We start from the raw sequence: 245,179 nt of genomic DNA, 5'->3' as shown, positions 1-245,179 counted from the left end.
CTTTGAAGAACACACTTCTTCAGTGTGCCAGTGGCCATTGAAGGTGAGCATTTGCCCACTGAAGTCGGTTCCGATGCCGAACTGCAGTCAGGTCAATACCCTGGTGAGGACAAAGCAGATGAGCTTCCCTGAGATGGTTTCTGACAGTTTTTGCAGAAATTCTTTGGTTGTGTAAACCCACAGTTTCATCAGCTGTCCAGGTGGCTGGTCTCAGATGATCCTGAAGGTGAAGAAGCCGGATGTGGAGGTCCTGGGCTGGCGTGGTTACACATGGTCTGCGGTTGTGAGGCGGATTATAGTAGAGAAATTAACATTCAATTCTCTGGCAACAGCTCTGGTGGACATTCCTGCAGTCAGCATGCCAATTGCACGCTCCCTCAAAACTTGAGACATCTGTGGCATTGTGTTGTGACAAAATTACACATTTTAGAGTGGCCTTTTATTGTCCCCAGCACAAGGTGCACCTGTGTAATGATCATGCTGTTTAATCAGCTTCTTGATATGCCACACCTGTCAGGTGGATGGATTATCTTGGCAATTGAGAAATGCTCCCTAACAGGGGTATAAACAAATTTGAGAGAAATAAGCTTTTTGTGCATGTGGAACATTTCTTGAATCTTTAATTTCACCTCATGAAACACGGGACCATATTTTCGTTCAGTGTAAAATAAAATACCCTGTGAAACTATCATGGACTATCTTTTGGTAAAATATCCTCAAATAGCTGCCCAGTATTCCCAAAAAGGTTTCTGAGATAGCTTTTTCATGGCTGCCCATTATCTGGAAAAATACTGCATTCGAAAAACTATTCCCATTTCCTGTTTATTCCCTGTTATGTCTGATATCGGAGTGTTTTTAACGGATTACCATAATTACCTGACAAGGTGATGAAACTGTGGTAATTTACCCCCGAGGGTTGGAGATTGCAGCCCTCCAACCCCACCCAACCTCTCTTGTTGGACCAGTAAATTCCCTGGCTTTTTGTTTATGCATCAAGACCAAGCTGAGAAACCACGTACATGAACAGTTAGTGGTCTTTTTTTCAGTCTAACCCCGGGCTGAGAGGAATGTGCTGATGATTCCGTTTTGTCTTCAGCGTCTCACATTACAGCCCAGACTGAAGACTGAACCTCCCTGACCCAATCCTTATTCCTGCCTCCTCCTTCCCTCCGCTAGTATTGTCATTAACCTTCTATTTCGATGCCCTTGTATCCAGGGCAACTTCACACTGCAAACAGAAGGAAAACTGTCTTGTAAGCAGCTCACTGAGCACACATGTCAGTTCAACGTCTAGTTTTGATTTGGTTTAACGGTCAAATAACGTGAATTCAACATAAAAAATATATGTAATAATCATCACCATGTGATTGGATTTAGGTTAAAAGTTGGGTGAAAAAAATAAAAAGCCCTCACATTGATTACTTTTTGTAAATCCATTCAGTTTTCCACATTCATTCATCATCAAGTTTTATTTTTTGGTTGAAATGATGTGGAAACAAGGTTAATTCAACCAGTGAGAGAGCACAGTGTGCTTTGTATTCAAATCCGTGTTTAAAAAGGCCAAAGTTAGTGTTCATTCTCTATGTTAACATGTGAAGAAGGAAATGTTTGAGCAGTAGGCTACATTAAAGTTGTTATTCTCTTGTCAAATAATTCTTTCTTCAAAACATCTTATGTTGTTTTGCCCTCACTCTGATTTAACACCAAAGCATTTCAAACTTCCAAGATTTCAATATGCTGGGAATTAACTGTTTTTGTTTGTGTCTTGCTGTTTAGCGCAAGTAAGACGTAGATTGAAGCTGAATTTCATTGAATAGAGTAATGATGGAATCTTTGGGTTTTGAATTCCCTGAATTCACTACTGTCTGGCAACTCTTCTCAGAATATATTGTTTCATCCTTTTTTCTTCAAAATAGCATGACTTAATCATGAGGTTTTGGGCATCATCAGTTGGAAAAACCCAAATACTTCAAGGCCACAGCCAAGTCAACCATGTGGTTCCTACTCTCTCGCTCTCTCTTTCTCCTCTATCTCTCTTCCCCCTCTCTCTCTCTCTCTCTCCTTCTTTATACTCTCTCCCTCTTTCTACTTTCTCCTTCTTTCTACTCTCTCTGTCTTTCTACTCTCTCCCTCTCTCCACTTTTTCTCCTCTCTCCCTCTTCTTACTATTTCTCTCGCTCTGTCTGAAACAGCAGCCACCTCTGAGTAAATGCATAGTCTTGGGTGATTTTTGTTTTGTCCTATAGAAATGCGTGAGCAACAGTGCAGACACTGTTCCATTCCCACGGGTAGTAGGCCTAATGTTATTGAATGTTGGAATTATGTTTTTTCTCTCTCTCTTAACTTGAATGAATAAGAGTCTTTCTGGTCAGTGAGATTATACATTGAGCGTTTAGTAACGAGCAGGATTCCTCAGATTAAAAGTTAGGCAGCAAAAAAAATGCCAGCTTGGCTATGAATAGTATTACAGTACTGTGATGCAAACGTGGCACCCACATCTGCCCCCAGCCCCCTCTCCCACTCCCCCTCTCACCCTCTCCTCTGCCAAAGGGCTGAGAGAGAGAGAGAGAGAGAGAGAGAGAGAGAGAGAGAGAGAGAGCGACTCCTGCTGGTAGAACTGGGATATGCTCTACAAAGTCACATGCACGGACACACACACAGTTTATTTTCCCCCCTCCTCCTCCCTTGTCCACTGACAGAACAGGCCAGGAGAGACAGAAAACAGAGATATATACTGTAAGAGGGGATACTAGCTGGGGAAACTAATTGGAAGTAGGCGCAGAACCGTGCCTCGGACGGCTCTGGCTAAGCTAGACTACTGGTTATGTTGACTCAAACGGTCGTCAGACATTTTGTCAAATGGCCGCCCGCTGCCTGCTGGGTTAGACTGACTTTTTTTCTCTGAGAAAAACAACCACAAGACTGCAGAAAGAATTTTGGCATGGTATGACTTTACTGAATAACTCCTAAAACCCACACGCACACACACACACACACACACACACACACACACACACACACACACACACACACACAGTGAATTAAATTAAATGCTGTGCACAAATGTGGATACTGCCCATTGGGAGTAAAGAGGTCCACTGGGGAAGCCATCAATATCCAGAACTCCAACAGAAACATATGCTGCTATTTCCCATCCTTACACAACCTCCATAGAAATTAACATAACAGACTGCATGTACAGAAACATAAAAAAAGAGCACCATAGAAAATGGTGATGGAATAGACCCTTAAAGCAAGCGTCAATCAATTTCAATCCCTCACCACAGTATAAAAAACACAGAATGAAAATTAATGTGATCTGATACATTGAAATGTTGACACAAACCTACATGTAACTGCCAAAATAAAGGAAACACCTGAGTAAATGGAGGCAAAGTATATTGAAAGGTACTTCCACACAGGTGTGGTTCCTCAGTTAATTAAGCAATTAATATCCCATCATGCTTAGTGTCATGTTCCAGACACTTGTAGAATCTATGCCAAGGCGCATTGAAGCTGTTCTGGCGGCTTGTGGTGGCCCAAAGCCCTATTAAGACACTTTATGTTGGTGTTTCCTTTATTTTGGCAGTTACCTGTACATTTTCCACTATCTCCATCATGCGGTCTGTGGAGAAATATTTAGGCCAGTTGCAATTATGTTGTTTTCCCCTCAAGAATGTAACCCTCTACAGGCCCATTCTACCCAATGGTCTCGCAATATCCTGGAAACAGCAGCACATCCCCAACCACAGCACTGTGAGCATCCCAAATGACATCCTATTCCTCAATACGTAGTGTGCTAATTTCAGCCAGGCTCAGGTAAAAAGTAGGGCACTACATAGGGAATAGGGTACCATTTGGGATGCAGGTCTACCTTAATTCTACAGACAAATACACCGTCACCCTATTAAAAACAACCGCATTAACAGATTAGCTGGCAGAGTTTTAGCAAATGAATCCAGGGACCTCTGGATTCTCCTAAGCCTCTGTCTGTCAGTAGCTCAGAGGGTGTTTGAGTTGGTTAGGGTTGGCGTCGGAGCTGGAGCCGATGCGCAGCGTACTCATTGGTCCATGTTTTTGATGTTGTTTGTGTTGTTGGGAGTGTTTGGCTGGCTGGCAGGCTTGGCCAGCTTGCAGGGCAGGGGGCTCAAGGCTTAGACAGGGAGCTGGTGCCACAGCCTTAAGGGGAAAGGAAATCTGTCTCTAAGATGGAACTAGGCCACATCGAACTCAATAGCTTACTACAGTTAGGTGAGATGGACACCCTGTTCTGGCTCCCGTCCCTGTCCCCTGTAATCCAGTAAAGGGACACAATGTGTGTCAGTGAAATATATGTTAAGTTTACAGGTGTTGATTCCTGTAATTGGCTAATTGGGATTGACTTATGACTTTTGATGGTGTGATATTGTATTATGTTGCATAGTGAGGGTGGATGGCTTACTTTAAACCTCTGTATGCTGATTTCATTGCTATATTCAAAGAGATCTGTGTAGAGAGGTTAGGGAGTTCAAACCCGTTTAGGACCGGGGTTTGGTCATTGGGTCCACAGCTCACTTCCTGGAAAAACAAGGTGTCCAGCGTCTGCTGTTGTCCTCCCCTGGAGTCACTGAGACCATGTGACGTCACATCAGCCCATGGAATGCTGCTCACCTCAACACAGGTTTATGTACATTGTGTTGAGGTGAGCAGCATTATGAGGTGAGGAGCATTAGGTAAGCATTTAGTGAGCGGTGGGGGAACGTTCCAGGTGGCTGGCCACGAGGAGATGGCAGCAGATTAGCATTAAAGCCCTCCTAACTCCCCGGGCCTCCAACCCCACACACACTGACTCACATGAACTGTGTTCTGCAAGATCTGCTGCCCTGACCGGATTGGTTCTTCTATTCTGGTCAGAGCTTTCTGTTATTCTGGACAAAGAGCTGCCCAGTTTGCACAAGATCATAGAGCAACCCTATATGCCCTGCTCCATAGCCCTCCGCCACGAACAGCTGTGACCTTAAAATCCTTCTTCCCCGTTGACGATGCATACCGATGACATTTGGTGTAAGTCGGCCAAAGCACGGAAGGGATTTACACAAGGAGTAAAACATGAATTGGTTGTGGGCCCGATAAACAGAACCTGTCCACCATTATCTAATATTTTTTGAATCACTCAAATCCTTAGTGTATGTTCTTTAACATGCCTACAAGCTATCCCACAAGATTCAGTCAGAGCTCTTGCTCAAAAATTGCATAAATGTGTATCCCTCTCCCTTAGTATGTTGATACTGCTCGTTCTGAGAAGCTGAGAAATGAGTCCATTTATAATGGGGTAATTGGGGTAAATTACAGTCAAAGATGCCTATGCAGACTCCAGATTGCTCAGCTGAGCACCTCAACACATTGAAAACTGTTTTGAGCACATTTGTGCATATTTGATAGGCTCATTCTGGGTCTGTAATGGGACACAGTGTAGAATGGCCTGATTCCACTCAGGTCCTGGCAGGGCAGCCAACCACAAACGCCTCTTGAGAAATTCCATCAATAGGGCCTTTTTTCAGGGATTTTCATTCACCCTGTAGACTGTATTTGCTTTGAGAGGGAGAGAGAGAGAGTACTGTGTGTATAGTGTGTGCGTTTTCTTGTGCATATGTACATGGGCGTCATATATTGGGAAAAATATGAAAAAACCTCAGTCGACTTGTGAAGAAATGTAACGTCACTGTATGGTGTTACAGTATAGTCTATTGAGGATTACTCAAGCATCTTTCAAAAATCTCAATGATCTCTCACGTCCGGGTCAAATACTGTCTGTTGGAGTACTTGTGGGGCTGTGTAGTGACATTAGGATATTATGTGTGACAGTAAGTTGAGTGGAGGCAGCCAAGCAGCAGATCTGGGGCCAGCAGAAATCACAGACGTCCTTGGCTGACCACCTCTGGTCCTGTCCTCAGGCCAGTTCCCTAACATTGAACCCTTCAGACCTCTGATGACAGCCATACCATTCGCCCCACAGTGCTACTGGGAATAATATTATATTAATTCATTGTCCATCAGCCTCATGTTACATAAATGGTGAAAACAGTAATGGAAAAATCGAAACACTTTTGAATCGATGACAAAATCTGAACATGATGAATGTTCCTAATACGTCTTCTCTTCAGGGAACACTTCAAATATAAGCTCTCTCAGTTGAAGGAATCAGCCTGCAGCCTATTACTGTACACCGGTATCCAAGCCAAAAATCCTCCTTGTTCTAACATCTTGTGCACAGTGCCATCTAGTGGTGATGACAAACTAGTGACTGTTTATGAGTCAGGCTGTCTGTTGTGCATACTATACTGGCTATAACGCTGAACAGAAATATAAAGCCAACATGTAAAGTGTTGGTCCCATGTTTCATGAGCTTAAATTAAAGATCCCAGACATTTTCCACATGCACAAAAAGCTTATTGCTCTCAAATTTGGTGCACAAATTTGTTTACATCCCTGTTAGTGAGCATTTCTCCTTCGCCAAGATAATGCATCCACTTGACAGGTGTGACATATGAAGAAGCTGATTAAACAGTATGATCATTACACAGGTGAACCTTGTGCTGGGGACAATAAAAGGCCACTCTAAAATGTGCAGTTGTGTCACACAACACAAATGTCACAGATGTCTCAAGTTAAGGAAGCGTGCAATTGGCATGCTGACTGCAGGAATGTCCACCAGAGCTGTTGCCGCCTCCAACGTTGTTTTAGAGAATTTGGCAGTACATCCAACAGGCCTCACAAATACAGACCACGTATAACCACGCCAGCCCAGGACCTCCACATCTGGCTTCTTCACCTGGGGGAGTGTCTGCTGTGACTTATGTGGATGACGTAAAAAATATTTGTTGGTCTGATGTGATTAATAAGGAGCATCCAGACGCTGCACTTGATGAATTTATGAAATAGCTTCTTCTAATTCTTTACATACATGCCACCTGTTAAGACATTTACTGTTAGAACTGTTAAGGCTCCATGGATTGATGAGGAATTGAAAAACTGTATGGTTGAAAGAGATGGGGCAAAAGGAGTGCAAAATAAGTCTGGCTACACATCTGACTGGCTGACCTTCTGCAAATTGCAAAATTAAGAGCAAGAAACTGTATTATGAAGCCAAGATCAATGATTTGGAGAAAAAAAACTTGAGTACTTGAAATGAAATTATGGGCAGAAAGACCAATTCAACTACATATTTCATCAATGGCTTACTCATCACAAAACCTTTTGATGTTGCCAATTATTTGTATTATTACTTCATTGGCAAAGTGGGCAAACTTGAGCAGGAATGCTAACAACGAATAGTAAGCCATCGTATTCATGTATAAAAAAAAAAACATGAAAAAAAAGCATTGTAAATTTGAACTTTGTAAAGTTAGTTTGGGACAGGTGCGAAAGTATTGTTTTTGATCAATAACAATCCTCCTGGCATTGACAACTTAAACAGAAGGCTACTGAGGATGGTAGCTGACTCTATGGCCACTCCTGTCTTTCATCTGAATCTAGTGGAAGGTGTTTGTCCTCAGGCCTGGAGAGAAGCTAAAGTCATTCCGCTACCTAAAAGTGGTAAAGCGGTCTTTACTTGTTCTAACAGCAGACCAATCAGCTTGCTGCCAGTTCTTAGCAAACTGTTGGGGGGAAAAAATGGTGTTAGACCAAATACAATGCTATTTCTTTATTAACAAATTGACAGACTTTCAGCATGCTTATAGAGGGCACTCAACATGTACTACATTGACACAAATGACTGATGATTGGGTGAAAGAAATGGATAAGAAGATTGTGGGAGCTAAACGGTTAGATTTCAGTGCAGACTGACATTGACCATAACCTGTTGTTGAGAAAACACACTACCATTCAAAGTTTGGGGTCACTTAGAAATGTCCTTGTTTTTGAAAGAAAAGCCACTTTTTTGTCCATTAAAATAACAAATTGATCAGAAATACAATGTAGACAGACATTGTTAATGACTATTGTAGCTGGAAACAGCTGATTTGTTATGGAATATCTACATAGGCGTACAGAGGCCCATTATTAGCAACTGTCGCTCTATCAGGTACCAAGGTAAGACCCAAGTGCAGACTGTGTGAAGTAACAATGTTTATTGTAACAGGGGCAGGCAAATGACAGGTCAAGCTGGCAGGGGTCGATAATGTAGAGTAGAGGCCAAGGTACAGGATGGCAGGCAGGTTCAAGTCAGGCAGAGGTCGGAAATCCAGAGGTGGAGCAAAGGTACAAGGAAGGCAGGCAGGCTCAGCGACAGGCAGAGTGGTCAGGCGGGCGGGTACAAGGTCAGGACAAGCAAGGGTCAAAAACCAGGAGGACAAGAAAAAGCAACAGACAGACGGAAAACACAGGTATAAATACACACGCCTCACAAGTCCTCAACGGGCAGCTTCATTAAATAGTACCCGCAAAACACCAGTCTCAATGTCAACAGTGAAGAGGTGACTCCGGGATGCTGGCCTTCTAGGCAGAGTTCACCTGTCCAGTGTCTGTTCTTTCGCCCATCTTAATCTTTTCTTTTTATTGGCCAGTCTGAGATATGGCCTCAGCTCGGAGTCGCCTCTTCACTGTTGACATTGAAACTGGTGTTTGTCCAGTACTATTTAATGAAGCTGCCAGTTGAGGACTTGTGAGGCATCCGTTTCTCAAACTAGACACTCTAATGTACTTGTCTTCTTGCTCAGTTGTGCACCGGGGCCTCACACTCTTTCTATTCTGGTTAGAGCCAGTTTGCGCTGTTCTGTGAAGGGAGTAGCATACAGCGTTGTGCTAACATAATTGCAAAAGGTTTTCTAATGATCAATTATCCTTTTAAAATGATAAACTTGGATTCGCTAACACAACGTGCCATTGGAACACAGGAGGGATGGTTGCTGATAATGGACCTCTGTACGCCTATGTAGATATTCCATTAAAAAAAAAAAAAAATCAGCCGTTTCCAGCTATAATAGTAATTTACAACAATGACAATGTGTACACTGCATTTCTGATCAATTTGATGTTATTTTAAAAATGGACAATAAAAAGTTACTTTTCTTTCAAAAACAAGGACATTTCTAAGTGACCCCAAACCTTTGAACGGTAGTGTATGTTTTATGGCATTTCAACCTCTGCCATATCGTGGATTCAGAGCTTTCTTTAAAATGGAAGCTTCTCTAATGTCAAACATGTAGTGTAGGGTGTGGTGCACCGCAGGGCAGCTCTCTAGGCCCTCCACTTCTTTCTATTTTTACCAATGACATGCCACTGGCATTAAAACAAAGCCTGTGTGTCCATGTATGCTGGTGATTGAACCATATACTTGTCAGCAACCACAGCTAAGGAAGTCACTGAAACCCTTAACAAGGAGTTGCAGTCGGTTTTGGAATGGCTGGCCAGTAATAAACTGGTCCTGAACATCTCTAAAATGGTACAAATCACTCCCTATACCTCAGCTGAATCTGGTAATGAATGAGTGGCTGTTGAACAAGTTGAGGAGACTAAATTACTTGATGTTACCTTAGATTGTAAACTGTCATGGTCAAAACATATAAATCTGTCCGTAATCAAGAAATGTACTGCTTTAATTATACCACACTCCACAAAGTCCTGCAGGCTCTAGTTTTGTATTATCTTGTACACTACCGGTAAAAAGTTTTAGAACACCTACTCATTCAAGGGTTTTTCTTTATTTTTACTATTTTCTACATCATAGAATAGTGAAAACATCAACACTATGAAATAACACATATGGAATCATGTAGTAACCAAAAAAAAAAGTTAAACATATCAAAAATATATTTTATATTTGAGATTCTTCAAATAGCCACCCTTTGCCTTGATGACAGCTTTGCACACTCTTGGCATTCTCTCAACCAGCTTCACCTGGAATGCTTTTCCAACAGTCTTGAAGGAGTTCCCACATATGCTGAGCACTTGTTGGCTGCTTTTCCTTCACTCTGCGGTCCGACTCATCCCAAACCATCTCAATTTGTTGAGGTCGAGGGATTGTGGAGGCTAGGTCATCTGATGCAGCACTCCATCACTCTCCTTCTTGGTAAAATATCCCTTAAACAGCCTAGTGTTGGGTGATTGTCCTGTTGGGGAAAAAAATGAGTCTCACTAGGCACAAACCAGATAGGATGGTGTATTGCTGCAGAATTCTGTGGTAGCCATGCTGGTTAAGTGTGCCTTGAATTCTGAATAAATCAGTGTCACCAGCAAAGCACCCCCACACCATCACACCTCCTCCATGCTTCACGGTGGGAAATATACATGCGGAGATCATCCGTTCACTCACACCGCGTATCACAAAGACATGGCAGTTGGAACCAAAAATCTCCAATATGGACTCCAGACCAAAGATCAAATTTCCACCGACCTAATGTCAATTACTTGTGTTTCTTGGCCCAAGCAAGTCTCTTCTTATTATTGGTGTCCTTTAGTAGTTGTTTTTTTGCAGCAATTTGACCATGTATTCCTGATTCACGCAGCCTCCTCTGAACAGTTGATGTTGAGATGTGTCTGTTACTTGAACTGTGTGAAACATTTATTTGTGCTGCAATTTCTGAGGCTGGTAACTCTAATGAACTTATCCTCTGCAGCAGAGGTAACTCTGGGTTTTCCTTTCCTGTGGCGGTCCTCATGAGAGCCTCTTTCATCATAGCGCTTGATGGCTTTTGAGACTGCACTTGAAGAAACTTGACATTTTCCAGATTGACTGACCTTCATGTCTTAAAATAATGATGACTAATTTCTCTTTGCTTATTTGAGCTGTTCATGCCATAATATGGACTTGGTCTTTTACCAAATAGGGCTATCTTGTCAGAACACAACTGATTGGCTCAAACGCATTAAGAAGGAAAGAAATTCCACATGAAATGCATTCCAGGTGACTACCTAATGAAGCTGGTTGAGAGACTGCAAAGCGTGCAAAGCTGTCATCAAGGCAAAGGGTGGCTACTTGAAGAATCTCAAATTTAAAATATATTTTGATTTGTTTAACACTTTTTTGGTTACTACATGATTCCATATATGTTATTTCATAGTTTTGATGTCTTCACTATTATTCTAATGTAGAAAATAGTAAAAATAAAGGAAAACCCTTCAATTAGGTGTTCTAAAATGTTTGACTGGTCGTGTATTTGTACAGGTAACTGCCAAAATAATGGAAACACTTTTTATTTTTATTTCACCTTTAACCAGGTAGGCCAGTTGAGAACAAGTTCTCATTTACAACTGCGACCTGGCCAAGATAAAGAAAAACAGTGCGACAAAAACAACAAAGTTACACATAAACAAATGTACAGTCAATAACACAATAGGAAAAATTAGAAAAATCTATGTACAGTGTGTACAAATGTAGAAGAGTAGGGAGGTAGGCAATAAATAGGCCATAGAGGCGAAATAATTAAAATTTAGCATTAAAGTAAATTAAGGAGGCAAAGTATATTGAAAGCAGGTGCTTCCACACAGGTGTGGTTCCTGAGCAATTCACATCCCATCCCCCTTAAGGTCATGTATTAAAATGCTGGGCAGGCCCAGTTGCCCATTATTTTGGCCACCATTGCTATGCCCCAGCCCATAGGATGACAATACCCCATCCACAGGGCATAAGTGGTCCCTGAAGGGTTTTATGAACATGAAAACAATCTAAACCATATGCCATGGCCGTCTTAGTCATCAGATCTCAACCCAATTTAACCCCTTATGGGAGCTTCTGGGGAGGAGCCTGAGACAGCATTTTCCACCACCATCAACAAGACACCAAATTCTGGAATTTCTCTAGGAAGAATGGATTCGAATCCCGCTAATAGAGTTCCAGCCACTTGTAGAATCTATATCAAGGCTCATTGAAGCTGTTCTGGCAGCTCGTGGTGGCCCAACACTTAATGTTTACCACGACAACTACAAATACCTAAGTGTCTGGTTAAACTGTAAACTCTCCTTCCAGACTCACATTAAGCATCTCCAAACCCAAATTAAATCTAGAATCGGCTTCCTACTTCGCAACAAAACATCCTTCACTCATGCTGCCAAACATACCCTCGTAAAACTGACTATCCTACCGATTCTTGACTTCGGCGATGTCATTTACAAAATAGCGTCCAGCACTCTACTCAGCAAATTGGATGCAGTCTATCACAGTGCCATCCGTTTTGTCACCAAAGCCCCATATACTACCCACCACTGCAACCTGTATGCTCTCGTTGGCTGGTCCTCGCTTCATATTCGTCGCCAAACCCACTGGCTCCAGGTCATCTATAAGTCTTTGCTAGGTAAAGCCCCACCTTATCTCAGCTCACTGGTCACCATAGCAGCACCCACCCGTAGCATGCGCTCCAGCAGGTATATTTTACTGGTCACCTCCAAAGCCAATTCCTCCTTTGGCCGCCGTTCCTTCCAGTTCTCTGCTGCCAATGACAGGAATGAACTGCAAAAATCCCTGAAGCTGGAGACTCATATCTTCCTCACTAACTTTAAGCACCAGCTGTCAGAGCAGCTCACAGATCACTGCACCTGTAACATAGCCCATCCAATTACCTCATCCCAATACTGTTATTTATTTTGCTCCTTTGCACCCCAGTATCTCTACTTGCACATTCATCTTCTGCACATCTATCACTCTAGTGTTTAATTGCTATATTGTAATTATTTCATCACTATGGCCTATTTATTGCCTTACCTCCCTTATCCTACCTCATTTGCACACACTGTATATAGACTTTTTCTATTGTATTATTGACTGTATGTTTGTTTATTCCATGTGTACCTCTGTGTTGTTGTTTGTGTCGCACTGTTTTGCTTTATCTTAGCCAGGTCGCAGTTGTAAATGAGAACTTGTTCTCAACTAGCCTACCTGGTTAAATAATGGTGAAATAAAATTAAAATGTTGGTGGTTTTCTTTATTTAGTAGTAGTGTGAGCATGTGCTTTAAACTAACTGCATAATGCTGCCAGTGGCGGTCGGTGCGGTTAAGATGAGGGAGGATCCACATTTTTTTTATGAGCATGGCCTTATTTCTATTACAGCATATTGGATGACTGTCATTCATATTCCATTCACCCAGTTCAATGTAACATTGAGTGTACCAGAACAAACGCTCAACACCTGTTGAATATGGCCTGTTTCAGTAAACGTTGGCAAAAAAGCATAAATTGTTGCCAGCAGCACAGTTATAGTCACCAACGTTCTGGATAACATGAATATAGCCTAACCAGCTCTGCTAGGGTGAATAAAATGGTCAGTGAGGCGTTCTCTCATTTGTGTCTGGAAGTAGCTTGCAAGTTAGCTTTGGTGCTTCCCTACCGTTGTAAGATCAACCCAATTCCTCACCCAGAGTGAAACACTGAATTTACAAACGTACAATCTGACAACGGTCTGAATTTACGAACACCCAGAGTACACTCTGGCACTCTAGATTGATTTTAACCTCTCTTGGGTAGGGGGCAGTATTTTCACCTCCGGATGAAAAGCGTGCCCAAAGTAAACTACCTGTTGCTCAGGCCCAGAAGCTAGGATATGCATATAATTTGGATAGAAAACACTAAAGTTTCTAAAACTGTTAAAATAATGTCTGTGAGTATAACAGAACTGATATGGCAGGTGAAACCCCAAGGACAAACCATCCAGGGGGGATTTTTCTTTTGATTTTCGAATGGTTTTCTTTGGAATACCCTTATTATTAGGACCCTGTTTGCAGTTCCTATGGCTTCCACTAGATGTCAACAGTCTTTAGAAATTGTTCGATGTTTTTCTTTTGAGAAATTAAGAAGTAGTGCTAATCATTGTAAGTGTCACTCCAGGTGGACTCTACTGTTTTGGTGCGCGTGAACTGGAACGTGCTTCACGTTGTTTCTATCCGGTATTAGAAACAGTTTATTCAGTCTTAAATTTGATTGATTATTTACGTTTTAGGTTACCTGAGGTTGGATTAGGAACGTTGTTTGAAATGTTTGGACCAAGTTTACAGGTAACTTATTAGATACTTTGTAGGCATGTTGGGCGAGTTGAAACCGCTGTATTTCTGAATCAAACGCGCCAAATAAATGGACACTTTTGGGACATAAAGAAGGACATTATCAAACAAAAGGACCATTTGTGATGTTTCTGGGACATTTTGGAGTGCCAACAGAAGAAGAGCTTCAAAGGTAAGGCATTAATTATATCGGCATTTCTGACTTTCGTGGTTCACCTGCCTGGTTGAAATATGATTTTCATGTGTTTATATGCGGGGTGCTGTCCTCAGATAATCGCATGGTTTGCTTTCGCCGTAAAGCCTTTTTGAAATCTGACACAGCGGCTGGATTAACAAGAAGTTAAGCTTTATTTTATGTATAACACATATTTTCAAGAATGTTAAATATTTGAATTTGGTATTTTTGAATTTCGCGCTCTGCAATTTCACCGGATGTTGGCCGGATGACCTGCCCATAAGAAGTTAAGAACACACCCGAAGACATAAAATGTCTAGCTAGTAATTTGTTATGCTAAGAAGCTAGCAGGAGGTTGTATAGCAACAGCATCAACTTCCAGGAGACCGGCAAAGCACTAGTACACTCAACTGAAAGGACACCGTTCGTTTTCAGTATACTAAAATGAACTAACAGTATGTAATATATACTCATTAAGTATGTAGTATACAGTATGTTAGTATGGGTATTCGAACATAGCTCTAGTGTTGGATAGCCATAGCCAGCTAGCTAACATAGCATCCCTTTCTGTTTGAGCCATTTGTTTGAGTAGGCTAAACTAGCTAGCTGCATTTGCAAGCTAAGTGAAAGTAAAAATAAAATACAACCAAATATAGCTAGCTCTCTCTCCCTCTTGCTTTTGAACAAATTAAGAATTGTATTTGTTCAAAACTGTTCAACTTTTGTCTTTCTCGCTGAGTCAACTACTCAAAGAGAGATGCACGGCAGTGCTAGCTGAAGCTTATGCTTTCAGTACTAGATTCATTCTCTGATCCTTTGATTGGGTGGACAACATGTCAGTTCATGCTGCATGAGCTCTGACAGGTTGAGAGCGTCCTCCAGAAATTGTCATAATTACTGTTTAAGTCTATGGAACCATGAGCCTCCTAGGTGTTGTATTGACCAACACCCAGAGGACAGCGGCTTGCTGTCCGCCGGCTACACCATGGTGCTACCCTACAGAGTTTTGCTGAGGCTACTGTAGACCATTGCAAAACAGTGTTTTAATCAATTATTTGGTGAAATGGATATATTTAGTATAGTTTTATCTAAAAACAATAACTTTAATGTTTCACAATTATTATTAAATTAACCGAGGATGGTCGACTGAATGCTGCATATCCTGGAACTCAGCACAACCTAATCTGGGCATAGTGGAGGATCGAGGAAGAGGTCAACTAACGTGGGTGGTATTTCCTTCTGGATCAGACAAGCCCAGTCAAACACACGAGACCAGACCAGAGCCTGCTCAGCAGTCATACCTTCTCACTGGGCAAGGCTCACTGGACTCATCAGGGACTCCAAACATACCTTGTTAGAGCCAGAAAGTCCAGTAGCCCACCAACATCTTTTTGGCCCATCAAAGTTCAATTTGTTGAAGATATGATCACAATTAAGTGTTCCAGTTCTGGAAAAGAAAATGACTGACAAGTAAATTACATAATGTAAGAGAACAGTATATTCAAATAACAGTCAGAGATAATGCAGGGGTTTTGTAAACTTTTCAACACAGAGGTCAGGGAAATCAGAGCCTTATATGTCTTTCAAGCAAAAACATACCCATGGTTTTAGGATAACAGCATGGTCTCTCATTCATGTTCCAGATGGGGAGTAAAGCTGGATGGTGGGGATCTGAGCAATAAGACTGGAAATACTTGAATTAGTGGGAGTAGAATAGATTGCTTAGTCGCCCCATGAGGAGCATATGTCATCATCGACGACTCTAGAGTACTCAACTTCATTCTCTCCAGTCTTCGGCTACTCCTGGAATATAATGCAGATCTTTCTGCTTCGGTGTCATGTCTCCATGTGCTTTTCGCTCACACCCTCTTCCTTTTTATCTTATTTCTATAGAAGAAAGGAAGAGATCATGTTTCTTTAGTGCACCACAAGAGAATTTCACAGAGTCAATAATCAATACACTAAATTATACTGTATATCCACAAGGTGGCAGTATGACCTAAATCAATTACCTGAACTTGTACTGTGTGGGGCGAGTCCAGGAAAGTTCATTCAATAAGTATTGAACTTTAAAAACTGATCACCAAAGGAACAAGAGAACACAAACATTTAAACGAATAAAAATTCACTTTGGTTGTTATTCATTTACAGAGGCTAGTTAGGATATTCTGGTCCAAGGCCACATACAGATTTGGCTACAGGATCAAATGAAGAGAGATTTCCTTTAACAATAATTGTAATTATGTTACAGCTAAAAACAAGGTTGAAAATGAAATCAGCTTATAAATGTACACGTCACTTGTAAAATGAGTTGTAAGCATATTTAATTATCAGAAATCTCATATATAATAATCACTTATATTTTTCAAAATGACTAAATATACATATCTTTATACATCTTTGTGGACATCAACAAAAACACAATTTGCATGTTTCTGCTTTGAGCAAGGCCTCTTGATCCACCCTGGTGAAAATGCTTGATTAAAATGCAATGGCTTATTGGTATCTGAGGTCCGAGAGGAACATAAAGCAGTGTACATTGTGTCCTAAAGTAACCGACAAAATAACTAAAATAAATATCCATGGCCATATTACCAGCTTTAGTATAGTGCATGTCTGAGTCCACCTGTGTACCATGACTTAGGACATTACAGAAAACATACAAATGAAACTCCTGCTCTGACACCCATATGATCAAACATGTATCATGCATACAAAAGATACTTGTACATTCTTACTAAAACAGAAAACTCAAAGCGTGTCTGATTAATGGCCTGCATAAGGGATCTTTCCTAGACAATTGTTGAAATCTCTCTAACTACTGTGATGGGAGGTTCACAGGCCTCAGAAAACTGAAGGAAGAGCATCTCTCTCTCTCTCTCTCCCCTCTCTCTCTCTCTCCCTCTCTCTCTCTCTCCCCCTCTCTCTCTCTCCCCCTCTCTCTCTCCCTCCCCCTCTCTCTCTCTCTCCCCCTCTCTCCCCTCTCTCTCTCTCTCTCTCTCTCTCCCCCTCTCTCTCTCTCCCCCTCTCTCTCTCCTGGCCTGGATCGAACCACGGCCCTTGTGTGATGTCATTGCTCTGTGATATCACATTTGTCCTTACTGGCAACATTGTGCAGCTCCCTCACATAGATTACATTGAGCTTTCTATTTTTGTGCTGTCCGATGTAGGGATTGTACATTGAAGTTAGACCAACGTATCTCGTTACCTCTCGTAGCACTAAATGAACATAGATGAAGCAAACATTTGAGCCACATTCTGCAAGGAGGGATTGAGACAAGATGTAGCAACACAGCTAACAGAACATGGGTCTCTGCTGTTTTACACAGAAGAGGTGGGAAACTAAAAAGAGGCTCTATTGCAAAGTTAGGTATTTTTCTGAGCCCAAATGGATGTGCTAACCTTCACACAAAGTGGGGGGACAAGGGCCAAGCCAATTCACGCAAGGTACATGATTGTTATAGTGAGGACATCCCATTAAAAGAAAGAAGTGGCCATTTGAACACTTATAGATGGCACAACATTTCAAAACAGAGATGAAGGCAATATGAAACTCTGAACAAGGTCAAAGGTCGATTGTACAATGACAAAGCAATCTCAACATAGCAGGCTCCTATGTTCTGTGTTTCTGAGAACCTTTACATAGTCATAGCTAATGCTACTGTATATATGAAATAAGGGGAGAATCAAAAAGGTACGAGGTCTATTTTGTATTGCACATACATTGTAAGTTGAGAGAAATACTCAACTTTGCATAAAGATTAACAAATATATTCCCAGCACAGTCATTGATCAACTGTTTGAGCTAAAGTTGGATAAAGTTCAAGTGCCTATACAGACAACAAACCTAAAATCCTTAAAGGGCATAACATGCTAGCAGATACCCATAGACTTCCAGTCAGTGCGCTATCACTAGTTAGCATTGGCTTGTGAAACTACCTTTAACTTCCTTCATACTAAACACAAAGGCATAAAATAGTATCCACGAGATCATCCGACACTGTGGAAGTAGATAAATTGCCTCATTGCCAAAATATCCCTTTAAATGAGTTATGCTATGATGACAATAGCCTGGTAACAAGTCTTCCCACCTCCAGTTTAACAATCCACCACTGAGTATCTTGTTTATGTTCTTTTGATGAGGCCATAAAAGAAAGAGGCACAAGCGCTTAGAGAAAGATGGAAAAGCAAAAGGACTGACATGAAGGGTAAAGGAGCACCTCATGTGCAGCGAGGTGCCACCCGAGACAGACAGAAAAGCACTGTTCCTCTTCCATGACTATATACTAAAACAGAGAGATGTTCTCCTATCATCTTCACTGTAGCCTGAGCTTCACATTTCACCTCAGGATTGTAATGTGGCACAGCATACAAGGGCTAGGCTCTCTAATCATTGTCACTTTACAGTACATTGACAATGGGAGCGCGGGGGGCACATACAACCATTAGGGACAACATCCATGGAAACACCAGTGGTACATTTGAAATGCAATAACTGATATAGAGACAGCTGATCGAAAAATGCAGCAGTATATTTAGGATTTGTATAGATCTATGAAACAATTATTCCTGAATCTAGAGACAGAAGGCTTTAGCAGTAAAAATAGCATTTCCCCCCCTAAGGATTCTGTTTTGTTTTCTTCCTTGAAGGCACACAAACTACCACACAAGTACAAATCAACTGTGCAAAAAAAGCTCTGTTTGAGATTAACTCAAAAAAAAGAAAGAAATGAGAGAAAAAGTTTTGCAATCACTTGAGGGAGGATCATGGGAAGTATCCATTACAGGGTACCAGAGTAGAGACCAGGGACAGTAAAAGATGTGCTTTACAAACTCTGTAAAAGATTCTGCGATTTCAATTGGCACCTGGTTAATGTTAGTGCAGACGCAGACCTCTTGCACGTGCTGTGCGGTGCACACCTGCAGTGTCTCACATCTGGGGGGCAATTCTGCTATGATTTACTTCAAAGTTAGTGTGGTGAGTGACAGAGAACACCCCTTCTTAGGGTGAGTGGTCTCGTCTGAAACGTCTGGATCGAGCGATCAACCGTCCTATAGAGAAGTGACACACTGAAAAGAACCACACTCTTTAATGGTAAACAATGAAACATTGAAAAGCATTCAGAGTCTCTCCCTTCTGTTGTTCATCTCTTAACTGTAATTCCCCAAATCACCTCTCTGTTTTACAGATGAGCGGTAAAACCATTATCCTCCATCGATCCTCCTCTCATCTGGGACCTAGTTAATGGGGGCCTGCGGGTTGACGATGACCTGGATGACAAAGTCCTTCTGGATCTTAGTGTCCTGCAGGCGGGTCTTGTCCGTGAGCAGCTTGCCTGAGAAGAACCAGCGCTGGTGGGCCGTGTCGATGTCCTCCTGGGCCTGAAGCTGCTTCTTCAGCTGCCCGATGGAGTCGGCCATGCTGGCGCTGAGGCGCAGGTCCTTGCCCGTGGAGAGGCGCACCTTGAGCTGGAACTCCTTCTTGGGGGCGGCTGTGGGCTCGGGGCTGTCGCCGGGGTCCTCGTCGCTGCGCTCAGAGATCAGATTGACCGGAGGGGCCAGGCAGTAGACGGGCAGCTGGTAACGGCTACCCAGCTCATCATAACACTCCGTCAGGGAGCCTGGAACACAGACAGAGGAAAAACCATGTTCTGTTGCTAAATGTGTGTTATTTCACAACTGCTCAGGAAGTGGTCTTGACTCAGGCATGAATCAGAGAAACATGAATCAGATTTCATAATCAGGTCAATAGTTGTGCAAAAACATCATGGTGTAATATTACCATTGTTCCAAATGTACTGACAGTTCAAGTCTATTCAGATTCCAAATGTGCCCCCAGGTTATCATAGCTTCCCCATATCGTGCTTGTGTGTGTGTGCCTCACCGTGAGGCAGAGTGATGCTGGCTCCGTCCACTATGGCCTGGGCCAGCTCGTGGTCGTTGCACTCCAGGGCGACGGTGGCTGCCTTCAGAGCGTCCCAGATCTCCTTTCGGCCCTCGAAGGCCGGGGCTGTGTCCCAGAACTCATCCCTCTTACTGCGGAGCTGGCCCTCCGTCATGGGATAGTCACTCTTCCACTTGGGCTTGTCCTTCTTCAGGGGCTCATTGCGACCTGCAGGGAGGGACACAACAAAAAGTCACATTGTTAGAAGGCTTTTCTAATATCAACCTACAGACTACATACCAGAATATCACTACACATCATTGTTTAGTGCATTGAAATGGGTACAGTTTTAGTCACATGCTCAGCAATATATACTGGGTTACATCTCTCTAAAAACCCATATGGTTACACCAAGGGCTAATGTCAGAGTGCCAGATACCCATTCTAGCCTATTTGTTACAAAATATAGTTAAGTCAAACATAATTGTTTTCAACACCTTCCAAAGGTAGATCGTAGGCATGTCCAAGGAAAGGGCATGGACATGGTAAACATGTTAGGTTCTTATCTGGGGATGGGGATTATCTGGGTATATACAATCTAGCACATGATAGGGAATGTCTGCTGCATATGTCTGGCCTTTTGACGGTTTTCAGATGATAGGGCAATGGGAGTACATCCCACATCATCACTATCTGTCAAGGCTGCAATCCAGGTTCTTTGCCTTCCTCCAACTAACTGTTGGCCACAAAGCGATTTCTATTCCAAGTCACTGGGCTCTGTCATATCCTCATATGGTCTCTCCTATTATTGCTATGCGGATGAAACTCAACTACTCTTCTTCCCTCCCTTCTGACACCCAGGTGGCGACACGCATCTCTGCGTGCCTGGCAGGTATCTCAGCTTGGATGTCGGCCCACTACCTCAAGCTCAACAAAACAGAGTTGCTCTTCCTCCCGGGGAAGGCCTGCCCACTCCAAGACCTCTCCATTGTGGTTGACAACTCCACGGTGCTCCCCCTCCCAGAGTGGAAAGAACTATGGCCTGACCCTGGATAACATCCTGTCGTTCTCGGCAAACATCAAAGCAGTGACTTGCGCCTGCAGGTTCATACTCTACGACATCCATAGAGTATGAATTTTCCTCACACAGGAAGCGGCTCAGGTCCTAATCCAGGCACTTGTCCTCTCCCGTCTGGACTACTGCAACTGTGTTGGCTGGGCTCCCCGCTTGTGCCATCAAACCCCTGCAACTTACCCAGAACGCTGCAGCCCGCCTGCTGTCCAACCTTCCCAAGTCCTCCCATGTCACCCCGCTCCTCCGCACACTCTGGCTTCCAGTCGAAGCTCGCATCATCTTCAAGACTCTGGTGCTTGCCCACGGAGAAGCAAGGGGAACTGCCCCTCCTTACTTTCAAGCTATGCTCAAACCCTACACCCCAACCAGAGCACTCCGTTCCGCCACCACTGGTCTCTTGCCCCTCCCACCCCTAAATGTACTCTATGTTGTGGTCTCACCTTCGCTCTGTATGAGAGCGTCTGCTAAATTACTAAAATGCTCATTTTCAAGTAGAATAGACTAGATAGCCTATAACCTAATGAGACTTACCAGCAGCCATTGATTTCCGACGCAGAGTGAACACCCTTTAAAGAATGTTAGAGGGGGCTTAGACAATGTGGGCGGCATCATCATGACACAGTCATTACCATGGACGAAACTAGAGCAACAATGTCGTGGCGTCTGTCAATGCCTGGAATCTCATTATAATAGGATAGCCTATCACCTACATTCAATAAGGTCATAATACCATATAAGCTAGTTGTACCAGACACAGAAGACTAGAGCTCTTTAAAAAAAACTGCCCTAGAGAGATACTTAAGAAACGAATAGACGTTACACGTTGCTCTGGCTATGCCACAGCAGGCCTATGCAGCGTTTGGTATTCCACGAGGACTAATACACCCAGCTATAATAAACCCTCTTCCTCATCATCGTGACCAAAGTCCTCCCCTCTCTGCCAGATTCAAGGCAGCCAGGTGAGCCACACAACATAAACAAGACCAATCTAGGCTATGCTCGTTTGCATGACAGAGCAAAGGAGGCATTCCGAGAGCAGGGGGGGGGGTTGTTTGAACAATAAAATTCCCCCTCCCGCGCCATACACGGTCCAGGATAGTGTAGAGTGAGTGTGTGGCAATCTCGTTTGCACTGGGTACACACAGTGTGTGATGGGCGTTCCCATCTCCAAACGTTTCACTAGCACGGATGCAACAGTTAACAAGACATTTATGGAGTGTTTGGGCCTGCCCGGCTGGAGAAGTTTTCCCTACATTGCCAGCAAAGAACCCCTCCCCCCACACGCAGCTCTCTATATCTTCAATCAGGGTTTATAATTAGAATATGCAGACAGTATTACACCATGTACATCTGAAAGATTATCCATGCTTAGCATAGGATTAGCACTGCACACCTATCGGGGAAGCCAGGAAAACACTTTTCAGCATGTGGTAAAGTGTTCCTTCAGCACCAGGCCAGGCTGACTACCATACAGCGCCTCTAAAACACATCCTGTCTCAACCACATAACCTAAAGGAGAGAGAGGGCTTAATTGGACGCAGGCAGACTAGCAGCTCTCAGAATGGTATGGAGAGGTAGGTCCCGGCCTCCAATGAGGACTTGGTGTCAAACTGAGCAGCTGAGTTTTATAGTTGGCACCAGAGTGCGACTTCGGCTCGGTCTGTCACATGGTACTAAACGGGCCCAGTTAGCTAACAAACGAGGGTTTGAATGGTCAAAGAAGAGTCTGCTGAGGCGGCGATTGTTGTCCTAACATGATCAGCGGTATCTTTGGTCTTCATTGACAACTAGGCTAACCAAGGGCAGCAAGGAAGGGAAACAAAGACAGTTGCCAAGTATCTAAAAAAGGTCACCTTTCCACCAAACTAATTATTTATGGTGCAGGTAGCTTACGAGGAGTAATCGGTAGGACAGTGTAGGATATACAGGGAGTAGAGTGTAATGATCTTCATACTAGTACTCAAGCAGAGTAATGGACTAGTCTACGAGAGTTGTTGATCAGGCAGCATACAGGACTAGGACACAACTCTGTGTGCAACACTATGTGATGTCGTAAGGCAGGGTATCCTAAACTCGGTCCTGGGGCCTGTTTTGGTTCTGTCCCTAGCTGATTCAAATAATCCAAGCTTGATGGTTGGTTATTTGAGTCAGCTGTGTAGTCCTAGGGGCAAAAAACGAATTGTGCACCCAGGGGAGGCCCCAGGACCGAGTTTGGGAAACGCTGTCGAAAGGGACATCATATACTGTAAGTTCAACTCAACATACATGCTGTCTTGGGAAAAAGGACTTGTAGACTTTCCAGTCAACATATAGCCGAGACTAGGCCTCTGGAAAAAAGTGAATAGGCTAGGTCTAATGTGTTGTCTTGATTACCAGCTAACTTTTTAACATCAGATTAGCAAATAGTTTGGAAACGTGCAGGCCTATTTCCAGGTGTGCAGATATTGCTGCACTAGGCCAAGGAGCATATCCACCCATCATGAATCCATGTTGCCGCAGCATCAGAGAAGCATTCCAGAGACATGACACAATAGCAGGGTGTGCTCCTCATGTGGGGCTTGTTGAGGTTATGAAGGGGCAGATAAATTGCATTTTACAGACAGGATTGCATTGCAGATCACATTATGTATTGTTTCAGGACTCGAAGATACACTTGTGATGTAGCGGTGGGCTGTATGTGGCTGTTAAAAAGTATAATCTTGGGACTTGGGTTCAAAATAATAGGTTACAATCTTACATCATAGCACCTCACTCCCCCGATAACACTAAATATAGGGCGGATCTATTCCTAGAGGCCTACGGCCTGCTTTCACCCCTACAATGTCAATGTTGAAGTAGGCCAATTTCAGCCCTGAACCAACATTGCAAGTTAAAAGCATATCCGCAAGACTAGGAAGTATCCCTTTCACAAACAGTACAGAACAGCCATGTAGGAATTAATTCAATGAAAGTCAAAACTAGGCTTGGGCCAAGCACAAATTCACTGTGAACACATATAGTCACCCCTGTAATTGACAATCTTATCAGCTTTCTCAAAACCTCCTCGACATTCTGCGGCTAAAGATAAAACTTGGCCTCGCCTGTCAAACCTCCACGGAACATCCAAAAAGCTGTTTGAAAACTGCTATGAACTAGGCTTAGCCCCAATTGCTAGACAACTTTGATATGGATAGAGCTCCACAGTGGAGGTGTCATAATACCCATAAAACCTAGCAGTCAAATAGGGAAATGGATCCAATCGTTTTTATTAGGATTCATACTTCGGTACTCTATTGAAAACAGGTGCTTCCACACAGGTGTGGATCCTGAGTTAATTAAGCAACTAACGTCCCCATTATGCGTAGGGTCATGTATAAAAATGCCCAGTTGGCCATTATTTTGGCTACCATGGCTAGAAGAGATCTCAGTGACTTTGAAAGAAGTCTGAAATGAACATAGGGAGGTTTAAAGGGTGTGTGTCTCATCAGATCTCAACCCAATTGAACACTTATGGGAGATTCTGGATCGGTGCCTGAGACAGTGATTTCCACCAACAAAACACCAAATTATGGAATTTCTTGTGGAAGAATATATAAGTTCAATGAAGTATGTATTCATAATTATTTTTATAAGAAGTGTTACATCACTCCAATATAGGTTTAGGACACGTAGAATCTATGCCAAGGCACATTGAAGCTGTTTTGGCGGCCCATCGCCCTATTAAGACACTATGTTGGTGTTTCCTTTATTTTACATGTAGCTACAACATGACTTGGCCAAGGTTATAATTAAACAAATGCTTACACCCAAATGAAGTTCTACACCAAAGAATAAAACAATACTTCCACCCACAAAGGCAGCAAGTCGTCCTTAACTTAGCACCGTGGTATTCATTTCTAGCCATAAAGGGAGACACGTCACAGAAACATCGGACTTCTCCTTGCTTTCACATGGCACACTGCATGCCGGCCTGGTGCACGCAGCCCCGGTGGAACAGTTGCTGTTCGCAAACCTCTCCTCAGGGACCCCCAGACTTTTCACAATTTTGTAGTAGGCCTGAATTCACTCACTGACTCACACAGTCAAGGGCTTGATACTTAGTTGACAAGTTGAATCAGGTGTGCTAGCTCTGGAATAGATCAAATACATGGAATGGCTGGAGGTCCCCGAGGAGAGGGTTGAGAACCACTGCTGTAGGGCACATGACACGACTTGTTCTTATTACCGGCCTGGGAGCGCCTCTAGTCTACCTGCATCAAACACTCACTGCTCCTAAGGCAGCGTTTCACAAACTCGGGCTGCACATTTTGGTTTTTGCCCTAGCACTACACAGCTGATTCAGATAATCAGCTGACCACCATTTGAGTCAGCTGTGTAGTGCTAGGGCAAAAAACAAAATGTGAACCTCTTGGGGTTCCTAGGACCGAGTTTGGGAAACACTGTCCTAAAGCCTCTACAAATCATTGTTGGCTCTTCAGTCAACTTCATAGGCGAGGTCTTCCGATTTTTTTAAATGTTTTTATTTAACTAGGCAGAACAAATTCTTATTTACAATGGATGGCCTACACCTGCCAAACCCGGACGACGCTGGGCCAATTGTGCGCCGCCCTATGGGACTCCCAATCATGGCAGGTTGTGATACAGCCTGGATTTGAACCAGGGTGTTTGTAGTGACGCCTCTAGCATTAAGAGGCAGTGCCTTAGACCGCTGCGCCACTCGGGAGCTCTGTTGTATAATACACCAAGAAAGTCTAATGGCACATAGTGACTAAAGACCGTACAGTATGAAGAAAGACTAAAACTGCTTCTCCAATAGAAATCCCAATCACACTTGAAGGTGATGTTGGCTAGCAAAGCTCATGCGTAGAAACCCATCATCGGGTCTAACGGTCACCTCATGCCGAACTGCGCAGGCTGTCAAACCAAAAGGCAATCCTTCGATATAAAATTGTTTTTCACCAATAAGAAAAGTGTCAGTGTCACTTACACGAGGTTGGAGCAATAACATGTTCAACTACTTAAGACATTTTTAATTTTACCTGTATTAAACTAGGCAAGTCAGTTAAGGACAAATTCTTATTTTCAATGACGGCCTAGGAACACTGGGTTAACTGCCTTGTTCTGGGGCAGAACAACAGTTTTTTACCTAGTCAGCTCGGGGATTTGATCTTGCAATCTATTGGTTACAAGTCCAACGCTCTAACCACTAGGCTACCTGCCACCCACTTAAGACATGGCTTGAATCTAAGGTAGAATTCTTCACTTCACTTATTGACTTCTCAAACCCCAATCCCCGGGATGGTCTGTTTCGCGAGCTTTCCCGGAAGTCTTGCGATGTTGGGCCTCTGGGTTTAGAAATTGTGTTATGACAGTCCCACAGTCCAGTGTAAGATTGCATTTTCTAAATTAGGCCGAGGCGTTGATAGGTCCTATGTGGCAGAGGGATCTTACTGCTTTCCGTGTCCCTTGGAAGTTTCCAATTTGAATTTGATTAGACCTAAGCTATTTGGAGCCTGTAGCTTTAGTCTTTATGCAAAGTGCTTCAGTCACTTAAAAACGCCAACAAACTATAACAGGTTAAACATGGCAGTCTGCCACTATTTTTCTTATGCAGAAAATAATCTTAGCACGGTAATGGACTTGCACATGAAAAATCAAGATAACATTGTTGGTGAAGAGTCAGCTCAACTACTATGATGTATTGAGTATTGACAGTCAACCAGTGTTGCTTTCCCTGATCAAATGAGGTTTAGCCTAGTTGTGTTGGTTGCTATTTATACAGCCATCGGTTGGTACATTTTACTAATTTAGCAGATGCTTTTATCCAGAGCGACTTACAGTAGTGAGTGCATACATTTTTCTGTACTGGCAGAGGGGTAACAGGAAGTAACTCGTGTCCATTTGTGTCCTGCAAGATGGGGGAAGGGAAATTACAAATTTATCCTACCGTTATTTGGGCACAGTCCAGACTGGGTACCCGTGTTAAGAGTGAGAACCTTAAGGACGAAATCCATATTTCTCTGGGGGTTAGTATGTTGTAGTAATGAAATGGGTAGATATGGTACTAAATGGTAAACATTTACCATGTAATATGTTGAACTATGTTTCTATTCGATGCACTCAGACAACAAAGTTACCATTACTTACTTCCACGTTTTCGGTGTGCCCTTCCACTGCTTCTGGATGATCCGTGGCCCTGTGTGTCCTCACGTTCTCTCCCAACACATCCTCCCATGATTATTATCAGTTTGCTAACTATGTCGGGGCCCCATTATTAGCCAACCGCTACCTATTTCCAAAACAATTAGATATAGCTAGATCCGCTGTACAAAATTAACTCGCTAGGTCAAGGTGCTTTTCTTGATAGCAGAATCCACAAATTAACGTTACACGGAATGTGAACACTGTTCGCAACTCTAAATGGTAAACACGGAAGAGCTAGCCAGCTACTTCTGCTTTATTATTGTTTGATGCGATCCAACATTCCAAAAATCAGTAGTCACGTGCAGACTCGCTAGCAACCTAACGGGATAAATGTCAACAATAATTGATTGCATTATATCTAGACTGCCCTCTATACATTCTACTTAGACAAGTTAGCGTGCCAACTAGCTAGCTTCGTTGACAACAATTTTTTAAGCAACTTGTTAGCAAGCTCACATTAGATCGATGTCTTGATAACTCGCACACTGCCATCCGTCGTTGCGCGAGACAGCCTTAGCTAATTTAACTAGTTAACATTAGTTAACAACCTTTCACGACCACGTAAGTATTCTAAACAGATAGCTTGTATTTTAAACCAAAATGATTGTTGGTATGATTCTCCGTTTAACACCGTGGTCAATTTCAAACCTTTCTCATTTTTCTCAGCCAGGTTTTTAAATCCCCCTTCCCTTCCTGGTGCGGGTAGCAACAGTAACTTTTTACGCCTGCGCGTGCTCAAGGCAAGGGGTGTCAGATTATGGCACGTCACGACTTCCTTCATGGGTGGGGAGCATCCCTGGAACAAATGAAAGTCCTCAACCATGCCAAAACTAACTTTATATATATATTATTTGCAGATGAACGGTAAAATGCTGAATAGAAATATAACATTTCCATATATAACATTTCTTTAGAATATGCACATAGCCATGCACTTCCACAACAAACAGTTTATGTATTATTTGGTTAGTAATAATGTACAGCTTTAATACATAGCAAAAAAGTATTTGCACAGTTATACATGGAGTTCAATATCATATTTGATAATATTACTTTTTTTGTGACTGCTCTCAGGGTAATCGCAAGAACTTTCCACGCATGCTCACTTCAGTTTGGTTGAACCAAGGCTGTTCGTGATGGCTGCGGGTAGTGCCTTGCTAGTGGGCTTGGTAGAAGAATTCGTTTCGGGACAACAGGACAGCAAGGCCGCAGACACCGCAACAGGTATTTCAGCCACCTTTCTCTCTGATTTGGTTTTTGAGATGAACGTCAATGAACGATACAGAAATCGCGCGTGATTGGTGGCCCAGCATGACATCTGGCTAGCATGCTAGCTAGCAGCAGGCCATCAAAACTCTTAACGTTACTTTCTGTGTTTAACCCGTCATTGGTTCAAGTGCATACTACAAAAACGGACTACAGCCTGTTCAGTAGTTATCAACGTATACAAAGTGTCAATCGATGTCTTTGAAGTCAAGCGAATGAACATATGTTGTTGGCCACAACTTGCTTGCTAACTTTCTAACCATCCTTTGACATTAGACTCTGAACCTACTTCCCTGTCCCCTAAACGTGTCTGTATGATATATCCTACTCATTGACCACTTGTCTTTCCTCTGGCTGAATAAATGCATTTTCTTTTTATTAGGACTCAAGGCTGGACAGTTTACAATACTACAGTTGGTTGAAGCGTTGGGGTAATGTTTAAGTTACATTAAGCATTATTGTCCCATTCACTATCAATGTCATCAACTTCAATGTCATGCAGTTCCAGCCAACACTAACAAGCTGACTATCTTGTCTCTGTGCAGCTTGCATCTGGCCAGCTCCCAACCCCAGACACGAGCCCGCGGTGTCCAGCTCCTCTCCAATGTCCTACAGCAGTGCCATGGAGACCTTACAGAGAGAGAAGGTAAACAGCGCTATGACACATCTTTGTCGTTTTGGTTTGTGGGTGCTATATGTCCTGTCCATGGCTATTGATTATCTTCTTTTCGTTTTGCCCTCAGTGGAAGTCCTTCTAGCATTTTATGAGAACAGACTCAAGGACCACTATGTCATCACACCACATGTCTTGAAGGGGTTGAATGCGTTGGTAAGTCTCAATCTTAGTAGCCTCATGTTAAATTTGACGTGAATATTAGATAGAAATGCGAATATTGTCAAAAGTGAACTGACAGACAGAGTATATCTTGCCCATTCCTGACCAACGTTTTGAAATACCCTCTCAGACAAAATGCTCAGTGTTGCCGCCTGGGTCTGCAGTGTCCATTCTGAAATCACTCTTCCAGGACGTTCATGTGCAGGTGAGCACATCCAACCTGCCCTGTCAAGTGTCAACTCTCCTAAATAATTAGCATACAGATATGTTTCTTATACTGCAACACTCCTGACCCTGTTTCTGCTTTCTGTGTCACTACAGTCCCTGATGCTGGTGGAGCGGTCATGTGTTTACAACATCCTAACCCAGCTTATGGAATCCAGAGAGTCAGGTAAGAGCTGTGGTCGAGTGGTAGCTATAATGGAGAAATCAGCGGGTTGTAGAAATCCTTGTGGTCAACATTGAGACTGTACAGCTTTGTAATAATCAGCATGATCTGTATGTTGCTTATCTGCATGTTGTTAAATTGATGGACCACTTTTCCCATCCCACAGAGCTGAAGGGCCTGGGTGCAGACTTTGTTTTTGGGTTTGTCCAGTCAGTGGATGGGGAGAGGGACCCACGCAATCTTCTCCTGGCCTTCCAGATCGCTAGGAAAATCATCCATGGAGGCTATGATCTGGGTGAGAACACACACATTGTTATTCCAAACTTTACAAACGTGTTTTATGTACCTTTTTTTAGTTGTGTTGTCATCTTGTGTTTCAATGTTGCTCAGGTTTACTGGGCATTGAGTGAACTTGTAACACATCCATCTTCATTTAATTGCTTCCTCAGTAATGAGGTAAAGGCATGTTGTATTCATTAAGGAACAGGGAAATGACATTGCTTGAGGAACTTGATCAGCTGTGTCTCAGGAAAACGTGCTATAACGACAAGCATGGGAAAAAAGACCCTCTAAACGTGTGCTGCACACAGGTGACCAAAACTCACCATCAACACGGTGTCAGGTAACAATAGCGACACGGTGTCAGGTAACAATATCAATTCAACACGGTGTCAAGGCATGATATGAACTCTTGACTTTTTGTTGTGGATTAACCATGTCCTGGTTACGAGAAATGAAGCATTGGCTTCTGCTTGTTTAGTCTGTGGTGTGTGACAGATGGACAGAGACTAATTCAAGCTGAGTCATGTTTCGGAAGTGAACTTAGTGTAGTCTCGCGAGTGCTGCTCGTGTTGTTTAGACTGCCGGTGTCTTTCTCTCCGGTAATGAAATTGTATCTGTAAATTGCAGCGATTAGGGTGCGCGGAGGCATGGAAAAACCTGCATGTCATTACTGAGAACAGCTCTCCTGAGAGCTCGCCTTATGGAGCACAGTTCGCGAGTCACTGGTTTAGGTTGCACATCAAGACATCCTGTTCATGCATTTCTGCTTGGACATGTTGGATGAAATGTATGTCTTGAAGCATACCCACTAAGTAACACTGTGAATGATTTCATAAGATGATAGCAAAAAAAATATATATATATATATATATATTGCATGGTGCCGCAACAACATTTTTGTGCGACCAAATCATGGGCTGGTGTCACCAACTGAAAATGTTAGTTGCACCAGTGGAAAGAGTTAGTCTGGAGTCCTTTACGTGCACACACACACGAGGACAGGTTTAAGCCCTGTTTGATGTATACCAGTAGTTGGGTTGAGATTTAACACATGTATTATCTAATGATTCCTCAATCCGTAGATGGTAATATCATGTCTGTGTTTCTTTATTCAGGTAAATTCACAGAGGAGCTGTTTGAAGTTACATCCTGCTATTTCCCCATAGACTTCAGCCCGGTAAGTGTTTGTTTGTGCAGCTGTTGTGGACTTAGACCCACCAGATGAACCTACCCAGGAGACAATGCGTATGTGACTCTCTGTCCTGTGTGCTCTGATACCTGAGCCATGTGACACCGACTAGCATCTGGCAGAGGAATATAGGAAATGGATAAGCCCCGAGTCTAAACACTTTGACAGACAGCTTGTATTATTCCATTTTATTGTGATTCAGATAGAGCTTGATAGCGGAGATCACTCAGAATAGTACTTGATTAACATTCATTTTTAAGTGTTAAGAGTATTAAGGAATGTCTTTTAATGAGCTGGATCTAAGTTCATTCAATACATTTTGTTCCGTGTTTTGAAATGGTTGACATCCATGACTGTCTCTGTGTGTGTGTCCACCCAGCCACCCAATGACCCCCACGGCATCACCCAGGAAGAGCTGATCCTCGCCCTGAGGGCCGTGCTTACTGGAACACCACGCTTTGCAGAGGTGGGGAAGACGTACTGTACTGCACACTACACACAATGCGTAGTTTCTTCCCACATCTGCCCTGTCTGGCAAGCGAGACCACACAACGCATAGCCTTTTAGAATGTTAAAGGACATCAGATATAGTCTTTGTTTATGAGAGACAGAAAGTGAACAAGTGAAAGAGTTTGGGGGTGTGTAGTCATGATTTGTTGATTGTCTCGCTTCAACAGTTCCTGCTGCCGCTGATCATTGAGAAGCTGGACTCAGATGTTCAGAGTGCCAAGGTGGACTCCCTGCAGACCCTGGTAAGACCATGTTGGTCACCTCCGATCGTCTTTATGGTTTATATATAAAAGTAAATGGCATTCATGTCTTAATGAGCTGTGTTTCATCCTCATGTTGCAGACTGCCTGTGCTTCTGTGTATGAACATAAAGAGCTAGCCGAATTCCTACCAGGCCTTTGGGCCTCGCTGCGCAGGGAGGTGCGTTTCAATGGAACCTGGGGGGCTGGCAACATCGAAAATGACTATTAGAATTGTGTGAAAGTGTCTCGAACAGTACACAAGGCATCTTGATAGTCTGAATGGAGAGTTTGATTGGCCTCCATCCCTGTGCAGGTGTTCCAGACAGCCAGTGAGAGGGTGGAGTCCGCTGGTCTAGCTGCCCTCGGTGCCCTGACAGCCTGCATCTCCCGCTCCGTCCTCAACTCTGACTCTGAAGACTACCTCAATGTCTTCCTCGACTTGGTCCTCAAAGGTAACACCCCCCCCCCCAAACAAATCTGGTTCTGGGAACAGGAACCAACTATTGTCGAAGGTGTTCGTGTATTTTGTTATTGTGTGGGGTCAGTGTATTTGGAAATGTGTGAGAGGGAGACAGACTTGGCAGTTGTTCTCCTCAGTGCTTACCCAAGTAGGAGAGGTGTTGAGAAAGGAAAAAACAGAGCAAACTAGAATGCTATTTGACCCTAAACAGAGAGTACACAGTGGCAGAATACCTGACCACTGTGACTGACCCAAAATTAAGGAAATCTTTGACTGTGTACTGTGAGCACAGCCTTGCTATTGAGAAAGGCCGCCAAAGGCAGACCTGTCTCTCAAGAGAAGACAGGCTATGTGCACACTGCCCACAAAATGAGGTGGAAACTGAGCTGCACTTCCTAACCTCCTGCCAAATGTATGACCATATTAGAGAGACATATTTCCCTCAGATTACACAGACCCACAAAGAATTTGAAAACAAATCCAATTTTGATAAACTCCCATATCTACTGGGTGAAATACCACAGTGTGCCATCACAGCAGCAACATTTGTGACCTCTTGCCACAAGAAAATGGCAACCTGTGAAGAAGAACACACCATTATAAATACAGGTTATATTTATGTTTTTTTTATTTTTGTATTTGCACATCATTACAACACTGTATATATACGTAATGACATTTGAAATGTCTTTATTCTTTTGGAACTTTTGTGAGTTTAATGTAAACTTTTTTTTAGTTTATTTCACTTTTTGTTTATTATCTATTTCACTTGCTTTGGCAATGTAAACATATGTTTCCCATACCAACAGCCCCTTAAATTGAAACATTTTTAAAATTGAGAGAGGTGGGGGGGAGATGAGAGACGAGGACATCTCCACAGAGGCAGCTTGGCTACAGATGATAGCGAGCGATGGTAAATAAATCTCAGGCTCATTGCTACCTGTCTGCTCTCGATGCTTACTCGCAACCTTCCACCTTCGACTCACCACACTGTGCGTTATTTACACCCGGATAGATGTTTACACACTTCATATAATCCAGCTCGATGTCCTGATACACGTGCCATCGCCAGTGTGCCAACCCAGCCTAATGTTTTGTAGACTGTCAGCACCACCTGTGTGAGCCGGACCTGAAGCTGGTGTGGCCCAGCGCCAAGCTGCTGCAGGCCACCTCTACCGCCTCCTACAGGGCGAGCCACAGAGTTGCAGCCGCCATCATGCCATCCCTCATAGAACAATACAACAGCCGAACACAAGTGAGTCACACCAGCCAGCTAGGTCGTTCCATTTCCGTCAGTGTTGACGCTCGTCTCCCATTCTTGACTGTTTGGTAATGATTTGAGTCAGTTCCGCGAGTCATTTCTCACATTGTGTGTTTTGCTGGCTTCCCACATAGTCAAAATCACAGTGTTATTGCATTGTAAGTTATGGCCTTTTGCTGACCCAATACTGCCACAGGACATGTAGGCAGCCCAGCCTGTTGTAAGTATCTTGGTTCTGGCTTGGTTCCTACAGGCATGTGGTTCCTTGGTTCCTACAGAAATCTTAAATTTCCGTCTGTATCCTCCCCTGTGTAGTGTGCTCAGCGGCGCACCCTACTGGAGATGTTACAGGGCTTCGTCCAGCCAGTGAAGTCTTCAGAGGAGGGTAAGTGTAACGTTCATTACTGTCCCGCTCTTTGTGCCACGTTCATTAAGAGCTGTGCGTCAATCTAGGTAACATAATAAAATAATCTCTATCAAAACCCCTCAGAGACATCTTTTAAAAAAAATGTTTTTTCATGGGCTGCCTCTCAATCCGCCACATCCTCCTATGTTGGCCTTGCGCATCTGCGGTGGAAGGTGTCCGAGCTACAGCGGTGTTTGTCAGCCCATGAGAAATCGGTCTTCTCACGAAAATGTCTGTAATGGCGGTGTTCTCTGTTTTGCTCTACGAGCCCCACAGCATGGGACTCGTTTAAAGTCAGTAACTCTGATGTGCCAATTTCTGTCTGTAATTTATGCCGTTTAGTTTGAGCTACAAACTAATTTGACCCCACTATGGAAAGGGGAGACTCGCACAAACACGATTCTTCATTTTGCTCTATGACCCCACGAGTGTCACGGAACTTTTCTGAATGTAACCCATACAAACCAATGGAAGTACAGAGGTAGTTCTGTGGGTTAAATATTTCGTCATCCCCCCCCCCCCCCTCCAATGGCTTAGACTTTTAGAGATTTAATGTCCCCTGTTCCTCCTTTCATGTTCTGCCTCTGTAGCTAAACAAGGGATTTACAATGCTTCATTTCAGGGCTCCATTTGAAAGAGTATTTGAAGCAGAATGCCATTGGAACTTGCCCAAGCATAATAACAATTTATGCTTTAGGAATGATGAGAATATCCAGCCATTTCTACTGTACAATAACTCAGTCCCTCATGAAATTTCCCTCCTGGTTTGTGTTATATGTGGCGGTGTGAATTGTTCTTTAACCTTTTCCCACCACTCACACCCCTCCTTCTCTCCCCTTTCTCTCTTCCTCCCTCTCGCCTTCCCTACTTTCTTTGTCTCTTTCTCTCCCACCTCCTCCTCTCTCCTCTCGCCAGATGAAAGTGTGCTGTTGGACTTCAGGCAGTCTCTTTGCAGTATAGTGTTCTCTGCTCTGTCTGAGAACAGTGCTGGGCTCCAGATCACATCACTGCGTGTGCTCACTGCCCTGAGCCAACACACAGGTGAGACTCCTGACCTCGCAATCCCTCTTCCAATTAACGTATACCTGACCAACACTTTTGTGACCTTTTGAGCTCATCTCACTGCTACGCAGGATTGAATTGAAGTCAGAATGAGTCTTTGTTCACATGCTGTTCAGCTTGTGGGATAGAGAATGCATTTAATTGGCTATTCAGATTGTGCTACATCTCTCCTATGCTGAGACGTATAGGTTGACCTCTACCACCTCTCTCCTAGTCCTGCTGTTAGAGTCAGATGTGGAGCTGGCCGTTGAACACCTCACCAGGCTCATCCTGGAGGAGGAAGATGCTAAAGTCAGGTTAGTACCTGTTTTCAGTTCTTCTGGGAGGGCAATCAGAAGTCTGTGGTCACATTTACACAGGCAGCCCACTTCTGATCTTTTTTTTCTTCTTCACTAATTCGTATTTTGACCAATCAGATAAGCGCTGATAAAGATCTGATGTGATTGGTCAAAAGACCAGTTAGTGAAAAATAACCCATCAGAATTGGGCTGCCTGTGTAAACACAACCTGTGTGTACCTAATCAATTAACACAAGGGTTTGGTTCTTCTCTCTGCCTCTCCCTGTCTGTCCAGCCTGGCTGTGGTTGAGTGTGCAGGGGCTCTGGCTTGTCTGCACCCTCTAGCCTTCATCTCTAAGATGGTTCCACGGCTGAAGGAGGAGATCTTCTCAGGTGGGTTAGGGTCAAAGGTCAAAACGAAATAATATAAACAAGGGTCTTTATCCTTACGTTCCTTCAATGACGTCATTCCAACCGGAGGAGGGTTACTGAATTTGAACCCTTTCCTCTCCTGTTCCCAGAGTCCATGGCACAAGGTGACAGTGCCCCGCTGTCCCAGGAACATCCCCAGCAGGCCGTGCGTCAGCGGTGTTTGACGGCGCTGGCTGCGGTGTCGTCCCGTCCCAGTGTGGTTCAGGAGAGCACACCTGTCCTGCTACAGGTTCTCACCTCCTCACACACTGGTATGTGTCACTACCATAGACTCTTCTGTCTTTGTATAGGTAGACCCTTTCTAAATATGTCTTATGTTTCGTTGTATAGGTAAACTCCCCTATCTCTCTATGTTAAAGCTGCAATATCTAACTTTTTGGGCGACCTGACCAAATTCACATAGAAATGTGAGTTATAGATATGTTATTCTCATTGAAAGCAAGTCTAAGAAGCGGCAGATCTCTTCTATGTGCACTATTTCGATGCCTCCCGTTTCCTTTTTGTCATTTACTTTCGGTTTTGTACACCAGCTTCAAATAGCTGAAAAACAGAATTTTTGTGGTGGTTGAAAATATATTTCCCAGCAGTTTAGATTGTACAATGGTTCTCTACACTATACATAGCTTGAACTATAAGAATTCTAGCAACCAGGAAATGTCGGAGCAATTTCTGCATATTGCACCTTTTGTATAAGTAGACTCTGATGACAATGAAGATGTAATCTCTCTCCCAACAGGCACTGGCTCATTTTCATTGGAGGAGGTGATCTCTGTGTGCCACAATCTGCAGAGGATAGCAGAGCATGCCCAGGACACAGAAGAGACCGGCCGCGTCTTCCATGACATCGTCATTCCGCGCCTGCTCGGACTGGCCTTGCAGGCAGCTATGCAGGGTGAGAATATTCTGACCAACTAATGCCTTCAGGCCTCTGCAACACATTGTAATGTTTTGATTAATGTAACCTTTTATTGAACCAGGAAGTCCCTTGAGATAAGGAATCTCTGGTTCAATGGAGAGCTGTTCTGAAAATGAGTAGGTGTGTTTTGGCAAACCTATGCAAACTAAATGCAAAGACCAAACTCTTTTTGACTGATGTTTTTTTTCTGCTCTGTTTTATATGTGAAGGGTCCTCAGACCATCAGAGTCCTTTAGTGGAGGAGTCTGTCCTATCAGCCATGGTACCAGTCATCAGCACCACCTGTGCACGACTACAGTCCCAGTGAGTTGGCATCACTGAGAGAGCCAGCCACCCAGTCAGATGAGAGACACACACACACACACACACATAATTGATGACGGCACATGTATTATGTCATATGTAAATATGTTGGCTTGGTGCTAACCACTAGGGTTGTAAAACTCTAGGAACTTTTAATACATTCCCTGGTTTTCCCAAACTCCTGGTTGGAGGATTCCCAGATTCAGGAGGAAACGGGCAGGAAATCCAGATTCCTCCAACCAGGATTTCTGGAAAACAATGGGAATTTATTGAAAGTTCCCGAAATTTTGTAACCCTACTAAGCTCTGCTGTGTCACCAGGCTGGCGGGTCAAACAGCTTCGCGGGCGGTGTCCCTCTTCCTGGACGGTGACATGTCCTTCCTTCCAGAGAATGCCTTCCCCTCCAAGATCCAGCTCCTCAAGGTCAGGGTTCAATGCTAAAGACACCCAGCCATCTCCTTTATCAAAACACACTTATACCTACTACTGAGGCTACTCAAGGGACAGGATGCATGCTGGGAATAAATAGAACATTGTATCTGTGAGTGGTATATTAAATGGGTTGTCCTTTGACCTTGTCCTCCAGAAGCAGGTAGGTGACTCCTGGAGCCAGTCCCAGATGGTGTGTCTTCTCATGGGCTGTGTGTGCTCGCTGCCTCGGAGCGTAAGAACGCCTTACATCTCTGCTACTCATCACAAGGCCTCAAAACCACATTGTAATCGTGTTTGTACTGTTAAATGTAAATACAATGGATACCGGTTTAATGCGTTATACTGGATACTAGTATGTTGCATTCTTAAGATATCCTGACATTTAATGGCTTAATTTAGCCTGTTATCATTGACTGACTGACCGTGTGTCCTGGACAGGTGGAGGTTCCACAGATGGATAGGCTACTGTTAGAACTGGAGGAGCTGAGCTGTACCTGTGACCATCCCCTCTCCTACACCTCAGCCGCCAAGTGCTACGCTGGGCTGGTCAACAAGAGGCCTGCAGGTGAGTCCTCCAGTCCTGTCCTTGATCTGAATGAGGATTGGTCAAGTGAATGTTGGTGAGATGGTATATTTAATGTAGTGTGTTTCTACAGGAGAAGCCCTGGACTCTCTGATAGACAGGATGTTAAAGAGGATCTCCACTGAGCTGGACTGTGCGTCCTCCTCGGTCCGAACGCAGGCGTTCACGCTGCTGCTCTGGGTTAGACCCCCGTTTTGTATTGCTACTCACATGGCAGTGTTTTATCCATTCACATCAGTTTCTATGATTTCCATGTATTCTCTATTTCGTTCTCCGTTCCCCTCAGCCCATACTTACCCTACTGAACTTCCCACACTACAACCCCCCCGTGTCTCTAGACTAGGGATCTCTGATACTCCTACGACCTCTCCTTTAGGGTGAATGGTGACTTGCCTATTGTATGTTGTTGTGGTGTTCTGTCCATTCATTCATCAAGTTGTGAATGGCTTTTCTCATCTTTAGGTGGCCAAGGCTCTCCTTCTCCGCTACCACCCTCTGTCCACAGCCCTGACTGACAAGGTAAGGGACAGTCCTCTGTCCTCCTACACACACACAGTCTGTAGTTTAATTGTTTTGTCTCTTCTCCCCTAGAAAAATATCTCTACCTCAGTAACCTACACACACACACACACACACACACACACAGCAATAATCCTGTGTCGGTCTCAGCTTTTCTCCCTGCTCAGTGACTCAGAACTGGGTTTGTTAGCTGCCGATGGATTCTCTCTCTTGATGAGCGACTCGCCGGACGTCCTCAACCGCGGTTGCAACGCCGACATACGCATCATGTACCGCCAGCGCTTCTTCACCGAGAACTCGGCCAAGCTGGTCCTGGGCTTTAACTCTGCAGCCCAAGGTACTGGAGAGGGACACATTTTCAATGCACTACAGATACTGGCCACGTGTTGAAACTTGTTAACCAGTTTGTGAGAGTCCTGTTCATTGTACCGATTCTTAACTTTCCCTTCCTTCTCTCCCTCTGCAGAGAGGAAGTCTGGCTACCTGAAGGCACTGTCTCACATAGTGAACAACCTACCCAGACAGGTTCAGCTCACTGAGCTACCAGCAGTAAGTAGAGAGGACCAGTAAAACAGTATAGATAAGTGCCAGACAAGGGAGCAAAAACAGGAACAACTTAGAAATGCATTTTTTCCATGAATATATTCCTGAAATCTAAAACACATATCTGAGAGGGGTGTGGTATATATTTTTATTTCACCTTTATTTAACCAGGTAGGCTAGTTGAGAACAATTTCTCATTTGCAACTGCGACCTGGCCAAGATAAAGCATAGCAATCTGACACATACAACAACACAGAGTTACACATGGAATAAACAAAACATACAGTCAATAATACAGTAGAACAAAGAAAACAAAGTCTATATACAGTGTGTGCAAATGAGGTAAGATAAGGGAGTTAAGGCAATAAATAGGCCATGGTGGCGAAGTAATTACAATATAGCAATTAAACACTGGAATGGTAGATCTGCAGAAGATGAATGTGCAAGTAGAGATACTGGGGTGCAAAGGATCAAGATAAATAAATAAATACAGTATGGGGATGAGGTAGGTAGATAGATGGGCTGTTTACAGATGGGCTATGTACAGGTGCAGTGATCTGTGAGCTGCTCTGACAGCTGGTGCTTAAAGCTAGTGAGGGAGATATGACTCTCCAGCTTAAGTGATTTTTGCAGAGAACTGGAAGGAAAGGCGACCAAAAGAGGAATTGGCTTTGGGGGTGACCAGTGAGATATATTCTTAGGCACAACACAATGCGAAGTGTCTGGATACAACCCTTAGCCGTGGTATATTGGCCATATACCACAAACCCCCGAGGTGCCTTATTGCTATTATAAACTGGTTACCAACGTAATTAGAACAGTAAAAATAAATATGTCATACCAGTGGTATACAGTCTGATATACCACTGCTTTCAGCCAACAAGCATTCAGGGCTCAAACCACCCAGTATATAAAATTCTTATTTTATCCATCTGTGGTGAGCATTATATCCCACTATGGTACTGTTACAGTGCCTTCAGGAAGTATTCACACCCATTGACCTTTTCCACATTTTGTTGTGTTACAGCCTGAATTTAAAATCGATTACATTTAGATGTGTCACTGATCTACACCCAATAATGTCAAAGTGGAATTTTGTTTGTAGAATTCTTTTACTAATTTATTTTAAAAAATAATTAAAAAGCTGAAATGTCTGGAGTCGATAAGAATTCAACCGCTTTGTTATGGCAAGCCATACATTCAGAAGTAAAGATTTGCTTAACAACTCCCATAATAAGTTGCATGGACACTGTGTGCAATAATTGGGGTCAACATGATTTTTGAAAGACTACCCCATATCTGTACCCCACACATACAGATAATTGTAAGGTCCCTCAGTGGAGCAGTACATTTCAAACACAGATTTAACCACAAGACCACAGTCAATAATCTACTGACTGGCTTTCTTGATGTCTATAGTATTCTTTCTGCTTTCCGCTCAGGTTATGGATGGGTCACTGCAACCTTAAAGGTCCTAAATGATGTCACCATTACCCTTGATTCTAAGCAATGTTGTGCTGCTATTTTTATTGACTCGACTGACCATTCCATTCTTGTGGGCCAGTTAAGGAGTATTGGGGTCGTTGGCCTGGTTTTTCTCAAAGAGTGCAGAACATCTGCTGTCTCAGCCAATGCCTGTCACCAAGGGAGTACCACAAGGCTCGATCCTCAGCCCCACGCGCTTCCCAATTTACATCAACAACATAGCTCAGGCAGTAGGAAGCGCTCCTCTATTTATATGCAGATGATAGTCTAGCTGGCCCCTCCCTGGATTTTGTGTTAAACGCTCTACAACAAAGCTTTCTTAGTGTGCAACAAGCTTTCTCTGCCCTTAACCCGAGTGGCGCAGTGGTGTAAGGCACTGCATCTCAGTGCTACAGGCGTCACTACAGACCCTGGTTCGATCCCGGGCTGTATCACAACCGGCTGTGATCGGGAGTCCCATAGGGCAGCACACAATTGTCCCAGCGTTGTCTAGGTTAGGGGAGGGTTTGGCTGGGGTAGGCCGTCATTGTTAAATAAGAATTTGTTCCTTACTGACTTGCCTAGTTAAGTAAAGGTTTAAAAAAACTACAAAAAAACATGTTCTGAACACTTCCAAAACAAAGGTCATGTGGTTTGGTAAGAATGCCCCTGTCCCCACATGTGTGATTACTATCTCTGAGGGTTTAGAGCTTGAGTTAGTCACCTCATACAAGTACTTTGGAGTATGATTAGATGGAACACTGTCCTTCTCTTAGCACATATCAAAGCTGCAGGCTAAAGTTAAATCTAGACTTGGTTTCCTCTATCGTAATCGCTCCTCTTTCACCCCAGCTGCTAAACTAACCCTGATTCAGTTGACCATCCTACCGATGCTAGATTACGGAGACATAATTTAGAGTTCGGCAGGTAAGGGTGCTCTCGAGCGGCTAGATGTTCTTTACCATTCGGCCATCAGATTTGCCACCAATGTTCCTTATAGGACACATCACTGCACTCAATACTCCCCCTATCTGAGATACCTACTGCAGCCCTCATCCTCCACATACAACACCTGTTCTGCCAGTCACATTCCGTTAAAGGTCCCCAAAGCACCCACATCCCTGGGTCACTCCTCTTTTCAGTTCGTTGCAGCTAGCGACTGGAACGAGCTGCAAAAAACACTCAAACTGGACAGCTTTATCTCCATCTCTTCATTCAAAGACTCAATCATGGACACTCTTACTGACACTTGTGGCTGCTTCGGGTGATGTTGTCTCTACCTTCTTGCTTTTGTCTGTGCCCATTAATGTTTGTACCATGTTTTGTTCTGCTGCCATGTGGTGTTGCTACTATATTGTGTTGCTCCCATGTTGTTGTCTTAGGTCTCTCTTTATGTACTGCTGTGGTGTTTCTTGTCATGATGTGTGTTTTGTCCTATATTTCATTTTTAATCCCAGACCCCGTTCCCACAGGAGGCCTTTTGGCAGGACATCATTGGAAATTAAAGTGTTCTTAACTGACTTGCCTATTTAAATAATGGTTAAATAAAATACAAAAAAAGACCAGGGAGGTTTTCCAATGCCTCACAAAGAAAGGCACCTATTGGTAGATGGGTCAAAAATGTAAAAATTACAAAAGAATTACTTAAGTCCATTTTTGTCCCACTTTAACACATCAAAATGTAGAAAAAAAATCAAGGGGTGTGAATATTTTCTGAAGGCACTGTATCTTAAGGATGTGGTGATGTCCTCCTTTTATATTCTCTACTGTTTGGTCAGCTCCTGCCCCTCCTGCTAGAGGCCCTGTCCTGTCCAGACCAGGCGGTGCAGCTGTCCACCCTGTCCTGCCTGCAACCTGTCCTCATGGACCCCCCCTCCGCCCTCATCACTCAGCTGGAGGCGCTGGTGGGCCGCACCCTCACCCTCACCACAAGCCCTGCTATGGTACGTATCATACACTAAGTGACCAAAAGTATGTGGACGCCTGCTCGTCGAATATCTCATTTCAATAACATGGGTATTAATATGGAGTTGGACCCCCCCTTTGCTGCTATAACAGCCTCCACTCTTCTGGGAAGGCTTTCCACTAGATGTTGGAACATTGCTGTGGGAACTTGCTTCCATTCAGCCACAAGAGCATTAGTGCGGTCGGGCGTTGATGTTGGGCGATTAGGCCTGGCTTGCAGTTGGCGTTCCAATTCATCCCAAAGGTGTTCTTCCACACCGATCTCGACAAACCATTTCTTAATGGACCTTGCTTTGTGCACAGGGGCATTGTCATGCCGAATTAGGAAAGGGCCGTCCACAAACTGTTGCTACAAAGTTGGAAGCACCGACGCGTCTAGAATGTCATTATATGCTGTAAGATTACCGTTCACTGGAACTAAGGGGCCTAGCCAGAACCATGAAAAACTGCCCCAGACCATTATTCCTCCTCCACCAAACTTTAGTTGGCACTATGTATACGCCGTTTATCCTGGCATCCGCCAAACCCAGATTCGTCCATCGGACTGCCAGATGGTGAAGCGTGATTCATCACTCCAGAGAAGGTGTTTCCACTGCTCCAGAGTCCAATGGCAGCAAGCTTTAAACCACTCCAGCCGACGCACAAACTGTTCTTGTGCTGACGTTGCTTCCAGGGGCAGTTTGGAACTTGGTAGTGAGTGTGGACTATTTTTGCGCTCTTTAACACTAGGCGGTCCCGTTTTACAGTTGACCGGGCACCTCTAGCAAGGCAAAAATTTGACAAACTGACTTGTTGGAAAGGTGGCAGCCTATGTCGGTCCACGCTGAAAGTCAATGAGCGCTTCAGTAAGGCCATTCGACTGTTAGTTTGTCTATGGAGATTGCATGGCTGTGTGCTCAATTTTATACATCTGTCAGGAGCTGGTGTGTCTGATATAGCCGAATCCACTAATTTGAATTGGTGTCCACATACGCGTGTGTGTGTGTGTGTGTGTATAGATAGATAGATATGAGACACCACACACTGCCAACCAATAGCAGGCAGACAAACACATACACGCTATCATTATAAACGTGACATATGCCAATGGGACAAGTATTGAGAAAGCTAAATAGATAGGAGTCAAATGTGAGCATCAGGCAGAGATGTGTTCTCTCTGTGACAGTTGTCCCACAGATCTTATATCTCATTCTCATTATTATTCCTCTGTGCCAGAGGTATTGATTCAGCCGTGTCCCCGCGCGCATTCAATAATATGCCATTTAGTAGACACTTATCCAAAGTGATGTACAGTCGTGTGCATACATTTTACGTATGGGTGGTCCCGGGAATCGAACCCACTATCACTATAACCCACAATAGATCTGCAAATGAAATGCTGCTTGACTGTACCGGTGCGGTCTTTAGCCTGAAATGCAATTAATGTCATAAACCCCAAGAGTGCAACTCAGCGTTTTTGAAATCTGGACTATTCAGTATTGTAGCTGCAACATGAACCAAGGTAACCTTGAGTACCATTGTCCCCAATCCCCATACAGTGCCAAAACACTTAACTTCACTCATGAAGGTAATTTTTTTGTCTGTCTCTCTCCTCGTCCTCACAGAAAGTGCGGATAGCCTCTCTGCGCTGTATCCATGCCCTCTCCCGCTTTCCAGAACATGAGGTAAGACTCGGTCCTGGACTGCACAGAACACCCTCTGTCAGCCAACTGGCCACGCAGATGGGACTTTAACAAGTGATTGTGATTGGCTTTAACAACCGATTCATATAAACTCTGGTCATAAACAAACCCACCTTTCCTCTGGCAGATCATGCCTTTCCGTGCGAGGGTGCTGCGTGCCCTGGCTGTGCCCCTGGACGACCTCAAGAGGATGGTGAGGAGTGAGGCGGTGGTGGCACGGAATGAATGGTGAGGCATTAGATTTCCTCAAACATTCTCACAACTACAAGGGTTAGTCATTTCAATCTGTTGAATCCTGTTCCATTTCTAACAGACAAGAAGTCAATATGGCACGAAAGCCTAACAGAGAGAAAAACAGGCCCTGAATTTCTCTCCATTGTGTCAATGGAAGGTTTCATTACAATGTGTGTCTCCTCATGTGAAGGTTCCTACTGGGGAGTCCAGGGGGAAGGTGAGTTTAGCCCCGCCATTACGGACTGGTTGTGGGAGGGGACAGAGGGACCGCCTGCTCCTGAGGAAGAGGCTTTGGATCCAGGCATGGGACCCAAGTTTTGCCCTTGGAGTCTGGGACATCTCACCACCACCCACAGCACTTCACCTTTTACACGGCCATTTTTTAATTTTTTTGTACTGCTACCCTGACCGTCATTAGACTGACCACCACTGCATGGTGGCATGGACCTATAGGTGACCGCTAACCGTCCACCATGGAAGGACTCGGCGCTGCACTGAAACAAGCTTGGCACAGAGAGAACCATTTCTATCTACAATATTATGCCTTGAAATCATGAGTTGCAAGTCTAACATTTGACCTCACCCTGCCAGTTGTGTACGAGAGCTACTGATTTACGTACATTGACTATCTAACCATAGAGGACAATATTAATGTGTTTAACATCGCTCGTGAAGATGCCATTATGAAGAGTCAACATTGTATTGGAAGGGTTGATGCAGCTGGCATATGGTAGGCTGCACATTTCATTTCACTAGGCTAACTTTGAACCTCACAAAAACATGCCGAAGATATGTGGACAATATTTAAATGTCTAACTTAAGCCGTCAATAAAACCATTTTTGTAAATGAATCAGTGGTTTAAAATCAACAAGAGCTCAATCAAAGAAGCTGGATGAAGTTTCCAAAAACAATCCTTTATCAAATATTAAAACAATACAAGCTAATATCAAAAGTAATGATACAGATGTGCGCAATATAGTGAAGCAGTTTCTATTGGTCATGTCACAGCAGTCAACTTTCACTATGTCAACCACATAGCCCCTCCCTCCTGTTACAGGCTGGCCACAAGAAATATCCCCCGACCATTCTAGGAATTCTAACTATGGTGGCCATATTTGAGACCAGCTTGGAGAAGCAGCTTCTAAGAGTGTATGACCATGTTAAGTGATCTTAATGTTGGTTAAGCCAGGTGTACACTACACAATCTTAACATCGCTGAGCCTCTCATATTAAAAACCTCAAGGATCTGACCCTTTCTTTTTCTCCTATGTTCGCCTAAAATGACATACCCAAATCGAAACTGCCTGTAGCTCAGGACCTGAAGCAAGGATATGCATATTATTGATACCATTTAAAAGGAAACACTTTGAAATTTGTGTAAATGTGAAATTAATGTAGGAGAACAACACATTAGATCTGGTAAAAGAAAATACAAAGGGAAACAAGTTTTGTATATATGAAATGCAAGAGGAAGATCACAATGTATTATTCCAGTTCAGGTGCAATTTAGATTTGCCACTAGATGGCAGCAGTGTCTGCAAAGTTTTAAACTGATCCAATGAACCATTGTTCAAGATGGTATCAAGTCTGCCCAAATGTGCCTAATTGGTTTATTGATACATTTTCAAGTACCTAACTGTGCACTCTCCTCAACAATAGCATGATATTCTTTAACTAATAGCTACAGTAAATTGGACAGTGTAGTTAGATTAACAAGAATTTAAGAATCTATGTTCTTGTTACTTACGTCATGCTCATCACGTTAGCGTAAAACCATCCCCCGGGGGGGACACTGATCCCGTAGAGGTTAAACGACCTCTTTCCTGTAGTTGTCTTGCCAACGTAGTGGTGACGACTAAACCATGAAAAACTGCCCCAGACCATTATTCTTCCTCCACCAAACTTTAGTTGGCACTATGTATTGGGGCAGGTAGCGTTATCCTGGCATCCGCCAAACCCAGATTTGTCCATCGGACTGCCAGATGGTGAAACATGATTCATCACTCCAGAGAAGGTGTTTCCACTGCTCCAGAGTCCAATGGCAGCAAGCTTTAAACCATTCCAGCCAACGCACAAACTGTTCTTGTGCTGACGTTGCTTCCAGGGGCAGTTTGGAACTTGGTAGTGAGTGTGGACTATTTTTGCGCTCTTTAACACTAGGCGGTCCCGTTTTACAGTTGACCGGGCACCTCTAGCAAGGCAAAAATTTGACAAACTGACTTGTTGGAAAGGTGGCAGCCTATGTTGGTTCACGCTGAAAGTCAATGAGCGCTTCAGTAAGGCCATTCGACTGGCAATGTTTGTCTATGGAGATTGCATGGCTGTGTGCTCAATTTTATACAGCTGTCAGCAACTGCTGTGTCTGAAATAGCCGACTTCACTAATTTTAAGGGGAGTCCACGTGTGTGTGTGTATATAGGGTATGTTAAGAGACAACACACACACTATCATTATAAACGTGACATATGCCAATAGGACAAGTATTGATAAAGCTAAATAGATAGGAGTCAAATGTGACCATCAGGCAGAGATGTGTTCTCTCTGTGACAGTTGTCCCACAGACCTTGTATCTCATTCTCATTATTATTCCTCTGTGCCAGAGGTATTGATTCAGCCGTGTCCCCGCGAGCATTCAATAATATGCCATTTAAATGCACACTAAACGATGTGGCAGACGGGTCAAACAACATTATTCACTTGTTTGTGAGGATTCTAGATACCACGCTATCTCGCAAAAACAATATTAGATTTAATGTAGCTACAACGAGCTGTCTGAACAGCCTCAAACATTTTCAGACAGACTTTCACGCTGTAGCCAAATTGTATCTATGATCATACGTTACCCATTTGTTTTTTGTATGCTATTTTAATATAATTAACCAATGATATCAGGCCACAACTGGCCATGATTAGACACCTGTGTGTCTTTTGACACTATATAAAGAGTCATCTCGCAGTGTTTGTCATTATACCCTGATGAAGACAGCTTGTCTGTCCAAACTTTGGACATAAATAGTTTTGCATCTGAGCTCCTAGAGTGTGCGGCCCTCCTTTATTTTTTTAAGACTTTCACGCTTTCCATACAGAGTTGAAATGTCTAGCCAACATTTTGAATTCAATAACATTGCTTGTGAACTTCAGAGCTGTAACGACTTGACGCTTTGGTTAAAGGGAAGTACAAACGCGTACTAGTAGTATTCATCGCTCCGGCTCGAGTCTACACGTTCTGTGTGATGCGAAGCGTCATCTCACTGGCGAGCTCTCATTGGCTATTGCTTATCACCATTCTCAAAACTTCTTGCACATCTCACACTACAAGATCAATGCTGATTTTGTGCCGATAAAGTAAAACCATGTTTGAAAATACCAATCTCAAAAACTTGACCGGGACAGCTATCAGGACCAAAATCGTGTAGTGTACACGCCGCTTTTTTGTGGGGAAATCAATGTGGGAGAGATTGGATAATAGTAGAAAATACATTAAAACTGTACTTTGCATTAGTGCCTGATAATTAACAAATAGAAAACAGGTTAAAGATTTAACATAACAAGGCACATAGCAATCTTTTGACAATTCCTAATATTGACAGGGGCACTGCTCAGTAACATGAGCACCATGATCTAACTAGAGCCTGAATGGTAATATTGTTTATTTAATTCTGTCAAAGTCTCCAGACTACTCACCCATAGTTGGACAATGGCCAAGGCATGTGGTTATCTAGCTCGAACCTAGCCTTTGGTGGAAAGCTGTTCTTTGGCACTGAAAGTCCAAACTGCTTCTTCTTTGACTTCAGTACAATTAAAAAGCACACACTTCACATCAACTTTGGACAACATACCTAACAGTACAAAAACGCATAAAATCAGTTCACAAGACAAGGAGACAGTTAAAGACAGGACCATCAGTTCACTTCACATTAAGGTCCCCAAACACCCAGAGGTGCCTGGACTCATGGGCCACAATCAACACCAAATAGTCCACTCCTCAGAGGCTAAAAGAAGTCTTCTGTCCACCCCACCATCCAGGGGCCAGGGCTATAGCAGTGATTATGGCCCATAGTGTGGAGATGAGAAACTGTCCAGCAGCAGTGAGTAGTGGGAGGTTAGATGGTCATAGGGTCTCTTCTGGTGAGAGCCCGAGGGCATTCCCATATCAGTCCATCTTCATGGGGAACATGGCTTGACGGCAGGAGGACTCTGGTCAACCAGTGACTGTGGGAAGAGGAAGCCAAACCAACTCTGTAAGAACAATCATGTATGTTTCACAACAGCCTAAAAACAAGGCTTACCTTGGCTCCTCCACACCAAACAAAACTTTCCAATTGTTTATTTTCCCATAGTGGTATGGATTTCGGAACACCTTACAAAAGAGAAACAGGCTTTACTCACTAATTCCGAACTGGTACACCATGCTGATATTTTGGTAAATCCATAGAGTCCAATAAGCCTCACCTTTCCTTTCTCCTTTAATCGTCTGATCTCTTTTTTGTTGCTGTGTCTCTCCACACTGGTCTCTCCTCGAGTGATGAGGATAGCGTGCCACAGTGTCAGACCTCCCAGAGCAACTGCCACCGAACTGTAGGGAATACAAACAGCGATCATGACCATCTGTCAATTGTACAGTCGTGGCCAAAAGTTGAGAATGACAAATATTAATTTTCAAAATCTGCTGCCTCAGTTTGTATGATGGAAATTTGCATATACTCCAGAATGTTATGAAGAGTGATAAGATGAATTGCAAAGTCCCTCTTTGCCATGCAAATGAACTGAATCCCCCCCCAAAAAACATTTCCACTGCATTTCAGCCCTGCCACAAAAGGACCAGCTGACGTGTCAGTGATTCTCTCGTTAACACAGGTGTGAGTGTTGACGAGGGCAAGGCTGGAGATCACTCTGTCATGCTGATTGAGTTCAAATAACAGACTGGAAGCTTCAAAAGGAGGGTGGTGCTTGGAATCATTGTTCTTCCTCTGTCAACCTTGGTTACCTGCAAGGAAACACGTGCCGTCATCATTGCTTTGCTACCAGTAAGATTGCACCTAAATAAACCATTTATCAGATCATCAAGAACTTCAAGGAGAGCGGTTCAATTGTTGTGAAGAAGGCTTCAGGGCACCCAAGAAAGTCCAGCAAGCACCAGGACCGTCTCCTAAAGTTGATTCAGCTGCAGGATCGGGGCACCACCGGTACAGAGCTTGCTCAGGAATGGCAGCAGGCAGGTGTGAGTGCATCTGCACGCACAGTGAGGCGAAGACTTTTGGAGGATGGCCTGGTGTCATGAAGGGCAGCAAAGAAGCCACTTCTCTCCAGGAAAAACATCAGGTACAGACTGATATTCTGCAAAAGGTACAGGGATTGGACTGCTGAGGACTGGGGTAAAGTCATTTTCTCTGATGAATCCCCTTTCCGATTGTTTGGGGCATCCGGAAAAAAGCTTGTCCGGAGAAGACAAGGTGAGCGCTACCATCAGTCCTGAGTCATGCCAACAGTAAAGCATACTGAGACCATTCATGTGTGGGGTTGCTTCTCAGCCAAGGGAGTGGGCTCACTCACAATTTTGCCTAAGAACACAGCCATGAATAAAGAATGGTACCAACACATCCTCCGAGAGCAACTTCTCCCAACCATCCAGGAACAGTTTGGTGACGAACAATGCCTTTTCCAGCATGATGGAGCACCTTGCCATAAGGCAAAAGTGATAAGTGGCTCGGAACAAAACATCAATATTTTGGGTCCATGGCCAGGAAACTCCCCAGATCTTCATCCCATTGAGAACTTGTGGTCAATCCTCAAGAGGCAGGTGGACAAACAAAAACCCACAAATCCTGACAAACTCCAAGCATTGATTATGCAAGAATGGGCTGCCATCAGTCAGGATGTGGCCCAGAAGTTAATTGACAGCATGCCAGGGCAGGTTGCAGAGGTCTTGAAAAAGGGTCTACACTGCAAATATTGACTCTTTGCATCAACTTCATGTAATTGCCAATACAAGCCTTTGCCACTTATGAAATGCTTGTAATTATACTTCAGTATTCCATAGTAACATCTGACAAAAATATCTAGAGACACTGAGGCAGCAGACTTTGTGAAAGTTAATATTTGTGACATTCTCAAAACTTTTGGCCACGACTGTACTGAACACGACTCAAGATGAGGTCTATTTGAGAACACACACAGAACAGCCTTAGCAGTTCACTACAACAAAACAGTTGACTATCTACCGTAACTTTTTTACCACGCTTTGAACCTCGCGGCTTAAACAATGACGCGGCTAATATGGATTTTTCCCGCTTTCAATTTTTTTTCTAAAAAAAAAACATTCTGTGACGTGCTCAGTTTTTTGGCGGCATGAAGCTTTCATTAGACCAATGAAATTACCGAACGGGTTAAGGTCAAACAACTTTTTTGTTTACGGTTTAGATTAAATCGAGCGCTCTCAAACTTCCCATCATTCTGATTACGGTAGTCATTTTGTCACCCTCATCATGGCAAAGACACGGAGAAATGCATATGATGCAGCTTTCAAGTTGAAGGTGATTGATCTGGCTGTTGGAAAAGGAAATAGAGCTGCTGCACGGGAGCTTGGTCTTAATGAGTCGATGATAAGACGTTGGAAACAGCAGCGTGAGGAATTGACTCAGTGCAAAAAGACAACTAAAGCTTACTACAAATTTTTCGTTAAAGCCTATTTATTTTTGTTACAAGCCATGTTTCGTTAAAGCCTGTGTAAAGTTCATTTGTTTCAATGTACCGGTAGGCACCTGCGGCTTATAGATATGTGTGGCTTATTTATGTTCAAAATAAAAAATAAAAAATTTAATTCAGCGGGTGCGGCTTTTATTCAGGTGCGCTTAATAATCCGGAAATTACGGTACTATAAAACCTAAAACTTTTAGCGGTTACAAATTCATCTCACCTTGTCAGCACCCAAATGAAAATGACACCATTGTGGACCATCTTTTCCCTGAAGGAAAACAGTGCTGGTGGGGTCTGATAGTAGCTCTAGAAAGAAAGCGAAACCAAACAATGTAAAGACCCTACATGAAAAGCAATTTAATTGTGGGGCTTGCACAGCAAAAGCCCCAGTTTAAGTTTTCAACCTTCTTAAGCACGCTACTCCTCCTACACCGTTTAAGCTAGAAACGCACTTTAAAATGTGCGGAATGGTCTCACTCGAGTTGCAGTTCAATTAGTAAATGTGATACCAATGAGTATTCCACAGGGTTAAACCACCAACCACAAAAAGCCTAATCAAACAGTAGCTGGGTTAACAAAGGAGCACATCCACGGTCCTCAGAATGCAACTAGTTGCAAATCAGCAAAACTCGAGATGCCAAGTCTGTAGCCAATCATAGCCAAGAAACCTCGAACTAACTAGGAGAGAGCTGCAGTCTCACTGGGCAGGGAAACATAGAAGGCCCCATACTACACATGGAGATGATTGCCTAATTGTTGTCAAATGTTGATTGTTAATTGACAGTGGGACCCAGTGTTGCCCAGTACTACTGGGCCAAAAAATAATGACTTTCAACACTTTTTTTGAGTACGCTTTACAAATTAATCTGCAGTTTTAATTTTGGTCAACACACCAGGGCCTGGTTTCCCAAAAGCGTCGATGAACAGCCTTAAGAAGCTTTTGGAAAACTGGGCCCTGTTCTGAGTGTGTGATTTCAAGAACCTTTTGTACTACTACATGGCCAGACTGAGAAGCAGTCTGTCGCCTACTCTTATCACTGGCTCCCTCTGTGGCTCCCCATTCACACTGCTAATGGAACAATGTCAATACACTGGTTACATCCCAAATTGCACCCTATTCCATATGTAGCGCACTACTTTTGACCAGGGCCCACAATGCTCTGGTCAAAAGTAGAGCACCATATAGGGAATAAAATTCCATTTGGGGGACAACAGCCAAATGCAGGAGAGAAGTTAGTGCCGTTGACTAGCTCAATAGGAACTCATAATAGTGAGGGAAACTATCGACTAGACTGGTTATGGGTTATTATATCATGATACCTCTGTAGCTAGAGAGAATGTCACACAGCGATGGAAGCATTTTTAAAATTTAAAACAGTGAGGTGTTGCCTAAGAGCCATAGGATCTGTTACTATATAAACTCCCATCTTACCATGGTGGACTGGTGTCAAAACAGTAAGTGATCTTGATCCTGGAGACTTTAAATTACATTAGACAAACAGCCATGAGCCTTCTCAGTGGACTTGACAAGAAACAAGTGTATTTAATTGCTGTTAATGTTTCATCTGATGTCTGATTCCTACATTCCAAAGCTCCCTTGGCGGTCCGTTAGCCATCTTTGCTTGGCTGCTGTCTGTTGCCTGTCTCTTTAGCTAAACTTGCGGCATCGCAACTTGACACATCATGCTCAGAATGTATGGCCTTTCGCTTACCTATACGACAAGCCCACGCTTCACCTAGCACATAAGAGAAGGAAAGATGTGGCAAAGACATGCCAGACTACCCAAACAGTCATGAACCAAGCGGCCTCACTCAATCAGGGTGTTTGGTCCACATGTCAATAACAAGGCATGATTTACATGGAGGGCAGTACTCCGAATACTCTTTGAAAGTCAAAATGTCAAGCCTTCTAGAACCTGTAAGAAGTTGACATTCTTCCATCTGTTGATCTCCCTCACCTCAACAGCGTTGTAAGCCTCTATGAACATGTCTTTGCAGCTGACGCTGCAGTACATGCAGCCCATGGTCATGTACAGACAGAAGGAGAAAAAGTAGCGGTGGTTGAAGTGGCCCACACAGTTGTTGAGCCAAGCTAGCGTCACAAGGCAAGTTAAGGTCAAAGTTAATGAGGCAGATCTAACAAAGATAAAACATGTAGGAATGCGAGAGATTATTCAATTGAATAACTGTCCCCCCTTGGGTTTTAACATGTATTAAATTCAAATAAAAAAGATGACACAAAAAAAGTTCTGACAGATGAGATGTTGAAGACTGTTTGTGGGTCTCGATAGAAAGGATACGACAGTGGTGATCCATCTTCAGAATACACCTGGAATGAAAGAAAGTCACTCAGTGTGATTGACCTGTGCCATGGACTAGAGCTATCCAGTAGAGGTTTTGTATTTCTTGATGACATCATCTAATGACTGACAGATAGTCTTTAACTTACGTATTGCAGATGCTGCAGTGGTGAGTCCTGGCTGGTTTGGGGACGATGCATTTCTTACAGATGGTCACTGACGGTGTATCACTTTTAACCTGAGAAACAAACCAAAAATAGGGAAATAGAAGACAGTTATCGCACAACCACACCTAAAACTGCCTATAGCCGTTGTCTTCACAAAACCGTTTTTCTGCAGGCATTAGAGCGGGCACCTCACCTGTGGTGGGTGTCCAGGGGAGGTGGTGGTGGCCTTGTAGTAGTGGAAGAGGACCATCATGAGGACCCAGTGGCCGTAGGTGAGGTGCCAGATGATCCACTGCAGTGGGTAGGTGTTGAGGATAACAGGCAACAGGCACAGGTAGACAACGACCACCACAGAGCTGGTGAGGGCAATCACCAGGCACACAAATACCTGGGAACAGAGGAGAGGAGGACACGGACAGAGGGAACAACTCATGAGGGAGCGTGAAAGGCGAAAAAACTGTGGGGAAAAAAATGGAAGAGCAAAGAGGTTATTGTAACCAAACATGGGATATTTAATTAACTAGCCTATATTTAATTAACTACATTAAAACACATAATTTGACTGTACATCTACAGACAGGGCAGCAGATAGCCTAGCAGTTAAGAGCGTTGGGCCAGTAACCGAAAGGTTGCTGGTTTGAATCCCCAAACCAACAAGGTGAAAAATCTGTTGACGTGCCCTTAAGCAAGGCACTTGACCCTAACTGTTCCTGAAAGTTGCTCTGAATAAGAGCATCTGTTAAATGACTCAAATGTATATAAAAATATCAAATGTATCAGAAAAGTGATGTATTGACTTACCACCCCAAACCAGCGAGTCACATTGTCCACTATCCAGTAGATGGGTTCAAAGACACAGTCCAGGTAGGTGTCAGAGTTGGTGAGGCTGTTGAAGTAGAGGGAGTTGAGCAGCAGCTTCCAGTAGCTCCACAGCTCTCCTAGCTTCCTCCGGGGCTTGCTGGGGCGCACCCCTCGCTTAGGACACAGCCGGCACCAGCGCAGGCAAAGGCTCATCATCCTGGAGAGCTGCCACCTCCAGCTGCGCATGGCCCAGTCTTCCACAGACACAACACAGAAGCAGGTGAAAAACTACTACGACCGGAAAGAACTTGGAATGTACAGTCATCCATATTGCAGATGATGTCATCGTCGTCACTCTTTCTTTGAGAAATACAACCCACGGTTGAGTGGTAACACTCCCAGCTCGACACATACTGCGACTTCGGAGACCAGGGTTCAATCCCTGCATCCACCCTTCCTAATGTGTTCTTCTCCTCATCAAGCTCCTCCTTTAATTCTAATCTGTCTGATTAAAACATGAATACAATAAAAAGAGAGTGGAATTCCACTCTCCTTAGAAATACTGAAGAACCTCATCTTATCTCTCAATTAAAGGGATACTTAAGGATTTTGGCAATGAGGCCCTTTATTTCCCCAGAGTCAGATGAACTCGTGGATACCATTTTTATGTCTCCGCGTGCAGTTTGAAGGAAGTTGCTAACTAGTGCAATTGCTAACTGCATTAGCTTGCGAAACTACCTGCATCTTCCTTCATACTGGACACAGAGACATAAAAATGGTATCAACGAGTTTATCTGACTCTGGTGTAGATAAAAAGCCTCATTGCCAAAATCCTGAAGTATCCCTTTAAATGCTTAACAACAACCAGCTCTCCAAGACCCAGCGCAGTCTTCCTCTCCACAGAGCGAAGACAAGGAATTAAAGTAATTAAAACCAGGTGAGTGTCATTTCCAATGGAACAAAAGGAGGCATGTCCAGAAAATGGAACAGGGCTATCAGGTAATGAGTACATCCACTCTCACAAAACTTATACTGTTAATAATTCATTAGAAATACAGTTCTGTGGCTGAGCCTTCTATTGAAAGACCTTGGGTATGCAAAACCAGTAACCTTATAAGACACCAAAAGCCCAAGGATGAATTTCCTACGAGGGGAATAAGTGGACACCCATTCAGGGCATCAATTTCATGAAAGTGAGTATTAGTTACACTGATAAGGGGGAAACATTGGTTAGGCTCTCCAGAACGTTAAGGCCTTACAGATTATTTTTTTGAGTGAGGCGAGTGAACAACAAAAACAGAAGTAGACCGTCTTGTTAACATACTATAGCAACCTTAGTTCAACATCTAGCAACCAAATCAAGATATTTTTGCCTTTTGGGAAGCTAAATTAGGCAAGGTTCAGCCATAACTTAAGGGGTAAGTTGTTTCTCTCTTCACTGGAGGCTTGGGGACATCATTTTTTGCTATAATTGTGCAATTTCCAGAAAAGTGAAGAGGGGCATTCGTTCCAACTTTTAATTACATTTGAATGGCCTAATCATCAATTATTAGTGCTGGGACCTTCACTGTGGCCAGCTGTTTGGCCTAGAACTGCCCCCTCTGTCAACATGCAGAGTATATAATCCCTCTTTACAACCTGCGCAGATAGAATGACAGAAATCTAATAATGCCAACAGGTGACCATGAAGTCACCCAGTATTACGGAGATCATTGATCAGCATATGGCAGCATGCCAGTCATAGAAAAGCTGCGTGGAACTGGAAAAGATTAGGGGTGATTTCCTGCCAAATTGACAGGCAGTTGTTGACTACCTACCAATTACACCTGAATTTCCAAAGGTAGAGTTCCGAGTGACATATTGGAACAAACCAGTATGAACAAAATGTGACCATGCAATCAATCTCTAAACCTGAACAGCACCATCAGAAAGCTCGTTTTTTTCCTCACTCAGATTAACCCCTTAATTCTCAGTTTTAAAACATGACAATTAAGCTCTTTAAGGCAGCGAGGGCAGTCTCTATGGCAACCTCAATCTGCCCAGCAAGGAAATTGTCTCCTCTGCTCTGCCAGGGTAATAAGCTTTGCCCTGTCTGTCCCTGAAACTGGCTTAGCATATTTGTGTGCAGCACAGGCCTTGCAACTGGCAAGCTGCACTGACAACTCTAAACAATCACTTCAGTCTGTTTGTTGCTCCTGCTCAAGACTTTTCTCTCTCTGCCACTGCTGTGTCTCTTTGTTCAGTACTCGGGGTAAACATTTACACCGTTGTTGACAGCACTGGGCCCAAGGAATTATGGAGTTTATTGGGGTTATTGTACTCCAGAAAATGGCCTCATTCTACAATCCAAAGAGACACAAATGAGCTGTCAAACATTCACATATTAATCCACAACATAGAATGTTAATGCAGTCACAACTGAACAGTAAGTTCTACATCCTAAAGTATTACATTTCTATGATCACATTCACACCAACACTCCAAATATTTGGAATGTCTGCAGCTCTGTGCTGACTGTACAGATAACATAGCCCTAACTTCTTTCTAGTCTTCATTTTACAGGGTTCTCTAACGTTAAAAGGGGCAATCTGCAGTTACTACATACATTTGGACATAATTAATTATATTTACCCATTAATTATTCAAGAATTTAACTTATAAATGTCTCATTAGCTTAGTTCAACTGCCGTACCCCATCAGAACCATTACTCAAATGTTTGTAAACAAACCCTATATAGCCTCAACATGGTTAAAACGATCAATTTGATGTCATGGATGACTCAGTCCTTGTGTCCATAGCTCTGCTTATGAATTTGAGATTGAGAGTTAACATTTCTCCAGACCCATTTCTCAGCCTTTTACCGAAAAGGTGGCAGGACTCGGGAGGTGCAACCTCCGATTGCCGCTTTAAGACACAGACAAGTATACTCACTGTCATGTTAAAATTTGTTGCCGCTGGCTACCACATAAGACAAACAATGTTGATAATGTGCCACCAGCCTGGCAATCTTGATTGCTGAGTTTTCCGCTGGCAGGCCGCTCCATGACATTAGATTACAATCTGAGATGTGTTGATTGCAAAATACTGCCATTTTATGATGGCTCGCTAGCAGCTAGCTATAATAACTAGCTGGCTAATTACTAGTACTGACACCATTGATATGCCAATAATCAAAATATTTCACTCACCTTATCTTCAGAGATGATAGGACCAGCTAGGTTAAATGCATTGACAGTCAAGTCATTATAACTGTGAAACGTTAGCTACACTCAAGAGATTTCGCAAAGTGAGCAAAACATTATAAATCGCGCGCGGAAGCAGCCTATCATATTTTCTTGTGTCAAAAATCCTCGAGACGTCGTGCACCCTTGGGCATGCATTGGATCTTGGGAAATGACTTTTTTTTGTACTTTTCAAGATGTCAATAAAACCGTTCCCTGCTAATCTGTTGATTGATTCAAGATGCACTACATCATCCATCCTTTTGGGATTTTCATGTTTAATGAGTACCATAAATTAAATCTGGAAACATGTCTTATTAGAGGAGAAAACAGCGTTGTCTCAAAATTGGTACTGCAAGCAGGAAGTGGAGACGTCATATGACTGGAGAGAGACGGCATCTGTGCAGTGGAAAGATGCCTATTTTCTGATAAAAAAATCGGTCTTTGCTGTTCTTTAAATCTTAAGAGTATAAACATCACATTAAAATAACATAGCTAGATGCATAACAGCAAATTAAAATGTGTGTACTTGCTTGATATTGCTGTCATGATCTTGCTGTCATAACTAGCCAGAAGCTGTCAACTTTGTCTTGACTTTGTTTTTTCTCGAAGTCAGCTTTCTAACTAACAACATTCAGCATCAAAATAAAATCTGGGAAAAAACACACTTCTCTTACGTGCAGGAACCTCATATTATTTTGATATATATTGATTGACCTGCATTAATACAAACACACTGCTATATATATATATATATATATTGCAGTGTGTTTGTATTAATGCAGGTCAATCAATCAAATGTATTTATAAAGTCCTTTTTACATCAGCCGATGTCACAAAGTGCTATACAGAAACCCAGCCTAAAACCCCAAACAGCAAGCAATGCAGATGTAGAAGCACGGTGGCTAGGAAAAAACTCCCTAGAATGGCCCGGAACCTAGGAAGAAACCTAGAGAGGAACCAGGCTGAGGGGTGGCCAGTCCTCTTCTGGCTGTGCTGGGTGGAGACTATAACAGTACATGGCCAAGATTTTCAAACGTTCATAGATGACCAGCAAGGTCAAATAATAATAATCACAGTGGTTATAGAGGGTGGAACAGGTCAGCACCTCAAGAGTAAATATCAGTTGGCTTTTCATAGCCGATCATTCAGAGGTTGAGAGAGCGAGTCGAAAACAGCAGGTCTGGGACAGGTAGCACCTCCGGTGAACAGGTCAGGGTTCCATAGCCACAGGCAGAACAGTTGAAACTGGAGCAGTAGCACGACCAGGTGGACTGGGGACAGCAAGGAGTCATCAGGCCAGGTAGTCCTGAGGCATGATCATATTTTTTTGGTTCTAGTCAAAATTCTAGCAGCCGTGTTTAGCACTAATTGAAGTTTATTTAGTGCTTTATCCAGGTAGCCGGAAAGTAGAGCATTGCAGTAGTCTCATCTAGAAGTGACAAAAGCATGGATTAATTTTTCCGAATAATTTTTGGACAGAAAGTTAGAGATTTTTGCAAAGATGTTACGAAGATGGAAAAATGCTGTCCTTGAACTATTCTTGATATGTTCGTCAAAAGAGAGATTAGGGTCCAAAGTAACGCCGAGGTCCTTCACAGTTTTTTTTTGAGACAACTGTACAACCATCAAGATTAATTGTCCGATCCAACAGAAGATCTCTTTGTTTCTTGGGACCTAGAACTAGGTATCTCTGTTTTGTCTGAGTTTGAAAGTAAAACATTTGACGCCATCCACTTCCTTATGTCTGAAACACAGGCTTCCAGGGAGGGCAATTTTGGGGCTTCACCATGTTTCATCGAAATGTACAGCTGTGTCGACCGCATAGCAGTGAAAGTTAACATTATTATTCTGAATGACATCACCAAGAGGTAAAATATATAGTGAAAACAAAAGTGGTCCTAAAACGGAACTTTGAGGAACACCTACATTTACAGTTGATTTGTCAGATGACAAACCATCCACAGAGACAGATAAGATAAAACCAGGCCAGAACTTATCCATGTAGACCAATTTGGGTTTCCAATCTCTCCAAAAGAATGTGGTGATCGATGGTATCAAAAGCAGCACTAAGGTCTAGGAGCACGAGGACAGATGCAGAGCCTTGGTCTGACGCCATTAAAAGGTCATTTACCACTTTCACGAGTGCAGTCTTAGTGCTATGATGGGGTCTAAAACCAGACTGAAGCGTTTCGTATGCATTGTTTGTCTTCAGGAAGGCAGTGAGTTGCTGTGCAACAGCTTTTTCAATTTTTTTTGAGAGGAATGGGAGATTCGATATAGGCTGATAGTTTTGGACCCCATCATAGCACTGAGTCAAGGTTTGGCTTTTTCAAGAGAGGCTTTGTTACTGCCACTTTTAGTGAGTTTGGTACACATCCGGTGGATAGGGAGCCGTTTATTATGTTCAACATACGAGGGCCAAGCACAGGAAGCAGCTCTTTCAGTAGTTTAGTTGGAATAGGGTCCAGTATGCAGCTTGAAGGTTTAGAGACCATGATTATTTTCATCAATGTGTCAAGAGATATAGTACTAAAAAACTTGAGTGTCTCCTTTGATCCTAGGACCTGGCAGAGTTGTGCAGACTCAGGACAACTGAGCTTTGGAGGAATACGCAGATTTAAAGAGGAGTCTGTAATTTGCTTTCTAATGATCATGATCTTTTCATCAAAGCAGTTGAATTTATCACTGCTGAAGTGAAAGCCATCCTCTCTTGGGGAACGCTGTTTTTTAGTTAGCTTTGCGACAGTATAAAAAATACATTTAGGATTGGCTCTATATAATAAGGTCATCACCAAAGTGCACAGTCCACAGGTGCACAACAAATAATAACCCTGTTAGACGATGAAGACATGCTTGGTGGGGCACATGGACAAATGGTCAGGTTGTAAATGTTACCTTCTCTTATTCCAGGATTACATCAACTGTGCTGAGATCAGGGTGGAGTCCACCTGTCGTCACTTCACTGTGGGTATTTTATTAGGATCCCCATTTATTAGGATCCCCATTAGCTGTTGAAAAAGCAGCAGCTACTCTTTCTGGGGTCCACACAAAACATGAAACATGACATAATACAGAACATCAATAGACAAGCACAGAACTACTTTAAAAAAATGTTTTTACAAAAAGCATAAGTAGCCTACATATCAATGCATGCACACAAACTATCTAGGTCAAATAGGGGAGAGGCGTTGTGCCGCGAGGTGCTGCTTTATCTGTTTTTTGAAACCAGGTTTGCTGTTTATTTGAGCAATATAAGATGGAAGGAAGTTCCATGCAATAAGGGCTCTAAATAATACTGTACATTTTCTTGAATTTGTTCTGGATTTGGGGACTGTGAAAAGACCCCTGGTGGCATGTCTGGTGGCATAAGTGTCTGTGTCAGAGCTGTGTGTAAATTGACTATGCAAATAATTTTGGATTTTCAAAACAATGTTTCTTATAAAAAGATGAAGTGATGCAGTCAGTCTCTCCTCAACTCCTAACCAAGAGAGACTGGCATGCATAGTATTTATATCAGCCCTCTGATTTACAATGAAGCGCAAGACGTGCTGCTCTGTTCTGGGCCAGCTGCAGCGTAACTTTCCTTGCAGCACTCGACCACATGACTGGACAATAATCAAGATAAGACAAAACTAGAGCCTCTGGACTTGCTTTTTGGAGTGTGGTGTCAAAAAAGCAGACCATCTCTTTATCACGGACAGACCTCTCCCCATCTTTACAACCATTGATTCTATGTTTTGACCATGACAGTTTACAATCTAAGGTAACGCCAAGTAATTGAGTCTCCTAAACTTGTTCAACAGCCATACCATTCATTACCAGATTCAGCTGAGGTCTAGAACTTAGGGAATGATTTGTACCAAATACAATGCTCTCTTTTTTTAGAGATGTTCAGGACCAGTTTATTACTGGCCATCCATTCCAAAAGACTGCCAATGAAAGAGTTGTAAGCATCAGGGTCTCCAAATGATTCATGCTAGTATAATCCTTATTTCCTCTTTCTCTCAGAAACGTGAGGTCAACACTGTGCTCTCTGACACCATCAAGCACATTATGCCGGATCGTGCCTTTGAGGATGCCTATGCTCAGCTCCAGTCCGTGATTAGGAAGATCCTCACCTACTTTCATGACTTCTCTATCATCTTCTCCATGGTAAGACTTGGTTTGATATTCTCCAGTCTCACACAATCACTTGTGTTTGTCAGTGGATCGATCTAACTAGTTTCTCCGTGATTCTCCCTTAGGAGCGTTTCCTTCCCTTCGTGGACATGTTCCAGAAGGACAGCGCCAGGGTGGTGTCTCTCCATCATGGACGTCTTCATCAAGTACGTCTGATTTAGGCAACGCCTTCATGGATGTCATGCTAAGTGGTTAATGACACCCAAGCTAAATACCTCTTCAACTCTTTTCTATGTGAACCCAGTTTGCTTCTGTGCATTTATCCACGTGTCTATCCCGAATGTCTGTATGTGTCTGTCCCTTCAGACACCAACAGGAGCACACCAGAGACCCTGTTATCCTCAATGCTCTACTGCACATCTGCAAGACCATGCACGACTTTGTAAAGTAAGTAGTCAACTGTGGGTGGGTGGGTGTGTTATAAAGTGACCCTACTCTCTCTGTGTCCTTTAGTGCGCTGACTCTGGAGGATGAGAAGAGATCTCTAGCCTTACTGCTCAATGGCTTCATATGCATGGTGAGTGTCTGACTGACTACCCCTCCTCTGGGTCCTCATGCACTACTTCTCCTCCTGCATTTCCTAGGCTAACAAACAGTGACCCCCCCCCACCACCACCACGTGAGAACAGCCAAGGGGCCAACCATACCCGCATAAGCCCTTATCTACATCGTTTTATCTGTGTGTATGTGTGCACATACATGCATGCGACAACTAGACATGGTTGACCTTTATTAATTTGTGTGTAGTTCTGTAATTGCAATACAAACTGACTTCTTTTGACAGTTGGTATCGATCTAGTTAAACGTTGTAATAATTTTCCGAAGGTTACACATAGAGCACATACTGTATATGCACTCAACTTATTGTCTTCTTTTCAGGCTGTGAACCAGCTGGCCATGGAGACAAGCCGTGTCATGAGGGGGAGCCACTCCCATAAGACTGCTGCTTTTGTCAGGGTTTGTCACACCACAGCACTATCTACAGTACCAGTCAAAGTTTGGACGAACGTGCACATTCAAGGGTTTTTCTTTATTTTTTACATTGTAGACAGCCTGGAGGTGTGTTGGGTCATTGTCCTGTTGAAAAACAAATGATAGTCCCACTAAGTGCAAATCAGATGTTATGGCGTATTATTTTAAGGATATAGCCTACAAAGAAATACATTGTGAAGCATTTGCGAGTGAGGTCCTGAGCACTCAGGAGCATGTTTTCATCAAGGATCTCTCTGTACTTTGCTCCTTTCAACTTTGCCTCGATCCTGACTAATCCCCCAGTCCCTGCTGCTGAAAAACATCCCCACAGCATGATGCTGCCACCACCATGCTTCACCGTAGGGATGGTGCCAGGTTTCCTCCAGATGTGAATCTTGGTTTTGCGACTGCACTTGAATAAACTTTCAAAGTTCTTGAAATGTTCCGGATTGACTGACCTCCATGTCTTAAAGTAATGATGGACTGTCGTTTCTTCTGTATACCACCCCTACCTTGTTGTTGTATACCACCCTTACCTTGTCACAACAACTGATTGGCTCAAATGCATTAAGAAGGAAAGAAATTCCACAAATTAACTTTTAACAAGGCACACCTGTTAATTGAAATGCATTCCAGGTGACTACCTCATGAAGCTGGTTGAGAGAATGCCAAGAGTGTGCAAAGCTGTCATCAATATAAAGTATATTTTGATTTGTTTAACTCTTTTTTTGGTTACTACATGACTCCATGTGTTATTTCATCGTTTTGATGTCTTCACTATTATTCTACAATGTAGAAAATAGTAAAAAATAAATAAAGGAAAAACCTTTGAATGAGTAGGTGTGTCCAAACTTTTGACTGGTACTTTATGCCATTTAGGCCAACAACATTTTGCACACCCTTTTATCCAAAGCAACTTACAGTCACGGGAAGGGGGGATACCTAGTCAGTTCTACAACTGAATGCATTCAACTGAAACGTGTCTGGCGCATTTAACCCAACCCCTCTGAATCAGAGAGGGGGGCTGCCATAATCGACATCCACGTCTTCGGCGCCGGGGAACAGTGGGTTAACTGCCTTGCTCAGGGGCAGAACAACATATTTTTACCTTGTCAGCTTCGGGATTCGATTCAGCAACCTTTCAGTTACTGGCCAAACGCTCTAACCACTAGGCTACCTGCCGCCTCATGCTTGCATACATTTTAAGTACGGGTGGTCCTGGGAATCCAACCCACTATCCTGATGTTGCAAGCCCATGCTCTACCAACTGAGCTATAGAGGACCATTTGATATTGATTTCTCAGAGAAGACTTTAGAAATATAGAAGAACGTGAAATTAAAGAATCATTGGAGTCAAAGTCGCTGCTTATACATGATGTTCTTTGTATTTTTCCATCGAACATGTTTTACTTAACTGTCCTCTCTTATCCCTTCCTGTTCTTCCTCTTTGTGCTATAGTGTTCGTAGACAGGGTAGTCTAGCCTTCTCTCTGTTCGGCTCATAGGGAACTACGTAACAACAAACTCAACCAGCTGTCTGTCAACCTGTGGAATCTGAGCCACAAGCACGGCTACTGCGACACCCGCACCTCCGTGAGTAAAGCACAGGCAGTTTTAGGTGCAAAAACAAAACAGGGAGAGATAGTGAATATCTCTATATACACAACACAGAATATGGTTTATTTCTTAGTCGCCCTCTTTTTCTTGACAGGTGAGGACATTAGAACTCATCAAGCGCCAGGCCCAGCAGCCAGGCATGTCTCACATCTCAGACATGGTTCAACACCTCACCCTGCAGTCTAGGACCTGAGGACATCAACTACATCCCCTGTCCCATACATCTACAGTGCCTTCAGAATGTATTCACACCCCTTGACTTTAACATTTTGTGATACAGCCTGAATTTAAAAATGATTACAATTAGATTTTTTTGGTCACTGGCCGACACACAGTACCCCATAATGTCAAAGTGGAATTGTTATTCAAAATGTTTACAAATGTATAACAAATATAAAGCTGAAAAGTGTTGAGTCAATAAGCATTCAACCCCTTTGTTTTGTAAAAACTAAATCAGTTCAGGAGTAAAGATTTGCTTAACAACTCGCATAAGTTGTATTGACTCCCTCTGTGTGTAATAAGTGTCTAACGTCATTTTTTGAATGACTCATCTCCGTACCCCACACATACAATCATCTGTAAGGTCCCTCAGTCGAGCAGTGAATTTCAAACACAGACTCAACCACAAAGACCAGCGAGGTTTTCCAATGCCAATGCCTCGCAAAGGGCACCTATTGGTAGATAAGTAAAAATAAAAAAGCAGACATTGAATATCTCTGATCATGGTGAAGTGTTTTCACTTTGTCATTCTGGGGTATTGTGTGTAGATGGGTGATACAAAAAAAATACTTACCGGTAATCAATTTTGAATTCAGGCTGAATAAGACAAGGGGTATGAATACTCTCTGAAGACACTGTACATCCCCTGTAGGGATTGTCTCACCTTAAAACTGCATCTGTTTAGTGTCAACTAGGCTCCTGGAGGACTGTACACTTGCAGATTTAACATTTTCAGTATTTCATTTGGACCTAGTAAACTAGGTTTGTGCCTCCAGCCAATAAGTTACATCAATTGATCAATTAATTGCCAGATTAATATGACACTCCCTCTTCCAGTCTAGACTGATCCTAGATAGGAAGAGCTCCTTACTACACCATAAACAAACATTATAGATAACCAATTCATACAGTGCCGTTAAACTTTACTCCATTTCAAATGATTGTATACTTATGTATTTCTACTGAAATGACATTTCTCCATTCTGCACTGTATTATTGTAATGTCTGAACATACATGATTTTAAAAAAAAATTTAAAAAATGATATTGGGTATTTGTTTTGGCTCCTCTGAAAGCAACCGACTCATTCAAGCCCCGCACTCTTTAAAAAGACTGAGGACAGAGAAGCTATCACCATTTGTGTTTATTTACTCAATTAGTGAATCATTTAAAAGGCAAACAACCCCCATTTGCATTCAAATGAAATTATCAAAAACCAAATGTTACGTTCAACATGCTGGCTTGCTCGCCAGAGCCCCGGTCTGTCTAAAAAGCCTTTGATCACACACACCCCTCAACTCCGGTAGCACTCCCGAATATTCTGCGCATTACCTTACATACGACTCATAAACCAGGAGGAATAATATAGTCAGGCCTTTAATGCTATCCAGGCTACTTATCTTGTTGAGTTAGTGCATTGAATAATGATGTAACCAATGGCATTAACTTATTTTTTTAAGCTGTTGTAAGAGATGTTTGTAGTGATCCTTTGTGGCTCAGTTGGTAGAGCAACACGCTAGAAAAGCCTGGGTAGTGGGTTCTACTGCTGGGACCACCCATATGTAAAATGGGTCGTACACACATGACTAAGTAGCTTTGGATAAAAACATCTGCTAAATGGCATATGTTAAAGTATTAACACTTATGGACATCATGGCTATTATCAAAGATGTAACTTTATAATAACAATATCTGAAGGATGTGTCTGTTACCTTGGAAGAGTCACGTGAGAATTCTTATAACAGTTATAATTCCAAAATAGATAAGAACCCCTAAGACCTTTCACCACTCTTATTAAACATGAATTCAAGAAATTCCCCCCCAAAATACAGTAAGTTAGCAGTGGAAAATGTCAAAGAACTGGCTTAAACAACCACTGTATACTCTCTCTATACATGTAAAAGGAGTCTTCATGTTGGGTACTGGGGTATATTTAAACCAAACCCTGTGAGATTAATAATTAAGCTTCTGGATATAGACAATATAATTCCACAGTAGCCTGTGATTTTTTTGTTTGTTTTTATCTTAATATTTTTAAATCTTCTTAGCTTTTTCTGGTCTCAGTCAAACATCTGGACCGACAAAATGGCGCAGTCACCAACTCAATCTGACAATGTATCGGGAGGGGGGCGATGTATTAGGAGACTTCAACGTAACTGATTCGCATTCACATGAGCATGCCAAACACATTTAACACACACCCACCCACCCAGATATATGACCTGAGCATACCCATCTACCAGTGGAGGTTGCTGAGGGGAGGATGACTCCTAATGATGGCTGGAACAGCGCTAATGGAATGGCAAACACAGAAACATGTGTTTGATACCATTTCACTCGAGCCATTACCATGAGCTTGTCCTCCCCAATTAAGGTGCCACCAACCTCCTGTGCCATCTACCCGTCCACTCATGTCGACTTAAACACACGTAATCTTCCATATGGATTATGAGTAGTGGTCAAGTCCGGCTTTAGCTTGCAGCCAGGTGTACGATGCCTGACAGGTATGTCTCTCTACACTATGCAGCTACCACATTACAAGTTGTTTATAGTAATTCTTTAATACAAATTACTACCTGCACCTGTGGTAGATGCATGGTATATGAGGAGAAAAAGCAGCACGCCCTAGAATGAAAAGGTTTTCTTTGTTGTTGTATCCCAGGCTGACGTGTTATTTTACGAGTTGAATTATGACTGAAATGAATACACAGCCATTGTTGAATCTTTTCTGTCCCTGTGGATGAGAGAAAATAAGTCCAGGGAAGGAAGGATTGCAGTTGCTCTCTTATCCTTTTTAAAGAAGCAAACCTACACAGAAAATTGTCCAAAACTAAGAAACAAAAACAACAAAAAAAGAAATTATAACAACTCAAACGGAAGGAGTTAGCATTTTGGCGCAGTCCAGGCAGTGCTGAGGGGGATAGTTTGGCCTGCTCTTTGTTCGGGTTCTTGTTGGATGTGGGGGGTGGGGTCAGCCTTGCACTACCCTGTGCTCTCAGTCCAGCTCGATGGGGCTGCCGTGCTCCTGTGCTTCCTCTCCCTCCTCATCCTCACCTGAGCCCATCAGGCTGTTCAACAGGTTCCCTGACAGATACAGAACACACTTGAATGAAACACAAACATACCGTTTCACCAACAGCTTTCAATGGTGATCAGAACGGCTTGTGAAAATGGTGCTTAGTTCATGCCTGGTATTTAAGAGATGACAGTCACAAGCACTTACCTAGCAATCCACCATATGATGAAGACTGTTTGGGTGGCACCCCGAAGAAAAGCTGTCCTATCCTGTCGAGATACTGATGCAGCAGGCAGTCAATGTAACAGGAGGGGTAGAGGAGAAGCAAAAAAAGTCATTAGACACCATGCCGAGTTACAATGCTACATGAGGAACACTCATTAAAGGGTCAAGCTCACCTCATTATACATAGGGTCCCTCTTCAGGGAAGGCTGATACTGCTCACATAGCACCGTGAACACTGTTAATTTGCCTCTGCAGAAGAGAACACAAAAAGTTGAGGCAAATTTATGAGAACCTGGAAAAAAAATGTGTTTTATTACCTGAAGGTTTTGGTGGTTGAATAAACAAGGCCTTACCCATCCACTGCCAGCAAGAGAAACCAGATAAAGTTGAGCAAGGGCTGCACAAAGGGAGGATCCTTCTCTATTGAGGGGTGTTTCTGCGTATATGTGCTGAAAACTACAGACGCACTGTTTTTGTTCTTTAAACAGAGGAACCTGAGCAGGAAGAGGGAAGAGGGGCAGAGGTGAACAAGCAATTAAACAGCGGAACAAGCAGCTTTTTTTGACAGATTGAAAACGGATCAGGGTGCAGGGAGACAGAGACTTACTGCAGGACGGCCTGTGCCACAAACATGTCCACCTCACTGCGAAAGCCCCGCTGCGCCGAGTACTCCACCAGCATCTGGGCACAGCCCTCTCCATCAGAGGAGTGCAAGAAGTGGTAGCGAGACTCACTGTAGTTTTGCTCTAAACAGATAGAATGGTATCATATTCAACCTCTGTTCAGGGAAACATGAAAATGATATCCTTGCAGTTTAATGTTCAGAGTTTTCTACTGAATACCTTTCCACAAGGTGACTGCTAGGAGCTGATGCAGTTTGGGGGCGCCCAGCTTCCCCGAGCCACCTGTGGACCATTTGAGTGCGCGGGACACAAATGCTACTCTCTCTGGGGAGTTAGGGTCCATCAAACTGAACAGCTTAGCCAGGTGCTCTGAAATTACAACCCAGAGGAGCTTAACACACTGACACTAACTGTGTTTATACTGTATAACTTCAATTCATTATATACACACACACACACACACGTTAGCTCACCTAAGTCTTCGTCCTCCACCTTTGCCTCGGATTTCTCCAAAGACTCTAGCACCAACATTGACAGGTCTGCAGCACTGTTAAGCTGTGGATGACAAAAACCTGTAATTTGCCACAGAACTCACAACTGTTTAGCTGTGGATAATTAAAATTGCTATAGCCAATGCCACAAAAACGGCCGAAATGCAATGAATGCCCCTGCGTCATGACTTCTTATACCTGGTTGTAGCTGAAGAAGAGCTGGGCGCCATTGTACATCAACTCCCTGGCATCGGTGTGCTTTGCCTGTGAAATATACCTGTGTCAAACAGAGATGGCAAATGTCATGTCACTGACAAACTGAATTCAAACCAGGCTAAGCAAGTGACAATATCAATCAAATGTATTTATAAAGCCCTTTTTACATCAGCCGAGTGACAGTATGGATGTTAGTGTGGTGGTCCCCTGCCTAGGAAATAATGAGGGCTGAAAAGTAATACTCAGTCACTGGGCCAACATTTCTCAATACACGACAGTAAATCACAGTTAACTGTCAGTTACTAGGCACACACAGTTCTCATGTGAAGTTAGGCTACTTGTCATGACAGTCAAAAACATTGAAGTACAACAGTAAGTGAATGAATTAAACCCAATGACAGATGACACCATCGTTATTAAAATAGTGATGGAAGGTTAGGAACCATGGGCAATACCAACACCTATAGCTAAATTGATTGTGCATGTGTAGCAAAGACGACTAGCTACCTAACGTTAGCTGGTTAGGACATGTAAGTTAGCTAAAACAAACTAGCTTGCTCACGTTGGCTAACGACACACTCTAGCTATCGATATAGCCAGCTAGCGTTAGCTACTACTTGTATCTGAGATGATTGTTACTGGGCTAGAGATGACAGTCTGATTATCAGTGTGTCAGGTCAGTGAACTGTATCTTTACTAAACAAAAACCTACACTTGTGGGCAACTAGTTAGAAAAACGAGATGGACTGGCTAGCTAGTTAGCGTATATTGCGACATTAGCTAGGCTAGCTCGCATGCTGTGTCCCATTTTGTGACTTGGAGTGATTGACGCAATAAACTGTCCAAACAAAAAGAAGGACTGACCCGAGTGGGTGGGGCAGTACCTTGAATATACCAATCATACACTAAAATGTAAGCAGCAAGGTTAACAAGCAGAACGATCTGGAAAGGGGAGGCCCAAAAGCGAACTAATAATCTAACCGGGCTAACGAAAATTGAAATGTCTTACCTAAAAAACAAGGTTCTGTACATCTGGTGAGCCTCATAGTAATCTCCCTTTTCCACACTGGCTCGCAGTTTCCCTTCAACCCGCTGCGTTCCTCCACGGTTTCTTGCACTGGAACACTTCAGAGCCTCCTGCTCCGACATTATTATTGTTTGTTCCCAGCAACTCGGCCCAACAACCAAACGTTGACACTGACAGTGCAGAAAGCGGATACACAAAAAAAAATACCTAGCATTGACCCATTTTACTTGCCGTAGTTAGTTTTGGCTGTGGCACAGACAGAATGGGAAACACAGACACGCCACAGGGGCTATAAAGCTGAAGCATCCGTTCAGAACGTTTTCTCACCACCAAATATGGTAGTGAGAGGAAATCCAGTGGCAGGTAGTGGGAGAGGATGGAACTGGGTGAAACTGTGTCGACATTCTGCAAATGTTCTCATCGATGAAACATCTGATCTTAATACATTTTCTGTTCCCAAAACTAAAATCTGTTACGAACACAATGGATTAAGTTTTATCGACTTGACGCTTTGCCAAAGTCTTAAAAAATAGCGTTGTTTAGAAGGAGTGCAAGGTTTGTGCACATGCGCACTTCACAGAGGAGGCGTTCCCTAAAGGAAATTTATAAATACTGTATCTTTGGCGATGACCTTGTGTTGTTTACATACGAAGTCAGGTACTAGCAAAAACAGTCTGGGGCGTTAGTGACAAGATTCCCTGCTAAAGTTAGGCCATTTTAATTTCACAAATGTTGGGTTTAACACATTTTCACCGTTTTATTACAGTTTCATTTTTTTATGTGATCAAATGTTGTTGTTTTTTTTATCTACGGTCACAATGCGATAGGGTGCAGGCCAGGCAGCAGCCTGTTAGCCAGCCTGCCAGCTTAGTTGAGTCTGCCACTAGCACAGTCAGTGCAGTCAGCTCAGCTTTTTATTGAGACAGTGTCTGTGCCTCGGTCTAGGTCGGACAAAACTAAACATGGCAGTGTTGGCCTTAGCAATCTCACTGGATAAAATACCTCCTCCGTTCCTGTCATTATTGAAAGAGATTGTGATCAGTGGAGATTTTAGCATGTAAATCTTGGTGGGGCAAACAAACAAAAAAATGTTTTAGATGCCAGCAAATCCATGATACAACACAACACTAAACAATACATGAATTGCACTGTAGCGGTTTCAAACGGTGCCCACAAACTGCTAGTGCCTACATAAAGCTGTCCCAACAGCAGAGCTTTCTTTTCAGCACCATGGAGTGAATCCTTACCACTTGCTACACCTGGCTATCAGCGGAGCCTTGTCTGGCACCAAAACAGTTCATTCAGCCTCATTTACTGCCTTAAAAAAAAACATAGCTGATATGGCTGACTTGCTTAAACAAATGTGGTTTCTATTGACAATTAGGATGTACAAACTATGGCATAAGGGGACAACGAGCAGATTAGAGGCAATCTGTAATTTCGATTAAGACATAATGAGCAAGCTAGGACGGACATAGTCAATGTAATTATTTGTTCAGCACTTTTGAAATGTACAGCAACAGAATTCAGAACATGGGCTGTTCTTACAGTATTCTCCCTGTACACCAAGTCAGAACCGTAGGATAAATAAAGGGGGCATATAAGCAGACAATAAAAACTCTTACAATATTCGATGATTACATTTCTCTAAAACAGGCTATAGGGAGAAAGGGACCAAATTATTAGGGTGAGGCATATAGGCTGCTAACAGCTTACTGCACAACATTCACTTACTATTACTTTCTTAGTTACAGTATACATATCTCCCTGGCATATTACATAATTTATGCAGCTGTAACCGATGTGAAATGGCTAGTTAGTTAGCGGTGGTGCGCGCTAATAGCGTTTCAATCGGTGACGTCACTCGCTCTGAGACTTGAAGTAGGGTTTCCCCTTGCGTTGCAAGGGCCGCGGCTTTTGTGGCGCGATGGGTAACGATGCTTCGGTGGGTGTCAGTTGTTGATGTGTGCAAGGGTCCCTGGTTCGAGCCCGGGTTGGGGCGAAGAGAGGGACGGAACCTACACTGTTACATTGATGCTGTTGACCCGGATCATTGGTTGCTGCGGAAAAGGAGGAGGTCAAAGGGGGGGTGAGTGTAACCGATGTGAAATGGCTAGTTAGTTAGCGGTGGTGCGCGCTAATAGCGTTTCAATCGGTGACGTCACTCGCTCTGAGACTTGAAGTAGGGTTTCCCCTTGCATTGCAAGGGCTGTGGCTTTTGTGGCGCGATGGGTAACGATGCTTCGTGGGGTGTCAGTTGTTGATGCGTGCAAGGGTCCCTGGTTCAAGCCCGGGTTGAGGCGAAGAGAGGGACGGAACCTACACTGTTACACAGCAGCATACAATACTTTTTTGGACTCACCTTGTTGTGCTGTGCTCACTTGAACAGGAAGGTGGCGCAGCTGTCCTTGTGGGCAAATTTTGTCATCAAAATGTGTCATCAAGGTTCTGGAATTTTCTGGATTTATGGTGCTTTCAAGACAACTGGGGGGGAAACAAGGTTGAATCATGACGTCAGTGATCTTCAGGTCAGAGCTCTAGAAAGAGGCCTGAGTTCTCGACTTGGAATTCCGAGTTGGATGACCGTTCAAAATGTATTTTCCCAGTCTGAGCTCGTTTTTTTCTGAGTTCCCAGTTGTCTTGAACTCACTGAAGTCTGAGATTTCCCAGTTCCCGAATTTCCAGTTGTTCTGAACCCGACAGAAATCATGTTGGATTGACAGCATGAATGTTTATCCTTTTAAGCTTGGAAAAGAGGCCCTTAAACCCAGACTTGGACCACATCCCACCCCATTGAATAGCACACTAGTGATTGGCTTTAGTAACGCTTGCAGTTAACCGCCACTGATTCCTTCCAAACCACTCATTGTTGAACTTGTCCAATGGCCGATGAGCACGGATACGTTGTATCTATAATTTCTCTTCATATGACAATGATTGAAAAGGATTTGCCAGTAGATTGTCGACGTGATTCATGAAGATGACTACTTGTCTAGCTTGCTAGCTAAGATTTTGAAAGTATGATGTTGACCAGATCATTCCATCAAACCTTTTTTTTATACCCCTTTTCATGGTATCCAATTGGTAGTTACAGTCTTGTCTCATTGCTGCAACTCCCGTACGTACTCGGTATAGGCGAAGGTCGAGAGCTGTGCGTCCCCCGAAACACAACCCAACCAAGCCGCACTGCTTCTTGACACAATGTCCACTTAAACCGGAAGCCAGCCGCACCAATATGTTGGAGGAAACACTGTACAACTGGCAACTGTGTCAACGTGCACTGCGCATGGCCCGCCACAGGAGTCGCTAGTACGCGATGTGACAAGGAAATCCCTGCCGGCCAAACCCTCCCCTAACCCGGACGATGCTGGGCAAATTGTGCGCCGCCCCATGGGTCTCCCAGTTGCGGCCAGCTGCAACAGAGCCTGTACTCAAACCCAGAATCTCTAGTGGCACAGCTAGCACTGCGATGCAGTGCCTTAGACCACTGCCCCATTCGGGAGGCCTCAGTCCACCAAATGAGGAGAGTTACAAACTTCACACACCAGTCAGAGTTATACTTAAACTACATATTTAATGATGAGCTTTGTATTAGCAATGACTTTCAATGATGCGCTATCTCTAATGAACCATTGAAAAGTGACAACACAAAGGTACAAAGATATTTTATAGCCATGATACACCCCTCTCAACCTACATGACGAACAACAGATACATAGAATGGTCACAAGGTTAAGATTTGTATGAAAGATATCTATAAAACATAGCAGACAGCAACTGCTGTGTCAACAGTTGTCTGGTCTGGTGTCTGGTCCTCCTACTCCAAACTGGAACCGTCTCTCCCTGGTATGGTATAGAACAGAACAATTAGCTCATGTTCTCTGGAATGCTCTTTAGGCTTTATTACCCAAAGACATCGTAAATCTCCTCTGTCAGTGCTATCTCATAGAGGTCCTTCCTCAGTAGAACAGACACACAATAGTTAACAGAATACTCTATTCTGTTGAATATTACAACCATTATAATACAATACAAGCATTATAACATAATCTTGCAATTTTCCACGACACATCATTTTATCTGTGGCCAATGACGTTGAGCCTTCTTGGATGGGCACTTATAATGTAACTCTATGGCAGCACTCAAGGGGCTTCAATTTTCGAGCTCTCCCCATAGATTTTGCGGTGACGTAGTGTCCCCATGAGTGGCAAAACACTGAGCCAATCACGAAGCGACTAGAGAACATTACCAACCACTACACACCGTATTTTCCGCTGGCTGCCCCACCACCACAGAAAGCACTGAGCTAGGATGAAACACCTGCATTTTGGAGCTGCCTTACTCAAAAAAGCAAAAAAGAGACCATGTTTGTATGAAGCTTTTTAAAATTGTTTGCAAACTGATATGGGACATGTATTAATGCCAAAATAACATGCAAAACAGGCAATAAAATATCTCTACATATTCGTTTTTTTGCTAAACAGGTGGGGCTTGCCCTGAATGACGGCTCGCCACTGATTGTGATAATATCTCACATCTCAAAATAGGACTACATAATGTTAGATCCCTTACTTCGAAGGCAGTCATAGTCAATTAACTAATCACTGATCATTACCTTGATGTGATCTTAATGTGATTGGCCTGACTGAAATATGACTCAAGTCTACTCACCTCAGATTAGATGTGAGTCGGACGGGATGGATACCCTACAGATACCCGACCAGGCCCAGATCCCCGCCATTCGCTGGAGAAGGAAACAGAGATTTTGCGGAAAAAGATCAGGGTGCCTTGTGAGGATCAGGCGACGAGTGACTAATCAGCCTTTGCCTTCTGTCACGTTCAATCGCTGGAAAATAAATTGGACGAACTGTAAGCACATATATCCTACCAACGGGACATTAAAAACTGTAATATCTTGTGTTTAACCGAGTCGTGGCTGAACGACGACATTAAGAACATACAGCTGGCGGTTTATTAACTATATCGGCAGGATAGAACAGCAGCCTCTGGTAAGACACAGGGCGGGGGCCTATGCATATACGTAAACAACAGCTGGTACACAATATCTAAGGACGTCTCGAGGTTAAGTGTCTCATGAAAAGCTGTAGACCACACTATCTACCTAGAGAGTTTTCATCTGTATTTTTCATAGCTGTCTACATACCACCACAGACCGATGCTAGCACTAAAACCGCACTCAATGAGCTGTATACCGCCATAAGCAAACAGGAAAACGCTCATTCAGAGGCGGTGCTCCTAGTGGCCGGGTACTTTAATGCAGGGAAACTTAAATCAGTTTTACCTCATTTCTATCAGCATGATAAATATGCAACCAGAGGGAAACATTTTTTTACTCCATACACAGAGACACGTACAAAGCTCTCCCTCTCCCTCCATTTGGCAAATCTGACCATAATTCTATCCTCCTGATTCCTGCTTACAAGCAAAAATTAAAGTAGGAAGCACCAGTGACTCGGTCTATAAAAAAGTGGTCAGATGAAGCAGATGCTAAACTACAGGACTGTTTTGCTAGCACAGACTGGAATATGTTCCGGGACTCTTCCGATGGCACTGAGGAGTACACTACATCAGTCACTGGCTTTATCAATAAGTGCATCGAGGACGTCCGTCCTCATGGATTACAGGCAACATTCGCACTGAGATAAAGGGTAGAGCTGCCGCTTTCAAGGAGTGGGACTCTAACCCGGAAGCTTATAAGAAATCCCGCTATGCCCTCTGATAAACCATCAAACAAGCAAAGCGTCAATACAGGACTAAGATTGAATCCTACTACACCGGCTACGACACTCGTCGGATGTGACAGGGTTTGCAAACTATTACAGACTACAAAGGGAAGCATAGCCGAGAGCTGCCCAGTGACACGAGCCTACCAGACGAGCGAAACAACTTCTATGCTCGCTTTGAGGCAAGTAACACTGAAACATGCATGAGAGCATCAGCTGTTCCGGACGACTGTGTGATCACGCTATCCGCATCTGATGTGAGTAAGACCTTTAAACAGGTCAACATTCACAAGGCCACAGAGCCAGACCACAGTTGTTTTCACCATATATTCTACATATTGGTTGATGTCATTCGGAAACACAATGTCAACTTTCATTGCTATGCGGACGACACAATTGCCTACCCTGGAAGCCTGTGTTTCAGACATGAGGAAGTGGATGGCGGCAAATGTTTCACTTTTAAACTCAGACAAAACAGAGATGCTAGTGCTAGGTCCTAAGAAACAAAGAGATCTGATGTTTGATCTGACAATTAAATTTGATGGTTGCACAGTCGTCTCAAATGAAACTGTGAAGGACCTCTGCGTAACTCTGGACCCTGATCTTTCTTTTGACGAACATATCAAGAATATTTCAAGGGCAGGATTTTTACATCTTCCTAATATTGCAAAAATCAGAAACTTTTGTCCAAAAATGAATCCATGCTTTTGTCACTTCTAGATTAGACTACTGCAATGCTCTACTCTCCGTCTATCTGGATAAAGCACTAAATTAACTTCACTTAGTACTAAAGGCAGCTAGAATCTTGACTAGAACAAAAAAATGATATCATATTACTCCAGTGCTAGCCTCTCTACACTGGTTTCCTGTTAAGGCTAGGGCTGATTTCAAGGTTTTACTGCTGACCTACAAAGAATTACAAGGACTTGTTCCTACCTATCTCTCCGATTTGGTCCTGCCGTACATACCTACACGTACGCTACGGTCACCATATGCAGACCTCCTTATTGTCCCTAGAATTTCTAAGCAAACAGCTGGAGGCAGGGCTTTCTCCTATAGAGCTCCATTTTTATGGAATGGTCTGCCAATCAATGTGAGAGACGCAGACTTGGTCTCTACCTTTAAGTCTTTACTCATCTCTTCAGTAGGTCTTATGATTGAGTGTAGTCCTGTCTGGTTTTGCGCCCCCTCTGGCTCTTGTGGTGGACAAGATTTTTGTGGGCTATACTCAGCCTTGTCTCAGTGTAGTAAGTTGGTGATCTGTTGATATCCCTTCAGTGGTGTGGGGGCTGTGCTTTGGCAAACTGGGTGGGATTATATCCTGCCTGGTTGGCCCTGTTCACCAGACGTGCAAACTTGTCGTGCTGCTGCTCCAGTTTCAACTGTTCTGCGTGCGGCTATGGAATGCCGACCTGTTCACTGGACTTGATACGTTGTCCCCGACCTGCTGTTTTCGACCCTCTCTCACCCTCTCTCTCGCCCTCTCTCTCTCCCTCTCTACCGCACCAGCTGTCTCGACCTCTGAGTATTCAGCTATGGAAAGCCAAATGAAATTTACTTCTGAGGTACTGACCTGTTACACCCTCTACAACTACTGTGTTTATTATTTGACCCTGCTGGTCATCTATGAACGTTTGAACATACAATGTTCCACATTGTAGAATAATAGTGAAGACATCTAAACTATGAAATAACACAAATGGAATAATGTAATAACCAAAAAAGTGTTTTATAAAAAATATATTTATATTCTTCAAAGTAGCCATCCTTTGCCTTGATGACAGCTTTGCACACTCTTGGCATTCTCTGAACCAGCTTCACCTGGAATGCTTTTCCAACAGTCTTGAAGGAGTTACCACATATGCTGAGCACTTGTTGGCTGCTTTTCCTTCACTCTGTGGTCCAACTCATCCCAAACCATCTCAAGGGAGCATGATTATCCACAATAGTATTGAAGACATCTGCAAAAAGGCTGAAAGCTAAATCAGGTTCAGGGATAGTGAGCGGAAATATAATCAAGATCACATGAAAAAAAACCTGTACACTGAAGTTTTTAAATAGGCTCTTTGTGATGATACAAGGCTCAGATTTTTGTATTCTCACATCTCTAACACGAACAACTGGGTAATGGTCTCTACTGTCTTGCGTGAAGACACCAGTAGAAACACACTGAGTATACAAAACATTAGCAACACCTTCCTAATATTGAGTTGCACCTCCCTTTTTACCTCAGAACAGCCTCAATTCGTCAGAACATGGACTCTACAAATTCTTGATACACACGAGAAACTGTTGAGCATGACAAACCAAGCAGCGTTGCAGTTCTTGAAACAAACAGGTGCGCATACCCCGCTCAAATTCACTTAAATATTTTGTCTTGCCCACACATACACGATCCATGTCTCAATTGTTTCAAGGCTTAAAAATCATTCTTTAGCCTGTCTCCTCTCTTTCATCTCCGCTGATTGAAGTGGATTTAACATGTGACATCAATGAGGGATCATAGCTTTCACTTGGTCAGTTTATGTCATGGAAAGAGTAGGTGTTCTTAATGTTTAGTATACAATGATATTTCTCTGGTGTATTTGTTAAAATAAGATCAATCAGGGTTGACTTTGAAGGATCTTTAGGGTTGGGCTGTGTAGGCTTAGTCACCAGCTGGGTTACCAGCCTTACCTCCCTTATCCTATCTCATTTGCACACACTGTTTATAGACTTTTTCTACTGTATTATTGACTGTATGTTTGTTTATTCCATGTGTAACTCTGTGTTGTTGTTTGTGTCGAACTGCTTTGCTTTATCTTGGCCAGGTCGCAGTTGTAAATGAGAACTTGTTCTCAACTAGCCTACCTGGTTAAATAAAGGTGAAATAAATCAAATAAAAAGGTTTAGTCAGGTTTTTCATCATTATACATCTTTTAGGTTGTCTGTAGCCTGCATTTACCAATCATAATTTAGGTCACCCAGGATAATAACTTCTGATTTAGTAAAAGAAGACAACAAACTAGTTAACTCCTCAAGTGCACAAAGGTTAGCCGAGGGAGGACGATAGACCCCTATAACAGTTATGGATACATTTTTCCCCAGACAAAGGCTTGAAGATAGTAGCAAAAAATGTTGGCAGAGGTAAATGGATTTCATTTACATTTACGTCATTTAGCAGACGCTCTTATCCAGAGCGACTTACAAATTGGTGCATTCACCTTATGATATCCAGTGGAACAACCATTTTACAATAGTACATCTATATCTTTTTTTTTGGGGGGGGTTAGAAGGTTTACTATATCCTATCCCAGGTATTCCTTAAAGAGGTGGGGTTTCAGGTGTCTACGAAAGGTGGTGATTGACTCCGCTGTCCTGGCGTCGTGAGGGAGTTTGTTCCACCATTGGGGTGCCAGAGCAGCGAACAGTTTTGACTGGGTTGAGCGGGAACTGTGCTTCCGCAGCGGTAGGGGGGCCAGCAGGCCAGAGGTGGATGAACGCAGTGCCCTTGTTTGGGTGTAGGGCCTGATCAGAGCCTGAAGGTACGGAGGTGCCGTTCCCCTCACAGCTCCGTAGGCAAGCACCATGGTCTTGTAGCAGATGCGAGCTTCAACTGGAAGCCAGTGGAGTGTGCGGAGGACCGGGGTGACGTGAGAGAACTTGGGAAGGTTGAACACCAGACGGGCTGCGGCGTTCTGGATGAGTTGTAGGGGTTTAATGGCACAGGCAGGGAGCCCCGCCAACAGGGAGTTGCAGTAATCCAGACGGGAGATGACAAGTGCCTGGATTAGGACCTGCGCCGCTTCCTGTGTAAGGCAGGGTCGTACTCTGCGAATGTTGTATAGCATGAACCTACAGGATCGGGTCACCGCCTTGATGTTAGCGGAGAACGACAGGGTGTTGTCCAGGGTCACGCCGAGGCTCTTAGCACACTGGGAGGAGGACACAATGGAGTTGTCCACTGTGATGGCGAGATCATGGAAAGGGCAGTCCTTCCCCGGGAGGAAGAGCAGCTCCGTCTTGCCGAGGTTCAGCTTGAGGTGGTGATCCGTCATCCACACTGATATGTCTGCCAGACATGCAGAGATGCGATTCGCCACCTGGTTATCAGAAGGGGGAAAGGAGAAGATTAATTGTGTGTCGTCTGCGTAGCAATGATAGGAGAGACCATGTGAGGATATGACAGAGCCAAGTGACTTGGTGTATAGCGAGAATAGGAGAGGGCCTAGAACTGAGCCCTGGGGGACACCAGTGGTGAGAGCACGTGGTGCGGAGACGGATTCTCGCCACGCCACCTGGTAGGAGCGTCCTGTCAGGTATGACAAGATTTCAGTTAATAAGAAACAGAGAAAATATGTTTTATAAGAATGGCCATTCCACCACCTCTACACTCTCTGTCAGCGCTGAACACATTATAACCCTCAATATTAAAGCTGCAATATGTAACTTTTTGGGTGACCCAACCAAATTCACATATTAATCTTTATTATAGTTCTGTAATGCTCATTGAAAGCGAGTCTAATAAGCGGTAGATCTGTTCTAGGTTTTGTTTTTTGAGTTTTTTACTTTTGGTTTTTGTACACCAGCTTCAAACAGCTGAAAATATCATATTTTTGGTTTTGTAAAATATATTTCACACTGATTTAGATAGAGAATAATTGTACTATATTATACTTGCTTGTTTTGTCACATAAACTGATATTAGGTGAACTATTAGAATTTAGCAACCAGGAAATGGCAGAGATATTTCTGCATAGTGCATCTTTAATATCAGAGTCCAGAATATCTCAAGAGTTCCAAGTCTCAGTCAATACCAGAGTGTCTGGATTCATCTGCATAGCCCAGATCTTGATGTAATCCAGTTTAGGAAGTACAGTCCTAATGTTCAGATGCATCAACCCAAGTGCTTTACGATTTTTAAAGTCACAAGGAATCTCCAACTTTCAGAAGGCGGTTGCAGGCCTTGTCTGATGGTTGATATTGATATAGTTGGTATGGCTATAAGATTGCATAGAACTGCACCATTTGGTCTATCCCTATTAGTAATAGAGGAAGGAGTAGATATTGGAATTACTTTTTTAGCACCATAGGCCCTGAGGCCGCAGCCAATGTCAATATGAGGAACTCTCAGAGTAACCAATGATGGAATGTTATAAACTGAACTGCATGGGCTTTGGTTGCTATCGTGCAACAGCCCAAGCCCTCTACGTGATGTGAAAACCGAGGGGGTATTCAAGTTTATGGAATTCACAGTGCACTGGGTGAGAAGACTACAGATCTAAGTGTGGAATTCAAACGAATGGGTACAAGATTACAACTGACAACACCCCTGGCAGTATAGACAACAGTACGACGATAACGCTTACAAAGGATGAGCGGGGCTTGGTTTGTCTCTGAGTCAATATTATGAGTATTGAATATACAGTGTATATAATAGTATATTTTATCACTGCCTCAAAGATTATATCACAAAAGCTTAGTGTGGTTAGGCTAGAATTTCTATGCTGTATATTTGCCACCTGTGAGTGTGAGATCATCACTGGTCCACTGATGGCGCATCTAGCTAACATTAGCATTTGCCACTGAGCTAACATTAGGAACAACAAATTGTAATTGGTACCATATCATACGCATTGCAAATTTGTAACATATTGTACGAATTGCAATACATAATAGAAATTATAATTCGTAGAATATCATACGAAATGGATGACGGACATTCCAAACGTAACATATACTAATTTCAGTGCCCCGTATTTGTTTACGATGTTATGTCTGCCCCGGAGTCCAGGTTGCACTAGGCCATGGCTCCAGCAGACCTGCTCTGACTTGGGGCCAAAGTTAGGCCACTGGTACTTTTCAGCATGCTTTTACATAACAATGGCTAACTGTGAACATGGGTTTACATCTTCGACGGTTAACACCTTCTCAAAAAGCAATGGTCTTGATTATGCAGTTATTGATCCTGCTCTTCACAAGTCCTCACTTTCAGCCCTAGATATGGAAACACTTCCCTAGTATAAAAAAAATCTGGATGTATACACTAGTGTAACACTGCTGTTACAGTCAAAAAGCAGCATGAGTCGTGTTCACTGAGCAGCTCCTGTGTGAGAATATAGCTACTCTTTGCTACTGCTGCCCCTCCCTTATTGTTGAGTACAGCGACCCCTACTGGGCGAGAGATACTACCACCCCAGATGACTAGCTACCACTAGGGACTGCTGCATTTGAGAATTCTGCACCAAGCATTTTCTTCTCTGTTCAGTCTAGGATATTTAAAAAAAAAAAAAAAAAATGTCCATAGAGCATTATTGCCATTTACTGGACATGTTGGGTCAGAATCTGTGTGAATGGGGGCACACTTCAGTAAGATGGGTGGAGAAACAGACTTTAACCAAGCTGTGCCTGTAGGGCATGATAAAACAAAAACATCCACATTTCCTTTCAAAGATACTTAAAAAGGCAAAAATACCTTTTCAAATCAACTACTGAAAATGAAGGTCTTTATTTGAACATTTCTTACAAGTTACAAAAGACAAATAAAATTATGTAAAAAAAAATAAAACTGTATAGTCCCAAGCCAATTTACAAATAGTCTGAAAAGCCTTTACAAAAATATATTACACAGATTGCTAAATCAGTAAGTCGGGACAGACAAATACATAATGAGATTTACAACTGGGCACTTGTAGATTATCGATAAAAGGTTAATGGTCAAAGCCTGATTTCTGTGGCTGAAGGGACCAGTGCAAGATATCCTTAACTTACTTGAGCAGTAATTCCCTTTAAAAAACAAACAAAATCTAAATTTTAATAACTGCAGCATATACATCTTTCAAAGCATTTGACATTAGTAGACTTAAAATGACATACTATTGACAAAATGTACACGTTTACATTATTCGTAAGAGAACATGCTAAAACCTGGTTTAACCATGTGCGAGAAGGGGCTCAACACGCAATAATCCAGTTTGGTCTCAGAATACGTATAGCTCATGTCTAAATAGACTGAGAAAAATGTACTTGAAACATTTTTCAACCAGTAGTAAAGCACCGATTGTCATCCAATCATTTTTTGCATAATATGCCTCCAGTCATCCGCACAACATTCAATTGTAGGCAGGGTGGTCTGTTCTGTGCCATCAGTCGATACTGGGCTGACCGTGCACTCTGATGCGGTACAGGCAGGTGTACTCTGTGTGTCCCCAGTTGGACAGCACCCGAACCTCAATGGTCTGATAGGCTTTATCGTTCTCCTCCTGCGGATAGATAGCAAAGGACACTCAGTTTACACTCAAGTAGCAAGACCTATAACTTGCCAAGCCACCATCTCTAATCGTGCTAGAGATAAAAATGCCATGTGGACAGTGTCGGGAAAGCTACTCTGAAATCATAGTTTACAAAACTACCAATTACTTAAGATGCTAAAGCAAGCTAAATATACTGTAGTTTACTTAACTAAAGCTACTTTGAAACAGTAGTTCACTACATCCAAGCTAGTTTGTGATAAATTATCATATCTAAATCTGAAATGTCATAGACGAACAATTGCAAGAACAAATCACTCTGTAATCAGACGTTAACACAATGTGTAACTGAGCCTATTAATCACAAAAACGTGTTTTCAAGTGAGAATTAGGAAGGTCTGATAGCGAAAAAGGACATTCTTGCATATTTCATTTTCTTTTTGCAAAAACAGTGTGTAGTTCCAGTAGTTAGTTACTTTTTTCCCGTGTAGCGGTATAGCTAACTACTGAAAGAAACACACCAAGATTTGAATTAAGTTCATCTACCACCAAGCTACTGCAAAATGTAGTTAAACAACATGTAGTTCACTACTCCCCAACACTGCATGTGGACTACTTACATAACATCTACATCTGACCAATCAAGCCCGTTGAGGCAGTGTTGAAGTGCACTTACGGTGACGGGATAAGTCTGTAGCGCGTCCCCATCCTCCTGGTAGGTGTAGCTGCCAAGTAGCTTACCCTCCTCCTGGTATTCATCATCCAGACCCTGGAAACCGACGACACAGTTAGAAAACAGCAGAGAGTCACAGCAGTAAGTGTGTCAATCAGTACTGCTTCACCAGAGCACATTCACAGTAAACGTGACTGACTTGAGCGTCTACTAGGTGTTCTTCTGAATGGCTTGCTAAGACCGTAATAGCCAACATGTGAAATGTTAAATTGGGTAAGAAGTGTCGTTTGCATGGCTTACATAGACGTTAAACTGGCGCGGGGCGCTGTCGATGTTGCCTGTTGGCGACAGGTCTTTGGGGATGTGCTCCAATGAGAAGGCAGAGGGCACGATCCTCATTGAGAGACGCACCACCAGGTATCCATGGGAACCCTGAAACGCCCAGCAGTTCCCTGGATGGACGTCGGGCTGCAGTGGGAGAGAGAGGGCGAGCATTGATCAGACCAGTGGATGAATGTGTTGGCTAAGGCAGTATCAGGAACTAAAACTTTTCCAATATAATCCGTTCATGTAATAAAATCACCAAGCCATCAAAAAAGACTAGTCTCATGTGGTCACTTGAGTCGTACCTGTATGACCACACGAGGAGACTGTGAGAAGTACCAGAGTGGGAGGCCGAACAGACTCATCAGTGCCGTCTTTGTCTCATACGTCTCAGAGCAGCGAGTGCCCAGGATGTTGCCACCTGCACACACGCAGCCATGATGTCACTTTCACGACTGTACACAATGTCAGCCACCCTCACAACGAGGGCATAGCTGAAGCCAGTCATGGCAGAAACAGTTTACTGTACAAAGCCAAAACAGATCATTGTAAATAATAGGCAGTAGACAAACAGTCAACGTAGGTCTCCACGCCCCGCCACCACAACAGCTGTGAAACTTTACCTCCAGACTCCAGAGCATAGTCCACCAGGCCGGTCCGATCCTGGGAGTAGAGTTTCAGAGCATTCTTCACAATCAGCTGCACATGCTGAAGGAGCAAGAGGGGAACAGAGTTGTTGGGTGAGGAACTGGAATAATGCAGACAGACAATAAATAAGTCATTTAGAACACCAAAACACTGAATCTAATTTAAAACAATATTAAAAAAGTATATATGGCCTCCCGAGTGGCGCAGCGGTCTAAGGCACTGCATCGCAGTATTGCGGCGTCACTTCCGGCCGTGACCGGTAGTCCGATAAGGCGGCACTCAATTTGCCCAGCATCGTCCGGGTTAGGGGAGGGTTTAGCCGGGGGAGGCTTTACTTGGCTCATCGCACTCTAGTGACTCCGTGTGGCGGGCCGGGCACCTGCAAGCTGACTCTGGTTGTCAGTTTAACGGTGTTTCCTCCGACACATTGGTGCGGCTGGCTTCCGGGTTAAGCGAGCGGGTGTTAAAAAGCGCAGCTTGGCGGGTCGGGGGACGCATGACTCGACCTTCGCCTCTCCAGAGCCCGTTGGGGAGTTGCAGCGATGAGACAAGACCGCAACTGGATATCACAAAATTGGGGAGAAAAGGGGGGTAAAACTACAAAAACGAATTATTCAACCAACAAAAACTATAAATGTTTTTTCTTCACAAAATCGCCAAAATCAAACAACCTACCTCCTCGGACATCCCGGCCCCAACAGTGTGCATCACGGTCTGAGAGACAGTCTCAGTGCTGAGCATCTCCTGCCTGGCCCTGCTCTCCTCAAGCTGCAGGCTCACGTTCTGCAGGATGCTGAGCTCCAGGGAGGCCAGAGAGGCCTGCAGGTCGGCCCCGCTCACATAACGCTCAGAGAGCCACTGCAGTAGCGACTCAGGGAGTTCCTTCTCCCCGGGTTCGGAATCTCCGGCCAGCTCACTACCGTAGAACAGGATCCACAGTTCCCGCCTCACCTGGGCAGACACCTGCTCAGACACCTGTCACCACCACAGAGGTCAAGGGTCAACAGAGGGGATTTATACAAAAGATCTTCAGAAAAAAATATTATGCTGAGACTGAGTCAGATATAATATTGAGTGTCTATACAGGACCAGCTATTCAAAGGAATAGAAGAGGCCATCTGGAAAGGCACATACTGGAGCAATGCATGTATAGAACAGAGAGAGAGAGAGCAAGCAACTCACCATGTCATGGAGTTTGTCCAAGCGGTCACCCATGCCCTGGCATCCCATCACCCCCTGCAGGTCCTGCCTAATGCTCCCCAGTGCCGCCTCCAGCCGTTGCACCTCCGCCAGCAAGGCATCATGGGACTCACTGTCCACACCCACAATTGAAGGGCACACACAGGGAGCAATATTCAACACCACTCGTGATTTCATTCAATTATTACAATCCAAAGGGTTGTGTGCTGAACTCACCTGACTGGCACAGGAACTGGCGTGGCACTGGCAGTCTCAACATGCCTCCTCTGCACCTCCTGAAGACATCATCAACATAACATGGATATATGACAACAAATACATTTTATACAGGTTCTACAGTAAGGTCTGTACATTTATATAAAATATTTTACCTCTATTTAACCAGGCAAGTCGATTAAGAACAAATTCTAATTTACAGTGAGGGCAAAAGGCCTTCTGTGGGGACGGGGGCTATACATAGAACGTAGTATAGGATCTATGGATGTGTACCTCTGTCTTGGCAGCCAGTGTCTGCAGTAGAACCTCTAGTTGAGCAAGACGAGACTCTTGGCCCTGCTGCTGCACCACAACCTGCTCCTCCACAACACAGGAAGAGATTAATGAGCATCACATCCTGCACAACACAGGAAGAGATTAATGAGCAGAGGTTAAAAAGAAAGTATATATATATATATTTTTTTTAAAGTTACCCAAGTAAGCGGACCACATTATATTACAGGCACAATTACTATCTGCTCCCTGAAATGGACCCGACTATCCAACCTGGAGAATCACCTGTTCCCTCTGCAGTGCTGCATCCTTCTCCATCTCTCTCCTCAGTAGGGTTAGTTTCTCCTCCAGCAGGCCAGACACCCACAGCCCCATGCCATCCCTGTCCGTCTGGGTCTCCAGCTGCTCTCGTAGAGAATGGTAGAGACCCAGCACTTCTCCGTGCTGCTGCTCCTGCCTCTGGCCACCTCCCTCCACCTTCTCCCACAGGTGGGCCAGCCTCTGCTCCAACTGGGCCAGGCGCTCAGAGTCCACAGACACGGCCACACTGCCTGGCTGTTCACATACAGGGGAGGGGGATAGGTCAGCTATACAGAGTATCAGGCCTTATCCATAGAATTGGAAGGTCTTAAGGAAGCTGACAATTATATAATGGTTGATTGAATACGTGCATCAACACCCCCCCTACCTGTGAGACAGTTGGTGGTAGTGGTGGTGGAGTCATGGTGGACTGCCCGTCTTTGGTCTGGGCTTGGGCAGAGGTGAAACTGAGGGGGTAGGCCGTCCTCCACTCAGTGACGTTAACGGCAGGCAATACAGACAGCAGGCTGGACGGACCACAGTGCCACAGAGCTGGGAGAACATCGAGAACGGAGGATTTAGGAGACGGAAGAGGTCACAGTGGCTGATTGTTCAGTACTATGGATAAGCAGCATGAGAGCTTTGGGATGGACACCGAGAGTGGTGCTACTCACCCAGGAGGATGAGGAATGGGAGCAAAATCAACAGGAGTTTGAGGAGCTTGGCAGGGTAACTACGACAACAGAAAAACACTTGTTAGTGTGATCACATATTATGGAGCTCCATCCACTACCACATACGGGTCACTGCCAAAATAATGGAAACACGAGTACATTTTTTATGTTGGCGTTTCCTTTATTTGGGCAGTTACCGGTTCCTTGAGTGTTACTCTCAGGCCCAAGAGACTCACCGTGTCAAGACGAAGACGTTGAGCAGAGAGAGAAGGGTAACCAGATGGTACCATCCAGTCCCAAGCCACCAGAAGACCCCCGTCGCTGCCTTGCCTGTAGACACAAAAGACAGACAGACAGGGAGCAGATTAGTGAGTGTTCTGCAGGAGGGGGGAGGGGTAGACGGAGGCACGTCCACACAGCACTAAGGATTAGAGAATCAAGTACATTCACCAGATGAGGTAAGAGGCAAGGACATAAATGCAGTGCAACAGGTTACGGGGTTAGTTAGTTACAGACAGAGGCGATAAAGAAGGCTGTGTTCTCTGTCAGCGTGGATGCACAGTACAGCAGAGAGGAGCCTTTAAGGGGAGCACAGCTTTAGAAAAATCGCACCACACCATCAAACTTCTGTACAGTGTGACAAATCGCTCCCACCGACTTTAAAATGCCCAGAGAGACGGGAGCAGCAGGCAGAGGGGGGGGATCAGTTCCTAGCCTAACGTATAGAGCAGTGAATTAGAAATGATGAAACGCAAAGGAAGTGAGACAGGTAAGAAGGTGAAACGGCAGTTAGTCATCTGAAATGGGAAAAGGTTAGAGAGATAGATATACTCCAAGCCACCATTCTAATGGGTTTCACGTTAGGTAGGCAGACACACAAACTAGCCATGGGGAGACTAGGACTAGGAGGTATCATGCAGGGGTGTATCTGGAGGCTGGTAACACACGGTAAAATTATGACCTGGGGACCTAACTGCCAACCAGGGAACCGACAGCATCCTCCTCATCACGGCCCAGACAGCTGAGCCTGCCTCCTGCCCAACCCACAACACACTTGAGCCTGGGGACCAAAACATAACTTAATCTACTTACATACAACAGTAAAATAAGGACTAAATGTAGAACTCGTTTCAAGTATATCAAGATAGGCCAGAGTTTGCTGGATTAATAGGTAACCTGTGTAAACAGCGGCGAGCCACAGTGCTCCCAACACGTGGTGTGACCAGGAGGCCCATGTGGTGTAGGTTGCGTGTGTCTCTGCATGCTGCTTCCGTTTGCAGTCATCACCTATTAGCATCAGCAGGGTGGGTGAGCAGCAAAGGCAGAAAACATGAAAATAAAAATGTTTTGAGAGAGAGAGGCAGGCTAAAATGGCAGGTAGCCTAGCAGTTAAGAGCTCTTGGCCAGTAACCGAAAGGTCGATGGTTCGAATCCCCGAGCTGGCAAGGTTGAAAAATCTGCCGTTCTTCCCTTGAGCAAGACAGTTACCCTCCCAACAACAACAACTGTTCCCCGGCGCCGAAGACGTCGATCTCCGATTGTATGCATTTAGTTGTGCGACTGACATTTCCTCTACCAAGAGTACCCTAACAAAAAGTATGTGGCAGGTGTGTGTAGTCACAAAGGTTATGAGAAGGGTTACATGAAAAATCACACCAACTCACATTATTCTATTATTCACAGAAAACACATCGTCTTGTAGTACATAGTCAAGGGTTCATGCACAAACAAAGATATCGGTGTGGAGGTCAGCTACTCACACAGAGAGCCAATCAGATTCATGTGCTTCCCGTCAGACCCCAACTCCTTTACATGCATGCTTCCGCAGTAGCTGGAGAGAGCTGCAACCAATAAGAACGAAAATCAGATAAAAACTAGCCCAACTTCATATCGATCGAGCATCCCTCTTTCCCTTCCTTCACCTGAGTGCAGAGCGAGAGAGCGAATTTGCATGTCACCAGGGCAATAGCCAAAGCGAAGGTAGCCCATTTGTTTGGGAGATAGAGGGTGAAATTTGTGGGGTAAAAGTGCCATACAAACACCCGAATAGGAAGGTGGAGTGATGTTAAAACGAGTGAGAAAGCTGTAGGCAGGAAAGCTGTGGTAGTGTCAGCCTCTGTCCCCCTGTTGAGAAAGATAGAGGACAGTCAGAAGCAGGTGACGAGGAGTTTTAGGTTAGTCAGTCAGCAGTGAGAGCCACCATGGTCATTCACACAGCCACTGCAACCTCCAGTGTCAGTGCAGATTCAGTACAGTGCAAGAGATTGGTGGACTGCAAGCAGGGGTATTCCTAACATCACGTTTCAACCAGTGACAACCAAGTACAGTCCCATGCAAATCATGCAACACCTGACTTATGGATGCCCAACCCCGATGAATAATCGTTCAGCCTCTAAAAAACCAAAGTGGAATTCTTTGGCACTCTAGCGACTCCTTGTGGCGTGCCGGGTGCCTGCAGGCTGACAACAGTCGTCAGTTGAACGGTGTTTCCTCCAACACGTTGGTGTGGCTGGCTTCCAGGTTAAGCGAGCGGGTGTTAAGAAGCACGGTTTGGCGGGTCATGTTTTCGGAGGACGCATGACTCAACCGTCGCCTCTCCCGAGCCCGTTGGGGAGTTGCAGCGACGAGGCAAGATCGTAATCACCAAATTGGGGAGAAAAAGGGGGCAAATAATCCAGATTGTATGATTATGTTGAGCTTTAGCAAAGCATTGTCAGATTTCCTGACAGCCTATGCAAATCATGTGGTGGTAGCCTATCTCAGCACTACGCCGCTGTTAAGAGTGCAGGAAAAAGTTGAGACCCACCTAAAACGATGAATTATCCTCTATCCGCATTATTTATGACACAAAAGTGGGACGCTGCAAGGCAGATATGAGAGAGACAGAGTGAAAGGCAACGATGGCGCTGTAAAGACAGCAAGAAGCCGAGCCGGCGCAGAAGCTGATACCTTCACCATTCTTGTGTGTCCTCATTAGTACACTCTTTAAGAGCAATGAGAAGACGTATGCCACAGAGGCTGCTGCCCTCCTGCTCACACGCACACAGGTGTCCGAGACGGACACCAGCAGACCTGAATCAAATCAATTCAACTTTATTGAAAATGCACAAAATAACAATGAATGTCAAATGTAAGAAAATGAAAATTGACACACTCGTGCATCAGCAATTACAAAAAAACACTGTGGATGATATGCCTTCAAATGGAATGGGAAGGAAAAACACTCCCAGATACAACACATGCAGTACTGAGCGCATACATATTATAGTACTTGGCTCTCACCCGTTTTGTGCTTGCGGCTCTTGTCCCTGGCGTAGACGGTGGAGGGAGGGGACGTAGAGGGGGCTGTCAGGGCCTGGTAGCTGGTGGCAGAGCAGGCACCAGTGGAGGACGAGGAGTAGGTGCTTAGAGCCTCATGTCTGTCCGAGGGGACAGGGAAGTCCTTACAGAAGCTACCGTTCACCATGGAGGTCTGGGTCTGTACGGAGTTAATGTCTCCGTTGGTCCCACACATACTGTGGTCTACCGCCATGGTCCGCTCTGTAACGCACAGACAGATTTGATAATGAAACACAAAATTGGCCTTTTTAAAAGGAATCCATTCAAGACATGTCTCAGGCATGACAAGTAATTGTGATCGATAAGGTCGTTAAAAAAAAAAAAAGAAGACCTTTATCTTCAGAAGCTTCATCCAAACCCCAGAAGCTGCCGACCAGCGTGCGCTCCTGGATGCACGACTCGTCCAGCATGGAGGCGTCACTGGCGGTCACGCTGCTGTTGTGCTGCTGGGAGCCATGCTGAGACCTCCTGCTCTTCAACCCCCTGGGAGAGGGAGAAGTGAACAGTCAGATTAGACATTGAAACCACTGGATGTAACACACAGGCCCAAATCCATAGAAGGAAACCCAAGGCAGCAGCAGCATCACTTACTTGGACTCTCTGCGACTGGCTCCTCCTGCACTGAAGGAGGCACCGTGGTACACGTTGTGGTTCAGATTAGAGTCTAGGCTGTCGTCGCCGTAGAGACCAGTGATAGTGTGCAGACGCAGGCTCCGCCGAGACATCCTGGGAGACTCGAAAACACTGGAGTGATCCTGTGCTCCTTCTCAAAGTCCAGGGCTGTTGTTAAGAAGCTGGAGCTGGGAAAACAAGGATGAAAAGACAGGAATGCGTTTAGATGAAAATTCATATAATAAACATTTCATTTTCTAAGCAACAGTGAATAATTTGATTGGCAACATCAATGATTCTAATTCTAAAATCATACGTCACGCAAAAATACCAAAATAGATCCTAGTATTTAACTTCCTCTTCCTCTAGCATGCAGACAAAGCATGGAAGGCGCAATTGTTCCCCAATGGCAGCAAACATTTCACCGTAATGGCACTGTCACCCTCTGCTAGTAGTGCAAAGCTTAAGCTGAGAAGCTGCGGTTGTTCTATTCCCCTGTCACCACACAGGGCTGTTTTGACAGGAAATGAGCACTGATGCTCCCCCATCACAGTAAAGAACACAGGAAGAGAAATGAGGTCACATGATGGAGCCTTCTCTAAACGTGGTGATATTACAGCAGGGGTTGGGGACCTACATCTACTGGCAGCTGCTATAGACACACTTCTCCCATATTCCTTGCTCAGAGTTGGCCCAGATTTCAACAGAGACGAGTTATGCTCAACATAGCCCTGCCAATAAAAAGCAAAAAAAGCAAACTGTTGCTGCCATCTCTCAAGGAACAATCCCGGCATTCACATTGTTCGCCTTTGAAACCGTTTCTAAATCTGTACACGCGACTGATAGCAGAAACGATCATCAGGCTAACTGAAGTCCCAGTTGGGAATAACACAACGGTAGTACAACGTAACGGTAACCTTCCATATAACAATGCATGACAGGCTATTACAGCCTGAAACGTAATCTCAAAAATAACACAAACACACACAGGAGTAACCCTGCCTGCTGTCTAAAAATAGGCAAGCACACAGAGAAAGAACATAATGAAAGAGGATGATACATACAGATCTCCCCCACATCACCCAGCTCTCCAGAGTCCACCTCTCGTCACCATCGCTCATCGCAGGGAAAAGCAGACAAACATCAGACACTCACGCGAGACAGGAGAGATCAGGCAATTTAACACTACTTAATACTGTATGTAGCCAATGCTTCGTGTTTACTTCCTGTTGCCAGCGATAGACAAGCCTATTAGTGTTTCAACTCCCCCCTCCCTTATCCTCTCCTCCCGTCTCTACAAAACAATGACACCAACCCATGAATTATGCACTTTGACATGACGAGTGATGTACAGTCAGTTGCACCTAAGGACTGACAACAAAAAGGAGGAAGAAGAGACTTGTTAAAAAACATGTTTTTAAAGGAGTCATGAAAAAAAGAAAAGTTACATATTGGGATGTTCTTTTTGATGATATATTGTATTACAATATTATTTTTGCACTAGTAGTCTGTACCTGCACCAAAACTCCATAATTTTTTCCTCCATAACTTCAAATAAAAAATAGAGAGCGCCAATTTGTTTAACACTTATTTCCATGACTGATCAAAACTCATTCTCATTGCTGTCTCTTGTTGCTCTGCAGCAGACATGGTGAGCAATATGTTTGGAACATGATCGAATCGCAATACATATCGTGTCGGCACGTAAGTATCATATCGTGAGGTCTCTGGCAATTCCCAGTGTCCACATCAGCGTCCCAGAGCTTATGTAATATGATTTCTTTAACGAAAGGAGAAACTCTCCAGGGCCCTTGCCCATGTAAAAAAAATAAAAAATAATAATAATAATAATACATTTTTAAAAAAAATCACCCTGCTCTCCGGTTCTTTTCCTCCATGTCTTTCTATTCATGTCCTAAATTAAATCGACAGGATTACAGAGGGCCTTGGCAGAGCCAATTATGTGCTTTCCGCTGCTTTGTCTGTTGCCCCTCCTGCCCCCTGCTAGGGGCGCTCTATGCCCCTCCGTGGGACAACAGTCAGTCCTCAGCAGTCTCACTCAAATCCCCAATCTGGGGTCTGGGCCAGGAGAGCCAGGCCCAGGACAGCTGCAGTGAGACGAGGCTGATGGGTACAGCAGTCACTCTTCCTCTCGTACTCAGGGAAAAATGTACAAGACATGTGTCTGTCACGGTTCTTACCCATCAGCCCTTGCACACACACCAAGTTGGTTATAGTTCAGACTAGAGGTCTTCTCTGCTCCAAGAAGTTGCCAGCGGACAGACCCGGACGGACCCGACGACAACAAGACCTAGACCCGATCCGTACCATAATGGACCAGTGACAAATAAATGCTCTCTGTTTAACGAATAGGTCTTTATATGTTGGCTAGGCATTCTATAAGTAAATTCATAGGCTATGCAGAACAGTGGTCAGGTCCATTCGGCTGTAGTTACATAGACCCAATGACAAACAAACATGACCCGACCCTGAGGAAAAAGTTTGAATTTTGGACCTGGACCCGTGAACACCTCAAACAGACATTCAATCATGACATATGACGGTTACTTGATTCCAAAACATAGTGAGTATGTTTACATGCACACTAATAATAATTTGATATTAAATTGATTATGGCTGTAGTCATGTAAACTTCGCTCTGCTTATTAAGGTCATACTCGAAATAAGCAGTTTAAATCGGAGTTCCATTGCTGGCGCAAGCCTCCCTCTTCTCCGCGAGTGAAGGGAGTTCAGAAAAACTGAAATTATGCATTTTAGAAAGAGTTTTCACATATAGGCTTCCAAAAATAACATGGTGGCTGTGGTAGGACGTTTCTTTTGATTGGCAATTTCCTTAAATCAAACTATTATATTTCTGATGATTCACAATATTTATCGTGTGCATGTAACAGTACACAGTGATACAAATAATCAACGGCAGGACTCCGAAAAACAGGAACTGCTATGTAGATAGAATAACTCAATGCCATTCTCGTTGCCTGACACACTGAATTCTTCCGTTGCTCTATCATACGCTACATACTTCAGTCTGCCATTATTTAAAATTGTTTGTGGTGACAAGCAGGATTGTACAAAACAAATTAATCAGCGATTGGACCAGTATCTCTAACCAGTGTCAAAAGGCAATGACATTTTCAAAACGTTTTACCCACGTGTGTTCTGGCCCAACCCATCAGTTTCTCGACCCAATCAGACGGTTCGATTGGTTTTGCGTTCTATAAGGGTCAGGGGGGCGGAGTCAAATTGCGGTGAAGAAACAAACAAGCGTGGTGTGGCGTTCCGCCGGAGCAATGAGTCTGGGTAACCAGGCAACCATTCTTGGTCTGTCACAAATTTTAGGGTTAATCGATGGTCCAACTCCCGAAAATGCTAAATAGATCTTTAGGGCCGATACCAGTATCGCGATACTTGTTAGTATCCTGGCAAGGAAACAAAACACGAAGCAGATTTCACTTATTTAGGAAAGCAGCCCTAATGTTGGAAAGAAACATGTCACATTTATTTTCCAAGCTATAGCGCACAATATTTTACATACAGCAGTTTTTTTAAGGACCGAAGAGTTTACCGCATCTCACCACAAAGATCTACATTCATTTCCAAAAACCTGTCTATAATGAAGTATGCCCAACTGTTGTCTGAGAAGCTCTTAAAGCATATGAGGTTGTATCAGGTCTTACTCTTCACATAAGAAAAAGACCAATAAAGAATGAGAAATACAATTACAGAATTCACGACTTAGAAAAAAAACGCAGATTAAATAGAAATGTTGACACCCTTCAACAGTTTAACACTTTGAAGCTTGAATTATAGCATAATAAAAAAAAAAACACCTGGTCTGCAGAGATAGCTGCCCTGAAATCCAAACAACAATGCTGAGCAAGGTGAAAGTGTGGGGAAAATTCTTGCTTGGTAAATTAGGAAAGAGGACCAGGAATGTACCATCTACAGCATTAAAAACCCCCAATGGAATTTCTGAAATTAACTCAAGTCTTTAAAACATTTTAATCAAACCGTATCAATCTGAAAGTTCAAAGAAAGAGACAAATTCCTTAATAAGCCCAAATTTACCAATTATAACTGAATCAGAGAAAAAAATTGTATGATAGGGAAACATTTCCCTAAGTGAGCTGGTGGAGGCCATAGACTACAAGATGGGAAATCTCCTGGTGATGTTGGATTCCCAGTGAAATTTTACAGACACTTTCATTCCAAATCACTAAAGCCTGTTACTTAGGCTAACAGCAGCTCTAGAGAAAAAATGTACTTACCCAATCACAGTTTGGCTACAATCACCCAACTTAAAAAAGATAGATAAGGATGGATTGTCATTGCGGAACCTTCCGCCCAGTATAATTTTTGAATGTGGATTATAAATTCATTGCTAAGGTATTGGCTTTTCGCATAGAAATAGTACACTGAACAAAAATAAAACGCAACAGGTAGTGTTGGTCTCATGTTTCATGAGCTGAAATAAAATACATTTTTACACACAAAGCTTATTTCGCTCAAATTTCTTTACATCTCTATAAGTGAGCATTTCTCCTTTGCCAATATAATCCATCCATTTGACAGGTGTGGTATATCAAGAAGCTGATTAAACAGCATGATCATTATACAGGTGCACCTTGTGCTGGGGACAATAAAAGGTCACTAAAATGTGTAATTTTGTCACAACACAATGCCACAGATGTCTCAAGTTGAGGGAGCATGCAATTGGCATGCTGACTGCAGGAATGTCCACCAGAGCTGTTGCCAGAGAATTGAATGTTAATTTCACAACCAGCTTCTTTACCTGCAGGTCTCATCTGAGACCAGCCACACAGACAGCTGATGAAACTGGGTTCGCACAACCAAAGAATTTCTGCACAAACTGTCAGAAACAGTCTCAGGGAAGCTCACCTGTGTGCTCGTCATCCTCACCAGGGTCTTGACCCGACCGCTGTTCGGCGTCGTAACTGACTTCAGTGGGCAAATACTCACCTTCAAAATGGCCACTGGCACGCTGGAGAAGTTCTTCACGGATTAATTCCAGTTTCAACTGTACCTGGCAGATAGCATGTAAGGAGTCATGTGGGTGAGCGGTTTGCTGATTTCAATGTGAACAGAGTGCCCCATGGTGGGGTTATGGTATGGGCAGGCATAAGCTACTGACAACCAACACAATTGCATTTTATCGATGGCAATTTTAATGCACAAAGATACCGTGACGAGATCCTGAGGCCCATTGTCGTATCATTTATCTGCTGCCATCACCTCATGTTTCAGCATGATAATGCACAGCCCCATGTCGCAAGGATCTGTACAGAATTCCTGGAAGCTGAAAATGTCCCAGTTTTTCCATGGCCTGCATACTCACCCATTGAGCATATTTTGGATGCTCTGGATCGACGCTGTACGACAGCATGTTCCAGTTCCCGTCAATATCCAGCAACTTCGTACAGCCATTGAAGAGGAGTGGGACAACATTCCACAGGCCACAATCAGCCTGATCAACTCTACGTGAAGGAGGTGCATGAGGCAAATGGTGGTCACACCAGATTCTGACTGGTTTCCTGATCCACACCCCTACCTTTAAGGTATATGTGACCAGCAGATGCATATCTGTATTCCCAGTCATATGAAATCCATAAATTAGGGCCCAATGAATTTATTTCATTTGACTGATTTCCTTAAATTAACTCAGTAAAATCATTGAAATTGTAGCATGTTGTGTTTATTTTTGTTCAGTGTAATAAAAAACTTGATTCACTTAGACCAAACAGGGTTCATAAGAAATAGGATTTCTTCATACCAGGAACTTGAACTTTCCAAAAGTGGCATTATCATTGGATGCTGAAAAAGTAGTGGAATGGGCATATTTGAGGGCAGTCTTTAAAAAAAAAAAAAGTCACATTTGGTCTGGTATTTATTTCCTGGATTGAGCTATTGTATAAATCCCCCAAAGCAGGTAGAAGTACAAATGGACTAATCTCAGCTCCATTTAAGTTAAGAGGAACAAGACAGGGATGCCCTCTGTCCAGTTATTTATTTTCTTTAGCCACAGAACTCCTAGCATCAAATCAGAACCCATTGCTCAATCCTGAGAATAGAGATTGGTGGATAACAACATGTGATATCATTGTATGCAGATTACATTTTACTGTATTTATCTGAAACAGAACATTATTGATAAGGGAATTTATATGTTTAAGGTAATGACTAAAGAATTCCACCCTGAAACGTAATTAGATTAGATTATGTAATATGTATAATGAATAATTACACAAACGTAACTATTAGTAATTATTAGATTATGTAACATGTATAATGAATAATTAAAGTTATAAACTTAAGTCCAATAAGGTTTGGTCGAGACCAGTAATGGAGAGAAATGTGTGTGTGTGTGACTAAGAAAATACAGAGGACAATTAAACTATTCATGACGTGACCTGGTTGGAACTCTAAGAAACTTACGACAGGGAGTCCTGTCAAGGTCCCTCTAATCTCGGGAGGATAACTGCCAGCCTGGTAGTGATAAACGAGGAATGAGGACTGTGGGGAAAGATACATCCCACCTACTGTTTGTGTGTGCGTGGAAGTAGGTGGGGGCTAGAGTTAAAATGACATGTCTTTGCATTTTTGGACTTTAGAACGTTCTCGTGAATAAAGAACCAACCTTTGCAGAAGCTGAGTCTTTGCCTAATTATTATTAAACCCAGGGTCTTACAAACCTCAGGGATTGGTCAAAGCTTAAATAATTGTTAGTTATCGTCATTGGGATTGAAAATTCTCGTGACAATTATGTTATTTATTTTGCAACTGTTGGACACATATGGTACTGTGTCAGGATTCAAAGTAAATTGGGAGAAAATTAGAAAGTGGGAATTATTTCAGTTTACTTTTCAAACTTGGAAAGTAGATTTTAGTGGAAATGGACAAAGGCACATGACATGGGTGTTTTGATACCAAGCAATTTGGAGGAGGCCTATAAAATCAACTACTCTCCTTTACTAGATAAGATTCAATCCGATGTTCAGAGATGGGGAACTCTTCCCATTTCTATGTTAGGTAGGGTGAACATAATCCAAATTAATATATTACAATGGTTGATGCATTTATTCCAAGCCTTACCAGTTTCAGTTCCATCCAACTTCTGTAAGAAAATAAATGGCCTACTCTCCAATTTTATGGTAAGAACAAGAGCCAAATTGAATGTTTTACACTCACCTTAAAGCTGGAGGTCTTGGACTACCGCCTATGAAAATGTATTACTGGGCCACACAACTGTCTTCACTTAAACAATGGACAGCAGACTATCCTTGTGCTTGGAGGAGTATTGAAGCCATAAATGTAATACCCTATGAAATAAAATATATATTTCACTTTGGGTTGGTCCAAGGCTTTAAAGAAAAAAAGACAACCCAATGATTTTCATTCAAATTTGGGAAAATGTACATAGATTCATGAATTCCTTTTTGGAACAACCCAACATTATCTCCAGCATTTAAAGAGAAATACCTTTAAGTACTGTTTCCAAAGTGGCATCATACATTTTGAGCATAGGTATTATAATGGCTCGCTTTCATGAAAAAAAATTACAAGAAAATGTGGGTTTCTAAGAGCAATTTCTTGAAAAATTCTTACAACAAAAAAAATCTTGAAAAAAAATACAAAAAGAAGCTGCAACGCCAAAGTTTACTGCAAAGTTACAGTGCATTTGTAAAGTATTCAGACCCCTTGGCTTTTTCCACATTTTGTTATGTTACAGCCTTATTCTAAAATGGATTCAATTGTTCCCCCCCCTCAATCTACACACAATACCCCATAATGACAAAGCAAAAACAGGTTTAGACATTTTTGCAAATGTATTAAAAATGTTTAAAAAATGAAATATATTTACATACTTATTTACATAAGTATTCTGACCCTTTGCTCAGTAATTTGTTGAAGCACCTTTGGCAACGATCACAGCCATGAGTCTTCTTGGGTATGATGCTACACACTTGGCACACCTGTATTTGGGGAGTTTCTCCTATTCTTCTCTGCAGATCCTCTCAAGCTCTGTCAGGTTGGATGGGGAGCATCGCTGCAGCCATTTTCAGGTCTCTCCAGAAATGTTAGATCGGGTTCAAGTCCAGGCTCTCGCTGGACATTCAGAGACGGGTCCCGAAGTCACTCCTGCGTTGTCTTGGCTGTGTGCTTAGGGTCATTGTCCTGTTAGAAGGTGAACCTTCACCCCAGTCTGAGGTCCTGAGTGCTCTGCAGCAGGTTTTCATCAAGGATCTCTCTGTACTTTGCTCCGTTCATCTTTGCCTCGATTCTGACTAGAAAAACATCCCCACAGCATGATGCTACCACCACCACCATGCTTCACCGTAGGGATGGTGCCAGGTTTCCTCAAGACGTGACGCTTGGCATTCAGGCCAAGGAGTTCAATTTTGGTTTCATCAGACCAGAAAATCTTGTTTCTCATGGTCTGAGAGTCCTTTAAGTGGAGCTTCCGAGTGACGCAGCAGTCTAAGGCACTGCATCTCAGTGCTAGAGGCATCATTACAGACCCTGGTTCGATCCTGGGTTGTATCACAACAGGCCGTGATTTGGAGTCCCATAGGACGGCGCACAATTGGCCCAGCATCGTCTAGTTTAGGGGAGGGTTTGGCCTTCATTGTAAAATATGAATTTGTTCTTAACTGACTTGCCTAGTTAATTAAAGTTTAAAACTCCAAGCAGGGCTGTCATGTGCCTTTTACTGAGGAGTGGCTTCCGTCTGGCCACTCTACCATAAAGGCCTGATTGGTGGAGTGCTGCAAAGATGGTTGTCCTTCTGGAAGGTTCTCCCATCTCCACAGACGAACTCTGGAGCTCTGTCAGAGTGGCCATTGGGTTCTTGGTCACCTCCCTAACCAAGGCCCTTCTTCCCCGATTGCTCAGTTTGACCAGGCAGCCAGCTCTAGGAAGAGTCTTGGTGGTTCTAAACTGTTTCCATTTAAGAATTATGGAGGCTACTGTGCTCTTGGGGACCTTCAATGCTGCAGAAATGTTTTGGTACCCTTCCCCAAGCCTGTGCCTCAACACAATCCTGTTTCCGAGCTCTACGGACAATTCCGTCAACCTCATGACTTGGTTTTTGCTGTTCCATGCACTGTCAACTGTGGAACCTTTTATCAACAGGTGTGTGCCTTTCCAAATCATGTCCAATCAATTGAATTTAGCACAGATGGACGCCAATCAAGTTGTAGAAACATCTCAAGGATGATCAATGGAAACATGACACGCCTGAGCTCAATTTCGAGTCTCATAGCAAAGGGTCTGAATACTTATAAAAAAAATACATTTTAAAAAATTGCATAAATTGCATGATTTTTTTGGGCCCCCCTTAGAGCTGTTTTTTAACCATTATTTTTTACCAGATATATTGACAGAAAACAGTGCACTATTTTCACTTGTACACCAAGGACCGGGGGAAGAGTTGCAGGGGATAAAAGAGAAGAATGTGCCTATTTGAAAGCTAGAAGAAAAAATTAATAAATTGTAGCTCCCGACAGGTTCTTTTTTTTTTTTTAAAGTTGCTCTCATGCTAGCAAAGTTTGGAGACCGCTGGCCTAAAACTACCCAATCTAAATATTATCTATCCCTCAGGATTGGAAGTGGCCACAAGAGATGGCAGTTACCAACTGTAAAAATTCCAGTCATAAAAATCTTAATTCCAAAATGTCTAACCCCCAACAAAGTGTGAGAAATAGCTACTAGTGTTGCTTGTTCTTTCCTCCAGAATTTGCAACTCATGTAGCTACACACAACCATCTTTGGTAAATTGTGAAGGGAGAATGTCAAATGTCACTTCAGTAGCCTTTTCAAACTTGAACCAATCAGTGAGGGAGTTTGATTAAGCTGAACCGCGGTGCACCAGTCTATGGACAAAAGTGGAGCATCTCCCTCCTCAAGTCGAAATCAAATGTGACTTGTCAAATGCTTCGTGAACAGGTGTAGGCTAACAGTGAAATCCTTACTAACATGTTATTTTCCAAAAATGTAGAGTGAATGAAAATAGTGACAAGGAATAAATACACAGTGAATAACTAAAAACAGTGACTGATGAACAGTAAATAATGAACAGTAATCTGCGAGCTCGGCCATGTTGTCAAGGCTGAATGGTGCATCATTCAGAAACATACACCTCTTTTCCATATAATATATTTTTGAATTTCAGACTAGTCTTAATTTGGGGAAACAGTTAAATGGTTTATATGAAAATAAACTCATTACTCCACGTTCTTAACCTACATCACTTTTGTTTTGAGCCGACTTCAACGTCGACCAGAGCAGGGCACCACAGGTGCGTTCAGTTCTCTTAAACGTTTGCTATGTAGCAGAATGGTTAGTACTGAACGACACGTTTCACCAAGACGTCCTTGTATGTTTTTGAAGTGACTACGTTTGCTCTCGTTTTGTGGGTGTGGCTTGAAGCAATGCGTGGCCATAAAAGGGAAGTGGCCATGCTGCCAAGGTTTACCAACCCAACCCCTCCCCGTGTTTCAACTGGTCGTTTAGGACAGCACCGTTTCCGTTCAATTGAACTATCCAGAACGAAAAACTTACTGAACGCCGCCCTGGCCCACACCCGGAAGCAGCCCGGTTCAAAAACGAATGCAATTACTTTTCACCCGATACAAACTCCAACACCGTGGCACCCCGGGACAGATAATCGAATCCCCTCAATCAGTGCAATGTTCAAGGGAGGCTGAGAGCCTCGCGCCCAATGGTAATTTGCGGAGGGCGGAAACCCGCGAAAAACGAACTGTCAAACAGTATCTCTACTTACACCTCCATCACTCCAGTGTTTAATTGCTATATTGTCATTATTTCGCCACTATGGCCTATTTATTGCCTTACCTCATTTGCACACACTGTATATATAGACCTTATTGTATTAATGACTGTTTATTCTGTGTAACTCTGTCGCACTGCTTTGCTTTATCTTGGCCAGGTCGCAGTTGTAAATGAGAACTTGTTCTCAACTAGCCTACCTGGTTAAATGAAGGTGGATTTAATTTTTTATTTTTTTACACCAATGTTTCCACTTACCTGGCTGGGCTGACGGGACAGGTGATGCGCAGTGATTTCTCAGAACAGTAGCATTTCTCCGTCATATACCTAGCGTGGAGGTGTATATTAGCTAGTTAACGTTAGTTTGACAAAGATTCTTGGCAAGCTCTCAAAATAAAACTAATCTCTGAATCCTTACAAACCAAAGTAACGTTTCATTTACGCGTGAGTCTCAATATAATCATGAAAAATAAATTTAAAAAATCTCACAAGAGTGAGATTTTCGCGGCACACGGTGTCAGTGACTGAACCACATATTCTTCTGATGTTTTATGGAGGCGGTAAATAAACTTCACTGGTGCTTTATCGCCACCCTGGACTGGAGTAAAACAGGGTACTTTTGTTTTCTTATCTACACGGACAACCGCTTTTTATGTTATTTAAATAATCTAAAATGACTTCTGTGTATTTTCACTACATTGAATATAGTATATATATTTTATTTATTTATTTAAGAAATACAGAAGGGTTGTGGTTTGGCCACTTTGATTTTTAAGTACATTTCGTGAATCTGAAATACAATACCGTTAGAATTGGCCGGAGTAATGTAGTAGAGAATAACTACTGTTGTCAAAACTGGACGTTTATTTGCTAGTATAGGCTAGCAGCCGGCTAAAAAGATGGCGGAATTGGAAGGTGACGTGGAGCGTAAATATAATGGCGGGGAATCAAGGAGAATTGGAATATAGAAAACGGAGCAAAGTAGCATACAGTGATGGGAATGCCCCTTATCTTGTAGCAGCATGTTTTATTAATGAGGAGCAGCTGGCTGGATTACCAATTTTGAAGAAACCATTTGAGATATCCAAACTGGTGGAGAGAGTGCTGGGTAAAGTGAATACTGTGAGTTTTACGAGAGGCGGACTTGTTTTGACATTTCGTTCTTTTGGATCAGTAGGAGCTAGTTTTGCGTCTCGCCCGAAAAGGGCACCCTCAAGGTGGTAATTTCTGGCGTTTCGTGGGAAGTCGATGTTGCAGAGATTTAAAATATTCCTGGAGTGATTGATGCTTGTCGGATGAATCGTGTGGTGAATGAAGAAAAAGTTATGTTCTGTTTTTTTATATGGTCTCTCCCTACTCCAGTTGGGATATATAAACTACAAAGTCAGAGCATTGGTTCCAACACTAATGCAGTGTGACCACTGTAAAACTTTTGGACATGTTTCAAGTGTCTGCAGAAGGGAGAAGCCGAGATGTCCAAGTTGTGGAAAAGATAATATCGTGTGTTTTAAAGGTTTTGAAAATGTGACATGTTGTAATTGCGGTGGGAACCATGAAGCCACGTCTTTGGAATGCCCTACAAGGGTGAAAGAGAATGAGGTGGCCAAAGTCGGGGCTGTCCAGACTTTCTCATTTGCAGCAGCTGTTAAAAGGGTTGAGAGTTTGAGTGGTGCTCCTTAGTCCATGGTGGTGGATAAGGCCTTCACCGAAGGCTGCAGGGGTTGCCGGTCAACAGAGGACCAAGAAATGTTAAAGGTTGAAGAAGGTGGACTTTGTGGCCTTTATAGCTATGGTGATTAATGCCACTGCCAAGGTGGAGAGGAAGTCCAGGAAAATAGAATTGTGGATGAGGCAGAACGGTTCCTGGGACTCAGGACTATTGACACAAGCTGTACCACCCTCTCAGGTCATAGAAGGGAAGGGAGATTTGGAAGGAAGAAGTGTGGGTTTTGGTTTTGTAAATGTTTTATTTTTGGTGGATTAAGTTAGGGAAAACTGTCATGTATGAGTTTTATTTTAACCTTGTTCCCCCCCCACCCCAATCCTGTCCAGTTGGTGGCGGCAATACACCTTTTTGGGTTGTAGTCTGCCATAAAATCCACAGAAGAATGTTGTAGCTTGATGTGCCTACTGTTCATGTCTTCCTTTTCCTTACCACTGCTGTTTCTCCTGCATGTTCCCAGGGTGTACAGGGCTTGAGGAACTCCTGAGCATCGAGCCTGCATTCAGTGAGTTCCAGTAGACCCTCTTCAGCCAAGCCTCGGTGGGCCTGGAGCGCGGTGTCCAGTCCAAGGAGGTCAATGAGAAACCGGAGGCAGGCATCTCACTGTTTCTCACATGGCTGTCTCCATACTTCCTGCTCAAGCCTACCCAGAAGTGCATAGAGTGGCTGGTACTTAGTACTTCTGAGAACTGAAGTTGTCTCACTGCTATGAAAGCTTAATGTAAACTGAAAATAGCTTGACATTTTGTCTACTGGTATTTCTTTCCTGTAGCCCTCACAGATTCCACATCCACCTGTGTAATGGGGAGAGCCTGCTTTCCTGTGTTTTGCCCTTATTACGAGACTAAGGTTTTTGTCAGTCATTCAGCTCATCAAGTTTAAGGACCCCACTAACTGATGGAATTGGCTGGAGGGGCTTCAGGTAATTGTTATATGATTTATGAACATAACTATTGGAAGTTGACAGATTTGTTATTATTTTTCATTACATAATCAGCATGTCATCAATGGTCCTGTATGGCTCCGTTGATAGAGCATGACGCTTGCAACATCAGGATTGTGGGCTCGATTCCCAGGACCACCCAAACGTAAAATGTATGCACTTATGACTATGTCCCTGTGGATAAAGGCGTCTGCTAAATGGCATATAATATATTATCAATGATCAATATATTTTGATTTCCTGACAGAAACCAGGAGTTCCCTTGGCCAGAGGAACCCTAATCACTGACTGTTACAAAGACTTGGGCTTCGTGGGTTTCATCTACACCCTGGTCACTAAGTCAATCAAGGTAAACCCAATACACTGCTTTACATCTCCATGTTTCCTCAAGTATCAAGCACAGAGCCTCATCTTGACCTGTTAGTCATTTCTGCAGGCATATTCAGAAAATTCTGGAAACTGCTCAACTTCGAGTGATTTTCTCTTTCTATGCGTCCACCATTTGTACCGGATTTGGATGCTGTGGAGAAAGTCTGACAGTCATATCCAAGCTACTGCCTTATGTTCAGAAGGTTAGATGCAGTATTTTAGCCTCATAAGAAGCCATTCTGTTTTGAAACGTTAACACTTCTTATTGAAGTTAAAAATGTAACCAAGAGGTTGTTTACAGCTTAAAACTGTTCAACTCGTACTGACCCTTTTCTTTGTGTCCTTGACAGACTACAAGGCTTCCACCTACATGAAAATGTGCCAGCTGGTTGTGAAGGTGGTTGATGAAGGCCCAGCTGGTGGACACCCTGGCCCTGCAGATCAGCAAGTCACTGCAAGGAGCCCCTGCTGCCCAAAGAGGGCCTGGGCTGCCTCATCGTCCTCCTGCAGAACCAAAAGGAGGGCACTGTTGGCCCAAAGTGAGTGAAGAAGAGGCATTGAAAGAATTTTACTCTGAGACTATTTCATCACTCTGTCATCTTAGGCCCTATATTGTCTGAATTTTTGTGTTGCTTCATTGGCGTTCTTTGTTGTCTTTGTGCCCTTTAGAACCTCTGGCCAGATGTGTGCTGTGACTTCCTTGGTCCCCACCCTCCAGGCCATGACGTCCTTACTGTGCTACCTGCTGCCTCACCTGGTTCACGCTGTTGTCACCTCCAGCACTGGTGAGTAGAGTGTTGTGCGGTATCCATACCTTCAAACCGTTTCTTGTACCATACCGGGGTATACAGTTTTACCAAATGTGCACAAAGGGGAGCTATAAAAAAAACTGGGGCAACAGGGATCTTGATCCAAGAGGGGATTGAATGTCTCTGCTCTAACCAAGAAGATTGATCTTGAAATCTAGCCACTTAGCTAGCAAGTTAGCAAACCAAATGCATAACCGAAGCCTGCACTGGATATCATTTGACACATCTTAGATTTCTTATAGTTAAACTTAACTTATAGTTATAAACAGTGGCGTAGCATGCAGCCCTCGCTAGGCGGGGTTTCCCCCAACCCAAAACATTTAAAATACTTAATTATTTTTACGGTATTTATGAAGGAGGACGTCCCCGAGGTGGTGGCTGCAGCTTTGAAGGCTCTGGAGGTGAGTGGCTGGAACATTAGACTTTCAGGTACGTTCATATTGGAATCTACTAGGATTAAACCTAACTTATCCTATATATCCCCCTCAGCTCTTTCTTGATCCAGAGGACACTGTTTCATGTCTACTCACTGCTGCCATGTGTAGACCTCTCAAAGGCTGGGAACTGGTTAGTACTGTTCTCACCTTATTGAAATGTACATCAATTCCCCAGATATCTCCATAGTATGATAGTGAATGGCTTCCATCTGCTTCCTCATAGGTGTCCACAGTTGAAGGAGGCAGTGAGGGTTCTGGAGGAACCCAGACTGGTTGAGGGGATCTCTGACCTGAGGGCTTGTGTCGTCGGGGATCTGTTGCCCTTCCTTGTGGTCACCTCGGCCCTGCCCGACTCCCCAGACCTCCAGATGGCCACTTGTGTGGCCCAGTCTCCACCCTCTTATACCAGCACCACCACACTCAGGGCTGGGCCGATGGTAAACACATAAGAACATGGAGTTTCATAATAAAGGTCATTTTCTTTGTCTTTGATAACACTTGGAAATGGCTTACTGAGAATGCTATGGAGGATACTTTTGTAAATAGTGGTATCAGGTATACTCTAAACTCGCTGCCACTAATATAAAGTTCTGCTTGTTAGGATTATTGACTTCCAGACAGTAAGGTTGTCTGTGTACCTACTACATCCTATATCTGCTCTCAGCACTCAAGGATGTGATGGAGAGGATTTCTCAGCCAACCAGCATCTCAACACTGACCAAGAACCTGTCTAACATGGACCCCTTCTCCAAACGCAATGCTGTGAGTGATTAGTAAACATTTGTTGGCGTTTCCAAAGTGCCATTGAAACAAACCTGCCTCGGTTTCCTGAAACTGATATGATGATTTTTGGATCTCTCTTTGATCTAGCTCAGGTAATATCCCTTTTTGCAGCTCGAAATTTGGATTAACATGCTGGTTTCAAGAGGAAATTGTCATAAGTAACACAACTCACCCTTGACCTCATTTGCATGTCTTCTAGCTGGTTGAAGCTGGCTGGGGATGTAGCGGTCCAGGGGGGCAGCCTGCAGGAGAGGGCAGCGTTCATGGTGCTGAGCCAGACCTTACTGCAGGGCCTGGGGGACATGAGTGAAACCCAGCACCTCCACACCGCCCAGTGTGTCTACTCCCTGCTGGAGCCTGCAATACTGGAACTTTCCCAGAAAGACGTGCCTCAGGTGAGTGGGGGTGGCAGTTTGTAGAACTACATCAATTAGAGGTTTCCTTTTGGGATATTTACGTTACGTCTTTTTACGATTTTTATCCTCCAATTCCTTAACCCATTGTATGCTTTTCTGTACTGGTCTGAAATGGTTTACCGTCTTTTCCTCTTGTGTTGCCTGCAGCAGGAGGATATTCGTGGAAGAGTACCTGTAGAGGGCAGGGCACAGAGACAGAGTATGGGGTGCTGCTGGTGTCACTGCTCAGAGGACTCCTATCCAGCCTCAAGTGCCACAACGCTTCCTTCAAAAATGTTCCTTTTTCAAAAGCAATTGGCTGCATATTGTTTTTCATCATGTTCAAGTAAAGGCCTGGATATCACTAGTTACTTTAGCCACTTGGTCACACACTGAGTAAGAAGGAAAGAGGCTGACAGATGACTTGCTCCCTGTCTGGGTTTCCTGTCAAGTGAGACATGGTGGAACCCAGAGAAGCTGGACACCAACACATGCTGCTACCGCCGACTGCTGTGTCGCGTATTTGATGTCATCGTCACTGGGAAAGCCAGGGGACCATTGCAGCCGGCTTCAGGGCCTTGATGAAGCTACTTTTCTAGGTACTGAAACTTGATATGTTACACAATGGATTTCAGTGCACAGACGGATGCTTCACTCAACTCATTGGCGCATAGCATCACTCGACGGATAGTCCATCGTTCCTCTAGGTATGCTACAATATGACGATGATGATGATGATGATAATAATAATGTAAGGTACAGTGTGTTTGGAAGTAGGCGAAACAAAGCAATCTCCCGTTTTTACGATCAACTGTCTCACTTTGTCCACATTATTCCATTCCTCAACCCCCTCCATTTGTCCCAGGTCCACCTGAGTTATCCCCTGGAGCTCTTCCAAGTTCCTGTGTCTGGTGTGAGGCTATGGCAGTAACCTAGGAGACCAGCTGGACTGTAAGATCAATGCCATCCTGCAGACCCAGGCCCTCTGTGGGCAGAGCCCTCCTCAGCGCCCAGCCAGGGAAGACCCTCACACTGCTGGCATCGAGCTCATCACCTGGTAGCCTTATTGGTGTAATCTATATTTTAGCCAGACATGGATCATTTCATTGTATTTTATTTCATGTATAGAGTTTGGCACAGTCTGAAAATGACCTGGGGTTTATCAGTGGTCTAGGGGGAGAGAACTGTGTCTACAGTATTGTGGTACGTTAAGCTTATTGCCTGATCTGTTTGTGACGGTGTAATAAAACCCAAGTGCTCACAAACACTGCAGTAGAAGATATTTAAACAAGTGGCTGTAGTATTACTGGTGTATTGGTAACAAAGTTGTAAATGTTTCTTCCCTCCATAGTGGTGCTCTCCCTGCTGGCCTGTCTGAGCTCCTCTGTCCGTGAGGTGAGGAGGGCAGCCACAGCCACCCTACAGACCCTGGCCCAGGTGGACAGCTCTCCCTTTCACCCCACCATCGACAGGCTGCTGAGGACTACCGAGGAGCTCATCACTGACCTCAACTCAGCCAGGTGAGAGAGGGAAGACACACACACGTGAATACTTAATTTGTATTCTCAATTAAGCATTGTTGGTACAAAGTATCAAAATAAATCATATACACACACCTATTTTGTTTTATATTCACATAAAATGTTATTATACACATTCTTTCCAAATTGATGTGTTTCTGTAGTCCATGGGGAAGTTCTGTGAGGAGGCTGTAACAGGGACAGGCAAGGCCCGGGACAACACCTGCTAGTGGGGTTGGAGGAGCTGCTGCTCAGTGTCCAGGTGGCCAGCTGCCCTGCCTACACCTCCAAAACCATACTGGGAGGGGAGAGGTGAGTGGACAGGGAGTGACAACAGACATTTAAGAAGTTCTTGCTGGAATATGAAAGATGAGGAAAAAACTCGGAGGGCTCTTTATATGGGAACTCTTATCTGGGTGTTGGAGGTTTTTGTAAAGCCATATATTCTATATTCCTGTCTCCTTTTCTCCTCAGTCTATGCCGCCTGTTCTAATGCCAGTTCTGGAGAGCCTGCTGGAGCAGAGCGGGCCGGAGAAACCCACCGTTCTAAAGGACAAAGGCCCTGCTCATGCAGCTGGTCCTGGGGAAGTACAATGAACAGGCAGCCCCCCACCTGGTGAAGGACCAGGCCTGCATGGAGCTCTTCATCGAGGCCCTGGGCAGTGTCTAAACCCTACCCTGATATCCCCTGCTTCCAGATCATCGCCCTATAACAGCTACGCTACTGTAGCAGCATACTCTGTGATGCAATAGCTGTATGCTACTTATTTACAATATTGTAGGCACAAAACAGAAAAATATAACATTTAGAAAATTCTCCAATGACAACCCTCTTTAAAAAAAAATATAATAAATAATAATAATCTGTTTCAAAATATTTCCTCCCATTTGCTTATACTGAACATGACCCTGTTGTTTGTCACATCACCAAGGCATTCTACTCAGCTCTGTGAGATGAGAAGGTCCAGCAGAGACTCCTGGGGGTTTGACCTGCTGGTGGAGAGCAGGAGTGCTGCCTGTGCCCAGACCATTGTCAGTGTCTTCAAACGGGTAAGGAGGAACCTTTGCATACTGCATCTACAGGGAAGTCATATTTCGCTAGCACCACACTAGATGCTAATGCTATCCATCACTGTAGAGTGCTCTGGACAGAATGCTAGTGGCTAACGAACTAGACCCGCAGGAGCAAGATGCTGCAGAGGTGAGGAACATCTACTCTAACTGGGCCAACAATAAGACCTAGCTAGATGCAACCATTGAGGTGATTGTAATGCAATTTGACTTGAGCCACTGTGTTTCTGTGCCTTTTTTATATAGGAAGGCCAGGACACTGCTCAGGCAGTGCCAGAAGAGGGCGCTGTGTCCTGGGAGAGGGTGACTCATATTAGAGCTGCTGCAGCACAAGAAGAAGTTGCAGAGGCCTCAGATGCTAGTTCCCGCTCTCGTCAGCCTCCTCTCTTAGGTGCAACCAGCAACGCTGTCTCTCAGTGCCTTGGCCTTAGCTAGGCCAGCCATGTGTCCAATTCCCTACACTAGCATACTATTTAGAATACTACAATGGATGTTGGGACGTAGACCAAGTGATGTTCCTGTCTGGCCACTCAGGTGCCTGGAGACGTCAACCGTTGAGCAAGACAAGCTAGAGTACGCCAAGCATGTAGGCCATGTCTGTTCAACATCTGCCAGAAGCTCTCCCCTGACGGAGGACCCGTCAGCAAAGGTGAGGAGACGGAGAGACCCTGTTTTAGCCCAGGAGCACCCCCAAGGCTTTCAGGGTGTGTGTGTGTGACTGACTGTTTGTCCTCCACACACAGATGTGCTGGATGAGTTCAACGTGGAGCATCTCTCAGCCATCACAGAACCATTTCCAGTCGAAAGTGTGCTCCCAATGCCCTCTTGACTCCGCCCCATCCTTTTCCAGAAGAAAGTCCTGCACTTAAGGCCTTGATGTTCATGGGCACCAACATCATGTGTCTGGACGACGCCTAGAGCTTTCAGGTCATCAACAACACCATTAAGTCAACCAACTAGCGGTCGGTGACGTTGGATAGCTACGACCTGTCCCATTGTCTCACTTCCACTCATTATCTATTAAGCTATGGATGTTAATTATATGAAGTTTTGGTTGGCATGATACAGTGCATTCAGAAAATATTCAGACCCCTTGACTTTTTCAAAAAAAAATTACGTTACAGCCTTATTCTAAAATGTATTTAAATAAAATGTTCTCATCAATCGACACACAATACTCCATAATGACAAAGCGAAAACAGGTTTTTAGATATTTTGTCTAATTATAAAAAATATACCTTATTTACCTAAGTATTCAGACCCTTTGCAATGAGACTCGAACTTGAGCTCAGGTTCATCCTGTTTCCATTGATTGATGTTTCTAAAACTTGATTTGAGTCCACCTGATTTGGAAAGGCACACACCTGTCTATATAAGGTCCCACAGCTGACAGTGCATGTCAGAGCAAAAACCAAGCCATGAGGTTGAAGGAATTGTCCGTAGATCATATCTCAGACTGGCCAATAAAAAGAAAAGATGGGCAAAAGAACACAGACACTGGACAGAGGAACTCTACCTAGAAGGCCAGCATCCCGGAGTCGCCTCTTCACTGTTGACGTTGAGGCTGGTGTTTTGCTGGTACTATTTAATGAAGCTGTCAGTTGAGGACTTGTGAGGCGTCTGTCTCTCAAACTAGACACTCTAATGTACTTGTCCTCTTGCTCAGTTGTGCACCGGGGCCTCCCACTCCTCTTTCTATTCTGGTTAGAGCCAGTATGCGCTGTTCTGTAAAGGGAGAAGTACACCGCGTTGTACGAGATCTTCAGTTTCTTGGCAATTTCTCGCATGGAATAGCCTTCATTTCTCAGAACAAGAATAGACTGACGAGTTTCAGAAGAAAGTTCTTTGTTTCTAGCCATTTTGAGCCTGTAATCGAACCCACAAATGTGGATACTCCAGATACTCAACTCGTCTAAAGAAGGACAGTTTTATTGTTTCTTTAATCAGAACAACAGTTTTCAGCTGTGCTAACATAATTGCAAAAGAGTTTTCTAATGATCAATTAGCCTTTTAAAATGATCAACTTGGATTAGCTAACACAATGTGCCATTAGAACACAGGAGTGATGGTTACTGATAATGGGCCTCTGTACGCCTATGTAGATATTCCATAAAAAATCAGCCGTTTCCAGCTACAATAGTCATTTACAACATTAACAATGTCTACACTGTATTTCTGATCAATTTGATGTTATTTTAATGGACTAAAAATGTGCTTTTCTTTAAAAAACGACATTTCTAAGTGACCCCAAACTTTTGAACGTGTGTGTGTGTGTGTGTTTTTTGAAGGTGGCCAGCACTCTGAAGGCCCTCGCTATCCCACAACTACCCAGGTACACAGACTACATTTCTGTGTTTACAGTAGATACAGGAAACACAGTTCACAGACCAGTGCATTTGGTAGCTCAATTACTCATATTTCAAGTTTTCCTACAAACACTTGAATAGAACATGTCAGGTTGTCCCCAAAATATTGACACATAATACACCGTAGGTATACTAGTCACTGTTGGTGACTGTAGTCTCCTTCCCCTCCTCCTGTTTTGTCAGGCTGATGCCGGCAGTGCTGCAGACTCTAGACATCACCTCTTTCCTCTCTGCTAATGAGATCTACATGCTGAGTGACGTCACAGCCCTGCAACGTGTCACTGAGACCCTGCCTCACTTCATCAACCGGGACAACAAGTGACGTCTACTATCCCATACATAAAAATCCATTTTTTTTTTTTTACATAATACATCTAATGGAACGTGTTATACTGAAATGATGTGCCGGTGTAACAGTGTAATGTGGCTCGACTGAGGCGGGTTGCAGAGAAGGCCACCACCACCCCACAGCTGGCCGTGTGACTGGCATACCTCAGGACCACCGTGGCCACCAAGGTTCCCTCCCAGGGTCCTGCTGCCAACCCTCGAAAAAGTACTAGAATAAATGGACTCCAAACAGGTATGGGGGGTGCCTAACCTGCAGTAGCCTGTGTGATATGTAAGGATGGAGTAAATACATAATGGATAACATGTTCACACTGTGTGGTCATGTACGGTATTGATTTGGTACAATTATGAGTGTTTCATTTTCACACAGCCAGCTTGATCCCCTGATGGGCATCTTGAAAGAGCACGTTGGTCACATGGAGAAGGATCAGCTGACCTCCCACCAATCAGAGCTCACGTCCTTCCTGATTTCTTTGGACTTCCGGGCCCAACACTGCCAGGTCTGGTTCTGTCCCATGAATTGATTACCGTTTGTCCGAAACACATCGCTTTGTTTTGACTGCTGTGTTTGTTTTGCAGGGTGATCTGGAGGAGACTAAGGAGATGGAGGGCTATCTGATTGACTGTCTCCTGGCCTTGGTCATGAAGATGTCTGAAGTCTCCTTCAGGCCACTGTTCTTCAAAGTAAGAGTCCTTATGATCCCAACTATGTTTTTGTTTTTTTAATCTTGACGGTTAGCTGATTCCCAACAGCCATAGATCAGTGTAACTGCAACTTTTATATCTGCTAGAGACATGATTTTTCTGTTGGTTCCAATGCATCTCTTCGATTGAGGCTGCTGACCTTCTACCGCCTGTCGGACAGCATCGCAGACAGGCTCTAGCCCCTAGGGGCTCTCCATCCTGTTCGCCCGCCGGTCACCTGGTCAAGCCCTTCTCTGACTTGCTCCGCCAGACCAACATCACTAAGACAGGTGGGTCTCTGCTCTCTCCTGTGTGGCTACACACTGTCTGTTCATCTAAGATCTCTAAAAAGGGTCTGGATTAATTTGGCTTTGCTGTAAAACAAAAGTCATGCTTGATGGGGATTTTCCAGGTTCACTGCTGGTTGTTAATAACAAATGTGAAGGATAAACGCAGGCAATATTTTTTGCTTATTTTGTCTCATCATGCATTCCTTCCCTCGTTCAGACGAAGCCTTCTTTGACACAGAGGACAACATTGAGAAGAGCTGCCCGCTGCTGGAGTACATACTGGACTGCCTCCATAAGATCTGCTTGTTTCTCGTAAATATACAAAGCGCTTCGTCAGCACGGAGAGAGCCAACGTCCTCATTACCCCTCTGGTCGATCAGCCTCACTTGTCCCTCACATTACTTTAATAAAGGACTCATCCACAAAAATGGCCACCATTACAACTGAGGGACTTCCTAATATATAGTTGTGTATAGTTGGAGAACACCCTGGGTGGAGAAGAGGTTTACCAGACCAGAGTCACCAAGCACCTGGTGCTGTGCGTGGGCCAATTCTGCTTTACCGTAGTAGACGACACTCGGTGGTAGACCCTCAACTACAAGATCCTGCTGAAGACACGACACAGCTCGGCCAAGGTGAGATATCTGGGACATGAGAAGGCTGTACACACAGCTGATGTTGATCCCGAAGTTGGATTCTGGATTTCTTTCATATTAGTTCTCTTCATCAATTCTCCACGTCTGGTCTTGAAGAGTGTCATGATGTTCTGGCTTTTTGTCTCAGTCTAGTGCCAACAGACATTTGATTCAACTAATCATAAAAGGCCCAGTGCAGTCAAATGTAATTTTCCTGTTTTATATATATTTCCACACTGAGGTATGAATAATACTGTTAAATTGTGAAAATGATAATGCCCTTTTAGAGTAAGAGCTGTTTGAAAAAACTTTCGTCCTGTTTTGGTAGGTGGAGTTTTGGCCTTCCATGGTGGCACTAAAACCCACCAGGTGGTAAATTAGTTAATAGACTAGAGTTTGTTACCTCTCGGACAAGAACAGCTCATTTTCAGTTTTCCCATCCCCACTCAGACCACTCCCAGACAGTCCTTGCTAAATTCTTGCTTAAGTAATTGCTCTTTGCTAAGAAGCTTTGAAAATAATAATAATAATAATAATAATTTCAAATAATCTCAGTATGGTACTTAAATGTTACCCAGAAATTATTTGATATTGCGATACAAACATCTGCATTGGACCTTTTTAAGACCATGATTAGCTGGTGTGTTAGTGCTGGGTCGGCACAAAAACCCACCTGCAGCTCTCCAGGACCAGGAGTGATCATCCAGTGACTGTGTTGTCCCCTCCCCTCGTCAGGTGCGATTCTCTGCCCTGCTGGAGCTGCCTAACTAATCCGAGGGAGGACTACATGGTCCTCCTGCCAGAAGCTATTCCTTTCCTGAACTCATGGAGGGTAGGTTGACTGTGTCATAGCTTGTACACAACCTGTTTTCTATCGCCGCTGTTGTACTGTTTTGTTATGTTAGCATATTAAGACCTGTCTGCCTGTTTGGCCATCTTTTTTCTGTGCAACATTGTTTCATTCCACTTCAACAGATGTGGAAAGCCTCTTCAAATGGGCATATTGTATTATGATCTGTAGCTATAATGTGATAGCAAACGGTTGCTGGCACTTTTTTTTTTTTTTCCTGTAGCGTTGCTAAAAAGGAGCGTTGCTCATAATGTATGGTTTGGCAGAATGCAAACCTCCCTCTAATGTGCCTCCAAGGTGGTTGAAGAAAGTGGGTAATAGCAGGGTTGGGTAATGGAAGCTACGTATTGATGTGTTTAAGGTAGTTAGTGAAAGGTTTCTTCGTCGATGGCCACCATTTTGTGAAAGAATGGCACTGGAGGAGATGGCTGCCGTTTTAAGGGCTCCTAACCGATTGTGCTATTTGGTTTTTTTCACGTTGTTTGTAGCTTATTTTGTACATAATGTTTCTGCCACCGTCTCTTATACCCGAAAGGAGCTTCTGGATATCAGAACAGCAACAACTCACCTCGAACTGGACAAAGATTTTTTTCTTTAACGAGTTGGACGTGAAGGATTTACTCCAGATACCCGACCAGGCCCAAATCCCCATTATTCGTATTGTTGGGTTCTGAGAATATGAAAATATACTTATCCATGTCACTGATGGAAGGCTGAGGTTTAGATGGTCTACACAAGAAGTTAATGTTTATAGTAGGAAGGTATATAGTGTGTGCAATTTAAGCTTGGAATGTGTTGAGTGCAGGGAAGCGATTACATGTGGCAGGCATTGATAAGGGGAGAGAGCCATGGATTAGTGATGGAGGGGGGTTGAGGTCAGGTCACCTTAAGGGAGAAATAAAGGTTTATGTCCTGTTTCACTAGTGTCCTGCCTAACAGTAAAGAACGATATTTGTACAGATGTGTAGGAGACTCAGCCTATGAGGAACGGTTAAATATCAGTGCTTGTGTGAAAATGTTTTTGTCTAATGCAGCTGTATTGATCCTCTGGGAAGAATAAACTTGGTTAAGCTTTCATAATGTCTGAGTTTTTTTACACAGAAAAATAGAACCTAACAGTATGAAGAAATGACGCCGATACAGGGGATGTAGGTCCAGGTGCCTTGTGAGAATTTGTCGGCGAGTGGGTAACCCGCCTCTATCATCCGTCCTATTGGCCTATGTACAATCATTGGATAGTAAAATAGATGAGTTACGAGTGAGTATATCCTACCAACGGGACATTAAACTGTAATATCTTATGTTTCACTGAGTCTTGGCTGAACAACGACACGGATAATATACAGTTGGCTGGTTTTTCCGTGCATCGGCAAGACAACAGCTGCCTCTGGTAAGTCGAGGGGTGGTGGCCTGTGTCTATTTGCCAATAACAGCTGGTGCACGAAATCAAATATTAAGGAAGTCTCAAGGCTTTGCTCACCTGAGGTAGAGTATCTCATGATAAGCTGTAGACCACACTATTTACCAAGAATTTATCTATATTTTTGTAGCTGTCTATTTACCACCACAAACCGATGCTGGCAAGACTGTATAAAGCCATAGGCAAACAAGAAAATGCTCATCCAGAGGCGGTGCTCCTAGTGGCCGGGAACTTTAATGCAGGCAAACTCAGTTCTACCAGCATGTCACATGTGCAACCTGAGGAAGAAAAAAAAAAACTCTAGACCACCTTTACTCCACACAGAGATGTGTACAAAGCACTCACTCGCCCTCCATTTGGCAAATCTGACCATTCTATTTGACTGATTCCTGCTTACAAGCAAAAACTAAAGCATGAAGTACCAGTGACTCGCTCAATATGCAAGTGGTCAAATGACCAGATTCTAAGCTACAGGACTGTTTTGCTAGCACAAACTGGATATGTTATGGGACTCATCCCGAGGATACCATATGTCACCGGCTTCATCAATAAATGCATCCCCAACCAGAAGCAATGGATTACAGGCAACATCCACACTGAGCTAAAGGGTAGAGCTGCCGCTTTCAAGGAGCGGGACTCTAACCCGGCTGCTTATAAGAAATCCCGCTATGCCCTCAGATGAACCGTCAAACCGGCAAAGCATACAGGACTAAGATTGAATCCTACTACACCGGCTCTGATGATTGTCGGATGTGGCAGGGCTTGCAAACTATTACAGACTACAAAGGGAAGTCCAGCCATGAGCTGCCCATTGACACAAGCCTACCAGATGAGGTAAATGACTTCTGTGCGTGCTTCGAGGCAAGCAACACTGAAGCATGCATGAGAGCACCAGCTGTTCCGGACAACTGTGTGATCACGCTCTTCGTAGCCAATGTGAGTAAGACCTTTTTAAACAGGTCAACATTCTAAGAATATTTTGAAGATAAATACACAATGCAGAGGACGAGAGTACTAATGGTCAATAGGGAATTGTCACTGTAAATAGTTGGTCTTCAGTTGAACAGCTATATAGAATCTGTGGAATGTCAGTCCTGGACTCAGAGCTATGTGAGCCACATTTTCATTGGTCTGTACATTGAGTCTGAAGCAGGATACTTGTTTTTGGCCATTGGCCCAGTTATACTGCAAGGACTTCTGATTGGTCAACCCCAGGCTAGGGTGGGGGGTTATAAATGTATCCTGTTCCTTTGTTCTGTGGAGAAAAGCTGAGGACAGGGGAGACTGAACATCTATCTCCCAGCATAACATCTATGATTTGTCCTTCTCAAATAAATCTATTTCTCTCATTTGCTTTGGGGTTTGTGTTATCGAAGAATATCATCAACTGCTAACCATTCAGTAGGCCGCAGGGCCAGGCGGATTACCAGAACGTGTACGTTTCAAGCAGACCACCATAGTCCCTGTGCCCAAGAACACCAAGGTAACCTGCCTAAATGACTACCGACCCGTAGCACTCAAGTCTCTAGCCATGAAGTGCTTTGAAAGGCTGGTCATGGCTCACATCAACAACAACATCCCAGAAACCCTAGACCCACTCCAATTTGCATACCGCCCCAACAGATCCACAAATGACACAGTCTCTATTGCACTCAACACTGCCCTTTCTCACCTGGACAAAGGAACACCTACGTGAGAATGCTGTTCATTTACTACAGCTTAGCGTTCAACACCATAGTGCCCTCAAAGCTCATCAATAAGCTAAGGACCCTGGGACTAAACATCTCCCTATGTAACTGGATCCTGGACTTCCTGACTGGCCACCCCCAGTTGGTAAGAGTAGGCAACAACACATCTGCCACGTTGATCCTCAACACCGGGGTCCCTCGGGTGCGGGCTTAGTCCCCTCCTGTACTCCCTGTTCACTCATGACTGCACGGCCAGGCACGACTCCAACACCATCAATGAGTTTGCCGATGACACAATGGTGGTTGGCCTGATCACCGACGACGATGAGACCGCTTATAGGGAGGAGGTCAGAGACCTGACTGTGTGGTGCAAGGACAACAACCTCTCCCTCAACGTGATCAAGACAAAGGAGATGATCGTGGACTACAGGAAGAGGAGGGCCAAGCACGCCCACATTCTCATCGACGGGGCTGTAGTGGAGCAGGTTGAGAGCTTCAAGTTCCTTGGTGTCCACATCACCAGCAAATGATCATGGTCCAAACACACCAAGACAGTTGAGAAGAGGGCACCAAGGAACTTTGCTTTTTTTGAGCTGTTCTTTCCATAATATGGACTTGGTCTTTTACCAAATAGGACTATGCTCCTGTATTTAGTTTTATTTAACCTTTTATTTAACTAGGCAAGTCAGTTAAGAATAAATTCTTATTTACAATGATGGCCTACCAAAAGGCCACCTGTGGGGACCAAGCCTACCTTGTCACAACACAACAGATTGGCTCAAAAGCATTAAGAAAGAAAGAAATTCCACAAATTAACTTTTTACAAGGCACACCTGTTAATTGAAATGCATTCCAGGTGACTACCTCATGAAGCTGGTTGAATGAGAGTGCAAAGCTGTCATCAAGGCAAAATGTGGCTACTTTGAAGAATCTCAAATATAAAATAGATTTGGATTTGTTTAACACTTTTTTTTTTGGTTACTAATGTGTTATTTCATAGTTTTGATGTCTTCACTGTTATTCTACAAAGTAGAAAATAGTAAAAATAAAGAAAATCCCTTAAATGAGTTTTGACTGGTAATGTACATATCACCTAATTACCTCGAATTACCTTTACTCCCACACTTTGACTTGGTGTATATATATATATATATATATATATATATATGCCTCGTTATTTCATTGTTGGTCTTTTTATTTTGAACTTTAGTTTATTTAGTAAATATTTTTAACTGCATTGTTGGTTAAGGGCTTGTAAGTAAGCATTTCATGGTAAGGTTGTATTGGCACCTGTTGTATTCGGTGCATGTGACATAACATTTGATTTGACCTTCTCCCTGCTTACCGGTCATCCACGAGATGGAGACCATTTTGGGAGAGCCTCTTCTGAGTTATTTCTAATCTGCGTCCCACTCCCCACCTCCTGACCACCAAACAAGGGCCCAGATCGGCCCCTAGCCCACTGTAGTCCCCCTCCATCAGACGCCTGAGCGTCAGCCCCTGTCCCCAGTTTAGCCATTATCTGTTTAGCCATTACCCAGAACCATGTGTCAACCCGGCCTCAATCATATCGATATCTGATACATGTAGGATGGATCTCTAGCAGTAGGATAATAAACGCTTAGCCAAAGATGTATCATGTGGGAATGAGAATAGGAATACGTTTTTTATTATTTCTGTTTTCCCATAATGAAAAGCTTTTTATGGCAACTATTTAATTCATGGTTTTGTTACATTGTATGAAAATGTCATATGTATAGGGGTGAAAGGCGGTACAGTCAGGTATGGCGTACCGGCAAAGTAAATAGTGTGGTACGCCATACCGTTAAAACATGAGCCTATCACAATTAATACAACATGCCCAAAAAACTATAGGATATTACTGCATTTCAGTCGCATAAACATTTTGTGAATTGACTGGATGCCGGGTGGTATATACGCTCCAAATTGCGTTGTGGTTGGTTGAGAACACTAACATTTTGTCAAGGCGAAGATGGGTGGCCGAGACCGAGGCGAGTGCACTTTGGATGCTGAAATGATTTTGGGAATGGACGAACGTACGCGGGTAGCCTACAGGAGCGCATTTGTTAAGCGATTGTTTGAAAATCAGATGAAAACATTGACTGATTTGGGTTTATGCCACATTAAAAAGCATAGGCGGCGTGCCCATAAGGCTAGGATGATCTAAGCTTTCCCTAAAGTAATTTGAAATGCCAAAGTTATATAGCCTAATTAGCTTTCTCCTGTCTCTACAGAAATAAATACATTCGTTTTAACTTGGCCACTAAACCAGAAAGCATGATTTGGTCACAGAGGATCATTACCTTCTTTAAATAAATATATATATATATAATTGTCACATGCGCCGAATTACAACAGGTGTGGACTGTTTTAAATCGCATAGCCTACAGCGGGGTGCAAATACCAAAATAGGTGATTGTTGAGTTGCGACTGTAGCTGAAAAGCAGAGATCCAGCCAGGCATATCGCAATATTTAAATATGCAATCGCTGAAAAACTGTTTGGAAAGCAAATGGCTATTGCTGTAAATGGATGACTTTTAGTTATTGACACCAGCAGAGAAGATCGACCATATCCCTGGTGTGAAATACAAGGCGGAAGATTAGGTTATGCAATTTTGTATTCGGAGTGGAACAAAGTCGCTAATCCTTGATGATGCTGGGGCGGTGCCGAAACTTTTACCTCTAGACCCGACCGTTACAGCGGACATAGGCTCCCAATTGGGTTTAGGCTACTGTACCACGCTCACGCCGGTGTGGTGTGCCTTTTTGATTTCAGTGAACAATTTGATAGTGCAAGCAGAAGCGGCTCTTCTGTGCTCCTGTACAGTGTTTCCCGACACAGGATAATGGTCCTTACAAAGAACTCGAGAGGATTACAACTCGCCTTCCAAATTTATAAGCGAACTCATCATCACTCAGTTGGAATTATTGGAGCGCCTTTTTCAAAAGGACAGGTGTGTACTGTAGGTAATTTATTATAGGCTATTGATAGGTATACCATTCGATATGTTATCGAATAGGCTTCATATACTACCGTTCAGATACAATAAACTATACATTTGTGATATATTATGTGTTGCTATAATACACAGTCATTTTAATCTATCTATACTGCAGCCGAGGGATGGTGTGGAGAAAGGACCAGAACTCATTCGCTCCGCCGGATTGGTGGAAAAGCTCAGAGCGCAAGGTGACGTCCCGATATTGCGTTTTACACTCATTCTGTAATGTAGGCAATAGGTAGCTACAGTGCAGAATTGAAGACACTTTCGCTGAGTAAAACTGTGAAAATAGATAATGTACAGTGAAGGGAATCTGTTAACAATCTGTTTTCTGAGAGGGATGATGAAATTATCCTGTAAATCCCCAAATTGCAATAGTTGCATCAGTAAGCTATTGATTTGATCAAATGAGTAAGTGATCTCTCCAAGATCAGTCTCCAGATATCTAACATTTTCTTTGACTTGGCTGGGCAGAAGTGTTGAGATAAATCATTTAACATATTGGGGGTCAGTTTCAAACCTGGTGTCACATGACAATAGCATTTACACAAGCGAACAGCATGATTTACTTTCCATGACCACATTCAGTTCAGAGGAGGCTGGTGGGAGGAACTATAGGAGGACGGGCTCATTGTTCAATAGCTGGAATGGAGCAAATGCGTCAAACAAATCAAATAAATAAAAATGTCACATGTGAGACTTACCGTGAACTGCTTATTTACAAGTCTTTAACCAGCATTGAAGTTAAGAAAAATAAGAGTAAAGAAAATATTTGCAAAATAAACAAATGTTTTTTTTGTTAAAGTAACACAATAAAATAATAACAAGGCTATATACAGGGGTACCTGTATCGAGTCAATGTGGGGGTTTCCATATGTTTGATGTGTTTTTCCATGTTTGACGTATTTGATACAGATCCATAAATTCCATTCCAGCCATTACAATGAGCTCATCCTCCTATAGCTCCTCACACAAGCCTCCTCTGGTTAAATTCCAGGGCAGTTCTGAACCATATGAATGAGTGACAAAACATATGCTAGGGTACAAAGAGAATCCTTTTGGGGAAAAATACACCTGAACTTAAACTTGAGATCAAGACCAGGGTATCACCGACAGAAGTGGTGTCCTTTGGAAAGACTACCAGTGAGACTGACCTGTCCTCTGAAGTGTTTAGTCATGGGAAGTTTTACTGGAAAGGCGTGAGAGTGACTGAGGGATCAACACGTGAGCAAGATCTGTCTGTCTGTGTCCCAGTGTCAGCTTCTGCCCCTGTGTGCAATCACGTGAGATCAGAGACATCCTAGGCACCCTCTCTGTTTTAGTTATGGCACACAGCACAAGGGATCTGATAGGCCTAGCTCTCCTGACCTTGCATAACTCCCTCTTCCATGTGTGTGTGTGTGTGTGTGTTTGGGTTATGACAACGGTAGCCTCCTGCACACAGTATGCATGCCAGTGAAAGTGTGCTCACTCACCCACCAGCAACAGTTGAGGGCACTTTGGGGGGGGGACAGACAAGTGCTCAGTCAATGCTTACCCTGCCTGTGTGCTCTACAGAGAGAATAGCAGACAGACATCTAAATCACTAACATAGTAACAAGCACAGTAAAATAAGTAATTTATTTAAATTTTGAGAGCGCTCATTTGCATCTAGGCAAAATGGAGGAGTTGTTTTACATTGCAAATAAGCTTAGAGGCAAGGATTGGGTCAGGGCTATTCAACTCTGACAGGCCTGGGCAACTCCAGTCCTCAGGGGCCTGATTGGTGTCACACTTGTGCCCCAGCCCCAGCTAACACACCTGACTCCAATAATCACGATCTTCAGTTTAGAATGCAACTATTTTAAATCAGCTGTGTTTGCTAGGGATGGGGGGGAAAGTGTGACACCAATCAGGCCCCGGGGACTGGAATTGCACAGGCCTGCCCGACGAGGTCCGGAGCCTGCTGGTTTTCTATTCTACCTGCTAATTAATTGCACACACCTGGTGATCCAGGTCTAAATCAGTCCCTGATTAGAGGGGAATAATGAAAATACAGTGGAACTGGCTTCGAGGTCCAGAGTTGAGTTTGAGGGGACTAGGTTATAACATGTACATGTACATCACATGTCAAACTCATTCCGCCGAGTGGCTGTTTCGCTCCTCGCTTGTACTTAATTGCTGAATTAAGGTCACTAAATTAGTAAGGACCTCCCCTCATCTGGTTGCCTAGGTCTTAGTTGTAAGGAAATACCAAACCGGCAGACACTAGGGCCTCCATGGAATGAGTTTGATACCCCTGATGTACGTGGATGGTAAATTGTAATTACTATGGTGATCCATTGATACCTTATTAATGAGAGTGTGTGGCTTTTCTTTTCAAAGTGATGCATTGAGAGCTCCTTCCTTGATTAATTTTGACACCAGATTACTGTAAGTGCATTGACTAATACATTTCCTTCGGTGACTTGTGTTGCCCAATCTCATCCTCTGTAGGCTGTGCAGTCAAAGACTATGGCAACGTGACGTTTGAGGAGGTGTCCAACGATGAGCCCATAGGCAATGTGAAGAGTCCCAGAGCGGTGGGCAGCGCCAACCAACGTCTGTCTGCTGCCGTCCACGCCGTGAAGAATGACGGACACACCTGTGTGATGCTGGGAGGAGACCACAGGTGTGTGTGTCATATCTACCCATATTAGAGCAAGAGCCCAGTGTCAACAACCAGACAAAATTCACAGGATTGTGGGCAGGGAGTGTTTCCTGACAATATGATATGGAATTCACTCATGATTGTATCCAGTTTGGCGATAGGCTCGATCCAGGGGCATGCAGCAGCTAAGAAGGACCTCAGTGTGGTATGGGTGGACGCCCATGCAGACATCAACACACCCCTGACCTCCCCTACAGGCAATATCCACGGACAGCCCATGTCCTACCTCATCCATGAGCTGCATTCCAAGGTGATCTCTCTATCCTTCTCTCTCTCCTCCTATTCCCCCCAAAGGCATCCCCAAGTTTTAATATTTCAAATACTGTACCATAAAACATTTGGTTGTTTTGCCCTGCAACAGAGTTAAATGTTAGATCAGCCACACCTTGGTATTCGCAATACCAGTATTTACACAGTTGTGCAATGTCAGTTAGTTTTGAGGATTTACTGTAAGACTTCCTCTTCCTGTGCACGTCCTTGGTCATCATACGTTAGAGGGATTGATTATAAAATGAAACATTTTGATAGAGAATAGTCATCAGTTATGTTTATGTTTTAGGTGGTGACAGTATTTTTATTTAACCTTTTATTTAACTAGGCAAGTCAGTTAAGAACAAATTCTTATTTACAATGACGGCCTAACGGGGAACAGGTGGGTTAACTGCCTTGTTCCGAGGCAGAACGACACATTTTTACCTTGTCAGCTCGAGGATTTGATCCAGCAACCTTTTCGGTTACTGGCCCAATGCTCTAACCACTAGGCTACCTGCAGCCATAAAATTCTACATGGGTGTGAGCTACAGTTCTAGATGCGGACTTGTCTCCTTTTCTTTGATTGATTAGATTCCAGTTCTGCCCAACTTCTCCTGGATAAAGCCATGTGTATCAGCCAAAGACATAGTCTACATTGGCTTGAGAGATGTGGATCCAGAAGAGCAGTATGTTTTTGCTTGTCATTCTGAATCCTATTATATAACCTTGCACTACATCCATTTGTTTACTGAAGAATTAAAACTAACTCTTCCATTTATAGCCATATCCTGACGTTGCTGGGTATCAAAGGTTACTCCATGACAGAGGTGGATCGCCTTGGAATATCCAAAGTGATGGAGGAGACATGTGACTACATCTTCTCGAAGTATAACCGCAAAACTTTAGTTTTAATTTCTTGCTATTCATGGTAGACTACATCGGACACTGATAAATCAATGTGAATATTGGGCATTGACGTGTTCTGATGGCAAAACACGGATTTTAATGAATTGATTTAACAGGGTGAAGAAGCCCATCCACCTGAGCTATGACATCGATGCCCTGGACCCATCCATCTCCCCGGCCACAGGAACCCCAGTAGTGGGAGGGCTGACCTACAGAGAGGGAGTCTACATCACAGAGCACATCTGTCAGACAGGTGAGAGATCTCACACACAGTAGAGGCTGCTTCAATGTAGTGTCTGTGGTCAGTCAGGTGTGTGTTGAGCTGTGTTTTGTCTCCACAGGGATGCTGTCTGCAATGGACATGGTGGAGGTGAACCCAAAGAGAGGCAGGACAGAGGATGAGATCAGCTCCACGGTCAACGCTGCAGTAGATCTGATACGTGGCTGCTTCGGAAAGCTCCGGGAGGGAAACCACCCTGCAGACTACAAGATGCCCCTGCCTTGAGCTGCCAACCACCACAGAGCCTTCTATTACAGTGAAGGGCTGTGGCCAGCACTACCTTTCTGCACTTCAAAATCATTTTGACTTTTTTTCTGTAATCCAGTTAACAAATTGCCTTTTGTATCAAATCATGGAGAGATTAAAATAGATACCCTATTTCCCCCCCCCCAGAACTGCTTCAGGGTTTGGTTGGTATTAATATTGTACCTGAGGTAAGAGGTAATATTTCTGCAGTTCCAGTCAATTGAGTCTGGTCTGGACAAATGTCACACTGACTCGCTCACACTTTAGTCTTCAGTGAACACTTTATTTAGAAAACATTAATCTCACATGTACAACATCTGGCCACACATCCCATTATTACATTTCAAATAAAATAAGGACTGCACCTTGGAGCAGAGGAGGCTGGTGGGAGGATATAGGAGGATGGGCTCACGTTGTTTCTATTCCAGACATTGTAATGAGCCGTCCTATCGCCTCTTCTGCTTTGGAGTGTATATAGCCACATTCTAACAGATTTCCCAGGGTCAGCATAGGCTTAATCTGTGGAGTGATGCATGGGATTAATAATCCTATTGATTCTTAGCACCATCTTTCAATCAAAGGATTTCATTTCTGAATATCAGACCAATGAATGATCAGGTAGGAGCTTTGCTTCCGTAACAAAACGGATGAGTCAGCACTTGCAGGCTGCTGTATTTCACCAAGGCAGTTGGAGAGACGGGAGGAACAGAGGGACTCAGACACAGTGTACCATTGGCTTTGAATGCCAGTGTTTCTGTGCAGCAGTAATGGAGTGAATGACCTCGGTGCTATTGCCCCGTGGAAGACATGACATTGGTAGAGAGGGGATGTGGGGCAGCGATATTGAAAGGTAATTTACAATTGAGTGAATATATGCAGCATTTACCATGAATGCAAACATTGCCTTCTGCAATAGGGATCAAACACTATTAGATAATCACTGTTCTGAGACCTGCCCCAAGTGTGATAATAGCCCAGACCCTGTGCGTACTGTGTAAAACTCCAAGCATGTAATTGTTTTTTTGATGGTAACATTAGAACAAGTCTTTGCCCTCACATTGATGCTTTCCTATCAAATACCTCAGGTAGTACTGCCACATTTTAAGGCGCATAAACAACTACAACAGTCATAATTTAGAAGCCTGGCCTGCATATAGTATCATCCTAATAACTAACCCTGATTGTCATAGTGCAACCAACCAATAAACCTCCATCCTTCCCACGAGCCCTCTATCTAGCCCCAGTCCAACCCGACACCTGTTAGAACATCCATTTTGTGGCTCTGGCCAACATCAACCCCTGGTTACAGGATCATTGGGATGTCCCCCCCCATTGAAGTTGAAGGTCTGATATGATGTGGGGTCATCTGATTCTGACCGGTTGATGAGGGAGAGGGGGACAGTGACAGTGCATTTATAACTGGTCTCGGTCATCTGTGTGCTGGGAAGCAGTGGGGGAGGAGGGGATTGGAGTGATGGTCAAAAGGAGTGGAGGAAGGGTTTGGAGTGACGGTTAAAAGGAGTAGAGGAAGGGTTTGGAGTGACGGTTAAAAGGAGTAGAGGAAGGGTTTGGAGTGATGGTCAAAAGGAGTAGAGGAAGGGATTGGAGTGACGGTTAAAAGGAGTAGAGGAAGGGATTGGAGTGACGGTTAAAAGGAGTAGAGGAAGGGATTGGAGTGACGGTTAAAAGGAGTAGAGGAAGGGATTGGAGTGACGGTTAAAAGGAGTAGAGGAAGGGATTGGAGTGACGGTTAAAAGGAGTAGAGGAAGGGATTGGAGTGACGGTTAAAAGGAGTAGAGGAAGGGATTGGAGTGATGGTTAAAAGGAGTAGAGGAAGGGATTGGAGTGACGGTTAAAAGGAGTAGAGGAAGGGATTGGAGTGATGGTTAAAAGGAGTAGAGGAAGGGATTGGAGTGATGGTTAAAAGGAGTGTTTTCAGGTAGAGGAAAAGAGTAGTGCACACCAAAACATGTAATGTGCAGGAAGTTGAAAGGGAGAAGCAGCTGTGTTGCTTGCTCTAATTAACTTAGTATCTTGTATCAAAGTCCCTGTTAAGGGTGAGAATGAAATAAAAAAGTTCCTCAGGTTAAGACCCATGACGGAAGGCACAGACTGGGAGCGAAGCGCTTCGGACCCACTGGTGAACCACACACACACACCTCAACTACAAATAAATGTGACATCAAATGAGCAGCCAGAGCCTCAGTGAACACTGAGTTTGGAGAGGAGGACGAGAGGTCAGAGGGCACTTCACAGCCCACAGAGCCGAGAGTCAGGAGGGTCCAGGAAGAGGGATGAGAGGAGAAAAGCGTATTCCGTTTGATCATTCTGACTCGTTCAGAGTGCAACGCCTTCTGAACTCCTGGCCTCGCTCATGCATCCACTTGTTAGACACTGGAGAAGGAAGAGGAAACTAAGTCAGGAGGACATGACCAACAAGGACCCACTGTTAACTGCTGCAGCAAACCGTTAGCGGACCTGAAACAACCATATCACTGCCCTCGGGGCAGACCTGAAGTTCTCAGGGTGTAGGAAATAGGATGTAATGAGAGACGGGTCAGCTCACCCCACTTGTTGCCCACTAGGACAGGACAGGCCGCGTGCCGCGTGCTGTAGTCACCCTCTCCACTGGCAAACAGGTTATACCAGAACACTGCACTTCCCTGAAAAAGAACAGTTTACACATACACAAAGCTCTTTATTTAGCATCAACATGTCAAATAAATAAACCCCATCACGCACTTAACAGGAAAATGATTCAAAGTGAACACCACAGCTGTGTGTTTCACCTTTTTGGGCCACACTGCAGCTCCCACATCAGTAAAGACAGTGGCTCCCCCTGAAGGCACGTCACTCATCTGCAACAGAGAGCCTCGTCAAGCCATCGCATCATACCACTTTAATACGAGAGCTTTTTTTCTCAACCTAATTGAAACCCATTTCTTTTTAAAAGGAACCTTTGAAATTAGATTTACACATGGGTAAAAACGTAAGACCCAAAATTGTATCCAAATCTATGAACTGGATCTGAAATAGTGAATTGCTTAATACTAACGTAAATGAGCCAGGTGGCGATACGGTTCCCGGTGCCCAGCTCCTTAAATGCATCCGGTTCATCTTTCTACGAAGACATGGAACATACACAAAGGTTCAATAACACTAACAGTGAAGTCAAGGAAAAACTCCCATCCACATATGAACCCACTAGCAACAGTTGATGCACGTGTGCCAGCCATCAACAGTCACCCACTGGCTCTCTGTCATACAGCATAAAGGTCATAGTTGCCTGACCAGAATAGAAAGAAAAGCCTTGTTTACCCGTCCAAAGTCAAAGTGGGGCTCGTATTGCCCGCCCACGCCGTAATTTGCCACCTGAGGAGAGATGAACAGAGGACAAACTCAGTGACAGATGCTGTGTTGTCATTAGAGACACTCGTCTAGTACTTCGGTAGGCTCTTCCTAAGTAATAAACAGCAGTAAAGTTTATTCCTTGCACTGAGTTTTTATACAGTTGCTATAATAGGCATACTGTTTAAAGGGAAAGGGGGATACCTAGTCAGTTGTACAATTGAATGCATTCAACTGAAATGTGTCTTCCACATTTAACCTAAGCCCTCTGAATCAGAGAGGTGCAGGGGGCTGCCTTAAATCGGCATCCATGTCTTCAGCGCCTGGCGAACAGCCTTGCTCAGGGGTAGGACGACAGATTTTTACCTCGTCAGCTTGGGGATTCGATCCAGCAACCTTTCGGTTACTGGCCCTATGCTCCTACCCACCAGTGTGTATTCACGTCACTGGTTGCTAAACCACACAGATGTACTGCCAGGGTATCCCCTCCTGCCAGTACTCCAGTCCTACTAAAGTCCCTCAGCCACCCTGATGTTCGGTTGTGTTACCTGTAGCTCCTCTGCAGTCTTGACATTCAAGCCGGTGATATCCTCAATGCGCTGGTTTATCTTGTCCACTACTGGATCTTCGTAGGCGGTTAGCCATGCACTGTGATGAGAGACGGAGAGTTTCGGAGTCATAAAATACATCTTTATTTAGCATTAAAATTGCAGCCAGGCAGCAGAATAATGTTATTCTAGATTAGTGTGTCCACAGTTAACAGTTAAGATAGCAGCATGGACAGCATGTGGTAGTACTGTAGGTTAGAAGGGGTATACAGATGTAGGATCTTAAATTTGATCACCCTGTTGCAGGAGAACTGTCCTGCAATGCAGGAAATGTAAAACTTGTAGTGCATTTGAGGTTTAAAAATGCTTCGGAAGACTTGATTTTCCCTTACGAAAAATGCATCGACCCCTACAATTATGATCCACATAATAATTCACATTTCCTGTTGCTTCAGAATTGTTTTCTTGCTGTAGCAAACTGGCTCAAATTAAGATTCTGTAGGAGAAGGAAACAGGCTGGTTGAAACAGGTGAAAGGGAACTCCAAATTTATCCAGTCTCAGAGCAAAAACATTAAAAACTAACTGTTTCTCACCAAGGAAGTTGGGGCATTTATGAGGAAGAGTGACCATTTAGGAGTTTGGGTTATTAATTTAAACAAACAGACCCCAGTCCCTTCTGTCCCTCTGTTACAGACCTTGCTGTTTAAATGTATAAATATAGATTGAACAGCTATGGGAGTAACAGAAGATGCTGGTAAGTGTCCAGAAGGGAGCAGAGTTGACTGGGGAGACCAAGATCTCATCCTTTCATTGGGTAGGAGCCAAGCCTCACTTCCAAACATGTTGAGTCAGACAGGCCCACATCTCAGGCTCTGTTTACACGCCCTCAGTTAACATGAATGTGTGTGTCCTTTGTTCAATTAGCGTAGCCTGTGCATGTTATAAAGATGAATAGGAAATGCCTTAAAAATTGCCTCAAACTATTAATTCTGAAGTATACATGTGCGAGTGTCCTCACTGGATGACAGGGTTATGTTGGAAGTGCTGTCATTAGAGTCCGGCCAGAATGCTGGCTCACATCCTTAGATATAAATACTCCATCAGCTGCTATATAAGCTGTATGGTTACAAAAACGTTTTCTGTATCGGAGTGCTTCATTAAACCATTCATTTAACAAGAAGAAAAATATAGAGCCTAACCGAGAACCCTGATAACTAAATGTCCCTAAGATAATTCATAAACACATTGAGCAGGTTATGAGCTAAATGCTGAATAAATTTGGCTAATTTAGGTTAATTGGCATAATGAAGCTGAAATCTGGGGTCAGAGGAACAGAGGAAGATCACCATGTTTCCATTTGCTCATCAACTGCAGTTAATCTATTTCCACAAGGGGGCGCTCTATAGCCACAACACATGAAAACAGGCTTGAAGGGAACAAATAGGCAGGCAGACCCCTTTCTACAAGAGGAGATTCCACCCATACACTGAAACATTCTGTAAGATACGCCAGAGCCTGCACCAAGATAACAGAAAAAGATTAGGAAAAACAACTGTTTGCCACTGCATGGATTGGGTTGTCATGTCGATGATGTCAATCGTCTGATGGGTTGGAGAGGAGAGACAGCGATGTCATTGCAGGAGGAGGAGAGGTGGAGAGGTAGGTGTATCCATAAGTAAAGTTCCACAAAAGGGGGTGAGAGGTAGGGATGAGCAGGGCAGACAGGGCCTCATGCAGGCCCCTCTCCGTCACCTTTGACCCCTTAACTCTTGGAGACTAATGGGCTGTAGTGAGTTTCCCAGTTTGGGGGTCATGCACGGTGGCACGCCTTAGCTAGTATCCCGGACGGTTCACATTACAGTCACAGATCACAGTGAGGACAGACACAGAGGAAGAGGAGAGACATCACTGAATGATCAAGCAGCTGTATGAGAGACAGACTGACGCTAGGCCAGGGCATGCGGACCATCAGGTCTAAAACCATTGCAGTACATGACTTGCAACGGTCACAGCCAAAACTTAAATGAGACGCTACCAAAGGTAGAAGATATTAAACTGGCCTGGTCACACCCCGACTACTGTTAATGGAGTCATAACAAGCAGGTACTGGACTCCTGTTCCTCCCTCTTGTTATGATCAAAGCAGTGGCGGGACATCTTGGCAAGAGCACGGGCCCAGAGGGACTGAATTATACCTTCAAAATCAACCTAGTTTCCAATATACCCAAAGTGTCTACCATCTCACAAGAATGTTACTTGTTCAGGCAATATTTCCCCAAACATACAAACTGTCAATTTCCAATCCGTTATAATCCCTCTACGCTTAAATTGCAGAGTTCCCGATTAGCTGTTGTGCTCTTGCCAAGGATCCTGCCCAAGCGGAGGGAGAGGATGCGGGGTGCGGAGGGGTATGGGGTACAGCGCTGTGCCCATCCCTGCCTGCTGGTCTTACCTCTTGCTGATGCGATAGTGGGCGGTCTCCAGTACACCAGTAATGGGGTTGGAGATGGTGGCCCGGCGCAGCTGTGGAGCCAACAGCCAACCGGCAGAGAGGACATGGGTTACAGGGACAATCCCTGTTACACACTGACTGGCTGCTGGACCCACATACACTACGAGGCTACATTAAGTCTGTACTGTGTGTTCCTGCTGGGCCCCCTTACCCTCTGCAAGAGCTGAACTCTAGCTTGAGTTATGGATCTCGATCATTTACATTAATACACGATTCATGCAAAAGTTAGGTGTTGATATGAAGCTATGACTTAGTTACGACCACTCGATTCAGTTACGACCACTCGATTCAGTTACGACCACTCGATTCAGTTACGACCACTCGATTCAGTTACGACCACTCGATTCAGTTACGACCGTTTGAGGTGATGTTCATTGCCGAGTCAAAACTCACTTCTAGTTCTAACTGAGCTATCAAATACTACTGTATGTGCCAAACAAATGGGATGTTGCTCTTATCCAGCCAGTGTATAAAACAAACACACGGTACAGTCAGGTCCTCGTGCAGGGTGGGCATCCCCAGTCTTCTTATGGCAGCATGCATCTCAGACACATTCTAACGTCTACCACACCTAAGGTTGCATCATTTCCCCAAAAACTATCCTTATTCTGATTCATTATAATTCTGGAAAACCCACACGCCAGACCCAGTCTTCCCCCGGAGGTTGAACTTTGAACTCACCCTGGGTTTGGCCAGCTCTTTGACCTTCTCGATCTCGCTGTTGGAGAGGATGTCGTGGTAACGGATGATGCGTGGGCGGTCCCACTCGTCCTCCTGCTTGACGGGACCCAGCACGTACAGGGGGTGGCGGTTGTTGTCAGAGTAACGACAGAACATACGACTCTGACGACGCGGGGTCTGAAAGAGAGGGATACAGATCACACATGATCCAGAGGGCCACCCGAGCTACCCCCACACACACTAAAACAACATCTTTTTGGGCTTAGTGGAGGTCAATTTGCAGTGTATAAATCTATTCAAATAAAGTCTTTCAAGAGGACTAGGACTTAAAATACATAGCCATTAGAAGCTGTGCATGCAGAGTGTGTGTGTTAGCCAGTGGAGGCTGGTGAGGGGAGGACAGTTCATAGTAATAGAAAGGATTGAATGGGATCAAACAAATGGAAGCCATGTGTTTAATACCTTTCCATTTATTCCATTCCAGCCATTACTACGAGTCTGTCCTCCGATTTAAAGTGCCACCAGCCACTGGTTAGTACAGCTGAGCAGAGGCTGCGGAGCAGAGGACGGCTCATAATAATGGCTGGAACAAAGCAAATGGAATGGCATCAAACACATGGAAACCAAGCGTTTGATACCATTCCACTAATTCCGCTCCAGCCGGTCCTCCCCAATTAAGGTACCACCAACCTCCTGTGGTACAGTTAGTGGCTCTCACCATCTTGATGCCTTCGCCGCGACACAGCTCTTCATATTTCCTCCTCTCAGGCAGGTAGTCTGCAGGTCTGCCCTTCTTGTCAGATGCCTCTCTTTTCTCCCGCTCTCTCTTCTCCTTCTCCTTCTGGCTCTCCTCCGCCTCCACCTTGTTCTGCTTGGCCAGCTGGTACTCAAAGTACTTCAGGTTGCCGTTGGCTCGCTGGTGGGCAGAGTCTGAGAAACACAACAGACTCTGTTAGGACAGAAGATGAGTCTACTCAGTATTGTCCTGCGCATTACGATCAAGACATGAAAAACAAATATAATACACATACTTGGGTGACAGTACTTAAAAAATGTATTTCAGTAATCTGACTAGGTTGGACTGGTGAAAGCCAAAGGGAGGTAACCCGGCTTTCAGTTATAGATTCAGACACAAAGTATCAATTTCAAAAGTATTCAAACAGGCCCTTGGCCTTACATAATGTACAAGTACTACAGCAGTCTCCACTCACCCAATTTGAGTAGTCTCTTGGTGTAGTCCAAGGCTCTCTCTAGCTCCCCCTGCTGGTAGATGGAGTAGCTGAGGTAGTCTAGGATGGTTACCATGTCCACGCTGGACTCCTCTCCCCCGTCCAGCTGTTTCAGGGCCTGCTCCATCCACAGCTCTGTGTGGTAGTAGTCGGCATCAGAGTAGGCGATCTTCCCCAGCTCAAAGCAGTCCTCCACTGTCATAGGGCTCATAGCGACATCCTTATTGGTTCCTGTGTGTAGATGTTAACATGTGCAGAGTGACACACATCTCCATCTCAGCAGCATTTGCATGCAGCTCACTTATATGGCATTTCAAGCATCCATGTGGACTAAATGGGGTGTTCCACTGCATGTGGTGAGCACTGTGCACGATTTCCCCCTGCAACAGTAGGAGCAGCCATCACTGAAGCTCTAACAGAACCTCTGCCGGCAACACGTCCGCTGCTAATCCAGTCCTGGTATGCAGCTCCCACCGCATGCCCTAAGCCCCTAGCCAGCCTCTCCCTGCCTGGCCCTCACTAGGCAGTTCCCCCGTGGAGATGGTGAGCGTGTCTAGCCAGTAGATGCCCTAAGCCCCTAGCCAGCCTCTCCCTGCCTGGCCCTCACTAGGCAGTTCCCCCGTGGAGATGGTGAGCGTGTCTAGCCAGTAGATGCCCTAAGCCCCTAGCCAGCCTCTCCCTGCCTGGCCCTCACTAGGCAGTTCCCCCGTGGAGATGGTGAGCGTGTCTAGCCAGTAGATGCCCTAAGCCCCTAGCCTCTACCTCCCAGCCCCACTCACCAGGAAGCTCTCCTGAGGAGATGGTGTGTGTGTCCAGCCGGTAGGTGTCCTGGAGCCTCAGCAGGGCCTTGGCTGCCCCCGTCTGGTCGTCATCATTGGGGAAGTACTGTCTCTGGATGGTCAGGTTAGAGATGAACCCTGGAGTATGGGAAGGATAGATGGTTAAGGAACCTCAATTCTACCATCTTCACACAGGGTGGTATAGATGCTAAAAGATGCTTGGAGAACAATGGTATGACGTCATTGTTTTAGCACTATCTGCTGAGTTGTTAAACTACGGCGCACTACATGGTTCAATGTGCCAATACATCAGCACAATCTACTCTGAAGCTAAAATTGGGATTGTGTGTACTCTGCTAATGAACAAAAAAAATGTTTTATTGAAGAGCAATGTACAATACGGCGAACTTAGCAAAATGAGGAATGTGGTAAGTGCATGGAGGCCGTCGTCTATATGCACCTCCATTATTTAATGAATCTCTGTAGAAACAAACCCTGTTCCATCACGTCAGTGACTGCCAAAAATGCAACATGACTGATTATATTGTGATTTTCTTTATTTTTCATTAAGTTGTCAATTAGCAATAACTGGGAAGATTGAATCTTTATGTGGTAATATAGCATTTATAGTCATTAGAATAGAGGCGTATGAGTAACCCTGACCATCAGACATGTCCTTGAGGACCAGGCTCTCCAGCTCTCCCCACTCTGTGTTGAGCCTCTTCATCAGCTTGAAGGCGTTGACCGGGTGGCCCAGGAAGCCCTCTGGGTCCTGAGTGGCTGTGGCCGACAACACATCCAGCTTCTCAGCCCACCTGGACACACCATGGAGGGGAAAAGGCATTCAATATAGGCTACTCCTCTTGACCTGCACTGTTGGAAGTTAAGAATTTCACTGTACCCTGTGCACGTGACTAATAAACAAAGAAAAAAAACTAATGACTCAGAAGCAAACAGTGAATCATTTTCATATGCCCGTTTACATATGACATGCAACTTCATGTACACACACACACATACTTGAAAGGCAAAAAAGAGAACAGTTACATCATGTCCTGCACTTGAAACACCCTGTTGGTTTATTGTGCCATCTTCATAGCCAGAGGAACTAGATCTCTGGTTAGCCAGACCCATCGTAAGCTAGAGACATGGCAATATGACACCCTCTAAAGACATGTTGCAGATACAGATAGTGTCGTGAAGCAGGATATGTATACCACCGGAGGCTGGTGAGGGGAGGATAGCTCAGCGTAATGGCCGGGACGGAGCGTATGGAACGGCATCAAACACCTGGAAACCATGCGATTGATGTACTTGATACCATTCCACTGATTCCACTCCAGTCATTAGCACACGCCCGTTCTCCCCAATTAAGTTGCCACCAACCTCCTGTGATGTACATTCCTCTCTTTGACAGTCTTTATAGCATGGTGCTTTGTGGGAGAGAGCAACGTGACCAAGAGCGAGAGAGTAGCTATCTGGGTATTGGGGCTCTCACTTTATAACCTGCCAGAGCCTGTGGGAGAGATGGAGAGATATAAAAGAGACTGCCTGTGCTTCGGGGCTCTCCTCTCACTTTTTGACCTGCTCTAGTTTGTCCTCCTCAGCTCTGATGTAATCCTTCAGAGAGGTGACCAGGTCCTTCTCTGTGTACAGCAGATCGGTCATCTGACCTAGGGAACACAGTGCAACACATAGGGGTCAAACGTTGTACTAGTTCTTCTATGCGTTCAACATTTTAGACATGTTTGTAATGTTCATGTCGGTGATAAACATTTTTCATAGGGAGCAATGCCGTTCAAGCCATTGTTTGTGACCAAGACAGGCTGGAAGCGATGAAACTACTGAATAAAGGGATCAACAGAGAGGTGTTCATGAAATGAGAGGACATTTAACCTACCGATGGAAGTGAAGAAATCTTTATCAGCGGAGGATGTGTAGAATAGACAGGTCAACAACACACAACAGACGACCCTCAACTCCATCTTTGCACTGCCGCACAGGGGTCTGTAAAACGAGGTAGATGAGTTGCTAGTCCGTTACATATCATTAATACCGGTGAGATGTCAGGGCACTTGGACACACTATCCACTGATGATCTCATGACAGGAAACTTCTGAAATACATATTTTTATGAAACTAACAGCACCAATCAAAATACTTTTGCGAGTCTCGGCATGCTAAGTGGCTGAGCAGAAGTTTGTAAAAATGTGTTGCACCCACTGGGGATAGGGCTTTGCCAGACTTGCCTTCAGAACCCACCGAGTCTGCACGCACCAAGTGAATATACAGCCACTGCCAGCTCACGCACCCTGCATGGCCCTTTTCACTGCTCTCACAAGGCCTTTGTTCTTTACACAACTACTACTGTGTCAGCCAATTCATAGACTCAAAGCGGGGATTTTAAATGACTGTCTATAAAAAAAACATGTTTTAACTATAAGTCTAGCTAAGAGGTCAGTACTCCGTTTGACCAGAGGGCATGTGAGGCTTTAGGATGACAGAGTACAAGCCGGACAGTGACCAGAGGGCATGTGAGGCTTTAGGATGACAGAGTACAAGCCGGACAGTGACCAGAGGGCATGTGTGGCTTTAGGATGACAGAGTACAAGCCGGACAGTGACCAGAGGGCATGTGAGGCTTTAGGATGACAGAGTACAAGCCGGACAGTGACCAGAGGGCATGTGAGGCTTTAGGATGACAGAGTACAAGCCGGACAGTGAGAGCAGCAGCTGCATCCCAAGGAGAGCAAGGAGCAGAGGGGGCGGAGGCCGAGGTGGAAGGGAAAGGCTTGATTTCCCTTTTGGGCTGCTCAAGTATTTACGACAGGTAATCAAATACCCGGGAGAGTACACAAGTTCACACAAACGGCTGGCAGTAGGTGCTGTAAATAAATAGGTCTATGAGCTTAATTTCTTTTTATGATGGTCTGGATTTGTTTTTGGATAGGTAGGTACCCTTGAAACAGATGTGCAATAGGTGAACACAGGCCCAGGGCAGATGACCTATCACCCAACCCTATCTAGGTAAATGGAAAGTAGGTATTTCATCAAAAGGTCAGGAATGTGTGAGATGTGACCCAACAAGACTACAAAGAGCTATTAGATTAAGAAAACTGGTGAGGACATGCAGAGGTGATGCATCTGTGTCTGCTATTACTGTTCACTAAAATAAAGTGAAATTGTTATATAATACATTGTAAATTCAATGGAGAGTATGGACGTCCCAAGGCTCCCAGACAGCAAGGACCCTACAATTGTGGAGAGGTTCAACCCAGGGAGTATAATTCAGGGAGACAAGACTGCCACGTACATGCCCCTCCCCCCATCGCAGGGATTTTTGGGAGCACCATCAAAATAGATTTCCTAGCCTTGGAGTAAACCATACTGACAAAAACTAGAGTTGACTGCAAATTAATGTTTTAACAAAAAAAATTATGGGCTTGCAGATATGTTTCTGAACGTTCTAATTAGGCAATTATCTACTCTTGAAATGCCAATATTCTCGGCGTTGCAACATGTGAAGAAATCTTTGTCAGCTGAGGATGTGCGACATGTGTGCATCAATGTATCAACCAATTGTTTCCAGCAACATGTTACTGTCACACGAAGCAAGCAAATAAATACTAAGGAGATTAAAAAATAAAAACTCCACGCATAGCTAAATTTTACTGCAGCTGCGACACAAAACTTTTTTTTTAATACCTTAACACATTTTGTTCCTACTGTAAAGCAGGCAAACTATCAGCTGCGATAAAAATTTAAATAACTCAAATCTATTGTTCAATTTGCAACAACGATGTGACTGGCAATTTTACAATGTAAATTAGCGTTAACATCAAGGTGTTATTTCAGAGAGGGATGACCAAAACGAATGGTCATAGTGACTGTAACGTTCCTCTAATACTTCAGTGAGCAATATCATGCAGTAATTTAGAACATCAATTACATATTTCGGTACCTTATTCCGCTCAGCACTGCTTTCGGAAGAGGGTTAAAATCCCCACGTCGAACGCCACGGCTGTTTTCTCAAAATCCTCGGTATTTTGAACTGGGCTGCGGTTAACTGGTAGGTTTACATACCGGTTTCCATTTTCTCTGTATTGCCATTATGCAGGATGGTGAATGTCGCCACCTGGCGGTTTAATTTAAACAGTGAGTGAAATACAGTAGTGCTGTGTAAATCTGTGCCCTGGTTTTAATGTCTATGGTAAATTCACTCAAAACTACTCCAGTCAGTCTTTCAATAAAACAGCATGTTAAATGTTGTTTTTAATAGAAATGTTTTTGTTTTTCATCCACGAAATGTCATCATTAATTAATAGTTAGCTAATAATTGCATGATAATATATGTAATTGGATGGTTACTACTATCATTATTCATTTATACAGTCTACTGGTTTGGACTGGTTTGGTCAACACAGCCACAAAGTCATAAATTCCGACCTATTTCTACAATTTCTCTTCTTAAAATCTGATTTTAAGCCTAAACTTAACCACACGGCTAACATTATGTCTACCCCTAATCTTAAATTAAGACCAAAAAGCATTTATTTGTTTTTATTATTTTTGAACGATCGGCCTGAAGCCAATTTTGAGTTAGTGGCTGTGTTATTTAATAGAAACCGATCCACAGAAGGGAAAAAAGCGTAACCCGGAAGTGCTTCATTGGTGGTGTAACATCATAAACAAGCCGTGCTTTCATCGACGTTGCTAGCTAGTTAGTCGTCTGGTCGCCAGATATGCATTCTAAAACGATTGGTTGATGTAAGGTATGAATTGTAGCGTTTTAACTCACGTTTCCATCCATTGACCCAAGAATGGACGGGCCGACTGTATGCTGGCTAACATGCTAACGTTAGCTAGCATTTCCTTGAGAGTCGATAGGATTGCTTGATATATTTTTGCACGGTTACCGGCTGGCATAGACAAACCAACAGTGCGACTGAAATAACTGTTTCTGCCCCAGCATTTGTTCATAACGTCACTGTGCTGTAGAAGAGGAATCTGTTTTGTATTTTACCAGTCCATTTGGCTAGTTAGTTAACTACCCAAGGCCAGATAGGCATTACGTTTAGGGAAAGCGGTCGTCATCATGGCCAGTATTGACGTGAACACAAGCAAAGATGGACCTGTCAACGGGCACACGTCATGGGCTTGCAAATCACAGGAGCGCCAACTCTCTGACATCCTTCTCCCAGTACAGTCAAGTAACAACACTGACATCAGTCAGATCGACAGAGACACACCAAACGGGTAAGACACCTTATTTATCATCTTCTCCACTGTCAACTTTTAAATGACCACACATAAATGGTTTATGCATGCCTTAACTCAAATTGAAACCTTCCAGGAAGCCCCAGACAGTCTAGATAGCTATCTAGACTAACTTCCACTCTCTAGAATAGTTACAGCACCGATATTAAAATCCTTGATTTTCTTAATAAAAATACTGCTAACCTTTCACATTTTGATCACTCTCTTGTTTGTCCTTAGGTGTGTTCCAGTGCTCCTGGAGCAGGTAGAGGAGGGGTCTCCGTGTGTCATCACCCTGCGCTGTGCACCCCACTGCCCTGCCCTCATCACCAGCCTGCTGGTGACCAGCGAGGCCCGCACAATTGAGGTCTACTCCCAGGCAGGGGACTACTGTGGCACCTGTCGTGGGGAAAGAGACCCCAACACACAGCCTGACAGGTGTGTGTGTGCTTTTCTTTAAAAAACAAGGACATTTCTAAGTGACACCAAACTTTTTAACTAACATACACACACACGTACGTATGTATGTATGTATATGTACAGTGCCTTGCGAAAGTATTCGGCCCCCTTGAACTTTTCGACCTTTTGCCACATTTCAGGCTTCAAACATAAAGATATAAAACTGTAATTTTTTGTGAAGAATCAACAACAAGTGGGACACAATTATGAAGTGGAATGAAATTTATTGGATATTTCAAACGTTTTTTTAACAAATCAAAAACTGAAAAATTGGCCGTGCAAAATTATTCAGCCCCTTTACTTTCAGTGCAGCAAACTCTCTCCAGAAGTTCAGTGAGGATCTCTGAATGATCCAATGTTGACCTAAATGACTAATGATGATAAATAGAATCCACCTGTGTGTAATCAAGTCTCCGTATAAATGCACCTGCTCTGTGATAGTCTCAGAGGTCCGTTTAAAGCGCAGAGAGCATCATGAAGAACAAGGAACAAACCAGGCAGGTCCGAGATACTGTTGTGGAGAAGTTTAAAGCCGGATTTGGATAGAAAAAGATTTCCCAAGCTTTAAACATCCCAAGGAGCACTATGCAAGCGATAATATTGAAATGGAAGGAGTATCAGACCACTGCAAATCTACGAAGACCCGGCCGTCCCTCTAAACTTTCAGCTCATACAAGGAGAAGACTGATCAGAGATGCAGCCAAGAGGCCCATGATCACTCTGGATGAACTGCAGAGATCTACAGCTGAGGTGGGAGACTCTGTCCATAGGACAACAATCAGTCGTATACTGCACAAATCTGGCCTTTATGGAAGAGTGGCAAGAAGAAAGCCATTTCTTAAAGATATCCATAAAAAGTGTCGTTTAAAGTTTTCCACTAGCCACCTGGGAGACACACCAAACATGTGGAAGAAGGTGCTCTGGTCAGATGAAACCAAAATCGAACTTTTTGGCAACAATGCAAAACGTTATGTTTGGCGTAAAAGCAACACAGCTCATCACCCTGAACACACCATCCCCACTGTCAAACATGGTGGTGGCAGCATCATGGTTTGGGCCTGCTTTTCTTCAGCAGGGGCAGGGAAGATGGTTAAAATTGATGGGAAGATGGATGGAGCCAAATACAGGACCATTCTGGAAGAAAACCTGATGGAGTCTGCAAAATACCTGAGACTGGGACGGAGATTTGTCTTCCAACAAGACAATGATCCAAAACATAAAGCAAAATCTACAATGGAATGGTTCACAAATAAACATATCCAGGTGTTAGAATGGCCAAGTCAAAGTCCAGACCTGAATCCAATCGAGAATCTGTGGAAAGAACTGAAAACTGCTGTTCACAAACGCTCTCCATCCAACCTCACTGAGCTCGAGCTGTTTTGCAAGGAGGAATGGGCAAAAATTTCAGTCTCTCGATGTGCAAAACTGATAGAGACATACCCCAAGCGACTTACAGATGTAATCGCAGCAAAAGGTGGCGCTACAAAGTATTAACTTAAGGGGGCTGAATAATTTTGCACTGCCAATTTGTCAGTTTTTTTTTTATTTGTTAAAGTTTGAAATATCCAATAAATTTCGTTCCACTTCATGATTGTGTCCCACTTGTTGTTGATTCTTCACAAAAAAAATTAGTTTTATATCTTTATGTTTGAAGCCTGAAATGTGGCAAAAGGTCAAAGTTCAAGGGGGCCAAATACTTTCGCAAGGCACTGTATGTATGTATGTGTGTGTGTATATATATGTATTTAATAATGTGTGTGTGTATGTATGTATATATGTTAGTTAGTTAAAAAGTTTGGTGCCACTTAGAAATGTCCTTGTTTTTGAAAGAAAAGCACATTTTTTGTTGTCCATTACAGTAACATCAAATTGATCAGAAATACAGTATAGACATTGTTAATGACTATTGTAGCTGGAAATGACTGATTTCTAATGGAATATCTACAGAGGCCCATTATCAGCAACCATCACTCCTGTGTTCCAATGGCACGTTGTGTTAGCTAATCCAAGTTTATCATTTTAAAAGGCTTATTGTGAAGAGGTGACTACGGGATGCTGGCCTTCTAGGCAGAGTTGCAAAGAAAAAGCCATATCTGACTGGCCAATAAAAAGAAAAGATTAAGATGGGCAAAAGAACACAGACACTGGATAGAGGAACTAGAAGGCCAGCCTCCCGGAGTCGCGTCTATACAGTTGACGTTGAGACTGGTGTTTTGCGGGTACTATTTAATGAAGCTGCCAGTTGAGGACTTGTGAGGTGTCTGTTTCTCAAACTAGACACTCTAATGTACTTGTCCTGTTGCTCAGTTGTGCACATCTTTCTATTCTGTTTAGAGCCAGTTTGCGCTGTTTGTGAAGGGAGTAGTACACAGCGTTGTACGAGATCTTCAGTTTCTTGGCAATTTCTCACATGGAATAGCCATCATTTCTCTGAACAAGAATATATTGACAAGTTTCAGAAGAAAGTTCTTTGTTTCTGGCCATTTTGAGCCTGTAATCGAACCCACAAATGCTGATGCTCCAGATACTCAACTATTCTAAAGAAAGCCAGTTTTATTGCTTCTTTAATCAGAACAACAGTTTTCAGCTGTGCTACATAATTGCAAAAGGGTTTTCTAATGATCAATTAGCCTTTTAAAATTATCAACTTGGATTAGCTAACACAACGTGCCATTGGAGCACAGGAGTGATGGTTGCGGATAATGGGCCTCTGTACGCCTATGTAGATATTCCATTATAAATCAGTCGTTTCCAGCTACAATAGTAATTTACAACAATAACAATGTCTACGCTGTATTTCTGATCAATTTAATATTTTAATGGACAAAAAATGTTGCCTTTCTTTCAAAAACAAGGACATTTCTAAGTGGCCTCAAACTTTTGAACGGTAGTGTGTGTTGCTTATTTCTACCTTTTTTTGTGTACCTATACATGATACATCACCATGAAGAGAATGACATCCATATCCATAATTATGCATTTCTGTGTAGTACAGATCAGGGACCGACGATGAAATTCTATTACTGCAATTCTGTTACTGGGTGTAAATCCACTTCACTGTAGTTCAGTAACCCACTTTTTTTTAGTTAAGCTGTCATGTCATAGCTGACACATCATTCTTTCTGCAGACATTGTTTAAACTTAATCCAGAGCAGATATTTAAGTTTTTGGGAAGCGTGGTCACATAAAAAAACGGACGGCTTTTACAGAAATTCTGTTACCAAATTTTGCATCTGCACAGTTCGTCCAGGAAATGTTTTTTTGTAAACATTTCTGAGTAAATTATTAAAAGCATTCCTTGTGCATAGAGTTGTATGGTTTGTTAAACTTAGAAATTAATGTTTTTTTGTTTGGCATACATTTTAAAGCGAAAAATGGGTACAGTATCTTAATTGTGTGTAATGTGGTACGTCTTTTTATAAAACTTTTTATTTTTTTTGCTTTTCAGTGCAGAGAGAGGACCCTTCTACAGGAAACACTTAATATTGGAGTCCCCCGCCGCATCATGTGAGGTGAAGGTATGCATGTCAACCACAGCTTTCAAATCAACAGTAGTTACTAATTCAGTCCTGTTCCTGTTTATTCTCTACTAGCACATAGCAATGTCTCTGTGAACATGAAATCCATTGACTCATCCCCTTTACCTGTCTAGTTCGGATTATTATGGGTGGTGCCCTTTCTTGGGCTAACCTCTGTGTTTTCTCAGCTACTGTCTCTTGGTGGGCGAGGGAGTGTGGCTGTGGCTCGGGTCGTGATGGGCCTACAGACACTGACACCTGTGGACTGCTCGCTGAGCCTGGGGCCCAGCATCGACATGCTCCGTGTGCAGTCCATGGTGGAGGAGATGGGTGCCAGCCTCTCACCGGGGGCCCAGAGCCTCATGAACATGGTCCAGTTTCAGCAGAAGGTGGGTTCCGCGCTGACGTCAAAGCATCACATTCACCAATACCAGTCAATAGAAGCCTCAGTGGAAAATTACGCAGTCCGAAATTACACAGGAGACACTGGCTCTATTGTATTGTATTGTTCATTCTTCTACCCACCAAGATGGCTGTTAGATAGCGAGAAGCTCAAGACTAGTGAACAGAGAACACCGAAGACAATCGCTGTATTGTATGGTAAATCAAGCTCTTTGGTATTTTTTTCCAGAACAAAGCTGACTCACTGAGTGGGTTTCTGCCCCTCCTCATGAGCAGTGGGGCTCTCTCTGCTCTTGCTAAAGTAACTAACGGACCCTCTTCAGCTCCAACTGACATTCAACACCCCTCAGTCAACACTAGCCTCCAGCCAGACGAGATGTCTGACTCTGCCTCCTCAGATCCATGGCCCCAGTCTCATGCAGCCTGCGATACTCACACCGGCCTGGCAGACATGATGTCACCCTTTCTTAACGGCCAGCCAGGAGGACGGAGGCCATGCATCAGCCCAGACTTGCTCCCTATGCTGCAGAGTGTGTGTGGGCAGGTGACGCAGCTCCGCATCGAGGATGCCTCAAAGACATCCAACGGCCCGCGGTGAGTATGATGACTGGTGGTGGGTCTAACTACAATGTAAAACTCCCTCTGAATGTTTACATGGTGTGGTTGGAGTAGAATGGTGTCCAGATGTTGTGGTTAGGAGTCAAGTGGATGGAGGATGTCAGGGCTGACCATGTCTGTCTGTCTGGGTTTGGTAATGGTTCTGGTGGCATTGTGGTGTGTCTGTTTATGTTCCAGGAAATGTCGGTGTATGGTTTGTGTCTGTATGACCGTACAGGTCTTGTTGTCAGGGAAAACTCCTGGTCCAGTGAAACCTGTGAGGATAGCGAGGATGTGTTCAAGGGCATTGTTAACATGGGAGGGCGACAACACCAAAGGGAGGTAGTTTAATTCTTATGAAAACCTATTCTGTGATGGATCGTCTTGCAGGCAGGAGCATGCATGCTGCAGAGGGCTGGAGCAGGTTCTGGAGAGATGTCTGGGCGAGATGGAGAGGAGGCTGATGGAACACATGGACCAGCGACTGGATGCCATGCAGCTGCGCCTGGAAACGGCCTTACTGCAGACCCTGGCCCTTCCCCTTAACCACCTCAAGACCACAGCACCCATGCCTGACCAGCCTCAGGCCCTGCACTAACTCCATCCCAACTCCGGCCTCTACCCAAGCCACAGCCCCTGTCTCATCCCCTACCCCAGCCCCACTGACTCTAGCCCATTGCATTGACTCTAGCCCCTACCATATCCCCAGCCCTAGCCCCCACTGACTCAGCCACTACCTTATCCCCAGCCCCATGCACAGCCCCTACACTGACGGCGACCTATAACCCGCACCCAATCACCCAACTCCCCAGAGACAAGCTGCTTATTTTACTGTAGTTTTACCACTTGTGCATGTTTGTAAAATAATGTCTGACTGTTGTAAATTTGACACCCTTTCATATTCTGTGTATTAACAGACGAGTTTAAATAACTGCACTGTATGATCAAGAGTGAAAATAAATATATTTATACTGTAACAAAACTACAGAATATGCTTATTATTTTTTGTGCAAGGGTAAAAAAATAAGAATCTAACAAAACCTGCTCTCCAGTCCACACCTGCTAAACATATTCATTCCTCTGTAATGTAAAACATTAAATGTTTATGTTGGAGAAGCACTAGGTGGAGCTGTTGGTTTGGTGTCTTTGGTAGGACTCCATTACTACATTACAGAGAACTCCATTGCTGCATCCTTGAACAGGTCACCACACCCCGGGCTGATCTTTCCGGGAAAAGCTCAGCTGACTAAATATTTTAATGATTATGTGAAACATGAATTTACCAGAATGATGTGCTGGATGTTTGGCGTGGATTACAGTACAAGCTAAATCAATAAAGAACTATGTCTGAAAAGAATAATCCTTTGTATAAATCATGATCATGCATCAAACTGGATGGAAACAGTGGAATCCCACTGGGCACAGACACTGTAAAACATTTAGTGGCAGAGACACCATGTGACGTCTGCCACTGCCTGCTTTAACAACCCTGGATGATGTCGGTCTGTGTTGTCCACACTCCTGATCATTCTACACTCATCCATTGGGCCAGGTTACAGAGTGGGTCAATGTTTTCCTTCAGGATCTGTAGACATGTATACTTCAGACCGCTTTGAACTACAGAGCCATAGGTCAGTGCTGGTTGACAGGACCCGGCCAGGCAGAAGTAGGGCACAGCTTCCTGTGAGCAAAGGGCAGGTCCTGGTACGCTCACTAAGAAAAACATGTAGAGTGGTACCAACTGTATCAACACTATCCAACTGCTGGTGCTCCTACTCTGCATGGCAATGAAGGAAACAAATCAAAACCTGTTGTATTAGGATCTTTATGAAGTGTGAAGTAGTGGGGAAAAATCTACACAGCATTTCAGTACTGTAGCCTACTATGTCTGTGTGCTCTTGGAAATTAATACTCTATTTGTAACATACAGATTAGTATGTCACAGAGTAGGAGTGTTGCTCTAGGATCAGTTTTGCCTTTTAGATGTGTGACCATGTTGCGGCATTGGCAGGTGGGACCTGATCCTAGGTCAGTACTTTGAGGGGCTTTATTGAATACAAGCCCAGAGCAATCAATATTTTAATGATTTGAATACAACAGTGACAGATCGGCCTCGGGCCTGTCAGTAAGAAACCCTTCTCAGATCGACATAATTCAGATTTATTGTACTGTTAGTTTTAATATTGCAGATAGATTGTATTGTTAGTTAGCACAACAGTATTCTCATTTGGCCCCAGCCCGACACTGATATTGACCTGGATGGATGAGTCATCCAGTAAACTAGTCTCTATTATTAATACACATTCATCACATCATTAGCGTTCATCTACACTGTAACTGTAGCCTTTCAGGGGGTAGTCTACATCCCCACTAACACATGGGAATCACATTAACATCAGATCACTTAGTTTGACTAATGGGACATTTACAGTATTTATAGAAACCTTGAGCTATCCTTTAGAGTACGTTAACCAAACATTTCATCGATGAGGCCTCTGTAGCTGATGTCACACTGTGTTTGCGTCCCAAATGGCACCCTGTTCCCTATATCGTGCACTACTTTTAACCATATCCCTAAGGGCCCTGGTCAAAAGCAGTGCACACTACACAGGGAATGGGGTGCCATTTGGGACGCCTGAAAGGTAAGAGTGAGGTCATGTTTTCTCACCTAGGTTCCGAGCCCAAAGAACATGTAACGGAACGGATACTGTCGATTATTACGTATTATACAACGGGTGGGTCTAATCCTGAATGCTGACTGGTTGAAACCGCATTCCAGACGGTGTCTATTCCACAAGTTAACGTAATGGATCCTTCCCTATATATAAATCACCACATACTGTGGCTAATTCACATGATACTTAATGTCGCACCCTAAGCAGTTCACTGAGGATATATGGATGACCATAATAAAATGTAAGAGATGACCAATGGCTTGAGAGATTACTTAATTCTGTCTGTGTCTTTTCTTTACTGCAAATCAAATCAAATGTTATTGGTTGCGTACACAGATTTGCAGATGTTATCCCAGGTGCAGCTAAATGCTTGTGTTTTTAGCTTCAACACTGCAGTAATACCTAGCAATACAAATACAATACACACATAATCCAGAAAAATGTAGAAATGAAGAAATATCAGAACGAGCAATGTCAGAGACCGAAATATATACAGTATATACACTGAGTGTACGAAACATTAGGAACATCTTCCTAATATTGAGTTGCACCCGCCCTTTTGTCCCCAGAACAGCCTCAAATTGTCAGGGCATGGACTCTACAAGGTGTTGAAAGCGTTCCACAAGGATGCTGGCCCATATTGACTCCAATGCTTCCCACAGTTGTGTCAAATTGGCTGGATGTCCTTTGGGTGGTGGACCATTCTTGATACACATATATATATATATACAAACACTTACTAATTCAAGTAGTAACCAAAAAAGTTTTAAACAAATTAAAATATATTTTATATTTGAGATTATTCAAATAGCCACCCTTTGCCTTGATGACAGCTTTGCACACTCTTGGCATTCTCTGAACCAGCTTCACCTGGAATGCTTTTCCAACAGTCTTGAAGGAGTTCCCACATAAAACTTTTGACCGATATATATATATATATATAGATATAGATATAGATATATATACATAAACTCAGCAAAAAAAGACATTTCCACCCACATAACAAGATTCAACAACTGAGACATAAACTGAACAAGTTCCACAGACGTGTCACTAACAGAAATGGAATAACCTATCCCTGAACAAAGGGGGGGTCAAAATCAAAAGTAACAGTCAGTATCTGGTGTGGCCACCAGCTGCGTTAAGTACCCCATTGCATCTCCTCCACGTGGACTGCACCAGATTTGCCAGTTCTTGCTGTGAGATGTTACCCCACTCTTCCACCAAGGCACCTGCAAGTTCCCAGACATTTCTGGGGAGAATGGCCCTAGCCCTCACCCTCCAGTCCAACAGGTCCCAGACGTGCTCAATGGGATTGAGATCCGGGCTCTTCGCTGGCCATGGCAGAACACTGACATTCCTGTCTTGCAGGAAATCACTCACAGAACGAGCAGTATGGCTGATGGCATTGTCATGCTGTAGGGTCATGTCAGGATGAGCCTGCAGGAAGGGTACCACATGAGGGAGGAGGATGTCTTCTCTGTAACGCACAGCGTTGAGATTGCCTGCAATGACAACACGCTCTGACATGCTGTGACACACCGCCCCAGACCATGACGGACCCTCCACCTCCAAATCGATCCTGTTCCAGAGTACAGGCCTCAGTGTAATGCTCATTCCTTCGACGATAAACGCAAATCCGACCATTACCACTGGTGAGACAAAACCACGACTCGTCAGTGAAGAGCACTTTTTGCCAGTCATGTCTGGTCCAGCGACGGTGGGTTTGTGCCCATAGGCGACGTTGTTGCCGATAATGTCTGGTGAGGACCTGCCTTACAACAGGCCTACAAGCCCTCAGTCCAGCCGCTCTCAGCCTATTGCGGACAGTCTGAGCACTGATGGAGGGATTGTGTGTTCCTGGTGTAACTCTGGCAGTTGTGGTTGCCATCCTGTACCTGTCCCGCAGGTGTGATGTTCGAGTGTACCGATCCTGTGCAGGTGTTGCTACACGTGGTCTGCCACTGCGAGGACGATCAGCTGTCCGTCCTGTCTCGCTGTAGCGCTGTCTTAGGCGTCTCACAGTACGGACATTGTAATTTATTGCCCTGGCCACATCTGCAGTCCTCATGCCTCCTTGCAGCATGCCTAAGGCACGTTCACGCAGATGAGCAGATACCCTGAGCATCTTTGTTTTGGTATATTTCAGAGTCAGTAGAAAGGCCTCTTTAGTGTCCTAAGTTTTCATAACTGTGACCTTAATTGCCTACCGTCTGTAAGGTGTTAGTGTCTTAACGACCGTTCCACAGGTGCATGTTCATTCATTTTTTACGGTTCATTGAACAAGCATGGGAAACAGTGTTTAAACCCTTTACAATGAAGGTCTGTGAAATTATTTGGATTTTTACGAATTATCTTTGAAAGACAGGGTCCTGAAAAAGGGACATTTATTTTTTGGCTGAGTTTATACAGTGGGGGGGAAAAGTATTTGATCCCCTGCTGATTTTGTACGTTTGCCCACTTACAAAGAAATGATCAGTCTATAATTTTAATAGTAGGTTTATTTGAACAGTGAGAGACAGAATAACAACAAAAAATCCTGAAAAACACATGTCAAAAATGTTATAAAATGATTTGCATTTTAATGAGGGAAATATGTATTTGACCCCTCTGCAAAACATGACTTAGTACTTGGTGGCAAAACCCTTGTTGGCAATCACAGAGGTCAGACGTTTCTTGTAGTTGGCCACCAGGTTTGCACACATCTCAGGAGGGATTTTGTCCCACTCCTCTTTGCAGATCTTTTCCAAGTCATTAAGGTTTCGAGGCTGACGTTTTGCAACTCGAACCTTCAGCTCCCTCCACAGATTTTCTATGGGATTAAGGTCTGGAGACTGGCTAGGCCACTCCAGGACCTAAATGTGCTTCTTCTTGAGCCACTCCTTTGTTGCCTTGGCCGTGGGTTTTGGGTCATTGTCATGCTGGAATACCTATCCACGACCCATTTTCAATGCCCTGACTGAGGGAAGGAGGATCTCACCCAAGATTTGACGGTATATGGCCCCGTCCATCGTCCCTTTGATGCGGTGAAGTTGTCCTGTCCCCTTAGCAGAAAAACACCCCCAAAGCATAATGTTTCCACCTCCATGTTTGACGGTGGAGATGGTGTTCTTGGGGTCATAGGCAGCATTCCTCCTCCTCCAAACACGGCGAGTTGAGTTGATGCCAAAGAGCTCCATTTTGGTCTCATCTGACCACAACACTTTCACCAGTTGTCCTCTGAGTCATTCAGATGTTCATTGGCAAACTTCAGACGGGCATGTATATGTATTCTTGAGCAGGGGGACCTTGCGGGCGCTGCAGGATTTCAATCCTTCACGGCGTAATGTGTTACCAATTGTTTTCTTGGTGACTATGGTCCCAGCTGCCTTGAGATCATTGACAAGATCCTCCCGAGTAGTTCTGGGCTGATTCCTCACCGTTCTCATGATCATTGCAACTCCATGAGGTGAGATCTTGCATGGAGCCCCAGGCCGAGGGAGATTGACAGTTCTTTTGTGTTTCTTCCATTTGCGAATAATCGCATCAAATGTTGTCACCTTCTCACCAAGCTGCTTGGCGATGATCTTGTAGCCCATTCCAGCCTTGTGTAGGTCTACAATCTTGTCCCTGACATCCTTGGAGAGCTCTTTGGTCTTGGCCATGGTGGAGAGTTTGGAATCTGATTGATTGATTGCTTCTGTGGACAGGTGTCTTTTTTACAGGTAACAAGCAGCGGTTAGGAGCACTCCCTTTGAGTGTGCTCCTAATCTCAGCTCGTTACCTGTATAAAAGACACCTGGGAGCCAGAAATCTTTCTGATTGAGAGGGGGTCAAATACTTATTTCCCTCATTAAAATGCAAATCAATTTATAACATTTCTGACATGCGTTTTTCTGGATATTTGTGTTGTTATTCTGTCTCTCACTGTTCAAATAAACCTACCATTAAAATTATAGACTGATCCTTTCTTTGTCAGTGGGCAAACGTACAAAATCAGCAGGGGATCAAATACTTTTCCCCCCCACTGTGTATATATATATATAGGTCCCACAGTTGACAGTGAATGCCAGAGAAAAAACCAAGCCATGAGCGCCGAGACAGGATTGTGTCAAGGCACAGACCTGGGGAAGGGTACACATTTTCTTTTGCAGCATTGAAGGTCCCGAAGAACACAGTGGCCTCCATTATTCTTAAATGTAAGAATTTTGGGATCACCAAGACTCTTCCTAGAGCTGGCCGCCCGGCCAAACTGAGCAATCGGGGGAGAAGGGTCTTGGTCAGGGATGTGACCAAGAAACCGATGGTCGCTCTGACAGAGCTCTAGAGTTCCTCTGTGGAGATGGGAGAACCTTCCAGAAGGACAACCATCTCTGCAGCACTCCACCAATCAGACCTTTATTGTAGAGTGGCCAGACGAAAGCCACTCCTCAGTAAAAGGCAGATGACAGCCTGCTTGGAGTTTGCCAAAAGGCACCTAAAGACTCTCAGACCATGAGAAACAAGATTCTCTGGTCTTATGAAACCAAGATTGAACTCTTTGGCCTGAATGCCAAGCGTCACGTCTGGAGGAAACCTGGCACCATCCCTACGGTGAAGCATGGTGGTGGCAGCATCATGCTGTGGGGATGTTTTTCAGCGGCAGGGACTGGGAGACTAGTCAGGATGATGAATGGAGCAAAGTACAGAGAGGTCCTTGATGAAAACCTGCTCCAGAGCGCTCAGGACTTCAGACTGGGGGCGAAGGTTCACCTTCCAACAGGACAACGACCCTAAGCACACAGCCAAAACAAGGCAGGAGTAGCTTCCGGACAAGTCTCCGAATGTCCTTGAGTGGCCCAGCCAGAGCAAGGAATTGAACCCATCAAACATCTCTGGAGAGACCTGAAAATAGCTTTGCAGTGACGCTCCCCATCCAACCTTACAGAGCTTGAGAGGATCTGCAGAGAAGAATGGGAGAAACTCCCCAAATACAGAGCTTGTAGCGTCATACCCAGGAAGACTTGAGGCTGTAATCGCTGCCAAAGGTGCTTCAACAAGGTACTGAGTAAAGGGTCTGAATACTTATGTAAATGTACATTTACATTACATTTTTTATAAATGAGAAAAAAAATCAAAAAAACTGTTTTTGCTTTGTCATTATGGGGTATTCTGTGTAGATTGATGAGGAAAAAAAACAATGTAATCCATTTTAGAATAAAGCTGTGACCTAACAAAATGTGGAAAAAGTCAAGGGGTCCGAATACTTTCCGAAGACACTGTACATACACTGAGTGTACATGGCAGAGACATTTCTGAGGTAAATATGGCTTTTACAGAATCATCTTATAGGATATTGGGCGTTGGCAGTGAGTAGGTGTTCAATATCTAATGCCATTTACGAGTTATGTTTATGAGCTTTCAGATTCATAAGGCTCTTTTTTCCCATATCATGTACACATAGCAATAATGATCTCTCTGTGACTTGTTTGGTTACGTAACTAGCGTCCCTGATTGATTGATTGATTAATTGATTGAAATTATTACACAACAAATACAGCCCCCCCCCCCCAAAAAAAGGCAAATGGAAGTTGCAAACACAGAGGATGGCACAAAACATTTATTTCCATTATGGTAGTTGATTATCATTGATTAGTAATGTCTTGCCATTGTCTAGAACATATGATGTGCTTAGCTCATACTTAAAATACAAAGTATGTGAACACCCCTTCAAATAAGTGGATTTGGCTATTTCAGCCACACACTTTGCTGACAAGTGTATAAAATCGAGCACACAGCCATGCAATCTCCATAGACAAATAATGGCAGTGGAATGGCCTTACAGAAGAGCTCAGTGACTTCCAATGTGGCACCGTCATAGGATTCCACCTTTCCAACAGGTCAAATTTCTGCCCTGCTAAGAGCTTCCCTGGTCAACTGTAGGTGCTGTTATTGTGAATTGGAAACGTCTAGGAGCAACAACGGCTCAGCCACGAAGTGGTAGGCCACACAAGCTCACAGAATGGGTCCGCCGAGTTTGGAAGCACGTAGCGCGTCAAAATCATCCGTCCTCGGTTGCAACACTCACTACCGAGTTCCAAACTGCCTCTGGAAGCAATGTCAGTACAATAACTGCCCGAATGCATAGTGCCAACTGTAAAGTTTGATGGAGGAGGAATAATGGTCTGGGGCTGTTTTAATTACTTTTTTACCCCTTTTTCTACCCAATTTCGTGGTATCAGTAGTTACAGTCTTGTCCCATCGCTGCAACTCCCGTACGGACTCAGGAGAGGTGAAGGTCGAGAACCTTGCGTCGTCCAAAACAAAACCCAGCCGAGCAGCACTGCTTCTTGACACAATGCCCACTTAACCTGGAAGCCAGCCACACCAATGTGTCAGAGGAAACACCGTACACCTGGCAACCATGTCAGCGTGCATTGCGCCCGGCCCACCACAGGAGTTGCTAGAGCCTTTCTACTGACTCTGAAAAACACCAAAAGAAAGATGCCCAGTGTCCCTGCTCATCTGCGTGAACGTGCCTTAGGCATGCTGCAAGGAGGCATGAGGACTGCAGATGTGGCCAGGGCAATAAATTGCAATGTCCGTACTGTAAGACGCTTAAGACAGCGCTACAGCGAAACAGGACGGACAGCTGATCGTCCTCGCAGTGGTAGGCCACATGTAACAACACCTGCACAGGATCGGTACATCCGAACATCACACCTGCGGGACAGAAACAACATGACAACAACAACTGCCAGAGTTACACCAGGAACGCACAATCCGGCCATCAGTACTCAGACTGTCCGCAATAGGCTGAGAGAAGCTGGACTGAGGGCTTGTAGGCCTGTTGTAAGGCATGTCCTCACCAGACATCACCGGCAACAACATCGCCTATGGGCACAAACCCACCGTCGCTGGACCAGACTTGGATTTGCTTTTATAGTCGAAGGAATGAGCGTTACACCGAGGCCTGTACTCTGGAGCGGGATCGATTTGGAGGTGGAGGGTCCGTCATGGTCTGGGGCGGTGTGTCACAGCATCATTGGACTGAGCTTGTTGTCATTGCAGGCTATCTCAACGCTGTGCGTTACAGGGAAGACATCCTCCTCCCTCATGTGGTACCCTTTCTGCAGGCTCATCCTGACATGACCCTACAGCATGACAATGCCATCAGCCATACTGCTCGTTCTGTGCGTGATTTCCTGCAAGACAGGAATGTCAGTGTTCTGCCAAGGCCAGCGAAGAGCCCGGATCTCAATCCCATTGAGCACGTCTGGGACCTTTTGGATCGGAGGGTGATGGCTATTGCCATTCCCCCCAGAAATGCTCGGGAACTTGCAGGTGCCTTGGTGGAAGAGTGGGGTAACATCTCACAGCAAGAACTGCCAAGTCCATGAGGAGGAGATGCACTGCAGTACTTAATGCAGCTGGTGGCCACACCAGATACTGACTGTTACTTTTGATTTTGACCCCCCCCCCTTTGTTCAGGGACACATTATTCAATTTCTATTAGTCACGTCTGTGGAACTTGTTCAGTTTATGTCTCAGTTGTTGAATCTTGTTATGTTCATACAAATATTTACACATTAAGTTTGCTGAAAATAAACGCAGTTGACATTTAGGACGTTTCTTTTTTTGCTGAGTTTATGATCCAAACCATAACCATGCCATGGTCATAGTCCCAGTCTGTGCGTAGAGCAGCCAAGCTGGATGCGTACACTGGCCTTTACTAGATGTGTATAGTTCAACTGTCAACATTCATGTAGTCAGTTAGGATTTTCAGATCAGTAAGGAACACCACTTTTTTTTAAACCATTTTATTCCCTCTGTGAAATTGTGGTCAAAACATACCAAGAGAAATACAACTAAAAAACATCAACAATATCAACAACAAACCAGATTAAGGACACCCTTCACTTCTTCTCTCTGACTGAGGAGGGTTCTCTGTGCAAGGATGTTAATAGAGTATAAAAACAAACGTGATGGCAATAATCAGTTTCAATGAGTGTAGAAGTATCTTTTTGACTCATACATGAGGACAAATAATCCCAAAAAACTAGCAGGGGTGCTAAAATATGTCTTTATTACCCTGGACACATTTGAGCTCCCAGAGGGTTAGTTGTGGGCCTCACAGACCTCTGTAGTTTGAGGGGAGTGGGGGGGAGACACTAGTAGTTACAGGTTCTAAGGTAGGGTGTGGCTCCAGACACACCCGGTTTAAGGTCCGTGATTTTCAACACTGAGAACCAGCTCGTGGTTGCTGAGAGGTCAAGGGTCAATCTCCTCTGGGACGACGGTGAGCATGACGTCCTCGTTCCCCCGCCGGACCACCATGCGCAGCGTGTCTTCCCTCTTGATGGAGCTGCTGACGTCACTGGCTGAGGTGATTCGCTGGCTGTTGATGGTGATTATGACATCACTCTCCTGCAGGCCACCTCTGTGGAGGAGAGAGGGGGGAATGTAGCAAAAAAGAAATGCGCTTTACTGATAAAGTACGTTAGGCTCTATAAGAAGTGTGTACCATTAGATCTCTCAATCCACAGAATATAAATATAGCCTCTTAAATTTGAGAGAAGGGTGTTTTCCCCATTCCAAAAAAAGCTAAATGAACTTACAGAGGCAGTAACATTCTTGTTAGACACTGTGAGAAACTAAATCTGACCATGGTCTCTGAAAAATCTAAAAGCATTTTGCTGACCTTGGTACCACAAACCCCACCAGACAAAAAGAAAGCTATTCATTTCCTTAAGTGGGAGACCACCGCCTCAGCACAAATGATTTTATGTGGCCACAAAAAATACACAGAGAGTGCATTCTGTAGGAATGAATAACCTACTGTAGATAGACTGCTCTATCATGCTGTTCTTGTGGTCATGAAATGCTAAATCATTGTGCTATGAGGCCTGTCTAATTTTAAGAGTAGACGACAATGAACTCTTAGCAACCTTTATGAGAGGAATGGAGACTGAGCCAACTACCAAATGAGTCATTAAATGCTCCTGTCCTAATCTAACTGTTCTGTTTTCAGTACACTCTTAGAAAAAAGGGTTCCAAAAGGGTTTTTCAGCTGTCCCAATAGGAGAACCCTTTTTGGTCCAGGTAGAACCCTTTTGGGTTCCATGTAGAACCCATTCTTCAAAGGGTTTTCCTATGGGGACAACTGAAGAACCCTTTCAGGTTCTAGATACTACTTACGTCTCAGCTGGTGTTTTTGGGATGACCTCGATTACATATGCCCCTGAGGTAACATCGGGGAAGTCTGATTGTCTCTCCTTCAGCTCCTTTGCAAGCCTATGGGAAAGGAACCAATGAAAACAGAGATGTGTTTAATGTAACGCAGGTATTTGGAAAAATTTAATTCACAAGATGAACCAGGCTGGCTGAAACTTACATTGGTGTGAGAGTCATCATCCTCACACCGATATATTTCTTACTTGTTGATAATTTCCCTAAAGAAAAGAGGATAAATGCTGCATTAGCATGCACATGGTGATAAACATTAAAAATTCAATATGCGGTACCTGGTCAAAGTCATGGAACTTTAGATAGGCCTGGCACAATAATCGGGGGGGGGGGGGGGTCTAACCAATAATAACCGCAAACTTAAAAATAAATTGCCAAAATTGTCTTAATACATGCATTTTTAGAGGGGGAGATTATATATATATTTTTTTTTTAAACTTTATTTTCAAGTAGATAGAACTAACCCAATAGCAGTTTTGTTTATTTTATTTGTACTTATTTATTTTATACATGAAGAGGGTAAAGTTGGTTTTATGAGCAGAACGGCACGGTCAAAATATATATTTTTTTTAAACAGGGGTTTCACCAAATCTGAGTTATATTCATTAGGTATATCATTGGTAATTTTCAAAGATGCATTCATTTATGATGCATTACAAGCTCAAAACAATTGTTGAAAAAAATTACAACTATGACAATAACCGTGGTCATTTGCGTGACAATTTATCGTTATCCCAAAATTCCATAATCGTCACAGCCCTACCTTTAGATTGGTAATCTGTACCTTTAGATTGCCTGTCATGGGACTCTGCCAGGAACTGACGGATCTTGTCTGAGGGGATGGCGAAGGAGATTCCTGCTGTCACCTTCAGTGTGTTGATCCCAATCACCTCTCCATCCTGAAGACAGAAACAACACACATTATTAAAATACATCCTCCAGATTTGTCATAGATTTACAATGAAAGGCCCAGTGCAGCTAAAAATGTGATTTCCTGTGTGTTATATATATTTCCACACTATGAGGTTGGAATAACACTGTGAAAATGCGAAAATGATGATAATGCCCTTTTGGTGTAAGAGCTGTTTGATAAGACCGCCTGAAATTTCAGCCTGTTTTGGTGGGATGGAGTTTTGGCCTGCTTTGTGACATCACTAGGTGGTAAATTAGTTGGCAGACCAATAAGAAAGAGACTTCCAAACCTCTCTGTCAATAACAGCACATTTTCAGCTTTCCCCTCCCCACTCAGACCACTCCCAGACAGTTTTAGCTAAATTCTTGCTTGAGAAATTGCTCTTTGCTAAGAAGCTAGTTTAGTATATTTTGACCATTTTAACTGAAAACAATCAGAGTAAGGTACTTCATTGTTACCCAGAAATTATTTGATACTGAGATAAAAACGGCTGAATTGGACCTTTAAGACCATTCTGAAACATGTAAATCTTATCAATAAGTAATTATATCTTACCAGATTGACCAGGGGTCCGCCAGAGTTCCCATACTGAAAAGGAACAACATTCAGGTTAAAGGGATGATCAGATGGTATATCTACAGCTCCTTCGTGTGTAACGGGGCAAATAAGGGGGAGCTACTGTTGTGTGTTCCACAACTAAATGCCTTGAACTGACAGCTGTGTTCCACAACAACATTTTCCACAACTAAATGTTCCACAACTATATGACCTGCGCTGACAGCTGTGTTCCACAACCAAATGTTCCACAACTAAATGTTCCACAACTAAATGCCCTGCACTGACAGCTGTGTTCCACAACTAAATATCCACAACTAAATGTTCCACAACTAAATGCCCTGCGCTGACAGCTGTGTTCCACAACTAAATGTTCCACAACTAAATGCCCTGCGCTGACAGCTGTGTTCCACAACTAAATGTTCCACAACTAAATGCCCTGCGCTGACAGCTGTGTTCCACAACTAAATGTTCCACAACTAAATGTTCCACAACTAAATGCCCTGCACTGACAGCTGTGTTCCACAACTAAATATCCACAACTAAATGTTCCACAACTAAATGTTCCACAACTAAATACCCTGCACTGACAGCTGTGTTCCACAACTAAATGTTCCACAACTAAATGCCCTGCACTGACAGCTGTGTTCCACAACTAAATGTTCCACAACTAAATGTTCCACAACTAAATGCCCTGCGCTGACAGCTGTGTTCCACAACTAAATGTTCCACAACTAAATGTTCCACAACTAAATGCCCTGCACTGACAGCTGTGTTCCACAACTAAATATCCACAACTAAATGTTCCACAACTAAATGCCCTGCGCTGACAGCTGTGTTCCACAACTAAATATCCACAACTGAATGTTCCACAACTAAATGCCCTGCGCTGACAGCTGTGTTCCACAACTAAATATCCACAACTAAATATCTACAACTAAATGTTCCACAACTAAATGCCCTGCGCTGACAGCTGTGTTCCACAACTAAATGTTCCACAACTAAATGTTCCACAACTAAATGCCCTGCACTGACAGCTGTGTTCCACAACTAAATGTTCCACAACTAAATGTTCCACAACTAAATGTTCCGCAACTAACTGTTCCACAACTAAATGCCCTGTGTGACAGCTGCTCGTGTGTGTGTGCTGATGATGTGGATGTATCACTCACGTTGATGATAGCGTCCGTCTGGATGTAGTCCATATCAGAGTTCCTCAGGCCCAGCTCCTTGCCTCCTCTCTGGGTGGTGCTGACGATACCTGTGGTGACCGTGTTCTGCAGGGAGAAGGGGCTGCCGATGGCCACCACAAACTCACCAGGCCTCAGGTCAGCTGAACGACCCAGCAGCAGCACCGGCAGCTTCATCTAAACACAGAGACACAGGACTCAGATCAGTCAAGTATTCTATAGAGTGCATTCTGAACAGAAACAGTTGGCATGAAGATACAGTACTAAACGTAGCTACAGTACATTCAGTACCTACGGGAACAAGACCACCCCTCTTTTGAGACATGCCTGAAGTGCCTTTGTTACATCCTGTTTGTTTATGCATGACGGGCACCAGTTGAAAAGCAACAAACATATGGGGGTCAACATAGCGTTCCGTAAATCTACTGAGAGGAAGTGACGATGTGCCTTGACGCCTGCATAATCTGCATGCTTTATGAAAAGATATCAGGGCAATGAATTGCCACTTCATCCATCTCAATGACACAATCTACAATAGACAAAATCCATCAACAATGACAGGAGAATGGATAAGAGTTATACAGTTGTCACTATGGCTGGGTTACACCAGACCTAGATATTAATAGGACGGGACAGGGCAGGGGGGGCAGGATGTGGCGATGGGTCATGGGGATACAGCCACAGGTATATGGGGAGAGGAACCATTGGCCCCCTACTCTGGACTCAGTGCTCCAGGAATCCAGACCTGACATCCAGGCCTGACACAGGAATAGCATGCCGTTCCCTGGCTGACAGCCTTAAGCACTCTACCAGATGGGCTGGAAATGGTATAAACTGACACATTCCAGGAAGGCGGTCATGTGGATGGAATGGGACAGACTGGGAGGAAGGGCTTTTGGCACAGTGTCAGTGTGTCTGTCTGCCACTCAGCAGTCAGCAGGTTATCTGTCACACTGGTCGTTCAAGATCCACTGCGAAATTAGACGTCTGTCCAGGTAAGGAGGAGATTACTTTAAAACTGGTCACTAAGGGCAACAGTGAACGCTATTACCATCAAGTAGGCTTGGGTTATGTTAGAGCATTGCGGAACTTAACCATTCAGAATGAATGCCTAAACCTTCAAAACGTCTGATTCTGCAAGTGAGACTGTGAAAGCTTGTTGGGTATACAGTGCATTCGGAAAGTATTCAGACCCCTTGACCTTTTCCACATTTTGTTATGTTACAGACTTATTCTAAAATGGATTAAATAAAAAAAATCCTCATCAATCTACACACAATACCCCATAATGAAAAAGCGAAAACAGGTTGTTAGATAAATAAAGCTTATTTACATAAGTATTCAGACCCTTTCCTAGGGGACTCAAAATTTAGCTCAGGGTCATCCTGTTTCCAATTATCATCCATGAGATGTTTCTACAACTTTATTGGAGTCCACCTGTGGTAAATTCCAATTGATTGGACATGATTTGGAAAGGCACTCACCTGTCTATATAAGGTCCCACATTTCAGGGCAAAAACCAAGCCACGAGGTCGAAGGAATTGTCCGTAGAGCTCCGAGACAGGATTGTGTCCAGGCACAGACCTAGGAAAGGGTGCCAAAACTTTTCTGCAGCATTGAAGGTCCCCAAGAACACAGTGGCCTCCATCATTCTTAAATGGAAGAAGTTTGGAACCACCAAGACCCTTCCTAGAGCTGGTGCCCAGCCAAACTGAGCAATCGGGGGAGAAGGGTCTTGGTCAGGGAGGTGACCAAGAACCCAATGGTAACTCTGACAGAGCTCCAGAGTTCCTCTGTGTAGATGGGAGAACCTTCCAGAAGGACAACCATCTCTGCAGCACCACCAATCAGGCCTTTATGGTAGAGTGGCCAGACGGAAGCCACTCCTCAGTAAAAGGCACATGACAGCCCACTTGGAGTTTGCCAAAAGTCACCTAAAGGACTCTCAGACCATGAGAAACAAGATTCTCTGGTCTTATGAATCCAAGATTGAACTTTTTGGTCTGAATGACAAGTGTCAAATCTGGAGGAAACCTGGCACCATCCCTACGGTGAAGCACTGTGGTGGCAGCATCATGGTGTAGGGATGTTTTTCAGCGGAAGGGTACTGGGAGACTAGTCAGGATCGAGGGAAAGATGAACGACACAAAGTACAGAGAGATCATTGATGAAAACCTGCTCTAAAGCGCTCAGGACCTCAGACTGGGGCGAAGGTTCACCTTCCAACAGAACAACGACCCTAAGCACACAGCCAAGACAATGCAGGAGTCTCTGAATGTCCTTGAGTGGCCCATCCAGAACCCGAACAAACAAAAACTCAAACAAAAACTATTTTGAGAAACAGGTGTGCCAAGCTTGTAGTGTCATAACCAAGAAGTCTCGAGGCTGTAATCGCTGCCAAAGGTGCTTCAACAACGTACTGAGTAAAGGGTCTGAATACTTATCTAAATGTGATATTTACATTTTTTTTTTTGTATTAATTTGCAAAAAATAAAAAACAAACTGTTTTTGCTTTGTCATTATGGGGTATTGTGTGTAGATTGATGAGGGGGGGAAAACAATTAAATCCATTTTAGAATAAGGCTGTGACGTAACAAAATGTGGAAAAAGGGATATGAATACCTTCAGAATGCACTGTAGATCAGAACAATAGAACAGCCCAAGCTACTGAAAAAAATTCTCAAGTCAGGATTACATCTACTATACCTCTGGAGGAAAACAACTCCTGTACAGCACAGTACTCTGTATACTACTTCCAGCACCTGGTGCACATTGCTCTAGTCTAGTGAGATAAGGACGTGGGCTTGAGTGACCGAGTTTTCTCTGGGCAGCGAGAGACAGTTTTTTGCATTCCATGGTGTTGTACTCACAGATGCATTATCAGATCACCCTTCTCCCAGTAACAACTCTGCCCCCTCTACCCTCTTCCACCCTCCTCTTCCATCCACCTCCACCCTCCTCTTCCATCCCCCTCCAACCTCCTCTTCCATCCACCACCCTTCTCTTCCATCCACCTCCACCCTTCTCTTCCATCCACCTCCACCCTCCTCTACCCTCTTCCACCCTCCTCTTCCATCCACCTCCACCCTCCTCTTCCATCCACCTCCACCCTCCTCTTCCATCCCCCTCCAAACTCCTCTTCCATCCACCTCCACCCTTCTCTTCCATCCCCCTCCAACCTCCTCTTCCATCCACCTCCACCCTTCTCTTCCATCCACCTCCACCCTCCTCTACCCCTCCACCCTCCTCTTCCATCTTAAATACTAAATAAACCAAAGTAAAAAATAAAAAGTAACACAATAAAATGACATAACAAAAACGAGGCTATATACAGGGGGTAGTGGCACCGAGTCAATATGTGGCGGTGCAGGTTAGTCGAGGTAGTTTGTACACGTGACTATGCATAGATAATAAACAGCGAGTAGCAGCAGTGTAAAAAAAAAAAAGGGGGGGAAGGGCGTCAATATAAATAGTCCGGGTGGCCATTTGATTAAAACAGAAGCTTCATCGGTGCTCGGTTTCTGCGAGGATGCAGGGCAGTGGAACTATAGTCTCGCTTTGTCTGTTCTTGATGTAACAAGACCTTAGACTTGATGCAATGATGCATCCTAACGTTTCCTTGACTTTCCAGTTTCCATTGCGCTCCTAACCTAATAGGATACCTTGTCAGCTCTCAGTGACTGGGATGATATTTGCTGCTGAGCCCTCTGATACAGTGCCAGTGTGGAACAGTGAGAGACAGGCCTGTGTGTGCCAGTGGAAATGACCAGACTGTCAGAGAGGTAAACATCAGGGGGGATCGGGGGGGGACAATGGGTGCAGAGGGGAGTGTCAGACCTGGCAGCCGTCTGCAGGAAGGAGCCACTAGTCAAGGCTGCTGTCTGTTGCTGCAAGAGTGATTGACGAGGCACCTGTTGGCACAGTGTGTGTGTGTGTGTGTGTGTGTGCGTGCCCGTGTGCTTGTGTGTGTGTCAGCTTGGTCTGTGTGTTACTGTGTGTCTGTGTGTGTAACTGAGTCAAAAGGAACTGAACAGTCAGATCACCAAGAGAGTTAGACTTGTTTGCTCAGTACTGATAAATGCTGAAGTATAATTTAAAAAATAAAATATACTGTATATCATACACAAGAGGACTGTGACTGCCAATAAAAGCAGTGTCTTATACACACACAATAAATCCAGAACTAGATGAGAAATTATTATATCCAGTGTCAAATTGTTTGCAGATATCCAAATTAGTCCATTTTAGAAGCAGCTTGTGTTTCCATTTGGGATGAACAACACTGTAAAGGTATCAACAGATTCATCAGTCTGTATTCAAGGCCAATCACACATGCTTATGGAAAACCTCATCTTCTACTGCTACGGTCTCCTGCCAGGAAACAGAGCACCTTACTTTTTCTCCCTCACATTCTCATTAACCTTTAGCCGTGGGCGCACACACACACATATTCTGTCTCTGCTTCCATATGGACCGGCAGAGACTATCTGGCCTGCTGAGGAGTGACAGACTCCATCCTAGCTCCATAATGAGATAGGGTGCAGGCTAGGCAGCAGGCTGTTAGCCAGCCTGCCAGCTTAGTGGAGTCTGCCACTAGCACAGTCAGTGTAGTCAGCTCAGCTATCCCCATTGAGACCGTGTCTGTGCCTCGAGCTAGGTTGGGCAAAACTAAACATGGCGGTGTTCACCTTAGCAATCTCACTGGAATAAAGACCTACTACATTCCTGTCATTATTGAAAGAGATTTTGATATCTCATATCTCAAAATAGAGCTACTTAATGTCAGATCCCTCACTTCCAAGGAAGTTAAAGTCAAGGAACTAATCACTGATCATAATCTTGATGTGATTGGCCTGACTGAAACATGGCTTAAGCCTGATGAATTTACTGTGTTTAAATGAGGCCTCACCTCCTGGTTACACTAGTGACCATATCCCCCGCGCATCCCGCAAAGGCGGAGGTGTTGCTAACGTTTCAATTTACAAAAAGAAAAACAACTGCATTTTCGTCTTTTGAGCTTCTAGTCATGAAATCTATGCAGCCTACTCAATCACTTTTTATAGCTACTGTTTACAGGCCTCCTGGGACATATACAGCATTCCTCACTGAGTTCCCTGAATTCCTATCAAACCTTGTAGCCATGGCAGATAATATTCACATTTTTGGTGACTTTAACATTCACCTGGAAAAGTCCACAGTCCCACTCCAAAATGCTTTCGGAGCCATCATCAAATCATCATCAACTGGGTTTTGTCCAACATGTCTCACTGCCACAGTCATACTCTGGACCTAGTTTTGTCCCGTGGAATAAATGTTGTGGATCTTAATGTTTTTCCTCATAATCCTGGACTATGGGACCACCATTTATTACGTTTGCAATAGCAACAAATAATCTGCTCAGACCCCAACCAAGGATCATCAAATGCCGTGCTATAAATTCTCGGACAACCCAAAAATTCCTAGATGCCCTTCCAGACTCCCTCCACCTACCCAAGGACGTCAGAGTACAAAAATCAGTTAATCACCTAACTGAGGAACTAAATTTAACATTGCGCAATACCCTAGATACAGTCACACCCCTAAAAACAAAAAACATTTGTCATAAGAAACTAGCTCCCTGTAATACAGAAAATACCCGAGCTCTGAAGCAAGCTTCCAGAAAATTGGTATGGAAATGGCGCTACACCAAACTGGAAGTCTTCTGACTAGCTTGGAAAGACAGTACCATGCAGTATCGAAGAGCCCTCACTGCTGCTCGATCATCCTATTTTTCCAACTTAATTGAGGAAAATAAGAACAATCCAACATTTATTTTTGATACTATCGCAAAGTTAACTCAAAATCAGCATTTCCCAAGAGAGGATGGCTTTCACTTCAGCTGTGATAAATTCATGGATTTCTTTGACGAAAAGATCATGATCATTAGAAAGCAAGTTACGGACTTTAAATCTGCGTATTCCTTCAAAGCTCAGCTGTCCCGAGTCTGCAAAACACTGCCAGGACCTAGGATCAAGGGAGACACTCACGTTTTTTAATACTATATCTCTTGACACATTGATGAAAATAATCATGTCCTCCAAACCTTCAAGCTGCATACTGGACACTATTCCAACTAAACTACTGAAAGAGCTGCTTCTTGTGCTTGGCCCTTCTACGTTGAACATAATAAACAGCTCTCTATCCACTGGATGTGTACCAAACTCACTAAAAGTGGCAGTAATAAAGCCTCTCTTGAAAAAGCCAAACCTTGACCCAGAAAATATAAAAAACTATCAGCCTATATCGAATCTCCCATTCCTCTCAACACTTTTTTAAAAAGCTGTTGCGCAGCAACTCACTGCCTTCCTGAAGTCAAACAATGTATACGAAACACTGCAGTCTGGTTTTAGACCCCATCATAGCACTGAGACTGCAATTGTGAAGGTGGTAAATTACCTTTTAATGGCCTCAGACCGAGACTCTGCATCTGTCCTCGTGCTCCTTGACATTAGTGCTGCTTTCGATACCACTGATCACCACATTCTTTTGGAGAGATTGGAAACCCAAATTGGTCTACACGGACAAGTTCTTGCCTGGTTTAGATCTTATCTGTTGGAAAGATATCATTTTGTCTCTGTAGATGGTTTGTCCTCTGACAAATCAACTGTAAATTTCGGTGTTCCTCAAGGCTCCGTTTAAGGACCACTATTGTTTTCACTATATATTTTACCTCTTGGTGATGTCATTCAGAAACATAATGTTAACTTTCACTGCTATGTGGACGACACACAGCTGTACATTTCGATGAAACATGGTGAAGCCTCAAAATCGCCCTCCCTGGAAGCCTGTGTTTCAGACATAAGGAAGTGGATGGCGGCAAATGTTCTACTTTCAAACAAAGATGCTAGTTCTAGGTCCCAAGAAACAACGAGATCGTCTGTTGAATCTGACAATTAATCTTGATGGTTGCACAGTCGTCTCAAATAAAACTGTGAAGGACCTCGGCGTTACTCTGGACCCTGATCTCTCTTTTGACAAACATATAAAGACTGCTTCAAGGACAGCTTTTTTCCATCTTCGTAACATTGCAAAAATTAGAAACCTTCTGTCCAAAAATGATGCAGAAAAATTAATCCATGCTTTTGTCACTTCTAGATTAGACTACTGCAATGCTCTACTTTCCAGCTACCCGGATAAAGCACCAAATAAACTTCAGTTAGTGCTAAACACGGCTGCTAGAATCTTGCCTAGAACCAAAAGAATTGATCATATTACTCCAGTGCTAGCCTCTCTACACTGGATTCCTGTTAAGGCTAGGGCTGATTTCAAGGTTTTACTGCTAACCCACAAAGCATTACATGGGCTTGCTCCTACCTATCTTTCCGATTTGGTCCTGCCGTACATACCTACACGTACGCTACTGTCACAAGACACAGGCCTCCTTACTGTCCCTAGAATTTCTACGCAAACAGCTGGAGGCAGGGCTTTCTCCTATAGAGCTCCATTTTTATGGAATGGTCTGCCTATCCATGTGAGAGACACAGACTCGGTCTCGACCTTTTAAGTCTTTATTGAAGACTCATCTCTTCTGTAGGTTCTATGATTGAGTGTAGTCTGGACCAGGGGTGCGAATGTGAACGGAAAGGCACTGGAGCAACGAACCGCCCTTGCTGTCTCTGCCTGGCTGGTTCCCCTCTCTCCACTCGGATTCTCTGCCTCAAACCCTATTACAGGGGCTGAGTCACTGGCCTATTGGTGCTCTTCCATGCCGTCGCTAGGAGGGGTGTGCCACTTGAGTGGGTTGAGTCACTGATGTGATTTTCCTGTCTGGGTTGGCGCTCACCCCTTCCGTTTGTGCCGTGGGGAAGATCTTCGTGGGCTATACTCGGCCTTGTCTCAAGATAGTAAGTTGGTGGTTGAAGATATCCCTCTAGTGGTGTGGGGGCTGTGCTTTGGCAAAGTGGGTGGGGTTATATCCTGCCTATTTGGCCCTGTCTGGGGGTATCGTCGGACGGGGCCACAGTGTCTCCCGACCCCTCCTGTCTCAGCCTCCAGTATTTATGCTGCAATAGTTTGTGTCAGGGGGGTAGGGTCAGTCTGTTATATCTGAAGTATTTCTCCTGTCTTATCCGGTGTCTTGTGTGAATTTAAGTATGCTCTCTCTAATTCTCGCACTCTCTTTTTTTTATCTCACTCTCTTTTTCTCTCACTAGGAGGACCTGAGCCATAGGACCATGCCTCAGGACTACCTGGCCTGATGACTCCTTGCTGTCCCCAGTCCACCTGGTCGTGCTGCTGCTCCAGTTTCAACTGTTCTGCCTGTGGCTATGGAACCCTGACCTTTTCACCAGATGTGCTACCTTGTCCCAGACCTCCTGTTTTCAACTCTCTAGAGACAGCAGGAGCGGTAGAGATCCTCTGAATGATCGGCTATGAAAAGCCAACTGACATTTACTCCTGAGGTGCTGACCTGTTGCACCCTCGACAACCACTGTGATTATTATTATTATTTGACCCTGCTGGTCATCTATGAACATTTGAACATCTTGGCCATGTTCTGTTATAATCTCTACCCGGCACAGCCAGAAGAGGACTGGCCACGCCTCATAGCCTGGTTCCTCACTAGGTTTCTTCCTTAGGTTCCGGCCTTTCTAGGGAGTTTTTCCGAGCCACCGTGCTTCTACACCTGCATTGCTTGCTGTTTGGGGTTTTAGGCTGAGTTTCTATACAGCTCTTTGTGACATCAGCTGATGTAAGAAGTGCTTTATAAATACATTTGATTGATTGATTGTATCTGCTCAGGCCACAGCTGAGCGTACAGACCCATAAAAACCTATTCCACTTCCTGTAGTGTAACAACCCTTCCTGTCCCCCAGGCCAGAGCTGCTCTTCACACTGAGATACTCTAGCATTCAAACATGGTGAGAAAATACGATCGAAGTCTCTCATAACTCTAAACCTATAAGTGTACGATATAATATTGGGAAAAGACTGATAACACCATAGCCAACTTGGCTTTTCTGAAGTCAAGGAATTGCATTTGGTGACTGTCGCTACAATCCTTTGAGTCCACAGGATCCGTCTGTGACTGACCTGGACATTCCTAAGAGGTCACCCTGGTCTGGCTATCTTCTGTCTGAGGAAAGACAAATGGGAAAATGGGCAAACTTTGAGAAATGGGGCCATTGGACTTGAGAATGTGTTTTCTTTGGCTGGTTCCTTTCTGGCACTGACCATAGCAAGTATGAACATCTGAAACGATTCACCATTTCCCTCTCTGTTGATGTGGTCTTTCTGCACCAGCTTTAAACGGATGACAAATGCCCTCTGAGGCTGCTGAAAAGGGGAAAGGATGAGATAAAGACTAACACACACGTGTATATATATATAACCCATTCCAATAAAGGCTAATCAAACCCAGATTTTGACAAGAATGTCAATGTTCAGTGCAGGCAGAAGGTGACTGGCTGTTCTTAGATCAGGGACAAGCTCAGTAAATCATACTCAAACCCTCAGACTATGGGATTACGTTTTCAGGACCTGATTCTGGGCCAGTTAGCCAGCCCTGGGTCACGGGGCTCCTTCTCAGAGCTCTACTGGTTGTTACAGTGGACTTAACAGTTCTAGACAAATTTACCATGTCACTTTCTTTCCGGTTATTAAGAGATATAGCAAATCTATGCAGACAGAAGTAATGTTGGTTACTGAGAACTACACAAATTGCCTCCTTCTTTCCAACCATTAGGAATTGGAAATACATCGTATCCCAGAGATTTATAATCGGGGAATGTCCCTGAGGGAGCAAAAATAACCTAATTCAGAGCCAAGAAAGAAACACAAGCCTGGGAATGCCGGCGGAGACATATATTGAGCTGTCTTTCATCTCTGTTCTGCACAACTAGTGTGACTCTCTTTTGTCTTACAGACTCCAGTCCAGTTTACTTTTCTCCAATTGAATAACACATATGTTGCAAATTTACTCTTAAGTAACAGAGTGCAGGCTTTGACCTAGTTTGGATATGTCTTACTGCACGTCATGAAAGAATGCAAGGATGAGTGATGACTTCATTGATGCCAGGTAGCGTCTCCATTTAGAAAATTCCATCTCTCTCTTTGTACTCTTGTTTGATTACCACAAATCGACTAGCAGGATCAAACCACAGGTATGAAGGGTCTACCTATGGGCTGGGATGGGCCGGCTCCTTCTCTGCTCTTTGGTTTGGATTAGTCATGGAACATAAAAAATGCAACATCTGCTGGATGGGGAAAGAGAGAGCTGAATGGTAGAGTTTAAACATCTGTTTCGTTTAACTAACGCTTGTTTACTTTATCCAAATGTTTGGATTGATTCACCTCCATCAGTGCGGGGGTGTTGAGACAACTCTGTCTCCGTCAAGAAGATTCAACAACGTTTCTCAATTGGATCTTCAGACCAAATCCTAACTTGATGTCTGTCAAATCTTTCATTGACACTAATGAATGATTGATGTGAAAACGAGTTGCGTAACGCACGCAAACCCCAAGTTATAATTCAGGCTATCATTGTCAACAGTAGCAGTGTAAAAGATGGTTAACTCGGACGACAGAGTTAGGCAGCATCTCTTTACTGATCATTTGGGTTGTGCCATGGCGGAGATCGTTGTGGGCTATACTCGGCCTTGTCTTAGGACGGTAAGTTGGTGGTTGGAGACATCCCTCTAGTGGTGTGGGGGCTGTGCTTTGGCAAAGTGGGTGGGGTTATATCCTGCCTGTTTGGCCCTGTCCGGGGGTATCATCGGATGGGGCCACAGTGTCTTCTGATCCCTCCTGTCTCAGCCTCCAGTATTTATGCTGCAGTAGTTTATGTGTCGGGGGGCTAGGGTCACTCTGTTACATCTGGAGTATTTCTCTTGTCTTATCCGGTGTCCTGTGTGTATTTAAATATGCTCTCTCTAATTCTCTCTTTCTGTCTTTCTCTCGGAGGACCTGAGCCCTAGGACCATGCCTCAGGACTACCTGGTATGATGACTCCTTGCTGTCCCCAGTCCACCTGGCCGTGCTGCTGCTCCAGTTTCAACTGTTCTGCCTGCGGCTATGGAACCCTGACCTGTTCACCGGACGTGCTTGTTGCACCCTCGACAACTACTATGATTATTATTATTTGACCATGCTGGTCATTTATGAACATTTTAACATTTTAACATTTTGACCATGTTCTGTTATAATATCCACCCTGCACAGCCAGAAGAGGACTGGCCACCCCTCATAGCCTGGTTCCTCTCTAGGTTTCTTCCTAGGTTTTTGGCCTTTCTAGGGAGTTTTTCCTAGGGAGTTTTTCCTAGCCACCGTGCTTCTTTCACATGCTTTGCTTGCTGTTTGGGGTTTTAGGCTGGGTTTCTGTACAGCACTTTGAGAATATCAGCTGATGTACGAAGGGCTATATAAAAATAAATTTGATTTGATTTGATTAGAAACAAGTTCATCATGACCTTATCTAACATTAATGCATACAGTATAAAGCCTCCACCTGTGAACCAAATGGTGCCAGGACCTTCCTCTTTACAGTACATCTGACTACTCCAACAACCTTCATAAAAATAGGTCTTAAGAGGGGAATTGGACAGCGGTACTTTGATAGATTTGAAGAAGTTATATACCATGAACTACTACTGTAAAATACATCTCAAGGCAGTTCATTCAGTATGACCGGGTAATGCCCTCCAGATTGTGGTTATAGCACAATTGGCGACCTCATCCTCCTGGATGCAGGAAACATGGCTCCAGGAAAATGTTCTGTACTCTTCAGAGAATGAAAAGGTCAGCTGAGGTTCCCTTCACTGACTTTTCAATGTAGATGCTTTATTAATGAGCATGTAAACAATGGACTCTTATGGATGCAGTAACAGCTCTTTTCCATCATCCACGCTTTGGCGGCATTTAGGGAATATAATCAATGGTCCTTTGTGCCCTTAGAATCCATATTGGAAGACAACCAAATCTAGACTCCGCTGTGTTTCTGCTGAACAAACACACCGCACAGACAGGAAGACTGGAATCTTTTAGAATAGCAAGAGAGCATAATATTGGTTTAGGTGTCTCGCATTAGACTGAGATACGACAGGTCTGTGTATGTGTAAACTGTCTTCCAATGGCACAGCACATCAGTTCACAACACGAACTACATAAGAAATCAGCCACCACAACACAGAGCCCCAGCCAGAAAAACTATTGTGTGGACTGTGATTAACTATGGCGCTTCTGTGGTTTGACAGAACTGTACACAGCGTTGGGATGCGACTCATCCATAGGTAGTCACTTAGTGACACTTCAAGATGGACACATTTCCCCAACCAGTATCTATTTGTCCTCGATAGAGAACTTCAACAGTACAACAGGTGTCAAATCTATGGGCTCTATTTTCTATTTTCGGCTGCTGCTAAGGCGGCGCTAGTGTCAAACGCACGTTAGTTTGTAATTTCGTCATGTAAAAACTGCCGCCCTAACACCAGATTCGGCAATTTACCTGTCTTATATCAGCTTGCTTGCGCTCAGATGGGCGGGTGGAAATATTTGAGACGTGTCCTTAAAAACATGATCCAATGTGCTAATTTCAGGCAGCGCTGATAGGGATATTTAAGACCAACCAAAAGCTGGTTTTAGCGGTAACGCAGTTGGTTATGTCATGGATTTTGACAGCTGAAATGTAGCCTACCCAGCCGTGACGCGCACTGCCCTACACATGGAACAAGAGTAGCCTGACGTGCTTTTGGTGCCTGTATACTTCGCGTTTAGAAACATAAAAGACCAACGTTTCCCCCCCTTTTATTTGATTAAAAACCAAGCATAGCCTCCTCTCAATTAATGTCACACACGTCGATGAAAGGTGACCAAAACGCAGTGGGTATAGTGCTCATCTTCTTTTATTATTAAATAAGAGAACACAAACGAAAACAATAAACCGACAATCAACAGTTCTGCAAGGCACACGGCTATACAGAAAACAACCACCCACAAAAACACAGGAAAAACAGGCTGCCTAAGTATGGCTTCCAATCAGAGACAACGAAAGACACCTGCCTCTGATTGGAAGCCATACCTGGCCACACATAGAAAAAGAAACATAGAAATAGAAAACTAGAACCAAAATCCCCTAGAACCAAAAACCCCAAAACACACAAAACAAACACCCCCTGCCACGCCCTGACCATACTACAATTACAAATGACCCCTTTACTGGTCAGGACGTGACAATTAAGGCTTTTTTTGTCTGCTGAATGCAATCACCTAGTAGTCAAGACTGTCGATAAAGGGTTTGGCTCCTCAGTCCGCTTGGAAATAAATCTTAATCACCAAAGCTTTAATAAAATATCAAGTTTGAGAGGAGTAAAACTTTGAGCTGACATTCCCTTTTTATCTATGCATTGTAGGCAAACCCACATTATTTTAGCCATGCGGTCCCGTTTTGGTGTGCGTAAAAGCCTCCATAGTCTATGTTGTTTTAATATTATAAGCCCACGGGGAGAGATTATGGTGCCTGTAAGTGTGACATAGCCTATTTAAAACAAGTTGTTGTTTCGTTTTGTTACGAATTTGATTATAAATATATGTTCTCTTTTTAGGCCTTATAAATAATTAATTTAATATTGTTTATTGACAACATTTGGCATGTCCCTGCTCAGCCATAAATCAATTTACAGTAGGCCTAGCTCCTATATCAGTGGGAATTCTATTGAAGCCACGAAATTACTTCGAACAATATGGACTGCAAATGGGTTCAAGTTCATTTATTTAGCAAAGATGGGAAAGGTCTACATTTTGTTCATTTGTTTCTGTAAACCATTTGACTAACCTTGGAATTGATTCCAAGGCAATACATAAAATAACGTAAATACACAACCTAAAGCAACCACATATTTCGCCATGGAACACATTCTGATTGGCCAGTGAGGGGCCAAGCCTCGACAAACTCACAACTTGTTTATTCATCAACCCAGCCCTTTCGCGCCAATGCCAGCAAGTGCGCTGACAATGGTGACAGGGAAAATAGCAAAACTATTTCTGACACAACTCTGAACCTATGACGCTACCGCCTGAGCTTACGCTTCGAACGCACCGACAGCATCATTGCATTTTGGTACACCCGAATTAGATTTATTTCCAATGAAAAATCCAATGTATGCACCATACCGAACGCGCAACTGCCTCTGCAACGCAATGCTGCAAGGCAAACGCAGCGTTTCATTGGAAATGAATGTAATTCTGATGTACCAAAATGCAATGACGCTGTCTGTGTGTTCAAAGCGTTAGGTTTGTTAAAATAGAGCCCTATGCACTCTACAAGCCTAATAGCCTTAAACTTATTCCCCTCTGATATCAGCTTTAGCCCCTGTCGATCCAAGCATTACGATTAGTGAACTTCCTCAGCCAAGTCCCAAGGGCCATAATTATACAGTGTGAAGACAGCATCATTGAAAATATTAATGCGCTCCCGAAAACATGTTTAATCATTGGCAATAAGCTATGCAATGGAGGACTGTAATTCCTGTCACAGAGGATCAGTCATTTACCACTGATTTCCAGGCTTCCTCTAAAGTTCACGGAGACCTAGATGTAACAGTATAGCTTCCGTCCCTCTCCTCGCCCCTACCTGGGCTCAAACCAGGGACCCTCTGCACACATCGACAACAGCCACCCTCGAAGCATCGTTACCCATCAATCCACAAAAGCCGCGGCCCTTGCAGAGCAAGGGGAACAACTACTTCAAGGTCTCAGAGCGAGTGACGTCACCGATTGAAACGCTATTAGCGCGCACCCCGCTAACTAGCTAGCCATTTTACATCGGTTACATAGACATGTACAGGATATATCCCAAGCAATCCATATAATTATAATGCAGTCATGTCAACATCTAGTACTCACTTTATCATCAACCATCTAGTTGTTATTATAGTCAATACAAGATCAAATCAAATTTTATTGGCCACATACACATGGTTAGCAGATATTAATACGAGTGTAGCGAAATGCTTGTGCTTCTAGTTCCGACAGTGCAGTAATATCTAACAAGTAATCTAACAATTCCCCAACAACTACAAAATACACACAAATCTAAAGGGGTGAAAGAGAATATGTACATGTCGTATATGGATGAGCGATGGCCTGTCACGCCCTGGCCATAGAGAGGGTTTTATTCTCTATTTTGGTTAGGCCAGGGTGTGACTAGGGTGGGCATTCTATGTTCCTTTTTCTATGTTATTTATTTTCTATGTTTTGGCCGGGTATGGTTCTCAATCAGGGACAGCTGTCTATCGTTGTCTCTGATTGGGAACCATACTTAGGTAGCCCTTTTTCCCTCCTTGGGTTATGGGAAGTTGACTTTGTTTAGGGCACATAGCCTTTAGCTTCACTGTTTGTTGGGTAGAGTTTATTGTTTTGTTCGGCGTCTTTCCAATAAAGAGAATATGTACGCTCACCATGCTGCACCTTGGTCCTCTCCTTTCAACCGTCATTACATGGCTGAGCAGCATTGGCAAGGTGCAATAGATGGTATAAAATACATTATATACATGTGATATGAGTAATGTAAGATATGCAAACATTATTAAAGTGGCATTATTTAGAGTGATTTGTATAAAGTGACTAGTGGTCCATTTATTAAAGTGGCCAGTGATTGGGTCTCAATGTAGGCAGCAGCCTCTCTGAGTTAGTGATTGCTGTTTAGCAGCCTGATGGCCTTGAGATAGAAGCTGTTTTTCAGTCTCTCGGTCCCAGCTTTGATGCACCTGGATGGTAGCGGTGTGAACAGGCAGTGGCTTGGGTGGTTGATGTCCTTGATGACCTTTTTGGCCTTCCTGTGACATCGGGTGCTATAGGTGTCATGGAGGGCAGGTAGATTGCCCCTGGGGATGCGTTGTGCAGACCGCACTATCCTCTGGAGAGCCTTGCGGTTGAGGGCGGTGTAGTTGCCATACCAGGCGGTGATACAGCCCAACAGGATGCTCTCAATTGTGCATCTGTAAAAGTTTGTCAGGGTTTTGGGTGACAAGCCAAATTTCTTCAGCCTCCTGAGGTTGAAGAGGCACTGTTGTGCCTTCTTCACCACACTGTCTGTGAGGGTGGACCATTTCAGTTTGTCTGTGATGTGTACGCAGAGGAACTTAAAACTTTCCACCTTCTTCACTACTGTCCCTTCAGTGTGGATAGGGGATGCTCCCTCTGCTGTTTCCTGAAGTCCACGATCCTCTGTTTATGTTGAGTGAGAGGTTGTTTTCCTGACACCACACTCCGAGTGCCCTCACCTTCTCCCTGTAGGCTGTCTAGTCGTTGTTGGTAATCAAGCCCACTACTGTTGTGTCGTCTGCAAACTTGATGATTGAGTTGGAGGCGTGCATGGCCACGCAGTCATGGGTGAACAGGGAGTATAGGAAGGGGCTGATTACGCACCCTTGTGGGGCCCCAGTGTTGAGGGTCAGCGAATGTTGTTTACTACCTTCACTACCTGGGGGCGGCCCGTCAGAAAGTCCAGGACCCAACTGCACAGGGTGGGTTTGAGACCCAGGGCCTTCAGCTTGATGATGAGCTTGGAAGGTATTATGGCTGTTGAATGCTGAGCTGTAGTCAATGAACAGCCTTCTTACATAGGTATTCCTTTTGTCCAGATGGGATAGGGCAGTGTGATGGCAATTGCGTCATCTGTGGACCTGTTGGGGCAATATGCAAACTGAAGTGGGTCTAGGGTGGCCAGTAAGGTGGAGGTGATATGATCCCTAAATAGTCTCTCAAAGCATTTCATGATGACAGAAGTGAGTGCTACGGGGCAGATCATTTCGATCAGTTATCTTTGCATTCTTGGGTACAGGAACAATGGTAGCCATCTTGAAGCATGTGGGGACAACAGACTGGGATAGGGAGCGATTGAATATGTCCGTAAACACACAAGCCAGCTGGTCTGCGTATGTTTTGAGAACGCGGCTAGGGATGCTGTCTGGGCCAGCAGCCTTGCGAGGGTTAACACTTTTAAATGTTTTACTCACGTCAGCCACGGAGAAGGACGGGGGTGCAGTCCTTGTTAGTGGGCCGCGATGGTGGCACTGTATTATCCTCAATGTGGGCAAAGAAGGTGTTTAGTTTATCTGGAAGTGTGATGTCGGTGTCCGTGACGTGGCTGGATTTCTTTTTGTAGTCCGTAATTTCCTGTACACCCTGCCATGTACGTCTCATGCATGTCTGAGCTGTTGAATTGCGACTCTACCTTGTCTCTGTACTGGCATTTCACTTGTTTGTTTGCCTTGCGGAGGGAATAGCTACACTGTTTATATTCAGACATATTCCCAGACCTCTTTCCATAGTTAAATGCGGTGGATCGGGCTTTCAGTTTTGCGCGAATGCCGCCATCCATCCACGGTTTCTGGTCAGGGTAGGTTTTAATAGTCACAGTGGGTACAACATCTCCAATGCACTTCTTTATAAACGCACTCACCGAGTCTGCGTATAGGTCGATGTTGTTCTCTGAGGCTGACGGGCAGATATTCCAGTCCGCGTGATCAAAACAATATTGAAGCGTGGCTTCCGATTGGTTGGACCAGCGTTGAATGGTTCTCGTCAATGGTACATCATGTTTGAGTTTCTCCCTATAAGACGGAAGGAGCAAGATGGCGCCGTGGTCGGATTTGCTGAAAGGAGAACGGGGAGGGCTTTGTATGCATTGCGGAAGTTAGAGTAGCAGTGGTCGAGGGTATTGCACATGCGCATAGCACAATCAATGTGCTGGTAGAATTTAGGTAGCCTTGTTCTCAAATTTCCTTTGTTAAAATCCCCAGCTACAATAAATGCAGCCTCAGGATGTATGGTTTCCAGTTTGCATATAGTCCAGTGAAGTTCCTTGATGGCCGTCTTGGTGTCTACTTGAGGGGGAATGTACACAGCTGTGACTATAACTGATGAGAATTCTCTTGGTAGGTAAAATGGCTGGCACTTGATTATAAAGAATTCTAGATCGGGTGATCAAAAGGACTTAAGTTCCTGTATGTTGTTATGATTACACCATGAGTCGTTAATCCTAAAGCATACACCACCACCCTTCCTTTTACCAGAGATGTGTTTATCTCTGTCGGCGCGATGCATGGAGAAGCCCGGTGGCTGAACCGATTCCAACAACATATCCCGAGAGTGCCATGTTTCCATGAAACAGAGAATTACCATCTCAGATGTCTCTCTGGAAGGCAACCCTTGCTCGAATTTCATCTACCTTGTTGTCAAGAGACTGGACATTGGCTAGTAGTATACTCAGGAGCGGTGTGCGATGTGCACGTTTACGGAGCCTGACAAAATGGGCGCTTCGTCTGTCCCTACTGCGGCGTCGTTGTTTTGGATCGCCTACTGGAATTAGATCCATTGTCCTGGGTGGTGGTCCGAACAGAGGATCCACTTCGGGAAAGTCGTATTCCTGGTCCTAATGTTATTAAGTTGACGTTACTCTTATATCCAATAGTTCTTCCCGGTTGTATGTAATAACACTTAAGATTTCCTGGGCTAACAATGTAAGAAATAATTCATAAAAAAACTAAATACTGCATAGTTTCCTAAGAACTCGAAGTGAGGCGACCATATCTGTCGGTTCACCACTGTGTTTGCACATGCTCAGGAGTGGGTCTCAGCAGCCATGTGACTAAAGAGAAGACAGGGGATGAGCACAACGACCCAGATCCACTCAGCCATTTAGTCAATCAGTCACTGAGCGGGAAGAGAAACAGAGAAACAGAGAAACAGAATCCTGTCCTTGTTGCCAACAGGAGACCATTTCTCTTCACTGTCTGTCAAAGCCTGTACAGACTCATCCTTTGACGCAATGGAAACAGGAGCAGCGAGCAAGCCACGGCACATGCAGATATATGCCTTGCAGGAGTACACTCCTCTGCTTTGAGGATGGTCCTCCACCATTACACCAACGCAATGTAATCTTTCTACCTCACGCTACAGGACAGGGTCAGGGAGTTTGACCACTCTGTCTGGAAGGGGTCCGTCAGTCCTTGGGTTCCCTCCTAAGGGTTCTCTTTGTGTTTTTGGTGAGGTTATTACAGTGTAATTGTCGGTTTAATGACTTTTGACAATTTAGGTTTCTAACTTACAATTACTTGAAGTCATTATGGAAGAAAAAGTACACTGTCTATGCTCAGAGACAAACAATAAAACCTTTCAGAAGTGGATTTATAATGTTGACACTTTCAGTTGCAAATCACATAAAAAGTGACACGCTATTGAGCAGCATCAGGAGTCAGTCTGGGAGGACTCACAGTAACGTGGCACAGAAGCCGGCCAGTGTAGGGAAGTTAGACACCCTATGCTCCAGATACACCCCTTCAAACACACACACACACACACACACACACACACACACACACACACACACACACACACACACACACACACACACACACACACACACACACACACACACACACACACACACACACACACACACACACACTTCCTCCAGTTTTCAGTCTTCTGGGACTAGTTCATTGGAACTAAGCCTGGAACTGGTTCACACACACAGAGGAACATTTTCCTCCTTGACACCCAAACAGCTCTAACCCTCAACTGGGTGATTACTCTTTTGGTAATAGTAGGGAGAGGCAGCCATATAAAACATAATGTTGACCCCTAGTTATTAGAACAAACTGGACCAAAGATGAAAAACGGTTAATTCAATCTAAATCATACCACAAAAATACCCTATTTTCACAGATATACATTTTCACAATTCATCATGTTTGTTGCTGAGGCGTCCTATTTCAACGATCCCACCGTGCTCAAATTAAACCTAGCCTGCTCCAAGAATGTTATGAAAAAGTATTTTCATGCAGGGATTTGTCACCCATAAATTAATCCAGTCTGTGTCATCTGATGAAAGACAATCTGTGAAAGACTGATGTTATTTGTCTTGACCATTCAGAGCCACTGTTAAAATCTCTCCATCACATTCCTGTTCTCTGGCACCATCTCAGAGAGAAAGCGAGAAAGAGAGAGAGAGGGGGAGAGAGATAGTGAGGGCGAGAGAGAGAGAGAGAGAGAGAGAGAGAGAGAGAGAGAGAGAGGGAGGGAGGTAGAGGGAGAGAGAGCAAGAGTGAAAGAGAGATAGGGAAGGAGGGAGTGAAAGAGAGGGAGAAAAGGGAGGTTGAGGTAAACAAGCACCGGTGCATTCAGAGACTGCTGAAGAAGAGAGGCTTGGAGAGAGGTAACAGGCCTTACCGGGACGTCGATCTTGATGAGGGCGATGTCGGCCTTCTCGTCCACGTCTTTGATCTTGGCGTCGAAGGTAGCGCCACTCTTCAGCTCCACCTTCACCCGGTGCTTATTGGCCACCACGTGGGCGTTGGTCACGATCAGGCCGTCCTCTGACACCACAAAGCCAGAACCGCTGGCCACCGCCACCTCCCGCTTAGAGAATACCATCCTGGGAAGAGGACAGACAGGAGACAGAGGACAGAGACAGAGACAGGAGACAGAGGACAGAGACAGGAGACAGAGGGCAGAGACAGGAGACAGAGGACAGAGACAGGAGACAGAGGACAGAGACAGGAGACAGAGGGCAGAGACAGGAGACAGAGGACAGAGACAGGAGACAGAGACAGGAGACAGGAGACAGAGGACAGAGACAGGAGACAGAGGACAGAGACAGGAGACAGAGGACAGAGACAGGAGACAGAGGACAGAGACAGGAGACAGAGGGTGAGACAGGGAGACAGCGGACAGAGACAGGAGACAGGAGGACAGAGACAGGAGACAGAGGGCAGAGACAGGAGACAGAGGACAGAGACAGGAGACAGAGGGTGAGACAGGAGACAGAGGACAGAGACAGGAGACAGAGGGTGAGACAGGGAGACAGAGGGTGAGACAGAGAGACAGGGTGACAAAGGTGCGAGACAGAGAGACAGGGTGAAAAAGAGCGACACAGGGAAACGGGGAAACATCCTTCACCTAAAACTGTTCCACCTAAGACTGTTTGAAGTGCCTGCAACCAAGCTCTGTGATGTCCTGTAGTAGTAGAAGAATTTCAGAAAATCGGCCAAAGTACATGTTCTGCAATATCTGTAAATCCACATGTTCATGAGCAGTAGACTACATGGTATTGCAAAACATACTGTATACCATTTAGCCCAAAGCCCCTCTTAAAGATCCCTTGAACGAATAACCTGATGATGTGTTTATCAACAGGAGGGCGGGAGAATGTTTGTGTCTTCATAGCAACAGCAGGATCAACTTTGTAAACAACTTATACAAGGTCCTGAGTCAGGCAGACAACTATGTACACAGCTGTGAAAACTATGTACACAGCTGTGACAGGCAGGATATCTGGTGGGAGATCTACAGTGTTTAATATAGGTCTATACTTGTCTAACACTCCATCCACTCCTATATACCTTAGAGTGAAATTGGTCACCTTCTTATCATAACTTTTACTGGGAAGAACCGCATGAGATACCAGTACCTGTTCTACTGTGGTCAGTGTGTGTGTGTGTGTGTGTGTGTGTGATGCAGAAAAGAGAGGTTCTTACTTGCGGTAGAGTTCAATATGAACCACAGCAGGAGCAATCTTCTCAACCACGTCAGCAATAAAGTTGTATCTGTGGCGCAGACTGTCTGGATTCTCCTGGCCTGGAAAACATCAAACACATACAGGGTTATATATTTGCCACAAGCCCCGAAATATTTCCAAATACTTCTGGGGAGGAAAAGGATTATTTTGGCTTGGACTGGAACAGTGGGCATATCTATCTGTATAAAATGTTTGCTCAAAGTCTGAGCATTATACTGTGCATGTATATATATATATATATATATATATATATATATATGGTTAACTTTGTTATATACTGCTCAAAAAAATAAAGGGAACACTTAAACAACACATCCTAGATCTGAATGAAAGAAATAATATTATTAAATACTTTTTTCTTTACATAGTTGAATGTGCTGACAACTAAATCACACAAAAAGAATCAATGGAAATCCAATTTATCAACCCATGGAGGTCTGGATTTGGAGTCACACTCAAAACTAAAGTGGAAAACCACACTACAGGCTGATCCAACTTTGATGTAATGTCCTTAAAACAAGTCAAAATGAGGCTCAGTAGTGTGTGTGGCCTCCACGTGCCTGTATGACCTCCCTACAACGCCTGGGCATGCTCCTGATGAGGTGGCGGATGGTCTCCTGAGGGATCTCCTCCCAGACCTGGACTAAAGCATCCGCCAACTCCTGGACAGTCTGTGGTGCAACGTGACGTTGGTGGATGGAGCGAGACATGATGTCCCAGATGTGCTCAATTGGATTCAGGTCTGGGGAACGGGCGGGCCAGTCCATAGCATCAATGCCTTCCTCTTGCAGGAACTGCTGACACACTCCAGCCACATGAGGTCTAGCATTGTCTTGCATTAGGAGGAACCCAGGGCCAACGGCACCAGCATATGGTCTCACAAGGGGTCTGAGGATCTCATCTCGGTACCTAATGGCAGTCAGGCTACCTCTGGCGAGCACATGGAGGGCTGTGCGGCCCCCCAAAGAAATGCCACCCCACACCATGACTGACCCACCGCCAAACCGGTCATGCTGGAGGATGTTGCAGGCAGCAGAACGTTCTCCACGGCGTCTCCAGACTCTGTCACGTCTGTCACGTGCTCAGTGTGAACCTGCTTTCATCTGTGAAGAGCACAGGGCGCCAGTGGCGAATTTGCCAATTTTGGTGTTCTCTGGCAAATGCCAAACGTCCTGCACGGTGTTGGGCTGTAAGCACAACCCCCACCTGTGGACATCGGGCCCTCATACCACCCTCATGGAGTCTGTTTCTGACCGTTTGAGCAGACACATGCATGCACATTTGTGGCCTGCTGGAGGTCATTTTGCAGGGCTCTGGCAGTGCTTCTCCTGCTCCTCCTTGCACAAAGGCGGAGGTAGAGGTCCTGCTGCTGGGTTGTTGCCCTCCTACGGCCTCCTCCACGTCTCCTGATGTACTGGCCTGTCTCCTGGTAGCGCCTCCATGCTCTGGACACTACGCTGACAGACACAGCAAACCTTCTTGCCACAGCTCGCATTGATGTGCCATCCTGGATGAGCTGCACTTCCTGAGCCACTTGTGTGGGTTGTAGACTCCGTCTCATGCTACCACTAGAGTGAAAGCACCGCCAGCATTCAAAAGTGACCAAAACATCAGCCAGGAAGCATAGGAACTGAGAAGTGGTCTGTGGTTACCACCTGCAGAACCACTCCTTTATTGGGGGTGTCTTGCTTATTGCCTATAATTTCCACCTGTTGTCTATTCCATTTGCACAACAGCATGTGAAATGTATTGTCAATCAGTGTTGCTTCCTAAGTGGACAGTTTGATTTCACAGAAGTGTGATTGACTTGGAGTTACATTGTGTTGTTTAAGTGTTCCCTTTATTTTTTTGAGCAGTGTATATATATATACTACACTCTGTAAAGTCTACACCAGGTATTCCCAAACTCCCAGGGGTATGCGCAATACTATCCATTTATATTTTCCAACGGGGCTATACATCTGGGCGATTTTTTTTCCTCGCCTAAGTAGCCTTGTTTCACTGCCAAAAATTAAATTAAACCATCTAGTGTTCAGCAAAATAACAACACAATGTCAAATACAGGTAGCCTAATTAACATCCAATCACATTAACTGTTACTCTCTCGCGGGAATTCCACTAAGGGTCCGTATGTAGCCATACGTAGCTGCTGCTCATGTTGGTATCTGTACTGATGGTGCAAAATCCATGACAGGGAGACATAGTGGAGTGGTAACGCACGTGCAAGCAGTTGCTCCCGACGCCACTTGGGTACACTGCAGCATCCACCGAGAGGCTCTTGCTGCCAAGGGAATGCCTGACAGCTTGAAAGACGTTTTGGACACTACAGTGAAAATGGTTAACTTTGTTAAAGCAAGGCCCCTGAACTCTTGTGTATTTTCTGCATTATGCAATGATATGGGCAGCGACCATGTAACGCTTTACAACATACAGAAGTGCGCTGGTTATCAAGGGGCAAAGTATTGACATGTTTTTTTTTAAATTGAGAGACGAGCTTAAAGTTTTCTTTGCTGACCATCATTTTCACTTATCTGACCGCTTGCATGATGACGAGTTTCTCACATGGCTGGCCTATCTGGGTGATGTTTTTTCCTTGCCTGTATGATCTGAATCTAGGATTACAGGAACTCTCCGCAACTATATTCAATGTGCGGGACAAAATTGAGGCTATGATTAAGAAGTTGGAGCTCTTCTCTGTCTGCATTAACAAGGACAACACACAGGTCTTTCCATAATTGTGTGATTTTTTTGTGTGGAAATGAACTCAAGTTTACGGACAATGTCAAATGTGATATAGCGAAGCACCTGAGTGAGCTGGGTGCGCAATTACGCAGGTACTTTCCCGAAACGGATGACACAAACAACTGGATTCGTTATCCCTTTCATGCCCTGCCTCCAGTCCACTTACCGATATCTGAACAAGAGAGCCTCATCCAAATTGCAACAAGCAGTTCTGTGAAAATTGAATTTAATCAGAAGCCACTGCCAGATTTCTGGATTGGGCTACGCTCAGAGTATCCTGCCTTGGCAAATCTCGCTGTTAAAACACTGATGCCCTTTGCAACCACGTACCTGTGTGAGAGTGGATTCTCGGCCCTCACTAGCATGAAAATTAAATACAGTCACAGACTGTGTGTGGAAAATTAACTCAACATTGCGTAGTTATGTGCATCCTTTCAAGCACACCCTTCTCATTAACCTGTGGTGAGTTATTCACCGTTTTCAATGAACAAATAAGGTTTTATATGTAAGATGGTTAAATAAAGTCCAAATTATTGATTATTATTATATTATTATTTGTGCCCTGGTTCTATAAGAGCTCTTTATCACTCCCACAAGAAGGGTTGTGACAAAAACTCACACTCATTCTTATGTTTAATAAATGTATCATATAGTGTGTGTGTATGGCAGGTTTACAATGATGGCAAAAAACAACATTTGAGAGTGCACTGACCCTGGTGCTAGAGGGGGTACGCAGCTGGAGGTTGAATGTTTGAAGCGGTACGGGACTATAAAAAGTTTGGGAACCACTGTTCTACACCATACTCTTATAAAGGAGCTTTAAAGAGCACAGGGGACCTCCTATCATCACTATACTGTATAAACATAAGCATATTCTCTATTGATAACATCCAGATCGGTAGTGCGAGGGACAGAACTCAGCTGAATCTAAAAAAGGGAAATTGGAACATCTGCTTTGAGGCTCCGTATTGTACTGCATGGTCAGTCCAGCTGAAGATCTTCTGATCTCCTCACTGAGCTTATAAAACTCAGGAAGTGACTCAAATCTGAAGTTTTATAACCATAACACTTTATTTTACCAGGCGCAACCTTTGGTTACGGAACAGCTGCAGTGTGTGCAAAACATGTGCAATTACGCCTTCACCTCGTCCCTTTGGTTCTGTGTCGGTCCAGTCAAAGAATATCCCTAGGCCTATCCTCCATCTCCTCCCGCTAATAAATAGCATCTTTCCAACCCACCTCGCAAACTGACAAAATAGTTCTTATAGGTTGTGTGGTTTGGTCTCACACAACCTATGATAGGCAAAACAATAACTGGTGTTTCCCCCTTTTAACTTACATTCCAACAATAATGCACTGCAGATGGGCTGCTGAACCGGGCTGGGCTGAGCCCTCCCAATCACCCCAACTACAACATCATGGACATTCACAATGAGACCGGTGGAGGCTCCTCCTCAGAGGAAGGGGAGGACTATCCTCAGTGAATTTCATACAAATAAAAATGGTAAAACATTAAAAAACTTAGCATTTTTAGATAAAACTATACTAAATATATTCATGTCACCAAATAATTGATTAAGACACACTATTTTGCAAAGAAGGTCTACAGCAGCCTCAACAGCACTCTGTAGGGTAGCACCATGGTGTAGCCGGAGGACAGCTAGCTTCCTTCCTCCTCTGGATACATTGACTTCAATACAAAACCTAGGAGGCTCATGGTTCTCACCCCCTTCCATAGACTTACACAGTAATTATGAGAACTTCCGGAGGACGTCCTCCAACCTATCAGAGCTCTTGCAGCATGAACTGACATGTTGTCCAACCAATCAAAGGATCAGAGAATGAATCTAGTACTGAAAGCACACACTACAGCTAGCTAGCACTGCAGAGCATACAATGTGGTGAGTAGTTGATTCAAAGACAAAGAAAGACAGTAGTTGAACAGTTTGAAGAAATTAATTTCTTCCAAAATGCAAGAGAAGCAAGAGAGAAATTGTCATATTTTTTTCACTTTCATATTCACTTACTTAGCTAGAAAATGCAGCTAGCTAGTGTAGCCTACTGAAACAACTTTCTAAAAACAGAGGGACGCTATGTTAACTAGCTGGCTATGACTTTCCAACACAACACTGGAACTCTTCCAAGTCAAGGTAAGCTTTTGGTTTGACAAATGTACTGCCACCGGGGCCTGCCGATGTAACTGCTTACTGACTTAACACTAATGTTACTGCATGATTGTAGCAGGTTTACTAACGCATTAGTTCTATTAGCTATGCTGACTATGATGTTACTTTAGCTAATACGGTGACAACGATGTAGGCTGTATGTAGCGGTTATGATACAGTTTGGCTTGGAAAGGTTTTTTCGCCTGGTCACATACAGCTGATGTGTTGTGCATTGAAGTCCACAAGCGAAGAGAAGAGGTGAGAAGAGGAGAGCGCATAGATGCCAAAAGGAACACATCGTAGCTGCTATGAAAGTGAACTGTGTTTACGTGTGATCAGGGGTGTATTCTTTCCGCCGATTCTGATGAAAAACTTTTCTTAAACGGAAGCAGATAGAACAAAACGGGGATAAACATACCTGAAATTGTCCGATAAGTTGCAAACTTCATTCATAGGCTAGGTTGTGGCAACCTCATGATAGGTATAGGGAAATTTCTAGTATCATTTAGTAGCCTAAACCCTATCACTGTTACATTGAACTGGGAGAATGGAATATGAATGACAGTCATCCAATATGCTGTAATAGAAATAAGGCCATGCTCATGAAAAAAATATATATCTTCCCTCATCTTAAAAGGCACTGACCGCCACTGAATGAGACCTATAACCATCTAGTCATACGTTTCCATTGAGCTCTTCTTTATTTTAACAAAAAGCTCTGCTTGGTTTGATGAAAAACTATCACAGTTTAGGATCTACTGTATCTTCAAAGGACAAAAGCCTCTAGGAGAACGCAGAGAGAAATGGAAACATTCATGGCAAGAGAATCATATTGCACTATTAAGGCGCTAAGCTGCTAAAAAAATCATTTTACAGAGACAGATTACATTCTGATAAGGTCTTCAGTTCCTGTATTATAAATTCCAGTCACAGTGCGGGATGCCAAGGCATTCTTCTTGCTCTGCATCATACACTGAACAAAACTATAAACGCAACATGTAACAATTTCAAAGATTTTACTGAGTTACAGTTCATATAATGAAAACAGTCAATTTAAATAAATGAATTAATCCCTAATCTATGGATTTCACATGACTGGGAATACAGATATGCATCTGTTGGTTACAGATACCTTTATAAAAAAGGTATGGTCGTGGATCAGAAAACCAGTCAGTATCTGGTGTGACCACCATTTGCCTCATGTAGTGCGACACATCTCCTTCGCATAGAGTTGTTCAGGCTGTTGATTGTGGCCCGTGGAATATTGTCCCACTTCTCTTCAATGGCTGTATGAAGTTTCTGGATATTGGTGGGAACTGGAACACGCTGTCGTACACGTCGATCCAGAGCATCCCAAACTTGCTCAATGGGTGACATGTCTGGTGAGTATGCAGGCCATGGAAGAACTGGGCCATTTTCAGCTTCCAGAAATTGTGTACAGATCCTTGTGACATGGGGCCGTGCATTATCGTGCTGAAACATGAGGTGATGGCGGCGGATGAATGGCACGACAATGGGCCTCAGGATCTCATCACGGTATCTTTGTGCATTCAAATTGCCATCGCTAAAATGCAATTGTGTTCGTTGTCAGCCCATACCACAACCCAACCGCCACCATGTTCACAACGTTGACATCAGCGAACCGCTTGCCCACACGACGCCAAACACGCTGTTTGCCATCTGCCCGGTACAGTTGAAACCGGGATTCATCCATGAAGAGCACACTTTTCCAGCGTGACAGTGGCGAAGGGGAGCATTTGCCCACTGAAGTTTTTTACGATGCTGAACTGCAGTCAGGTTAAGACCCTGGTGAGGATAACGAGCACGCAGATGAGCTTCCCTGAGACGGTATCTGACAGTTAGTGCAGAAATTATTCCGTTGTGCAGCCCCACAGTTTCATCAGCTGTCCGGGTGCCTGGTCTCAGACGATCTTGCAGGTGAAGAAGCCGAATGTGGAGGTCCTGGTATGGTTTGGTCTGCGGTTGTGAGGACGGTTGGACATTCTGCCAAGTTCTCTAAAACAATGTTGGAGGCGGCTTATGGTAGAGAAATTAACATTATATTCTCTGGCATCAGATCTGGTGGACATTCCTGCAGTCAGCATGCCAAGTGCACGCTCCCTCAAAACTTGAGACATCTGTGGCATTGTGTTGTGTGACAATTTTAGAGGGGCATTTTATTGTGCCCAGCACAAGGTTGCAACTCTGTAATGATCATGCTGTTAAATCAGCTTCTTGATACGCCACACCTGTCAGGTGGACGGATTATCTTGGCGAAGGAGAAATGCTCACTAACAGGGATGTACAAATCATTTTTGCAAAATAAGCTTTTTGTGTGTATGGAAAATGTCTGGGATCTTTAATTTCACCTTATGAAACATGGGAGCAACACTTTACATGTTGCATTTAGATTTTTGTTCAGTATCCAACAGGTTATGACAGCCTAGTCTGTGTTTGTTTCATTAATATTATCTAAGGCTATAAGGACTTTCACAGACCTCAAACCACCCAGAGAAGTGGATTGTGGGATGTGCTTGAGCACAGCAGGCTATATGTCTCCAGATCCAGCCTCCATGACTAGTCAACTTCTATGTAAAAATTATTTCACCGTGTTGCCGAAAAGAGTGAGAGAGGAGAGAGTTCACTTGACCTGACCTGCATACAGAGACATGCACTCAGACATGCCATGTAAAATGGCTTTCAATCAAATCACATACAAATACTTCAGCTTTGATAAAAGGTCAAAAGATCAGTAGTAAATTGAGGACTCTATCTTTCTTAATCACTATCAGTCACACCATCTATTTTGTGCACTGAAAGCCTATAGCATGATTGAACAGAGACACACAGGCACACACAGGCACACACACATGCACGCACAAATACACACACACAAACAAACACACACCCCAATTGAAATTGTATCACGTGGAGCGAGAAAATAATAGCCCTCTAACCTTACAGATGTTTCTCTGCCAAGTGGATCTCCTGATTATGGGGCCTGCCATGGCCTGTCTGTCTATGCTTACCCACTGCTGGTTTCCTGATGAGTCCATCAGCTATATGACAAAGGGGTGCTTGGCTTGACTGGCTGTCAGGCTGCTTTGGCCCCTCTCACAATCTGAAGTGAGTACATAGAGAGAGACACAGAGGCTGGCAGGAAGTGTTGTGTCTTAATACTGTAAACATGGTCAAAGACAACTGTGTGGAATAGATCTTCCTCGATAGGTTCTTCTTCATTTGACTACAGCAACAGTTTTGCATGATTGAGGGGTTTCTTGCAGAATCTGTGAGTCCAATTAAATACTTGAGGATTTAGACCAGGCTACCACGTTTCAGAATATATCACAACCTCTGGTGGGCTAGTGCCCTGGTCTTAGCAACAATGTCTGTCAACCACCCAGCCCTGCCCTCTCATGTGACAAGCGTGTCCATGTTTGCCCATGGGCATTTTAATCAGGCATCCACTGTTATTCCTATGGTGCTGTTGACATCAGTTGCTTAGGAGTTCTTCCATGCTACCCTCTCTCCCTCTATTGAAGGCACTGGGTGGCAATGGGTTGCAGACTGGACCCTCTGACTACCACACGCGCACACACACACACACACACACACACACACACACACACACACACACACACACACACACACACACACACACACACACACACACACACACACACACACACACACACACACACACACATTGACTCTGTCTCATCCAATATTATGTTGGACGTCTTGACGTTGCCAAGGCTCAACCCCAGACTTCAAGTGAGTTTATGTGAGTGTGTTTGTGCACCTTGGCTGCCGTGCTCACCACTAAACTAATGTTTACCCTGTTGTGAGCTCTTTACATTTGAAAGGGTATGGAAAAAACAACCATCGACGCAATGTTTGCACGTGTCTGAGCGATGGTCAAATCCAATCATGTAAACAACAGGTGTAGATTAACAGTGAAATGCTTACTTACAGGCATTTCAATAATACAGAGAGAAAATCTTTAAAATAATGGCTTGGGGGTAGAAGCTGTTAAGGAGCCTTTTGGACCTAGAAGGTGCTCTGGTATGGAGGTCCTGGATGGCAGGAAGCTTGGCCCCAATGATGTACTGGGTCGTACGGATTACCCTCCGTAGCGCCTTGTGGTCGGATGCCGAACAGTTGCCATACCAGGCGGTGATGCAGCCAGTCAAGATGCTCTCAATTGTGCAGCAGTATAACTTTTTGAGGATCTGAGGGACAACGCCAAATCTTTTCATCCTCCTGAGGGGAAAGAGGTGTTGGTGTGTGTGGACCATGTTAATTCCTTAGTGACACTGAGGAACTTGAAACTCTCGGCCCGCTCCACTACAGCCCTGTTGATATGGATGGGGGCATGCTCGGCCCTGCATTTCCTGTACTCCACGATCAGTTGCTTTGTCTTGCTAACGTTGAGGGAGAAGTTGTTGTCCTGGCACCACACTGCCCAGTCTCAGGCTTTCTCCCTGTACGCTGTCTCATTGTAGTCGCTGATCAGGCCTACCACCATCGTGTCGTCAGCAAATGGTGTTGGAGTCGTGCGCGGTGTTGTCTCAAATTTCATTTGAACCTCTCCAGCAACAAAACATCTTATTGTTAGAGATTTCATTCACCCTTCTTTCCATTCAAAAGGTATTAAGACACCATTCCATCCACTTTCTACTGGCAGAGTTTAGTTGATTTTATATCCATGCCTGTGAATCACACATATACAGTATATATGGAACAAGTCACCTCATGACGAAGCAGGTCTACAAAACATGGCTCAATGACTGTAGAGTTTGACCTAGATCTTGATCTGTTTAGAAGTTATACAATCGACTGACTTCATGAGGTCCAGATGCTATGATTTCATAGGTTGGAGCAGCTCATGTAATGGCTTTATGATTGCGAGTCCTACCATATCTTTGGCTTGGCTGAAACTCCTAGAAACCTCACTCAGTGCTGAGCGATCCTGTCCTCAGTTATTGAGTGAAACAGCTATTTTTGAGGTATCAAGGTAAGCCAGTCCTCTGACCTGAAGGTGCTAAACAGAGTCCCAAAATCTGGAAAGGAGTTTTGTGTTCAAAAGTTGGGAGAGGGAGGAGGAGGAGGAAGAAGAGGAGGAGAAAAATGAGGGAGTGATGAGTGGGTAGCAGGAGTTGGATACTCAAAAGGGTTCTACCTGGAACCAAAAAGGGTTATTCAATGGGGTCTCCTATTGAGTCACCCGATGGAACCCTTTTTGGTTCTAGATAGCACCTTATTTCCAAGAGTGTACTGTAGCAGAAAGCTAACTGGCACAGAATGATCCAGGTGTGAATGGTGTGTACATAGCTGTGTGTGTGTGTGTGTGTGTGTGTGTGTGTGTGTGTGTGTGTGTGTGTGTGTGTGTGTGTGTGTGTTTTCAATGTGTACCTTGAGGCCAAGCATCACAACTATACACATCCTAGAAGCAGAAAGACAACATTTATTTACACTGCATACACCAAGTTCCCAAGAAAGCCTTGTTAGATTTCAACAGATTTTGACCCTGTGTCAATAGTTAGTTAAGACAGAAAGTTACTTCACGCAAAAACTAAAGTAGGGCAGTTGGTTGGGGTGGATGGGTAGACGTATCATGTAAACGTCTTGCATCCCAAGGGTTCCGTGTTCAAATCTTGTCAGGACAATTTTAGCAACTTTGCAACTACTTACTACTTTGCAACTAGCATGTTGGCTAAGCCTTAACATAATTCCTAACCTTAACCGCTAACCTCAACCCCTAACCTAGTTAACGTTAACCAATAGATAGACAACGTTAGCGTTAGCCACTTAGCCACCTAGATAACGTTAGCTACAACAAATTAGAATTAGCAACATATCATACATTTTACAAATGTGTAACATATTGTAAGAATTGCAATTCGTAACATATCATACGACATGGATGATGGACGTTCACAGATGAATACATACTATACGAAATGTAACATATCATACTAAATGCAGTGTCCCAGATGTATGTTTACTATGTTCAGGTCGGCATGTCAAAATAACATGGACAGGGAAGAAAACCTAAACAGCCACGAAGGCACACCATTGAAATGTCAATCAAACTACAAGTAAAATGTGTTATTAACCAACAAATTAAGTATCTCCCTGTGAAAAACATGTATGACACAAAATCTCTATCTGGTTTAACCGTAGGCTACTGGTAAATGTGTTGGGTATGATTGTTATACATGTTGGCACATACTGGCTCTACCACTGTGCTAGGCAACAGTAAAACATATCCATTTGAACTCGGTAACGTTATTTCGGGAGATGGGATGTATAATTGAGCAAACAATTATGACATTTCAACGCAGACCAATTCAATGGATAATATTTTTTCAATTTTTTTCTACACCTTTTATGCATTATGGTTTTACGCACAATATTGCACTTGCTGAGGCTTTTAACAAGACAACCAGTAATTTGTTATACATTATGTTGAATTCCAATACCTTTGCCACAGGTTCCTCTCTGTATGAAGATGACCGGTGGCTGCTGCAGCTTCAGAGCCCGGTTACTCACTCTCTTCAGTTCGCAGATGTTTTGGTAGGACACCCCGTCACTGCCGCACACCGGGTCCGAACCTTTGCAGACGCACACACCGCTTTTGCCCCGACGCCTCACAGTGGCGGACACCCCAATGCCGTCCGTTATCGAGCATTCCATGCCCTCTCCGCACTCCGGGTCCCCTAATCTCCCTGTGCCGCCGCATGCCTCACCCTCTTCGGACGCACAGACCGGACAACAGTCGCATTGGTCAAGTATGTCGCCGGCCATGCAGTCCGCAGGGATCGGGGGACATAGAGATTTGTCACATTTATCTGGACAGCCGATGACATATCGCTTGGTTCTTGCCTCGCAAACTAAAGGAGCAAGGAGAAAAGTTGCGCAGATGACCGACCAAAACATTGTTAAATATTCAATTGAAAAACTATGCAATGTTGTCAAAAAACGAATTTTCAAACGTTTCTACAAAAATGTTTTATCTGCATAAATAATAAACGTTGCATAAATGTGAGTCGCTTTTCACTAAACTGTGCTTCGTTGGTCTACTGCTGTCAGACAACAAAGCTGCTGTAACTCCCTTTGTGATGTTGCAGAGTTTATAAAGGCAACAACACGTTGTAGCAATATAAACAAGACAGGCGATGGGTGGGCTCTACTGACGTGCAGAGGGTTCAGTACATATGCCTCCTCCACCCGCCCTGTTCCTGAGGCTATGTCAGAGCATCAGAATGTACCCTGAGTTCATTTCAAACTGATCATACATTGCTTCATTCAGTTGTTCAAAGAAAAAATGGAAATACACTTTTGCTCTTATAGTAGCATCGCCTACCCATTACTTTCCACTGCATATAACTGAGTTGTATAGATTCAATTACTGCACTGGACTAGGCCAAATTATTGTTGGGGAAATTCAAAGATGCCCAAAGCAATTGCATGCTCTTTGATCATTGATTTTTCCTTTGCCAGACTATCAATGTTCAACAATCTGGTTACGTAAAACAAAAGCCACTATAGATGCTTGGTGCAGTGTAAAACAAATGATAGAATCCTCAGAAGTTGAATTTACAGCCGGGAAAGTGATGAAGAGAAAGCAAAGGTTATCATAGTTCAGTTCAAAGATTTGGGGTTGCAGTCGTTGATTTGTTGATGGTCTGGGTCTGGGTAAGGGCCAGGCATACGCCTACAGCATGTTACGTCCGTTAATGTTATTGCATGATTCTGAGAACCCTAATCTCTACGTCAGTATTCCATGGCATCGTACTGGAATCCAAAAGCAAATATAATCACATCCATGTGCTGTTTGGAATGGGTTGATCGAATACCCCAAAATCCTAATGCACTTTAAACGACAGATGCTTGCAATGGTCTATGAAGAGTTTCTCTCTCACAATGCATCATTTCCAAGGGTGCTGTGAGCCTAACTCTGGTTTTGTGTTTGTTGCTATTACCACTCTCATTGCGACTAAATGGGATACAGTTTTTGCCAGATTACAATTTATTTAGCAGGTTAGAAGAATTTACGCAGCAGGTTAGGATAATTATGGTAGCACGTTAGGAGAATTAGGTTAAGGTTAGGAAATGGGTTAGGGTTAGCAAAAATGTTTAAACTTTTGATATTCATTTGACAAAAGCTGTATTCTTTCTAGCCATGACCGAGGCTTTTAGTATGATTGCCAACTTTTTTTTTTGTTTAACCATTATTTAACTAGACAAGTTATTAAGAACAAATTCTTATTTACAATGACAGCCTAGGAACAGCCTTGTTCAGGGGCAGAACAACAGATTTTTAGCTCAGGGATTTGATCTAGAAAGCTTTTGGTTACTGGCCCAACGCTCTAACCACTAGGCTACCTGCCGCCCCAAGGCAACAGGAACAACAGTGAACGGGAACAGGAACACCAAGAGCTCGCTCATGTTGGTTTAAGTGACGACAGCTACAGTGAATGTAACACTAACTCCCAGGCAGTTATGCTGGAGAAACCGCCCACTCTTCACTTTTCTCATAGCCACTTGGAGTGAGAGCGTTGGGAGTGTTTGGGAGCTGTGTTGATCACTTGTAGGATATGAATAACTAAATAGAAAAATATGAATTATAATTTTGTTATAAATCTAATCTGACAGATTGTGACAGGAAATTGTCAAGTATGATCACAATTAGATTCTCGAGGATGCCACTACAGAAAACAACTAACATCAACGAGTGTCAGAGTTGACTGAATCGGAGCGTCCTATAGGGCCTAGCTTAAGAGAACTCACACAGTGCTGCTGGTCTGAGAACAGTGATTCTGACCCACTGGCATGTTCAGGGATCGTTTATGGGACCCTCGACATCTCATCACAGTTTACAATGTGAGTGATGCTGGAGGGGAGTCAAACAGAGCTCCGGGAAACATCCTCCACTCCTCTCTATCCCCCTCTCCATCCCCTCATCCATGTCTTCCGAACCTGGCTGTTCCAGCACGTATGAGTCACGCCCGCTCGCCTTTCACAGCCCCATCATCAACACATAGACACACTCCAAATGGCCCACAAAACGAATGAGTCTCAACCCATTCCCATCAGCACAGCTCTGCTCTATTCGTGGTTTTGGCTAACACCAGCAGAAACATTACTTTACTGTAGCTTATGTAATACTGTGGATGTTGATAAGTAAGAACGTTTGTGTTCATTGGAGGGACAAGACACTATGAATGTCTTATATCAGCCAGGGGGAGGTCATTTCAGCATGGTTAAATTGCAATGCTCTATGATTAAGTAATAAGGCCAGAGGGGGGTGGTATATGGCCAATATACCACGGCTTTCAGCCAATCAGCATTCAGGGCTCGAACCACCCAGTTTATAATGATATTTCTGCCAGCCGAAACACCACAAGCAGAACAAGCAGGTTTTTGACTTGAAGTATTTGGTATTTTATTAGGATCCCCAATAGCTGTTGCAAAAACAGCAGCTACTCTTCCTGGGGTCCACACAAAACATGAAACATAATACAGAACATCATTAGACAAGAACAGCTCAAGGACAGAACTACATACATTTTTAAAAAGGCACACGTAGCCTACATATCAATACATACACACAAACTATCTAGGTCAAATAGGGGAGAGGTGTTGTGCCGCGAGGTGTTGCTTTATCTGTTTTTTGAAACCAGGTTTGCTGTTTATTTGAGCAATATAAGATGGAAGGAAGTTCCATGCAATAAGGGCTCTAAATAATACTGTACATTTTCTTGAATTTGTTCTGGATTTGGGGACTGTGAAAAGACCCCTGGTGGCATGTCTGGTGGGATAAGTGTGTGTGTCAGAGCTGTGTGTAAGTTGATTATGCAAACAATTTTGGATTTTCAACACAATGTTTCTTATAAAAAGAAGAAGTGAGGCAGTCTGTCTCTCCTCAACTCTTAGCCAAGAGAGACTGGCATGCATAGTATTAATATTTTCCCTCTGATTACAATGAAGAGCAAAACGTGCCGCTCTGTTCTGGGCCAGCTGCAGCTTAACTAGGTCTTTCCTTGCAGCACTGGACCAGACGACTGGACAATAATCAAGATTAGACAAAACTAGAGCCTGCAGAACTTGCTTTTTGGAGTGTGGTGTCAAAACAAGTTATCTCGTTCCCCACCCTTGTCCAGGACATATCCTGTTCATCCTCCACGTTCCTGGTGCATGCCATACTGCTGCCAGTGCTAAAGTACATCCCCATTACACATTCCTGGTGCATGCCATGCTGCTGCCAGTGCTAAAGTACATCCCCATTACACGTTCCTGGTGCATGCCATGCTGCTGCCAGTGCTAAAGTACATCCCCATTACAGCTGAGAAACAAGAACCAGCAGCAGTTTGAGGGAGAAAGATCTACAGTACAGTAATACTGCAGCCCACAGGTGCTGGATGTCAAAGAAAGCCACATTAGCCACAAGAGACAATGTTCTTTACTTGATTCAAATCTGACCACAACACTCCTAATCGTCATTGTCCTGTCCCCAAAATATATTGGCAGTGGTTGGGGGTGTTGTTTAACCACAGCTGGCTGTAGAGAGCCATCTTTCTGTGGGAACACATTGTCCTTTATCCTGAACCGTACTAGTGGGCAAAAGATCCAGCTGAGCTCTACCATTTATCTTATTAGGTGCTGAAGTGTTGCTGGTCCATTAAATTGATTAAGAAACTTCTACCAAGTGCTGACGAAGCAAGTGTAATTCTTTGTTATGGAAGTGAGTCTAAAGTTTTACAGGGAGACAGCAGTGCAGTTGGAAGTTTATAGGTCTGTGTTGGTGCATAGAGTAGACAGTTGGTTCCAAAGCCAGAGTTGGAACTCTGTGAGCCAGAGTTTCTTAGTCATTTAGCAGACACTCTTAGCCAAAGCAATTAGGGTTAAGTGCCTTGCTCATGGGCACAAAATGATTTTTCACTTAGTTGACTCTGGGATTCAAACCAGTGACCTTTTGTTTACTGGTCGAAAGCTCTTAACCACTAGGCTACCTGTCACCCGCTAGGTTACCTGCCAACCGCTAGGCTAACTACCCACCCACTAGGCTACCTGCCACCTGCTGGGCTACCTGCCACCCGCTAGGCTAACTACCCGCAAGGCTAACTACCCACCCGCTAGGCTAACTACCCACCCGCTAGGCTACCTGACATTGTTGCCAAACTTACATCATCTCTTGTAACATTTATTGTTCACTTTCAATTTAATCTGGGAGTGCTTATTATTTTTACAGCAGGAAATAAATAATACACGTGGGGGGAATTAAGTTAATTGCAGCAATGCAATGACAGAGTGGAGAGCTTACCATTTCAGGATAATTGAACTACTCTGTTTTGTTTTATACATTATTTTGGTGGTGGGAGATTTGGGCTGTTTGTGTCTTTCTCCTAATTTGAACCATGGGAGATGTGAAAAAAGAAACTGGAAGCCAGGCATGCAAAGCAGTGATTGGTTGAGCAGGAAACGTCTAATAATAATTATGATAATAATAACACATTTGTTTTATATAGTGCTTATCAAGGATCCACAGTTGCTTATGTCACATATACTGTAATGCATGGAGTTTCTCAGAACCAGTCTAATGCATATATTTCTGCAAAAGATGTAGAAGTATATCTATAATATTTAGTTGCACTTTTGCACCATTACATTGGAACACACACACACGCACACACACACACACACACACACACACACACACACACACACACACACACACACACACACACACACACACACACACACACACACACAAATAACTTTGTGGTTACTTAACATATTCTGGCACCGCGATGAATCGATGAGGGAGGGAGGGAAGAAGAGAAGCTTGCTCTGTTCTCTGGCTGTGCAGACGTTAGGCTCCAACCACTCCCTCAGTGAGATCTCCATTAGGCACCCAGAACCAGTGTGGAGAAAGCCTCAGCACCCCAGAAAAATGAGGATGATCTAGAGCTGGACCCAGCCATTCATAGGCACTGGGTTGGACCATGGAGGCTCTGCTGTGGTTACAGAGTTCTTCCAGCTGTTTATGTTATCCTCAACTCACTTAGAGGCCTCCGTTAGGGGCCATGTCATCATTGCTGACATCATCACTCCCCGGCACAGGCCCTGGGATCAGAACACACCTGATGCGTACAACTGACCCTGACAGCCAAGGGCCAGCAGAACAGACCTGGGATCAGTGGTCAGAGATCTGCGGTCTTCACAGCATCATTACACAGTGGTGTCCAGCCTGCATGTCTAGGTCCCTAGTTCCCCATGTCCTGACCAAGGTCAACTGTACTCATTGCAGTCATCAATATAGATAGATTTCCCAGAGGGTTCTTTCCAGTTTGTGTTCTTTAGAGTGACACTATCTGGCAAGCACATCGTTCTCAATACAAGCCCATTAAGTGTGAACTTACAAGTTCTAATGAAGCACTACGAATGTCCCTTTGAATCAAAGTCAGAGTTATTCAAACTTGAACTCAACAATGGAGACAGATTCCAATTGTTGGGTCCTGAATCTAATTTGCTGCAACAACAAGCACTGGCTGAACTCATTCCCTCCCAGTAACATCCAAACTCTCGGAAACCCGTTCCAATACGTTTAAGCAGTTTGTTATTTCTGTGTTTTTATTGGAAGTATGTTCGTTTAATGAGACTCAAATGGGAGCAGAGGAGTGCCATTTTGTTCCCAATCCAAACAAGAGCTTTAGAGCAGGATTTCTTTCCTTATACCTATGCATCATAACATTGTGACCATGAGTCATGCCTGGCCTGCTCCGAGGGCACAATGTATTCCAGCTGGTTTTTCCTACGAGAAACCAGGGGCCTCTCAGTCACAACAGATAGCTCTCGCCAACTGCTCAGTGTGAGGGACAGACCATCTCCAGGTTTAGGCAGAGTTTTGTGGGCTACTTTCCCTTAGATCTCTATGGGCCCTTGTCAAACTATATATTTTTATTTTTTTATTTTTTATTTAACCTTTATTTAACTAGGCAAGTCAGTTGAGAACAAATTCTTATTTACAATGACAGCCTAGGAACAACTGCCATGTTCAGGGGAAGAACAACATATTTTTACCTTGTCAGCTCAGGGATTTGATCAAGCAACCTTTCAGTTACTGGCCCAACGCTCTAACCACTAGGCTACCTGCCACCGCGAATAGGCTGCCATTTTGGATGCAACCTTAGGGGTATGATGACGCTGTGATCCTTCATACTGATGGGATTCACATTAAGACCACAGTGTGTAGTTCAGAAGACCAAACAGTGGTGAATGAGATAGATATTTACTAAATATTTAGATGTATTCACTCTCTATGGGGTCGGTAGAAAGCGTATTTTTCCGGTTTTCAGGGATACAGTATTTTCAACCTAACTTCCGTTTCCCCTGAAAAACGGATGTGGGGACGCCACTCAGGATTTTTTTTAAATATATTTTTTTACGCCCGTTACTTTAGGTTAAGATGTATTAATAATACTAATATTTCCAATTGACAGTAAACCTCTATCAACCATCTGTTGACCATAGATGCCTATAAACAATGCCAATAGATGGCGCTAGAACCCTGCTTTGCCGGGTTCTTTCCTATGGTCTTACCAGGCCTTGAAGTGGCAACTTAATGCTGTAAATTGGTGACACCTCTAAATGCAATCTAGTTACATGCTGGAAAACGTGGGGTTACAAAAGAACATAGCAGACATTGTATTGAATGGAATAAAAATATTTGATCAAATAAGGACTTGTAGTTATTTCCTTCAGCAGTACATAGTGTCAATCTACAGCCAACACAAAAATGACATTATTTACATGATTTGAGTCAAATCAAACATGAAGCAAAAAGTCACACCAACTTGAATCCATTGATTTATTTTCAAACTCCACTTAATAAATAATGCACACGATTTAAGAACATCAGGTACACAATTAAAAGGGTCAAAATAGCTTCTTGTTTTTTTTCCTCTATAGAAAGAACGCAGGCACTTTAGCAGCTATTACAGTAAGAGTTGTGCAACACAGTAAAAACAGGAAGAGCACACAGCTGAGGCCAAAGGTCAAACCCTCCTCCTGTCTTCCACCATATTGTCAACGCAGGTACCCTATGTCTCCCCCACAGACACACAAACAAACAGTCACAGCATTGAGAAAAGTAGTACAGTACTCATACAGTAGAAAAGAGAAGAGGACGTCAAAGGAACACCCATAAAACAGATCAAGTGTAGCAGGCAGATTATCTGCCCACATTGTATCCACAAAGTGCCAGTTGAAAGGCCCTACCCACAGGCCTATAGATGTATTGTACTGTACTATGCATATCTGTCCTCCTGGGGGAGAAGTCACTATACAAATGCATGCTAACGTTGACAGGCACATAACATTACAGTGCAGGACTTAAATTTGGCAAAACACATAGGTGTGACAGTGTCTGTGTGTGTGTGTGTGTGTGTGTGTGTGTGTGTGTGTGTGTGTGTGTGTGTGTGTGTGTGTGTGTGTGACTGATTGAGAGAGAAAGAGAGAGTCTGAACGAACACAACAGGTGTAACTTTCATTAGAACATAAGGACTCAAAGCATTTCTAAAGGATTACTAAAAACATAAATATACACAAGACCCACTCACTCCAAAAAACACCTGAAAGTAAGAATGGTACACGGAATTTCAACAGGTTATTTTTAAGATTTTGGTTTCATATTTCATTAGGTGCTTCCATAACGGCATGCTTTGGATAAAAACTAAATGGTCAGCTTAAAAGCAAATATATCTAACATCTTAAAAGTACATACAAATCTAAACCATTGTGTGTATGAGTGGGGTTGTCTCATTGTCGACAGTTACAACTTTTTCGTTTACATAACTATCAATAAAAATAACATCTAGCGCCTCTTTAAATTAGGCCCAACAACCCTGATAACAGTAAATCACGTGACGTCAGGGAGAAGGTGGAGAAGGTGGAGAAACGTGAGCAGTGAGTTTCTCAGCAGAGTAAGCCAAATCAGTAACCTCTTTAGATAATGGACAGGGGATGATGTTATTGAATCATACCACACAATGCCAACACCAAGAGAGAAAGAGCAACACCCAACAGAAATATCAACAATGAAAGAGAAAGAGCAACACCCAACAGAAATACCAACAACGAAAGAGACTGAACTAAAACCAAACACCTGACGAGGTCTCCTTGCCCTGACACATCACGCCATTGGCTGTGTTAAGAGAAGCTCTCGATACAGGGGTAGAGTAGACGATCACCAATCACAACCAGGGACCACTTCTTGTCTTCCTGAGGGCCAGGTTGGCTCTGATTGGTTCAGCTCCATTTTTTGGTCACTTTTGATTGGCTTTCCGTTTGTCGTTGGTGATAACTGTCCAGTCCCCTTTGTGTCAGTGTGAATCCACCTGCATCCACATCCAATGAGCAGGTTCTGTGCATGGGGAGTGAAGGACAGGTGGTGGAGGAAATGGGGGAGTGGGGTTATGGGTGAGAGCTTGCGGTGTCCTGTGAGGCAGGGGTTAGGGGTCAAAGTTCAGGGGTTAGACTAGAGGCTCACACCTGGCTGACATGCAGGTCTGAGTCCTCGAAGCTGAGGGTGGAGATTTCCGGTTGGTCGCCCTCTACTTCGCTGCGCCGTCTCCATGGCGACAGGTCCTCCCGGTCGGCGTTGGTGTGGTACAGGGACGAGGTGCTCACTTGGACAGGCGGGGGGTCTCCTGGAGGGAGAGGCGGGAGCGGGGTGGTGGTGGTGCCCCCGGGTGGCCTCGCCAGGGCAGCAGGCCCATGAAGTCCTGGCTGTCCCAGGTAAGGGCCCGGGCCCCCCTGGGGCTGGGGGTAGGGTAGCTCTGCCTGGATGGGCGAGCGAGGGGCGGGGGGTCCCCCGTGGTTGCTGCTGCAGTAGAAGCTGGAAGGGATGCTGGTGGTAGAGTGGTCGCTGTGCTCCTGCATAGTGTAGGAGAGGGAGGGGTTGAGGGAACGGACGGAGGAGGGGGACAAAGTCATTCAGATTCAGAAGCACTGGACGCAGGGGACTCAGTCAGGTCAGTCACAGTGCTGTAGTGAGGGCAGTGGCACAGGGTGGCAGGGCAGGGCAGGGCAGCAGCAGCAGTAGTAGTAGTAGTAGTAGTAGTAGTAATAGTACAGTGGTGCTGGTGCAAAGGGTTACAGTAGTGGAAGCAGGAGTGAAACAAAGGCAGCAGATGTAGTTGGAGGAAGAGGAAGCAGAATAGCAGCAGCAGCAGAAGGGATGGTACAGTAGAGCTCACTTGGGGAATGTTAGTAACTCACTGTCACATTTTAATCTCTGAAAAACACGACAGGGAGAAAAGACACAACAACGAAAACAGACGCCCAAAAGTTAGTGAAAAGATGACCAGTTACAGCGAGCGAAAAAACTGTTTAGGAGTATCTAGTTTTAGCAAGGGCGTGGAAATATTAGATGATGAGGAAGTGATAGATGGAAAAAGTGACACAGCACGAGAATCCAGGAAAAATGGGCAGAGGGATGACATTTAGAATAGATGAGTAGAGCTCGGAGAACATAATTATGTGTTGAAGGGGTGGGGTGCATGAGGACATGTTGACATGAAATCACAGTATTACTGGGTCATTAGAGAACATGAGAGGCTTCAAACTACTAGACATCACAGGAGGCTGGTGGCACCTTAAATGGGGAGCACGGGCTCATAGTAATGACTGGGACGGAATCAATGGAATCGAACTCCATGTGGTTTCCATGTGTTTGTTGCAATTCTATTCACTTCATTTCAGCCAATACTATGAGCCGTCCTCCCCTTAGCAGCCAGTGCTAGTAACAAGAGACTCTAAAATCAATGTGGCAATGTTAAAAAGTCTCAAAGTTGGCAAGTGTAAGATGTTGAAGCCAATGAATGAATGAATGAATGAAGATATAAGATATAGATTGCTGTGTGTGTTTCTAGGAGAGGTGGGGGAACATGCAGCACCAGACCTAGCTAGCAGCTACCAGACCTAGCTAGCAGCTACCAGACCTAGCTAGCAGCTACCAGACCTAGCTAGCAGCTACGAGACCTAGCTAGCAACTACCAAACCTAGCTAGCAACTACCAGACCTAGCTAGCAACTACCAGACCTAGCTAGCAGCTACCGGTAACTGTACTACAGGCTACTTCACTACAGCTTCCCAAGCTACATTGGAACCCAGTGACGCAAGACGGTTCTATATGGAATAATTTCCTGCAATTTCTTGCAATTTCTTGTATTATCTGTATAAAGGAACAGACACGCAGACTGGAGGTCACAAAATCAGTTATAAATGCATTAAAGTGGGATTTTCTTATTCAACTAGGCAAGTCAGTTAAGAACAAATTCTTATTTACAATGACAGCCTAGGAACAGTGTGCTAACTGCCTTGTTCAGGGGCAGCATGAAATATTTTTACCTTGTCAGCTCGGGGATTCAAAGTAGCAACCTTTCGGTTACTGGCCCAACACTCTAACCACTAGGCTACCTGCCGGATGAGGAACGAGGAAGAAGAGGCAGAAGGTACTCAAAACCAACAATGACATGGAGGGGGTTTTCAAAGAAGCCTGGTCAGGACCAGACCATACTAAGCTCCGGAAGGAGCAGGAGGAGTGAGGTCATGTGGACCAGGCGAGTTAGTCTGACCAATCAATGGCAGATTAGATTATGCCTGTCCAGACCAGTTAGGATGGAGAAGGGAGAGGGGCTAATGATCAGCACTCAAGCATGAGATGGAAGTCTATCTATTAAATGGGCTTGCTTAAGAGTTTCAGAGGGGATTAAGCAATCATCAAAGCTCCATTCCACTACATTAGACTAGGGCTGTGTCTGAAATGGCACCCTATTCCGTATATAGTGCACTTATTTTGACCAGAGCCCTCCCTATGGGTCCTGGTCCAAAGCAGTACACAAAATAGAAAAAAATGTGCCATTTGAGATGCAACCTAGGACTACGTCTGCAAAACAAACAGAGGAAGCTGCTTGACTGACACGGGAGCTCACATACGTGCTGCATTCACCATTGCGGAATGTATACCTCTGTATACAAGGGTTCGACAGCCGACGGGCCTGACGCATCTGCAAGAACACAGTAGTGCACATCTTCATTAGAAGAGAGAGAACGGGAGGAGGAGGGGGGAGGGGAAGACGCTCCGGCTGAGAGAGGAAGGGATTAGAGAGAGAACAGGAGAGGGGCTGGGGTGGAAGTGTGTGTGTGTGTGTGTGTGTGTGTGTGTGTGTGTGTGTGTGTGTGTGTGTGTGTGTGTGTGTGTGTGTGTGTGTGTGTATGTGTGTGTGAGTTAGGGTACCCGTTGGTTGGGGGTTTGAAGTGTGGATCTATCTGCATCCCCTGGTTGTGAGGAGAGATCGAATACTGCCTTGTGTACTATAATTATGTCAATGCAAATATAGGACATGGAAACGAAACAAAACAATTAGGAAATTCAAGGCGGCACACAGGAACAGAAATCTAACTGTGATGTCCAGTTTGTAAGCTGGGGTGGTGGGTGGGTGATTGGGTTACATTCAAACCGAATTTTAAATGTTTGCTCTTCAACAGACCGAATCATCTGGAAACTAGAGACACGGATGTAGACTCAAACATGCATTTCCTCCAGAGACAGTAAAGTATCTCCCCTCCGAGCAGAGGTCTCCAATACTGGTCCACAGGACGTGCAGGCATTTATTCTAACCCAGCACAAACATACCTGATCCAACTAACCATCAAGCCCTTGGTTAGGGGAACCGCTTGTGTTCTGCAATTCTTGGCTACAACTAAAATGTCGACACCCTATTGGTCCCATGCAGAACCAGTATGCAGGACCAGTGGCTCAGGCCCAGCCCCAGACTGAATACGTACAGAGGCAGCTGAGCGTCCAGGCCCCCGCTGGGCCACAATGGCTCCTGAGATGGCCTTGATCCAGCTGTGCATCTCCTCTGGACTGTCCGACTAGAAAGGGAGGAGGGGGAGGAAGAAGAGGAGACACGTATGAAACAGAGAGAGAAAAGGAGGAGGTCAATGTGTGGCAATGGCAAGGAACACTGACTGTATCTCTTCGTCAGTTGGGCTGGAATGAAATCTATATATTCATCTATTACCCTGAGAAAGAAAATGTCCCACCTGCATGTAGAAGGTCCTTGAGCTTGTGACGACTTCAAATAGATTGTCCCTCTGCATTAAGTCACTGGATGGAAAGAGATGACACCACTTTCAATAATATTCAAACATCCCAGTGACAGGGCGACGGTAAGCTCACTCTGTTGGTCCACGTCCAACATGTATTCTTATCTGTGAGCACGCTACAGTTGTTAGCCATGTCTGCGTCCCAAATGGCACTCTATTCCTGGTCAAAAACAGTGTTCTAAATAAGGAATAGGGTGCCATTTGGGAGACATGCCATGTCCGTTCACTTTGGCACTATGCCTGTCAGCGTCAATAGCCAACCTGTCCAGCTCAGTGACTAAAGTGGAAAAGACACTGACCTCTGTTTGCACTCCTGAACTTTGTGAACCTCTTTCAGCGGGATCACACGCAGAGGCTCCCTCTCCTGAGAGAGAGAGAGAGAGAGAGAGAGAGAGAGAGAGAGTGAGAGGAAGAAAGAGAGAGACAGAACATTTATACAAGACATAATTCACCTGACAACATGACAACATGGCAACAACTAAAAGTAAAGCCTAATGTAGCATGACAACCCAAGAGCTAGTTCCTGATGTTCCTTGAATAGAGAGGACACAGAGAAGGTAGAAGGTAGATGGGGAGTATTCATGATCATTGGCAATATGGATCCCTGTCCAGATTGAAGCCTAATAAAGAGAAGAGGGGCTGCAGAAAGGGGGCCTGGGTCTGATCCTGGGGTATTTTTATTGCCTTTTGACGCAGACACAGGGCGAGTCTTTAGTTGCATGCAATTCTTTCTCTCATCCTGCTAAACCATAAAGCAGGGTAGTGTTACACAGGGGAAGCCTCCAGAGGCTTTGGCGCAACGGCAACACACACACACACACACACACACACACACACACACACACACACACACACACACACACACACACACACACACATTTAGAAATGTCCTTGTTTTTTAAAGAAAAGCACATTTTTTTGTCCATTAACATTAAATAGATATACAGTGTAGACATTATTAATGTTGTAAATGACTACTGTAGCTGGAAACGGATGATTTTTAATGGGATATCTACACAGGCGTACAGAGGCCCATTATCAGCAACCATCACTCCTGTGTTGCAATGGCACGTTGTGTTAGCTTATCCAAGTTTATCATTTTAAAAGGCTAATTGATCATTATAAAACCCTTTTGCAAGAAACTGAAGATCTCGTACAATGCTGTGTACTACTCCCTTCACAGAACAGTGCAAACAGGCTCTAACCAGAATAGAAAGAGTTGAGGACTATTTAATTAAGCTGCTAGTTGAGGACTTGTGAGGCATCTGTTTCTCAAACTAGACACTCTAATGTACTTGTCCTCTTGCTCAGTTGTGCACCGGGGCCTCCCAATCCTCTTTCTATTCTGGTTAGGGCCAGTTTGCGCTGTTCTGTGAAGGGAGTAGTACACAGCGTTGTACGAGATCTTCAGTTTCTTGGCAATTTCTCGCATGGAATAGCCTTAATTTCTCAGAAAAAGAATAGACTGACGAGTAGTAGTCTACGGTAGTGTACGACGCAAAATCCCTAAAGGCAACACCCCTGTCCCCCTATAACACCGCACGCGCGCGCGCACACACACACACACACACACACACACACACACACACACACACACACACACACACACACACACACACACACACACACACACACACACACACACACACACACACACACACACACACACACACACACACACACACACACACACACACACACACACACACAGAGTAGCTCAATCCCAGCATAATCTCTATAAGAGATGTATCTCTGCATGTCTTTGGCCCTGGGTTAGAGGCCCTAATGGTACTTTAGTAGGAGAGGATGGAGAGATGAAGTGGTCTGGAGAGAGAACACACCCAGGCCTAGCCTAGACATCCAATAGTGCTCGCTAGATCTGCACTATCGTCTAGGATTAATGTGCATTCCCGGTAATACACTTGTTTCCCCCGTGGACCGTCTCGTACATAAAGCATCCTCCATTCAGGCTGCAAAGGCATCATTTTCCTCCTTAACTAGTTTTAGATGGCGGGGGAAAAAACAGAAAAATATGTGTACTGTCTTAACAGTGGTGTCAAGTACTACTTAAGTAAAAAATACTTTAAAGTACTACTTAAGTATTTTTGGGGGGTATCTTTACTTTACTATTTATACTTTTGACAACTTTTGATTTTACTTCACTACATTCCAAAAGAAAATAATGTACTTTTTACTTTTTACATTTTCCCTGACACCCAAAAGTACTTGTTACCTTTCTAATGCCTGGCACAACAGGAACATGGTCCAATTCACACACTTATCAAGAGAACATCCCTGGTCATCCCTATTGGCTCTGATCTGGGGGACTCACAAAAAAAATGCCTGATGCCTGAGTGTTGGAGTGTGCCCCTGGCTATCCGTAAAAATGTTTTTTTTTTTTAAATGGTGCTGTCTGGTTTACTTAATTATAAATTATTTAATGAATTATTTATACTTTTACTTTTAATACTTAATTATATTTTAGCAATTACATTTACTTTTGATATTTAACTATATTAAAACCAAATACTTTTAGACTTTTACTCAAGTAGTATTTTACTGGATGACTTTCGCTTTTACTAGAGTCATTTTCTATGACGGTATCTTTACTTTTACTCAAATATGACAATTGGTTACTTTCCCACCACTATGTCTTAATAAAACACAATTTTCCACCACCATTTTCAGATTTTCTGACAATTTTGTCACGCCCTGATCTGTTTCACCTGTCCTTCTGATTGTCTCCACCTCCTCCAGGTGTCGCTTATTTTCCCCGGTGTATTTATCCCTGTCTCTCTGTGCCAGTTCATCTTGTATGTTCAAGTCAACCAGCATGTTTTTCCCATGTTCCTGCTTTTTCTATTCTCTTTTTGCTAGTCCTCCCAGTTTTGACCCTTGCCTGTTTCTGGACTCTGTACCCGCCTGCCTGACCATTCTGCCTGCCTTGACCTCGAGCCTGCCTGCCACTCTGTACCGCCTGGACTCTGAACTGGTCTTGACATTTTGCCTGTCCACGACCATTCTCTTGCCTACTCTTTTGGATTATAATAAATATCAAAGACTCAAACCATCTGCCTCCCGTGTCTGCATCTGGGTCTCGCCTCGTGCCCTTATAGTACAAACTGGCCATGACAGCCCCAGCAGACTTGGACCAGCTCCGCCACGCTGTCACCCTGCAGGGAGCCATGAGGAGCTACTACAGGACCTTCTGGAAGGGCTTTGTTCCCTGATGGAACGCCATGACCAAGGGTTTAAGGCTATTATGGAGCAAATCAGGGAGTTAGCTCATAGGCAGCCTGCCACCTCTGAGAATCCCAAACCACCCAGTAACTTTTTTCCTATTAGTGGTGAGTTTGTACAGCCTACCCCAGCTCCCCGAGAACCCCGCTTACCTCCTCCGGAGCGATATTCTGGTACCTGCCAGGGTTTTCTTTCTCACTGCTCCCTTATTTTTGAGCTACAGCCATCTTCGTTTCCTTCGGACCATTCGAAGATACCGTATATTATTACGCTAATGTCGGGAAGGGCGCTCTCCTGGACTATGGCAGGTTGGGAGCAACAATCCACCATTTGTCGTCATCTGGAGGATTTCATGGCAGAGGTGAGGAAGGTGTTCGATTCTCCGGTATCCGGGAGAGAGGTGGCCCGATATCTTCTTGAATTACGTCAAGACTCCCGTAGTGTGGTAGACTAGGCTGTTGATTTTCGCACGTTGGCCGCTGAGAGTGCCTGGAATCCGGAGTCTGTTTTTGATACCTTCCTTCACGGACTATCTGAGGTGATAAAAGATGAGCTAGCTGCTCGGGAATTACCGGTGGACCTCGATTGCCTCATCGCCCTCACCATTAGAATTGATGGACGTCTAAGGGAACGCAGGAGTGAGAGGAGGTCTGGCTTAGGTCACAATCGTTCATCCGCAGTGGCTCGCTCATCTTCGAAGGAATCCGGAAGTCCCCGAAGGCTATTTTTCCCAAGAGGATCCGAAGCCACCCGAGCTCCCTCGAGAATCATCGATGACGGGTGAGCTTGATACACCAGAATCTATGCAACTGGGAAGGGCTAGGTTATCGCCTAGGGAACATTCCCGCAGGCTAAGCTCCAATTGTTGTCTGTATTGTGGAGCTGTAGGGCATTACATAGCCACCTGCCCAGTAAAGAGACCTGAATCCTTAGTAGGTACACGTACTCTGGTGAGTCTGACTGTGAACCCTCTAAATTCCCATTACCCAAACTCCTTTTTATGTGAGCTTGCTGTGGGGAGACCAGTCTCAGTCTCTCCGGGTGCTTATTGATTCTGGGGCAGATGAGAGTTTCATGGACGCTACCTTGGTATCAGAACTAAGTATCCCTACTCAACTCCTCTCTGTTCCCATGGATGCCAGGGCACTAGACGGCCGCTCCATTGGTAGCGTCACAAACAGCACAGTTACCATTAATATGCGGGTATCTGGAAATCACAGTGCGTCAATTCAGCTCCTCCTCATTGAGTCCCCTCACATACCTGTTGTTTTGGGTTTTTCTTGGCTCCAGAAGCACAACCCAGATATTGACTGGACTACGGGTTCCATCCTGGGTTGGAGCTCGTTCTGCCATTAACACTACCTAAAGGCGGCACAGCCTTCTCTGAAACGTCTGCCTCCAGGGTTAAGTATCGGCTTGGATCTCTCTGCTGTGCCCGCAGAGTATCATGACCTCCTGGAGGTTTTCAGCAAGGCTCGAGCTACCTCCCTTCCTCCACATCGTCCTGACGATTGTGCTATTGACCTCCTGCCGGGCACCACACCGCCTCGAGGCCGGCTATATCCTCTGTCTGGTCCTGAGACCAAGGCCATGGAGGAGTACATCGAGGACTCACTGGCTGTTGGGAGCGTTCGCCCTTCTGCCTCTCCTGCTGGCACAGGATTCTTCTTTGTGGGGAAGAAGGACAAGACCCTGCATCCATGTATTGGTTACCGGGGCCTCAATGACATTATGATTAAAAATCGGTACCCTCTACCTCTCCTCAGCTTTTGAACCTCTCCAGGGGGCTACTATCTTTTCCAAACTGGACCTTTGAAATGCCTACCACCTTGTGCGGATACCTGAAGGAGACGAGTGGAAGACAGCTTTCAACACGGCCAGTGGACACTATGAGTACCTTGTTATGCCGTTTGGACTCACCAACGCAACCGATGTCTTCCAGGCCCTGGTCAACGATGTGCTCCGAGACATGTTGAATCGTTTTTGTCTACCTCGACGACATCCTGATTTTCTCTCGTTCTGCCCAGGAACACATTCTCCATGTTCGACAGGTCCTTCAGCGCCTCCTGGAGAATCAGTTGTTTGTAAAGGCTGAGAAGTGTGAGTTCCACCGCTCCACTATCTGCTTTCTGGGATACATTATTGTTGAGGGGAATGTTCATATGGATCCAGAGAAGGTGAGAGCGGTGGTGGATTGGCCCCAGCCCACGTCCAGTGTGCAGCTACAGCTTTTTCTGGGATTTGCACATTCCACCGCCGTTTCATTCGGGGCTACAGCAACCTGGCGGCTCCCCTCTCTGCACTCCCCTCTCCCAAGGTACCATTCACATGGTCTCCAGCAGCGGACAGGGCTTTGGGGATCTAAAGCAGCGATTTATTACTGCTCCCATCCTCATCCATCCGGACCCGACTTGCCAGTTTGTGGTTGAGGTTGATGCTTCCGATGTGGGAGTTGGGGCCGCTCTTTCTCAGCAATCCGTCCAGGACCAAAAGCATCATCCCTGTGCCTTCATGTCCCATCGCCTCAACTCTGCGGAGAGAAACTACAATGTTGGGAACCAGGAACTCCTAGCTGTTAAGATGGCTCTGGAGGAGTGGAGACACTGGCTGGAAGGGGCGGAACATCCATTTCTGGTATGGACGGATCCTAAGAATTTAGAATACCTCTGCACTGCCAAGCGCCTCAACCCAAGGCAAGCTCGTTGGGCTCTGTTAATTACCAGGTCCAATTTTACCATCTCCTACCGCCCAGGGTCAAAAACCGCGAAGCCGGACGCTCTATCCAGTCTGTACAGTTCCACTGCCACACCCTCTGAATCTGAGACCATCCTCCCAGGCCTCTTGTTTGGCGGCTTCTGTTTGGGGAATTGAGGCTCTGGTCCGCAAGGCACCGGTCTCAGGTCCTGGAATGGGCTCACTCCTCCAGGCTTACCTGTCATCCTGGTACTCGTCAAACCCTGGCTTTCCTCCATCAACGCTTCTGGTGGCCCACCATGGTTCCTGATGTTTCGGCCTTTGTCGCCGCATGCATGGTGTGCGCGCAAAGTAAGACTCCGCGGCAAGCTCCGTATGGCCTCCTACAACCACTCCCTGTCCCTCATCACCCCTGGTCCCATATTTCCCTGGATTTTGTCACTGGGCTTCCTCCGTCAGATGGCAACACCACCATCCTGATGGTGGTTGACAGATTCTCCAAGGCCGCCCATTTCATCCCTCTTCCGAGGTTACCTTCAGCCAAGGAGACGGCCCAGCTTATGGTGCAGCACGTCTGCCGAATCCATGGACTCCCAGTTGAGATTGTCTCAGACCGGGGTCCTCAGTTCTCGTCACAGTTCTGGAAGGCGTTCTGCACTCTTATCGGGTCGTCAGCCAGCCTGTCCTCTGGGTTTCATCCCCAATCTAACTGCCAGTCGGAGCGAGCCAATCAAGATATGGAGATGGCACTCTGGTGTCTTGTTGTCATTAACCCCACCACCTGGAGTCAGCAACTGGTCTGTGTGGAATATGCCAGGAACACTCTCCCCTGCTCGGCCACTGGACTATCCCCATTTCGAATGCTCCATGGGGTATCAGCCCCCATTCTTCCCAGAGCAAGAAGTTGAGGTCAACATACCTTCAGCCCAGATGTTCGTCCGCTGTCGGCGTACCTGGAAAAGAGCTTGGGCGGCTCTTCTCAAGACCACCTCCAGGTATCGTCAACAAGCGGATCGCCACCGACTCTGGCTCCTCGCTGTCGGGGAGAGGGTATGGTTGTCCACTCGAGGGTATGGTATGGTTGACCTACCCATCTGGGTAGAATCCCATAAACTTTCCCTCGTTTCATTGGTCCTTTCCCCATTTCTAGAGTCATCAGTCCCACTGCTGTCCATCTGCTGTTGCCCCGTACCCTCCGTGTTCACCCTACTTTTCATGTGTCCAGGATTAAGCCCTTGTCTCACAGTCTTCTGTTTCTAGGCCCATCGCTCCCCCCGAGTCATCGATGGCCAGCCAGCGCATATGGTGAGACGCCTCCTAAGGGTTCCACCACGGGGCAGGGGTTTCCAGTACCTGGTTGACTGGGAGGGTTATGGCTTGGAGGAGAGGTGCTGCGTTCTTGCTAAAGACATCCTGGATCCGGCCCTAATCACCGACACCCCGGTCAGCCAGGTATGCGCCCAGGTAGGATGCCAGGTGGCATCCCGGGGGGGGGGGGTACTGTCACGCCCTGATCTGTTTCACCTGTCCTTGTGATTGTCTCCACCTCCTCCAGGTGTTGCTTATTTTCCCCGGTGTATTTATCCCTGTGTTACCTGTCTCTTTGTGCCAGTTCGTCTTGTATGTTCAAGTCAACCAGCGTGTTTTTCCCGTGTTCCTGCTTTTTCTATTCTCTTTTTGCTAGTCCTGCCGGTTTTGACCCTTGCCTGTTTCTGGACTCTGTACCTGCCTGCCTTTACCTCGAGCCTGCCTGCCACTCTGTACCTCCTGGACTCTGAACTGGTTTTGACCTTTTGCCTGTCCACGACCATTCTCTTGCCTACTCTTTTGGAATATAATAAATATCAAAGACTCAAACCATCTGCCTCCCGTGTCTGCATCTGGGTCTCGCCTTGTGCCCTTATAAATTTAAGATGCTGCACACCCTTGGCTATACGTGGTGTGTAACATTCTAAATTGTCCAAAAATCTGTTAGGGCCAATGGGAGACAAGCTCATTCACTACACAAGCCACTCCTTATCCTAAAAACGTAGGGAGTAAAGGAGGGAGAAAACTTGTCCTTCTTGTCTGAACTCGTTCTCTACCTCTCAGACCATGAGAGAGGAGGTGCAGAATGTGAGTGGGACAAACAGATGTATCAACAATCTAGCATTCCTCTAGCTACAGTACAGAATAGAAATGCTGAGAATCTGGGCCAGCATGGATGATGAATCAAAACCCAGCTTGTCCACTTGGAAGTCCTGCTTATTAGTAGCTGTGCCAAGAGCTTTGGGAGCCTGCAACAATGCACAGGCCAGGAGTCGGCTCTTATCTAATCTGTGTGTGTCTGTCCAGGGCTCTAGGGGTCTGTGAAACACAGGTGCAAAACAAAGACGAACTGCTAGCCAACGGGGTCACGCAGCTCCTTTGAATTGTGTGTGGGGGTGTGTGTGTTGGCGTGGGTGGCTCAAGGTCATTTTGTGTGGAGTGTGTGTCACCTTGCTCACAGCCGCCCACAGAAGGAAGAGAGGACAGAGCCACATTCCCACTAACCAGGTCTGACTTAAAGTAGCTGACCGCGTTCTCCTCCAGTAAGAAGTATCTCCTCTTCCAGTTCTTCATCTGCGGAAAAGAAAGGAAAACATTACAGACGGCTGCAACATTTCCAGCTCCTCCAAATCCTTTTGACTTGCTAAGAATGCTGCTAATTGATAGCTATTCCGACATTATATAGGGCCACTGTTTGCTATAGAATGGCTGGATTACTGTGGTTAATACGTTCCATTAACAGAGAGCTAAGAGAAGTTAGGTCAAAGGCAGGACAACGATGAGGGATATAATTCACCCTCTGAAACAGCTGGTCAGATGCCTGCTGCTATCCAACTCCAACACATCATAATCCTATAGGACGACAAACACACACAGCCAGGAATACCGCTAGTATAAAAAGCTTGTAGCTGTGGGAGAATCCCTCTGAGCTTGTGGTGTACTCATTAGGCACCACACGGAAGAAAACGGACAGAAATGTTTTCCGTTATGAACGCGACCATGGTCCTAGTGTGGGCTTCTAGTGCTACAGCACCGGGAAGAGTTCTCCCACTGTCTGTACCGTCACTACTCACCACGGCTCCTTGCTTCACACAGTATCCAGCCTTGATGAGTGCCTGGTCCTGCGCCCCTCTCCCCAGGAAGTAGGGCAGCTGGCTGTGGGCCTTCCGCTGGCCCCCCCGCTCTGCTCCGTTCTGCCCCCCGTCGCCCTGCTCCTGCACCGCAGGACACAAACATGTAAGTGTACAAACGCACACACACACACGCACAGGAGTATATCGGGCACGCCAACACACACACACTCACGTTAGACAGACAGATAAAAACACACACACACACACACACACACACACACACACACACACACACACACACACACACACACACACACACACACACACACACACACACACACACACACACGCACACACGTGTGTGTGGCAAGCCCCCCACCATATCATCATCTCCAGTGACTAGAAATGTGTGTGTTAACAGCAAACAATAATGATAGAGAATTCACTGGCTGTTCCATAAGCTGAAGTTGAGGCCGGACCACTGCACCGCCGCTGCCCACGCAGGAAGTGACATCACAGCATCTAGATGTAACTTTTCACTTTCAGCCAGTGTTTTTTAAGAGGCCTTGCTACATACCATATACCAGCACAAGACAGGATATGACTGGTACCACTCATACGTACCAGAAAACACACCACACAGTGAGCTCCTCCTCAGAGGAACATTAAATTCAATGTCTGTCACTATCTAAAAGATGGCCTGACCCATGGGCATTTCTATTCAGTCAGACCATCTATTTATATAGCTGATTAACATGGCTGAAATCAAGTTACTAAGGGAACAAAAACTCAGTTATGGAATGTTGCTTGTTACTGTCCCAAACCCCATTTGACAGATTTGACTGAAGTGTTCCAAGCCACAGCTGAGCAAATGTCCTTCAAACATATGTCTATTTACTCGTGTTTAGGGTTACAGATTTTCAGTGACTCTCCCAAAATTTAAGAAACTCCCCCAGGTTTTCCAGAAATCCCAGGTGAGGGAATCCAGGATATCCTGCTTATTCCTTTTTGATTCCAGGAATATCCCAACCGCGACTTCTGGAAAATCTGAGAATGTTGGTAAAATTTCCTGAATGTTTGCAACCTTACTCATGTTTGGTTAGGGCCTGGTTAGTGTTGGGCCAGACTGGTGCATCTTCCTTACCTGTGTGGCAGTGATGATGGGTACTCCACCTATGATCTCTGTCTTATAGGAGATCTGCTTTGTGGCACCCAGCCCCTCCTGGGGGATCTCTGCACTGGGCTGGCCATCCCCCGACTTTGGCACCTGGAACATGTCAAATAAACATCAACTCCCAGAGTGCATCGGGCCAACATGCCCCAAAACCTTGTTAGATGTGTCCCTCAGCGGTCTCTGTAGTGGCATGATGATGTACTCCCTGCCTGCTCATTAGTCTATTTTCCATCAACTCTAGCCTGGGGGCTCAGAGAGAAACTGCTACACTGAGTGGTGACTAGGGTAATCGATTGGTGTGTGTGTGTGTGTGTGTGTGTGTGTGTGTGTGTGTGTGTGTGTGTGTGTGTGTGTGTGTGTGTGCGTGCGCTCAGGCCAGGTATCACACTCCAGTGCACACACACACAGTCAAACATTGACAGCTGTCTGTAGAAGTGTGTGGTACCAAAATGTGTGTGTGTGTGTGTGTGTGTGTGTGTGTGTGTGTGTGTGTGTGTGTGTGTGTGTGTGTGTGTGTGTGTGTGTGCGTGTCTGTGTGTGTGTGTGACCTTGTTGAGTGGACTGAGACTGTGTTGCAGTATCAGCAGCAGGACTAAACTTAATAAAGAGAACATGAGTCAACAGAGTTTGATGAGACTTCAATACAGTGCGTGTATTGTGAAGTTATTACATAAGTTATTATTATGTAAGAATATACTTAACGCACAGTCCATTTTCCATACATGGATGTGGTTTAATTAAGCAATAAGGCCCGAGAAGGTGTGATATATGGCCAATATACCAAGGCTAAGGGTTAGGGTTAGGGACGACGCAACCCCCGAGGTGCCTTATTGCTATTATAAACTGGTTACCAACATAATTAGAGCAGTAAAAAATGTTTTGTCATACCCGTGTTAAACGGTCTGATAAACCACGGCTGTCAGCCAATCAGCATTCAGGGCTCGAACCACCCAGTTTATAAGAGGAATTAGAGTGGAACATCATCTCCAGTGAATCCCGGTGAAAGCACTGTCTGCCCTGTTGTCCTGCCCTGTCCTGTTCTGTTCTGTCCTGTCCTGTTGTCCTGCCCTGTCCTGTTCTGTTCTGTCCTGTCCTGTCCTGTCCTGCCCTGTCCTGTTCTGTTCTGTCCTGTCCTGTCCTGTCCTGCCCGGTCCTGTTCTGCCCTGTTCTGCCCTGTCCTGTCCTGTTCTGCCCTGTTCTGTTCTGTCCTGTCCTGTTGTCCTGCCCTGTCCTGTCCTGTTCTGTCCTGTCCTGGTCCTGTCCTGCCCGGTCCTGTTCTGTCCTGTTCTGCCCTGTCCTGTTCTGCCCTGTCCTGTTCTGCCCTGCCTGTTCTGTCCTGACCTGTTCTGCCCTGTCCTGTTCTGTTCTGCCCTGTTCTGTCCTGTTCTGCCCCGTTCTGTTCTGCCCCGTTCTGTTCTGCCCCGTTCTGTTCTGCCCCGTTCTGTCCTGCCCCGTTCTGACCCGTTCTGTCCTGACCTGTCCTGTCCTGCCTCCTGCCCCGTTCTGTTCTGCCCCGTTCTGTTCTGCCCCGTTACTTCCTTTTCTGTAGCGACAGTCCGTTACTCAGAGCACTCACCTTCCCCTTTGTCCTGTGTGCTTTGGTGTGTGCTTGCCTATGTGCTTGCTTGCCTGTGTGTGTGTTTGCGTTTACATTTGTGCAATGCGAGTGTGTGTTTGTATGTACGTGCCTGCCTGTGTGTGTGTGTGTCTGTGTCTGTGAGGGCTAGTCAGGTGGGAGGGAGAGGAGCAGAGAAAGCCATGGTTGCTGCTGTGGCCCTCAGTGACACAGTAAGAGAAAAGATCCCCTGCCCAGAGGGGTTTGGATGCCCTGTAGGAAACAGACAGGGGCTCCTGGACCCAGCAGATGAGTGCTTCATAATGTCTTTCTCTCCACTGTTTACTTGACAGTAGACACACGTGAGGTGCCTTGTCATCCTCCTCCATCCCACTCCCTCACGCCAGCTGAACTGGGATAACACATCCTAATTCTGAATCACTGGTCCTTTCCTAGCGGGCGTTGAGATGGATGCGGTCTTGTACTACTGGAGACTTTTGACAAGAGACAGGGCAGGGGACTCACTGTGATCTTGGTGGCATTGTTGAGCACGTTGACCCACTCTACCAGATCCTGCTGATCATTGGCCTGGAGGTAGAACTTCCTCATACCAGCATTGATGACTGGGGAGAGAGAGAGAGGCGGGAGAGGGGGTGGGCAGGAGAGAGAGAGAGAGAGAGAGAGAGAGAGAGAGATGGGAGAGAGAGAGAGAGAGAGAGAGAGAGAGAGGGGAGAGAGAGAGAGAGAGAGAGAGAGAGAGAGAGAGAGAGAGAGAGAGAGAGAGAGAGAGAGAGAGAGAGAGAGAGAGAGAGAGAGAGAGAGAGAGAGAGAGAGAGGGGCAGAGAGAGAGAGAGAGAGAGGGGCAGAGAGAGAGAGACGTAACAAAATGTGGAAAAAGTCAAGGGGTCTGAATACTTTCTGAATGCACTGTATCCTTGATCCCAAAATGTGTTCGGGCCGCCGTATGGATGGTGTGACGCAATAGTGGCGCCTCCAGAGGCCAAATTGAGCTCCGGACTGCATTGCCGTGCGCCTCCCAAATCAATAGCTCCGCATTGACATGACTGGTTGACGGTAGGTGGGGCGGGAGGTCCTGTATTAACACAAACTCACTTCCTTGACAACTTCCTTGCTCCGCGAAGAGCAAGAAGTATAAATGCCCTGCCTTCTGCAGAGGCACTATCACCGTAAACGCTGCACGGCCAATGCAGACGTCGGATTGACCATGCAGAGCCTTTAAGCGCCACAGCAGCAGTTCTGTCAGTTAGGCCCATTAGCAGAGTTTAATTATGCATCTCTGTATTTCAGTAACATATTTCTGCTAAGTAGTCTGACACATGCTGCTTAGAGTGCTCGGCTGAGTCCCATGTTCAGAATCCAGAGAGAGACATTTCCATGTGTCCCAAATATCACCCTTTTCCCTATCAGGAATAGGGTGGCATTTGGAACACAACATTTGTCCGGCAGTATTATGTTTCCCATCCCTAACGGAGACATAATACCAGTGGACTGTCTTCCACCGTCCTATTCAAGGAGACATAATACCAGTGGACTGTCTTCCACCGTCCTATTCAACATCTCAGTTTTGTGATTCACCAGAGCGCACCAGCGCACACACACACACACACACACACACACACACACACACACACACACACACACACACACACACACACACACACACACACACACACACACACACACAAGACTCAGTCAGGGCTGAGGTAGGTTGACCTCATACTTGGACAGTCAGGTAGCCAATCCTAAAACTACTGGAATAGATTGATGAGACTATCCAAAAGTGGAACTGGATCATGCAAATACCTAGGTTAAAAATATCCCAGAGTTTTAGAGAGGGGGGTTCTGATTTGGACTCCAGCATCCTGTCATGCAGGAAAGACCCCCACTCATGCCCCAAACTCGACACCCCCGCTCATCAAACAACATGGTTGGGTCGAGCCAGCTCTTGGCGGTCACCGGCGGGTCATCCTACTGCTTCCTTCTATTGAGTGGGGGAGCTACTGTATACTCCTGACTGGGGCCGCTGAGGGACAAAGGGCCTGTTGAACAACAGCACGTCATACAGAAAATGGTCCCATTCAAACCCCCGCGAGGGAGGGAGGGGGGAGGGAGGGAATCTATGAAAAGAGGGGACAGGTGAACAGTGAAACAATTACTGACGGGGGGCTCACATCATCGACCTTAGTGAACTAAATAGAATCATTCTCGTTCAATAGCTAAAGGTCAACGGTATCTTTGCTAAAAGCCGCCCCCTACTCCCACCCCCCCACTTTCCTCCCAATGCTTCCTCCTTCACAGAACCCCCCAGACAGCACACTGCTAGAGAGACAATACCCAAACATACTCATAGACACAACTAGCAGTAATGTAGAGTGAATCAAATCCAAAGGTTGTTGGACTTACCGAAGCAGAACTCCGCCTTGGGTCGCAGCTTTGTGGCATCACTCACCTACAGGGGGGAGAGAGAGAGCGAGAGAGAGAAATAGTGAGAGAGAGTGAGAGAGAGAGAGAGAGAGAGAGAGAGAGAGAGAGAGAGAGAGAGAGAGAGAGAGAGAGAGAGAGAGAAAGAGAGAGAAAGAGAGAGAAAGAGAGAAAGAAAGAAAGAAAGAAAGAAAGAAAGAAAGAAAGAAAGAAAGAAAGAAAGAAAGAAAGAAAGAAAGAAAGAAAGAAGAGAATGAGACAGATGTTCACACCTAAGACTGTGGTTGGCCATGTCTGTGTCTGTCAGACAGGATTTAATTCAACAACATTATTGGAAGACTTGACTGACCTTGGAGATGTAGGTGAGTTTGAGGGAGCCAACATTTTCAGCTCCTTTGGGCAGGTTCTAAACAGAGGATTCAACAGTGATGAAGGCATTAAACGATTTACAAATCTTGGAGAAGGAGATGGAAACTAAACTGAAATGAATAATTCAGAGCCCAGGGCAGCATCAATAAATGATATCATTTTTTGAGGGCATGACCAAGTCTGTCTTTGTACAGGTATTCCTCACTGAGCTCCCACTCCCCGCCAAACAGATGACATGCATTTAAATGACCTGGAAAACATTAAGTCTGATTGTTTATGTTCACGCCAATGTTTTCATTGGCTGGTTATCATCTACATCACATTTAAAAGATGATTCCTTTATCTTGTCATTTCATGTGAAGGAAAGGAATGCCCAAATCAGTAAGACTGACAGTATACCATAAAGCACTACTCTACTAGTATACTGTACATACTTTCAAGCAGTTATACTTCATGTAGAAGGAGCGTAAAACAACATGCCAGAAGAAGTTCAGAGGTGAATTTGCACAAGTCACAAATGACAAGAGTATAGATCTGGGGGAGGGACAGACAGACGGACGTCTGGGCAGACATGTAACTTGACTCGGTTTCCCCAGACGTAGCATCATCTCCCCAGCTGACGACACACACATTTCCTCTTGATGGCCCAGAGTGGTCTGGCCAGACCAGACGGATCAATCCAGTCCAATACTTTATGAGATTAGGTCAGTCCAAACAGAAGCAACTATTAAATTCATCCTACCGCTAATGTTCTACTCCAGTGCATACTGTAAGTACATAGGGCCGTGTCAGCTGCTGCCCACTCAAGAAATGACATCAGCCTAAATGCATGCGTTGATTAAACACACAGACATTAGAGACTGATGACTTGAGGGTAGTGAGAGCATCATAGCCTAACTGATGATCTCCTCTGTGAAATGTACAGTACCAGTCAAAAGTTTGGACACACCCACTTATTCAATGTTTTTTCTTTATTTGTACTATTTTCTACATTGTAGAATAATAGTGAAGACATCAAAACTATGAAATAACACATATGGAATCATGTTGTAACCAAAAAAAGTGTTAAACAAATAAAAAAAAATATATATTTTAGATTCTTCAAAGTAGCCACACTTTGCCTTGATGACAGCTTTGCACACTCTTGGCATTCTCTCAACCAGCTTCATAAAGAATGATTTTCCAACAGTCTTGAAGGAGTTCCACATATGCTGAGCACTTGTTGGCTGCTTTTCCTTCACACTGAGGTCCAACTCATCCCAAACCATCTCAATTGGGTTGAGGTTGGGTGATTGTGGAGGCCAGGTCATCTGATGCAGCACTCCATCACTCTCCTTCTTGGTCAAATAGCCCTTACACAGCCTGGAGGTGTGTTGGGTCATTGACCTGTTGAAAAACAAATGATAGTCCCACTAAGTGCAAACCAGATGGGATGGCGTATAGCTGCAGAATGCTGTGGTAGCCATGCTGGTTAAGTGTGCCTTGAATTCTAAATAAATCACAGACACTATCACACCTCCTCCTCCATGCTTCACGGTGGGAACCACACATGCTGAGATCATCCGTTGACCTACTCTGCGTCTCACAAAGACACAGTGGTTGGAACCAAAAATCTCAAATTTGGACTCATCAGACCAAAGGAGGGATTTCCACCGGTCTAATGTCCATTGCTGGTGTTTCTTGACCCAAGCAAGTCTCTTCTTCTTATTGGTGCCTTTTATTAGTGGTGTCTTTGCAGCAAATCAACCATGAAGACCTGATTCACACAGTCTCCTCTGAACAGTTGATTGTTGAGATGTGTCTGTTACTTGAACTCTGAGAAGCATTTATTTGGGCTGCAATTTCAGAGGACAGTAACTCTGATGAACTTATCCTTTGCAGCAGAGGTAACTCTGGGTCTTCCTTCCCTGTGGTGGTCCTCATGAGAGCCAGTTTCATCATAGCGCTTGATGGTTTTTGTGACTGCACTTGAAGAAACTTTCAACGTTTTTGAAATTTTCCAGATTGACTGACCTTCATGTCTTAAAGTAATGATGTCTTAAAGTAATTGCTTATTTGAGCTGTTCTTGCCACAATATGGACTTGGTCTTTTACCAAATAGGGCTATCTTCTACATACCACCCCTACCTTGTCACAACACAACTGATTGGCTTAAATGCAATAAGAAGGAAATAAATTCCACAAATTAACTTTTAACAAGGCACACATACCGTTAATTGAAATGAATTCCAGGAGACTACCTCATAAAGCTGGATGAGAGATTGCCAAGAGTGTCCAAAGCTGTCATCAAGGCAAAGGGTGGCTACTTTGAAGAATCTCAAATATAACATATATTTTGATTCGTTTAACACTTTTTTGGTTACTACATGATTCCATCTGTTATTTCATAGTTTTGATGTCTTCACTATTATTCTACAATGTAGAAAATAGTAAAAATAAAGGTGTGCCCAAACTTTTGACTGGTACTGTATGTAGTCAATAACTACACTTTCCATTGTGTGTGCAATATCTGTTTTGTATATGTGTGCGTGTGCTTCTGAGTCATTTTCTAAGTTATCTTTAATTTTACGCAAGTATGACAATTGGGTACTTTTTGCACCACTGGGTGAAGTTAATGAAGAAAAAGAGGAAGAAAAAGTCTGCAGTGAGGTTACAAACAATGCAGCTCAGTGTGTGTGTGTGTGTGTGTGTGTGTGCGTTTACTACCCTGCTGTCCTACCTGTGGGTTGTCCATGTACCACACCAGGCTACCCTCCTTGGTGTCCAGGATGAAGTAGCGTCGGAGGAACTTTCCGCTGTTCTCATTCTCCTCAATGTCCAGGAAGCCACAGATCCGGTTCTGCCGATCCACGTAAGGCATCTCCCCACCTCAGCCTGCTCATTCCACTGTATGCTGGGGAGATGAGGAGAGGAGGAGAGAGAGGGAGATAAATAGATGAGGAAGAGAAGTGGATGTGGAGAAGGAGAGAGAGATGAGAAGATAAGTGTAAGAGGAGTGGGGGTGATAGAGAGAGAGGGGGAGTGGAAGAAAGATAGACGAGAGCCAGAGAGAGAGACAATAGAGCGAGAGAGAGCGAGCAGGAGTGAGAGTCTGTCTCTCAGCTAAGCAGCCAAAGAAGAGATGAGTGAGTCTCGTCTACAGTTTTTGTCAGCGGTACACGATTACTACGCCATCCTACAACGCCATTCTACTACACCATCCTACTACACCATTCTACAACCGCCTTCTACAACACCATCCTACTACACCATTCTACAACCGCCTCCTACAACCGCCTTCTACAACACCATCCTACTACACCATTCTACAACCACCTTCTACAACCGTCTTCTACAACACCATCCTACTACACCATTCTACAACCGCCTCCTACAACCGTCTTCTACAACACCATCCTACTACACCATTCTACAACCGCCTCCTACAACCGTCTTCTACAACACCATCCTACTACACCATTCTACAACCGCCTCCTACAACCGTCTTCTACAACACCATCCTACTACACCATTCTACTACACCATTCTACAACCACCTTCTACAACCGCCTTCTACAACCGCCTTCTACAACACCATCCTACTACACCATCCTACTACACCATTCTACAACCACCTTCTACAACCGTCTTCTACAACACCATTCTACTACACCATTCTACAACCGTCTTCTACAACCGTCTTCTACAACACCATCCTACTACACCATTCTACAACCACCTTCTACAACCGTCTTCTACAACACCATTCTACTACACCATTCTACAACCGTCTTCTACAACCGTCTTCTACAACACCATCCTACTACACCATTCTACTACACCATTCTACAACCGTCTTCTACAACACCATCCTACTACACCATTCTACTACACCATTCTACAACCGTCTTCTACAACCGTCTTCTACAACCGTCTTCTACAACCGTCTTCTACAACACCATCCTACTACACCATTCTACTACACCATTCTACAACCACCTTCTACAACCGTCTTCTACAACCGCCTTCTACAACAGCATTCTACAACAGCATTCTACAACAGCATTCTACAACACCATTCCTACTCTTTATGGGACATGCACAGTCAACACTCCCTCCCTCCTTCACTTCCAACAGACTACCACCCTCCATCCCTCCATCCCACTGATGAGTTCAACACAGGCTAAGCCCAACTATCTTTATAATTTCCTCTCCGGAAACAATCGTTTCTGTCCATAAAGTATAGAGGAAGTGCAGGAAAAACAGGTCATCTAAATGTTAATGTGGTAGCATTCAGTGACCTACTCCACTTTCCCCCTTAGGTTAGTCAAATGAACTACCGCCCAACTTCTCCCGGCACAGTCCTTGTCCTTGTCTCACTGTGTAAAGATTTAATAAGTGCATCTACTGATGATCTTGACGATTAGATTCCCCAAAAATGCATTGGTTTTAAAATGACACTCTGAATACCAGAGGCTGTCCAAACCAGGGTCGTGTTCATTAGGTACCAAATGGAAGAAAACAGACCGAACCGGGAGGGACTACCTGGAACTGTCCAATAAGACATGCTCATTTTAGTTGCAAAACCTTTTAACATTTTGTGTGGCCAAGAACATGACCATGGTGCTGTAGTGAGGCCATTCATGTGGGGTAGCCTATATGGCAGAGGTCCCCAATTACATTCAGCAGTGGGCCGATTTTGCCTTGAGCGGATGGTTGAGGGGTCGGAACATAGTTATAGATAGTTGTACACTGAAAATTGACTGCAAGAATCCCAATCACAACAGAAACAAAAATGGAATCATTTCTAACCCTGATTAGTGATTACATTGGGATACGATCGCATATGCCTCTCTATTTATGCGTAGGAATACTTGGGAACAGATTTCCTTTCACTTTGAACTCATTTCCTGGTGATTTTACAGTGTTTAATGTCCAACAACGAAAATGATTAAAACAATTTTTTAAATTCTATATGGTGTCCCTGTGGTGTTGTGTACCAATGTGACTCTGTATAGCCAAACTATCCAAAGCCTTTAGACATGAAAGGGCCCAGGCCCCTGAGGCCCCAACTCCTGTTTGTGGTGTTGAGAGGTTAATGGTGCTGAAAGCTAGTCCCGGCCGGCCACCCACACACACAAACGCTGGCACACAGACCAACATTTCCTGCAGCCTGGGTCCCTCCAGGGGGAGGAATTGTGAGCATGGCTAAGGCCTGGGCCTATTTACAAACAGGCCGCTCCATGGGATCTCTCCAAGGCCAGTTTCCCATGTCACCCCCCTCCCCCCGCATTGGAGGAGAGTTTTGTGTTCAGAGGGACTTCTAGGTAATGACGTGACCTCTGATCCAGGGGGAATAACTAACATGCAGCGTTAAGGTTGAGGTTCAGGCTGATGGACAGGTACAGTATAGTGCTGGTAAGTAAACACACTGGGATTAACAAACTAATCCTGGTCAGGCACCCTGGAGATGCCACACTGTTACGCACGCCTCTAGTAAGAGGGAACGCAACACCCTGCTACAACTCAACTCTCCCTGGTGTGAAAGAGGTATGGACTGTAGGTGTGAGTAAGGATGACAAAAGGCAGAGAATACCGTTTACAGGGAATTTATTCCGTCGCACGGTATGTTTGGGGAAAAGGGGCTGGACGGAACCAAAGCAAAGAAAGTAAATATCAAAGCCCCCTCTCCTACCTTACCTGCCTACCCACTACTTACCTAACTAGCACCACCTGGTGCACTAACCAAGATACAGGGGGTGGTCCACCCAGGTCTTTCCTAGTGTGCATAGACAGTAAACTACTACGGGTTATGTATGCCCGCGGGCCTCTTGCCTAAGCACTCCCTAGGTGCCTTCCCCTTCCCCCCTGGGAACAAATGAAACGGAATAACCAATGTAAGTAACATTTCCAATAATCAAAAACACAGTTCTATTGGCACACACATACCTCAAATCAGCAGCTACACAATACTTAAGAAAACTCTGAACAACACAGAATTGACCAATCAACACAGGACACTCTCATGTCTGTTAGCAACAACCAACATAATAACCCTCAGCCATCAGCCTTCTCACTCAGCAATCATCTCTCTCTCTGAGCAACAGAACACTGGCTTATAAAGCTTCAGAAGGAGTTGGTAATTGGAGACAGCTGCGTCCTGACGAGGAGGCGGGGTCAGCTCTCCAATCATCAATGGGGCTGACCAATCAGCTGCTTGTAGAGAATTTCAGAATCCATTTCCTGAAATACATACATGAAAATACACAAACCACAACACAGAAACTGGGGAACGTAACACACACACCACCATCCTAATACAGCATTCTATAACACCATTTACAAAACATTTCTTCAGCATTGAAGGTTCCCAAGAACAGTGGCCATCATTCTTAAATGGAAGAAGTTTGGAACCACCAAGACTCTTCCTAGAGCTGGCCGCCCGGCCAAACTGAGCAATCGGGGGAGAAGGGCCTTGGTCAGGGAGGTGACCAAAAACCTGATGGTTACTCTGTCAGAGCTCCAGAGTTCCTCTGTGGAGATTGGAGAAACTTCCAGAAGGACAACCATCTCCGCAGCACTCCACCAATCAGGCTTTTATGGTAGAGTGGCCTGACGGAAGCCACTCCTCAGTCTCTCAGACCATGAGAAACAAGATTCTCTGGTCTGATGAAACCAAGATTGAACTATTTGGCCTGAATGCCAAGCGTCATGTCTGGAGGAAACCTGGCACCATCCCTACAGTGAAGCATGGTGGTGGAAGCATCATGCTGTGGGGATGTTTTTCAGAGGCAGGGACTGGGAGACTAAACAGGATCGAGTGAAAGATGAACGGAGCAAAGTACATAGCAAAGCTCCTGCTCCAGAGCGCTCAGGACCTCCGACTGGGGGCAAAAGTTCACCTTCCAACAGGACAACAACCCTAAGCACACAGCCAAGACAACGCAGGAGTGGCTTCTCTGAATGTCCTTGAGTGGCCCAGCCAGAGCCAGGACTTGAACCCGATCGAACATCTCTCGAGAGACCTGAAAATAGCTGTGCAGCTACGCTCCCCATCCTACCCGACAGAGCTTGAGAGCATCTGCAGAGAAAAATGAGAGAGCAAATACAGATGTGGCAAGTTTGTAGTGTCATACCCAATAAAACTCAAGGCTGTAATTGTTGCCAAAGGTGCTTCAACAAAGTACTAAGTAAAGGGTCTGAATACTTATGTAAATGTGATATTAAAAAAAGAATACTGTTTTCGTTTGTCATTATGGGCTATTGTGTGTAGATTGATGAGGGGAAAAAACTATTTAATCCATTTTAGAATAAGGCTGTAATGTAACAAAATGTGGAAAAAGTCAAGGGGTCTGCATACTTTCAGAATGCACTGTAAGTAAAAATACTTTAAAGTACTACATAAGTATTTTTTTTTGTGTTATCTGTACTTTACTTTTTATATTTTTGACAACTTTTACTTCACTACATTCCAAAAGAAAATAAATGTACATTTTCCCTGACACCCAAAAGTACATTTTGAATGCTTAGCGGGACAGGAAAATGGTCAAATTAACACACTTATCAAGAGAACAACTCTGGTCATCCCTACTGCCTCTGATCTGGCGAACTCACTAAACACAACTTATTTGTTTGTAAAGGATGTCTAAGTGTTGGAGTGTGGCCCTGGCTATCCGTAAATAACAAAACAGGTCTGGTTTGCTTAAAGGAATTTGAAATCATTTATACTTCTACTTTCAGTTTTGATACTTAAGTATATTTTATCAATTACATTTACTGTTGATACCTAAGTATATTTCAAACCAAATACTCTTAGACTTTTACTCAAGTAGTATTTTACTGGGTAACTTTCACTTTAACTTGAGTCATTTTCTAAGTTATCTTTAATTGGGTACTTTTTCCACCACTGGGTGAAGTTAATGGAGAAAAAGAGGAAGAAAAAGTCTGCAGTGAGTTTACAAACAATGCAGCTCAGTGTGTGTGTGTGTGTGTGTGTGTGTGTGTGTGTGTGTGTGTGTGTGTGTGTGTGTGTGTGTGTGTGTGTGTGTGTGTGTGTGTGTGTGTGTGTGATGAGGAAGCAGAGGCACGTGTAATAAGAGGTAAGAGAAATAGAAGGGCAATTCCACGGTGACGGAATTCCACTTTAAAATGTATTCCAAACAAAAGCTATTGATTTCAAAGTTTAACAAACCATACAACTCTATGCACAATGACTATTTTGAACAATGTGCACAGAACATTTCATAAAAACACATTGACTGGAAGAACTGTGCAAATGCAAAGTTTGGTAAGAGAACTATGGTAAAATCTCCCTCAGTTTCTTCTGCGACCACATTCTCCAAAAACTTAAATATCAAATCAAATTGTATTTGTCACATACACATGGAGTAGCAGATGTTATTGCAAGTGTAGCTAAATGCTTGTGCTTCTAGTTCCGACAGTGCAGTAATATCTAACAAGTAATCTAACAAATTCACAACAACTACCTTATACAACTAACTTAAAGGGATGGAATAAAAATATGTACATATAAATATATTAATGAGCGATGGCCGTGCGGAATAGGCAAGATGCAATAGAAGGTATGAAAGACAGTATACACACATATGAGATGAGTAATGTAGGATATGTAAACATTATTAAAGTGGCATTATTTAAAGTGATTATCGATACCTTTATTAAATCAATTTATTAAAGTGGCCAGTGCTTTGGGTCTGTATGTTGGCAGCAGCCTCTCTATGTTAGTGATGGCTGTTTAACAGTCTGATGGTCTTGAGATAGAAGCTGTCTTTCAGTCTCTCGGTCCCAGCTTTGATGCACCTGTACTCACCTCGCCTTCTGGATGATAGCGAGGTGAACAGGCAGTGGCTCGGGTGGTTGTTGTCCTTGATGATCTTTTTTGCCTTCCTGTGACATTGGGTGCTGGAGGTGTCCTGGAGGGCAGGTAGTTTGCCCCCGGTGATGCGTTGTGCAAACCACACTACCCTCTGGAGAGCCTTGCAGTTGAGGGCGGTGCAGTTGCCTTACCAGGCGGTGATACAGCCCAACAGGATGCTCTCAATTGTGCATCTGTAAAAGTTTGTCAGGGTTTTGGGTGACAAGCCAAATTTCTTCAGCCTCCTGAGGTTGAAGAGGCGATGTTGCGCCTTCTTCACCACGCTGTCTGTGTGGGTAGACCATTTCAGTTTGTCCGTGATGTGTACGCCTAGGAAATTAAAACTTTCTTCTCCACTGCTGTCTCGTTGATGTGGATAGGGGGGTGCTCCCTCTGCTGTTTCCTGAAGTCCACGATCATCTCCTTTGTTTTGTTGACATTGAGTGAGAGGTTGTTTTCCTGACACCACTCTCCGAGTGCCCTCACCTCCTCCCTGTAGGCTGTCTCGTCGTTGTTGGTAATCAAGCCCACTACTGTTGTGTCGTCTGCAAACTTGATGATTGAGTTGGAGGCGTGCATGGCCACACAGTCATGGGTGAACAGGGAGTACAGGAGGGGGCTGAGCACGCACCCTTGTGGGGCCCCAGTGTTGAGGATCAGCGAAGTAGAGATGTTGTTTACTACCTTCACTACCTGGGGGCAGCCCATCAGAAAGTCCAGGACCCAACTGCACAGGGCGGGGTTGAGAACCAGGGTCTTAAGCTTAACGATGATGATTGGAGGGCTCTATGGTGTTGAATGCTGAGCTGTAGTCAATGAACAGCATTCTAACATAGGTATTCCACTTGTCCAGATGGGATAGGGCAGTGAGCAGTGTGATGGCGATTGCATTGTCTGTAGACCTGTTGGGGCGGTATGCAAACTGAAGTGGGTCTAGGGTGGCAGATAAGGTGGAGGTGATATGATCCTTGACTAGTCTCTCAAAGCATTTCATGATGACAGAAGTGAGTGTTACGGGGCGATAGTCATTTAGTTCAGTTCATCTTTGCCTTCTTTGGTACAGGAACAATGGTGGCCATCTTGAAGCCTGTGGGGAGAGCAGACTGGGATAGGGAGTGATTGAATCTGTCTGTAAACACACCAGTCAACTGGTCTGCGCATGCTCTGAGAATGCGGCTAGGGATCCCGTCTGGGCCAGCAGCCTTGCGAGGGTTAACGCGTTTAAATGTCTTACTCACGTCGGCCACGGAGAAGGAGGGGGGGGGGGGGCCCGCAGTCCTTGATAGCGGGCCGCATTGGAGGCACTGTATTATCCTCAAAGCGGGAAAAGAAGGTGTTTAGCTTGTCTAGAAGCAAGACGTTGGTGTCCGTGACGTGGCTGGTTTTCTTTTTGTAGTCCGTAATTGCCTGTAGACCCTGCCACATAGGTCTCGTGTCTGGGCCTTTGAATTGCGACTCCATTTTGTCCCTATACCAACATTTTGCTTGTTTGATTGCCTTGCGGAGGGAATAACTACACTGTTTATATACTGACATATTCCTCGAACTCTTTCCGAGGTTGAATACGGTGGTTCGTGCTTTCAGTTTTGCGCGAATGCCGCCATCTTTCCATGATTTCTGGTTTGGGTAGGTTTCTAATCATCACAGTGGGTACAACATCTCAAATGGTCTCGTGTGGCTCAGTTGGTAGAGCATGGTGTTTGCAACGCCAGGGTTGTGGGTTCGATTCCCACGGGGGACCAGTACGGAGAAAGAAAAAAAAATGTATGAAATGTATGCATTCACTACTGTAAGTTGCTTTGGATAAGAGTGTCTGCTAAATGACAAAAGTGTAATGTAAATGCACTTCCTAATAAACTCACCTCACAGAGTCAATGTATAAATCGATGTTATTGTCTGAGGCTTCCCAGCACATTTTCCAGTCCACGTGATCAAAACAATCTTGAAGTGTGGATTCTGATTGGTCAGACCAGTGTTGAATGGTTCTAGTCACGGGTACATCCTGTTGGAGTTTCTGCCTATAGGACAGTACGAGCAAGATGGAGTTGTGGTCAGATTTGCCGAGGGGAGGGCCTTGTATGCATTGCGGAAGTTAGAGTAGAAGTGGTCCAGTGTTTTGCTCGAGCGGGTACAACAGTCAATGTGCTGATAGAATTAGGTAGCCTTGTTCTCAAATTAAGTTTGTTAAAATCCACAGCTACAACAAATGCACCCTTAGGATATATGGTTTCCAGTTTACATAGAGTCCAGGGAAGTTCTTTCAGGGCCGTTGAGGTATCTGCTTGGGGGGGGGGGATATACAAGGCTGTGACTTTAATCTAAGAGAATTCTCTTGGGAGATAATGCGGTCGGCATGTATGTGTAAGGAATTCTAGGTCAGGTGAACAAAAGGACTTGAGTTTCTGTATGTTGTTATTGTTACACCATGAGTCGTTAATCATGGGGCACACACACCCGCCCTTGTTCTTACCTGAGAGATGTTTGTTTCTGTCGGCGCGACGCATGAAGAACCCCGGTGGCTGTACCGACTATGACAACATATCCCGGGTGAGCCATGTTTCCGTGAAATAGAGAATGTTACAATCTCTGATGTCTCTCTGGAAGGCAACTCGTGCCCTAATTTCATCCACCTTGTTGTCTAGAGATTGGACATTGGGGACTAATATGCTCGGAAGTGGTGGGTGCTGTGCTCGCCTTCTCAGTCTGACCAGGAGGCCGGTCCATCTGCTTCTCCTGCTGTGATGACGTTGTTTTTGGTCGGCCTCTGGGATTAGATCCAATGTCCAGGGTGGAGGTCCGAACAAAGGATCCGCTTCGGGAAAGGCGTATTCCTGGTTGTAATGTTGGTAAGTTGATGTCGCTCTTATATCCAATAGTTCTTCCCGGCTGTATGTAATAACACTTAAGATTTTCTGGGCTAACAATGTAAGAAATAATACATAATTTAAAAAAAAATGACCGTATAGTTTCCTCAGGACTTGAAGAGAGGCGACCATTTCTGTCGGCACCATCTTGCCATATCTGCTCCGAATTAAGATTCAAAGATGTCTGTAGAAAGAATGGGGTGTCAGCTATGACATGACACCTTGAGCTTGAAAAAAATATATTTTGGTTATTGAACTACACTAAGTGGAGTGGATTTACACCCAGTAACTGAATTACAGTAAAGGAATTACATCATGGGTCGCTGATCTGTATAATTATGGATATGAACGTCATTCTCTTCATGGTGATGTATCTGAATAGGTACACAAAGGTACAAATATGCAATATCATCCTTTGCATATTTGGGTATTACTCTACACACTGGCTATTATTCTAATGAGCTCCGCCCCTGAACAAGACCGAATTTGGAAATCTGAATCAATCCTAGACGTCTATGTTTCACAAGTTTGGACAGTACAGTAGAGTATAGTAAAGTATAGTTCAGTACAATACAGTACATTATACTGTACTCTACTCTAGTGTGCTGTGCTGTACTGTAATGTCTAAACTGGTGAAACATAGACATCTATGATTGGTTCAGATTTGGTTCCGGTCACCAATCATGGATGTCTACGTTCGCACCAAATCAAGGCCGGACCAAAAAAACATCTGATGACGTTGAAATCAAGGCCAGGGCGAACTGACCATATGTAAACTATTTTTCAATGTCCATGGATGTCCGGTGTTGGTCGGTGCTCAGTGGGCGCAAATGCTGGTTACAGTAATTGGAAAGAGAGGAGGCTCATGGGTCGGTGTCAGTAAGAGTCGGGAGAGGTAACATTAAATGGAGAGAGAGAGAGGCAGAGTGAGAGGAAGGGGTTGTTTATACTGTTTTCCCAGTTTTGCTTTGACCACCAGATGACAGACAGAGAAAGAAAACAGTTATGAGCTGAACATAACAGTATGCCAGTGGAAGGGAGGACAGTAGCAGGAGACACTATGAGCTGAACATAACAGTATGCCAGTGGAAGAGAGGACAATAGCAGGAGACACTATGAGCTGAACATAACAGTATGCCATTGGAAGGGAGGACAGTAGTAGGAGACCCTATGAGCTGAACATAACAGTATGCCAGTGGAAGGGAGGACAGTAACAGGAGACCCTATGAGCTGAACATAACAGTATGCCAGTGGAAGGGAGGACAGTAGTAGGAGACACTATGAGATGAACATAACAGTATGCCATTGGAAGGGAGGACAGTAGTAGGAGACACTATGAGATGAACATAACAGTATGCCATTGGAAGGGAGGACTGTAGTAGGAGACCCTATGAGCTGAACATAACAGTATGCCAGTAACAGGAGACCCTATGAGCTGAACATAACAGTATGCCAGTAACAGGAGACCCTATGAGCTGAACATAACAGTATGCCAGTGGAAGGGAGGACAGTAGCAGGAGACACTATGAGCTGAACATAACAGTATGCCAGTGGAAGGGAGGACAGTAGTAGGAGACCCTATGAGCTGAACATAACAGTATGCCAGTGGAAGGGAGGACAGTAGTAGGAGACACTATGAGATGAACATAACAGTATGCCATTGGAAGGGAGGACAGTAGTAGGAGACACTATGAGATGAACATAACAGTATGCCATTGGAAGGGAGGACTGTAGTAGGAGACCCTATGAGCTGAACATAACAGTATGCCAGTAACAGGAGACCCTATGAGCTGAACATAACAGTATGTTAGTGGAAGAGAGGACAGTAACAGGAGACCCTATGAGCTGAACATAACAGTATGCCATTGGAAGGGAGGACAGTAGCAGGAGACACTATGAGCTGAACATAACAGTATGCCAGTGGAAGGGAGGACAGTAGCAGGAGACACTATGAGCTGAACATAACAGTATGCCAGTGGAAGTGAGGACGGCAGGTACCCAACTGTAGTTTGTGACTACTACGATTTAACATTGTAGCCAATTCAATTGCAGTAATTCCGTTACAGATTTTTCTGAAATTCTATTAGCGATTACGAGTTTTAATCACTTAAAGCTGCAATATGTAACTTTTTGGGTGACCCAACCAAATTTACATTGAAATGTGAGTTATAGATCTGTCATTCTCATTGAAAGTAAGTCTAAGAAGTGGTAGATCTGTTCTATGTGCGTTATTTTATGCTTCCCATGCTTAAGTTTCCTTTTTGCGTCTTTACTTTTGGTTTTGTACACCAGTACTGAAAATACAATATTTTTGGTTATGGAAAATATATTTCACAGCGGTTTAGATGGTACAATGAATCTCTACACTATAGTTGTTTGTTTAGTCACAAACTGAAATTAGGCAAACTATTAGAATTAGCGCTTTCTGCATAGTGCATCTTTACTAATTAATAAAATAAAATGTAAAAACACTAACTAATTGGTAGGTCTACATTTACTTGTTACTGAACTTTCATTATCCTCCCTCCTCAGCTTAAAGATATGTGGAAGTTTTTAATGGAATTACAAGGTATAAGGCAATGCTTATTTTTTATATTGTTCATGTCAGTACATACACACAACAAGTAGGTCACATGGGGGAGAGGCATTGTGCCGTGAGGTGTTTTTTGCAACCAGGTTTGCTGTTCACTTGCGCAATATGAGATGAAAGGGAGATCCATGGCTCTTTATAATATTATATGTTTCCTTGAATTTGTTCTAGACCTGGGGACTGTGAAAAAGACCCCTGGTGGCATGTCTGGTGGGGTAAGTGTGTGTGTCAGTGCTGTGTGTAAGTTGACTATGCAAACTATTTGGAATTTCCAACACATTCATGTTTCTAATACAAACAAGAAGTGATGCAGTCTTTCCTCAACTCTTAACCAAGAGAGACTGGCATGCATATTATTGATATTCACCCTCTGATTACAATGAAGAGTAAGACGTGCCTCTTTGTTCTGGGCCAACTGCAGATTTAAGGATCCGCCCCTTTTTTTCAATTTTCGCCTAAAATGTCATACCCAGGCCCTGAAGCAAGGATATGCATATTCTTGGTACCATCTGAAAGGAAACACTTTGAAGTTTGTGGAAATGTGAAAGGAATGTAGTAGAATGTAACACAATAGATCTGGTAAAAGATAATACAAAGAAAAAAAAAACGTTATTTTGTATTTTTTTGTACCATCATCTTCGAAATGCAAGAGAAAGGCCATAATGTATTATTCCAACCCATATTCCAAAACATTTCTCCAAAACTAAAAATAAGTGTTGATGTTAGTTGGCAGGGTTCTTTACTTCCACATTATTGTGTTTTGATGTATTTCTAATACCTTTTATGACTTTTTGTGATCGATGTTTTCTAAGGCCCCTGTAAAAGAGTGAAAATCCACTCTGTCTGATGACAGATTAGTGTAGGAGCAATAAGACCATAATATAATATTCAATCTGACTCCATTATCATGTGAATGCTATAGGCCCATAAGCGAATCCGATGGTTCTAGTCAAGGTAGAGAGACTTGCGTCACCACTCGGAATACTATAAGTTACATGTGTCCAAGATAACCCTAATATTAACAGGCTGAGAGACAAAGAGCTAATATCTTGCGATCAATGTCCCAGCATTAAATGATTGAGTTAACCTCAGCTCAGAGCAGCACAGTTAGAGGCCGAGCATATATGCTATGTGTAGTATTTTTACCATTAGATCATACATCAAATAATAATTCAAGGAATATTACTCAGAAATATCAGGACTGCCATTCGTATCCATTTAAAATAAGAATAAGAATACAATGGCATACCAGAAGTCTTCAATGTCAAAATAATACTAAATATTCTAAATATTCTTTAGTCATTTAGCAGACGCTCTTATCCAGAGCGACTTACAGTAGTGTAACGGAACGCTACACCTGGAGATTGGTTTAGAATGACTCCAAGAACAAAGTTTCCACCAATCTTTTATTTTCCAGAGCGCCAAATCTCATATCTCCCATCGTCTAATTATCATCACTATGCTAGGCCAAAACAATAAACAGAACTCTTATCTGAATGATAGGGGCGCACATCTCTGTCACTCCCCAATTTAACTGACTGCCATCCAGTGGTGTGAAGTACTTAAGTAAAAATACTTTAAAGTACTACTGAAGTAGTTTTTTTGTGGTATCTACTATACTTTACTATTTATATTTTTGACAACTTTTACTCCACTACATTCCTAAAGAAAATAATGTATTTTTCCTTCCATACATTTTCCCTGACACCTAAAAGTACTCGTTACATTTCGAATGCTCAGGCAGGATAGAATTATGGTCCAATTCACACACCTATTAATAGAGCGTGTTGTCATCTCTACTGAATCTGATCTGGTGGACTCACTAAACTCAAATACTGCTTTTGTAAATTATGTGTGCGTATTGGAGTGTGCCCCATCTGTCCGTTAATGAAAATAAATAAAACAATATTGCCATCTGGTTTGCTTAATATAAGGAATTTGATTACCATTTACTTTTACTCTAGTATGACGCTTGATACTTTTTCCGCCACTATACTTATGTACATTTAAAACCAGATACTTTTAGACTTTTAGTCAAGTAGTATTTCACTGGGTGACTTTCATTTTCTATTAAGATATCTTAACTTTTAGCCGAGTATGACATTTGAGTACTTTTTCCACCACTGCCACTGTCTGATGGGCAGAGTAACACAGTAACTCTGCAAAAATAAATCCATAGCACTTTATGAACTCTTGAAACAATCCAAACATGACAATTTAATTCACACAGCAACATTAATTTTGTCGACTCAAGTTTTAATGTGTCTTCACACCCCCGGCGGTGTGCGTGCTCCCAGGGTTCTATGGGAGACTCCCGCCTCTGAGAAAGCCACGGATAAGGTTGTGTTTAACTTTTATGATATCCATCATATGGTCTGCCATCCAGACAATGACATAAATCGGGATTGAGCCCTCACGCTGGGCCTCGGCACCTGCAAGTCACTAGACTCATCTTAATCACTGACCATCATCGTTCACATTTGTTCTCTTTCTATTTTTCCACAACACCCCTTTCCATCTGTTCAACCAGAAATCAAACTCATTAATTATGCCTCATTTTTAAGATGTATAAAGGTTGAAGAATGTATCTATGGCTTCATTTCCTCAAAATAAATTCTTAGCTTTCATTTGACACCCAATTATATATGCTCCTATGAACTTCCCATGTTGGTGCTCATGGCTACTTCACATGGAACTGACCAGAGCTCAGTCGTTCTCATTCTCCAGACATTTCTGCGGGGTTAGTGTGTCAAGAAGACAGGTCATCTGAGGCTTTTGGACAGATACGTGAAACCATGAAACCACTCCCTGGATCCATTCGGTCGTGACATGATGCTCCTTGACTGGGTCTCTGGATATGGGGATGAATGCTAACAGCACAGATCCATTACAGCTCGGGTGTTAATGGACCATTCACTGGAATCCCTTGGCAATACACTCAGAGGGCTAGCTCACTTCTTCCCTCTCTCCATCTGCTTCCCTCCTCCCTCTGGCTTTATCCCTACTTACACCTCTGTCTGTCTGCCTGCCTCTCTCTGTGTGTCTGCCTGCCTCTCTCTCTGTGTGTGTGTGTGTGTGTGTGTGTGTGTGTGTGTGTGTGTGTGTGTGTGTGTGTGTGTGTGTGTGTGTGTGTGTGTGTGTGTGTGTGTGTGTGTGTGTGTGTGTGTGTGTGTGTGTGTGTGTGTGTGTGTGTGTGTGTGGTGTGTGGTGTGTGGTGTGTGGTGTGTGTGTGTGTGTACAGCTGTGACTCAGTCCTATCCTCCCAAATCTCATGGTTGCCTGAACACATGCCCTCCAGGGGATTGGGCTTTTGGTATTATTTTTAGGACCAGAAAACAGAGCGAAAAAGAAAAGAGAGAACCTGAATATGTGGCTGAGATGACCTTCCACATTTTCATAGTCGACCATACACACGCACGCACCCACAGCACACGTACACGGCACACACACACACACACACACACACACACACACACACACACACACACACACACACACACACACACACACACACACACACACTGAACTTTTACTCATGTCCTTGTTTCCAACCGCTCTGTAACCAATACCTATCAACACACGCACTCCTACATTGTCACATGCTTACTTTGGCTTGTCACTGATAGGGACAGTACATGGGAAAAGGAATTACAGTGCAATAAAAGGTGTGGTTTATGAATTACAGTATATACTATAAGCTCAGGGCCAATCAATGCAACACTGAAGGAAGTGAAGAGTGTGTTTCGGCCAAATTCCATTTCCTCTCACTTCATACCTGCACTAGTATGTTGCTCATTTCTTTGGCCAAAAAACACACAGTGACTGTTTGAATAACTGAAAACCCCAAACCATAACAGTGGTGCGTCTACTATGTTATAGCATTGTGCATGTTTGGGGTCTAGAAGAAGACACCTCTGCTCTGAATAGTGCTTCAAGATTTGTATTTCCAGATCAACTGGAACCGCCTTTAAAATAGAACAAACAATTGAACAATTCGGAATCAAATAAATGCTAATTCACCCAAAATCTCGAATGAAAAACTGCTGAATTGAGACAAACAACAGAATGCTCAAGTCTTGTCTTTTGAGCTGAACACATTGGCTCCTTGTGAGAGAGGTTGCCCCAAATACCGTTACAGAGTAGAAAGAGGAAAAAGGAAATCTGCTCTAATACTGTTCAATTCTACACTGGTAGTTAATTACATACAGACGGCACGCTATGCAGCTGAATTCTGCTGAGGCTAACCTAATCCTCACACCTCTGGCCGAGGAGGAGGCTTCTAATGTTGAAGAGATTACATTGCTGTTTAGGCCTAGCTAGTTGGGTACTGCTGGTACAAAGACAAGCAGGACAAGCAGTGGCATCTGTGGACCAGAAAATAATAATACTACAGTATACTACAGTCATGTCCGCAAAAACACGACAGTGAATACTATAGCATACTACATTCATCCCCTCAAAAACACTAGTGAATACTGCAGTATACTACAGTCATGTCCGCAAAAACACTACAGTGAATACTATAGCATACTACATTCATCCCCTCAAAAACACTAGTGAATACTGCAGTATACTACAGTCATGTCCGCAAAAATACTACAGTGAATACTATAGCATACCTCATTCATCCCCTCAAAAACACTAGTGAATACTGCAGTATACTACAGTCATGTCCGCAAAAACCTTATATTGAATACTACAGTGTACTACACTCATGTCCGCAAAACACTACAGTGAATACTATAGTATACTACAGTCATCTCATAAAAAAACACTACAATGAATACTGCAGTAAAGACTGCAAAAACACTACAGTGAATACTATAGTATACTACAGTTAGGTCCGCAAAAACACTAGTCTATGGACTGCAAAATGTGTGAACTAATTTAATGTGATCTAATCTAATGTGATTTTAAACAATATTATCTGACAGCAATCCTGTCTCAAATTACATCTTATTTCCCATGATGCACTATAGGGTTTGGTCAAAAGTAGCATCCCCCATATTGACATTATAAACATGGGGAGAGGGTGTGGGGGTTTGGAGTTTAGGCAAAACAAACATGGGTCTGACTCTGAACTGTATGACAACAAGACAGCAATAGGGAAATAGATGCCATACATTTTAAAGACCATCTCATCATTCTGACAAATAGGAGACATTAAACAGCGAGTTGCTAGGCATGAAGGAGAGTAAAAACAAACAAACACACACATTCATACAATGTGTGTAATCAACCAATGAGAAGGCTTGTGGGTAGCCATCCTCTATCACCTGAAATGGATTAACATTCTCTGCCATTGTATGGAGCTGGGTGCAATGAAAACCACGGAATTTGCGTCCCTTTATAAAGGCCTACATAGCACACTGCCCCGAGAGCACCTAGAGGTAATTCAAACCTTCCAAAGCCAGCAGTAGTAGTAAGTCTTCCTATACAGTCAACTAAGCCAATGATTGTATTCAGTGACAAGAAAGGGAAATAACACATCCTTGAATGTGAACCCGTTGTATGAGTGGGTGGTTGGTGTCACCATAACCAATAAAGGCCAATCACCTAGAAAAACATCACATGTACAGGTAACTGACAAAATAAAGGAAACACTTGAGTAAATGAGGGATACCAAGTATATTTAAAGCAGGTGCTTCCACACAGTCGTGGTTCCTGAGTTAATTAAGAAATTAACATCCCATAATGTTTAGGGTCATGTTCATTAGGCTCCCTTGTTAATGAGACCCTGGCCTCAATGGTGACCCACCCTGTATAAAAAAAAAGTTATACAAAAATAAAAAATTATAATGTATCAAATTTCCCAGTTGTCCATTATTCTGGCTACCATGGCTACAAGAGGTCTCAGTGACTTTGAAAGAGGGGTCTCAAAGGAGCATAGGGGGTTTTAAAGAGTGTGTGCATGTGTGTGTCTCAGTCACCAGATCTTAACCCAATTGAACACTTAAGGGAGATTTCGGAGTGGCGCCTGAGACAGCATTTTCCACCACCATCAACAAAACACTCAAATTATGGAATTTCTCGAGGAAGAAGGGTGTCACACCCCTCCAATAGAGTTCCAGACACTTGTAGAATCTATGCCAAGGCGCATTGAAGCTGTTCTGGCGTCTCATGGTGGCCCAAAGCCCTATTAAGACACTTTATGTTGGTGTTTCCTTTATTTTGGCAGTTACCTGTATGTTTAATATAATAGTATTAGCTATAATAGGCCTAACCATGCTATTACACAAGTGAAACATCTGGAGCTCATGATATTTAATCAAACTCATGTTATGAGAAACGAATCTACCAATTGACATTTAAAAGGGCGAGAATCTGGCATATTGATACAGGTTGAGGTATGGCTGGCTGGTATTGATATCAGATAAGCTAACACAGATCATACTGTAAGAATAGTAGCCTAAATAGCCTAGGCTACAGCGCATGAACGTGTTGTTTGTGAATTAGTAGGATGTATAGTCTACTGTTATATAGCAGATTGTAACATTAACAGACTGAGGATAGTTCAGCATTCCACAAAACCATAATACTTTCCTGATATGACGAGCAACACATCGATTTATATCATTCAATAAACAAGAGTGCGACAGTAACATGATAATTTATGAAGTAACTTCAATTCTAAAGATATATTCTGCTGATACATGTCTTGATACTGTGTATGATCGACTGAAGTCAGCTACTGGAAAAGTGGCTATAAATATTTACATTCAGGCTGCGTTCATAGTCCCTCGCGCGCGCTACATGAGCATACCAATCTGCATTGTATCCCAACATCGAATGATCCCACAATAAAGAACATTTGTGAATACTTACATATTTATGTTCTTTCGGAAATCCTATAGGCCGCTTGAGAGATCTTTTTGGATGAACCGAAAGGAGTTTCAGCCCATCTCTCCACGGATATTTCCTACATATCCCAATGCTTAGGTAGAGGGTAGGGGCGTGGAGCAGAGCGATTACAATTTTTTTGGGTGCCGCAAAGAATTATGGTAGGAGTAGTATTAATATTTGTATGCAGCAGGCCAACCTCTATGAGGCCACATTATTCAATTGTATTCAACTGCCTTAGTTCAACTGTAAGTCGCTTTGGATAAAAAGTGTCTGTTGAATGGCATATACTGTATTTCAAACCTCTAATGGAACAGATTCATTCAAACCTATCATACTTTTGCCTATTTGGTATATTCTATTCTATTCTGTTGACTTCTATTCTATTCTACTCCATTTCTGATCCCTTACATTCTATTCTGTTGACTTCTATTCTATTCTACTCTATTTCTGATCCCTTCTATTCTATTCTACTCCATTCTGATCCCTTCTATTCTATTCTACTCAATTTCTGATCCCTTACATTCTATTCGGTTAACTTCTATTCTATTCTACTCTATTTCTGATCCATTCTATTCTACTCTATTTCTGATCCATTCTATTCTACTCCATTCTGATCCCTTCTATTCTATTCTGTTGACTTCTACTCCATTCTGATCCCTTCTATTTTATTATATTCTATTGACTTCTATTCTATTCTACTCTACTCCATTCTGATCCCTTCTATTCTATTATGTTCCCTGAAAAGCCACTAAGGTCCTTTGCCAGCAGAATTCAAACCTATTAAAGGCTCTTATATCCTCTCTAAATAAACTCTTTCACATAGCCTCCCAGTAGAAGAGGATGCCTGCAAGAGATGCCTGCAAGAGATCCAATGCTTTGATCCTTGGCCAGAGTACCCCAGTTATTTCCTGATCAACACTTTCCTGACAGTTGAGGACATGCACTTTGATGGAAATATGTGCCATATATCCCTCTCTATTGTCACTAATTAGGGTGGAACCTGGGACTGGATGAATGCAAAAAAAGAAAACAACATCTGGTTTACCATTTTACATTTCACAGGGGAACTTCCTAGCCCTCAACTGGTCCTTGATGTGCAGTGAGTTGCTCTTGGATGGAGAGCATTTCCGCGTTTAGACAGTCGGGTCTTTGTGAAGATGTGAGTTTAAGAGAGTTTAACGATGTGAGCAAAATGCACACTCATGCTAAAACGGGCAGACAGTGTGACCTACAACCCTCTCGTACCCACTCACACTCACTGTGGGAGCTGTGCACTGCATTTCCACTACAGTGCATTTCTAGTCTCTCTAACCTAAAATGGAGATCATAGGTTCCAAATAAGAGATCTGGATATACTGTAGATGAAATGTGCTTTTTGAGCCATCGCTTAATCAGTCCATAACAGTCCCTTGTGATTTGAGGACAAGACTGCAGACACCAATTTTTCTATGGCAATTAGCTCACCTAAGTGGTGAGTAAATTATGCACAGCATCCATTCCTGACATGATGGGTGTTTCACAGGAGTTGAGAGTGAAAAATAAAATACTACAGTTTTCTATAAAATACTATAGTACGTACTATAGAATTCTATCAAATTCTGTAGTAAACTGTAGTATACTGTAAAAAAAATATACTTCACACTATAGTATTCCTCAATCATGTGTAGTACTTACTATATCATTTTGTAGAATGCTATAGTAAATACTACAGTATTATCCACAAAAAGACTGTAGTAAATACTACAGAAATGTCTGCAAAAACCCTACAGTTTCCACCAAAACACTAGTTTTTTTTTTACTATAGTAATGCTACAGAATTTAATTTGCATTTCCCCACCCATTCCCCTCCCCCAATTCCTGCCACCCATGAATGAGAAACATACATGCCAAGTATAGACAATACTGCATTTTTTTCTTTCTTCCTAAAGATTATTGAAAGGACCAGAAGTGCTAAACTCTCTGTTCAGACTCCAGAACTACCTACTGGTTATGGACAATTTGTTGTTTTTTTATTTGTCAGGTAGGTTTCCTCAAGGAGAAAGACCCCATTTCCATATCAAAGATAATAAAACACAAACACTATAGTAAATACTACAGCATACTACAGTCATGTCTGCAAAAACACTACAGTGAGCACTACAGTATATAAATATAGTAATACTACAGTATTTATACTATAGTAAACTATCGTATTTGTTCATGTGGGGTTGTTGGTTACCAGAGCCACAAAGTGGGTGGAGGAAATTTTGCACAGCCTTAGGCAGCATAGAGCAGCAGAGTAACCACTTCTGAATCGGCAATGGTCCGGTCTGAAACAACTACTCAGTGCTGGGCTGGGGATGGGATGGTCCACAATAGGAGCTACTGGATTGAACTCTTGCTTCCTTCAGGGCAGTCTGCCCATGTGAAAAAACATCAACTACAGAGAAACCATGCTTTTCCCCATCCAATTGGAGCGCTCTTGAAAACAATAGCCATGCATGGAACATACTGTATTTCCTGAGTGGGCGGGCTGAAGGGCCTGAGGTTATGTACTCTATTTTGAGCAATATAAAGTTTAGGGCAGTGGGCAGCTTAACAATAAGTGTTTTATGAATGGTGCAATTTGCCATTCCTGCTTACGTTTCGTAAATGAATCAAACAAGCATTTGGAATTGAGACGTACGTGTTGCATTTTAGTTGAACTGGCATCACTCATACTAATACAGAAATTAGAGATTTGGAGTCTTGGCAGGCCCTGCTAAGGACCTGCTGACAGTGTAAAACTTTACATCTTACAAACAGCCAATCACAGCATGTGCTCCTGCCAGGTGTATATACAATACCAGTCAAAAGTTTGGACACACCTACTCATTCAAGGGTTTTTCAGTGGGAGTCCCCACTTTTTCTTAACTGACTTGCCTAGTTAAATAGGTTAAATAAATAATAAGGTTAAATAAAAAAAATAAAACGAATAATAGCGAAGACATCAAAACTATGAAATAACAGATGGAATCATGTAGTAACCAAAAAAGTGTTAAACAAATCAAAATATATTTTATATTTGAGATTCTTCAAAGTAGCCACCCTTTGCCTTGATGACAGCTTTGCACACTCTTGGCATTCTCTCAACCAGCTTCATAAAGAATGCTTTTCCAACAGTCTTGAAGGAGTTCCCACATATGCTGAGCACTTGTTGGCTGCTTTTCCTTCACTCTGTGGTCCAACTCATCCCAAACCATCTTAATTGGGTTGAGGTCGGGTGATTGTGGAGGACAGGTAATCTGATGCAGCACTCCATCACTCTCCTTCTTGGTCAAATAGTCCTTACACAGCCTGGAGGTGTGTTGAGTCATTGTCCACTTGAAAAAAAAGTGATAGTCCCACTAAGCGCAAACCAGATGGGATGGTGTATCGCTGCAGAATAATGTGGTAGCCATGCTAGTTAAGTGTGCCTTGAATTCTAAATAAATCACTGGCAGAGTCACCAGCAAACCACCCCCACACCATCACACCTCCTCTGCCATGTTTTACGGTGGGAACCACACATGCAGAGATCATCCGTTCACCTACTCTGCGTCTCATTAAGACACAGCGGTTAGAAGCAAAAATCTCAAATTTGGACTCATCAGACCAAAGGACAGATTTCCACCGGTCTAACGTCAATTGCTCGTGTTTCTTGGCCCAAGCAAGTCTCTTCTTATTATTGGTGTCCTTTAGTAGTGGTTTCTTTGCAGCAATTCGACCATGAAGGCATGATTCACGCAGTCTCCTCTGAACAGTTGATGTTGAGATGTGTCTGTTACTTGAACTCTGTGAAGCATTTATTTGGGCTGCAATTACTGAGGTGCAGTTAACTCCAA

The 245,179-nt window shown here is 44.0% G+C and overlaps 10 protein-coding genes, 1 non-coding gene and 1 pseudogene across 34 annotated transcripts; 5 read left to right on the top strand and 7 right to left on the bottom strand.

Moving 5' to 3' along the window:
- Positions 1-16,454: 16,454 nt before the first annotated feature.
- Positions 16,455-28,012, bottom strand: LOC106578996 (ubiquitin domain-containing protein 1). Of its 2 annotated transcripts, none has more exons than XM_014158376.2 (3): positions 27,233-28,012; positions 20,032-20,259; positions 16,455-19,768 (listed from the first exon to the last, which is right to left on the bottom strand). In XM_014158376.2, exons 1-3 carry the CDS (start codon positions 27,318-27,320, stop codon positions 19,386-19,388), a joined length of 699 nt encoding a protein of 232 aa, XP_014013851.1. In that variant the 5' UTR covers positions 27,321-28,012; the 3' UTR covers positions 16,455-19,385. The 2 variants fall into 2 exon arrangements, with proteins under 2 accessions (XP_014013851.1, XP_045558405.1); XM_045702449.1 differs by lacking the exon at positions 27,233-28,012 and adding an exon at positions 21,638-22,135.
- A 361-nt stretch (positions 28,013-28,373) lies between these two features.
- Positions 28,374-45,392, top strand: LOC106578995 (MMS19 nucleotide excision repair protein homolog). Of its 3 annotated transcripts, none has more exons than XM_014158374.2 (31): positions 28,374-28,513; positions 28,938-28,986; positions 29,101-29,201; positions 29,299-29,384; positions 29,521-29,595; positions 29,712-29,781; positions 29,945-30,073; positions 31,176-31,237; positions 31,629-31,715; positions 31,927-32,001; positions 32,102-32,179; positions 32,315-32,453; positions 33,562-33,716; positions 34,038-34,107; positions 35,044-35,169; positions 35,405-35,486; positions 35,764-35,861; positions 35,990-36,151; positions 36,637-36,792; positions 37,026-37,119; positions 37,440-37,542; positions 37,709-37,783; positions 37,990-38,116; positions 38,208-38,314; positions 38,597-38,653; positions 38,804-38,990; positions 39,120-39,202; positions 42,439-42,603; positions 44,230-44,289; positions 44,435-44,535; positions 44,732-45,392. In XM_014158374.2, the coding sequence occupies exons 1-31, from the start codon at positions 28,426-28,428 to the stop codon at positions 44,760-44,762; spliced, it is 3,078 nt and encodes a 1,025-aa protein (XP_014013849.1). In that variant the 5' UTR covers positions 28,374-28,425; the 3' UTR covers positions 44,763-45,392. The 3 variants fall into 3 exon arrangements, with proteins under 3 accessions (XP_014013849.1, XP_014013850.1, XP_014013848.1); XM_014158375.2 differs by having other exon boundaries at positions 37,706-37,711; XM_014158373.2 differs by having other exon boundaries at positions 28,375-28,513; positions 37,706-37,783.
- Positions 45,393-48,084: 2,692 nt separating this feature from the next.
- zdh16 (Probable palmitoyltransferase ZDHHC16) lies at positions 48,085-57,849 on the bottom strand. Its single transcript, NM_001141856.1, is given in 6 exon segments — positions 48,085-48,565; positions 53,556-53,567; positions 53,688-53,776; positions 53,899-54,093; positions 54,507-54,760; positions 57,696-57,849. Coding segments are annotated over 5 exon segments (573 nt in total). The 5' UTR covers positions 54,753-54,760; positions 57,696-57,849; the 3' UTR covers positions 48,085-48,534.
- Positions 57,850-67,711: 9,862 nt separating this feature from the next.
- On the bottom strand, positions 67,712-70,626 carry get4 (guided entry of tail-anchored proteins factor 4). The gene is given in 9 exon segments (NM_001123614.1): positions 67,712-67,800; positions 67,940-68,012; positions 68,131-68,206; positions 68,311-68,451; positions 68,565-68,703; positions 68,800-68,949; positions 69,054-69,135; positions 69,270-69,348; positions 70,297-70,626. Coding segments are annotated over 9 exon segments (969 nt in total). The 5' UTR covers positions 70,437-70,626.
- Positions 70,627-82,521: 11,895 nt separating this feature from the next.
- LOC106578993 (SUN domain-containing protein 1) lies at positions 82,522-102,917 on the bottom strand. 15 transcript variants are annotated; one of them, XM_045702434.1, is made up of 21 exons: positions 102,632-102,917; positions 91,526-91,734; positions 91,266-91,417; positions 90,878-91,135; positions 90,545-90,667; positions 89,356-89,436; positions 88,772-88,882; positions 88,557-88,655; positions 87,832-87,925; positions 87,596-87,654; positions 87,310-87,473; positions 86,895-87,176; positions 86,622-86,702; positions 86,349-86,407; positions 86,115-86,244; positions 85,608-85,907; positions 84,908-84,992; positions 84,590-84,705; positions 84,261-84,428; positions 83,964-84,056; positions 82,522-83,299 (listed from the first exon to the last, which is right to left on the bottom strand). In XM_045702434.1, the coding sequence occupies exons 2-21, from the start codon at positions 91,657-91,659 to the stop codon at positions 83,183-83,185; spliced, it is 2,706 nt and encodes a 901-aa protein (XP_045558390.1). In that variant the 5' UTR covers positions 91,660-91,734; positions 102,632-102,917; the 3' UTR covers positions 82,522-83,182. The 15 variants fall into 15 exon arrangements, with proteins under 15 accessions (XP_045558390.1, XP_045558391.1, XP_045558388.1 ...); XM_045702435.1 differs by lacking the exon at positions 102,632-102,917 and adding an exon at positions 93,748-93,766; XM_045702432.1 differs by lacking the exon at positions 102,632-102,917 and adding an exon at positions 92,611-93,020.
- Positions 102,918-103,501: 584 nt separating this feature from the next.
- On the top strand, positions 103,502-116,671 carry LOC106579042 (HEAT repeat-containing protein 1-like; annotated as a pseudogene).
- On the top strand, positions 108,969-109,098 carry LOC123729072 (small nucleolar RNA ACA64). Its single transcript, XR_006760851.1, has one exon. It is a non-coding gene; the product is annotated as a small nucleolar RNA ACA64 (small nucleolar RNA).
- A 4,440-nt stretch (positions 116,672-121,111) lies between the features above and the next one.
- On the top strand, positions 121,112-126,250 carry LOC100500786 (arginase-1). 2 transcript variants are annotated; one of them, XM_014158368.2, is made up of 8 exons: positions 121,112-121,680; positions 121,844-121,916; positions 124,204-124,378; positions 124,508-124,667; positions 125,261-125,355; positions 125,451-125,555; positions 125,692-125,828; positions 125,917-126,250. In XM_014158368.2, exons 1-8 carry the CDS (start codon positions 121,573-121,575, stop codon positions 126,078-126,080), a joined length of 1,017 nt encoding a protein of 338 aa, XP_014013843.1. In that variant the 5' UTR covers positions 121,112-121,572; the 3' UTR covers positions 126,081-126,250. The 2 variants fall into 2 exon arrangements, with proteins under 2 accessions (XP_014013843.1, XP_014013844.1); XM_014158369.2 differs by lacking the exons at positions 121,112-121,680; positions 121,844-121,916 and adding an exon at positions 123,853-124,022.
- A 110-nt stretch (positions 126,251-126,360) lies between these two features.
- LOC106578992 (prolyl 4-hydroxylase subunit alpha-1) lies at positions 126,361-140,281 on the bottom strand. Of its 2 annotated transcripts, none has more exons than XM_045702431.1 (15): positions 139,996-140,281; positions 137,099-137,205; positions 136,775-136,871; positions 135,862-136,013; positions 135,199-135,336; positions 134,402-134,650; positions 133,909-134,120; positions 133,191-133,367; positions 132,450-132,520; positions 129,998-130,097; positions 129,420-129,473; positions 129,157-129,222; positions 128,891-128,959; positions 128,668-128,764; positions 126,361-128,495 (listed from the first exon to the last, which is right to left on the bottom strand). In XM_045702431.1, exons 1-15 carry the CDS (start codon positions 140,175-140,177, stop codon positions 128,425-128,427), a joined length of 1,842 nt encoding a protein of 613 aa, XP_045558387.1. In that variant the 5' UTR covers positions 140,178-140,281; the 3' UTR covers positions 126,361-128,424. The 2 variants fall into 2 exon arrangements, with proteins under 2 accessions (XP_045558387.1, XP_014013842.1); XM_014158367.2 differs by lacking the exon at positions 139,996-140,281 and adding an exon at positions 139,159-139,323.
- On the top strand, positions 139,876-146,411 carry cssa19h10orf88 (chromosome ssa19 C10orf88 homolog). The gene is made up of 6 exons (NM_001140141.1): positions 139,876-140,453; positions 140,694-140,891; positions 144,361-144,430; positions 144,619-144,819; positions 145,062-145,426; positions 145,820-146,411. Exons 1-6 carry the CDS (start codon positions 140,293-140,295, stop codon positions 146,025-146,027), a joined length of 1,203 nt encoding a protein of 400 aa, NP_001133613.1. The 5' UTR covers positions 139,876-140,292; the 3' UTR covers positions 146,028-146,411.
- Positions 146,412-156,126: 9,715 nt separating this feature from the next.
- Positions 156,127-193,576, bottom strand: htra1b (HtrA serine peptidase 1b). 2 transcript variants are annotated; one of them, XM_014158365.2, is made up of 9 exons: positions 192,915-193,576; positions 181,482-181,581; positions 180,175-180,379; positions 159,949-160,143; positions 158,777-158,809; positions 158,072-158,207; positions 157,457-157,514; positions 157,261-157,356; positions 156,127-156,502 (listed from the first exon to the last, which is right to left on the bottom strand). In XM_014158365.2, the coding sequence occupies exons 1-9, from the start codon at positions 193,369-193,371 to the stop codon at positions 156,334-156,336; spliced, it is 1,449 nt and encodes a 482-aa protein (XP_014013840.1). In that variant the 5' UTR covers positions 193,372-193,576; the 3' UTR covers positions 156,127-156,333. The 2 variants fall into 2 exon arrangements, with proteins under 2 accessions (XP_014013840.1, XP_014013841.1); XM_014158366.2 differs by having other exon boundaries at positions 158,093-158,207; positions 192,915-193,575.
- Positions 193,577-200,291: 6,715 nt separating this feature from the next.
- Positions 200,292-241,497, bottom strand: plekha1b (pleckstrin homology domain containing, family A (phosphoinositide binding specific) member 1b). Of its 4 annotated transcripts, none has more exons than XM_014158359.2 (13): positions 241,320-241,497; positions 222,906-223,079; positions 220,167-220,223; positions 219,800-219,845; positions 217,901-217,998; positions 215,791-215,913; positions 214,647-214,787; positions 214,078-214,146; positions 205,911-205,975; positions 205,549-205,612; positions 205,288-205,377; positions 204,436-204,506; positions 200,292-202,371 (listed from the first exon to the last, which is right to left on the bottom strand). In XM_014158359.2, exons 2-13 carry the CDS (start codon positions 223,044-223,046, stop codon positions 202,122-202,124), a joined length of 1,215 nt encoding a protein of 404 aa, XP_014013834.1. In that variant the 5' UTR covers positions 223,047-223,079; positions 241,320-241,497; the 3' UTR covers positions 200,292-202,121. The 4 variants fall into 4 exon arrangements, with proteins under 4 accessions (XP_014013834.1, XP_014013835.1, XP_014013833.1 ...); XM_014158360.2 differs by having other exon boundaries at positions 204,466-204,506; XM_014158358.2 differs by lacking the exon at positions 204,436-204,506 and having other exon boundaries at positions 241,320-241,496.
- Between the last annotated feature and the right edge of the window lie 3,682 nt (positions 241,498-245,179).

This window comes from Salmo salar, chromosome ssa19, assembly GCF_905237065.1.
Source record: "Salmo salar chromosome ssa19, Ssal_v3.1, whole genome shotgun sequence".
Lineage (NCBI taxonomy): Eukaryota > Metazoa > Chordata > Actinopteri > Salmoniformes > Salmonidae > Salmo > Salmo salar.
Note: the sequence above shows the minus strand (reverse complement) of the source record. Positions and strands in the feature narration are given on the sequence as shown.

Coding starts and splice junctions, on each gene's coding strand:
- LOC106578996 (XM_014158376.2), bottom strand. CDS start 27,320: ATGGGAGGATGTGTTGGGAGAGAACGTGAGGACACACAGGGCCACGGA. Junction 20,260..27,232: donor GGCACACCGAAAACGTGGAA/GTAAGTAATGGT, acceptor CCCTCCCTGCAG/GTCGCAATGAGCCCCTGAAG. Junction 19,769..20,031: donor CAGCATCACTCTGCCTCACG/GTGAGGCACACA, acceptor TCTGTGTTCCAG/GCTCCCTGACGGAGTGTTAT.
- LOC106578995 (XM_014158373.2), top strand. CDS start 28,426: ATGGCTGCGGGTAGTGCCTTGCTAGTGGGCTTGGTAGAAGAATTCGTT. Junction 35,862..35,989: donor GAAGGAGGAGATCTTCTCAG/GTGGGTTAGGGT, acceptor TCCTGTTCCCAG/AGTCCATGGCACAAGGTGAC. Junction 36,793..37,025: donor CTTGCAGGCAGCTATGCAGG/GTGAGAATATTC, acceptor TTATATGTGAAG/GGTCCTCAGACCATCAGAGT.
- LOC106578993 (XM_045702434.1), bottom strand. CDS start 91,659: ATGTCTCGGCGGAGCCTGCGTCTGCACACTATCACTGGTCTCTACGGC. Junction 87,177..87,309: donor TACCACCAACTGTCTCACAG/GTAGGGGGGGTG, acceptor GTATGTGAACAG/CCAGGCAGTGTGGCCGTGTC. Junction 86,408..86,621: donor CACTGGCTGCCAAGACAGAG/GTACACATCCAT, acceptor TGATGTCTTCAG/GAGGTGCAGAGGAGGCATGT.
- LOC100500786 (XM_014158368.2), top strand. CDS start 121,573: ATGGTCCTTACAAAGAACTCGAGAGGATTACAACTCGCCTTCCAAATT. Junction 124,668..125,260: donor TCCATGAGCTGCATTCCAAG/GTGATCTCTCTA, acceptor TTGATTGATTAG/ATTCCAGTTCTGCCCAACTT. Junction 125,556..125,691: donor TGTGACTACATCTTCTCGAA/GTATAACCGCAA, acceptor TTGATTTAACAG/GGTGAAGAAGCCCATCCACC.
- LOC106578992 (XM_045702431.1), bottom strand. CDS start 140,177: ATGAACAAATGCTGGGGCAGAAACAGTTATTTCAGTCGCACTGTTGGT. Junction 136,014..136,774: donor AAACTAGAGCAGGTCAAAAA/GTGAGAGGAGAG, acceptor TGGTGTGTCCAG/GTGGGCTGAGAAGCTGGATG. Junction 129,223..129,419: donor CCCACTTTGACTTTGGACGG/GTAAACAAGGCT, acceptor ATGTCTTCGTAG/AAAGATGAACCGGATGCATT.
- cssa19h10orf88 (NM_001140141.1), top strand. CDS start 140,293: ATGGCCAGTATTGACGTGAACACAAGCAAAGATGGACCTGTCAACGGG. Junction 144,820..145,061: donor TGGTCCAGTTTCAGCAGAAG/GTGGGTTCCGCG, acceptor ATTTTTTTCCAG/AACAAAGCTGACTCACTGAG. Junction 145,427..145,819: donor AAGACATCCAACGGCCCGCG/GTGAGTATGATG, acceptor ATCGTCTTGCAG/GCAGGAGCATGCATGCTGCA.
- htra1b (XM_014158365.2), bottom strand. CDS start 193,371: ATGTTTTGGTCGGTCATCTGCGCAACTTTTCTCCTTGCTCCTTTAGTT. Junction 180,380..181,481: donor CATATTGAACTCTACCGCAA/GTAAGAACCTCT, acceptor TCCTCTTCCCAG/GATGGTATTCTCTAAGCGGG. Junction 158,810..159,948: donor AGACGGACGCTATCATCAAC/GTGAGTGATACA, acceptor GTTCCTTTTCAG/TATGGGAACTCTGGCGGACC.
- plekha1b (XM_014158358.2), bottom strand. CDS start 223,046: ATGCCTTACGTGGATCGGCAGAACCGGATCTGTGGCTTCCTGGACATT. Junction 205,976..214,077: donor GCTACTTTAAGTCAGACCTG/GTTAGTGGGAAT, acceptor TCTCTCTCTCAG/GAGAGGGAGCCTCTGCGTGT. Junction 205,378..205,548: donor CAAGGACCTTCTACATGCAG/GTGGGACATTTT, acceptor CTCCCTTTCTAG/TCGGACAGTCCAGAGGAGAT.